The 288,358-nt window shown below is 44.9% G+C and overlaps 6 protein-coding genes across 16 annotated transcripts; 3 read left to right on the top strand and 3 right to left on the bottom strand.

Annotated features, from left to right (window-relative positions):
* The first annotated feature begins 42,348 nt into the window (after window positions 1-42,348).
* IRF2BPL (interferon regulatory factor 2 binding protein like) lies at window positions 42,349-46,216 on the top strand. Its single transcript, XM_083431779.1, has one exon. The coding sequence runs from the start codon at window positions 43,193-43,195 to the stop codon at window positions 45,395-45,397; it is 2,205 nt and encodes a 734-aa protein (XP_083287905.1). The 5' UTR covers window positions 42,349-43,192; the 3' UTR covers window positions 45,398-46,216.
* A 5,177-nt stretch (window positions 46,217-51,393) lies between these two features.
* SWI5 (SWI5 homologous recombination repair protein) lies at window positions 51,394-52,246 on the bottom strand. Its single transcript, XM_083448982.1, has one exon. The coding sequence runs from the start codon at window positions 52,025-52,027 to the stop codon at window positions 51,629-51,631; it is 399 nt and encodes a 132-aa protein (XP_083305108.1). The 5' UTR covers window positions 52,028-52,246; the 3' UTR covers window positions 51,394-51,628.
* Window positions 52,247-52,991: 745 nt separating this feature from the next.
* On the top strand, window positions 52,992-178,747 carry LOC310681293 (uncharacterized protein). 6 transcript variants are annotated; one of them, XR_014513211.1, is made up of 7 exons: window positions 52,992-53,375; window positions 54,033-54,143; window positions 89,275-89,393; window positions 89,540-89,760; window positions 98,843-99,171; window positions 102,280-102,425; window positions 178,456-178,747. XR_014513211.1 is itself a non-coding variant. In XM_083448946.1 (7 exons), exons 5-7 carry the CDS (start codon window positions 98,997-98,999, stop codon window positions 111,384-111,386), a joined length of 399 nt encoding a protein of 132 aa, XP_083305072.1. In that variant the 5' UTR covers window positions 52,992-53,375; window positions 54,033-54,143; window positions 89,275-89,393; window positions 89,540-89,760; window positions 98,843-98,996; the 3' UTR covers window positions 111,387-112,566. The 6 variants fall into 6 exon arrangements, 1 of the variants encoding a protein (XP_083305072.1); XR_014513212.1 differs by lacking the exon at window positions 178,456-178,747 and adding an exon at window positions 139,698-141,509; XR_014513214.1 differs by lacking the exon at window positions 178,456-178,747 and adding an exon at window positions 130,315-130,525.
* A 2,170-nt stretch (window positions 178,748-180,917) lies between these two features.
* Window positions 180,918-208,655, bottom strand: LRRC74A (leucine rich repeat containing 74A). 3 transcript variants are annotated; one of them, XR_014513124.1, is made up of 16 exons: window positions 208,338-208,634; window positions 206,250-206,369; window positions 204,983-205,158; window positions 203,896-204,003; window positions 201,695-201,791; window positions 200,117-200,166; window positions 198,888-198,969; window positions 195,336-195,421; window positions 193,156-193,350; window positions 191,844-191,939; window positions 189,935-190,078; window positions 187,432-187,539; window positions 186,179-186,264; window positions 184,416-184,493; window positions 182,374-182,448; window positions 180,918-181,126 (listed from the first exon to the last, which is right to left on the bottom strand). XR_014513124.1 is itself a non-coding variant. In XM_083448534.1 (15 exons), exons 1-14 carry the CDS (start codon window positions 208,372-208,374, stop codon window positions 184,433-184,435), a joined length of 1,446 nt encoding a protein of 481 aa, XP_083304660.1. In that variant the 5' UTR covers window positions 208,375-208,635; the 3' UTR covers window positions 180,918-181,126; window positions 184,416-184,432. The 3 variants fall into 3 exon arrangements, 2 of the variants coding, with proteins under 2 accessions (XP_083304660.1, XP_083304659.1); XM_083448534.1 differs by lacking the exon at window positions 182,374-182,448 and having other exon boundaries at window positions 208,338-208,635; XM_083448533.1 differs by lacking the exons at window positions 180,918-181,126; window positions 182,374-182,448 and having other exon boundaries at window positions 182,662-184,493; window positions 208,338-208,655.
* Window positions 208,656-208,680: 25 nt separating this feature from the next.
* ANGEL1 (angel homolog 1) lies at window positions 208,681-227,208 on the top strand. 2 transcript variants are annotated; one of them, XM_083448075.1, is made up of 10 exons: window positions 208,681-208,799; window positions 214,694-215,287; window positions 216,452-216,678; window positions 218,063-218,132; window positions 219,139-219,572; window positions 221,123-221,249; window positions 221,636-221,746; window positions 223,603-223,672; window positions 224,531-224,694; window positions 225,857-227,208. In XM_083448075.1, exons 1-10 carry the CDS (start codon window positions 208,784-208,786, stop codon window positions 226,015-226,017), a joined length of 1,974 nt encoding a protein of 657 aa, XP_083304201.1. In that variant the 5' UTR covers window positions 208,681-208,783; the 3' UTR covers window positions 226,018-227,208. The 2 variants fall into 2 exon arrangements, with proteins under 2 accessions (XP_083304201.1, XP_083304200.1); XM_083448074.1 differs by lacking the exon at window positions 208,681-208,799 and adding an exon at window positions 212,007-212,585.
* Window positions 227,209-231,719: 4,511 nt separating this feature from the next.
* VASH1 (vasohibin 1) lies at window positions 231,720-248,132 on the bottom strand. Of its 3 annotated transcripts, none has more exons than XM_083441783.1 (8): window positions 247,431-248,132; window positions 246,771-247,165; window positions 240,323-240,411; window positions 239,454-239,510; window positions 238,567-238,641; window positions 237,599-237,980; window positions 235,971-236,083; window positions 231,720-234,526 (listed from the first exon to the last, which is right to left on the bottom strand). In XM_083441783.1, exons 2-8 carry the CDS (start codon window positions 247,035-247,037, stop codon window positions 234,454-234,456), a joined length of 1,056 nt encoding a protein of 351 aa, XP_083297909.1. In that variant the 5' UTR covers window positions 247,038-247,165; window positions 247,431-248,132; the 3' UTR covers window positions 231,720-234,453. The 3 variants fall into 3 exon arrangements, with proteins under 3 accessions (XP_083297909.1, XP_083297908.1, XP_083297907.1); XM_083441782.1 differs by having other exon boundaries at window positions 246,771-247,131; XM_083441781.1 differs by having other exon boundaries at window positions 246,771-247,134; window positions 247,431-247,757.
* Between the last annotated feature and the right edge of the window lie 40,226 nt (window positions 248,133-288,358).

The raw sequence follows: 288,358 nt of genomic DNA, 5'->3' as shown, positions 1-288,358 counted from the left end.
AATGGGTTCTGCAGCCAAGCTGGTGCCAAAACATATTGCTCTGCTTTTCTTTGGACCACATTAGTGAGGCCGAGAGCGGGGTCTTGTCTGGGCAGCCTAAGTCCTCCATACACACTGCCCAGGCTTGCTCCCCAGGGAGGTCACTTTGGTGCTGCTAACGCAACAGTTTGACTTCACCCCTGAAGGCGCACTCCTTTGTTTCTCGAGACAGATGGATGCCAACCCATCTAACAAATTGTAAGGCCAACGTGTTATGGATGCCTCCTAAAGCAAGGGGTAGCGGACACAGGGCCCTGCACATGCTGTGAGCTGCAAGGGCAACAGCCCCAGCTGTTATGGCCAATGGGCAGGAATGATGGGAGTTGTAGACTACAACATCTGGCGGGCACCACATTCGCTGGCCCTGTCCTAGAGGGCAAGTGTCATGGAAGTTATACAAACACAGGGTTGAATATGTAGGGAGGAATTTGTAAGTACATCCTACACAGAGTGCCTGTGGAAATATAGCTTTTATGGACTGTTACGTTTCTACAAAAAACACAAAAAAATGTTGCCCCAGGTTCCAGAAAGTATCCTTCAGAAATGAAGAAGAAAAGCAGGCAAAATAGAACTTTTTCACATTATGAAAATATGATTTAACATTGAGATGAGAGAATATTTTGGGTTCAATCGGTTTAGACTTCAGAATGCCACCTAAACTACATAGGGAAAGAACGCAACATCTAAACAAAGACAAAAGGCTCCTTGCAGAACTTGAAAAGTCCTCCTGCAAGTATTAGTCTCGTGGGTGGTAGATTAAAGTAAAGGAACGGACGTCTCATCTTCAAAATATGGAACACCCAGGATCAGAGCTGTCTCATTTCTCATTTCTGTTTATACAGAGTGCTGCTCAGGTAACACACATAACACTCTTTTATCTGTATATAAGGGCTGTTGTCTAACTGTTGTCTATTCATGCTAATAAAAACCAGGCGTGTTGCATTTGTTTTTCAATTGGTGCTCATCTATTGTAATGCAATTGGGATTGATTCCCAAGGAGGTTTTGATGGAAATACATTACAGCATTGTGTATTACGTACTGAGACACTGACTAGCTCTATCCAGGTCTGTTTCTAATGTTATAACAATGGTGCTGCCAAGCTCCACCCCTTCTGATGCTTCTCTGCCACTGCCCCACTCTCCATGAGGAGAGGGCAAAGTTCTGCTTTCTGTTCCTGAGGATCACAGGAAGCTGCCTTAGCTTATACCAGGTCAGAATGTCTGTCTGTCTGCTCTGACAGTGGCTCTCCTGGTTCCTTCCCATCACCTGGTTGCATTAACCGAAGACACCAGGGACTGAACCTGAGACCATCTGCATTCAAGGCATATTCTAAATCCTGGAACTATTAATTGTTGGAACATTGGTTTTCCTTGAGGGTTCAGACCTACGGCTGGATCATTCAGAGCTATGTAAATGGCATTTAATGCCAAAGTACTATGAGGCAAGGGGCATTCTCAGTGCTGATTCCAAGGGCAAAGTGGGGGGCATAACACTGGTCTGCTGCGGTTAATAACATAGCACTGATGTCACAATGGAAGACACACAATATGAATTAGAAAAGGCCGTTGTTCCCATTTTGTGGTTTCCATAAATTCAAGTTAGATGTTAAATGCAAACCTCCTTTCGGAGGTTTCCCTCCCAGCTTCCAGCTCAGGAGTTCAATTCCTATGCGACCTGGAAACATCCTGTGGAGGCACATAAGAACATGAGATCATAAGAGCAGCCAGACAGGATCAAAGGCACGTCTAGCTCAGCATCCTAATTTCACAGTTGCCAAAAAGTGCAATAGTACTCTGCCCACTTTGGGTTCCATTTCCCAGCAACTGGAATTCAGGCCCACTGTTTCTGACAGTGGAAGAAGAGCATCACCAACATGGCTGCTCACCACTGAGAGCCATGGCTTTATCCTCCATTAATTAGTCTAAGCCCATTTTAAAGCTGTCCTATTTGATGGCCGTCACTATATCCTGTGGCACCAAATCCCACTGTTTGTATTTTGTTTCTCCTGAATCTCCCTGTCTTCTGCTTCACTGGATGACCCTAGAGCTAGTATTATGAAAGGTGGATTCTCTCTACTTTTTCCACACTGCGCACATTTTATACACCGCTATCATTTTCTCCTCCTTCCACAGTATATGTACATTAAAAAATAATTAAAAGCCTCAAATGCTGTAAACTTTCCTCATGGGGGAGTTTCACCAGCTCCCTCAATCATTTTCTGATTTCTGATTTTTATTTTTTTTGCAGCGCAGCAGTATCTCCCCCCCCCCCTGAAGTGCAGAGACCAGAACTGAACAAAGCATTCTAAAAAAAAATATTTAAAAAGTTATACTTGAAGTGGCTGTCCATAATTTCAGTGGGGTGAATCGAATGTGACTCATGAGATTTGTACTGGAAAATATTATGTGGATAACCTGCTCCAGCATACATATTCCTTAATCACAAGATAATTACAAGAAAAAAAATATCAATGCATAGAAGCACCAAATGATATTGACACAAATGATTCCTTTTTATGCACACCTCATTAACAGGCCTGGCATATTTTAACCTCATCTCCGTCATTTCTTCCAGATGGCTCTCTTCGTGGCTTTTGCTCCACACATTATGATCGCTGCGCTGAATGTTACCCTGGTGTGTACCCTGCAGCAAGCACATAAAGAGCCGATCAAAAATGGCCTTCCAAAATTCTCCACTCTGTCTGCAGGCAGCAAAACAGGGGGAACCATTTTGCTGAATATAGAAGGAGGAGAAATGCCCCCGTAGTTGATAGGCTGCCCATCTGCTGTAGCAGCAGCACAGCTTATCCCTGCCGCCCACCTAGAACCATGTATTTTTATGCTGTAGCAACTCAGTTGGCAGACTTGGCAACGTTTTGTGTTCCTCCCAATGCCTGAGACCTGCCATTGTTCCAGGGCTTTGTGAGTGGGGAAATGGTAACAAACAAACAAAAGAGTGGGGGGCGGGGAGGAGGCATAGAATATTCCAAGAATTCTTTTTAGGAGAAGGGACAAAAGTATATTTTAAATTATCAGAAAATTTCTGAGAAATTTTGGCTCAGGATACCCACTTCGTTGAAGGTGATGCCCATGAGTGATATCTGTAGCTCAGTGACAGAGCATCTGTACAGCATACAGGAGGAAACTTCCTGTCTGAAAACTCCAGAGTCTGGATGAACCAATGGTCTGATTCAGTATAAGGCAGCTTCCCATATTCCTATGGGCAGAGCTACAGTGTACATTTAAAGCATGGGTAGGCAAACTAAGGCCCAGGGGCTGGATCCGGCCCAATCGCCTTCTAAATCCGGCCCGCGGATGGTCTGGGAATCAGCGTGTTTTTACATGAGTAGAATGTGTGCTTTTATTGAAAATGCATCTCTGGGTTATTTGTGGGACCTGCCTGGTGTTTTTACATGAGTAGAATGTGTGCTTTTATTGAAAATGCATCTCTGGGTTATTTGTGGGGCATAGGAATTCGTTCATTTTTTTCTTTCAAAATATAGTCCGGCCCACCACAAGGTCTGAGGGACAGTGGACCGGCCCCCTGCTGAAAAAGTTTGCTGACCCCTGATTAAAGCATAGCGAACACCCATTTGAAGCACATGACTTTCCCCAAAGAATCCTGGGAACTGTAGTTTCCCCCCTCACAGAATTACTGTTTCCCAGCATCCTTAACCAACTACAGTCCCCAGGACTCTCTGGGGGAAGTCACGTGATTTAAATGTGTGTTGGATGTGCTTTAAATGTATGGTGCTGACCTGTCTGGTGTTCACTGTAGGAAATTCTGACGCGGGCTTTGCCACCAGTTTTAATATGTGGGGCTGTGCTGAATCTTTTCACACTTTTCTGGCTCGATAGCAGGTTGCTTCCCTTCCCCCTCTCAACACTGGAGCTGTGCCTGGACTAAGAGGCTATATCTGGTTTCATGGAAGCTGGCTTCTCTCAGGCTTCAACGCAACAAGGCTTGAGAAGATGCATTTATCTCTAACACCTCCAGGATGGGCAGGCTAGTGCTCCAACTCCCATCAGCCCCAGCCAGCATGGGCCAACCCTCAGAGGATTATGGGAGTTGGAGTTCAGCAACATCTGGAGGGCAATAGGTCCGGCCTCATCCTGCCCTAAAGGATGAGTCTCAATCTGTTTGGCCTCCCTTCCTCCCTCCCCCACAAAATGAAATAATTTGAGGTTGATGGCAACGCTGTTTCTCAGCCACATTGACGCTCTCCTGTTCTGCTGAGTGAGATTTGTTGCTTTAACTCCTCAGCTTTGAGCTGACATTAAAAAGGCTTTCCACGTCTCCATCTGCAGGGTGGGAGCATCCCATTAGTATGCAGCACAGGTACGGCGAGGACGCTGTCTCCATGCGACAGCTCTCGATCTACTTCTCTGATTAATATGGCTCAGGGAAGGATGAGAAATTCAAAAGATTCCTTTGCATATATTTTTTTTAAATGTTCAGCAGTTCTGGAAATATTATCCAAGATCTAATGTTGAGATTTATATTACCATTCGCTGCAGTGAGAATCTCCTTAACGGGCATTTTTCAAAAAGCAAAGGGTCAGCAAAGAAAAATAAAATGCAAGGCACTAATTACCGGGCGAATTTATTATTTCCAATAAAACATAGCGCATGCACACACCAATAATAATAGTAGCAACAACAACAGCCAGCTTCTGACCTTTATCTGAAAAGATTTTGGCAAAGCCCAGCATCAAAGAACAACCTTCTATTGTTCTCTTGCTTTTGTCTTTGAGCAAAAGGCTTCTTGGCAAGGTCAGAGAAGTCTAAACGTATTGTGTGTCCTCCTTTAGGGAGAGAAGGGGAGAATACAAGCCATTGTTTCTCTTGATCTTGCAAAGAAACCAACAACCTATATGGCATATTGCAATAGCCCTTTATCTTGAAGGACACCAAAAATATAGGGTCGTGTGTGTTTGTGTCTATCATCCTAAAAAATAAAAACCAAACCATTTTTTCTTACAAAGTGGGTTTTGATTCACCTCTGAAATAGGATCCCTTGAGGTAGGAAATATAGCTACAGTTTAAGGGCACAATACTATACTTCACTAGTGCCTGCTGAGGGCTGGGAAGCCAAAATGTCCTTTGTGCATCCGATTGCTGTCTGTGGATGCAGTCACATCCACACAGTACATTTAAAGCACCCTCATACTGATTTTACAGCCATGGCTCCCCCCAAAGAATCATGGGAACAATAGTTTGTTAAGGATGCTGTGGGTTGTTCGGGGACCCAACCACAGAACTACGGTATAACTCCCAGCATGTTTGGCCAACGAGAGTACCCAGAATTCCATGGGGGACCTTATTCAATTGCGCTTTAAATTTATGCTGTGAATGTGACCTATGTGGTTGGAGGACCGCTCCGTTGTGCTCACAGGCTCAGTTTCATTTTGGGGTACTCCCTCTCTTTTGCCCCAGTGTGGATTCCCCCCCCCCCCAGGCACACAAAAACGAACAGAAGAACAGCCCACTAGATCAATCCAATGACCCATCGAGTCCAGCATCCTGGTCCCACAGTGGCCAACCAGATGCAGGGCATGAATGCTGCCCACCTGCAATTTCCCATAACTGGCATTCAGAAGGATGCTGCTCCTGACTGTGGAGGCAGAGCTTAGCCATCATGGAAAATGTCTAATCCTATTTTAAAGCCTTCCAAGTTGGTGGTCCTTGCTGCCTCCTGCAGTTCCATAGTTTAACTATGCGTTGCATGAAGAAGCACTCCCTTTTATATTTCCCAAATCTTCCAGCATCCTTCAAACAGCTCTTGTTTATTCAAAGGCCAGAACAGAACTGAACTGAAGGGTTCAGTCAGCCTGCTTATATAGAGCTCCAGTACAACGTAACTGTAACAATTTTCTAAAACTGCCCAATCACTGAACGTCACTTTCAATCCCTTATTTGCATAACTATCTACACCCTGCTGGCCCAGGGTGAGAACTTCAGTACATAGCATGCCTCTTTCCTCTTAGTGAGGCTCAAACTCCCACCTTCTGCTTCCAACCCCCTGCCCCTATTCAGTGAGCCATTGGAGATCTGCTACAGTCAGAGCACATCTCTGGGGTGCTTCAATAGCTGTCCATGTTGCATCTCATGGCCCCGTTTTCTGACTGCTTTGGTTTGCCCAGGAGAAACCTTAAACCCTTGTCCCGGGAGGGATGTGTGCGCTCTTTTGCGGGCATCCTCCCCAGTAAGCTATGTGGGTGCTATAATATTGTGCATCTTCCCCTGCTTCCCCTTTGTATGTGCTGTGCTCCGAAAGATGGACTGTGGGTTTGAATCTCTGCCTAGGTAGATGCCTGCAGTGCCGTGGGTCACTGTGCCACGGGGGCTGATGGAGCATGGGCACTGCTGTGGCATATCTTGTACATGTGTGGTGATGTAGGGATGTGTGAGTGCTGGGACAAATCCTCATCATGGAGGATGAATGTAAATACATCATTCGTGTATTTACCAGGCTATGCACACATCGGATACGGTGGCCATTCTGCTGATATAGAGGCAGCATATCTTCTCTGGTCCTGGCATTATATGAGCGTAGGATTGATGTGCCCAGTGCTCCATGACTCTGCATTGTAGTTTAGAACAAGAACAAGGAGATAATTCTAAAACTGCCCAGTGAAACAAAGGGTATGAACAGCAGGACTGGGTTTAGCTAGGCTGTCGAGACACATGCGGCTCCTCTTAAAATATGAAACAGCGCAGGGGGGTCATTCACATACTCGGGGACAGGCTTCTCCTTTGTGTCACTGGGAATTTTAAAATAAATGTCAAATACAGAATTGGATTTAGAATATTTGATCATAACAGGTAGCGGTGAGTTCAAATACTTTTGGAACCAGGAGATTTCAACAGCTATATATTTTATGTTATAAATTGTCAAGCTAGTTTTGCACCCGGTGTTCTTTCCCCACTTTCAATCTACAAAGAAAGGGGAAAAACATTTAACAGCTTTATTTAATTTATAAGCAGCTATGTGAAAGCATTCCTGAGCTAAGGATGAAGAGGTCATCATCAAATGGGCCAATCAAAAATCAGATGTGACAAAAGAGCAGATCAGCCTTCCAAGACGCAGGAGGTACCAGGTTTCCTTGTCTATTAATCAATGATAATCCAGAATTACAATCCTTAATTATTTGCAAAGTCTCTTATATACAGACAGTTGATAATTACCCATGTAATGTAAGGCAGTAATTCTATCAAGGGATTCTGGTGACACTATAAACCATCATATATATGGAGACTGAGAAATCAGAGCTGAGGTTTGTTGGGATTAAGCTACTGACTAGTTATAAAACAGATTTTGTATTTTCTGTCTCCCCCCCTAAATATTAGCTTTGTCAATGTTATTCCCATTGTCGAATAAAAAGGGAGAAATGTACTACAAATGGAGAAATGTCCTGCCACTACTTTCAGTTAAAAAAATAATAATACACATATAATGTATGTGAATCATATTGTATTGCGAAATTGATTTGTGGTACTTCATAAAGAAGATAATAACATGATAGTTTTTACTGTTAAGTTCATTCTCTAAATCGCTAACAACAACAACTGAGATTATGTAGGTGTGTCAATTTTATATCCTGATGTGTTGCTGTATAATGGTCAGTGCAAATTGAGTGGGGCTGAAATAAGTCCATATTTTCTGATTATATAAAGCATGAACACCCTGAGTGTAATTCATCCTTCACCAATCTGGTGCTCTCCAGATGTACTGAACTACAACTCCCATCAGCCCCTGTCAGCGTAGCTTATGCATAACTATGTTCTCTAGGGGTGTTAGGCAGCCTATTCTTTCTGACTTTATCTAATTTACACTACATTGTTTGTTTCATGCAAATCTACTTCCCAACTTGCTTCCTCCCGATCCTATATCTTATTTCCTTCCTCCTCCTATGGCATTCTGGTCACGCCCCTTTCAAATACACTGGACTCAGCTATACAACTGCAAATAAAACATGTTAAGTGTGTTTTAAGTGCAATATGCAATGTGACACTAGATGGTGATAGTGAGCCTTATGGAAAACTCAATGTATTTTTAAAAACACAACAACAAAAAAGTATTTTCAGAATGTTTTTTGTATGTGTGTAGATTCCACTGGAAGCTCACTGGAAGGACAGATCGTGACGCTGAGGCTCCAATACTTTAGCCACCTCATAAGAAGAGAAGACTCCCTGGAAAAGACCCTGATGCTGGGAAAGATGGAGGGCACAAGGAGAAGGGGACGACAGAGGACGAGATGGTTGGACAGTGTTCTTGAAGCTACCAGCATGAGTTTGACCAAACTGCGGGAGGCAGTGGAAGACAGGGGTGCCTGGTGTGCTCTGGTCCATGGGGTCATGAAGAGTGGGACACACACAACTAAAGAACAACAACAGATTCCACCACTGTCTGCTAAACTTATATGAAGAAGAGCTGATCAAACAAACATGTCAAAAATATTCTACAGAGGTTTTCGCGGTTGAGGGAAATTTAAGAGTTAACAGTTACAAAATGTTGAAGCAGCTGACTTTATCTCAACCACAGTATACAAGGTTATTAACCCCTGATATCAGCCAGCCAGCTATTCCACCCTCCCATAATAAAAAAGCCATAAAATGCTACTGTATATCAGTGGCGTAGCGTGGGGGGTGAATGGGGGGCCAGCCACACCGGGCGCAACATCTGGGGGGGGCGCTCGCACTCGTAGTGCTAAAATCCACGGGTTAGGGGGCGCAAATTACTTACCTTGCCCCGGGTGCTGACAACCCACGCTACGCCACTGCTGTATATAGAAAGCAAGAGGTACCATAATTTGGCAATCCAGGAAGGGAACTGAGGAAGGATTGGGGTATATTGGGCTATGGAAGATGACAAGGAGCTGCTACCGCCTGGGCAACTTAAAACACTGGTGCATATAATGCTCTCTCGTTTCCCAAGTCTGAGGACAGCACAGTCAGAAACTAGGGGGATGTGAGATCAGAGGAGCTCTCTTTGACTGACTGCTGTTGCAGACACTGGCCTGGGCTGAGTCCCAGGGGAGGAGGTTTCTCCTCCAGGCAGGCCAGTCATTGCTCCACAACAAGACAGAAACTGACAAGAGATGGAACATCTGTGCCTTACATTTGACAAGCATGGACAGCAAAGGGTGCCTTTGTTCATATAAGGTACTAGCGAGAAGGATGGGGACTGATCACTCCAATGTGCTGCTTGTCAGCCTCTATAAAAAATTTCTACCTCTTGGCTGGTATAATTTTTTGCCAGTTCTACTCTGTGTGAATGGATCGACAAGGACCTGTGATTACTCTGAACTGGGATTGGCCCTCCTTGCCCATTTATTTATTAATTTATTGGCAAGGTGGAGAAATAATGCAATGATTTGTGTAGCAATATTATTTTATTTGTTTTATTTACTCAATTTATATCCCGCCCTATACTCGGAGGTCTTGGGGCGGTTCACAGAAAAGATCACAATATATAAAATATAAATAAAAACAAGAACCCAATAACACACCCACCCACCCCTGAAAAGAGCCACATTTTAAAAGGGTATAGGATGTTGATCAGGTCAACCAAAGGCCTGTTTAAAAAGGAACATTTTTGCCTGGTGCCTAAAGGTGTATAATGAAGGTGCCAGGTGAACTTCCCTGGGGAGAGCATTTCACAGATGGGGAGCCACTGCAGAGAAGGCCCATTCTTGTGTTGCTACCCTCCGTACCTCTCGAGGAGGAGGCACACGAAGGAGGGCCTCAGAAGATGATCTCAGGGTCCAGGTGGGTTCATATGGAAAGAGGCGGTCCTTGAGCTTTTGCGGTCCTGAGCCATTAAGTAAAGTCCTGAACCCATAGGTAAGGTTTATGAGAACAGTATATCATTTAGGCAACCTTAGTTCCTGCTGTTACTAAAATGCTATTGGGGCACAGATAGGAAAAAGGACAGTGGCACTTCTGCTGTAGAAACCTTGGCTTTTGGGACCCCTTAGGTTAGTAGTTCAAGGTTAGTGCAACATCTCACAGGTTGTAGTTTTACATGCTGGGCTGTGTGAATTTTGCTCCAAGGAACCATGATGCATGCTTCCGTCATGCCCCCTTTGATGTTTTCTTGTCCATATAGTTCAACTATGAAATTAGTTGCTAGAAGACGTGGTGATGGAGGAGTGAAAGCCACCAACTTAGATGGCTTTAGATTAGAGAAATTCATGGAGGATAAAGCTGTCAATAGCTACTAGTTGTGATAGCTCTGTACCGCTACCAGGATCAAAAGATAGCACACCTTTGAACACCAGTTACTGGGGAACATAGTAAGTGGGAGAGGGCCCATGTGTCCTGCTGGTGGGCATCTTATACACACCTGGTTGGCCATTGTGGAAAATAGGATGCTTCCTAGATAGTCCTTTGGCCTGATCTAGCAAGGTTCTGATCTCTGAGAGTCCATTGTTGACTACTTGCTATTGTTCTCTAGTCCCACTATACAGTATTGCAAACATTAGTCTCTTACACACTCATAGTCTTCAGTCTGCCACCAACATGGGCATCAACTTAACCCATCATTTTCCTTCTGGGGTGACCAGATGCTCTACCTTTAATCATAGCAGGCATCAGTATTGGACAGTGGCCAGCGCCCACTGGTGCTTCCTTGCCCCCCCCCCCCCAGAGTGGAACTTTGGCTGCTTGCATATCTGATGGTAGCAACTGAGAAGCTGCCCTCCGTTCTGAATGTTGCTGACAGTTGTGATTATGATTGAATGCTGTCAACATTATGCACTTAACACTGTAATGCTGAAAGAATGAGGCAGATACAGCTGCACACAATATGAACATGAAATACTTCTTTCATAACAGGCTTGAAGAGGCATTGTCATTTTTCATTTAACTTAGGCCGCAGATGTCCTGTTCAGTGAAACAGCTCTAAACACCGGTTTTGTCTGGTGACTGTCATCTGATGATGTATCCAAATTGGATTCCTGGCTGTCTTTATTTCTCCGATCTTCTGATAAAAGATCAAAAGTAATATTTAAGAATTTGTATAACCACATCCGACTACAAAGTGATTCATGGCGAGCTCTTGTAAATCTATTGCCACCGAAACGGAATTGCTTAACATTTTTTGGTCATCTCTTTTGAGGTGGGAATGAAAGAAGAGATTGTTACCAATCTGGAACAAGACGGATCTCTAACAATGCAGCTGTTGGCCAGCCCCAGATTAAGGAAACCAAACCGAGGGCTGCCCCAAAGCAAAGGACAAGACGGTGCCCTCCCCTTCTTGCATGCCCCACAAAAGCTGCTCCTGAGAGTCTCCCACCCCTCCAGTGCTGATAGTTAGGGTGTTGGGGTGGGGTGGCTTGAAGAGATAGGAGGAGAAAAGGAAGCTCCGTCACATACACTGAAATCTTCTGGTCCCTGCAGAGCTACAGCGTTGGCCACTGGGAGCAGGTGGCGCTGTGGTCTAAACCACTGAGCCTCTTGGGTTTGCCAATTGGAAGGTTGGCGGTTCAAATCCGCATGATGGGGTGAACTCCCATTGCTCTGCCCAGCTTCTGCCAACCTAGCAGTTTGAAAGCATATTAGTGCAATTAGATAAATACATAGGTACCGCTGCGGCGGGAAGGTAAACAGCATTTCTGTGCACTCTGGCTTTCGTCACAAGGTTCCGTTGCGCCTGAAGCAGTTTAGTCATGCTGGCCACATGACTCAGAAAGCTGTCTGTGGACAAACGCCAGCTCCCTCAGCCTGAAAAGCGAAATGAGCGCAGCACCCCATAGTTGCCTTTGACTGGACTTAACCGTCCAGGGGTCCTTTAGCTGCCGTTACCTTTACCATGAAGTTGGCCCTTTGTTTCCTGTGAACAAACTAGTTGATGTTGCAGGAAGGTGAGTTTTCTATCTGCATTGACCGAGGCTCACAAAACTGGATCACCCGCTCTTTTCATCTTTAAGCCATAAAAGGATATGAAGCGCACTCATTATTCTGGAACGGCTGACACCTCCCCTGACATTAAGCACAAAGGTTCTTCCTACTCCCAACAAATCAAAGACATCAGGGATTTCACCCCCCCCCCCTCCCTGCAGCAGCTTTTCTTCTCACATCTGCTTTGTCTGCTAAGTTTCTCACTCTTTCCTCCACGCTCACACGACACATGTGTCATTCCTTTGCCTCCCGCACCAGGGCTATTTTTGCTACTGCAACAACTCAGGAATAAGGCAGGACAGAATGAGCAATAGGACTTGATTTAATTGGGGTGGGCAAAGGGTGACCGACCCTTTAAATTTTGTGTTGCAGCTCTGTATCCCACAGTACCTTGGAGCAGCCTTTCTCAACCTGTGGAGCCCCAGATTTTGTTGAACTACAACTCCCACCACCCATAGCTAGCAAGGCCAGAGCTCAGGGATGATGGGAGTTGTAGTCCAACAACATCTGGAGACCCACAGGTTGAGAACTGCTGCCTTGGAGGGATACCACATCAGCGGCATTGTGGGAAATTGTGCTTGCTGCATAATTGTTGTCATCCTTGTTTTAGCTGATTGGTTGCATCAATCATTTTATCTATTATCTTATTATTGTTTCCATGTGAATATGGCAAATCATCCTGTGATCCTGATGGAGGAAGAGCGATGTACTGATATAGTAAATAAATGACTACATTTGGGGACTTTTGTTTTACTTCTCTGGGAGGGTAAGGGATAAAGAACGGTCACAACTCAAATGCAGGTGTCTCTCCCCCATTTATGCAGGGGTTACATTCCAGCACCCCCAACATATAAAGTGGGGAGCACCATCTAAAAAGCCTCTAAAACACCCATTTCCCCCTTGCTCTCTACCTGCTGCTGCGTTACCCTACACACCAGCTGTTAGTCAGGGAGGCTGAGCAGCCTAAAGAAAGCCCTGCTGCACTTCTGATCTCTTTGGGGCTTCCTCTGCCCATACTGACATCCTCTTCACGCTCTGGGGAGGGTCTCCTCATGAGCCGCAAGGACTCTCCATCTCTTTCTCTCCATTTCCTAGTATGATTCTATTTATTTTCTGGTGCTGCAAGTATACACAGTTGTGCACGAGTCAATTGAACACGCAGAGGGAGGGGGATTGGCCTCTACCGCAAATCTAGGAAGGAGGATCCATATGTAGAAGGAAGCTTGTACATGCACAGATGATGCAGATGTGCAACTGAATCAGCCGGACGATGCATCTTCAGATGCCAGTGAAAATAAGCATCACAATCCAGGGCTACTGGTTGCTGTATGAGACTAATTGCATGTGACTAAGGCTGGATCAGGGTCAGAGACTTTAACATGCAAAAGACATCAATTCAGTAGCATAGCTAGGTAATTTTAGACCCTAGATTTAAGGGTCTTATGGGGGGGAGGGGAATGCTTTAGGCAGCCATGTGTATTATTTCATTTGCAAAGCATACAAAATATATCTCTTCCCCACCTCCCACTGTGATTCCATGCTTTATACTACTGCTTCTGTATTCTCGATACGTTAGAGCAACAAACAAGCAAGCAAACAAACAAACAACAACAAGCAGTTTGCCAGCCTTGATTTCGATAAAAGGAATGAGCGTGTGCAGTTTTGCATGTTAAACTCACTTCAATCATAGCCCCACCGGGACTGCAAGGATAAGATGGCGTTTACTTCTGCTGCCCTGATGCTGAACACATTTACGTGGGGATAAGCACTGCTTGGTTGTAGAAAAGGAAAACCTATCCTTAGAGTGAAAATAATTAAAAAATGAGCATCTTTAACCAAGTACATGTGTGGACAGCTGCCCCCTGGCTATATAACATGTCTTTAAAAATAAGAAGAGGAAAGAAAGCATGCTGTAGCATCCCAGTAAAAAACCTGGAATGCCTGTTTGACACTGTAGTCCGTCACCTGTTGCTCTCTGGGTGATCATAGGGTGGGTGAGGGGCTGTAGGGCCCTGGTCATTGCCTCCCAAGGTCCATCTCTAGTTGCAACACCATGTTCCTTTTAAAAACATGTGTGGAGATCGAGGTGGGGGACGGGGACGGGGCTTCTCTTTCTACTTGGTCATTATGGTGATTCTGCTGATGACATATTTTACTGCTGAAGCCTTTTTTGGCTGCCATTTCACGGAGTCTGTTCTACAGATTTTTGCACATACTTATTATTGTTATAGATTTGGGGAGACCCCTCCCACAAACCGTTGAAATTAATAAATAGTAGGATGTGGATGATTTGGAATGTGAAGGGAGAAATAAAAGCTGCAGAGGAATTCCTGAGCTCGTCTATGCAAAACAACCTGGCCAAGCTAGGGCCATTAAGAAAAAATACAGGGCCATTGAGAGCCATTGACAATGCAAGAGAATTGTCCTTCCTCCTTTGAACAGAAGACAGGGGAGTTGGAAGGTTGGGTGTAAGGCGACAGGGAAACAGAGTTTTAGCAGTGTTTTGGGAAGAAGAGGGAAGAATAAAGACTGGGATCCATCTTGGGCAGGCTGGCTGAAGGTTGGCTGAGAGAGATGCCTTGGACTGCAGGGCTGCACTGCTGTGGGGGACAAGCCCCTCTTGAAACAACCATGCTGTAAGATCTGGACGCCCTCCATGCAGACTGAAGGTGTAAATAGGTGAATAAACCATATTTCTTAAAGCTATGGTAGTCTCCGCCTTGTCTCAGTTCTCCAAAGGAACACCGGCCTTGGGTGAGTGACTGGAAGCCTCTGGGATCTTGCTATTGCTTGGCAGAGAGTGGGGGTAGCACCCAACTTTTGTAACATTATAGTGTAATAATAATAATAATAATAATAATAATAATTTATTGATACCCCGCCCATCTGGGCGGCTTCCAACAAAATATTAAAATACAATAATTAATCAAATATTAAAAGCTTCCCTAAACAGGGTGCCTTCAGATGTCTTCTAAAAGTCAGATAGTTGTTAATTTCTTTGGCATTTATGGTTTTATGTTATGTGTTATGTTTTCAAGGTTTACAAGTCACTTAGATTCCTTAAATATCAAGTGATTAACAAATTATTATTATCATAAAGATAATAATAACAGTTGTTGCCACTGTTGTTATTACATTATTGAAGATGTTTCCTCTCGCTTGTTTCTTTGCCGATCTTCCAATGGTTTTTTTTGTTATTGTTTTGCTTCTTTTGGCCTGGAATTTTAGATGAAGAGACAGCAAAATGAACTAGACGAGGTTATGTGCAGGGTCTTATTCAAGGATATGTTGGCATGAAGCCCAGCCATCTTCCACGGCTTGGCAACCGTCTCTGCTTTCACCGCATTGTTAAAAGGAGGCATTTGCCGGATAGGTAGGGAACGAAGGTTTGTGCACTTCAGCTGCACAACTACGTTTGCCTTGACCCAAATAATAAATTGCTTCCAAACAGGTCAGAACTAATCAAAGGAAGGCTGCCGTGACATGTTAACATGCTCATTTAGTAGAGAGAAACTGTCAGCTGTTTAATGGTTTTATGCTTCTAACAGAGATCAGGAAATAGAATTTGTTACACTCCTAATTTTATCCATTTTCATTAGCCAGGTAGCGATTTTTCTCCCCTTCTCCCCTCATACATTTCTCCCACCCAGTGTTTTTAAGTGGACCAGCATGCGAATCACCCCCTTGCTGTGTTCCCCCAGCATTATCTCTGTGTAAGCCTAGAAATATGTTTCGGATTAAAACATAAGCAATAGGCACACAAGCTCAGCTCTGGAAAGGGAACTGTATTTTTATGTGGGGCTTGGTTGCCCTTCTTTCTGTAGCTGTAGTGCTTCACCATAGCAGCAACTGGGAGAAGGAATTCATGTCTTGTGGAAATAATAATGGTGCTGCATAGGAGAGGGCCTCTTACCACAGCATTCTTCTCTGAGGCAGAAACGCCTCACTTGCCGGTCGGGACACCACAGCCACATGGATGCCATGCGGATTCCTTGGAGCCAGTTGCTGCTGCTATTAGCACGTTCTTGAAAGGTTTCTTTGTTTTATCAATGCACCGACTATCCCTTGTCGCTCCTCCCCATCCTGTCTGTTTACCTCCCCTCTTCCCACTCTCCATTTACATATACATAGGAGCACATGTGCATAATTTTTTTCTTTTTAAAGGGAGGGGAGGAGAGAAAAGAGAGCAAACAATGCATATAAATGAATTGTGTGTGAGGCTTCTGAAATGCACACCATTCGCTTCCTCCTCTGACATGGTAATTGTGGAGAGATCCAAGAGCCCACCTATTAAAATATTCCAAATCTGAGCTTTTGTGATATGGACACCCCACCTGAAAATATGCTTCCAGATGGGGGTTTTATATCACAAACAGCCATACTGTTTTATCAGTCCTGGAGGTTGTCATTTCGCCATTTGCTGCTCATCATCAGCGGGCGCAGCTTGAAGGAACCCAGGCTGTGTTTTATTTTGTTCCTCCCCTTCATCACCGCTCCCCGCCCTCCAGTACATTTTACCATTCTGGGCATACATGCAAGTACTTAAAACATGATCGCGCATTTTCAAAAACACACCCATGCACCAGAAATACACAATAAGGCAGCACCAACCATTACCAGTACTTAGGTATTACATTTCACAATATGCAAAAAATAAATAAATGGGGGTTTGTGCTGGGGGTGGGTGGGAGCGAGATATGTTTTCATTTTATTTTTTTTAATATTGTGGTTTTGCACAAAAGGGACATTGAGCTATGTAGACACACTGTTTAATTTTACGTGGGTGGGACTGGGAGGAGAGTGGCAATATAAAATAAATTCTTAAGGGTATCCCCTAGCACCCCCATACCCATTAGCTGCACCCATTCGATGCATTCTTTCCCCTGCCCCAAAAGCTGCTGCAATGACATGTGAACATGAGGCTAAAAAGATGCAACTCCGTTCTACATAATTGTTGTTGCATCGCCTGTGGTGCCATCACCCTATGTAGCCGAACCAGTCATGCTACCCTAAAACTGCCTCTGATGGCTGGATGCATGGAGAAAGCAGCTTCCTTTCCATGCTGGAGGCCCCTTCGCTCAAAGCAGAAAGCCAAATGTGTACAGGCAAAGCTGATCACATAATGACCTTTGTTAACTATGTGAACTGGCAAGGAGCAGTATAGGCTTGTATGTTCTGTAGATACCTGAAGACAGCCCTGTACAGTGGTACCTCGGGTTACATACGCTTCAAGTTACACACGCTTCAGGTTACAGACTCTGCTAACCCAGAAATATTACCTCGGGTTAAGAGCTTTGCTTCAGGATGAGAATTGAAATCGTGCTCCGGCAGCGCGGCAGCAGCAGAAGGCCCCATTAGCTAAAGTGGTGCTTCAGGTTAAGAACAGTTTCAGGTAAAGTATGGACCTCCGGAACAAATTAAGTACTTAACCTGAGGTACCACTGTATTGGGAAGCTTTTAATGTCTGATGTTTTGTTGTGTTCTTTTATATTCTCTTGGAAACTGTCCAAAGTGGCTGTGGCAACCCAGTCAGATGGGCAGGGTACAAGTAGGTACAGTGGTACCTCGGGTTACAGACGCTTCAGGTTACAGACTCCGCTAACCCAGAAATAGTACCTCGGGTTAAGAACTTTGCTTCAGAATGAGAACAGAAATCGTGCGGCGGCGGTGGGAGGCCCTATTGGCTAAAGTGGTACCTCAGATTAAGAACAGTTTCAGGTTAAGAACGGACCTCCAGAACGAATTAAGTTCTTAACCCGAGGTAGTAGTAGTTGTTTTTCTTGTATACACTCCAGCCCAGCCTCTTCACTGGTGGAGGAAGAGGAGTGTGAGGGGAGTGCACCGCCCCCAGCAGCACAATCCCAGTAGGGTGCCATCGCGGTGGCCCCTCCACCCGCGCTGGGTGCCACACCCCAGCAGGCAGTGTGCCCCACCCCCAGGACAAGCGCCAAGCCTCTGCGGGTGGTGTGCCCTGCCCCAGGACGCGCACCAGCCCCCCCCCGCCTGCTCTCCACCCCTCCCCCCCCCCCCGGTGCCGGAGCCTGAAGCTTTGCCACTGCCTCTCTGCACTCTGGGACTAGATGCTCTGAAACATGTATTTCCTACCTTAGAGCCATGTTGCTGTTCTCTAAGGCCATTCTTATCACTGAATTGCCACAGGGCAATTTCTTCCCTATTATTAAATCCAGGGTTTTGTGTTGTTGGTTTTTTTGCAATAAGTGTGCATTTGTTATTACTCATTCGTTCAACACAGTCCACAGGTTGCACTTCTCTTGGGTGGATATAACATTTCCCAAAAGCTAAATGGTTTATGCTGAGGAAAATGTTACCTCTTCCTTGCATACATATTGTACCTGCTGTGTGAAATGGGGTTGTAGGAATGCCACGGGTGCTGACTGGCTAGTTCCTCTGTTTTTAGTTTAATTGTAATTTTCTTCCATAACCACTGAAGCAGCAAATAAAGAAATACTTGGAGGCCATGAACTCTTTGCTTCCTTTGCTAGAGCACATATGAAGCTATGTTTTAAAGAAATGGGCGTGTGCGTGTTTAATTATTGTGTATTTTAATAATGTTGTGTAATTGGCTTTTATATTTCATAAACAACTTAGAAGCCTATTTTGGCATTTGACGGTATATAAATTTAACAGCAACAATAATTCCCTTGATCCCTTGACCTGTTTTAATCACTGTGTTTTAATGGGATTGTTTTACTGCATATTTTAACTATGGACATTTATGTTTTAATGTTTCAAGTTGATTATTTTATTGTTTATTTTTAATTATGATGTATTTAAATAATGTTGTGTAATTGGTTGTTATATTTTGTAAACTGCTTAGAAGTCTATTTGGGCATTTAATGGTCTATATACTAAACAACAACTTCTGCTACTACTAATGTGAGGATTTCCCTCTGTTCCATCCAGTCTTTGAATCTTTTCAATGTAGCTGAGACATTGCACTAATATTGCTTGACTGGATTGAGGTTTGAAAGTGTTCCAGCGGGGGCCATTTTGTCTGATTGCAGAGAAAGACCCCAAGAATAGGACTTGGATGGTTTCATTTTCTGAGATACAGATGTTACAATGGTGTAACTTCACTGAGTGTCTAGCATTGTACTCAGTTACATCTCTCTCTCTCTCTCTCTCTCTCTCTCTCTCTCTCTCTCTCTCCTTCCTGGGCATTTTAGGTCAGGTGACCAGAGGGAACAATTTGCTTGAGACTGCCTGCCAAATTGCTCAATATCAGTGCATTCACAGTGTCCTTAAAAACCTGCTCCAATGCAGGAAGGGTAATTCAGCCTCGGGTATAACTAGTTCATGTCAACCTGATCTCAAAGCAATGACAAGAGCCAGACCTGGTGTCCAGTCTCAAAGGAGCTAAGCAGACTCGCACCTTCCCAATAAGGCGACCATAAGCAAAACACAGAGGTGGCTTCAGAAATTCAAAAGCGTCAAATTCCTAATCCTTGGAGACAAAATAAGTGACTTCCTATAATATTATTGGCACTGTTTTTTTAAGGAACTGATCCAAACTAAAGAGCATCAAGGACTTTCTGTGCAATGGGGCATAGGAGCTCTAAAAAGGACAAGGGAAAGGGAGGAGTGGGCAGAATAACATGCAATGGGGAATATACAAATTCAGATATCAAACACTGTGTCCCCTGCCAGGGAAGCCCCAAGACTGAAGCTGGTGGAAAACACCATATTCGTTGCCAGGCAACAGTCATGTTTCTGATGACGAGGGAATTGGGGAAGAAATGGGAGGTAGGTGTTGTCTGGGAAGGAAGCAGGAATTTGGTTTGGATGAGAGGCAGTACTTGAGGGCTTGAGGCAGCAAGGACAAGGTGGATTCCCTAGGAGCTCAGCTGAGGTCCTGGAAGGTGAGTGGGGAGGAGGCGGAGGAAAGATGGGAGCTGTTTATTTTATTTATTGGGTCATTCACTCATGAAGGTTAGCAGCATCAACCCCGTCATGTGTGAATTCCTTGCAGACAACCGCAGTGCCTGGAGGCAGACAGTCAGGTTGTGCATCCACAGCAGAGACCAGAGGAGGAATGACTGCTGGGAGGAGCAGAAAGAGAAGAAGCGCTGTGGTGCATCTACAGCAGCACAACTAGACGCCTTCATCTGCCCTACCTGCAACAAAACATGTCTCTCCCATATTGGTCTCTACAGCCACAGCAGGTGCTGCAACCTTCCGACAGTTTGACGTAACTCCCGAAAGCACACTCCTGCATTGTCTCCCGAGACAGACAGGTGGCAACCAAACCAACCATTCACTCTCTGCTTTTTCTCAGTAAAAACTGTGCCCAAAGCAGCTCATGAAAAAACACAAACTTATTAAAATATAACATTTGTATGGGGGTCATTCTGTGTTGGCTTGGCCGGCCCTGCAGACTCTTTTTATCTGAGGCTCTGCCAACACATTGTTTTAGCATTCAGAGTAACCACTACCTTGTTGTTGTTGTTTAGTCGTTTAGTCGTGTCCGACTCTTCGTGACCTCATGGACCAGAGCACACCAGGCATTCCTGTCTTCCACTGCCTCCCAGTTTGGTCAAACTCACGTTAGTAGCTTCGAGAACACTGTCCAACCATCTCGTCCTCTGTCGTCCCCTTCTCCTTGTGCCCTCCATCTTTCCCAACATCATCAAATCACATACTGTATTGAAAAGCCCCACAGAATTCATGCTGCTCTTAAGCCATTCTTGTGACTGCAATGAAAAATAAAAATGGACCATTACCACCTGTTCTTGACCTAGAAAGCTCAGATTTTTTTAAAAATGACATACAGTAATGGAGAATAGAGTCTAGATAATGCCTTCCCTATGAAACCTGCTGCCAGGGCTGCTTTGTGGTAATGCCAGGCTTAAGAAGGTGCCACGTTCAGTGAGTCTTGTGTGCCAATCCCTTGTATAGACGATACAACCTGCAACGGCTGGCATGTGTGATGGGCCCTGCTAGGATTAGATAAGCGTTCTCTAAATGTCTGAGTACACACCCCTGAGTTAAAATAAGAGGCATCCTGTCACTCTTACACAAAAATTGGTTTACTTATGAAATGCATAAGAATAGTTCACTTTCAGGGCCCAGCAAAGTCAGAGTCTATGGCATGGTCCAAACAGACTGTGGTTCAGCTCTGAAGCAGGCAAGAGACGATCAAGAGGTCTGCCATAAGACGAGCAGGAGCCAGGCAGGATAAGAGAGGTCTGTTTAGCATGGGTGTAGGCCAAGGGAGGGGCAGTCCCCCCCCCAAGAACAATAAAAATAAATTAAAATACTGAAATATACTCAGAGTCCTGTAGTGATTTCATGTTCTTTATTGCAGCTTGTAAAACAGTGATTGAATTGCCCCCCAAACCTCAGGCTTTTATACACATTATTTACACAACGAGTCCCATCTGATTGGCTGATTCTGCTTCCCTCCTGGAGCCTAATTGGTCTTCTCCTGCAAGCCAATCAGTTGTTGCATTCTAGGATCCTACTTGCCTATTGTTCTAGGATCCAAGCTTAGTACATAACACCTACATAGCTAACTGAGGTTCTGCCCCCCTAACAAAAATCCTAGCTACACCCTTGCTAGTATTTAGCACCTTTGCGCTCAAACAGAGGAAGCAAACTTTGGAGAGTTCTTATATAAATGGCTAGGGAGGTTCTTATTGGCTCCCCAGTGTGGTGTAGTGGTTAAGAGCAGTGGACTCGTAATCTGGTGAACTGGGTTCGCGTTTCCACTGCTCCACATGCAGCTGCTGGGTGACCTTGGGCTACTCACGCTTCTCTGAAGTCTCTCAGCCCCACTCACCTCACAGAGTGTTTGTTGTGGGGGAGGAAGGGAAAGGAGAACGTTAGACACTTTGAGACTCCTTCGAGTGGTGATAAAGCGGGATATCAAATCCAAACTCTTCTTCTTCTTCCCCAGGTCACCTGGCATCTTCTGAGCTAACTGACTGCCAAACCTCAAAGAAGCCCACTCCATGTCTCTGTACTGCTGTTATGAAGATGCTCCTTGAAATGAAGGAGGCAAGCCCAGAGAAATAGCTCATGCAGATATATGATGGGCACTCTCCTCTGAGGATATGTAATAGTACTGCAACTCTGCATTGAGAGTTATGGACAGATCTATTCACAGCTGATGCAGTTACCCCACAGAGGCTGACGCTGATTAGGATGCAAAGCAAGACCATCGCCTCTCAGAGAGACACAGCAGACATCCTTCTGGGCTTATATTGAATGAATTTACCCATCACAGTGCACAGTTTGGGAATGACTTGATTAGATGCACCTAAACCAGTGCACCAGAGACTCTTCTTCCCCCTTGCACCCTGTGCAAAATCAGACCCATGCTCAACCGTGTGTTTAGTACAGACACAGAGCAGCTATGGTCACTGCTGAAAAGCTAAAATGAGCTTTCAGGCAGGAGCATAATACAGTGGTACCTCGGGTTACATACGCTTCAGGTTACAGACTCCGCTAACTCAGAAATAGTGCTTCAGGTTAAGAACTTTGCTTCAGAATAAGAACAGAACTCTTGTTCCAGCAGCACAGCAGCAGCAGCAGGAGGCCCCATTAGCTAAAGTGGTGCTTCAGGTTAAGAACAGTTTCAGGTTAAGAACAGACCTCCGGAACGAATTAAGTACTTAACCCGAGGTACCACTGTACAGGTTGCAGAAGGCAAAGCAATAGAAAACCTCTGAAGGGCCTTTGTTTGTATTTATCATCAGATTCTGCTCTCTGTGGGCAGACCAGGAAGCTGTGTCCTGCCCTAAGAAGCCTTCCTATGCCTTTTGCTCTCTCCCACATCTCTAGTCATCTGTGGCTCCATTTTATCAAGTTGCCGGGTAACTGCATCACAAATGCATTGCCAATGCACAGGAGGTTTTCTACAGAGAGGGATGACGGACTGCTATTTTTAAAAAAGTTCCACATGTTGGGATCCTCAGGGAGATAAATATTTCAGCTCCTTTTAGCAGAGGCTGCTAGGAGGAAAGCCTGCAGGCTTATATATACCCTAATATCCTCTTGGATGGCATGAACTTCCTCCATTGCTGCATTACCTCGCTGTGCCAAAACGCTGATTGCATTTGGAAAGGATATTACCACGTCCAGTTTATTTTTTCACTTTATTTTTTCACTGCAAGCCTCTAGCGCTATTTCCTGCAGTATGGGTGGGGGTGGGTAGGGAAGGTTAGCCCCAAATTCTGAATGTTTGCCAGCCAAACCAAATCTTGTTACTGTTTACAGTAAAACAGCTGTTCTCAGCTTCTCCTACTCCCCGCTCTCTTTCTGCCTGTGATACAGGGATACAGGAGTGCTTCCATACTTAATATTGCATCGTCATAGTAACCACAGAACTGAAATCAGAAGCAGACAGTCTCCTACATTGCACCTTGCACATACAGTGCCTTTGACTGCTAAAATAGCTCACACTTTTGATTCTCCCTCGCCATTCTTGCAGCCTAACTGGACACTTGAAAGGCAAGCAGCTCCAAAATCAAGGGAAAGAAAAGGGAGAAGAACAATAATATGTTGTACGATCTGAGCTGGTTCGCAGAATATGGTTCAGAATGAAAAAATAAGGGAAATACTGGACAAACCCCTCCTCAATATTCTTTTGTATTTTCAGAAGTGCAGGAAAGGCTTATAAATATGCATGAAAAGACATGTCTAGCATGAGACATTTGGCCATTTTTATCTGGCTTGCCTGGCTGGCTCTGTAATATGTACAGTATTTTTCGCTCTATAAGATGCACCAGACCACAAGACGCACCTAATTTTTGGAGGAGGAAAACAAGAAAAAAAATATTCTGAATCTCAGAAGCCAGAACAGCAAGAGGGATCGCTGCGCAGTGAAAGCAGCAATCCCTCTTGCTGTTCTGGCTTCTGGGATAGCTGCGCAGCCTGCATCCGCCCCATAAGAGGCACACACATTTCCCCTTACTTTTTAGGAGGGAAAAAGTGAGTCTTATAGAGAAAAAAATACGGTATGTGATCCTCCAAACACCACCAAGCAGCAGAAAGCATTTCTAGAGCTGTCTCTAGGTGCAGTGTGTAGGTGTACAAGGCTGGCACACTCAAGAGTAGTGCATGGAGCCGACTCATAGAGTGGGGAGCAGTGCCCTTCCCTCCACAACTAGGCTGCTTCCACTGCACTGCCAGGTGTGCAGGATCTTTGCCTCCAGGCTGATAATTCCAAGACAGACACTTCCCTGCTTTCCCTACAAGCAGCTATGAACTGGTTCTCCCTCCAGTCTTGAATGCACAGGCTACCCTCAAGGAAAGTCACACCAGGAAGCTCAGGAGAGATTGAGCTTGGAGAGGCACACAAAAATTCCTTGGCGAAGGTGGTCAAAGGCCTAGTGGCTGTTGATTTTACTGCTGGATTGTTTAAGAAGGCATGTAACTGATGATGTGTTAGCCCAAGGTAGCTGGGTGTCCCCTAGTTTGTCTTGCATTTCTTCTGTTGGTATGGGTTTGTTGGTTTTGTAGAAGTCTTTTAGACAACGTAAACCTGAGGCTTGCCAGATTTTTATCTGGAGGTTTTGTGCTGCGTGTTGGAATTGTGGGTGACAGGCCAGCAGGGTTAGTGGCCATGGGGATAGCTTGCCTACCTTTCCCTTCCATGCTTTACAATGATGCATTTTAACTGAATGAGTAAATGAATGTGATGCACCTGCATCAGAGACCTTGTAACAACCTGCGTTCACCCTGAGAAATTACTTTATCAGTATTATGTCAGCATTTTCGAGTCAGCTCCGGCAGCACCACACATTCTTTGAAGAAAAATGTTTAGGAGTTAAAAGCAAAAACTGTGAAACACTTCCTTCTCATGCCTGGGAAGCAGCCCATTTGGGGGCGGGGGTATGCTGTTTACAAGGTGATGCCAGGGACTGTCAGATGATCCCATCAAATGCATGTCAAAGCTGTATTGCTTCAATAATGCTTAAACAGATTCCTACTCTGTGGCACTGAACCAAAATGGTCTTGTAAGAGTTGAAGTGCCTCAGATCAACCAGTCAACAAACACAGGAGGGAGTGGGTAGGGGAAGGGATTAAAATCAGAAGAAACAAAGGAACTTGTAAGATCCAGATGTATCCAGGAAATCTTCATAAATTATTCCCCCCCCCCAATATTTTATTGATTTTCCAAATTTATAACAAACACCAAAAAAAGAAAACAAAAACAAACAAACAAACATAGATCCTAACTGTAATAGTTCCATTTTTGTTAACATTGTTGGGTGACTTCCTCGAATCCCCCTGGCTGAATTTCTATGTATATCATCGTAACGGTTTTCCAAAACTATTTTCACATAAAATTTACTTAGTCAATTAACATCTTTCTTTCTTTTCATTTTAACTTTAAACATATTGTTCTATAACATCACATATTTAAATCCTAGGCCAACCTGGTACTTGCAAGTATTTCTAGTTAAATTATCTTAACATATTTAGCTAAATAGTCTTTAAATTTCTTCCATTCCTCCTGGTACGCCTCCTCCTTCTGGTCATGGACTCTTCCTGTCAGGTCGGCTAGCTCCCAAAAGTCCCTCAGCTTCATCTGCCGTTCCTCCAATGTTGGCACTTCTAGTGTTTTCCAATTTTTAGCCAGCAAAATCCTAGCAGCAATTGTGGCATACAAAAACAGTCTAACATATTTCTTGGGCAATTCCAAACCTATTATTCCAAGAAGAAAGGCCTCTGGTTTCTTAATAAATGTATATTTCAACATTTTTTTCAATTCAAGTCTTTCACCTTGGGGCAGGTCCACCACATATGATAAAAGGTACCTTCTTTTTCTTTACATTTCCAACATAGATTATCACTCTTGTGATAAAACTTTGCTAGTTTTACAGGGGTTAAGTACCATCTATACATCATTTTCATAATATTTGGAAATCTTCATAAATTCAGATACAAAGGAAAATGGAACAATTCCAGCAGATTGATTCCATACATGGAATGAGAACTTATTTTTGCAAAATGCATAGCAAATACCAGAGTCCTTGTTTTGTTTTTAACCAGTGGTTCGCACATGATAAAGGAGTATTCCTGCCTTCATGCTGTAAGCAATTTGCTACAATAATGGGTGAAGGATGCACCTCAATCATTGTTTCCTTAACTTCAATACCTTACTAGGAATCTGTGACACAATCATGGACTTTTGAGCAATCACCCTGATTTGTTTTCACAGATGTTGCACAGAGGTTATGCAATGCCGTCGTCAAGTGCTTGTTATCGTCCTGCGGAGTTTTTTGTATTAGAAGAGTTATTCTAATTAATGCAGATGGTGTCCAGAGAGAAAAGAAACAGGTAATACCTTGATGAGAGAATTTTAACGAAACAGAGTATACTTTGAGGAGAAAGAAACAGAGAGGTCTTGTATTTTATAGCATGTCTTGTACAGAGAGCAGGGAGACACAGAGATGCAGATACAGAGGAAAGGCACCTTCTGAATGACACAGCCAACCAGAGCTCAAGTTCTCAGCAAGCATCATGCCACTGACTAGTTCCTAGGCAACACCAACACACACAGACAGATACACATGGTTGGCTGATTAACTGTCAGTAGAATTAACCCAAAGGTTACTGACCAAATGATCCCTGCTGTACTACTTCCAACGTTTTGTCACTTTTCTTACTGCCGAAGTCTAAATTTGGGTTCTTTTGGAAATGGATTTGCTACACAAGAACACTATGTTAGTGTTTCTGTTTCTTGTGTTGCACCCACTTTCTTTGTGGTGGCTTATGAAGGTGCCCTCTTATCACACAAAGCGCATATACAAATGAGTGAAAGAGCTGCACAAAAGTGAAATGGTGCTGTAACGCCCTTTAACTCTGCTTTTCTGCATGTTTTCTGCAAAACATATTCTAGCTCTCTCACTCACATGTATATAGAGCCCATGGGAAGAAAGAAAATAGTTTTAAAGCCATACTTTTCCCTGCTCACAAAAACAGCTAGAATAGCAAGCCAGCGACCACCTGGGAAAGGTTTCAGTCACTGTGAACAACACACTGTAATTGTCGACATGCCATTGCCTTTTTAGCCTATCTTTCCCCTTCTCCTTTTGTTCTCTCCTGAGCTGCAACGAGAGAATATTTATGGGAACATTTCAAAGTCCGCGTTTATCTCGCTATCTCCTTTCCAGGTGAGTGGAGCAAAACAAGTTCACCTTAGCTGATTTTTATTCAAAATTGTCGCCAAACTCTTAAAAGAATAGAAAAAAATATATAATAAAAGGAGAGTCCCCCGCCCTGGTTTTTTGGAATAGTTTTTGAATAATCAGGAAATTCCAGTGAGACAGATTGTATAGAGCAGGCCAGGATTACCATGGCAACCGTAAGCAAGAGCCCAGAGAGTCAGGTAACAAAATTACAGTTGACTACAAGCAGCTTCACAAAATCTGGCTGATTTTTTTTTTTTTTTAACCTTTGCAGTTGTGAAGAAATATCTCCTTCGACTCAGTATAGTGGCATGAAGAGGACACTTTGACAGTGATGCTTCCGTTTGTGGTATAGAGATACTGTAGATTTCTAAATTATTGCAGTTAATCTTCATATATCAAATAGGAGTCTCCAGTAAAAAAAACAAAAATGCAGCTGTTTCATACCCTTGAACATTATTATTTTGAACTTAACTAAAGGGGCAATCCTATGGCAAGATCCACCAGAATGAGTAGTTTAGGATGCAATAGATCTGTGTCTCATCCTACAGATTCCTGGCTCAACCAGTGTCTTGAATTCCTATACCAATAATATAGAAAATTTTGCCACTTTGTAACTCAGCTAGGTTTTACTGCCTGTGCAATTTTCCTGACTGATGTATGGAAAAGCACATGAACCTGGCCTTTGATGGGTTTGTAAGTTTGTGGTCTCCTTTCTATCTCTCCCCCCCCCCCCCGCACCACTGGCAACCTAGAAAAGAACACCATTTTAAAGGCTTATTTTCCCTCTGCCGGGTTTAGGCAGAGCAGTACCCCCACTGCTGAATGGGGTTTGGATCTGGTGTAACTCTATACTGGATTAATTTATTTACACCAACTTACACAATTTACACAAGCTTCCTGTGCATACAATTGCTCCTTAAAACTGATTTCAAGTAATACACAGTATAACCTGCACATGCATGAAGTTTCTCTCCCTCTCTCCCCATGTGTATGTCCGTTGCAGTTTCAGTTATTTGAAGCTATTGCATTTTAATTTTCCATTCTCCTTTCTGATTTATCACCGAACATTTTTTCCCCAGCAGTACTTTTACACTGAAAATAAGAAATTTTAAGGGACTTATTAAAAAGCAATTGAGAAGGAACTTGGCAGTCGTATAAACACATACCTAATAAATTGAGGTAAAAGCTGCAGTAGCTTGGGCATAAAGTGGTTACTGGATGCTCATAGCTTGCATGTATTTTACAGGCAAAAGCTCTCCTTTACACAGAAGCACACCAGTCAGAAATGCTCTGCTCATCTTTATTTTGTTCTCAGGATCAGTTCCCCAAATCTCAAATGTAATGTACTGTATATGGAACAGTCCTCAGTTTCAAGGTTTGAAAGACGTCTGGCAAAACAGATGCCGAAATTACTTCTTTATGTGTGTTCATCATGGCACAGACAGATTTTTTAAAAAATATAGCTATATATATTTTAGATAGTACCACTAAAAGCCTGGCCTTGATTAGTGAAGGCCTAGTGTGGACTCATCCCCTTATTATTTGCAATTTGCTCACTTGAGCTAGGAATCCAACATTGTAAACTCAGATGAACACTCTCTACTGATACAAGATTTTTAAGTACCATATATTTGAATTTAAACTATCTTTTCATTTGAACTGCCCAAAGGGGACAGTCTTCGTTTCCCCTGTACAGCCCCTGAAATGTTAAAAGGATTGTGTGGTGCCATTTTCTAGAACTCATGGACATCTATTAAGATGAATTTTGGAGGATTCAGGGCAGGTAGAAAACTGATATTTACAAATGGCTGATTCAGCATACCAGTACCATTATACTCTTGTTGAAATCCTATCAGTAGCCCATCTCTGTTTAGAGACAGAGGCAGCAAAAGCGGTGATGGCCAACATTGCTATATCAAGGGGGTCCAAGACCGCCTCCAAAATGTTTGCTATATTGCAGGTGGAATTCAATCTCATGCCAGTCAATTCCGGTTACACAAAGTTGAATTGGGGCTTCTGCACAACATAGCTGCTTTCAAAAAATAAAAATGGATTTTTTTGCAGTAAGAAAAGTGGCAAGGGAAATGCACTGGAAAGTATGGAGCAACAAATGCTCGATGTGTTTTTGCCCAACCTTCCTGCCAGCAAATCGGAGTGAATCCTCAGTGGGTGCCACAAAACCTCCAGGCACACTTTGCACAAGCAAATCAGGATGAACACTGAATAAGCATGTCGTATGGAAGCGACTCAAGTGCTGAGATTTAAACCTCGTACAGCTGGCAATTAAAAGGCATTGCTCAAGAAACGCCCCGTTTCCTTCTGCACACCCTCACAGAAAGCCAAGCCCAAAGAGGCAAGCTTGCATGTCGAGTTAATTTTGCTGGAGTGGCGCCTCAAGCCCCTTCCAAGTGCACTTCCTTCCTGCAATTCATGGGTTAATCTTTTCGAAAAGAGCATTTTTCATTTTACCATCTCAGGAAGGAGGAAAAGGAGGAAGGAGAAGAGCGAGAGAGAGGGGTGGGGGAGGACTGGCGAAGGGAAGAGAGAAAAACCCTGCAGAGCCGAGAGGCTGCAGATCACAGGGCCATTCTGATAGCCTCCCGTTGCCATGGCAACGGCAACTGCATTTATCAGTTCCTTATGAGAGCAGGCACAGCAAATCTGCATTGCACATGGCAGCCTTCCAGCCTTTCAAATGAAAGAGCACTTTGAACCGCTGCCAAGTGGGGAAGGAGCGGGGCTGTCAGGCCTGCTTAATGCCGGCGCGTTGAACTGGGGAGCCTCTCATCTTCCCAGAATCCTTCAGGGCTGCGGTGGGCAGCCTGCCAAGCCCTTAGCGGAAGCGAGCGGGGAGAGCAGCCAGGCATCAGCCAGGCCCATTCACTGCGGAAGGGCGCTCAGAAATTTCCCACATGTGCCATGCCACAAAGGCAGACTGCACAATGGAAGCCAGAAGAGCCACCACCTTCCTTCTTTCCCTCACTGCTGCTAGAGGGACACACTAGCAAATGACCTCTTAGTAGCTGCCTGCACAGTATGGCGTGTGTGTGTGTGTGTGTGTGTGTGTGTGTGTACAGCAGGTCCGGCCCAAGACATTTTGGCACCTAAGTCAAACCACCAAATAGTGCCCATCCCACAGAAGGGGTGAGTGAAGATCGACATCAGTAACAGGCAAGGAATAAAGATTTACATGGGGATATGCTGCCCCCGTGGATCCTGCTGCCTGAGGCAGTTGCCTCACCTGGCCTAATGGGTGGGCCAGTTGTCACGTAGAGAATCTGCATGGTGAATGCTAAGCATGTCTGGAAGGCAGGCCCTGTAATTGGGGGGACGGGTGGTTGTGGAAGTTCAGTGCCAACACACTCATGAGCCCTGAACCAGCTCCAGTGTGCTTCACCAGGACTGGAAGCTTGGAAGGAGAGGGGAATGATGTTCTCTGTTTTCTCAAGGGGGTGTTGTTATACATATGGCCTGGTGGTGTGACTGCAAATTAGCCGGGGAAGGAGAAAGCCTGTCTAAAATTTCACCTCGCATTTCGCAATCTTGCTAGATTGCCTGAGATAGGCCGCTATTATTGCAGCCCCAGCGCTGCCCGCTTCTGCAAGGTGAAGATGACAGCACTGGTGGTTGGATGAGATCATTGTAAGAATTCAAGTTACAGCACAATCCTGAATGCACCTCCTAAGAAACAAATCCCATTGAGCTCAGTTGGCGTTTCTCCTAGGTAAAAGTCTGTGTGGAAGGTAGTTTGTGTTTATTGCCTACCTTTCCACTCTCATATCTTTGATGTGGCTTACATCGCAGTCAAAACAGTTCCATACTTCGATTATACTGCAGCCAGAAGAATAAAGCAGCAGCAAAATCGACAGCAACCTGAAGATCCAAATTCCCATCAAAGGTGCAATCCTTAGGCAGTAATCCTATATATGCCCACTTGGCAGTAAGTCCTTTTGAACAGAGTGCATCTATGTTCTGAGTAAGCCTAGGATTGGGCTGTAAAGAGTGTAAATGTCTCTGGCGAGCGTATTCTACCACCAAGGTGCCACAATAGAAGAAGCCCTGAGGCAGCTGCTCATCTGACTTCTGATGTCAGGGGCATCTAGAACAGGGACTCAAACAATGACTGCCAGCAAACGGGAACACTCCTTCAAGAGAATGCATGTCAACAGTTTTGAGCATGCTTTATGCACTCAATAAATGCTTAGCATTATTCATGTCCCAAACTCTCGATGCGCTTGCATGGTGGAACATGTCTCTAAATGCATGCTAGGCAAGCATTTGTTCTGTGATTGGGGAAGGGTGTATGAGATAGGGAAGCACAGCAATAGACTGAGCAATGAAAGATTTCTGTGAATGAAAATCCATTACATGCATTAAATCAGTCTCCCCCACCATCAACTCCCTGTCAGCCCCCAGCCAGCATAGTTAATGGTCGGGGTAATGGGTGTTTGTTTGAAAACATCTGGAGGGCACCATGTTGTGGAAGGCTGCATCAAAAGGATGAATGAATCTCCGCCCATGAGAACTAGAAACTTTCTCTTTAAAAGTGAAACCTGATATTTCCTGGATTTGAATCAGGCAAAGTCATGTATGAATATATGTGTGCGGTGTCCGGGTTTGGATGGCAGCATAAGAGGAGCCGGTAATATGACACAAAATCAAATGTTCCGGCTACCTGTGAGTCTGAAATGTAGCTGTCACCTGTGAAAAATATGACCCTCCTATGACAACACACACTGCCGAACATCAGTTTGTCACGCAGGACAAGGGAGATCAGAAAAGTAAACCGGGTCACCTATTCTAAACAAACGGCCAGGAATCGCCAGCGGATTAACAGGGTCGTGGTACAGCAGTGTGCCTGATATAACTGGATTTTCTCCCCCTGACCTCGTTCTGCGTTTTGCTGACATTGTGAGAATCTCTGGAACATGCTGGTGATGAATGCCGCAGTGGGGGGAAAAGGCTCTTGAGTGTGTTTCTTAAGTTCTCAATGAACAGCTTTCATGGGAACTTTACATTGTTTTGCATTACTCAAAGCACAAGGGCTTCTCCTGGCAATGGAAACAAATTGGCACAATTCTCCGGCTCCCCCCCGCCTCTTTCTTTCTTTTTCTTTTTTAAATCTCTATGATCAAGGGAGGAACTCCATTTTCCAGTGCTAGTCATAAGCATTTAGCACAAACAGAATGAAAATCGACGCTCAGGCGCTTGGAAGGAGTTCAGGAAAGCAACGTCTGGCATTCATTCCAAAGTGGAGGTTTGGTTCAGTCCCAGCCCCATTAATGTCAGCGGACTGTTTTCATTTCTCTTCAGCCCACCGTTCAAGAGCTGTTTTCACTACTCTTTACTAAAGAATGTATTCCCAAGCATAAAATCATTCATACACATCCATGTCCAAATATTCTTCTTGCTCTAAATCTATCACCTATCTATGTACAGTGCACAAACACACAGAGGAATTAGTTAAAGATAAACTTGCAGCTGTAATGCTAATATTTTAAGATTTTTTTCTTTTCATTTCCTGGCAGCTCAATCCAATGGATGTTTCTTGGGGACATCCTCTTTTTAGGATGTCAGCCTACGTTTACATTCTTCAGTTCCCTTTCTTAAAACAACACTGATCCGGAAATCAAATACAGAAACAACTCCAGGAATAAATCATATATTTCGGAATGTTTGGAGTCAAAACAGCAAGCGACAGAGAAGGGGGTTGGAAATGAAATAATAGCATTGGACCAGCCCATTGATGAAGAAGCTGATATGGTTTAAAGAAACAAAGAAAAGGATGACCCAAATTGATGAAGATATTCCACTGCTGGCCATTAGCCATTATAGGGTAACAAATGCAGCCTCAGGTTACGCTTCAGGTTACATATGCTTCAGGTTACATATGCTTCAGGTTACAGACTCCACTAACCCAGAAATAGTACCTCGAGTTAAGAACTTTGCTTCAGGATGAGAACAGAAATCGTGCTCTGGTGGCGCGGCAGCAGCAGGAGGCCCCATTAGCTAAAGTGGTGCTTCAGGTTAAGAACAGTTTCAGGTTAAGAACGGACCTCTGGAATGAATTAAGTACTTAACCTGCAGTACCACTGTATGGCCAAAGCTTCCATGGCTTGAGTCCTCCATGAAGAAACATTGGAAAACTCTATCAGAAACAGATTTACTTGTTTTCCTGGGGGTGAGAATCACTCAGCACTCCTGGATTGGCACCTTAGACTGAGGGTGGGGAACTTGTGGCCCCCCCAGCTATTGCTCATTCATTCATTACATTAATTTCCCATCTTTCTGCAAGGAGCTTAGTGTTCTTTGCCCCTATTTTAGCCCCATAACAACCCTGTGAGGTAGGTTGGGCTGAGCTGGCTGGTACAAGATCACCCAGTGAGTGGAGTGGGGATTTGATCATTTGTCTCCACACACCTAGCTCAACGCTCATCAGTCTCATGAGCCATGACCAATGGTAAAGGGGAAGATTGAGACTGCAGTCCGACAAGGTCTGGAGGAACACAGGTTTCCCAACCCTTTCTTAAATCCTCCCACCTGGGAGATCTACGCCTTCCAAAGTGGTCAGGGGAGCAGCTATGGAGCAATCCCATGTTATTATCACAACAACCTTGAAAGGTCAGGCTGAGGTCACTCAGTGAGCTGCCCGGAAGAACAGGCGAGATAAGGCTTATCTCTCTCCCAGTAACGCCAACAGAAGCAGAGTCCGAGTCGGCCGCGAGATGTACGTCGGTATGAATTACGAGGAAGCTTCTTAGGACGCAGACTCCAAACGCGCTATGAAGGACGACTCAATCGCGTCTGCAATCGTTCCTGAACAAGGCCTAATAGTCCACAGCAGGGGGTTATGCCTGAATCCTTAGATTTCAAGGAAACCTGACACAATTTGCTGACAACTAAGTCTCCCTTAATGCAAGTGAATTAAACCCAAGCAGTTCGGTTTGGTTGCAAGACCCCGGAATAGAAAGGGGTGCACCTCCCTTATCCTGATCAATTTCCCCAATATCTTGCGAACAGAGAAATATCTTCATTCCGAATTCGCCCCGCTCATCCTAGGTAACCACACCATCCTCTCTAAACCACATTCGCCTCTCCAAACATCCTTACGTCCCCCCCCCCCCCGCCAGCTCTTCCTCCTAATGCAAGCGAGCGTTCATAATGAGGAATATACCACTGAATCATACGACGGGTGCGTGCGTATCAGCAAATCTATTATTTTAGGTTGTTGGAGGTAATGAATATAACTCTATTTTGGGTCAAGTTCGCTGAACACATCCGATCCTCCTTTTCCCTTTTGCACCTTGGCTTTCTCTTAGAAATCATCCCCCTCCGCCCAAAATGACCCGTTTCATTCCCACTTAAAAAACAAAAACCGACGAGGAAAGCCTTTTTCTCCATTCCAGGTTTTTCTTCGCCGTGGATGTAGGCCAAAGCGAAGCTGCTGCCCCTATTTCGCTCAGCATCTCGTTCTGATCGCCCATCTTGCTGGCTGAGCTTGCAACGCAAAGCTAATAACGTGCGGCGAATTTTGCACCATCACGAGAGTTGCGAGCGAGGGTCCCTCGGCGGGAATAGCCTTGGGGAAGAAAAATTACCGATTGTGTTGATTTAGTCGTGTTGATTGTTTATGCTCCCAGGAGGAGAGCTGAAAGCAGTCTGTGAAAGCGGGGCGGGCGGGCAGGAGCAGGAGCAGCAGCTGGGGAGGGGAGGCCAAGCAGGGAAGGAAGGGAAGAGCAGGCCACGATCTCGCTCCCTCTCTCTCTCTGTGAAGTACTCAGCAGGAAAATGGCTCTGTCCAACCTGCGGAGGCCACGAAGCAGAAGGGCCACGCACTCGAGCCCTCTTTTATGGGGTCAAGTTCACCGCATGTACTGTGTAAAGGAAAATATAATGAAAATTATATATTTTTAAAACATCTTTCTTGGGCAATACCAAACCTGTTATTCCAAGAAGAAAGGCCTCTGGTTTCTTTATAAATGTATATTTCAACATTTTTTTCAATTCATTATCAATCTTTTCCCAGAAGTCTTTCACCACATATGAAAAAAGGTTCCTTCCTTTTCTTTACATTTCCAACATAGATTGTCACAGTTATGATATATCTTTGCAGGAGTCAAATACCATCTGTACATCATTTTCATTATATTTTCCTTGAGCCCTCTTTTATGGGCCAGGGGTGCATGAACCGAGCCAAGAGCTCAGCGCCAGCAGCAGAAGCCCTTTGCACATGCAAGTAGACAGCTGGATCGCAAGCCAGAAATCGAAAATGAGCCTGCCATCTTAAGCGCGCTTGCTGGTTGACAGGTCATTGCATGTTTTAAAAAAGCAAAGCAGCCCACTAGGACTGGCTTCAAAGGAAATACTGTATAGTTAGGAGTAGAACCCCAAAAAGATCGTTATGTCTCCTTCCGAAATCTAACATCTGAGACAAATCCACGCTGCCTATTAGTATTTTTAACCCGTTCGGTGACACTGGGCAGTGAGTGACCGGCTCCGCCCCACGGAGTTGTCGTGAAGTTGAATGTCACGTCTGAAATCCTAATAATGAGTAGCAGTAACCGTGGCGATGGAAAATGGTTTTTTTAAAAAATAGGATCCTCAACTCCCTGGTAGCTGTTGCAGAAGCTCATGGTGTTCTAAGGCAGCGTTCGCCAACGTGGCGCCCTCCACAGATTGTTGGGCTACATCTCCTATAATCCCCTGGGGGCACCAGTTTAGCGAAGGCTGTCCTAAAGGGTCCTGCAGCGCAGTGCTCACAATGGTGTGTGTGTGTGTTGAGGGAGAATCCTAATCTGTTCTTCATTTGTGTCATTTCTTTGGCGCTATTAAATGAGTGGCAGTCAGTATCCGGCATCAGCTGGTACGACGTGTCGAAAACGAAAGCAACTGCTGAGGCTTTTCTTGTCTCTCTTTTTTTTTAAGAGGCAATAATGCATAAGGTTTCAAGGGGAGATGCGGGTGTAGGGGAAGGGAATAAATAAGTCTTGGTTTTGCGTTGTTGTTTTTTTTTAAAAAAAACTTTTAAAAAAACTTGTGAAGGGAAAGAAAATGTCACCTGAGCGAAGGGAACAAAGGGAGGAAAGCATCGGAGCCACTTAAACAGAAAAGAGAACACGAAGACCTTTTTTTTAAAGAGAAGTTTAAAATCTGAAAGGGGCCCAATACTTGAGCGGTTATTTAAAAAAAAAAAATTAAAGCGATGCAAAACACCGTCTGTGCAGTTTACAAGGGAGCACCTCTGATGAAACGAAATTTTAAAAACACAGAATGGCGTCATAATTGTTATGCGGATAACTCGGGTGTTTTGACAGACACCTCCTGGCAGCGGAGGGGAGAACTTTTCATCTGACACCAATCTGGAACTGGTTCCTACTCCGAAGCATTTGTGGAATTCAGGAACACATTTCCCTGGCCCTCCGCGACATACTCTTCTCTCCACCCTCCCCGCGCCGAGCTTGAAAAACAAAACCAGCTGCTTTGGCAGAGGGTCTCTATTTACAGCCATAGGCTTGCACGGAAATTGCCCTCTACCTATTTGTCTCCATCGAAAGGGCTGTCCGCCCCCCTCCCTCCCCCCACCCTCTCCTAGGACCACAGGATCAGATCAGGCGCCCCTTACTGGTGTGGGTTTATTATTATCATTAGTTTCCAGAGAGGGAGAGGTGTCCGTCTGTTGCAGTTTCAAAACACGGCAGGATGGTAGCATCAAGACTAACACCCCGATGATGGCGCGGCCTTTTGTGGACTAGATTTCCTTCATTCTAACTTCTAACCTCAGTTGCCAGATGCATACACTCACCTGGCTTGGCTATAGATTTCGAGAGCGGGGTGGGGTTGGTTGGGGGAGATTTGTTTTGAAAGACCCCATTAGATGGAAAGACACCTTTTTTGGAGACAGCCAACAGAGAGCCTCTGGTCTACTGCGTAATGATCTCTGCACTCAGACAGAGATGTGAAACGAGTGTGTGTGTGTGTGTGTGTGTGTGTGTCATAAGGAACAACAGGCTGGAGAGCATCTTTTCGCTCCGAAATTTACGACGATGCGGAAAATCTGGAGCCAATATACCAAGCAAAGACAGCCGTCCTGTTTCCCCCATCCTCTTTTTTTTTATTAAATATTTTCCTTAAGACGCATTTAATACTGTCGTGCATTTGTTTTATGACTCCTTAATGGAGCATTGTGATTTCTACTTCCTCGAGTCACTAATTGCTTTGGAAAGGTGGCAGCTGGTTTGGGTTGAAGCAGACAACTCAACCTCGCCAAAACAACAACAACAACCACCTCCCGCCGCCGCCCGCGCACTCTTCCATCCCCTCCCCGATCCATATTTCATCCGTGATCGTCATATTCCCGTTAGTTGCTGCTAACCAACGCGGGAATGAACGGGAGCTTTGGAGAGGCTCGTAAGGAGTCCCCCTTGCTCCACCGTGGGGAAAGAGCTGGCGGGGGCAGTTTGCTTTCTAGCGATGACTGATTCCTACAAAGCTGGATCTTCTCCGGCTAAGCGACGTGGGGTCTGCGGGCGAGCTGGAGCCCTAAACCCGAGACTCAAAGGACTGAACCGCTTTGTGGGTCCGCTGCTCCCGCTGCCTTAGCTCGTTCGCTCCTCTCTCCCCCTGTTCATCCTCCACCCCCCCACTCTATTCTCCTTTTATTCCACCCCCAAACCTCGATTTTCTTTGTGTGTTATAAACCCATTCAGGCAGATGCATGGCCCCATTGTTAATAACTATTAATTTCATTTATTTAAATCCCCAGATTACACAAGTGCTAAATAAGCAACATGAGCGTAGCCATGATTTATGTTATAAGCAGGAGAGGCTTTACGTTGGCGGGCGGGGGCACAACCGACTTATCTGCGACGCAATTGGTCAGTTTGTTAAGTTTTTTTTTTTACTTGATTTTTTGGGGGGGAGGGGGAAAGCTGCGCCTCCCGCCTTCGCCCATGATAAGGACCGGGGACCGGAGGGCTTTCCTTTTTCCATTTAAAACGCGCACATCCCAGAGGCCGGACACAGCTACAGAGCCAGCAGGACGCAGAAAAGACTCCTCAAAAGCAGACGTGACCCCAGCTCCTTCGTTTCTCCTTTTATCTTCGGTAGCTGCTGATAAACCGAGAACCCCTCCCTGCTTCCACAACCCTCCTCCTGCAAAGGTGGCTTGGAGAGGTGTGGCCTCGCTTTTTTGTTGGTTTCTTTTTTGCCTGTTGCACCAACTGTGCTTGCTTTGTGCCAGCTCCTCGCCCTTCAGAAGGTTTGCTCTGCCTGGTGTGGGGGCATGATATTTTAAAGCAGCGAGGTGAAGAGACTTAAACCCTCCAACAAGACGCACTACCTGTGACCTGGAAGCATCCCCCCCTTAACCCAAATATGTATTAATGATGGGTGTGACATTGCACTATTCAGTGCTTCGGTGAACAGGCGCTTTGTACTGTACATGTTCAAGGGCATTCTCATTCCATCATCACCATTATTTCCAAAGCATTCCCTCCCCCCCCAAAAAAAATAGGGAGGGGTTTTTTCCAAGGAAGATAAATGGTCTCCAGTGTAGGTGCCAGCAGCATGCTCCCAAAGTTGGAAATCAAGGTTGATGAGTCATTGAGGAAAAACAAATAGGAACCTTCAGGTACATGAGAAGACAATTTTGCCCTGTCACTGAAATACGGCCCCACTCTCTAAGTCACCCATTTGAAAGTGCTTATCTGAAAATATTCTGATATTCTTCCGCCACTCCTATCTTAACTGATATGAACGCAGACTTTATGGCTTCAGAACCAATCCAACTTTTTCTCCCTCCTGCTTCACACTTTGCTTGGCCTGTTGAAGAGTTGTGGAGAAATGGAAAGCTTGCTTGCTGTTTTGTGGTCTTTTTGGTTGGCCTCATAAAGGCATGCTGGATTTCGACTTAGGCTTTGCTCATGCCTGCACTGGGGAGCCAAGGAACCTGCCGATACCACCAGAGAGGTGAGGGTTATCCCCTCCCCCAGGGGCTCTATTTGGCAAGTGAGGGGTCGGGGTGCTTTTAATCCGGAGGGTGCCTCACCATGAAGGTGTCTGGCAATGGAAATCGGAAAGGCAAGCAAGAGAGTGCTGCAGCAGAAGAGTGGGCCCTTCCAAGAACTGCCAAGCAGAAAGAGGAAGTCTCAGGCCAGAACCAAAGTTAGGCATCTTTCCCATTCAGCCTCTTCACAGAAATCTCAATGGACAGAGAGCCCACAGGTCAAAGGAAAGGGAAAGCGCAGCAGGAAACCTGCAGCCACACCAAAGTCCTTCAGGCAGAAACCAATTTCATCTGACGAGAACAGGACTCAGCTGGCGCAGGTCCAGTTTTGCTTCCATCCAGCTGGGCCAAGAGGCTGGCTGGCTGGCTGGCACCCGGGATGTTAAGCTCTTCTTGGACAATCCAGGGAACATCCAGTGAAAGGTAGCCAGACACTCCCTGGACTCTTGTCCAAGGTCACGCTCGGAGAATCCAGGCGGAATTCCTCCAGTTCAGAAGATATCACTCCACTGCAGTGGTGGTGAAAAGGCAGCCTTGGAAACACTTTGTCGGTGGTCCAAAACAATGCTTTCATCCACTTTCTTTAGAACACACCGATTCTGACCTTGTGTCAAGGGATTCCCACTGCGTTTGACAGAATTCTGAGATGTGCGTTAGAAACCAGGCTCTTAAATACAGAGCCCAAAGGCAATTCCAGCCTTGTAAAAGGCTAGAAAAGGCTCTTGGGAGAGACCTCTGTGAGCATTTTGCCTTGATGACCATGTCAGTGACATGTACAATGACCCAATCTCTATTCCAGCTGATTTCACCCTGTCTTCCTGTTGCCTACTTCCCCCTCTAGCAGACCTTTCCATGGCTGGGCCTACTTTTTGCCTTTCCCATACTGCAGTATTAAAGCCCATGCAACTTATTGAGAAGGCGAATGAAATGGGCTATAGCAGTGATATTCCCAAAAGAAAGCCTTTACTTTGGAAGGCAACTGGATGGAGAAGAGCTGGTGCCTAGTGTCTTTCCCACAACTTCCATTACTGGACACTCACCCATGTTAAATGGGGCTACCTTTGAGTTAGCAGTTTACGTTGCAGGAACAACATTGGAGGGTTGAAACTTGAGATGACTGTGCAATCCTATGCATCTCTTATTTAGAAGCGAGTCCCCTGCAGTCCCATGGGACTTACTATTGGTAAGTAAGTCCCTTTAAACACAGTGGGGTTTATTCACGGATGAATGTGAAAAGAATTGTGCTGTAACAAAGCAGCCCCTTTATACATCACCTTGGAAGCAATGCCCATTAAGTTCAATGGGACTTTCTCCCAGGGCCTTATATAGGACTGCAGCTTAAATCTTGACTGCAAGCATGTAATACTTGAAAGACAGTGGTGCTAATTTTAGCAGAAGAAGGCTATTTCCTCAAGAGCCCAAACAAGGATTGGTGAATCCTTGACACACACACACAGGGGTTGGTGACTGAAAGCTCTATGCAAACTGGGGAATGAATGTGTGTTCTGGTCCTCCTTGGTGATGCTTGTAAACCCAGAAGCAGGTTGCCCTAATGATTCTGGATTGAGATGAAGCAGAAGGGCGTGGCCCTCTGCATGCATAAGCACTCTGAATAAAAACAAAGGCTCTTTCAGTGTTTCTTCCCCCACCTCTCTTCCCTCCTCAGCAAAGAGCTAAGTAAATATTATTCCAAGGCAAGGGTTAGCCATCCCAACCCAGCTCATAATATCCTACGGTTTCTCCGCGGACAGCACCCTTTCTTCTCCCCGAGGAATGTTGACTCACCCCCGGGCAGCTCATTACTCTGCAAGGGCAGGAGTGCGAGTGGGTGACGCAACGCGGATCGCAGCCTGCCCAGGGACGCCTGGCAGGCAAGCCTCTTCGCAACCCGAGTCCCGGCAGGGAAAGTTTACGAGGATTGTTCTTTGGGGCGTGGGGAGAGCAGCTCCAGGCTCTGCAGGCACGGAAAGCGGCGAGCTGCGGGGAGCGGAAACCGGGCTCACTGTCACCCCTTTGCCTTGGCTGAGGGAAAGGGGCTTGGGCATGCAGAGCCAGCAAGGGCGGCAACTTCAAAGCAAAAGGGCGGCCCAGTATCTTAGGTCTTTGCGGTGGGGGGCGGGCGAGGGAGAAGCAGCATCAGAGAGACGCTCACCTGCTTTGGCCCAGTGGAGAGCCTTCCAGTTCCTTGCAATCCCAGACTGTGGAAGGCAGGGAAATGGGCACACTATATGCTCCCTGATTTTACAGATAGATCTCACCGAAGTTCTTCACTCAAAAAAGTCTCTCTTTGAAACGGAGCTGCATTAGAGAGCCCAGCCTTAACAGCAGGGGGCTGCAGCATTGACAATATATTTGTGTGTGTGTGTGTGTGTGTGTGTGTCATTACAAGAAGATCCAAAGCGGGAGAAACATTCCGACTTGATGCTTTTTGAAAATGATGCTCTGCTCCTAGTAAGCGAGCAAGCAAGCAAGCTCACTCCTCATGTAAGTTATAAACAAGGCAGACCAGCCTCCGGGTACCAAAGGAAATGTCTCCAAATCCTCCTACATATTCGCCTTCCATTTTGACAGCAGCGAATTGTGCCGCTGCCAGAGCCTAGAAGGAGCACTTAGCGCCGCCCAGAGCTGGAAGGAAAACAAAACAGGGCAAAAACACCTCACCAACCCCCCCCCCCAACAACCCACAACCCGACACGTTCGTGCAGGCAGGAAAACTCAGCCAGGAAGGCGCAATAGTATTCTCCTCCATGTGCTTTCCTGGCCGCGTTTTTCCTTTGGGGGAAGCTGCCTTGAAGGAGACGGGAAGAAGAGAGGGGCGGAGGAGGGGGAAGAGCCAGTGTTTAATTTTCCAAACATAGCCTTCGGTGTGCGTGTGTGTGAGAGTTTCCTTGGTTTCCAAGGGGCAGCTCGCCTCGCTTCAGCGGTTGTACACACACAAGGGGAGGAGGGAGGAAATGGGCAGGCTGCCGAGCATGCGCAATTTCCACGCAACAAGTGGGCTCCCTGTCCGTAGACACAGAAGAAGCGCGGGGCGGGAGGGGAGAGGAGAAGACGCGGGAGGGAGCTGCCCAGCCAGCCAGCCAGCCAGCGAGTGCTACGAAAGGGGAACTGCAAAGGCTGGGGGGGGGGGGGCGAGCGCGCGGCGGTGACGTGAACGCCCCACCCAGGTGGCATCCGAGCTGGGGGGAGCGCGGGAGCGGAGCGAGCGAGAGGCCAATGGAGCGCCGCGCCAGGAGGAGGGGCAGAGCCGCACTCGGAACGCGCGGCGGCGGCGGCGGCAGCAGCCCAGAGTGACACTCCGGCTTCCCCCTCGATTCGAATTCCGAGCGGCGCTCGAGGATGTGAGTGGAGGAGCTGGCGGCGCCGCCGCTGCTGCTACTCGCGAGGATGCCGCCGCCTCCAACCTGAGGCGCGCGCACCCGCCCGCCTGCCAAAACAGCACCCCGCCACCGCCAGACCGCCGAGGCGCTCGCTCCGGGGGCGCCCTTGGTCCCTACCCCGCTCTGTCCACCCGTCCTTCCCTCCCCAAAACCCTCCTCCACCCACCTTGCCGCGCTCGGGTCAGCAGCAGCAGGTAGCGGAGCTCCGCTGGTCCCGTGCCCCCGCCCCGCGCTCAGCTTCCCTCCTCGGCGACGTCTCTTCTCGCCCACCCCTTTCCTCCACGCCGCCAACAGCGCGAAAGAAGAAGAGGAGGAGCAGCAGCAGCAGCAGCAGGAGCCGCTTAGAGACACCGAAGAAGCGGCAGAAGCAGCTGCTGGAGGGAGGAAGGAAGGCGGGAGGGAGCGAGCGAGGGAGGGAGGGGAGCCAACCCCTCCCCGCGCCTCACGCCCCTCGCTCGAGGAGACTCGGAAGCGCTTCCCGCCAGGCCAGGTAAAAGGAAGGCGAGAAGGAAGGAACGGAGAAGCAGGGAAGGTCCCCCCCCCGCCTCTCACTCGCCCGCTGCCCCCCGCCCCCTCCAAAGAGCGGGAAACCGGGAGCCGGTCCCACCCCCAGCGCAGGGTGGCCGGAGCAGGTTAGCGGCTGAGGCAGCAGCGCCCGCGCACCGGACAGAGCCCGAAGCCGCCCTCCTCGTCCCCCAGCAGCCATGTCGGCGGCGCAGGTGTCGTCGTCCCGGCGGCAGTCGTGCTACCTGTGCGATCTGCCGCGCATGCCGTGGGCCATGATCTGGGACTTCAGCGAGCCCGTGTGCCGGGGCTGCGTCAACTACGAGGGCGCCGACCGCATTGAGTTCGTCATCGAGACCGCGCGGCAGCTCAAGCGGGCGCACGGTTGTTTCCAGGACGGGCGATCGCCGGGGCCGCCGCCGCCCGTGGGCGTCAAAGCCGTGGCGCTGTCGGCTAAGGAAGCGGCGGCGGCAGCGGCGGCAGCTGCAGCAGCCGCGGCTGCCGTGCAACAGCAGCAGCAGCAGCTGAACCATGTGGACGCTGCCTCCTCGAAAGCGCCGTCGGGCCTGGAGCGCTACGGACTGAGCGAGCCGCGCAGCCGCTTCGAGTACCCGCCGCCGCCGGGCAGTCACGGAGGCCGCATGCCCAATGGCCTGGGCGGCCCCAACGGCTTCCCCAAAGCGCCAGACGACGGGCCGCCCGAGCTGAACCGCCAGAGCCCCAACTCCTCGTCGTCGTCTTCCTCGTCGTCGTCGTCGCGGCGAGCGGCGCACGGCGGCTTGGTGAGCGGCCTCCCTCCAGGAGGCGGCGGCGGCGGCGCCCAGCTCAACGTGCCGCCCAACCTGCTGCCGCAGACGCTGCTCAACGGGCCGGCCTCGTCCGGGGTGGCGCTGCCTCCTCCGCGGGGCCCTCCGGCTTCGTCGTCGTCGTCCTCGTCTTCTTCGTCGTCGTCCTCGACGTCCTCCTCGGGCGACCCGTGCGGGAAGCGCCCCGGCTCGGTGTCGAGCAGCGGCGACCAGGAGCGGGAGCTGAAGGAGAAGCAGCGCAACGCCGAGGCGCTGGCCGAGCTGAGCGAGAGCCTCCGCAACCGCGCCGAGGAGTGGGCCAGCAAGCCCAAGCTGGTGCGCGACACGCTGCTGACGCTGGCCGGCTGCACGCCCTACGAGGTGCGCTTCAAGAAGGACCACGCGCTGCTGGGCCGCGTCTTCGCCTTCGACGCCGTCTCCAAGCCCGGCCTGGACTACGAGCTGAAGCTCTTCATCGAGTACCCCAGCGGCTCGGGCACCGTCTTCTCCTCCGCCTCGGGCGTGGCCAAGCAGATGTACCAGGACTGCATGAAGGACTTCGGCCGCGGCCTGTCGTCGGGCTTCAAGTACCTCGAGTACGAGAAGAAGCACGGCTCCGGAGACTGGCGCCTGCTGGGCGACCTGCTGCCCGAGTCCGTGCGCTTCTTCAAGGAGATGGTGGGGGCCGACATGTTGCCGCAGCCCTACCTCGACGCCTCGTGCCCCATCCTGCCCACCGCCCTCGTCAGCCTGCCCAGGACCCCCACCTCCTCCTCCTCCTCCTCTTCCTCCGGCGGCGGCGGGGCGGGCGGGCCGGCCTCCAGCCGCGGGCCCGGAGCGGGAGGCGGAGGCGGCGGCGGCCTGCGCAAGAGGAAGGCCTCCCCGGAGCCTTCGGACTCGGCTTCGGAAGGCGGCCTGAAGCTGAGCGAGGAGCAGCAGCGGCAGCAGTGGATGGCCAGCCAGAGCGAGGCGCTCAAGCTCACCATGTCGGCGGGGGGCTTCGGCGGGGTGCCTCCTCCGCCGCCCCCTCCGCCGCTGGGGCCTCACTCCAACCGGACCACCCCGCCCGAGTCGGCCCCGCAGAACGGCCAGTCGCCCATGGCGGCGCTCATGTCGGTGGCCGACACGCTGGGCAACGCGCACTCGCCCAAAGACGGCAGCTCGGTGCACTCGACCACGTCGACGCGGAGGAACAGCAGCAGCCCCGTGTCGCCCGCCTCGGTGCCCGGCCAGCGCCGCAGCCTGGCGTCGCGCAACGGGGACATGAACCTGCAGGTGGCTCCCCCGCCGCCCAGCGCCCACCCGGGCATGGACCAAGTGCACCCGCAAAACATTCCCGACTCGCCCATGGCCAACAGCGGACCCCTGTGCTGCACCATCTGCCACGAACGCTTGGAGGACACGCACTTCGTGCAGTGCCCCTCGGTGCCTAGTCACAAGTTCTGCTTCCCGTGTTCCCGGGAGAGCATCAAGGCGCAGGGGGCCACGGGCGAAGTCTATTGCCCCAGCGGCGAGAAATGCCCCTTAGTCGGTTCCAACGTGCCTTGGGCATTTATGCAGGGCGAGATCGCGACCATTTTAGCGGGGGACGTGAAAGTGAAAAAGGAGAGAGACCCTTAAAAAACAAAACAATCCGAACAGCCAAGGCGACTCCCTTCAGACGCCTGAAGATGGAGAATTGTGAATATTGAGAAACAACCCGCGGGACAATACTGCAAAAAGTTTAGTCTTATGTATAGACCTTATTTTCGTCGTATGTTTCTATATTTTGAAACAAAGGTATGTACCCTTCTTCATTTGAAGGATAGAGCTGTTCTTTTTTCGTTTTGTTTTTGTTAAAACAGAATATAATATTGTTTGGTTACCACATAATACCTGTTTCTCATTTCTTTGGCAGTGTGTTGGCTAGGTACACAGTTAAATAGCCCTTAGCGATTACCTGCTGCTGGTGTGTATTTTTGTAAATGTATGCACTTCTCTAAAATAAGAAAATTGAAAAAAAAAAAAAACCTTTTCTTTTTGCCAAGGCCAGTGTTGATGCCTAAAAAAATGCTACAAAAATGGTGACAGCTTATGTTTTAAAAGCCCAGAGTGTTAGTCTTTTACTTTTACTTTCCATCTTTTATTGTTTGTTTGTTTTTTTTAATTTCTTTTTGTTCGTTTGCAAAATGGTGGGAGTGGTATAGGGGTGGGATTTTTTTTTTGCAACTTTGTAAAGAAAAAAAATGTTTCAGTTTGTTTCTATTGACCTGAACATTTTCGATCTTCATGTTGTTTTTGTTTTTGCTTTATTGATGCACGAAAGCTTTTGAACACTAGAGCAAAATTGCTGTACATGGAAAACTTGCTCTGTTTGTCCTTTATACATTTCTGTAGTTAACAGAACACTGTAATGTGCCTTGGAGCTTAGTAAATTGTAATAAATTCAATTGATATTAATAGTTTCTGAGTAAGTTTTTCTTTTCCCAGTAGTTGGACAATAGGGAGGCCAAAATATGTTGCCCCTTTTGATTGCCTCACTATTCTGCTTCAAACCGGCTTTTTATTTTGTGTCATTTGTACATACACAAGTAGAGATTTACCTAATGAGGCTATCTAACATATCTAGCCATTGGCACTGTGCCTGCTTACATTTCACCTTTTAATATTGACAGAACAGTTGCTGACTAAGCATTTCCTATTCACCGTTCTTGCCTTTCATTTTCCCTTCCCAGCTGCAAGGATTTTCTGTTCCACAAGAGACATCTTTTGTGTGAGGAATGCAATGGAATTAAATACTAATACTACATTTTCATGCATGTTTACTCAGAGGTTAGTCCCACTGAGTGCAGTGCGGCTTACTTCCTGATAAGTGTGTGTAGGATTATAGCATGAATTGGTTTCAAGCCTTTTTCATTAAAAAGAATAACACAACAGTATCTAATAACATCACAGTACTAAAATGGTAGTCCTATGCACAGTATCTAAGAGTAAGTCTCAGTGAATTTAGTCAACTATTGCTGAGTAAACATACATGGGGTGATGGCAGTGGTGATCGTGGATGTTATTATTTTCATGTATATATCATACTTCATAAAAAAATCACAAAGCCTTTAGGCACGAGCTAATTAGGTAGTGCAGAGGAGGGGTCAGGAAAGGTCTCCACTGAATTTTGGCATTGATGATACACACCAGTCTAAGTACAAGGAGGATTGGTGATATGCCAGATTTATGTAGCATGTATTTTAGTTGTATGTAACTTGACAGCTTGAAAATAGTTCTTAATCAAATAAATCCTTATCTGTGTTTGGTAAGCAATAGGGGATGTAAGTTGCTTCCTCTTCCTCCACCCCATTGGAGAGCTTTTATTGACTTCAGTAAATGAAACTGCATTCCTCCTGGCAATGGACAAATGCATTCATTCTTGCTAAGTTTGTGAAAGTAACATTTGCATTTTCAGGAGATCTGGATTGGTAGAATGCCTATTGGGTGACCAGATCAACAGGCAGAGTAAACACACACAGGCCCCTCTGACTGGCTGGAAAATGCAAACAAACCTTGCCTGAACTTTGCCTTTTTTCCAGTGAAGCAAACTAGAGAAAAGGTATTTTCAGTGAAGCAAACTAGAGAAAAGGTACATAACAATCCTCACACCGAAACATCAACAATGTTTTGAGGACCCCAGTCCATTGTGCCATAGGTTGCCAGCAGCCAGTAGCATTTGCACTTTTGGTGCACTGAAAAACAGATGTGAAAAGACATTTTAAAACAGCCCTCTTGGCCTTTGAGTTTGTATTTGGTTACTGCTAGTACTACAGTTTTGGTTTCTGTTCCTGTCAGTAGTGATAAATGAAGCTTTAAGGTTCAGGACTTTACTGTGTACCTAGATTACCAGAGCTGAGCCTCTTTGTAGTGTTTTTCTTTGCCTGTTTGGGATTCACCTCTGGATACTACTATGTTATTATTATTTTTTTAAAAAAAGATTAACTTCCTTTTTACTTTTTCTGCAAAGGATTATATTAATGCTATGAATCTCATAACCTACTGAAGTCTTTTTAGATTGGAATAAACATGTACAAAATAATCCTAATTTTTGTTCTGTTAAAAAATAAAAAGTTTTTTTAAAATGTGTGATTAGCATACGGGAATATATATGGATTGAAATTATTTAAGTTACCAATGAGCAATATATATGTAAGGCTGCAAACATAAATACAGGTATTTATTAGGAAGTAAGCTTCACTGAATACATGCTTCGTATTTCTGAGTAAATAGGAATAGGATTGTGCTGTATGTTTATCCTAATCCTAGAATTTTAAATAATAGAAATAATAGCATCAGTCAACAATATGTCTTCAGAAATATAGCAAGTTCCTCCCCTCCCTATGGTGGATTTATTGTACCCAAATATTCCCCAGAGACTTCTTTTTAATTTGCAGGGTTTCTCCCCTTTTATTCATCTTTTTCAAGGTAGTCTGACTCCTTCCCCCTCCCCCTCCTATTTCTGTTGACAAGGAGACTGTCAAGAGACAGTGGGCATGTGTGAAAAACAAGCTTGCTGTGAATTGTAATACTGTAGTTAATTAAAGTTAACCATAGCTGGAGGGCATTTGTTGTATGGAGGTCTTCTGCAGCCATGTGACCTTTCATTTTACTCTGACCCATTAAGCAGCTAGTCTGGGCATATGAGCCAGCTTTCTTTGATCCTCACTGCAGAGGCTTTTCAAAAGTCATCTAGAGCTGACAAGCCACAATCTTTTCTTTTTGGTGGAGAAGGGTGTGCGTGTGTCAGTTACTGGAATTCCTTCATTTCCCCTGCAATGCTAAGGGTTTCTTTGCTTGGGGGTGGTAACTAAACATTTTGAAAATACAGCTTTCCAAGAGTAGCTTATTCCTTGCTACGTCCTAAAGCAGCTGGGGGATTTTCGGGAACAAGGCAGAACATGCATATCAGGGGAGACATTTTTTTAAGTGTTCAGAAATTCCTTAGCTGAGAAGCTATGGAAAACACACCAGATATCTGCAGTAAAGAGGGATGGGCTAATTTTGAGGTGGTGGTGCTGAATCAGGAGGTGTGGTCCTAGTTATTCTGGCTACAACAAACGGAAACAGCAAAGCAGTGCCCTGCATAGAAATGTGGCTCAAGTGTCACTCAGATCCTATAAAGCCCAGTCCTTGTGCTTCAGGTTTCTGGATTTCATGCTTTTTGCACTGAGAGCCAATTTGCAACCGTGTCAGTCTCCTTGAGCTTTCTTTTCCAATTAGCCTGTTCTTTGTTTTTAAAGGGAGGCATGTTGTTTCCTGAGAGCAGCAGTGTGCTAGGGGGTTAGCAAGTCTTCTCTCCTGCTTCTGGCCATTTTCTTCTTGCTGATGTGTTTCTCTTTCTCTCCCCCCCCCCCCCAAAAAACACTCCCCATTCATAACAGGGTTGCTTGTATTGTGTGCCGACAGGCCTGTCCGTGCCAAAGTGACACATCCTGTTGATTTGCATTAGAGGACTGGAGTGTCACTGTTATGCTGACTCTTACAAAGTTAGTCTTGAAAGCAGCGCAGCTTCCCCCTTGGCGTCGAGCCATTATTCTCCATTTACAGCATGTAACTTCTATCAAAGCCACATATCTCCTCATATCAGTTACAAGAGCCGAAGGCCAGTGATTACTCTTTGCATGTCTCTTAAATAAAACTACCTCTGGATTAACGGTTGGGTGGAAATAGGATTGCAGCCCAGGATGGAGGGCGATGGTGGCATTTTTCTTTTTGGAGGGAGGCGAGACATCCTACAGTGAAACATTAATTCTCCTGCTAGATTGGAAGTCCTTTAAGAGCACATGGGGAGAAGCGCATCTGTTTGTAGTCAAATACGAAAACAGTTCCAGGCAAGAGCATATCCCTGGTGTGCATTTTTTTTAAAGGCAAAAATATGGTGCGTGTTTGTAGCAAGGTGGCTTGGTTCGAGGCGAATAGTATGGGATGGATTGCCCTCCTCGCCTCTACACGTGTGTGTGGGGGGGTGAATGTTAGAATGCCTGTTAAATTCGCTTTAGTCCTCCAAGCCCCTTTCTCTGCTCCTTCGCTTTTAGGTGAGACATCCACGATTTTTTCAGAAGCCCCTTGGTGTTTTAGCCGGATGCTTCAACCAAGGGGAGGAGTATAAACAAAAATGCGGATTGGGGGCGGGGGGCAGGGAATCAAAAACAGCCCCTGGCTAGGCTCTCTGGGGCCATATTATCAGCCAGGACGGCCTGTTTCCCGTTCTGTGTATGTCTGTGTGGTTACACACTGGCACAACTCTGCTTTTTCCAGCTTTTGATGGTCGTCTGAAAAGCCAAGGCGAAGCGCGCATGTCCCCCGATTTAGCTGGCGCCGAGTGGGCAAGGCGACATCCTTGCTGAGGTCTGCGACCCTTTTCGGAGGGTCAGTCAGCTTTGCCTCTGAAACCCCGCGCAACCCCTTTGCCCCTCACCCCCCGGCGCCGACGTCTGCTGTTCACCCCCAGCTGCTGTCCTCCATTTTGGGAGAGAAAGTCGGCTGCAAAACGAAACACAAAACACATTCCTGGGTGATCTCTGGATGGCTTTTCTCTAACTGCAGATTCTCCCTTCGCTCTCTCTTCCCGCCCTTCCTTCCCAGAGCGATGATGACTGCCCAGCTGTTCAACATTTCCCCCTCCTCCTCCGCCTGCCTGCCTGCCCCATGCCTAGAGCTGCTGAGGCTGGTTTGTTTTCAGGCTAAAAAAAGAAAAGCAGCTTTAACTGTGGCGTGTGAGGGAGGGAGGAGGGAGGGAGGGAGAGAGTGCGAGCTCCGGCTGGAAACACCGCTCGGGTTGCAGCTTTCGCAGGGAGCTCCGCCTTTGGCTGCTCTGCAGAACCAAACCCTGGGAGAATCAGCCCTGGAATGCCGCGGCCTGCGAACACAGAAGGGAATTAACTCCACTTGACTGGGCCTCGGACTAGACAGTCACGTGTCTCTCCCTCTCTCGCCGCACACTCCCTCCCCCCAACAGTGAGAAGGGCTCCGAATGGGGACACGCAACGCGCCTGCGCGGCTTCGAGGAGCCCGGGCAGAATTCCCCGCTGTCATCCTTTTCTCTCCCTGCTCCGGCCCCGCCAGCCAGGCTGCAGCGATGATACAGTCCCGCCATTGTTCCAGTGATATGAGGGGGCGTGGCGTTGTCGTGACAGGATTTGTTAACCGAGGCTGAACAAACACATCAGGATTATTAATCTCGGGTCTGAAAGGCTCTCCCATGTGGGGCGGGGGGAAGGAGCTCGATTCCTGCCTGAACCATTATTATTATTATTACTCGCCCTCTTCACCCTAAGGTTCCAAATATTTTTCTAAAGCTACAATGAAATCACACACAAAAAACCCCCAACTAGCGTGGCTCCTGACAACGCACGTCTCAGGTGTCAAAAGCCAGGGCAGAGGTGCCAGGAAAAGCCTGTCTGCGTCAATTCTCAGCAGAGAAATAGGCTCAACAGCTTCTCCATCCATTACTTTAGAAAAAGTGTTAAACCCTGTTGGTTCATCCAAGGCTGGATAAAGATGGTTGGGGGCCTTTCCCTGTCCCCACCCCCCAAAAAGGTTACCCTTTCCCACAAACTCCAACGAAAGGAATGCATGAAACAGAACACATATCGAATTAAAGTTTATTCATTTATTGTACGGTATGAGTATACCGCAGCACACGTAGATGGAGAGGCAAAGCAGTGAGCTGGCAGACAGCAAGAGGGCTTCTTGCAGACACAGGCCCTGGTGCAACTGCATCATTATAGTCCAGCTTTGGCTGCATCAAGTGCTTCCAGGAAAACCTGCACTTGCAAGACTTGTGGGACCTTAACGTTGACAGTCTAGGGGTCTGAAGTGTCGCACTTAGTCGTTCACGTCCAGTTCAAATTCAGGGTACAACTCCTTGGTGGTCACCCCTCGGATCACCGCCAGCCTGCCCAACAGCATCTGCCCGGCGTCTTTTATCTCATTGTATTCATGGAGCAGAGAAATGTGGGTTTCTAATTCCTCCGGGCTGTATCCTTCAGCTGTCAGCTGCGCTATTTCCCGATCCAGGGCGAGGTCTTTGCGTTTCAGCTCTTCGATCTCGCGCTGCAAGGCGTCCTCGTCACTGGCGGGCTGACAGGCCGTCGGAGAGGAGGGGACGGGAGACTTGAACCTTGCACTGCAGGCTCTCGGGGTCCCCATGGGCGTCCTCCTCGAGAAGGGTCTGGCCGAGGGCCTCCCCCTGCCTCCTGGGCTCTGCTCCCATCCCCTAGCCATGGGGCTGCCATCTCCTGGTTTATCCAGCGCGCCTTGGAAAGTGCGGGAAGGCTACAAAAGAAGCCGCGTGCCCTTGCAAGGGAGAGGGAGGAGGAAGCGGCGGCGAGCTCAGAGGCAGGGCCAGCGCTTCACCTCGGCTTCAACTCGTAACCTCCCACCCGCGCAGCGCTCCGCTCCCTTCCGCCCCGTCCCGTTACTACAACTACGCTAGTTCCGATGGAATGACTCAGGGTAGGCAGAGCGGGAAGGGGCGGGAGAAGGAGCCGCCGCCGCGGTGCACTCTGGGAGGGTTTTCTTTCCTCTCGGCTGTGTGGGGCGGCTGGACCCAAGTTGCCTGCTTTGCCAGAGCTTAGCTTTGTTCCACGTCGAGGCGTCTCTCTCGTCCTCTTCCCCCACCCCCTCATCCACTTCTCCGTGTGGCTTACAACAGTCTAAAACCGCAGTGCCTTAAACTGCAGAGATGTAAAATAAAAACAATTAAATGCACAATATTTCAAAATACACATAATGAAGGCAGAGCCTGCAGGGCTTTAGAAAAGGCTAGTCACACGGTTGTCCGAAGGCATTCTGCTGCCTGAAGAAGAACAGCAATTCCACAACCCAAAATTCGGGAAGGCTTAAATCTATTGTGCCGCCTGAGGTAGAAAATGCTGTAAGCGGCTCTCCCTCAATAATAACAACACTAATAAGGAACAAGAGCTAACAATTTGCTGTCATTTCATGATAATCCCAAATCAGTTGCCTGAATACTCAGTGGTGGGGTTGACCCTGCTACATACCAAAACCCCCCCAAACCTCCAGGAGAGAAGCCCTTGTTTTTCAAGATGTGCGTGGTTTGGGTGTGCAAAGCACCAAGGGGCTAGAATTTGCCACGAGCCCCTGCTGTGCGTACATGCAGGCTGTGCATTATTTGCTGTCAAGTAAGGTTAGTGAAACCATCCTCATGAGACGGCTTCATAATACCTGAGGGACAAGCACCAGTGAAGTCATCTCCCTGCTAAATTGTTGTAGGCGAAGCCCCTGTCACTACCAATATGCAGAGAACAATTTTTTGATAAGAAGTGCAGTCCTGTGCATGTTTTCTCAAAAGTAAATCCCACTATATTCAATGGAGTTCACTCCCAGAAATACGTGCTTAGAATTGCAGCCTCAGTAATTTACCCCTGTGCTCAAAACATTTAGAAGCACATTTTTAGTTCTTAACTGTCAGAAATATTAAATACGTAGTTCCAATGCTTAGATCAGGGAAGGGGAAACTGTGGTCCTAAGTAAGCCTGGCACAGGTTACAGTTTGGCCCAGAGGCTGTTTCCCCAAAACCATGCCTCCCTGCCCCACATCTGACATCAGGTACGGAACTAGTAGGCCTATGGCTGTCAATGCACAATCAAGAGCCTTAAACAGTAACATTAGGTGGGAGGTGGGCATTGAAGCACTTAATCCTCTCATCTAGTTGTAGTTTACCCTATTTTTGTGCATGATATAGAAAAGAATCCTATCCCAATTCTGCTGCCTGTAGTAACAATGATCTAACATTTCTGAGTGAAGGCTGAGAGTTGATCCTGTGCTCTCTTAACTCCACTGTAGCAGATGGTTGTTTATCAAGTGAAAGGGGAGCAGCTTGAAAATAGCGTAGTAGTCTGCATAGCACAAAAAGAAGAATGATCATGTGTGGACTGGTACATCATTGTTGAATTAACAAAACAGAGAAATGGCTGCCTTTGCAGCTGTGTGCATGGAAGTAGGGGAAGGTAAGGTAGAACAGGTCATGTGATGATGATGATGATAATGATAATGTATGAAATGAAAGTGTGTACCCCCCCCATGTTATTTGGCACAAAGCTTTATTCAGCTGGTCCGGGGTTCAATAAGTTATCTTGAATGTAGTACTTGTGCAAATACAGAACTATCATCTGAGAGCATCCTTTGCAGTACCAGAACTGTTCCTTGTGCAGTACATTCTTCCCACAACTAGTTGTCAATTCTGTATTGTGCCACATTTGTTAGGATCCCCAGGAATTGGGAAGAAGGGATATGTTTCAAATGATGAACCCTGGAATAAAGCTCTGCAAGTTTGAAGATATACGCCTCAAGGAACTCAACGGAACCCAGTTTTAAGTAAGTGCACTTTGGATTGCGGCCCAAGTTACTAACCACTGCCGAGATGGAGCTTGGGGTTTATGTAATATGTTACAAAATGTTTACATGTATGCACAATTACATGTGTAGTAGGTTGCATGTTATTTCCTACACAAAAGGGTACATTTTCTATGAGTTTGTAAAACAGAAACAACATACAGCTTTAGAATTTCATGCATATAGAGTTGGGCTGTTATTTGGGGGAGAAAAACTGAATATAAACTGCTAGTTTCAATCTAATTTTCAGTCGTTGGTTGGTGGTCTTTAACATTCTCCTGTTCACTCCAGAACTCTGCAGGACCAGGCAGCTCTTCCTTTTCATTTCCATTTGTTTTTAATATGCCTAGACCCCTAGGTAAATATGTCACAAAGACACAGGGAAGAGGTCAAAGTATTGAATATGTATGAAAATAAACAGACATCCCTTAACACCTTCTAACCAGGAATAAGTCAAAACATTTGTTTTCAATATTTTCATGATTTATTCAGTACTGATAAGGCGCTGTCTGCTCTGCATACAAAAACCGCAGCTGCTTCTTTGAAGAACTTGCAGTGTGAATCTCAAGAGTTCAGTGACTCACTCTGGCTACCCTGGAGCAAGCGATGTTGGCACAACCTGACACTCCTAATATTTGGCAGGAACATTTTATAATGGGGTTCCAGCTGACAGGCAATTTAGTGAGATCAGTAGAATGCTGCTGCTGTTACATTGACACAAACCACCCAGAACTTCACCTCTGTTGCACTGAGGTATCAGAAAGCCTTTCCTGAGATACCAGATAAGAGCTGGAACTGGATGTCACTTCCCATGCCCTTATTTTCTTTTCCTACTTTCATCCATAGTCCTTAAAAGAACAATACTCAAGGTTTTTCAATTCTTTCCCAGTTTTTATGGCTGCATAAAAAAAGCAAATTGCACATGTTTTACAGGTTAGTACTTGAAACCCCTTTATTGAAGAAGGCTCTATCATTTTGAAAGACTCCTTCTTCTGTGTCCTTCATCTTTTGTGTGATGATGCACAATTCACTGTTAAGTCTAGACATGCGTAGGGGGCCAGTTAAAGAAGTGTAGATGCAGTGTGGTGCTGCACACCAATGTGCTCCATGTGCTCCTTGCAGTGGAGGATTTATTTCTGCATTCCATTCATTAAACAAACAGAATCCTACAGAAGTACAAAATATTTGACTGACCCAGATTTTTGTCATGTTCAGACAATCCAGGGCAAGGGCAGTGCCCGCTGTAAATGGATTTCCTACTTTTCAGTGTTTGTTTTAATGCTGGCTTTCTCTTTGGCCAACTTGCTAAAGCTTTCTCCTTCAATTTCCTTCAGTTGTGAAATGTGGATATCTCTGATTTCACCACAGGATTGGGAGGCTTAATTATATCTCTGTGAAATTCGTTGAGTCATTGAAGGCTGTTTTTAATGCTGTTGCCAAAATTGAAAGTAATATATTTTTGGTATGGAGCAAAGCCCTTTTAAATTTTTTTTACCTCACACCAATTATGGTTAACTTCTTTAGCTTAGGTGGGTGAATCCTCTCAGGAGTTAACCTTCCACGCAGTAATGGGTGTCTTTATAGGGCGTGTGAAACTTCCTAGGCTGAAAGAATCAGCAGTTCTCTTTGGACAGAACAACCTAAAGAAAGCCTTGGCAGCCTCCATTTTTGTACTGAGAGGGGCACCTGCTGGTTTATGTGATAGGAACATGACCATAAAGCTCCTAATCTTCCCAAGGTTTATTAACATGATCATCTAACCTGGGTCAATGGCCTTGTAATTTCTGATTTGTTTACATATTCAATGGGTGGATTAGAGGCTGAAATGAATAGAAAGAGAGGAAAGGAACCTCAGTAAAACTAGAGTCTCTTGATTAACTCCTCTTTCATTACTGGCTAAGGAATGTAAAAAAAAGCGTTTTAGTCTCTAGTAAGCATATGTGGGGGCACAGAGTTTCCTGAAAATCCATGTGGATGGAAGCTGTAGTCTCAGAGAAATCTGAGAAACAAATGTCAAATGTGGGGGTTTTCTGACATTACTACTTTCTCTTTCACACACACACAGCTTGAAATTTGCACTCAGTGCTGACTTTAGTTGAATATATACTTCATTCATTCATTCATTCATTCCAGCCCTTCTGCCTGAAGGAGCCCACTATTGAAAAGGTCCTTTCCACTGATCATATTGGGATGGTCATTTCTGACAATAGTAAATCACCTGTTTAAGGAATGCAGTTCCCTACCCCTCTAAAGAACAGTGACTCTTTAACAGTGCTTCAAATATGGACCTTATTTTCAAATCTAGCCATGGTAATGATGTGAACATTCCCAGAAGGTGCTGAAAGAGAAGTACCACTCATCATGAGAATCATCTATGGAGATTCTATTTGTGTGGGCCATTCATAGTCCTGCAAAATGTAGTTTTGTTTTTGTTTTTGCTGGCTCTGAGTTTTCCACAGGGACATGGATTGCCAAAGCTGAACTTTTATTGCATTCCATTTTCTGGACTGGGCTTTAGCTTTTATGCAAACTTGGCTGCTCCTTTGCAGGCCCCCTTCTCCTGTGGGATCATATGGGCAATACTGAGTATTTTCAAGTGGTGATGTAGGTGTTCTGTGCCTCAGGAGAAGCTAGGGGTTATTTATTTTGATTTCTGGCAAGGTTATTATTTACTATTTTTGTTATCTTTTTAGATACTGTGTTCCCAAAGCCTATGCATAAAGCCCTATGGCAAAGAATAGCAAATGAATGGAAATACATTAAAATTAGTTTTAAAAGCCTATTTATAAGGAGCAATACTGAGAGCCTGGATGGAAAGTTCCAGTGTGTGTGTGTATGTGTGTGTGTGTCTTAGGCAAGATGCCCTTAGTAAGAATAGGGAAGAAATTTGTTTCAGTTAACCGAATTCACACTTCCCAGAACAATATGTGAACTGAAACACAGACATCCTTCTAAATTAGCATTTCTCTGAAGTTTAAATCCCAGTTCTCTAGGCAAATATTCGGTACAAAAATGCATATACTGGGTAAAAGTCTGCATATAAATACAGGCAACTATCAAGTTGTGCACATTTGATGCACGCACAATGCTTGAGGACTTAAAAAAATAAAATTTACAAACTGATGTGGAAAATGTGGAGAACTGAAGAATGGAAAAATGAGAAACTGAAAGCAATCAAAATTGACAGATCTGCTCAGTTGATCCCTCTAGATCTCTGGGCCCAGTCCCAGCATCAGCACTCATTTTCCCAGTCAGTACAGCAGAAGCTCACATTGTTAATGCACACTTTTTATCTGTTATAGTCAGCAATACTTGAATTCTGAGGAGAAAATTAGGGAGGTCTTCATTGAAACCAACAAGCCCAATTTAGCAGAACCACCACCCGCTTCCAGCCTCCTAAAAACAATACCTAAGTGTACTGTGACAAAAGGCAATGGGTCTAACTCCCAATGATTTTGAGCACAGAGGGCTCAGTTTGAGAGTGTCAGCCCAGTGCCTTCATATCAGCAAAGGCAAGCCCTCCTTCCCTTTGTGAAAGGTCATGGTGTTTAATGTTGAAAATGTAAATCATCCCGAAACTGCTGCTCCTGTAGTTGATGTTCCTGTCTGTACTTGTCAGTTGGAGAAACCTGACCTATTTTTGAAAAGATTTCAGAGTGACATTAGGCTGTGTCAGAGAGTGGAGACTGAGTGAGGAGGGAAGTAATTTATTTCAATAAGAGGCAAAAATTTCAGTGGCTCCAAATTATTGTCACTAGTTTAAGTCCACACAAAAAAAGAATGAAGAGTTTTCAGAGCAGCTGGCTATCAGTAGTGATACCACTAGGGCCAGATGAATAGGTGGAGGTCTGGGGTTCCACACAGCACTCAGCCTGTGGGGTGAAACAGGATGAGACTGCCCCTTACCTTAAACATGCGAGATAACCAAGGGTTGCTGTGTGTCTCAAATCAGTTAAAAGCAGAGGAGCAAACCAGGCAGGGTTTTCATTCCCTTTTTCTGGCCGGGTGGCAATCCTGTATATGCCCCAGATTCTGAACTAGGTAGTGTCTGCCCTGTTTGGTGAAATCATAGCAATGCAGACTTTAAGACTCCATGGTCCTCAGTAATAAGCCTATTATTAAATGAAAGTTTAGAGGTATGAATGAATCAGTTATATAAATGGCACCTTGCTGAAGTGTGACTAAATAATGGATGGCGTAGGCAGGGCAAGCCAGAATTGTTCAGAGATGCTCCTCACTTGTTTGCTTTTGCAGGGCAATCCGCGTTTGGGTATGACGCCATATTGACAAATACAGTGAGGTTTTAACATGGCGGTTGCTTGTGCTCAGATATCCCACCCACAATCTGAAGTCATTCATTTCCAATGATTCTACACAGTAGCACAGCAGTTTCCTGAGAACTGCTGATTAATCAGAGAACAGAGCCACTCTGTCCTAATGCCGGCTCCTGTCCTCCGCCCCCATCTCCCTTCTCTGAAAGACAAACTAGACATGATGCAGGAAGTTTGTGAACAGGATATGCTGCTTTAAACAAAGCAAAAACAAAAAGCAACCCCCTAATTATTAGCAGTCATGCGGGGAGGGAGATTTGCTTCGGATCTATAGTGCTTTCTCTCCCAACAACAACCAGCAGTGTTGGTATATGTATTTGTCATTTCAGTTGGGATGGTGAACTGATTGTGAAACGGATTAAGCCTTCCCTGCAATGTTTATTTGTGAAATCAGGTGTTAGCTCATAAAGCAGCTCCTAGGTCTTAGCTCATGACATTGATCTTCATGACATTGATCCTTCCAGCTGTTTTGTCCATGTCATACAAGTTGGGCAGCAGATTTCATGTTTCAAGTTGCTCAAACTTTTTCTTTTGCTAATTGCCCAAGTCCTCTGATGTGGCGTGGGCAGTGGAATCTCTCTTGGATGAAGGTGGCTGGCTGGAACATCTGAAAAGAAGTGTTGCAGAGGGTTGCACTTCTGTCCTAAAGCTATGTGTCATTATTTGGAGTACATATTATTAAAGACCTGTAGTCTATTCTCCATAGCTTTAAAAGCCCACCCAACCTCCTAAAGACTCTGTTTCTTGTCCATTTTTCAGCAGTGTACCATTTCCCCTTCAGCTGCAGTCAGGGATGAGCCATTGCTCATTGCTTTGCTATTTGAATTGCAGCACCATCTCAGTGCTTCGTATCTCCTGTTCAAATGTTCTCAAGTAAAAGTTTTGGGGAAAGGTTTCTTTTAGACCTAGAAGGGCCATGCCAGTGAGAGTAGACTGGGCTAGATGAACCAGTCTGCTCAGTATCAGGGAGGCCTATGAGTTCATGTGTCCTTGGTCTGAAGACAGGAAGATTACAGACTGACAACAACCCATTTTTAGCCTATATGTTATGGTAAATGTCAGAAATGTTTGCTATTGCAAAGCTGCTATTTTGGACATTTACAAACTAGTCATGATAAATATTCTTTGGTGGTATGAAGGAAACAAAAATGAATTGTTGTGATTTACTGTGGGAACTTGCTTGAGTTTCAGTTTCCAATAAATGCTAGAATTTCTTTTATTTATATTATTACATTCCAATCTGATGTTCCATATAAGAGATATCCCACTAAGTAACACTTAAGTCAATGAAATCTTAAGTATTTATGCCCATTTATTTCAATGAGTCTACTCTGAGTATGACTTAGTTGGCTTTCACTCACTGACAGATTGGTAAAGGTGTTGGTTTTTTAAAAGGCCTGCTGGACTTTTTTTCATAGCCTGCTTCCACACTCAAAGAAGAAAAAGACAAACACCATGTCAGTTACAAGCCAATCAAGCCACTCTTGTATAGCTTTTTGATAAATAAAGAAACGGAACACCCTAGAATCACAAACAGCTTTTAAAAATCAAGGGTTTGTCTCACTTTCTGAGGGAAAATTTGCAGCATAAGTGTCTAAACTGTAGTGCCTCTCATGTTACATTTTCTCTCTGAATGCAGAAATCTACATGCAAAATATCAACGTACATACATACAACAATTATTCTCCCCTTTAAAATACATGGAATTTTTTTGGAACTGGTGTGTGTGTGCGTGATCAATCCTTAAATTAGTTCATTCATTTCCTAGTTTATTTTAAAAGGGAAACTGTCAATTTACCCCACAGACCCCATTTTGCACTGATGTTTTCTGCCTGAATTCATAATGTAGCCTAAGATGCTCTCTAAGAAATAAAAGGCATGTTGACAACCCAGTCCTATGACTCACAGTGGATGCGTCTTAAGTGTTTTTTGAAGAGGAAGTGGCAACGGTTGCAACATCGCAAAGCGCCACATCACTCTGACACTGCAGGAGGATTTGCTGATGAAAAAGTCATCTGATAATAACACATTTTGTTCCATGCAGGCGGGATAGCACTGAGAGTGGAACACTCCTCCCCTTCAAGCGATTTTATTCAGGATAAAGGAGGCTTTGTTCAGAGGGATGCCCTTCTAGCCGCCCATATACCATACTGGAAACATGCTAATGAGAACACATGTCAAACAGAAGGGGAAACATTTCAAGCCTTGTGCCAATTCACTATTGACTTAGTGTTTTCATTCACTCCAGTTCCCTGACTCAGATATAGGACGTTATTTAGCAATGCATCCCTCCCTCCCCCCAGCTACCCCCCCCATGAAGGCTTTCCCTAGAGTGCCTCCTGTCTCATCCATGATTGACAACTGCAAGGCCCACACTATTTCTGTACCAATGATAACCGAGCTGGTTGTCAAGGAAATAATTATTTCTTGATTGCCTCCATTCCCACTGAATTGAATACAGAATGCAGTTTTTCTGCCATAATGAAGGAACCGGGGGGGGGGGGGTGTTGAGCATTTAAAACGTGGAACGCTTTATTCCAGCTTCAAAATAATTGGCTAAAATGTTTACAGTTGAAGCAGTATGTGCAAAAGTGAACATAATGGATATTTGGTTAATGAGTTTACCTCTTCCATACACAGGCATTGATTTTCTGTCATTTTGTATGTGTGTGTGGAATCCATTCAGTGAAAGTTTTCCACTATAAAATACAGCCTCCATTTGCTTCGTGTCTTTATTGTTACTGAGATTTGTGATGGCACAACGATCGCTCATGTGTAACAGTTGGACCCTTATTACAGTGGAATTGTATACGGATATTGGAAAACATCAAAGAGCGATAATGTTCAGGATTAGTGAACTGATTCAGTGGGTGTTCTTCTGCAAAATGCACTTTTTAATTTTTATTTTTTAAAAAGAAGGTATTTGTAATGAAAAGGTGGCCTGCGACAATGAAAGATGAAAAATATTTGTTCAGACTAATAATTGGAGGATTTGCAACTATTTAATGAGACCCAGACACCTTTCATGAGCTGCAAAGGTGTGTGAAACAGGAAGCGGAATCCTAACTGGTAAAAAACCATGAAATGAGGTGAAGTCTGACTAAGTCATTGAACTATTTTCAGTGGCAGATCACACAAAAGTGTGCTGGACTGGACATATTTAAAAGCCTGCCAGGTTACTACGAGGGGCATGATGAATTCACAGTTGGCAGCACTGACCCTACCATTAAGCAGAGGGAGGCAGCAGATTTTTGGGTGTCATGAACAGGCAGCAAATTGATAGATGTTTAATTGCTTGTAATTATAATTAATTATTATATTTTTACTGCCAGGGAGTGGAAGAGGTGCTTTCAGGATTTTCTGCCTCTATTGCCAAAATAACGTGACTGCCCTTGGGTTCTGCTGCACATTGCACATTTTTACTTAGGGATGGGGGGCAAGATTTCTGCTCTAACTCGGGAATTGGGCTGTATTGGGCTGGCCCTGGTACAAATGTCATTGTGATTTCTCATGAGGAAGCATATTTGATGCAGGAATATCACTCAATTGTGTATCTATCTAAAAAAAAAATACACCCCCCCCCCCCGTACACACAACTAATATTTCCATTGTACTAAGGAACATGTTTGGAATAGGTTTCCATAAGTGTTGAAAGCACCTTTAAATGGTACCCATTCTTTCGCTGGGGATTAGCGTAAATTGCCTTTCCTGTGATCACACCATTTTGTGATTTTCGTTTTTAACTTTTAGAAAGCAGCTGCCTGTTCTCCACCTGTAACAGCTGGTTGGGGGAAATTCATATGACTCTTTAGACTAGAGACAAGTGCTACTCTACCTTTCTAACTGTTGGAGTTTCCTGCCATTTTGGTGATATTCTACTGCCTTTTGAAACGTTATTTGTTTTATGCTCCTCCACTCCAAACCTCCTCCCCACACTATGTGTGTGTGTGTGTGTGAGAGAGAGAGAGAGAGAGAGGGAGAATGGGAGAGAGAGAGAGAAAGAAAGAACGAAGAATGCTTATGCACATCTACACTTCAATGCTACCTGTTCTGTATGACAGGATACAATAGAATCATAGAATCTTAAAGTTGGAAGGGACCCTAAGGGTCATCTAGTCCAACCCCATGCAAGAAAGGAATCTCAGGTAGAGGATCCATGACAGATGACCATCCAACCTCTGTTTAAAAACCTCTAAGGAAGGAGAGTCCACCACCTCTCATGGGAGTCTGTTCCACTGCCGAACAGCTCTTACTGTCAGAAGGTTTTTCCGAATGTTTAGTCAGAATCTCCTTTCTTGCAACTTGAAGCCATTGGTTCAAATCTTACCCTCCAGAGCAGGAGAAAACAAGCATTCTCCCTCCTCCATGTGACAGCTTTTAAGTTATTTGAAGATGGCCATCATATCTTCTCTCAGTCTCCTCCTTTCCGGGCTAAACATACCCAGCTCCTTCAAGCACTCCTCATAAGGCTTAGTTTCCACATCCTTGATCATCTTGGTTTCCCTCCTCTGCACACGTTCCAGCTTGCCAACATCCTTCTTAAATTGGACACGGTATTCCAAGTGTGGTCTTACTAAGGCAGAATATAGAATGATGCTATTACTTCCCTTGATCTGGACAGTATACTTCTATTGATGCAGCCTAAATAGCGTTATCTTTTTTTTGCTGCTGCATCACACTGTTGACTCATGTTAAGCTTGTTGACTTACGTCATGGGTAGGCAAACTAACACCTGGGGGCCAGATCCAGCTCAATTGCTTTCTAAATCCGGCCCACAGATGGTCCGGGAATCAGCGTGTATTTACATGAGTAGACTGTTTAAAAAGTATTTAAACATTTATACATTTAAAATGTATCTCTGGGTTATTTGTGGGGCCTGCCTGGTGTTTTTACATGAGTATAATGTGTGCTTTTATTTAAAATGCATCTCTGGGTTATTTGTGGGGCATAGAAATTCGTTCATTTCCCCCCCAAAATATAGTCCGGCCCCCCACAAGGTCTGAGGGACAGTGGACCGGCCCCCTGCTGAAAAAAGTTTGCTGACCCCTGACTTATGTTAAGAACAGGGCTGCAGAGAATGAATGGGAAAGCAACTGGAGATGGTGAAAGACTGAGTGTTCCCTGGTAAGATTGTGCATGTTCCTCCATCGTGGCCACGGCTGCCTGACTTTTGATGAGAAAGGAAGCAGGCTCATACTGGAAAGCTTAGACTGCACCTTCCGCACTGGAAATAGTGGTAAAGAATGATGTAGCAACCATCTTCTATAGCATACAGTCTTGATCAATGCTGTTGTTTCCTGTGAGCATATAAAGAACGTTTCTGTAGATTCCTGGCCCTTTAAGAGAACACACAGCATCCCTGAGACTGGAATGCATAGAATGTTTCAGTCTTAGGAGAGCACAGATGTATTAACACTAGCCAGCATTCTGTAGTGAGGGAGTGACAGCCAGTTTGGCGCAGTGGTCATCCTGCTGGTCTAGGACTTGGGAGACCCAGGTTCAAATTGCCACTCAGCCATGATTCTCACGGGTGAGCTTACCATGCCTTCAAAAATATCCCCTGCTGTCTAGATTCACAATAAGTGTCGCTGTGTAAATTAATAATGGGCATATGTGTTTTAAAGGACGCGGGTGGCGCTGTGGGTTAAACCACAGAGCCTAGGACTTGCTGATCAGAAGGTCGGCGGTTCAAATCCTTGCGACGGGGTGAGCTCCCGTTGCTCGGTCCCTGCTCCTGCCAACCTAGCAGTTCGAAAGTACATCAAAGTGCAAGTAGATAAATAGGTACCTCTCCAGCGGGAAGGTAAACGGTGTTTCCGTGCACTGCTCTGGTTTGCCAGAAGCAGCTTAGTCATGCTGGCCACATGACCCGGAAGCTGTAGGCTGGCTCCCTCGGCCAGTAAAGCGAGATGCGCGCCACAACCCCAGAGTCGGGCACAACTGGACCTAATGGTCAGAGGTCCCTTTACCTTTATATGTATTGTAATTTATTTATTTATTTATTTATTTATTCATTCATTCATTCATTCATTCAATTTCTATACCGCTTAATTTTTTAAATAAAAACCTCAAAGCAGTGTACAGCATATTAAATCAATAAAACAATAGCCGGGCGATGTTCCTCCAGCCCCATGAGGAGCTTCTTCAGTGGGGCTGGTGAGTGTGGGCCCTGCCCTCTAGGCCAGGTGGAAAGGGCCTTGCAGGGAGCGACCTTCACTCCTCACAGCCCTAAGTACTTGATGAATGGGTATATGTATGCATAGGTGTGTGTGTGTGTATACATACATCTCTCAACTTGACCTACCTCGCAGAGTTGTTGTGAGGCTCAAATGGTGTACATTGAAAGAGTCTGAGTTATGTACACCGCTCTGAGCTCCTTCAAAAAAAGCAGGATTTTAAAAAACGAAAAACTATAATATAAATATTATTGAATATTTTCTAGACATCAGAGCTTCATGTGTACAAACATTAATAGACTCACCAGATATGAACAGTGACAATCTCATCTCCTGTAGCATTCACAAGGTTTCACATTTGCAATTTCATACACACCCATTCATCAAGTCTTTCTTTACTCAGAGGCACATAACATGTGTTCAGTAATCTAGACAGCGGAGGATATTTTCGAAGACAGGGTAAGATGACTATAAACACACCCACTGATTAAAAGAAGCCAAGAAAATCTCAGTAGGAAATGAATTTGATCATTAATGTGGAACAATTTTCATTGATGAAGAAAAAGAAAAAAAGAAAGAGCGAGGGACATAAGCGGGTGGATAATTTAAGTCTTGGGTGATTAACAAAGGAAAGAAAGGAAACAGCCTTAAAAGAACTCTGCGGAGACATAGATGTGGATGAGACAGTTAAGTTTGCCTCTAGAGGATTATTACTGTATCAAGGACTGTAAATGGAAGTATTTTAAGATTTATATTTGTGTAGCTGAAAGGAAATTTTAGGTCAGAGGATTTGGACTTGTGTATAAAGTCTTGGCAAGAAAGGATAAATTTGTGTGAAGAAGATGACATGAATAATATAGGACCATGTGGAAGAAATATGTATGTGAGTGGTACTGAGGAGATCGCTTTGTGGCTCTGTATGAGCCTGAATGCTGTCTGAGTGGGCGAGAAAGAAATGCCTTTGTTTCTAGACTCCTTGGTTCACTGAAAATAGCTCCTGGAAATGCCATTTCAGATTAGAGAGAGATGGCTGGAGAAGGGGAGATTTCATTACCTTCCTCTTTTATGTGATGTTTTCGAGATGGTAATGTAAGAGGAGAGTTATAAATAGATCCAATCACAGCTGCAGCATTCTAGAGTGCATGTTAATACCAGAGATATTTGGGGTGTTTCACTGTGTGCAGTAAAACCAAATGAGAAATGATGGCCGCCAAACAGCAGCAGAGACCACCTGACTTTCTTGATTTACCAGGCTGGAGTGTGAGGGCAATAGGAACAGAACAGGAACAGAAATCTATAAACTACTGCATTTTCCAATGTCATCATTTAAGTTTTTTAAAATGAGAAGCTTTGAAGGAAAAATTGAATTTTGCTGTTTTGAACGTGAAATGTTTGAACTGAAAATTCAGAATATGAATAATATAAATTTGTTGCAATTTCCAGAGGGAGTCTTTGGTATAAAAAACAAGAAGTCTGGTAGCACCTTAATCTCTCTCTCTCTCTCTCTCTCTCTCTCTCTCTCTCTCTCTCACACACACACACACAGAGTGATGCTGTAATAAAAGTCCTTATCCTTTAAGAGCCATTTAGCACAATTCATTTAGGATTGTAGGATTTCATATTGTTTTAATTTTGGTAGCCTTCAGATATGAAATCTCATAAACTATCAGATGCCAAATAGCAAATACTAATTACTCTTCTTTATTTATCAAATGCTGTAAATATCACTGCATAACTTGCAAATGTTGCGATTAAAAATGCTATTGCATGGCAAGTATAAAATAAAATAAATTTAGATACACCACTGGTTTGAAAAATCTTTTCCTGGGGAATCCTGGTTTCTTTAGCGTCAGATTACACCATCCTACATACGAATAGGAAAGTATGGATCTTTATGTATCCATAATAGGAGATATCAGCCGAGGGATATAACAGCAGGTGTGGTGAAACTCCAAGCTTTGCAGTACAAAGAGAGAGAGAAAAGCTTTTAGAAAAAACTCTAAGGGGAGGGCAGAAAAACAGCCTAATTATAGCTGAACATATTCAGTGGGCATGAATGCCCAACTGCTGATGGGAAGGGGCAAATAAACCAGAACACTGGACCAGAAAGTATGGTGGAGAAGGACGTGACAGAGTGCAGAATACCTGGAACTGTGAACAGAAGCACTCCAGACTGCAGCATTGTGTTGCAGGTTCCAGTTGTGTTGCTTTACATGCGTCTGAATGCCGTTATTACTTTACTTTCATTATTATTAATAATTAAAAGTAGCTGCAGTGTCGTCGTCGTCCCATCCATATCCGGACTGTGGGGTGCATGAGTGGGAAGTGGGTGTAATCCTTTCCCCTTGCACCATTCCCCTGAGCATATGGCACCCAATAGCTTTAGACTGGAGGATTTTCAGTGTGGGGAATAAAGGGTTACACCTCCCCATTGTGGTTCCTGGTGTGCCCCAGGCTGCCTTTTCTCTCTCTCTCTCTTTTCCTAACATTCCTAACATATAAGGAATCCCAAGTATGGAATTTGAAGACACAGTTAAAAGTGCAATTTGATCCGCCTTAGGCTTCCTCTGTGTAAAGATCAGCTAAGAGGCAGCTTGGTCACTGGTTATGTGTCTGATTTCCTTCCACCCTGAGCCAGTGACTGGGGAACGCTGGCTGTTTCTAAGGCACACTCTCAATTCACAGCGGGCTCTGGCGATGCCCGACACTGCTCCATGTGAACTTAGTGGGCACATGCCCAGGAATCCTCTGCAATGCGAGTGGGATGCAGAAGTTTCTTGGCAATGTGGGGAGTCTTCCCTGAAGGTCAGCACTGGCGTCAGCATTGGCATCCTTGGGCAGCTGCCAGGGCCTTCTTAGTTCTCTCCCCCCCCCGACCTAACACTCCTATCAGCTCTCGGGTCATGCTTTTAATTCCTTACATTGCCCCTGTGTGCTGGCATCCGTAGGGGACATTGAGGACAATCAGAAAGGGCGGCAGGTCCCAACCCAGCACTGCTTGGAGCAATGCCCCTGCAGTCAGGTAAGCCTTGCAGGGCCCACTGAAAAAGGAGGGACATGTAAGAGCTGTTTGACTATGGAACAGAGAGCTAGTGGACTCTCATTTGTTGGAAGACTTTTTAAGCAGAGGTTGGATGGCCATATGCCATGGATGCTTTGCTTGAGATTTCTGCATTGCAGAGGGTTGGACTAGATGGCTCTTAGATGCCTCTATACAGTGGTACCTCGGGTTACAGACACTTCAGGTTACAGACGCTTCAGGTTACAGACTCCACTAACCCAGAAATATTACCTCGGGTTAAGAACTTTGCTTCAGGATGAAAACAGAAATCATGCCCCGGCGGCGCGGCAGCAGTGGGAGGCCCCATTAGCTAAAGTGGTGCTTCAGGTTAAGAACAGTTTCAGGTTAAGAACGGACCTCCGGAATGAATTAAGTTCTTAACCCGAGGTACCACTGTAGTTGTATGATTCTATGTAGCCCACGACCACCTCAACCCTAGCCCTGGCCCTACTGAAAGTAAAAAGCGTGCAGAGGTGGTTTTAGGGTAGCATGACCAGTTCAGTCATACTGGGTGCCGGCACCACAAGAATTGTGTAGAATGCAGCGTGAGAGGCAGGGGTGCGTGCCAAATTTTAGCATCACATAAGGCTCAGTGAAATTTGAGAACCCAAAGTCTGCCACTGAACTGTGCACGTCGAATGCTGGTGGGGAATCGCTGTGATATTCATACCTTTGCATGTCAGGTACTGCGTGCCATTGCATGTCCCCTTCCAAATACTTGCAGGGGACCAATGATCAGGTATCAAACATCGATAATCACAGACACCCATACAAATATTCAGTAAGTGTTGGGTATGTGAGCACTCAGACAAGCTGAAGATTATTCTACATCAGCATTTGCACAGGAGGATTTCGAAGAGAATTTTTGGGAGCAAGCATGTTTGTACTCCACAGCTAACACACACACACACACACACACACACACACACACACACACACAATGCATGCTAGCCTGGTTTGCTCTATGTCATGGGAATTCATCCTGCGCCTTCACATACTTGTGTCTCCAAGATGAAGCTGTTCCCAATCCGCCTCCAGTGCCTGAACTGAGCAAGGGGGGCGGGGGGAGGGAGCAGAGGTCACAAGAAAAAGGCTTCTGCGTGCGAAGCTTCAGAGGCAGCCAGTGATGTATTTTTAGCTGCTCTAGATTCCCTCTGCTGTCACGGCTGGGATGTGATGCTCATTTTATTGCCACGGGGATATGCCTAGAATATCAGGCTGCCTGAAAAACAGCCTATGCAGCAGAACCAGGGCTTGATTTAGCATTTGTGGCGCTGATCGCCCACATCCACCGTTGAGGAAGGTGAGGGGAAAATAGTTCTCCCTGTGCAGTTCCTGTGAGAGGCAGAGTGGCAAAAGCTGTGACTCACTGAGAAATATGGTTCTGCAGGAGCAGTGCGTCTGAACCACACCTTAATCTCCAGCTGGCTGTGCTTGGTCTGTCTAGAAAGACGAAGTGAGTTTTTTAAATTATGCAATCAATACATTTTCTAATCGTTTTTGTGGCACATGATTCAATGTTCTTTACTGCAGAATAAAATGAAGTAATGCAAGGTTCCTGAACAAAGGATGCTATTATCTTAAAGGGCTTCTTCACAATTTACAATTAACTCCATGCATTTATTACACAGCTAAGCATATTTACTCAGAGGGGATTCTCCCCCCCAACACATATTCAGTGGAGATGATTTCCAGGCGCCATGGAGAGTTCAGAGGAAAAAATCAGGAAGCTAGAAAAGAACTTTATTTTCTCCTTTAAACAAGAACAGAGCAACAACACCCAGATGCAACCAAGTTAAGTGCCACCTAGTGACTTAATTACATAATGATACGCGGGTGGTGCTGTGGTCTAAACCACTGAGCCTAGGGCTTGCACGACGGGGTGAGCTCCTGTTGCTTGGTCCCAGCTCCTGCCCACCTAGCATTTCGAAAGCACCTCAAAGTGCGAGTAGATAAATAGGTACCACTCCAGCGGGAAGGCAAACGGCGTTTCCGTGCGCTGCTCTGGTTTCACCAGAAGTGGCTTAGTCATAAAGGTAAAGGTAAAGGTACCCCTGCCCGTACGGGCCAGTCTTGCCAGACTCTAGGGTTGTGCGCCCATCTCACTTAAGAGGCCGGGGGCCAGCGCTGTCCGAAGACACTTCCGGGTCACGTGGCCAGTGTGACATCGCTGCTCTGGCGAGCCAGAGCCACACACGGAAACGCCGTTTACCTTCCCGCTCGTAAGCGGTCCCTATTTATCTACTTGCCCCCAGGGGTGCTTTCGAACTGCTAGGTTGGCAGGCGCTGGGACCGAACAGCGGGAGCGCACCCCGCCGCGGGGATTCGAACCGCCGACCTTTCGATCGGCAAGCCCTAGGCACTGAGGCTTTAAACCATAGCGCCACCTGCGTCCCACCCTGGCTTAGTCATACTGGCCACATAAAAAACTGTCTGCAACCCCAGAGTTGTTCGCGACTGGACTTAACTGTCAGGGGTCCTTTACCTTTTTTACCTTTACTATCCACAGGCCAGGCAAATTGTGCAAAGCAGAGGTTTTCAACCTTTTGGGGTCCAGGGGTCCCTTGACCAACTACATTCTTTCTGCTGCACCCCTGTGCGGTTCAGGAACCCAGTTATGTCACCCTTTGCCTGCAGAGCTGGCAGCCTCTCACCCCTTTTTGAACACCCTCCCTTGTGGAGTGTTCCCTTAGCCTCTTCTCTTCTCTTCTCTTCTCTTCTCTTCTCTTCTCTTCTCTTCTCTTCTCTTCTCTCCCTGGGAGTCCTCTGGGCAGCTGCACCTGCCACCCCTGGTCTCTGAGCTGCCCCCCTGCCCCAAAGAGAGGTACCTTCTCATACTACCCCACAGGGGCCTGAGAAGCACCTCCTGGCCAGCCACAGAGGCACCATTCGTCTGGGGAGCTTGTAGCTAGAGCTGCTGCAGCAAACAGCTGTGCAAGCCTTTGGGAGGCAGAGACACAAGAGGACATCAGAGAAGGGAATGAAGGAAATAGGAACAGAGACCAGTGTTGCCCACGGCACTTCTGACCATCATTCAAGGCACCCCCGGGGTGCCACAGCACACTGATTGAAAACCACTGGTGTAAAGGATACTTTTGGAGGCAGCGATACGTCTGAATATCAGTTGCTGGAAGCTACAGGAGGAGAGAGTGCTCTTGCGCTCTGATCACCTATTTTATTTATAAAATACAGTGGTACCTCAGGATGCGAACGGGATCTGTTCCGGAGCCCCGTTCACATCCAGAAGAAAACGTAACTAGCGACAGCACGTCTGCGCAAGCGCACGCCACTTTTCGCCACTTCTGCACATGCGTGTGATGTCATTTTGAGCGTCTGCGCATGTGCGAGCGACGAAACCTGGAAGTAACACGCTCCTTTACTTCCGGGTTGCCGCGGAGTGCAACTCGAATGCGCTCAACGTGAAGCATATTCAACCCGAGGTATGACTGTACTTTGTGTTGCGGCAGGCTGTATAAAATGTGTTTGCAAACACGGGCTAACACTCTGCATGTTTAGGTGCACATGTTAGGTGCATCACCTCTCAGTGGTAGAGCACCTCGTTTCCATGCGGAAGGTCCCAGGTTCAGTTCCTGGTCTCTCCAGTTAATGGATCAGGCAGCTGCTATCTGGTAGCAGGTGATGAGAAAGGGCTTTCTCTCTCTCTGCTCGAGATCTTGGAAAGTCACTGCCCACTCGAGGTGTCAGTACAGGGCTCAGTGAATGAGACTGCCTGAAAGTCTGTTCCCTCAAGTTGTTTTTTAGAGGTTTTAGTGAAACTATTTATGTGAAACTATTTACTGTTGTCTTGTCTAGTTAAGTTATCAAAAAATAAAAGATGATGGCTTTGATTTAGGTCTCGTGGCATGCAACGAAGTGCTGGCACATGACTTGGGTCCACAAATGGGGGACACACATCCCTGCCCACCTCCACGGTCTCAGCCAGCACTTTCAATGGGGTCTGCATGAGATCTGTGATGCCTACACAGAAGCATGTGCAAGTCCTAACCCTGCAATGAATATTTGCCTGTTTCCGCAAGAGCATCACATGGAATGGGACATATCTTCCTTATAGGGCCAACTCTACTTGGTTCACATTTTCTGCACATTTCTGAAACTGGATATGTAGCCATCAGGTTTTGGTTTTTGCTATTTGTCGAAAGTATAATTTACAAACATTCATAGGACTGCAGTAAAGAAGTATAGTATATCTCCTTTTTAAAAATAAATAAATCCATTTGCATTCTGTCTAAAACCATAACAGGCTGGAGTTCAGATTACGCCTGGTGTATGGAAAGGACAGTTACTGAATGGATCATGTCTATTGCACACCTGCTTGTCCCTTAGATTAGCCTATCCACACAAGGGCTGAGTCACAGTGGCAGAAAGCAGTGATATAGGAAATTTGCTTGGATATAATTTCTTCAGAAGATTTCAGTCACAGTGGATTTCATTCTCCTGGGACGTCAAAGCTACATTCCGTTCTCAGGAGAGAAATAAACCCCAGCAGGCAATAGGCAGTGAGACATTCTGCTTGCCTTCAAAGTGCATGAGAGAAAGTAGTTGTCACACAGCAAGGGAAATGTGTGGCAATCTTTAGGAATCTTGCAAGACCTGGTAAACAGAATCTTCATATCACAGCACAATCTCTGAGAGAAAGCACACTCTCGTTTGCCAGTAGAAAACAACAGAAAATGGAGGGATGGCAAGCTACCTATGAAGACAGGCATTATGCTTGCACAATGAAGAAACTGACTTTGCGGTAAAATTTTATTTAAATCTCTCCTGATTATCCCCCCCCTCTATATTTGCAGCTCCCCCTACTCATATTTAGTCAGTGTCATTGATACAATGCACTGGGCACCAAACACAAAACATTCATTTTATATATGCATCTACTTAAAAAATCTCTCCTCCCTACAAAGACTTTGTTCGTTGATTTTATTTTGATAAAGTAGTCAGGAACATCTTTTGCATTCCATGGAATTTACTTTTGAGTAGGATTGTGCAGGTAGCTACAATATTGCAAGTGAACATACAGAGTTGCATATGAAACCTTATTCCTTTCCCCTTTCTTTTCTTTCTCCTCCTCTGTTTTCCTTGTCTGTTTGGATTATAAATTGCCTAGGCAGGAAGGAGTTTCTTTTCCCTTTTTGTAAAAAGAAACCTGGCACATTTTTGGTTCTATAAATAAAATGAAATGCAAAAAAATACCAAAATCCCCACATTAGTTTATGACCTATGTTTGCTGCAGCTAGTCAGATGGGGCTTGCAGATGGGGGTGTTACATTATTATTATTATTATTATTATTATTATTATTATTATTATTATTATTATTATTATACTACCTGATTTTCCTATGTGTTTTTTGAGCAAGTTAGATTTCATACGTTTCTATTTTCCCCCAGTGGTAATCTTCATTGCTATTCTCCTGCTTGTCATCCAGCAACAGTGGAGGAAATGTATCAGGGTTATTTTTTGCTTTTTCATTTCTCCTTTCAATCATGCCTGCCCCCAGACTCCATTTGTTCTTCTGTTCTGGACATGCAGGGAGGTATTCTGTACCTGCACATCTTTAGGGGGGAAATATCCTCAGGGGGTGTGAAAGAGCAAACATTAGCAGCTCTCTCCAGCCAGGGACTGTATCATGTTTCACAATGAGCAAAATGGAAGCTTTTGGGGTTGGGTGAGGATATTCATATACCTTTATTTTTGCTTTTGCTTTTTACTACTGAGGTCTTCTGTGCAAGGCTCACAAGAGTGCTAAAGACCTTTATCATCATCATCATCATCATCATCATTTTAATTTTTTTTAAGGCCACTGTATATGCTGTACTGCATTTACCGTCTCCCAGGTAATGTTTCGCATTTACTGTGCAGAGATCTTGAGAGAATACCTCTTCCAATCTGGTCATGGCTTTAGCATGCAGCAGTTACTGGAAATATTGATTGATTGACATGTATATCCCTTCCTTCATTGCATATGAGGTTAGGGTGGGTTAACAATACAGACTGCAGTACAATAAAATAGGAGCTATGGTTACAAGAGAAAAAACAATAAATTGCAATACAGTGGAAGCACAGAGCAAAACACTGATAAATGTCTCCTGGTTCAGGCCATACTGATATCTGTTCTGAAAGCCTGGCAGAAAAGAAAGGCCTTCAGCTGGTGCTGAAAGATGGGCAACAGCAGCACCAGACAAACATTGGTGGGGTACGTGCTCCACAACCAGGGTGACGTTATTAGGAAGGCCCTCTGGCAAGTCATAGATCCTCTGACCTCCTGTGTTGATGGAATGACCAGAGGTGCCTCCACAGCCGATTGCAAAGTACACAAGCTCTTTCAGGTAATGGGGTCCCTGGCCATTTAGGGCTATATAGACATCAAAACTAACACAATGAATTGACAAATAGATGACCCTCACTTTGGTACTGGGGATCAATGGAAACAAAATGGGCAAGTTGTTCTCAGCTGAGGAGCAAAGGGAAATAGGGGTGTTGGTGTGCTATTCAGCCCCCCAGAGTGGCTGGGGCCACGCAGTCAGATGGGGGACATCTAAATAATAAATTATTATTATTATTACTCCTACTGCTACCACTACTAGAAACCACATTCTGAATGCCACCACAGACTTGAAAAACTGTCCCCTGCAAAACAGCATTAGCAAGTTTCCATATTAGCAACGACTACACATATATAACAAGTTAATTTCACTCAGCAGCTCTTCTGCTGTAAGAGAAAACGTGGATTAAATGTAAAAAGCATGGGCTGCTGTTCGATGACAATGCTGCAATGCCAATACTGCAAAAACAAAAAACCTTGCATACATGAGTACTTCCGATTTCACAGTAAACTCCTATCTCAAGGCACTAACACTTAAACTGCTTCTAGCCCTCGGTATCGGTTTCAGGATTCATTCTGATGATGTTGTAATTCAGGCTGCTTGCAGCCAGCAGGTTCCCACAATGCATCCCACAATGCAGGAATGTGGGAAGCAAATTAGGAATGCAGAAAGCTGTACCTGGGGAAAAGAGGTGCAACATCACAGGCTGTTTTGCATGTACGATAGCCATTTGTTTGGGCTATGCCAACTGTGCTTCCCTTGATATATACAATGCCGCAAGCCTCCAGTACAGTACTGTATATGCTGCATGCTATATGGACGTGGGTGGCACTGTGGGTTAAACCACAGAGCCTAGATCAGAAGGTTGGCGGTTCAAATCCCACGACGGGGTGAGCTCCCGTTCCTCGGTCCCTGCTCCTGCCAACCTGGCAGTTCGAAAGCAAGTCAAAGTACAAGTAGATAAATAGGTACCGCTCTGGCGGGAAGGCAAACGGCGTTTCTGTGCGCTGCTCTGGTTCTCCAGAAGTGGCTTAGTCACCCTGGCCACATGACCCAGAAGCTGTACGCCGGCTCCCTCGGCCAATAAAGCAAGATGAGCGCCGCAACCCCAGAGTCGGCCACGACTGGACCTAATGGTCAGGGTTCCCTTTACCTTTTATATGCAATATAGGAAGGCTGCAATGTGAGATCAACATATAACACATAAGAGGGATGATAGAGCACTTGCATTGCAGGCAGAAGGTCCCAGGTTCAGTGTCCTGTACTCCAGGTATGGCTGGGAAAGGGTTCGGCCTGAAGCTCTGGAGTGCCACTACCAGTCAGTAAACAATTCTGAGCCAGATGGACCCAATAACATGATTCAGTGTAAAGGCAACTTCATATGTAGTGGTTGGGTCCCCTTACTTGACATCTGCATCTGGAAAATTCCCAGTCTGCTCTGGAAGTGACTCCAGATTTCTGTCCCTCATTTTAACACAAAGCAACACACTTCAGGAACTGTGCTGTGGAGCAAAAGCAGGCAGTAGGGTTGAAACTGAATAGATCCTGTCTGGATCAACTGGCAGCTTTTGCAGTGGATTTCCGCATGGGGCGGGCATGGAAACATTACACATCAGGAAAACACCGCAATTTCTGAAGGGGAAACATAAAGGGTTTGAGAATCCCTGGCTTAACTGGATCAAAATAATACAAAAGATGTCTTCTTTACATGTGCAGCAGACTCTCAACAATACATCTCGCCCTTACTTTTCATCTTTATCCAAGTCAATTAAGCATCTTATGAAGCAGAAGGCTTTGAGTGGATTGGAGCTTGTTCTTGCCTTGCAAGGGAAAATGGAAAGTGGGGATTCCTTTTTTCTCCTCTCAGCTGGGCTGGGCAGCAGCATCCTTTTGTGAGCGCCAATGATGTCATCTGTAGCCTGGCTTTCTCTTTCTGTCTCCCCTCCCTTCCCAAGTCCTTTAAGGTGGGGGAGGGAGAAAAGTCATTAAGCACTACAGTAAAAGCTGATTCAGGCCACTGGGGTTTAGTCCTCTCAGAAAATGCGTTTGGGAGGGATGATGGAGGAGAGATTGCAGAGTCTGCTCACTGCTGACCTGCTGAATTATGACTTTAATGCAGTCACTTTAATAACCCGACCACCAGATGCAATTTATGGCAGAGCAGGCGCCCAGGCGTTTTCCTTTCTCTGATTACTGCCCCCCTCCCCCAGCCCATTACTTCTCCCTGCTTGCTCTGCTAATGGAAAAATGTTATGTGTCTGTGTGTGATTTTTCTCTCCCTCCCTCCCAAAGCAAGACTTGTTTTCAGGAACTGGTGGGAAATGAGAACCTAATGCACACAGCCGAACAAAAAAATGCCTTCTTCTTCCCTCTTCTTTTCTAAGGCTCCAACCAGGAAATCTGTAATGGAGTCTTATCTTCTTGTTCATTCTGCTTCTGGTGCCTTTAAAATCTCGCCTAAGGAAAGACTGGGGCAAACTAAGCAGTGGTCTAAATGAAGAGGAGTGGCACATGCTAAAAATGAATGGTTTTTGCAACGCATAGCCCAGTGTTTCTGCAATTCCTCAGTGATGTCATGATATCAGGACCTGTGAGAGGCATTGCCATGTATAGACAAATATACTCAAATGTGTTTACAATGGGACGTTTACATACTACAGAAATGGGCTGGATAGATAGTAAATGTGTTTGTTTGTTTCATAAAATTGATACACTGCTTGATTGTAAAAAACAACAACCCTCAAAGCAGTTTACAAAAAGATAAAACAAGAAAATTGAGAAAAGTTCACATTCTTTAAAACATACAAAAATTAAATTACTAAAACATACCTCAACTTTCTAAATTTCTGGGTAGGCTTGCCTAAACAAGAATGCTTTTAGCAGGTGGTGAAAAGAGTACAGTGAAAGTGTCTGCTTAATCTCAATTGGCAAGGAGTTCCAAAGTGCAGGTGCTGCCTAAATGATCAAGTTATTGCAAATGCAGAATGGGTATGAATTAATCTTTATTTGCGTCAGCCATTGGCCATAGCAATAAAGCAACAATATGACACACAAAGAATAAAAATAAAAAGTCAATTATATAAGATACATTTTAGGGTTTTGAATCAATAGTCAAATCGTGGCTCTTATTCTGATTGCCCCAGTTTAAAAACCTTGCAACCTTTGCTGTCACCTGTTCATCTTGAGATGCCAAGAGAAAGGACACTGTGGCAGTGGATGGGGAGAACGGGTATTATGTGGTAGCGACAATTCCGCCAATGTTTCAATTGTTGCCACACCATCCCGGGACTGCCCAGAGTTGTTTAACAATCAATCCATCATCCAGGGGAACTCTGGGAATTCTAATTCTGAGAGGAGAACAGGGGTCTCCTAGCAACTGTCTTAACAAGCTGCAGCTCCCAGAATTCCTTGGGTGAGAGGGGGAAAGCCATGACTGTTACCATGGTGCCTTAAATGTATGGCCTGAATGTGGCCACAGGCTTAAAAGCAGTAGCGCAGTTAAGTATTTTCAGACTCTAGATATAATGGGTTCCCTCTTTCGATCACTTTGCTTACTTTAAAATATGGCCACCCATTTTGCTGCCTGAGGCAATGGACAAGATGGTGCCGCCCTCTGTTCCATTTACAGAAGCTAACTGGCAGTCGAACCTGACTTCAACGCTGGCAATGGGGCACTGTGCTCCGGTGCAGCAGGCTAGCCTGGGGTGTATATGGAGTGGCACGCATAGCTCTGATCTCCAACAGAGAGGAATGGCTGGGAGGGCTCAGGAGAAATGGGAAGAAGGGGAAGGGGTCTGTCTCTCAAGCATATCCTGCAAGTGTCCCCCCCCCAAAAAAATGGGACATCCCGTTTTCTCATGTGAGCGCGCAGCGGCCATTTTGGGTGCTGTGATCTTGCACAATTTTGACCTTGCCTCCTCAAAAGGTGTTTTTTCAGGGCCACAATATTGCATGACCCTGAAAAACTGTATCTTTGGGGCTCCATGACTCACACGGGCAGGAAGATGTGCATCCTGGGTTTTTTTTGGACTCAAAATGTTGGGTGGTATTCAGGTGATCGCCTTACTCATCCCAGTGGTAGACTCAGCCCTGCCTGCTGCATTGTGGACCCACCTGCTCATTCTGCTGAGTAGGGCACTAGGCATCGACTCCAAATTCCTGCCCTGAGAGCATCGCTACTTAAAAGAGGCATTCCCTCCGGTGTGACAGAGGAGAAACACCTCCAAAATGGCGTCTGCTGAGATTCAAAAGTACTGTGTGTCCTCCCCCCTTTCTTTAGAAAGCTATTATTTCTGACATGTGGATTTATGCATATTGGACCAACGGACCAAAATTCATCTGATTTAATCAGTCAAGACTTCTCCAATCTGATGACAGCCCTAAGAAAGCTGGAGAATGTCCCCAGTTTTGTCTTCTGAACTTTGGATCTCTCTTTTCTGTTCCCTTCTCATCTAATGTCTAGGCTCTTCCTCCACAGCTTCCCTCTGCTTCATTAGGTAATTTGTATAACTATATTCTAACCCATTAACCTCCATTTGCTGCCAGAGGGTGGAGGGGGAGAGGCGGAAATCACAAATGTGTCACATTCTGATCAATACATTCAATCTCTCTCTCTCTCGTACAGAGATGGAAGAAGCTAATAAAGAAAAAGAAAGATTAAGTGCATAATTTTTAAATAACATCCATTGTTCGCTAAAGAAAGTTTAACAGGGGGAAAAAGCCACAATCCAGGTCTTTGGTGTGTGTGTGTCTCCGGGATAAGAACAGATGTGTTACATTTTACTCCTCCCCACTCTGCAAGTGCAGATTGTTTCTTCTTCAACAATGAACAATGGCATCTTTCAAAAAGCTTCCAAAAATGACATTTTCGGAGCAGTCCTCTGCAGCTAGTGTTAAATATTTACTAGTGGGTGAGATATCCCTCCTGTTACAGCAAATACAATTTTCTAATGACCTGGATTGTGAACCCGGGTGGATAAATGTAGCAAATTCCTTTAATAATATCCTGCTTCTCTTGCTGTTCAGAAAACCCTTTCCCCCAAGCCTTGAAATTTGCCGTGTTATTGCACAACACTGAGCACAGCTCACCCAGTAAAGAGATGTAGAATACAAGGTCAGCTACTGTTTGTTAGAGATAGCCATAAATTATGTTTCGCTTTCTGCAGGAATTTGAGCTGACGTTGAGAATTAATTGACCTTCTTACAACGTATTCTGTATCAAAATAACTATCTTGATCACTATAGTATTATTTTCTCTCCTCCAGAGAGAGAGAGAGAGAGAGAGAGATGCATTAAGCCAGCTCATCACAGTGGTAGCAATAGCCTTTAAATTTGCTGCGGGGGCGGGGGGGGGGACGGGACTTGCAGCCCTTGGCATCATTTCATGCGGTGTGGATTTCAGAGATTCGGTTGTTGCAGCAACACCACACATTTGCAGCTCTAGTCTAGTGCTTTAATGGCCATGGTTTCCCCAAAAGAATCCTGGGAACTCCAATTTGTGAAAGGTGCTGACCTCACAGAGCTATAGTTCCCAGCAGTCATATAAGCTACAGCTCTCAGGATTCTCCGTGACGGTTAAAGCAGTGTAAGAATGTTTTAAATGCATGTGAGGATGTGACTGAGACCAAGAAGCACAGAACTGTAGAATTGGAAAGGGACCCTGAGATCATCTAGTGCAATGCAGGAATGGACAGCTCTCCCATACGGCGATCACTATACAATCTGTTATGTACTGAGTTGAATAGGATCCAAAAGGCAGCAGTCTGATTGGTCCTAGAACAATAGGATTCAGAATGCAGCAGTCTGATTGGTCCTAGAACAATAGGGTCCAGAATGCAGCAGTCTGATTGGTCCTAGAACAATAGGGTCCAGAATGCAGCAGTCTGATTGGTCCTAGAACAATGCAGCAGTATGATTGGTCTGCAGGAGCCACCCAATCCAGCTCCAGGTGGAAATGAATCCGCAACCTGATTGGCCTACAGGAGAATCCCAGAATTAGCCAATCACATGCGGCCCATTGTGTAAATAATGTATATAAAGCAGATATTTTGGGGGAACTTTCATTCCTCACTACTATGAGCTGAATAAACAGCATGAAATCCACACTCAACTCCAAGTATATTTCACAATCCTACAAGGCTTACTGTATAACTCACCTTGCCTCCAAGGAGTTCAAGGGGAAGTACATGGTTCCCTCTGCACCTCATTTAAACCCTTCAACAACCAGTGAGGTAGGTTAGACTGAGATAGAGTGATTGGCCCAAGGTCACCCAGTGAGCTTCATGACTGAGTGGGGGGCAGAATTTGAACCTGGGTCTCTCAGGTCCTAGACCGACACTCTAGCAACTACACCACACTGGCTATATACACTGTATAGGCAGGCAGAGAACCTGGCAGCCGCTCTGCGGTGGCATCCTTATTATTGTTAATTAAATTTCTATATCGCCCATCTGAGGATCACAAGGCGGTTTACAACATAAAAACACAAAAATACACAGCATAGTAACAAGCACAGGCAGTCAACCGCCCCTATTTGTATGGGGAGGGTATTCCGCAAACATGACAGATGCCGACATTGTAATCTTTTTGGTACAAAGCCAAAACGAAATTGGTTTCCTTAGGGCTCATCCAGACTTCCTTTTATGCTGTGTTTCTAGGCACAGGTCCATGCTTTAAAGCTCTGTGCCTGAGTGGGTTTTTTTCCGCGTCCTACATTTTATCACTGAATTGGAGCAAACAGCAATCGGGTTTCCTGCAGATTGCTGTTTGCTCTGATTCAACGGCGAAACACAATCCTGATCCAAGAGCCGCCTCTTATAGCTAATGGTTGTACTTCTGATTTGTTCATCTGCGGAACAACTCACTATTCTTATTTCCCCACCTCCCCTTTTACAGATTCATGCATCTCATGTTAATGCTATGTCAGAAGGAAGATGCTGTATAAACTGACGCAGTGGTATACAATTCTGCAAGGGTTTCTCTCCCTAAGCCTCCTGCCCCCCCCAAAAAAAACCTCTTGCTTGCAACATAAATGGTTGTGTGTGTGTGTTTTATATATAAAAAACCATACCTCTTACATCAGAGGTGGGGAGCTGGAAGTGTTTTCACTGCAGAATAAACTTATGGGCTGTGAAAGCCTGTGATTCAGAAAATTCGCCTGCAATATTCCCCTCAGCTGTTGCCATAGGTAACCAGCCTCTGCAAAACACTATTTACCCTGGAATGCAAGGAGACTTGGAACTCAACAAGGACATTCATTCCAGTTAACCCCTTCCTAGTGGAAAATAAAAACACACCACACTGTGGTTTCAGCAAGAACAAAAGAAACCATTTAAAGTCATCACCTTTTATTGGCCTGGCAGGAGTTCCTGTGTCTTTACCAGTTAGGTGGCAGACAGAGACTTAACCAGGTGCCCCCTTTTTCAATTCCTGGGAGAATTTTGTTGAATTCTGGTATGCCGTGCAGGCTCATGAGCTTTGCTCGCCAAAAGATGGCCATCCTACACTTACTGTACATTTCATCATACTGCTCTGAACATTCTCACAAATCTTTGCTGTAGGGTTGCCAACTGATCACAAAACAGCTGCCCAGCTGGCTCATGAGTTCTTCTACATTGCCTTGCTATGCAAAAAGAAGCAGATGGACCCTCTCACAGTATGGAGATGAATACAGTCACTAATAGCTGCAGATCAATGTATTGTTAAATAATTAGCTGTAAGGGCAGAGTCAAACAGTGGCAGCTCTACATTGTTGTACATGCTGTTATAAAAATGAATGTGGTGGAGAAATAGACTCTTGCTGCCCTGACCCTCCATCTATAGCTACACTATGCCTGCCAATTTGCTACCTTTCCTTTCTTTTTGCTCTTGGCTGTGCGGCCAATACATTGATCTGAGTTGTTTGGGGTTTTTTTGCGCTGGCACTGGGAGTGCCAGATACAGAGAGGGGCTAGTATCCGGAAACTCCAGAGATGGTCCAATAAATGTAGGCGCCAGTGGTTGAAAATCCAAATCAAACCATCTATGATACTAAAAACATTTTAAACAGCATTATGATCTACCAATTCTTTTGGCAGTTTGCTGCCCTTTATCAGTACAGTATCTCAAAAACTGCTGCCAGAAGAAAGCTGCCCCACCCTGCCTAATTATAGGGCCCGGCCGGCCAACCTCAGCCCATCAGTTTAAGCTAACTGAGGACAGCCTGTGTGGTGTCAGAATATCAGGCTAGGACCACAGAGACTAAATTTTAAAAATGATAATATCCTTCACTCGATAATTAAGGTCACAGGGTGACCTTGGGAGAGCCACTATCTCTTAACCTGACCTACCTCACAGGCTTGTTGTGAGGACAAATTGTGGTAGTGGAAGAAATCCTATACTTGTCGATCCATGCTGCCCTGATTCCTTGAAGGAAGGACAGAATGAAAATATAATTTAAATTTATTTTTTCATAAAAAAGAAACCTTGAGTAATACTGAACATCTTTTTGAAGTGGTGTGATTTTTAACTAGCGACTGCGTTAACATGCTCATATAAGCAGGGTGTACTAGTCCAACCCTCTGCAAAAGTGTACAGGCTGTCTCACTTTCAGCTCCAAACTTTTGGCACCAAATTTATTTTCATCACTTCTAGAAAATGCCATGCAGTTTGGCAGCTGGCATCTTCATGATTACCTTCCTTCTGGAAGGGGAAGACTTTTCCAGAAACATTTTTCAAAGCCAACTGCACATGAGGAGGTGCATTTTTGCCCTGTTTACCAGCCCAGGGTCTTTTGCCGCTTTACTTTGCTCGCAGATGCTGGAAACCTTCAAAGAGCTTAGCTTTAATTATTGCTGACTCACCTGGCCAGGTGTGATTCATTAGCCTGAGGCCCATTTCTTTCGTTCTGACCTTCCCCATCCCCCCAACCACACCTGCAACCCAAGATTCTTGTCTTCATATGAATGCAAATTTTTCGTAAGTCTGTTATGCTCCCTGCAAAGGTGCATATTTCACCCACCCTGGCTTGGATCTATTTATATATTTCCCAGTGCTTCGTCTATACCAGTCAATTGCGCATAAGTGGGGGGAAGCCTGTACTAAAACAGATTAAAATCCAGAGCATTTCTAAGCATAAGGGGAGGCTTGTCTAAACAAGAATGTTTTTAGAAGGCATTGAAAATAATACAGGGAAGGTATCTGCTCGATATCAATAGGCAGGGAGTTCCAGAGATGCTGAGTTCTTACCAATGCAGAATGAGTATTATGTGGCGCTTGGAGTAGTGCCAATTCCACTGATCAAAGTGGTCGAATGGGCACATATGAGGTAAGGTGATCTCGTAGGTAGACTGGTCCCAAGTTATTAAGGGCTTTGTATACTAATGGCAAAGGGATGCGTGTGGCGCTGTGCTCTAAACCACAGCGCCTAGGACTTGCCAATCAGAAGGTTGGCAGTTCGAATCCCCGTGACGTGGTGAGCTCCCGTTGCTCGGTCCCTGCTCCTGCCAACCTAGCAGTTCAAAAGCACATCAAAGTGCAAGTAGATAAATAGGTACCGCTCCGGCGGGAAGGTAAACGGCGTTTCCGTGCACTGCTCTGGTTCGCCAGAAGCGGCTTAGTCCTGCTGGCCACATGACCCGGAAGCTGTCTGCGGACAAACGCTGGCTCCCTTGGCCATTAAAGTGAGATGAGCGCCACAACCCCAGAGTCGTCCATGACTGGACTTAACTGTCAGGGGTCCTTTTACCTTTATACTAATAGCAACATCTTAAACCTGGCCTAGGAGCAGATCGGCAACTAGATTTCAGATCTCTGAGCGCAGGTGTCATGACAAAGTCTCATTCCTGTCAGGAATCAAGCTGCAGCATTCTAATTTTTAATATTCCTTGGAGAGCTTGCTGACTTCTTTCACAACCAGTATATAACACGTATACTAATTTTCTTCATCCAGTGTTAGAGGATACATATTGATAACACACATATCAGCAATATAGGAAAAGAGAATGATTTCCAACCAAATTGTTTACTTCATTCATTCAATTGTGCAAGAGTTCTAGGGTTATCACCTTGGAGGTTGTTTTTTTTTTTTTAAAGGCCCAAAGGTGTACAATTTAACAATAAATAGGTTCTGGGCATTCAAAATCCAGTCAGGCCAGCCAGAAACCAGTTGGGGGGGAATCCAGTCTGACTGGAAGCCAGGATTGTGCTGTGAGGCTCTGGATGACCAGGAAATGAACCCAAAAGGCAGCCATGGAATTAAGCACCAAGCATGAATGTAATTCCTTGAGCTGAAAGATCTGTTCTCCTTCCCTTTGTGCTGTCCTGCCATGCTGCTAAAGAGGTAAAGGGTAGGCATGGGGGAGAAAGGGGATTCAGTTCATATTTAAAGGCAAACCTACCTAATTTGCACCTGCCAAATCAACACGAGAACCGCAAAAACACAGCCGTTCTCTGAAGTTCACACTTAGCCAAATGTTTTGATGTGTTTCTCCAGTCAAGCAACATGTACAAAAATGCATATGCTGGGTTGCAGTGTCCATAAAGAGGCATATATTACTGAAAATAGCTTGCACCATGCACAATTGCTTTGCAAGAATGTGCATTTTGGGAAGACTTGCACATAAGCATGTGTAGATTGGCAGAAACTTGAATTGAAATGTTGATGGATTTTCATGAGACTTAAATAAATAAATCAGAACGATATGGAAATGTGAACTATGGATTAGAAAAATGAGTAAGTGAAACTGAGAAGCTGACTTCAGTACTACATGAATCCCAGAGGCAACCTGGAGATGCCTAAGCTTCACTAGAGTGCTTACCCCAAGAGCAGACAACTGCCCCTTTAAATGATCTGCTCTAAGGATGTGTGGGTGGCGCTGTGGTCTAAACCACTGAGCCTAGAGCTTGCCAATTGGGAGATTGGCGGTTCAAATCCCCGCGATGGGGTGAGCTCCCGTTGCTTGGTCCCAGCTCCTGCCAACCTAGCAGTTCGAAAGCACATCAAAGTGCAAGTAGATAAATAGGTGCCACTCTGGCAGGAAGGTAAATGGCATTTCCATGTGCTGCTTTGGTTTTGCCAGAAGCGGCTTAGTCATGCTGGCCACATGATCTGGAAAAACTGTCTGTGGACAAACGTTGGCTCCCTTGGCCAGTAAAGTGAGATGAGCGCCACAACCTTAGAGTCGTTCACAACTGGACTTAACTGTCAGGGGTCCTTTACCTTTACCTTTTTAAGGATGCGATGCCTACCTAGGACACACACCTGAAATATTTCAGCCCTCAGTAGGAGTTGTTTGTATGTGAAGATAAGAGCATAAGATCCCTGCTGGATCAGACCAAAGGCCTAACTAGTCCAGCACCCTGTTTTCCACAGTGGCTAACCAGATGCCTGTGAGAAGCCCACACAAAGGCAGTAACCCTCTTCTTCTGCCCTTCCTCAGGAACTGGCATGCTGCCTCTGGCCTTAGAGGGAGGGCCAGTCCAATATATTTTGCTCCCTGTGACCACAGACAAGATGGCACCCCAGCCATAGTCTTCATACAGAAGCCAACTGGGCTGCCAGTCGAATCTTTCTTCAACACTGTTGATGGGATAGAAAGTCTCTTGATTGTATTTGTTTTAAATTGCTGTTAATTCTTCAGATATAAATAAATTGTTGTGTCCTTGGGCCAGTCACAGCCTAACCTCCCTCACAGGATTGTTGTGAGGAACAGAGCCGGGTATTCCACATTGAGCTCCTTGGAGGAAAGGCAGGATATAAACTAAAAATAAATAATGACGGGTTACAAATAATCTTCACAACATCATCTTCCACTACCCCTGAAGGCAGTAGGCTAGTTTAGCAAGTCCAGGTCAGCTCTGTTCTCAAGGAAAGGGGAATGCCCTGGCCCTTAGGAGGAACAGGCCGGAGGCTGTCACCAGTGCCTCCAGCACCTACCACCTGAGGTGGCTGATTTACTTTGCCTAATGGTAGGGCTGGCACTGTTTGGAGAACAGATGTCAGAAAATGTAGGAACAGGATGGACCTGTTCTTAATTCTTTCGTTAGATGGAACAGATTCCCTCATTTAAATAGGCGAAGTAATCTCATTTATTGAACTAACTTCTATCAACACAGGGGCATGCAGTAGCTGAAGCTCTGCATAACTCTTCATCAAGCTGATTAAGAGTTCAGTGTAAGCTTGTATATTTCTACTGCAACCACAGATTGGTGCAACAGAAGGATTTATCTTAACCTATTTTACATCTCGTTCTCTGCTACCAGCAGAACATAGACTATTGATTAAACAAGACCTTTCAAAACGAATTTTCCTTTAGGTTAACCTGCATGGAGAATCTCAGGGATATGTTTTATTTAGTGCACATGAAACATCCACTGTTTGCAGGCAGGCACAGTTGCGTATGATAAATGCCTCCCACTCCATACAATTCTTAACGCTGCTGTGAAATTAAGACAAATTCTCTTCCTTGTTTGTTACCCTCTCTAGTGGAAACAGACAGGTATTTATTGGGAGATGGGGAGGAGAGGAATATTTCTTACAGGTTAGCAAGTTAGCGTGCCAGGGAATTTTCCTATGTGGAACACCATCTGGTTCTATGATGGGCAAAAGTGTCATTCCTCATAACCTGGAAGGGATGGTTTGAAAATTCTGTGCCCACTTAGAACAAATGGAGAGAGAGAGTGAGCGAGGGAACACATTCTGAAAGAGAAGCCTGAGCAGCCTGGGCTTGGGCACAAAAGGGTTACAGGCTGTTCTGCTGCATTCTCTGGAGGCAGGCAAAACCAAGTGTGAGACAGTGAGGTCAGCATTACCTTCCACTGCCTAGGGCCCCTTGCCTGACAATGCCGACATTCCAGCACATTCCAGCCTTCCACAATAAGAGCCTTCATTGCTCGTATTTCCTGACCCCTCTAGATTAAAGCATGTGAAGTTTGAGATATATATATATTGCTCGGCACCACAAACACATAATACGTTGCACCAGAAATAGACGGATGGGAAACTGTCTGCAGCTGTTGCTGCATAACACTCATTATCTGTGCCAAGCTCATCAGCAGAGGGAAGCATGTAGGGTGAGGGGAGAGAGGAGGCGGCCGCAGGATGTGCAGCCCAGGAGTCCCGGGATGCAGAGCCGGTGGGAGAACTGCCATATTGCGCGGCACCGTTTTCCTGATCCTGAAAGCCGCCTGAAAAGCGAAGGGAATGGAGAGATAATAGAGGAAGCGCGAGGTGTAAATACCACCCCTATTAGAGATATTGCATGTTATCTATCTGTTCAAAGAGGTAACCTTTTAGTTCAGCTATGGGACTCACTCACACAGGAGACAGTGATGGCTGTAAGGAGGATTATGCAAGTTCATACAGAAAGCTATCAATGGCTGAGAACCAGTTGATGGAAACCTCAGGAAAGGAAGACTCATCTTGTGCTCAGATCCCGCTTGCCTGTTTCCTGCAGGTATTTGGTTGGCCAGTGTGAGAACAGGATGCTGGACTAGATGGGCCATTGGCCCAATCCATCAGGCTCTTCTTTGGTTCTTCGTAATGTCTTTAAATTAAATGTTTTAAAAAAGAATATATCTATGTAAATGCTGCTCTTATAAATTTGGCTCACTTCCTCACTAAAACAGGAGTGGGAAAGTGGATCCTGAGGTGGCCAACCGTTTGTGCACCCACCTATCAATCGATGTCATATGATGTCAGGGGATTTAAATGTCAAGGAAGAACTGGAAGCCCTCTCTAACAGGCTGTGTACACACCACAAAGCACATTCTTTCCCTCAGAGCGTTCTGGACACTGTCGTTTGCCCCTCACAGAGTTACAGTTTCCAGCAACCCTTCACAAACTACAGCACCCAGAATTCTTTGGAGGGAGAAAATTGAAGGCTCTGAATATGCCTTCAAAGGTATGAGGGGTATACAGTCTCGGATAATTCAAACCATGGTCCCAAAGGGAGAGTCTTCCTTTGCAGTTCAGTCCAGGGCTACAAAGACAATGAATGTTACTACGCCCATATTAAAGACTGAGGTTGGGTGGACTGAAATGTGCAAAACAACAACAACAACTTGCTTAAATCTTCCAAGAAAGTTCATTGCAGCACAAGATTTAAACTCGGGTATTTATATTATTATTTAATAAGTTCAAGTTTAGTATGCCCTGCCTTTAGCTGGTATGTATTATGATTTTTCTTCTGTTCACCTGCCTTTGTGGTTTTATAGTAATTTGAAAACTAATAAAAATAAAGTAAACAAAAATCTCTTGGGCTTACCCCCAGGTAATTTTTTGATATGACTGTCATCTCTGTCTCTTAGCCAGGATTAGATACAGTCGAGGAGGATAGGTCTATCAGCTACTATAAGCCATGATGGCTAAAAATAGAATAACTATATTCACAGGCAGTAAACCTTTGACATTCACTTCTCCGCGACAAACAACAGAGAAGAGCTCTCTCCATCATGCCCTGCTTATAAGGCTCTGACCGACTGTTGCTGGAACGACTTTTGCTTTACTGTATACACCTCTGTCTGCACCATTCTTATATTCTGAGATTAAGAGAAGGAAACAGACAGAACCCATCAGTGCGCCCTAGATAGCATTTGTTTGTTTCAAAACCCTGGGCTTTATAATTCTGGTGAGGTCACACATTGTTTGGGGCTGTTGAATCGCAGATATGACATATGTTATAAATAGGCCATCTCTGCACATTGCCTCTTCAAGGTGTAGACTGAAATGTTGATGTTGAGTTTCTTCAGGGAGAAGGTATCAGATGGGTGAAGTTCAGGGAAATTTTTGTTGTGGTCCTCTCATCTCACTCAGGGGCATAAAGGTGAGGACCAATAGGCAGCAGCAGCATCCTCTGGGCCCTAGAACAGACTGGATAGGCTTCAGATTTGTGGGGTCTACTTGGGTTTCCCCCCACTAAAAACCATGAGGTCTACCAACCAGGGCCAGGTGCAAAACAGTGGCTCAGCAAGACTGACTTATGCTAAACATGAAGGATCAGGCTGTTTCTTGGCTCAGCCCAGGCTCACAAGTCCTTTCACACAAAAGTCCTGCCCTGATTTCTCCCCAATCATTCCTTTTTCAGCCACCTGATTTAGGAGGGGAAAGCTTATTGGTTGTTGCTCATATTAGACAATTAGGAGCCACAGACCCTTGCCAATCTATTTCAAATCATCCAAATATCTATTGACAGATAATGAACTACCTTCTGCTCACTGTCCAGTAGTGAGGACCAATAGGTCTGGCCAGTTTCTTTGTGCCCTAGAATGACGTCCCAGAATCCTTTAACAGTTGACCTGAAGGAAGGTATTGCCAGGAAGTCAACAGATTAAAGCTTCCTTGAAGGTAGGAATTTTGAAAACCACCTCTACCATAGGAGATGCTTAAAAAAAAAAACTACAAAATATGACTTATGGCCATACAGTTGGACTTTCCCCCACAATGTGCTCTTCATACATTCTTCTTTCTCTCTCTCCCCCCTCTCTTTTCAGCTTGTGTTGTTGAAGGCTTTGATCTCCCGAATTCCTGTGGGCAGCTCTGGCTTGAGCAGTCTACCCTTCATATGGCCCCTGACCAAAAGATCTCAAAGCTTGGAAAGCAACAGAGAGGGGGAAGGCCAGGCAGAACAAAAATAACCTTCCTGTAAAAACAGCTGTGTCTCCCTCCTGCCCACCCCAAGGCACACAAGGGGCCATGTGGACAAGTTTAGAAGGTAAAACTCTAATCGGGTGCTGGGAGGAGTGAGGCCAAAAGTTTAATGTAGGATAAAAATGCAAACCCCTTAAATCTCTTAGTGTTAGGCTTTAACCTTGCCTTGACTCTGCAGAGATAGCACTAAGGAAGGATGAGCTTGTATTAGAAACAGAATTCTCTCTCTCTCTCCCTCCAGCCCTTCTAAGCTGCCTAGCACCATTACTACAACTTACCAATGTAGAGTCAATCTTCCATATTGATTTCTCAGTCTGTTAAGGGTTGGGCACTCGTTTTCCCCACTACTCCATTAATGTAAGTGTAACTGGAGCACTGGTGTGGCGCTAGAATGATCTGAGCATGCAAGCTTTCTTTACGGTGGATTTAATGTGGGCACTTGGTCGCAGGTAATTCTGTGTTAAATCAGATTTACGACTGCACTATATCCTATGCTGCTTTTCAGCTGCTGCCACTCAAGGAAAGGCCTGAGCTGGCATAGCACAGCAGTGGAAGTACCATCCGGTGCCATCTAGCTACCTTATGCTTGCCAAGGGGATGCCCTTTGTTTCCTCCTTAGTGCAGAAAATCCTGGGTGCTTCAAAGCAACGCCAGTGATCCAGGAACGCTTCATTGGCTATTTAAACACCACGCAGACTGTTGTCAACAACAGCCCTATTTTTGTGTCTGGGGAGCCAGCAGAGCGGCCTCTACTTCTGTGCTTGGTTTCTGATAAGAAGGAAGAATAAAAATAGAATTTGAGGGTCCTGAGATCCCATCTGTTGTATGAATCATTAATTAAGACCCAGCGTGGTGTAGTGGTTTAAAATGTTAAGAGCAGGATTGGAAAGAGCCAGGTTCAAATGTCCCACAAGTCAGGAAGCTCCTCCTGTGGCACAAGGTTTGGAGGGTAGAAGGCCCGGAGAGGCATGTAGATGGTCCGAAACAGCTTGAAGAAAAGGGCAGGAGAAAAATGCAGTCAACAGTAATAACCAATCAATATACAAATCCAGCCTCCGTGCTTTTAATAAATTGACATGGCTTCCTAGGAGCTTTCCATTGCTATTTTCTACTGTTTTAAATAGAGTTTAAAAGAATACATAACGCAAACACTCCAAATGCATACATACACATATGTGTACACACTCTGTATGTCACCCAGCATCTATTTATACATATTATTGCGATAAAAGGATTAATGATCACTGTTGGTTCTTTTGGCATGTCTGATGGATTTCCAGTCTCTTAAAAAAATCAACAATGGATACTTTGCTCCCCATGTCTCACCCACATTCCTCCTGTAAGTTTCCCCAAGTACAAAATCCCACACTTCAACACAGGGGACCATTATCAGGCATTTAGAAAGATCCTGCTGAAGGCCTAAGAGACAGCCTTTTCAGATGGTGGTCCCTCTTTAAGGAATGCTCTCCCAAAACAGAGTCACCTGATATCTACAATAACAGTGACAGGCAAAGGCTTTCCTTTCCCCCCAGGCATTTGACTGTTAATTTTCTCTGCTGTTTGGAGGTTACTACTGCTGGTTAACTTATAGTGGCAATCATGCTTATATTGTTAGAGGGTGGTAGGCATTTTCTTATTATCTTGAGAAGTCGTGTATGACCCCGTTTTAGTGCTTTGTTCTTTACTGTGCTTTTGAAAAAAGGTGTTTTTTTTCCATTTTACTGTAAGTAGCCTTGAGACAACAATAACATAACAAAGCTTTGTTCTGAATTCATATACTGTACTGTATTCCGTTAACCACATCCTTTCTGTTTGCACACTGCTTGGAGTGCACATTGCTATCCCTTAATTTTGCTTCTTTTTCCAGCAACTGGAATATTTTGCTGCAGAAAACTGATTTTGGGTGTAAGCTGCTCATTTTAACAGCTGAAAATTTCCCCAGACCAGAATAAATTAAGTCTGGCCCATCTTTCCAACACACTGAATTTTCTATAATTAAGGGAACATAAACCCTCATTGTTTTCCTGTCATACAATCCCCAAACAACACACTGGATGATGATGATGGTGGTGATATTATTATTATTATTATTATTATTATTATTATTATTATTATTATCCTGGATTAAAACAACTCGGTTTTGATAATTTCATCCACAATGCAGCCAGAATGTGAGGTTTCCTTTACAAGGCGAAAGAAGGTGACATCCTGAGACAGATTGTGACATGGCAACATTAACAGAATGTTAATTCTCCAGGATTGGGCGAGAATTGATTTGGAATCGAAAGTGTAGGAAACCGAGCCTCAGTTTTCTCGTTGCCACCTTCTTAAATGCAAACATCCCCTCTCGGTTATCCGGGGGGGGGGGGGCAGGCATATTATGGGCGACTCGAGGATGCATTAATTGGGCAAGGGCCACGTTTCCTTCCTAATAAACAAAGGTGTCGGGCCAAAGAAGAGCAACTCCACGCTCCCTTGCCAGGCAGAGGCCGCGGCTGCTCAGCAGATGGATTGATTCGGGTGGCGAGAAAACGATATTTAGAGGTGCCTGAAAGCACTTGGCAAGTTCCAGGGGCTCGAGCCACCCTAAAGGGGCGGTGTTGTGTGTGCTTGAAACAAGCAATCCCAAAGGAACGCCCCCCCCCAAAAAAACCTGTATTTATGAAAGTAGTTCACAAGCAGCGTATTGTGTTTGGGGGGAATGAATTATGAGACAACAGCTGAGCAAACCAAAAAAGCAGCCGCCGCCATTCTGGCTTTGAGTAGCGGCGGGAGCGCCTGTCAAGGAAAAACTGGGCGCGACGTGGAAGGAGGAGCCATCGCGCCTTTTTCCCGGCATATGAAACATGGAGCCGAGTGCGGCAGATGAGGGAGAGAGATGCCATGCAGAAATCCCCCCTCCTGCCCAACTGGAAATCCGGTGGGGGGTGGGGGGGGGAATGCAGTAAATGGGAAATTGGTCCCCGGCACAAAACTCTCCCAAGCCTGAGGGGAGCCCGGATGGCTGCCAAAGGGTGAGAAAGAAAGAGTCCGGATATTGGGTTGCCTCAGGTCCCTCCTGCACACATGCATCTCTCTTGATGGCGCAGCCATCCTGATCTGCTCGCCCAAAGCTGATGTGGCGATTATAGGCGGCCTTCGCCGAGCATTCCTTGGGACTGCTTGCTGCATTCGCCAACCCTTTGCTTGGAGGTGGGGCGGGGTGTTACTTTATCCATCTTCCTGCCAGTCGTTCGTTCGCAATGCATTCCCCCCTCGCTTTGCAAAAAATAAAAAAGTGCTTATCAGAATCACAGAATTGTAGAGTTGGAAGGGCACCCTGACCGAGGACCATATAGTTCAACACCCTGAAATGATGCTAAAAAAGGGGATATGTCATTTGCACTAGGGCAACAGAGACCTTTAATCTGCTTTAACCTTGCAAACCTAAAATTCTGCTTGAATCCCTCCTGCAATATGGTGACAGTCTGGGGCAGGGCCGGATTTAGGTTCGATGAGGCCCTAAGCTTCTGAAGGTAATGGGGCCCTTTATATGTCCAGCTGTCCTTTGTCAACAACAAGTCACTTTTTTGTGTTGAATATATGTGATACGTGATATGAATATGGTGATATTTTAGGGAGCAGGCTAGCAGGCAGGACCCTTTACTTACATCTTAGGAGCCTACACAACACATAACACTGTTGCTGTATTAGAAAATAAATAAATAAATTGTCCAGTAGCACCTTAGAGACCAACGAAGTTTGTTCTTGGTATAAGCTTTCGTGCGCATGCACACTTCTTCAGATACACACACATGAAAGCGTATACCAAGAACACGTTTAGTTGGTCTCTAAGGTGCTACTGGACCTTATATATATATATATATTTATTTCAACTAATATATATATATATATATATATATATATATATATATATTTCAACTACGTCAGACCAACAGTGCTACCTACCTGAATCTAGAACTGTTGCTGTATGTAGGTTTTATTTTTTTGTTTTTTATCTTATATTTTGGAAATGTACATCCAGGTTTTTTTTCTTTAATTTTTTGGGGGGCCCCAAGAGACAGGCCCTATAGGAGCTATAGCTTGTTTAGCTTATATGTAAATCCGGCACTGGTCTGGGGTGAGGCACCCTCCCCGGTTGGTACATCAGCCTTATTCTCTAGTGAGAAGCTATGTTAAGGCTACCAAAAATCAATCAATCAATCAATCAATCAATCCAGGGCTGGTGACAGTGGAAATTTATTATAATTCATTTATATCTTTTTTTAAAAAGGTTTATAAAGTATGTACCCTTTAGTGGAGAAAAGCAAGCAAAGGGAAGTGCCCCTTTTATGCCTCTAACATTAGAAGTAGCATGTAGGATCTGCAACAAAATTTTGCAGAGTAAAGCCCTGCTCAGGTTCCAGCCACCGCCCATGCTCTTTCCTAGGATATTCTACTATGTTCCCTAACCCCTCTGGTTTTTTATCCCCCCCCCCCCCTTTTCCAACATTCATCCAGCATTTTGTGGCTGCTCAGCATGCTCAGTCTTTGCTGGGCTCTCTTCAGGGATTCAGACCTTAACATGCCCTACCCCACAAATCCCCTTGGATTCCTCCAAGCCTGCAAATACCTTTCTTGTCTCTGCGGATACTACCATTTTGGCTCAGGATCCGCACGTGTAGAATGATATATGATAAGTTGCTGTTGTTATTCATAAATAATAATGATGCTGATGATGCAGTATTTTTGCTTTACAGAGCAGCATCAAAAAAAGAGACAAGGTCCTTCCCACAAGTATCTTACAGCTGAAATATATTATTCCAAACTTTTCATTTTCAGTCAACAGAAGATGGCATACATCAGTAATACTTGGCATCTCAGAAGGGTGCCCTGCTTGACAAAACTCGCTGAGTTTTGCTTTTCTGAGGTGTTGTGCTTGGGAAAAGATGGCATTCCTTCCAAGTGCTGCATTCACATGGCTACTGACAGCTTCCTTTAAGCGACTGTGCAGCAAAGTGTTGACTGAAGTGTGAAAAGCCGTATTTTAAGGCCAGCATAACCAAAGCGTGACTTCTGGATTGAAACCAGAAAACAGAGGAAGGGGGGGGGTAGGGAAAGTAAGGAGAATTCACGACCCCAGGGTTGGCCTTCTTTCAGACTGAGTTGCTAGTTCTTGATTTCTTACAGTAGCCACAATCCATTCAAAGCCTCTTCTGTCAAGAACAGCTTTTATTTTTATTCAGATGAGCGAGTTATTATGTGCTAGATTCATTGGTAAACTGTACATGTAAGCACAGCCTATACGTCACGGCCACACTGTTTGACCAAGGGCAGAGGATGCCGATAATCCCTGGATCAGCTGTCCCAACTGAAAACAGGAAGAAGGAGGCCTGGACGTTTCTTTAAATGAGCAAATTGGATGAGGCTCTGGCAGTGCTGACTTACACTGAGTCAGCAGAACCACACAACTCAACAAAGAATATTTATTCACACATGAATTATTCAGCCGGCTTGAATAGCATCTCTGCAACAGCAATTCTGCAAGCAAGTTATTGCATACACATAGGCAGTCGTCCAACCACAGCTGCAAAGCGGAATCAGGATAGTTCTCTTGACCAGTCAAGTGGTGGTGAGGAAGCCTTTTGCTTCTGGGAGCCGCTGAGGCAAAATAGTAGTCAGAGCTTCCTTTACAAAGTGCTGGAAGTCAGCAAAATGACACGGAAGTGAGCTTTTTAATTAGCCTCATGTGAAGGTCTTCTGTGACAAATCGAGAGGTTTTTACCTATGCCCCACCCCCTGATTTTAATTTTATTTTTAAAGAGACTTTTGAGCAAATCTCTGTTCTGGAGGCTAAGATCCGAACCAACAGACTCAAGTTACACAAAAGGATATTACGACTAAACATCAGGAAGAACTTTCTGACCATAAGAGCTGGTTCAACATTGGAACAGACGGCGGACTCTCCTTCGTTGGAGGTTTTTAAGCAAAGGTTGGATGGCCACCTGTCATGTATGATCTGCTTGAGATACCTGCAGTACAGGGGGTTGGACTAGATGACATTCAGGGGTTCCCTTCCAACTCTATAATTCTCTGATTCTATTGTATCTTTTTAATAGACTCAAGACAGATCCATAGAGCTGGAAAAAAGCCTTGAAAGAGCTGAGAGGAACCCTCACCAATTTGGTTCCAATTCCAGTTCGGGGTTAAGGCAGTCAAGAGGTTTCAGGTTTCTGCTCAGTCCTGGTCACTGAATAGCATCTCATACCTTTTCTGAACTGATAGCATACCTTTTCTGAACTGATTTTAAGGATAGGTTTAGGTTCTGTGTGATTCCCTAGGTGGTTACTACCAGTACGAACATTTTTACAGGCTATATACTGAAGCATAGAAAGCGAGAGGGGCTACAACTTGCTGGAAACCCTCCAAAAAACAATTGCCTACTTGAGGGACTGAAACCCAGGTCTCCCAGATGGGTGTTCACTTCACCACATACCATCTCTGTTTCACATATTTAGGCTGCATGCATAATATTCATCTGGATGGAGGCATATTTTCCAACTTCTCTGAAGTTGCTTTTCTTGGCTGAACTACTGTCTGGCCAGAGAAGAGACCCAAAACTTTTGTTTGAAGTAGTAGCGAAGCTTTGGCAACTCTAAATGAGGAAAAGGTCGGAACGTTTCAAGAAAGCGTTGGGCTTTGCTTTCTCCAGACAGAGCCCAGTTGTTGGTGATGTCTCTCAATTTCCCCCTGCACATGGAATTCAGGCTTGGCACGAGTTTCGCAGCTGCGGTTGCTGCCGCTAGCCTTGTATGCAAGCGAGCTGTTTCCCAAGTCCTGGTCACACATTCATGGCCCTTTTCCTGCTTTGATGCTTGCTCAGATTCCATTAGGATTTAATGAGGAACCCACCAGCCTTGACAAGCAGAGCGGCTGACTCATGGCTGAAACCAAGGGCAAGCCTGAGATTGGGAATTATCCAGCAAATTAGTTTGTCACCTTTGGCTCTACGTTCGTCTGGACAAAAGCATGGTTCCACCCTCTCCGTGGCCACACAAACCTAGAGGGAGCTTGTGTTAGCATGATCACTGCAATATTGCAAGCAGGAACCTCTTGAAATTCTCCCTATTTGTGGAGAGAGGAACTGGGAGGATGACTTCTCTTGCATTGATAAGAAATTCTCCTAACAGTTCCTTATTTATTTATTACATTTCTATACTTCTTTTCTGGCAAGGGCACCCGAGGCAGTTTATCAATTTAAAATATTTTTTAAAAATACATTATATAAAATGTAAAGTTGTTCCTGTTGGTGGGGGGCAGGCTGATGTTGTCTTTGGCTGCTTGCCTGCCTCTTTTTGCTCTCTTCTGCCTTCCCAAAGGACAGATGGTGTCCATTTCTTGGGGTGAGGGCTGCAATTCAACAGTGGCAGCAGTTCAGCAGCTTTATCTTCTCCAAAGGATTGCTTGGTTTTTGTTCTTTGCTGCTGTTGCAAATAGCAAGAGCAGCAGTGTTGGCTGCCATCTTGTCTCTTTTATAATGCTCCAGACCTCACATCATTCCAAGGCCTTTGGGGTGGGGTGGGGTGGGGGGTGGAAATTGCAGCTTCCACAAAAAAAAATGGTGGAGAATATATTTGGAGAGTATTCTGTAAGGTGGTCATTTTTTTTAGGAGGCAGCAAACGTTTGTCAGGAAAATGTCTTCTGAGAAGTTTTGGGAGGTAAGAACATTAGAAGGAAGGTGGGAACATTAGACGAGTCCTGGTGGACCAGACCCATCCAGCATTCTGTTCTGTGGCCAAGCAGAACCTGAGCACAACAGCACTCCCTCCATGACCTGTGCTGGAAATTTGCTTTCCACTATCAGGTTGTTTAGGGACGCGGGTGGCGCTGTGGGCTAAAGCCTCAGCACCTAGGGCTTGCCGATCAAAAGGTCGGCGGTTCGAATCCCCGTGGCGGGGTGCGCTCCCGCTGCTCGGTCCCAGCGCCTGCCAACCTAGCAGTTTGAAAGCACCTCCGGGTGCAAGTAGATAAATAGGGACCGCTTACTAGCGGGAAGGTAAACGGTGTTTCCGTGTGCGGCTCTGTCTCGCCAGAGCAGCGATGTCACGCTGGCCACGTGACCCGGAAGTGTCTTCGGACAGCACTGGCCCTCGGCCTCTTTGAGTGAGATGGGCGCACAACCCTAGAGTCTGTCAAGACTGGCCCGTACGGGCAGGGGTACCTTTACCTTTTATCAGGTTGTTTCCTTTCTCTTGTTTGCAGAGCCACAAAGATAGGTGCTCTTTTCTCCACAGGCAGGGACAATCTGGGTCATGTCTCCAATTTTAAATATTCGCTACTTCTTAAAAAATAATTACCGTATCTCCCTCACCCTCAACATATGCCAAACTGCCCAGTAACTTCACACTTGAAGTTCTACACTTTTGTTTTAATATATATATTTGTTTTGTTAAGTAAACTGGTTTACAGCTTGCAGTCATGCATGTTACCTTAAGACATGTCAAATGAATGCTTGTCATGTTCACACATCGCATTTTAAAGTGTACTCTCAAAACAGCCTCGGTGTACACACACAAATTGCTGCTTTATGAGAATTGGCCTTAAATTTGTCTGCTCAGACCATGGATGCCAACGCTTGATACCTATTATCATTATTAATAGCCTAATGTTTTAGTGTTATGCTTCTATTGCATCATGAAATCGCTTTGGGATGCTTCATAGTAATCAATTTGTAAACGAAATAATGAATAAATTTGCTATCCTGTCATTTGGTCAAGGGAGACCCAAACATGGCCTACAGGTGAGTGAACAACTGCACTTTGAGATGAAACAACTCCTGACAATACCTGTGTGGTTTAAATCAGTAGTGTTTACACAGCCTTTGTCCTCGGCAGGGCTGGCATCAGCACCCAAACTGCTAACGGTCAACTGTTGACCCCTGCCCCAGCCGCCTTTTAAAGTCTTGCTGCCATTTTAATTTCCCACAGTTCTGATGTGGCATTGCTTCAGGGCACTGCAAGAATTTTTAAATGGCAGCTACACAGCGCTGCTAGTGTTGGGGCACAAAGTACTGCTAGGTGAGGGCCCACCTGAAGGCACTTTGTCCTTCAGATCAGGAGCAGAGCTTGTTTCCCAGCCATCTCTCGTCCTACTCTCACCCTGGCAGGGGCTGCGTCAAATGACAGCGGAGGAAGCCTAGTTGAAGAAGGAAAACAACAACAGCCAGCATAAGCTCAGCCTGACCAATCTGCTCCCTTCCTCAACTATCCCTGGCTGGCGAGCCTTTAGATCAAAAGCTGTCCTAGACACAGATCTTCTGAATGGAGGTGGTCACCCACAGCCACCACACAAGGCTCTGGGATGAAGGGAAGGCCGGAGGAATAAAGGCGTCCGCTCCCCGATTGCACTCCTCCCTGCAAGCTGGCCTCCCTGATGCTGAGTCAGCAGCGTCTGACAAATTAGTCAACAGGATGACTGCTGGGCTCCCGGCTTCTGGTAATTAACGTTGACAAAGCTCTGTGTGTATGTTTGCTTCTGCGCCTGCTCGCTTCCCAGGCAGGAGGAGAGCCGCCAAGAGGGGAGAACGGAGGGGAGAGAAAAATGGAGCAGTGGCTGCTGCTGCTTCCTTTGAAAAGGCTGGGAATTTACATTTCCAATCCCAAGGCAGGCAGCCACAGCCCCATGGCTTTGCTCCCAGCCCTGCCTGCATCCTTAAGGGTCCAGGTGGGATGAGGGCAGGAAGGGATGAGGATGGTGAAGGGTTAAAACAGCCCGGAGAGGCAGCTTACAGCTCAAGCAGACACAAGTGCCCTTGTAAAACACAGGCCTGGACACAGGAAGTGCACAATTCGAAGCCTCCGCAAGGTTGCAGAACAGGATGTTAAATGTTCCGAGCTGAGATTTGTCTCTGGTTGGGCTCTGAGGTTATTTCCTCAAAGCGCTCTGTTAAGATCATGACCTCTGAGATGCACAATGAGGCTGTTGGCTTTGAAGCTTCTGATTCTTTTGCTGCTGTTGTTTGAGTCGTGTGAATTTCTCTCCCCAGCGTGGAATGCTAAATTGCCTGCGGTCTGCGGATGAGAGGCCCCAGAAGCAAGAGAGGTCAAGGGCAGGAGAAGTTGTTTCTTTAGCTTCTCCATAACTTTATGTTCGCTAACTTCAGATCGTGCGGTTTGTCCCTGCTATTTTAGACTTGTGCTTGAAGCCAAACCTCAATTGTTCCAAGTGCCAAAAGCTGAAACGCTTTGGTTTGAGCACAGGGAGTTTAAATGGGTGGCAAGAGGCTGTTGTGTGAAAGGGCTCTTGGTTGGAAAACTCCCCCGAAAAAGCCTGTCTGGAAACGTTTAATTCATGCATAACATAACAGCACCAAATCCAGGTTTGCCAATAAATAGTGCATCTAGCACAGGGAATTACAGTCATGATGCATCTGAAAGAGTGGACTCTAGTCTACAAAAGCTTATGCCATAATACATTTAAGGTGCCACAAGACTCTTAGTTGTTCTTGCTGCCACAGAGTAATGTGGCTATCTCTCTGGAAACAATGGAAAGGACTCTGACTTTCTGATGAGTGCACAGGAACTGCATGATACATTTGTGTTTGCAAATGAATGTTCGTCATGCTTAATAATTGCACTTTAAAGAGTATTCTTAAAACAGCTTAGGCATGCACACACAAATTGTTGCTTTATGAGAATTGGCCCTAAATTTGTCTGTTCAGACCATGGATGCCAACATCTAAAGCTGCAAAGTTGTTGAGGAAGACGGTGCTTGAAGAGCATAACAGGGGTCATATCTATTATTATCATTATTAATAGCCTAATGTTTTAGTGTTTGTTTTTATTGCATCATGAAATCACTTTGAGATGCTTCATAGTATACAGTTTGTAAATGAAATGATAAATAAATTTACTGTCCTGTCGACTGGTCAGGAGCGACCAATGGCCTACAGTCGAGTTAAAATAAAGCAAGAAAAATAATAAAGCTATATACAGGAGTGACTTGAAGAGAAATGACGGCTGGGAGGAATGTAGAAAGAAGAAACATCTTGGCACACCTGTATCAGCACAACTGGATGCCTTTATCTGCTCCAGCTGCAACAAAACATGTCTCTTCCATATTGGTCTTCATATCAACCGCTGTAACTCTCCAGTGGTTTGACTTCACCCCCACAGGCACACTCTTCCATTGTCTCATGAAAAAGACTGATTCCACCACCATTGACATAGTACAGTAGGAAATTATGTAATATATGTCATAGAATTGTAGAGTTGAAAGGGACCCTGAGGATCGGCTGGTCCAACCCCCTGCAATGCTGGAATAGGCAGCTGTCTCATATGGGGATCAAACCTGCAACCTTGGCATTATCAGCACTACGCTGTAACCAACTGAGCCATCCAGTGTCAAAAAGCAAAACAACCGCAACCAGGGTTTCAGGCAGGGCTTCGCTCCCAGCTGGAGATGCAGGCTGGGGGGGGGGAGGGGGAGGATTGACCCTTGGCATAAGGTCTAGTGCAGGGGGTGAACTTTTGCACCCCTGTTCCAGTTTTCCTAGGATTAACTCTTCAAAGGAAGGGTAAACCAAGAAATCTTCCCCAGCTTGGATTTTGACTTGAGCTAGAGAAGAATTCAGCTGCTGCTAATTCTTGCCTCTTCTTTGAGATGAACATTTCCCAACTCCCAAAATCTTGTTTCTGGGTCTGAACCCGGTGAGCTTTGCTGATATCTCCAGTCTCAAGCTGTGCCAGAGTTTGCTCCCAAATTGGTAGCTATTCTGAGGATTTGCCAGTTCTGTGTGCACCAAATGCCTTCTGTTTCAACTGGTGTGCTATACGTGACATTCCATATCTCACGTGTCCTCTACAATTCTTGGAGGAAATAGTAAAACTGTCGCCACCTTTGGTGCTGGGAGATGCTGTCAGGAAATGATGCCCTCCTGTGGCTGAGGCTGCAGAGTTTGTTTCTTCTCTCTCTCTCTCTCTGCCTGTGCTGTGTGCCCAAGCATCCTGATGGTGCTTGGTAAATAATGGAAGTTTATCTTTCAGTTTCCTGAAGATGAGAGGGATTTTTCATTTTATTCCATCGATGTTGGGTTTGTCACTTATAAATAAAACATCGAGGTGTGGAATTTTGCCAGTCGACTGCAGCTGCAGCACCCGCCCCCTCCTCCCTGGATGGGCACTCTCTTGCCCCCGGTAGCACAAAGGCATGGTGTGCCCCAGTTTTCCTGCTATGGAATCCTCACTATTGCTGTTTTTGGCTGCAGCAAAGAGTTCTTGAGGGATCTCCCTTGCAAGCACTTGAATCGTGCTTAGCTTAAGCGAGCAGCCTAGAGACGGAGAGTGCAAATGTGGGCACAGCACAGCGAGCACATTTAATCCATTCATAGCTCTTCATACCGCTAATAGGAATGTGTTATGAATGCTGTTGGGGGGAGATACAGGGAAAGGAGCTTCCTGTAGCAGAAGCCTTGAAGGGAACTGACATTGGTTTCTGTAGGAAGCTTACGAGAGCTTCTAAATGTTGCTTTAGTCAGAATTCTGAGGCATAAAATCTCACGTTGCTTTTTCCTGTTTTATTTCCACCCCCCTCTTTCTTTTGCAGACAGCGCTTTTTGGACTTCAGATCTAACACAAATCCTGAAGCCAGCAAAGCAGGAAGCTGTTGCCAAGGAGACCCTTATATTTCCCCTGGTAAAAGGTGTTTCCCCAGCTATTCAGTGGGGCCACCAGACCCAAAGAGGATTCCAGGTAGCAATATTCCACTTTTCAGAAAATTACAAATTTATTTACATCTTAGTTACAGTTTTAGATCACTTTCCCAAGAGAATTTACAATAAGATACAAAAAACAAAATACATATAATAATAATAAAAAATAACAATGGCCCGGGACCGTTGTTATTCTTTAGTCGTCTTAGTCGTCTTCGACTCTCCGTGATCCCATGAACCAGAGCATGCCTTGGAAACTCTCACCTTCTTCTTAAAGCTTCTGCTTTTTTATGTCCATGGAGTTTTCTTGGCAAAATACTGGAGTGGTTTGTCAGTTCCTTCTCCAAGTGGATCACATTTAGTCTAAACTCTCGGCTATGACCTGTCCGTCTTGGGTGGCCCTGCATGGCAAGGCAAACAAAGGCCCGGGGGCCAGATTCGGCCCAATCACCTTCTAAATCCAGCCTGCAGATGGTCCGGGAATCTGCGTGTTTTTACATGAGTAGAATGCGTCCTTTTATTTAAAATGCATCTCTGGGTTATTTGTGGATCATAGGAATTTGTTCTTTTCCCCCTCCAAAATATAGACTGGCCCCCCACAAGGTCTGAGGGACAGTGGACCGGCCCCCTGCTGAAAAAGTTTGCTGACCCCTGGCATAAAGCACCTAGCTTCTCGGAGTTATTGAAGCCCCTTCGCCATGACAAAGTGATCCATGAAGGGGCCAGAATCATTAACGGCTCCTCAAAAAAGTCAGCAACTATTAGGTATTAACAATCTAGCCTGTGTTTACAAAAGACTGAATAAATGAAAACGTCTTCAGTGGCCATCTAAATTTGTAAATGGAAGAGGGCAAATGTGTTCCTAGGGGAGGGCACTGCAAAATAGGGGTGGCACCTTGGAGAGCCCTATCAGGTGTCCCCCAAACTGTGAATTCCTGTTGGGAGCACCAGTCTGTGGTTAGGTAGAAGAAACACAAATGAAAACAGTTACTTCTTCCTTTAGAAGATTTGAGTAGGAAGATCCCTCTGCTAGGAGTCTAGATTTTTAAATTTCCTTTTGTGAAAGGATTTTTATAACATTTATTTTTACATATTTGTTTTCAAAAAAATTCATACCACCACCATTAAGGAAAAATACCAACTATAAAATTGCATCCATTAAACAAGTACAAAATATATCACGACTGTTTTACTGAACTTGGAGAATAATAGTGTTAGAAGTTTGCGGGTGCCAGAGACCTATGATTCCTGGCTCCAGTAAGTATTAGACTTTAATCAAGGCTTGGGGGTGTTAAACTGGTTGCCTGGCCTCTCTAATCACTGGATCCAGCGAGTGTTAACAGCTAATTAAACCAGACTGGCTTCCTGTGTTGAGTGATGGTCCATTGAGTGAACCAAGGATCAAAGAGGGCTCTGTGCCAGGCAGCAAATTGGGGGGGGGGGGGCTTCCTCCCTCAACAGATAAAGTCAAGAGTTTAGAGTAGAGAGGTTGGAGTTAGGAGTAAGGTGATCTAGAAGAAAATCAGCAAGCGGGAGAGGCAGAGCATGTTGTTTGATTTCTGTTTGAATCCAAGGCTGTGGCTATGGGAGAAGCAAGATCCTTTTGGGCTGTTAATGCTGTGAACTCCTCCAAAGTAGGTTCAGGTTGTGTCAGGAACTGGGCAAAGGTGCCCTCGGGAGACGAGGGAAGTGGTTTTGTGGGCACCTGAACCAGGCAGGAGGCAAGGGGAAGCTTCAAAGCTGGAGAGTGGAGCACAGGATGGCTCAGAAAGGGAGGAGGAAGAGGCCGGCCAGGCAAGTGAAGGGCCAAGTGCTTCTCCCCGCCTTGCCTGCACCACTGCCTCCCAGAACTAGGAGAGAATTGAAGCAGGAAGAGCAGAGGACGTTTCCACGCAGGCACAGTCTCCAGCTAGCCTGTCAAGGGAAGGTACATAAAATGGTGGAGGGGGAGTGGTGCCCAGTTGCTGCAACTGCTGCATGGAGCTCGCACCTGGGAGTAGCTACCAAGACTCTAGATCAGTGTGTGCAGCTATCCAGAGCTGTAGAAGTGACTGCAAGCATAACTTTGACCATTAAGAGTGAAGTCTCTGCCGTGATGAATTTTAAGTCTCTGCCAAGATGAATTTTAACAGGGAGAAATGTAAAGTATTGCACTTGGGCAAAAAAAATGAGAGGCACAAATACAAGATGGGTGACACCTGGCTTGAGAGCAGTACATGTGAAAAGGATCTAGGAGTCTTGGTTGACCACAAACTTGACATGAGCCGACAGTGTGACGCGGCAGCTAAAAAAGCCAATGCAATTCTGGGCTGCATCAATAGGAGTATAGCATCTAGATCAAGGGAAGTTATAGTGCCACTGTATTCTGCTCTGGTCAGACCTCACCTGGAGTACTGTGTCCAGTTCTGGGCGCCACAGTTCAAGAAGGACACTGACAAACTGGAACGTGTCCAGAGGAGGGCAACCAAAATGGTCAAAGGCCTGGAAACGATGCCTTATGAGGAACGGCTAAGGGAGCTGGGCATGTTTAGCCTGGAGAAGAGGAGGTTAAGGGGTGATATGATAGCCATGTTCAAATATATAAAAGGATGTCACATAGAGGAGGGAGAAAGGTTGTTTTCTGCTGCTCCAGAGAAGCGGACACGGAGCAATGGATCCAAACTACAAGAAAGAAGATTCCACCTAAACATTAGGAAGAACTTCCTGACAGTAAGAGCTGTTCGACAGTGGAATTTGCTGCCAAGGAGTGTGGTGGAGTCTCCTTCTTTGGAGGTCTTTAAGCAGAGGCTTGACAGCCATATGTCAGGAGTGCTCTGATGGTGTTTCCTGCTTGGCAGGGGGTTGGACTCGATGGCCCTTGTGTTCTCTTCCAACTCTATGATTCTTTGATTCTATGTGTGCCTTCCTTTGGCTGCAAGCACCCTTGACAAGCTGCGTATATGTGTAAATGAACCGTAAATCCCAAAGATTCCACAGTCTCCACTGTGCCTCATTTCCAAAAGTAAACACAAACCTTGCGTAAGCGTCTGGGACCCCTGCAATCTCACACTGCTCAGAAATTAGGGCGGTTTGCAACAATGTGCATGCTTGTAAATAAAATTATTTTTTATGTCCTTCCAACCTTGAAGTATAAGTCCTTTTGAAACCATAAGGGCTCAAGGGATCCATCTGTTGCTCCTCAGATCATAGGATTTTAAGTCATGAACATCTACAAATATCAAAGATTTCCCCCCAAGCAAAATAAGAACAATTTCTGACCTAAAAGAGGACACACCCACGTTCTCTGCCTCCAAGAAGCAGTATCAACATGACCAGCATCTATCTGAATTAGCCAAAGAGGCTAGGGAGTCCAATCTACTTAAAACAACATTTTTGTTGTTGTTTTTGAATAGGGCTGCAGTCTTAATCACCACTGATTACAGTCAGAGAATAAAGTGTATACGTAAATGTTCCTTTCTAAAATCAATGGGACTTAAGTTGGTAATGTTTGTTAAAATAACTATAGCAAATGCTAATTGAATGGCAGCTTGACTGAAAGGAAAAGCAGACAAAGTTAAATTATGCAGCTGCTGGAAAGATACTGGAATATTATTTACGGGGGCCTAAAAGGGAATGTTTGATTGAAATGCATTTGATAAGAACAGGACAAGACTCAATAACTATCTTCTCGCTATAATCCCAAATCCCCACAAGGTGTTCTGTCAGTGTTGACTGAATGAAAGGGTTGCTTCCAGCTAAGGACGGGGGGAGAAATTTGATTCAGTTCATGTTGAAAGGTGAGCACAGCCATCTTTCAAAATGCACGCTTCTCTGAATTTTGTAATGGAATTATACTAGTGTGAGGTGTGCATAGGAATGCAAATGTACCAGCAAAAGCAACGTTTTAAAATGCATTATATCAGGGAAGATTGCAAAAATGTTTACATTAGGCAAAAATGCACACATATTTGTATATTAGGGGGAATTCACTGGTGAATTTTCAGGTGGATTGCCCCCTTTAAGTGCAAACCAAGGTAGAAATGGGGAGAACTGAACTTAAGAACTTGGAAGAATGAGAAACGGAAATGGATGGTTTTCCCCATCCTTGCTTCCAGAACAGCGTTGTGCTTTCTTTCTTTCCTACTCCCTGTAATAATTTAGCAGCAACCTGGCTTCTAGCAGCAGAGATGCCTGGAGGAGAAGAGGAGGAGGGAGTTGTTGATGGAAAGAGGCAGACCCAGGATTTGTCATGGGGCTGTTTGTCCTCTTGGTGACTGCAGCACCAGCTGTGCATGGGAGGGTAAAGTATAGGGAGGAAGGGAGGGGGCAGTAAAGGACCTCAGGCTCCTTCACAGCTGACCCATAGTTATTTTTAGCTTTGGAATGCTCCTGCCAAGGCCCTCTGGGTCTATTTCTTGTCTCCTGGCAAGTGGCATTGTGTGAGCTTGTTGGGAGAAGGCTACCAGAAAAGACCAGGAGAGCCATATGGGGCTGCCCTTTGGAGGGAGAAGTATTCAAAGAGTCAGTGCAAGCAGGAGATGGAAGTTAGAGCCACTCTTTTTTTCGTTTCTGAGTACAATTCAAAGTGTTGGTGTTGACCTTTAAAGCCCTAAACGGCCTCAGTCCAGTATACCTGAAGGAGTGTCTCCACCCCCATCGTTCTGCCTGGACACTGAGGTCCAGCGCCGAGGGCCTGCTGGCGGTTCCCTCATATACATACAACAAAAACAGTTCTGACTCCACATGTCAAGATTGCTCTGAATCTCCTGACTTCCCCCCCCCCCCATCCCTTCCATGGGTCCTAATGGTATTTTTTTCTAACTGCATATCAATACTTATCCAAATTTTTAATCCTTCTAAATTACCCATACTTTACAAGTGTGGTTAAAATCCTGCTAATGTTTTAACCTGTTTACAGTTTCGTAAATTAAATATAAACTTTTCCCATTCCTTATTAAAGTTCTTGGCTTCTTGATTTCTGAGCTTCCCAGTTAATTTTCCATTTCAGCATAGTCTATCAACTTGGTTTGCCATTCTTCTCTTGTCAGGATAGTTTCTTCCTTCCATCTCTGGGCTAGTAGCAGCTGTTGTCGCATACATAAATAACATTTTCTGATCCTTTGGTATCTCAGTACCTATAATTCCTAGTAAAACTTCTGGTTTTTAAACAAAAGTTATTTTAAACATTTTTTTCATTTCATTATGTATCATCGCCCAGAAATCTTTAGTTACTTTAAACATCCGTCGCATATGATAAATGGTACCTTCTTTTTCTTTACATTTCCAGCAAATATTTGAACTTGTTCTGTACATTTTTGCTAACTTGACGGGTGTCAAATACCACCTATACATCATTTTCATATACTTTCAGTGAACAACATGCCACGAATTTCAATTCTGTTTTCCATAGCTTCTCCCACTTTGCCATTTGTATATTATGCCCATTGTATCATTACAGATTTAAGCTGTTCATCTTTTGTATGCCACTCCATGAGCAAATTATACATTTTCAACAATAATTTTCTAAAACATATTTTTGAAATTTTGATGATTCATAACTAAAACCTTCCTTTTTATCTATCATAAATATATCATTTAATTGATGATACTGTAACCAATCTGTTACCAATTCTCTTATCTCCTCAAAGTCTTTTAATTTTACCTTCAGTTAACAGCTCTCTGTATGTCGGCCAATTAGCCCTCATATTCCATTTTTTCAAAGATATTGCTTCTAACGGGGAGAACCACCATGGTATTTTTTTGTTCTAATAGATTTTTACTGCGGCTGCAGTATTCTGGGCGTATGGCAACCCTATTGTATTGTGTTTTTACTATTTTTGTTGGGAACTGCCTACTATGGCTGGGGCAATCCAGCCAGATAGGCAGCATATAGATTTTAATAAATCCTCTCTCCCGCTCTTGCTGTGCTTATGTGAAAGACAGAGATGCAATCTTAAGTGCAGTTCCATCAGGTGTTTTCAAAACAGTTGATGGCCGTGTGGGGAGGTGCATCAAGAACCACATTTCATTCTTCCTCCGTTGTTTCCCCAGCCCCTCCATTACCTGCAAACAGGGTGAATGCTTGGTAAATAGCTGATTTCATCTAAGTCCCCTGAAACTTTGTGCAAACAAATCAGGATGAATGTTCAATAAACAGGTTGTCTGGAAGCAAATAACAATACTGATGTGCGTTGCAGGCTTTTTACGAGGGTTACTGCTTAATAATGCACACGGAGTGTTCAGAACACTTGATAGCAATAGTTCATATGCTGCGGTTATTATTTGTTTAATACAAGCACTCATAAAATCTGCACCTTCCTAGGAGCCATTCTCCCTTCCCTCACACACAGGGGAGGGCTGCCTCTTATAAGATTATGCCAGCTATGAAACATATATGTGCATCATCCAAAAAGAAAAAGAAAATACCTTGGTAGTATCTCGCTTCAGAACTATTGTCCCCTTCCCCTCATAAGCACATTCAATTCATAGACTAATCTACTAAAACTCATATAATTAAAATCAACTGCAATAGAAAACACTTGCTATTCTTTTGTTTAGGTTTCAGTTCTTTGTAAAGAAATATTGGGGGGGGGGATATTGAATCGGGTTACAGCTTGTGTGCTTGTGGCAAAGATCATACGGGATAACATAGTGTGGGGAGGCGTATGACAGACAACTCAATTCAGGAACCTGCTCCCCCCCCCCATGAGATCATTCTTACAAGTAGCTTAGGTGCCGCTGAAGATGCAATGGGTACATGTGTGTGTCATATATACAAGTTGCTTCCTGGCTTGGCCAAATGATTTTTGATGGCCAAATGAATTGTGTGTTTCGATTCCCTCCTCTCCAAGGGGAGGAACTGATTTTTTAAAGAGAGAAATAAACAGATGCTGGGAGTGTTGGAAGTGGGGTACAACTCAGCTTGCTGAGATAAGAGGCTTTGCATGGGGTGAAAACAGATAAAGCAGCAGACTTTCAGCTTCCTAAACTGTCGCTGTCCTTTTGAAGTGGGTGACCCTCTTTTCTTTGATGCGAAATGGAATTCTGAAGTTGCAACTCCCACTTCTCCCTTCAGACCTCAAGGCGAGGTCATCTGGGATCGCGATCTCTCTCCTGAGAACAAAACAGCAAGCATGGCTGCCTTTGTTTCTCCAACTACTTGAGTTAGCTGGCCTAGGAATCTTTTCTATCCAAGTATGTACTTCCTATGATAAGCCGAAGGGTTTTGGGTTTTTTTTTTACTCAGAAAGCCTCAGCACGAATGCCTTTCCATTACAAGTGGGCTCCAAACAAGGATTCATTCACAGAAATTCACTTCTGCTGTTGCCTACAAACTCAGGTCTGTCTGGAAACACCAACCTCTGATCAGGATTGCCCTTCTCTGACATGATTTGAGGAGGACTCTTGGTTGCTAGCCAGAGGAAAAGGAGGTCATTCCCCCCTAGCTACGAATGTTTGAGTTGCTCGTTATTTCTCTTAGGTGTGGAATTTAAACCTCATGCATTTATCCACTTGGAAGCAGGGTGGCATCTGGAATAAAACACTGGGGAAGGGGGCAGGTAAGCCCTGCTCCACATAACCAATCACAAGATGCACACCATTTGAATGGCAATGCCTATCAACTTTGCTCCTATGCTTGGGAGCATTATTCCTGGTTGACGGCCGGACTTCTTTCCTGACATTGAAATCAGCCTTCCACAACCTGGTGCCCTCCAGGTGTTTTTAGGCTACAAATCCCATCAGCTCCAGTCACCATCATTTGCTGGGTGTGTAGGCAAGACCAATTTAATTGGAGTTTGGTGCATGGTTCAGAGAGAAAAAGTGGCCGTTTGAAGTTTGGCCATGGCGGCCATCTGTAGCTGGGCAAATGTTATGCCTACAAGAAGGCAGCCAACGTCTCTCTCTCTCTCTCTCTCCACCCTCCTCCCTTCTTGCTCATTTTACAGTAGCTTCTCCTAGTTTTCAAAGCTCCCAGCTGTTTCTGCTTGTCTCAGGCAGGGGAGGCTGGTTGCCTGGATACCAGTCCTTCTGATGAGCAGTTGAGTCCCTCCAGGGATTCTTGCCGCTGCCTCCCCACCCCTGCAGTGCAGTATCACTGCTTGAGTGATGAAGATAGAAGCCAAGCACGTCTGAGTGCCCATGGGGCTTTACAATTTAATAAGAGAAAGGAAGAGCGAGAGCGAGGAAGAAGCTGCAGACTGACAACGCTTTCTGTTTCCTACAAAATAACTGCCAAGAGTAGAGATTACAAAGCAAACCAAAAAAATAAGGGGGAACCTATACATTGCTTTTTTTTTGGCCGGGGGTGGGGGCAGGCAGTTGTAGGCTGTGGAGGGAACGAAGAAGGCAAAGCCCTCTTGGCAGACAGTATCATGTGTTTGGTTTTTTAAATATATATATATATATATATTAAAAAATAAATAAATAAAAATAAACCATGTGCCTGAGCAATAGTACTGAAGTGGATCCACGCCAGTGAAATATTTTAGTGTATGTATCCGTGGGCATTCATCTTCCAAGAGCTGCCCCATGAAGGACAAATGTTATACGGTGTACTGACTCTGTCTGTTTGGGATTTGGCTTAAATTGTGCAGGGTAGCAAAAGTAGGCGTGGCTCTCTCCTACCTTGTTGCTCTTCCTTTCTGATTCTTTCTTATGTAAAGAGATTATGCACATATATTGTTTAGGAAGGGGTGTAAAGGAGGGGAGAATTAGCTGTTATAGAAGGATCTTTCACAAATGCACACACCTCATTTCTGCAAGTGGGGGGGGGGGGGAGGGAACCCAGAAGAGATTAGAGCATCTAAAACAGGGAAACATTCAACATGCTTTTGGCTGAATGAAGGCTAACCAAAATGTGAGCAATGGGAAAGAAATGCATGAATAATGCAGAGCAGGATTTGGATCAAGTAGATTGTCACACTGTCCCGTCTTCTGCTTGCAGCTTCTCAATGTGAAATCAAGGAGAGACGGAAGGAGGGTGAAGAAGTCTGTTCTGTCACCTTCGGAGGATGAGACTTGATTAACAGTCCAGCCCATAGCACAGAACATTAGTTTCGTCCTGAGGCAGAGAAATAATTTGTGTCAGAGCTGTGAGTTATGACTGGTTCACACAATCAAGCTCATTGCTTGGTGGCTGTAGCATCAAGTGCTGGTTTGCATATGTGAACGCACCATCACATACGTACATATTGCCTTGAACCCATTTCACTCGAGGCCATTCACACATTTAGCTGTGCGTCCCCACGTGCTGTGTAAATGTGTGATGAAAATCAAGTGATGTAAGTGCATAGATGCACCACCCCAGACACATCCACTGAAACAGGTTAGGGGAACGAGGACAATTGTCCCCAAATGTACTCTATTCACACTACGGCACTTTATGGCTTACTGCAAAAGAGAAAAACCATATTGGGCCAAATTAGTGGAAATGCTGGGGAACGTTGATTGGGTCTTTGGTTTCTTAGTGCTTCTCAAACTTTTTTGTAGATCACTTGAAAATTGGTGGCGGTCTTGGTGGATGACTTAATAAACTTAAAAACAACAACCCCCAACTCATATTTTAATAACAATGGTCTTGCCTCTATAGTGTGACGGATATGCCTGCTTTTGTAAGCAAAGTTATGTGAAGTCAGTTATGCTTTTTGTTAGGCTTAGCAGGGCTGAGTGCAGATAAACATGACTGAACCTCAGCCTTTCTGCAGATCACCTAAATGGAACTTGCAGGCCACACATGGTCTATGGGCCACAGCTGGAGAACCTCAGGCTTAAATGACTTAAAAAGCAGTTGTAGAGGAAACTTGAATATGGAGCACACAGCTGGAAGGATGGGGGTTTAGCTTTCTTCCCCATGCCGTTCTCTTTTGGCACAGATCACACCTCTCCAAAGCTGTTTCATTGGGGAAGATGTATGCATACTCATGTATTTTCCTTAATGGGACACACAGCAATTTTGGAGAGACAATAAATGCACACACACACACACCATCAGCCAGTCTGGCTTAGGGGAGAGAATGCTTGATTTGGAACAAGCAGACCTGACTTCAAATTTCTGCTCAGCCATGAAGGTCATTGTATGACTTTGAGCTACTCATCCTTTCTCGGCTTTTCTCACAAAGCTGATGTGAGGATGAAGTGTTTTGTGACACAGGACTTTTGCCATCTGCACCACTTATACCTTGGCTTTGCTGACGTCTCTGTGCCATAAGAATATCCTCTCAAGAAGTATATTTTGAGCTAGCAGGGTGGGTGCAAATGAAGCAATAAATCAGGGATGGAGACCTCTCCTGACTCGAGAGAGTGCAGCTTCATTGTACCTGGCATCCTCTGCTCAAGTAATTCTTATTTTGTTGAGTTTTTAAGGTTATTATTCCTTTCCTTATTTTGATCAGTTGGTGTACTGAATAGCTGAATTGCTCCCATTGCTTTTCTTGGGTAGCTTCTGCCTACCTTCCTCTTGTTTTTACTTATCCTTGTTTCTCATATTTTTTGGAGCATTGATGGGTATTGGGTCTGTCAGATTTCCCCAAAGCAGTAGTTTACTAGCTACAGAACTTAAGCCCTCCTGTTCAGGCATAACTAAGAGATTTTCCCAGAGAACATTAGGAGATGTTGCATGGTGTGAGTGTCTGAGTGTGAATCTTTCATTTACTGCTATATTAGAACAGCAAGAGATATAATCCATCACTTTATAAGATGATGGGGCTGACTGAGCCAACAGCATAGATGTCAAGATATAAAGGATTTTTTGACAGAAGGAGGAGAGCTCATCTGGTTGTTTAACAAACATTGGCTTGGGCTGCGGACATGCAACATTTTATTCTGGAATCAATGAAAACAGAGTACTTGTTTTTTCCAACATGGTCCACACACAAAATCTAGATCTATGGCATATTTTCTGCCCTTGGAAAGTTCTGATTGAGAAACTAGTTTCATTCCAAACTTAAAATGTCCTTGCAGTTTGATTCCACGCTATCCAGCAGTGTGTCCACACCTGTCAAATGATGTTATGGTTGGGCATATACCAAGATCGCAATCGCCACTTCCTTTTTTATTCACCTAAGGCATGTGCAGGGAGAAAAAGGTGCAGCTATCCTAATCAAGAGGAGGGTTTTCAAGTAGCCACAGCCACTCATGTGGGTGGCAGGATCTAGAAACAACCTAGATTGAAAGCAGCATGTTGAAGACGAACACGAACGATTCTGGATTGAGGAAAAACTATACTTTTCCGCATACAAACAGGTGAGTGTGTATGCAACCTTACAGTATTTTCAAAGAAGGAAATGGGAATAAACCAGGAAATGGGCCAAAGAGAGGTGGATTGACAATGGATATAAAGTTTTGAAGAGGATAAAGTATGAGAAGAAGAAAAGCAGCTGTTGGTTGGTTTCCCTCTCCAAAGAATACTCTGTCTAGTCCTCCAAGTTCTGTGCTGAAATAAATGGTGATCAGGTCTTGGAGCAAAACCAGAGCTCACTGCTGAACACCCCCCCCCCCCGCCTCAATAAACCAGCCTGCCTGCATCCAAATAATTCTCTCCATTTGGTTCACCTATCTGGCCCAATCTGATAGGAAAGGTCAGACTGTAAAAACTGCAGTTTATTGTAGAGACATATCACACAAATGCACTTTTAAATACAGGCATTGCATAGGAGAAGAAAGGGGGGGAGCCAGTGACACTGCAGCAGACGCGGCGGAGACAGAAATATACTTGTCGGTTGCTGCATGGATGGGGAAGGCACAATGGCTGCATTCCATCGTGTAAATCTTCTGTCTATGAGAAGCATGCTATAACCTAGCTAATAAAGGTGTCAAACACTGGCAGAAAACAACTGTCTCGTTCCTTTCCATTTGCTCTTACCCTCCACAATCCATAAACAGGGATGGAGAAAAGAAATGGGGATTTTAAAAACATTACGAGTCTATTTTTTATTATTATAAAAAAAAAACCCCACATAAATTGGATGCTGTAGATTCAGTGAAAATAGGAACTACAGATGCAGCAATGATCAGTGGGATAAAACTCCAGGTAAACTGCCTTCCTGGGCAACAGCTGTTATCTCTTTAACCACTGTGCCCAGAACTACAGCGTTCATCCCTCTCACATAGCAGGAGGCCGGGACCAGGATAAGGCCTGTGTTGCTCGCTGCAAGATGGATGCCTGAAATGGCTGCAGTCCTCCGCTTACCTTGGTGCCTACCTTTGCAGCTGTAGACCTGTAGGCTTGTTGTCTCCTCTTCATAGACTCAAACTCAGCAGGGATCAAAAGTGGCCATGTCTGAGCATGAGAGAGCATGAGTACCATGCAGGCAAGCTTCTTTCGGAGGATTCATATTGTCAGGGCTGCCAACTTTGCTTTGCTGGTGCTGTTCCTCGGCTTTAAGCAAATTAAGCGGATTCGTTTTCTGGTGAAGAGATAACACGATGGTGAAACCTTTGCCTGCTAAATTATTGCATGTCTCGTTACTGTTAAAAGCACAGGACCCGGAGCAGTAGAAAGCTGGCAACCCAGGGGTGGTTAAACTCAGGTCCTGCAGGGTCAAATGTGGCTGTCCAGGCCTCCCTATCTGACCCTTGGAACTAGTTGTAGGACACACACGCTCCCCCCAGACCATAGCTTGTACTACCCTGCTTCATATCTCGGGTGTTTTTGCCTGTCTGGAATGTGTCGAACTCTTGATAACGCCTCTTCCCTATGTGGATGGAGGAGAGAGGGATTTACATTTGTTGCTCCACCCACTTTGCCTACAGCCCCACCCACAGGTGGCAAATGCCCTCGGAGAGCCGCCCCTGAAGAGTGGGGACCCTTTTTGGATTACTTCAGAAAGTGGTATAGTCAAGTGAAGTCGTGGTTAGGATTCGAAATACGGGCAGCAGAGGGGAGATGACAGTAGAGGAAATATGTATTAGATAAAAAATATGCCATATAATGCAGCAGAAAAAGGGTGGGACTAGAACAGGCACAGGCAAACTCAGTCCTCCAGATGTTTTGGGACTACAACTCCCATCATCCCTAGCTAACAGGACCAGTGGTCAGGGACGATGGGGTTTGTAGTCCCAAAACAGCTGGAGGTCCAAGTTTGCCTCTGCCTGGAGTAGAAACATCATGGAGGTAAGGGTGGGAAGTCGAAACGTTAAGGGAAATTTGTGTTGAAGTTTAATTTGTTAAAATTTTCAAAATCCAATAAAAAATTCAATTTAAATAGACAGCTGCCCTTGGCCTGAAAAAAGTTCCCTAACCAAAGCTATGAGAAAAATTGGGAGGAGAGCTCATGAGAGGATATTGATCAATGGGAATCTATAAGTGGAGGACGCATGAGTTAAGAGGCACATTACTGACGGAAGTAATAATTTGCTGGCATCTGACATACAAGGAAGAGAGAATGGAGGCACACTGCAGACAGCGGATCGATGTGCGCTACCTGGGAATTAATGCACAAAGAATCTGCAAAGTAGATGAGGAAGAAGGAAAGCTTTTCATGCAGTTTTCCCCCAGTGCACCATGCAGGTCCTTCTCTGGAAGGGATCATTCAGAGCCACTCCAATCCAGACTAAGCTGAGTTTAGTATGTTCTCTATGCCAATCACTTGATTTCTCTGTTGCCCCACATTTCCCTGCCAGCTGCTGCCAACAGAGATGCTTTACGTACTCCTCTTGGCATGGTTAATTTAGCTTCCCCCCTTGCTAGTGAAGGTCTCTGCCAGAATGGGCTGGTAGGAGGCCCATATAAGATGAGATGGGCAGCTGGTCCTCAGCACTGCTCTTTCCAGTTGAATGCCACTTGCTTATCCCACCAGATTTATACAAAATGGATAAGGCACCAGCCTCCTAAGACAGGGATTGTGGGTTTGCATCCCATCTGGGGTGACTTTGTTTGATGCCACCCCGGTGGTGTAGCAGTAGAACTGTGAGCACGTTTGCAAAGCTAAGCAGGGTCTGGTATGGTTTCAAAGTGGATGGGAGACCGTATGTTGAGATTCCTGCATTGCAGGGGGTTGGACTTGAATGACCCTCAGGGTCCCTTCCAGTGCTACAGTTCTAATTCTAGGTGAAGCACCCACAGGACACAACATAAAGCCCTTGCAGTGGAGCATGGCATGGGGGCAGGGAGTGCTTTGCCCATCTTCTCCGATGGGCAAATCCTGTCCCAGTTACAGGTGGGATGAAGAGCAGGAGATGGGGATAAAGAGCCACACCCCAAGCAGCCACTGGTGGATGAATTTGCAGGCACTGGGGGGCAGTAGTCATATGTGGTAGAGGCTGGGGAGATATACCAGATTCAGCCCATCACAGACTGGGATTGTCTAGTCCAGTCCAGTGGCAAATCATTACCTTAAATCAGGAGTGGAAAACCTCCAGTCTGGGCCAAATCTGGGTCACTACAGATCCTATTTGGTCTGTGTGGCAGTCCCCCCAAAAGCTATACCCATTTGTGATGTCAGGTGTGGTGCAGGTAGAGATGTCGCTGGATTAGCTGCACAGCCAATGTCCCATAGGGAACGTGATTGCTAAATTGATTCCAGCAGAAGGCAGGGCTGAGGTTGCCACCCATCAGCTGCTAGGAGGTGAGTTCAGCAGTGCTGCATTGGCTGTGCCATCAAGTTCCCCTTGGGAAGTGACGTTTGAGCAGTTCCTTGGGTGACACTTTTTGAAGGTATGTGTACTAAGATCTTAGAAACATAGAGGTGTAGAGTTGGAAGGGACCCAAACGGTCGTCTAGTCCAGCCCCCTGCAATGCAGGAATCTCAGCTAAAGCATCCAAAACAGATGACCATCCAACCTCTGCTTAAAAACCTCCAAGGAAGGAGAGTCCACAACCTTGAATGCACACATGGCACAAATCCATGCATACTAAGAAATACTTGCTCTCGTGCTTAAGATGAGATATCCGGACCTATAGAGATCCGTCCACCACAGGAAAACAGCAAAGCACGGGTGAGAGGTGCAGAAAGCAGACTGTGCTCCACTTCAGCTGCCATTAAAATATCCAAAGAGCTTAATCACCTCTACCTATTCATCGGAGAGGGAGCCATGAACTTAAGGAAGCCAGTACCTTGCAGACTAACATGTGCCTGTCATTTCAAAAAGGTTGGCTCCTTCCCCCAATGCGCTTTGAAAAGTGCTTTACAGTTGGCAGGCTTGGTAAAATGCCAACATCCAGTTCCTCTGCCTGTGCTCATCTCTTTGTAGGAAGCCATTGTCTGGTTTTAGCTGGGGAGATAAAAGCAGGAGAGAAATGGGGGAAAGGATCTGGTTGTTTTCAAGAGTCAAGACAGGTTTTGCTCCACATGAAGCATATGGAATACTAATCTAATTTTTACTTCATTGCATCCTTTAAAACACACGCACACACGCACACACACACACACACACACACACCCCACATACCCTCCTAAATCTCCAACACTACAGAGTTGCCATGGCAACTACACATATGAGCCAGCTGCAGTTGCTGTGGAAACGGAAAGAAAAGTGAGAGCCAAAGAAATAATCCCATAGGAAAATCTGTTATGACAAAAATAAAAATAAAATCTTGTTCACAATTCCTGGGGCATTGGGAAAAGGGGGAGAAAACAGAAGGAGGGGGTGGGGAAGAGCCAACACACAGCCCTGCTTATACAGCATAATGAAATTTCCTTCATAAATTACTATGAATGCTTGGAAAGTAATTTCCCGCTGCTTACCCCTCCGAAAAGTCAATCCTACCTCCTCAGAGGTGTGTCAGTCAGATCCAGATCGGGATTTGTGTGGGTATGTGTGTGTGTGTGTGTGTGTGTGTGTGTGTGGCCAAGCTCTCCACAGTGGCCTCTGGGGTCCTGCCACAACCTGGGCCTCTTGGCAGGGCTTTTGCTGGGACCGTCAGTCTCCCCCTTGCTCACTTGTGGGCTTATACAATCGCTGGCTTTGCAATGGGCCAGGAGCCAAACGAGATGAAACAGGGTGTCCCTGCCTTGTTCACATACAAAGCGCATGGCTGTGGGAGCCACAAACAGGGACATACTGGTAAAGGGAATGAAACCCGTCTCCTTTCTCCTTCTTCTTCCTTAAATTATATATTTATTATTCTTTCATGTATAAAAGTACAAAGGTAGAGAACAACGGCATGAGCAAAGAGAGAAAACATTTCATGAAGAATAGCAATCACAATCTGTCAAAATTGTTGGGGACACAGGAGAAGGCCTTTTTGAGGGCTGCTCTCAGACTTTGGAACCCCGTCCCTAGAGAAGTTGGAGTGACTGACTCCTTCTTTGTTGTCCTTCTGCCTGCAGGTGAAGGAAGACTTTCTTGTTCCAACAGGATTCTTCTCTGTTCTTCTCTGTATGTTTTTAATAGATTATGGAAGTTCTCCCAGAAGATATGCATTTCTCTCCTGGCTGTTTGAAGATATGGAAATCGTAGCTGACAGGGTGGTATCCACACATCAAGCAACTAGGCAGAATACACCCAAGAACACTCTCGCCTATTTCACCACACATTAATATTTTCTCAAAAATATCTACCTGTGATCCAATATCCCAAAAGGCTGAAGAAATTTCCTATAGAATCATAGAGTTGGAAAGGGCCCTGAGGATCATTTAAGTCCAACCCCCTTCAATGGAGGAATATGAAGCTGTCCCTGAACCTGCAACCTGGGCATTATCAGCATCATGCTCCAACCAACTGAGCTCATTTCCTTTTCATCTTTGCAAAGCCAAACACCACCAATTGTTCCTATTTTTAAGATGGAATTTAATTACAAACCAGCAAGTTCAGGTTGCAAAAAGAGAGCTGATTTGAAACAAACTCCTCCTCCCAATAAGATGAGATTTATTTTTTCCATATGGAAAGTGAAGGGAAAATGCACTGCTAAATGTGGGGTGACACTTGCTTTTATGCACTGCAGTCTAAAATCTCCCCACGAAGGAATCAGGATGAATGCACATTAAGTAGCCACCGTAGTCTAATCTCTCTTCAAACAAATCAGGATGAATGCTCAATAAACAGGCCCTTTTGGAGCAGCCATAGATGTCAGGGGATTTTTGCTTGTTTGTTTACCAGTGTTTTTCCTAAGCTGCATTTAACATTGAGATTGTCCATTGACATCTTCACTGATCATCCTGTATTCTGACTGGAAATGGACTTTTTAAAAAGTTTGCACAACAGCAGGCATTTCTGAGCCATTCCCACCCCCACAAAAGCTTGCAACTTGCTCCTTTCAGGCTTGTTCCCCTCATTCTCACTTCATAATGAGAAGCCAACGCATTTGGTCTTTGTGGTACCTATACAGTCTATGCAATTCCGTACTGAAGTCAGCGGGAATGAATAAATAAAAGGAAGACACAGAGCAGAGTGCTCCCATTTAAGGGAATAAAAAAACTACTCACATTTACTAAAGTGGTGGGGAGAGAAAGGGGGAAAGGAAAGGGGACTCTTTCTTCAAGATATAATTCTTTCTTTACTACTTAGGAGCAAACCCCAAAACCAGTCTTCAGGGTATAAATATTTATGCCTTCTGCATATAAGCAGATGTAACATTTCCAATTAACTGTCGATCTTTCCAGACTCTTTTTTTTTGTCTGCTGCAGTTTCAGTTCAGAATATAAAGATGAAATATGGATGGGGCTTCCTTGATTTGCTGAGCTCAGATGTCTAATGCATTTCCACGTTCCTGAAGATAAAAATTGCATGGCTTGTATGTTTCCTTCTCAAGCTTTCTCTTACATTCCTTCTTACTTTTTAATGTGCATGTGTTTTCATGCAAATGGAAAAGTACCATTCCAAAGGTCTGTTGGTGCAATATAAATGTGGGCTAAGAAAGTGGTAAGTGCTAGGGGCAGCTAATGTGGGAACGTCAAGGAAGGTAGGAGAGGATGTATTGTTTTGATATTATCCTTCCTCACTCACGCGAGTGAGTAAAGAGCAGAGCACATTCCCTTTGCCACTTATTGGGAGCAAGTTGATGATTCGCTCGAATCCTTTTATGAAGCAATCCAGTCTGGATTGTTCCTGGTAAGTTTCCCCTTTATTTCCCTCTTAAAATAATAACAACGCCACATGGTCTTCTTTAAAAGTAAGAATTAAGTTTTATTCACACCCAGTTCACAGTAGTAATCTGAAGGCAGGCTTTATCTTGTAGCTACAGTGAAAAGAAGTCTGAGTTACATCTCAGACACTTCTTGTGGGCTCCACCCTGTGTGAAGGTCGAGCCACGTGCTGGCTAAGAGCCAGGAGACTCCAAAAGTAAGGGAGTAAGAGACCAAGAGAGAGATACTTGCGTGGCCAGCCCTTTTATCTGGTCAGCTAGGGTCAGGCCCATCTACCTGGTCACACGCAGGGGGAGGAAGTTGCAGAGTAGATATGACAGGAAGTCCTCCCTGTCTGGAGCAACATTCCCCTGTGTGTCCATTTGAGGCAACGGGAAAATGTTGCACTTGACTGCTCTAGTAATAATACACCCCACAGCTAACAGTCAGAGGCACAGGAGCCAACTCTGAGGGGCCAAGGTCCATTTGGCTCTCCCAATAAAATATTTGAGGGGGCCTGGATCCCCAAAGTTGATGATCCTTGCCATTCAAATGATGTGTGTGTGTGCTGCATCATGTGATTAATTATGCAGGGCAGGGCTTACCTGCTCCCGCTAATATTTCATTTGAATTGGCACCCCTGGTGGGAAGCAGTAATGCTTCTGAATACCAGTTAGTAAAAACCTCAGGAGGGGAGAGGGCTCTTGAGCTCAAGTCCTTCTTTGCAGGCTTCCCTCAGGCTTCTAGTTGGCCACTGTGAGAACAGGATGCTTGACTAGATGTCCGGAAGAGGCCACAGAGGCAAATTTCAGTCCTCCACTAGCAGCTTTTTTAGAAAGACCTAGCCTCATTTTACACAGATAATGCAGGTTTATGGAACTTCTTTTTATACTCACACCAGGAGAAAATGGCTTATCTTCCATCAAGCCCTGTTTACAGTTAGGAAAACAGAAGAAGATGCTTCACTGCTTAATCTGAACCAGGGCTCATCAGAGGCCCTGGAATTGGAATGATTTGGGTCTATAAATATAAATCACAGATTGAGGACAGGCATAAAACACAACTTTAATCTGCGGAATCAGTCAGCAATCTCAGTCCTTCCTCTGCTCCAACAGTCCCACTGACCTGGGGCATGTTCACGAATTACTAATTTCTGAGAAAAGGTTGAGCAGTGTTCCAGATAAGAGAATATCTCTAAATTACAAACTATCACTTCAGGAACCAGTTTCAAAAGATGCTGTTAGGCTGCTGAACCTTTGCTTCCATGCGTTATGTGGAACTCTTTTTTAATCCTTTCTCTGCTTTTGTGACATGGCTGGAGAAAATTGCCTCTATAAGTATGGGCAGGGTGCTCTTTCTTCACCACTGAGGGCCGCTTCAAACATCACTTTTTCACAAAGATATACATATTAGATGTTCTGGTGTCCACTGAAACATGCAGCTGTGAATGCAACAAATGTATGAAACCATATAGGTACACTCATGAATGGTTGTTTGTCTCTGGTACCATTTCAGTTGAGCACATACTCTTTAGATGAAGGTTAGGTTCACCTTTGCCAAATGCATGAAGTACCTTCAAAAACCATAGCTAGGCAGTGCTATTTTTCTATAAAAAGAGGTGCTGGAACTCACCATGAATGTCATTCTCTTAGAACAGCAATGGCGCCCACCTGAGAGGTGCTGGAACTGAGTTCCGTCAAGTTCTGGCTGGGGAGGAAAAAAAAGCCCTGCTAGTGAGTCCATGACACCTGAGATTATTTATTATTACACCTGAGATAACTTATTTACATCCTGTTTTCCTTCCGTTAAGGTTCAAGGCAACACACTTTACAACAACCATGTGAGGAAGGTGAGGCTGAGAGACCACAACAGGCCTAAGTTCAGCTGGCAAGCTTCATGGCTGAATGGGGTCTCCCCAGGGCTTGTCTGGTACATTAAGCGCTTCACCATGCTGAGGCTGTGTACATTTAGAGGAGGGGTAGGCAACGTAAGGCCCAGGGGCTGGATGCAGCCCATTCGCCTTCTCAATCCGGCCTGCGGAATCAGTGTGTTTTTACATGAGTAGAATGTGTCATTTTATTTAAAATGCATCTCTGGGTTATTTATGGGGCATAGGAATTCGTTCTCCCCCCCTTACTCTTCAAAATATAGTCTGGCCCACCACATGGTCTGAGGGACGGTGGACCGGCCCATGGCTGAAAAAGGTTGCTGACCCCTGATTTAGAGCATCCTGAAGAATCTAGGCCCTGTGATTTGTTAAGGGTGCTAGGAATTATTATTGTCTAAGGCCTAAACGATAGCTCCCACGATGCTTTGGAGGAAGCAATGTGCTTTAAATGTGTGGTGTGCATGCAGCCATTCTCCAATTAGGGAGCATGGTTTTGGATCAAGCATCAAGGTCTGCAAATAATAAAATTGTACTGCAGAAGATTGATTGAACTTCTGACTGCAGGTGGGGGAAATGATTTACCGGAAAACAAAATGAGGCAGAGCCTGGGAAGAAGGCATACGGAGAGCACAAATACCGAAGGCAAGGGAAAAAGGGAAAAGGGTGAGAAATGCTTTCTACTGTCACAGTCTGAAAGCGGTTTTCAACAGACTCCGCTTCCTCCCCTCATCCACAGAAGGCTGTGTTCTTCAGTGCTTTCTCCATTTAACGAGATAGGAAACCCAAGACACGCAATGTGAGGCGAAAGAGGAGAACCATTTCTCCTTGGGACCGTCTTCCATGTTGAGGGAAATGTAGGATGTCCTGGCAGGGGTCTCTCTTGGCTTCAGTTCAGGGAGAACGTCTAAACTGGGGACGGCATAGTTATCTGTAATTCAAAGCCCCCATGAGGCGAGTATGCCTCTCCTTGCTTTTCACCTTCTGAAGCCTCTCAAAGTCAGCTCTTACACATGCTGTTTCTATGGAAACGGCGGAACGGCTTTAAACCCATCCATGCTGCAGTGTTATTAGACGTGACTCTTCGGCACTGATTGTGGCCTTCTCTTGCTTGCCTTTCCCGGCCCCAGTTCAACCTGGCAACTGTGCTCTGCTTTCTTTTTTTCACTGATTACTTCTCTCCTAGAGACCTTCATTCCCTGTTTGTCCATCCTTAAAGTCCAAAACGGGAACAGGGCCCAGGACTTGCAGACCTACATTTTTTAACATTATGGATCAACAATCTGAGAAGCACAGCATGGGACCAAGCAGAGGCAGTCAGGGGCTGTTGAGACATTTCAGATCGAGGTTCGAAGGCATACGATTGGCTATATTAAAGATTAAATCACAAAAACACAAGAGGTAGCCTGACAGCCGCAAGGCACGGGGGGACTGTGCCATTCCCCTTGGTAACTGCTGTTAGTTCAAACAGAGTGCTGCAGAACTGGGCAAGATGGCACAACCCACATCAACAAGTGTGGTGCTACACCTTTTTGTAGTCCTTCCTAGAGGTCCCTTCCCTGCTCTACTTTCTGCTTAGTGCTGTAGGAGCTGAGGGGAAGGTTCTGTCTGGCACTGTCCTTGCGCCCCTTGACTTCCCTGTCAATACTCCTTTCTCCATCACTGACCTTAAGAACATGAGACAAGCCTGCTGCATCAACCCGATAGCCCATTTGTTCCAGCATCCTGTTCTCACGGAAGCCAAACAGATTCCTGTAGGAAACTGGCAAGCAGGACACAAGCACAAGAGCACTCTCCCCCAGGATGCTTCCAGCAATGGACACTTCTGAATATCCATGCCTCTGACAATGGAAGCACAGCATAGTCAACAGGGCTAGCCGTCAATGACCTGGCAATCCCTTATCTGATTGTTTCAATTGCTTGGAGAAGTGGTGAAGAATGAATGTTGCAAGAATGCTTACCCTTCTACTTCCTACTGCTTTTTTGTTAAAGGGGAACTTGCATGGATAGCTCAGTTGTTCAGAGTGTGGTGCTGATAGTGCCAAGGTTGCCAGTTCGATTCCCGCATGGGACAGCTGCATATTCCTGCATTGCAGGGGGTTCAGCTAGATGATCCCCTGGTCCCTTCCAACTCTATAATTCTGTGATTCTATGCCTCTCCCATGGGAAAATGCGAAAGCTTCACAAGCATCCAGGGCCTACAGGTCTTCCTGCACAGGAGAGAAGAGAGCTGCCTTCTCAATTGTTGCAAGATGCAGCACAGACTCTGTAATCCTTCTGCTTTGAGTGGAAGCTCCTTTACTGCTATGGAGAGATATTTAATAATAATAGTGATTCTCTCCATGTGTACATGCTACGTGGCTACTTTTCTGATTTATTTAGCTTTTCTTCAGCTGTGTCCATGAATAAGGCCCCAAAGAAATCAGAGACCCAGGAAATGGTGCAGTCCCCTCGGAACATTTCCCTATGGAGCTAGTCACAATTGCTGCAGAAATCCTAGATGTGTGGTTGAACTGCCAGAAAAAAAGCTCTAAATTCTCCATAGCACCTAGCAGCACAAGGGGGGAAGAAGCATCATCGAACTCTGTACAACTGTGGCCTCATCTACACATTTGTTTGTCCCATGACAACAAGTCATGGGTCCAAGAGGCTGGATTTTTTGTCCCACCACGAAACCCGCTGTTCACTGCTGAATCGGAACAAACAACAAGCCACAGAACATTACTACTCATTATATACCGCCACCCATATATATTGGGCTTTACAAAGAATGGAGTCTGTTTCCCAAGGGCCTTACAATCTAGATTGTCCTTTGCTTTGATTCAACAGGGCTGCCCTTGCATTCTTGTAGGGAGCACTAAGAAAAGGCAATCAAGGGATGCAGAGCCCCATTGGCAGAACAATTTAGATCAGTGGCTCCTAAACTCCCTCTCCCACCACAAACCACTTGAAAATTGCCAAGGGTCTCAGCAGCCACTTAAATGAATTCTCTGCCTTTGTAGCAATTGCACTGCGCTGTGCCAGATGCTGTATGATTTTGTGTTGTTGCAGACAGGCCACCGGCTACCTTAATGGACCTTGCTGACCACCAGTGGTCCACAAACCAGTTTGGGAAGCCCCCCCAATTTAGATCGCTGTAATAAGAGAAGGATGCAAACCTCTCTCTCTCGATACATAAACAATGTTTCTTGGAGGTTACTGTAGTAGCTGAGGCTGCAGCAGTGAGTGCGATGTGGGTTGTATAATATCTAGCCAGGTGCCAGGTGGGGAGTGCATCTGTTGTATTGAAATCAGTGCTGTCTGTGTTTCTAATAGTGACATCAGCAGCTGGTTATTTCACCCCTGAGGCTGCTTCTGCTGCGTCGCGAAGAAGATGCATACCACGTGCTTGTTGTTGTCCCAAAGGACGGCCTTTTGTTGGGGCATTGCACCATTAAGCCTGGATGATTTCTGTCCCTTGCTGCTTTTTGAAGTAGGCTTAGGGTGTTTGCAGCTCTGTGCTGGTGGTAAGTAGGCAAAGATGTTTCAAGATGGCTGAAAGAAACATCGAGCAAGGAACAGAGCAACCACACGGTGCCTGTTCCCTTATAAATATGGAGTGAATTATACGGATGGCAGAATCAGAAAGTGATGGCCTTTCTGAACACTCTTTTTAAAGCTTTGTTAAGGGGGGGGGGAATCAATATAGCATTTTATACAAACCTTCTCCCAACCCTGATGTGCTTTCGGCTTCACTGTCTCAGGCTGCATACACACTGCACATTTACAGCACATTACCTTTGCCCCAAAATATTGGAAACTGTAGTTCACTCCTCAGAGAGCCACAGTTTCCAGCACCCTTAACAAACTACCATGCCTAGGATTCTTGAAGTGTGCTTTTAGATTTATGAAGCATACCCTCCAACATTTCTCTGATGGAAATAGGAACATCCCATACCATACTTATAATTTACTATTTATACCCCACAGAACTTACTGGATTGTCCCAGACACTCTGGACAGCTTCCAACATATATAAAAACATAATAAAACAGTAAACTTTTTTTTTTTTTTTAAATCCCTATACAGGATTGCCTTCAGACGGCTTGTTTTTCCTATCAAAAACTCCCATCAGTCTCTTTCAGTATGAAGGGCACCAGATTGGGAAGTTTATTTTGGAGGGGGAGGGGAGAACATTGGAGGCTTAAATTAGGGTTGCCATATTTCTTAAAGTAAAAACCAGGATACCCCGAAAGTTGTTGAGCTATTTTTTACAAAACGCCAACCTTCCCCGCCCCCCATGCAATTTATCAATTGAGTTGCTTAAGATCCAAGACCGCCTTTTGGAAATTCCCCCCGGACATCAATTCTGCCTTTGAAATCCCAGTAATAATAAATAATAATACATTTTTATTTATACCCCACCCCAGTTCAGAAAACCCGGCTCAGGGTGGCTAACAACAAATTTAAAACACTTAATTGTAATACAACATAGAAGCAGCATAAAATACAGTATAAAAGCATGAACGACAATAAAATTCAAAGTTCAAAAATCAAATTGGGGGAAATCCATCCAATAAGCATTAGATAGTCACCAGGGCTAGCTGGCTGAATTAGTCCTACTTGGGCCAGCGAGGAGGCCAGGGGAGAATTAGTTGTGGGGTCTGAGAGCGGGTAATCTTCATAAAAGGAAAGGGGGAGGGAAGAGAAGGGAAATAAAAGATCAGGCTGAATTCAAATTAAAGGCCAGGCAGAATAGCTCTGTCTTACAGGCCTGGCGGAAGTAGGTTAAATGCTGAAGGGCCCAAGTCTCATGGGACAGAGCATTCCACCAGGTCGGAGCCATCACTGAAAAGGCCCTGGCCCTGGTGGAGGATAGTCTGACTTCCTTAGGGCCAGTAATGTTCAGGAAAATCTGGATGTATGGCAGCCCTACTTAAATTGCATTTTGTAGTATCTGTTTATTCAAAGCCCTTTAGGCTGAAGGAGCAGGGAGAAAAATCTCTGCTTGCTCCAGAGATCCAAAGCAGCTGCATCTATCAGCCAGGAACCTCTTTGCAACATTCCCATTTGGAAACCATTTTTTAACACCCAGGGCTGGGCATCCAGTACGCCTATCTTCCCCTATTACTTTGAATTCTTCACCTGAGCATAGAAATCTGCAGCTGTCCCATAGCACAGATGCACAGTGCTCCTTTCCCCTCCCCTCCCCTCCCCTGCTGAACTGCTCAGACAGGAAAGAAAAAACCACATGCCTGAAGGGTTCTTTGGAAAGACATTGCCCAGAATACTCCCTGCTGTTTCTGCCCTGCCTCTGCAGCCTTGCTTATGGTACGGATGCTGGCTCAGTCCACAGGCTTTGACAAGATGTATTCAGATCCATTCCAGTCCTGGAGATCTCCAATTCTACATATGCACAGGGTGGTTGATGTTGCTTTGTGACTGCTCTGACAGCTCCTTCCTTTTAAATGCATGGGTTTGCAAGCTGGAGTGTTATTAATTGCCAGACAGCCTGCAAGCGCTATTATCGTTTATTCTGTAAAAGTTGTTAGCTCGCTTACTTTGGAAGTGTCCAGCTGTGTCCCAAGTAACCTTCCTTCATTCTGGGAAAGTCAATTGAGTACAGTATAAAAATTCACCTGTATCAAAGCTCGCTTGTTCACTAGACAGTGACTGCTGTCTGATATTTGTCCTGAGTTTTTACTGCTCGGTAAAAACTGTGTCTCTCCTGAATTAATAGCATCCATTAATCATACAGTAATGCCTCTTTGCTGCATCACAGCCTACAATTCAAATTATTCTCCTCCAGCTGTGGTACTGCCCTGCAGGATGAGGGCACTCCTAGGTCAAGTGGTTGCCCAAAATCCTATGTACACTGTACAAACAGTGAAGAATTCTTTGTTGGAAAAAGATGACTACTCGCACTGTTCCTAGCTTAGCAGAGATTCTGTCTCACACCTTCCAATGCTGTGATATTGGCCATGACAAATCAGATGTACAAAATAAACTGATGCCTTATACTGGACCAATTTAAATTGTTTAACTAAAAGGATAACATTTTACCTGTTTTATAGTTCTCAAGCCAGTTTTCAAGTTCCAGATTTCACTCTGGTTGTGGGAGTGACCTAATTCTTCCTCCAGGAAAGCTTTGCTTCCAGACAGAGCCGTTTGCGGTATTAAGACATGCTAACTCAGCACACCTAAATCTGTTTACACACTATATTTTTAAAGCACATTCCAAGCACACACACACACACACACAGAATTCTGGTCACTGTGGTTTACCCCATATAGAGTTACACTTCTCAGCAACCTTTAACAAACTACAACACCCAGAATTCTTTGAGGCTAAAATGTGCTTTGAATGTGCTTTAAAGGTATAGCGTCTATGCAGCCTGAGAGGCACAACCCGCAGACGGCTGTCATCCGTCTGGTGCAACGCTCTGCCTCATGAGACCAGGGCCCTGCAGGATCTGATTTCTTTCCGCAGGGCCTGTAAGACAGAGTTGTTCCGCCTGGCCTTTGGCTTGGAGCCAATTTGATTCCCTCCCTCCCTCTCTTTCTTTTTTCTTTTCCTTCTCCTCCTGCGATGAGGCTACATTTTAATATTTTAATGTTCCATTATTTTAATGTTGTATTTTATTTTTGTTTTTAAGTTGTAATCATTCATCTTGTTTTTATTATTGCTTGTAAGCCGCTCTGAGCCTGGCCTTGGCTGGGGAGGGCGGGGTATAAATAAAAAATTATTATTATTATTATTATTATTATTATTATTATTATTATTATTATCCCTGTACTGGTTCCTGCTGGCATAAATTTCATAGGACAGGCATGGCATCCTCCAAATAAGGGAACATCCTGCAAACATTGTGCAGTACATTTGTACCTCATGTTACAAATGCTTCACGTTACAAACACTTCGGGTTACAAACTCCGCTAACCCCGAAGTAGTACCTTGGGTTCAGAACTTTGCCTCAGGATGAGAACGGAAATCACGCACTGGCGGCAGTGGGAGGCCCCATTAACGAAAGCGCGCCTCAGGTTAAGAACAGTTTCGGGTTAAGGACGGACCTCTGGAACGAATTAAGTTTGTAACCCAAGGTACCACTGTATTATGCCTCTTTTCAATTTTATTCTATCGCAATTCTATACACTTCTGGTTCAGCACCTCCTGACCCAGTGATTGTGACCTTGGTCTCAAAATGTGCTTGCGATCTCTGCAGATGGCTGCCCTGTACTCAGCACTAACTGGAACACAGAACCATGCTCCTGTTGACGCTGCCGTTTGAGGGTGGAGAGAGATGGTTCTCACCCTAGAAGGCCTGATGGCATTTTCATTCATGTCACAGCTGGGGAGCTAGTTCACACATGCACGGCCCCATCTTGAATTTTCTCCATGTCTATACAATGACTGGCCAGCAAGAAAAGGAACTAACTCCCCTGAAAAGATACAGAATTTCTATCTGCGGTGCCAAATCTGGCTCATTCACACACCCGAGTAATAACTGCATGTTGCAGTCACCCAGTGATAAGACGGACTTGTGTGCATCGATCAGCCCTTGGCCTCATGCAGGTCAGGTGCATGTACGAATGCTGCACAGAAGTGCGATGAGGGAACCATTTTACAAATGAATGGACATTAATAGCTAGTGCATATTTTACACCCACTGTACAGGTGCAGAAAATGAAGAGGGGAGAAAAGATGTATCTGTCTTAAACATAGTTCCCTCCCAGTCTCATTGATTTTAGTGACCAGGAACTAGGCACAGCCTCGAAGGAAACTCCATAAAACCCTCCCTTCCCGATTTACTATGTGCTGTATGTTCTTTGCTTCAATACGGTTAGACTTTGAGCTGCTGGCTCAAATGCAAAACGAGCCCAGTTTGTGATATATATCAGGGAGGAGAGGAAAGGCAGTAGCTTGTTGGCACGAAGGCAGAACCTTAACAATATCGGGCAGCTGCCATTTACAAAATGCTCCCCTGCAGTGCCTGGCTCCATCCCTGGAGCGCCTTGCTTGTGACCTAATCTCTCAACCTGCTCCTCTTCTCCTCCCTCCCTCCCTCCTCTCTCTTTCATTTCAGCATCCAGTCACTCATCACTGGTGGCCTGGCAGGAGCCTGTTAAGGCAAAATCAGACCCTCAGCATCGATCCATCAGAAGCCATTCACCCTATGCTTTATGATGAAACACACACAAAATAATAAATTGTGTGTGTGTGTCTTCTACATTGCTTCGGCTTCATGGTGACATCTCTCTGCACCTCAGGGTGAAATTCATTGAGAAGGGCTGTTTGCGATGGTCATATCTGGTAGAGTGCTTTCCCCCCATCTTGTAAGCTTGCTTTGTTTTTTCTTCCCCAGGGTGGGGATGTTTTGTCCAGTGGCGTAGCGTGGGTTGTCAGCACCCGGGGCAAGGCAAGTAATTTGCGCCCCCTAACCCGTGGATTTGCGCCCCCTAACCCTAACCCCCAGATGTTGCGCCCGGTGCGGCCGGCCCCCCCTGCACCCCCCACGCTATGCCACTGGTTTTGTCAGTACAGTGGTACCTCGGGTTAAGTACTTAATTCGTTCCAGAGGTCTGTACTTAACCTGAAACTGTTTTTAACCTGAAGCACCACTTTAGCTAATGGGGCCTCCCGCTGCCACCGCACGATTTCTGTTCTCATCCTGAAGCAAAGTTCTTAACCCAAGGTAATATTTCTGGGTTAGCAGAGTCTGCAACCTGAGGCGTATGCAGCCTGAAGCGTATGTAACCCGAGGTACCACTGTATTGAGCAGTGACAGCCCTGCATAAAGAGGACTAGAAGGCTGACAACAACAGCAACAGTGATACCAGGAAAGGCAAGGGTAGCCACTCCGGCGTCTGCCAAGGGCTGGGGGCTGATGGGGGAGAAACAGAAAAAGAGAGAGAGAGAGATTTCCAAGTAAACAAATCCACCAGAACACCAAACCTCGCTGATAGACTGGAGCAGGGTATCTCTGGGCAGAGAGTTAGGGACACGTTTCTTTCTCAGCTTTGCCAGGGCACGTTGGGAGGGGAGGCAATTACTTGCTCTCCAACACGGTATCGATCGATCTGCTGCCGCCGCTGCGGCATATCGGATCTCAGGCCACGTCCCTGCTGCTTGTGGCTCCCCTCCGCCCTCTATAAATCCCCCTCCTCCTGCTCCCTCCGTAGCAGCACGTGGCTTGCAGCCAGATGAGGCGATGCAGGCATATCGATCAATCTGCTCACTCGCTCCGTCGCCATGGCAACCCCTCGCTGCTGCTGCCCCCGCCGCTACCGCAGTGCTGTTTACCTGGCTCAATTTATTCTCCTCAGCAGCCTCTATTCCACTCCTTCAGTTACTGTTAACCTGGCATGATTTTGACAAAGTGCTCAGCAGATGGGGGGCGTGGGGGGGGGGCGTGTGTGTTGTTTTTAGCTGTTCATTCTGTGGCGTCTGGGATCCTAAGAGCTTGGATCCGGGATCCCATGCCAGCAGAGTCAGTCTTTAAAAAAAGACTCTGTGAAATTGGTGCAGTGTCTGTATATACTCTTTCTGTGTCTCACCGGGACAGAATGTTACTATTTGGAGGGAAGAGCCCTAGTTCAGTGGCACAGCCTCTACTTTGCATGCAGAAGCTTCCCTGGTCCAGTCTTCTGCATTTCCAGAACTCCCTGTGAAACCTCTTCCTGTGTAGATTATGTCGTTTATTGTTCTGCAATCTGCATTGGATCCCTGTTCATTCTGCAGCACGGTTCAAAGTGCCGGTTATTAAGGCCTTAGTTTGGGCCCAAGGCATTTCTTTTAGGGTTGCCATATTTCAAAAACTAACCCCAGTTCCATTAAAAACGTGGAAACAGGACTGGAGAAAATAGCAACAACGTATGACAAATCCTACCAATTACATGAGGCATACCTGTTCCTCTATAAACACATACTGCTGCCCTGGTGTCTGCTTTACTCATCATTTTGTTTTGGTCCTGTTAGGCTATCCCCACCAGACAGGGATGGGCCAGAAAACTCTCCTCCCTAATTAGCCTATAATTAGCCCAAAAGCTTCCTGGGTACTGGGGTGTGAATAAGACTAGAATCACAACACACGGTACTCTATCATGATCTCCAAGGCAGCTAGGTAAACTTTATGTGTTGCTCTTACCAGACAGATCCATGCCTGCACATGGGCCCCCACGATGGATTCACATCTGGGACTTGCAGCATGTAAACTGGGAGCTGACCCACCTCGCTGGGGCCTCCCTGCAGCCTTTGTGCTCCTGGCATCTGTGACTGGTTCTCGGGGAGCAAGGGAGAAAGAAATTCCTTATCATGGCACATCTGTGGCTGAGTGGTTAAGAAATGAGGGAGGAGCTCTCTCGCTTTTGTCCCTGAAATTGCCTTCCTGCCTTCCCTCCTGGTGGGACTCAAACTCCCATCTTCTGCTCCCCAGGCCTATGCAGTAAGCCACCGGATAATGCCCTGTGAGTGTCTGGCTGCCCTTGTCACATGTCCTGGCCTGTCCCTGCTTGGCAAAAGCGTCCTTCCCTCCCTGGGTGAGTCTTGAATCCATCCCCCACCCACCCCCAGGCCTGTGCTTCTTCTCTGCAGACCTCCTGCTCAGAGATATGTGTGTGTGTGTGTGTGCTGTGTTATGTGGGCTCTTCTTCCTTCCCTATGTAGGTTGTATTTCAAAGCAGTGCTTCCGAGCAGCATAAGGGGATTTGAATCCCAGTCTGGAGAGGCGCCTCGGGACTGGCTGTGCTGGCTGATGGATTGGGGTGCTGTGCTGTGGTTTTGCATATTGTGCTGCAGGGGGGTGTTTCTGTCAGGACGACATTGGCTTCTTCCATATGTGGGTGGCATGTGGGCATCATCACTCGCATGTTTCCTGACAAGTGGGCATTTCCAGGGATGATTGTGTGTGTGTGTCCCCCATTTTACAAAGCCAAAAGTGAGTGATGACAGCCCCCCCCTCTCTCTCACACACAATCACACCTCAGCTGAGCAGTGGGACTCTGCAGCCACCTCACCACTTCCACATATCTCAGATTCTTCTTGCCAATTATCTGATGACTGCAGGGTGATTGTGAGGGGCAGGGCAGAGAGATTTAACTGTTTCCTCCTGAAAAACTTAGTAGAAGCATGTGGGGCAATTGTCATCAGGTTTGCAGTGGAGAGGGAAGGGTTAAGCACCTCCCCGCGCTGCTCATTTGGTCAGTGGAGAGCAGCTGGGCAGCTCCCCCTCTCTTTCTCCAGCTACTCTGCTATTCCTGCAGGACTCTGCGACCTGTGATGAGGAGAGGGACAAGCCTAGATGACATGTGGCCTCTATTCTCACCCACCAGCCTAACTGGTGCATAGGATTCCTCTGCTTGCTCTTTAGATGTCTCTGTTGAACCCTTTCCTCAAAAGGGTACTTTTTTAGAGCCTTACAAATAATGCATTCTCAGAGACATACAGCAATAGGCACTTGGAAGCCTCCCCGTTACAAACACTGCAGGGATGCTGCCTATAGCATATTATTGGGTAGCAAAGCCCCATTCAAGCCTAGCCTACAGGGTGTGCTTTTTTCATTTCAAGAATGCCATTGAGTACTGCCACTTGCCAGTACCGCTAATGCATGGCAGAAATTGGGTTTTCCACCAGGATTTGGATTGGCCCAGCCACTTCATTCGTTTTTTAAGTGTCCTCTTGCTTGGGCCCATTAAGTAAAACAAAGTTTGATAATGCTAGATAGAAATTAGAAACGAGCTGTTCTTAAATTGGATGATCATACGAGCTCCTTTCATATGATAGATATGGGAAATGCAGCCCGTTTAATCTTCACTTGCAAAAATGGCCTCCAACCTTTTTTTAGCAGCTGGCTCTACTACAGAGCAGTGCTGTAAAACCACAACACCCCCTCGGCCCAATTTGCTTGTCTTGCTGCACGAAGCTGAGATACACCTTCTACTCCAGATTCCTTTGTGTGCAGTTTTATTTTCCAGAATGTATTGAGTCGACTGTCTGGGTAGCCGCCCCCACCGTCCAAAACTCTTCAAGGTTGGGGTGGTATTTGTATGTTTGTGTGTGCATGTATGGGGGGGGGGAGACTCCTGCTGGGCTCCCCAGACAGGGAAATGTGCATCTCTCCTCACACTGCTCAGGCTGCAATTTCCGGCAGACATTTGAGGTCCTCGACATCTGCATAATGTGCGCTGGTCTCCTAGCAACCGGGAACAGCTGTCTGACATTTCCAAGATTAAACTGTAACTATACCCGGCTATTGCCAAGGAGCGGGGGCTGGGGGGGGGTGAAGGAGAAAGGCCTTTCGCTTCCTGGCTCTTTCCAAGCTATTTATGTTTCAGTCATTTCCCGCTCAGAGGAAGGAGGCTCCAGCTTTTGAGGTGCGGCCACCATTGCGGCTGAGGAGGCAGATTCTGCACATACATGTTTTTGTTGCAGAGGGATTTCTTTTAGGAGGGGCAGGAAAGGAGGCCACCAAAAAGCTCCACAAGCAGATTCCCCCTCTCCTGCTGAACCACAAGCATAGAAATCATAGAAATCCCTGCTCTTCCCCTTTTGGATTCCTACTGTTTTGACAGCAGTCCTCCTTTGGAGTAATAGGTGTAGTAGATGCTAGCTGTCCCCCACATTGACTCTTTTCAATGACAGCAGCATAACCGTATAGATGTTAGACCAGAGGTTCCCAAACTGTGGCCTGAGGACCACCAGTGGTCCATAAGCTCCATTCAGGCATGTCTGTGGATTTGTGGTGGAAGCCAGGAGACGGCACACGCATCACATTAAATATTCAGATTGACTTTTAATTGAAGTTTGCATTTTGTTTGCGTTACAAATTGCATTTTATTGCATTACAGTTTGAATTCCAATTGGAATACCATAAAATGCAGCACATAAGAAATAAAAGAAGCAATAAACTTACACTTAAAAACCATGCAGCATCTAGCACAGTTGGAACGACCATTGTTGCAGACGAATTCTTCAAAGAAACAGCAGTGAAACATAACAGCACAAGGCACGCTCCAGTTCTAAATGTCTTTAGGCTATGATTCTTAGCACACTTACCTGCGGGTAAGCCCCACTGAATGCACTGGGACTTACTTCTGAGCAAACGTGCTGTACAAACTTACTTGGGAGTAAATCTCATTAAAGCCCAGACAGTGGCGTAGCAAGGTCAGGTGGTACCCGGTGTGGATTTTTTTTGGTCAACCCCCATTGAAATTGAAATCTGTCAAAGAGAGCCGTGCAGGCAATCACGATGTAGATCCTGCCTTCTCCCCCTTCCTCCCTCCACCCCCCATTAAAGATGCTGTTGCTGATCCTGATCTCGCCTTGCCTCATCAGAGACAGCTCCTTCTCGCCTCCCTCCCTCACCCCCAAACCAGCGTGCCTTGGCCCTTAAATGAAAGGCGAAAACAGGCGCCTCCCCGCCCTTCTCGGGAGTCTGCGTCAGCCCCAGAAGGACCCTGCTTTGCCCTGTGAGCAGCACAGCTTTGACCACGGCGTGCACGGCCACACAGATACACACACAGCACCTGAGCGAGGGCGAGACATGGACGGGCAGGGAGAGCAGGGTCTAGCTGACTGTGCATGCGCCCGGCCACAGAGGTGGGAAGGGGACGTGTTGGCGTTGCAATGCAACTCAACCCCACTCGGTTCCACTACACAGGCAGCGTCAAGTTCAGCTGGCATTTTGTCACCCCCCCTCACAATGGCACCAGGGGTGGCCAGCACCCCAGCACCCCCCTTCCTACACCCCTGAGCCCAGATTGTCGGGGCTTGTATAGCTCTGTGTGTGGCATTTTGGAAGTCCAGATTGTAAATCAGGGATTGTTTATCCAAGTGCCATATCTACCCCATTTAGCTTTTTTAAAGACCAAAATGATTTTCTGCTTACTCCTCATCCACACAGTCCTTGCTTGTTGCTTCAGGTGTTTTAAGGTACCCAAAACTCGTTCAGTCCCCAAATCGGGTGGCTCTTCTTGTCTTTAAAAAGGACCTCTTCTTCCTCTAGGGTGCCACCAGTGCAAGAAGGTCTTACAGCTCAGGAAACAGGAATTCTTCCAGTTTTCTAAGACCTTCTTGCAATGGTGGCACCCCAGAGAGAGCAGAGATTCCTTTTAAAGGCGACAAGAGAACTTCCTGCCTAGTTCCCTCTCCCCTCCCATTGCTGTACAGTGAAGGGCAGAGATTCCACTGCTCCACTGCTGGTTAACAGAAGAATGAGAGTGCTGTCTGAATGTGTGTTTCGGTTTGACTTGATGTGTTTGTGTGAGCATGCCTGCTTGTCTGCCTGCCTGCTGACAGAAAGAGGTGACAAAAGCGAGAAAGGGAATACCATATTTTTCTGTCTATAAGATGCCCCCATGTATAAGACTCCTGCTATTTTGGGGGACTCAGATTTAAGAAAATGGGGGGAGATGGCCCAGAATATAAGACGCCCTCTAATTTTTGACATTGATGTTGGGAAAGATGGAGGGCACAAGGAGAAGAGGACGACAGAGGACGAGATGGTTAGACAGTGTTCTCGAAGCTACAAACATGAGTCTGACCAAACTGCGGGTGGCAGTGGAAGACAGAAGTGCCTGGCGTGCTCTGGTCCATGGGGTCACGAAGAGTCGGACACGACTGAACGACTAAACAACAACAACAACAACAACAATTTTTGACATTATTTTTAAAGGAAAAAACCCTACTTATACATGGAAAAATACAGTAGTTATGCTCACTTTTGATCTGGCTTCTACACTACCCACTGCCAGCATGTAACCCTTAACAGATTACCCCTGTTGGGGTACTACCCCCGAAGGAACATGGTCCTTGCAATAGAATCTCATTCATACCAAAGGATAGAATCATAGAGTCGGAAGGGACCCCATGGATTATCTCATTCAACTCACTGCAATACAGGAATATGCACCCATACAGGGATCTAACTTGTGACCTGGGCGTTGTCAGCACCACGCTCTAACCAATTGAGCCAACTAGCAAGGCTAGTGCAACTTGTAGCACTGAAAAAACTAACAAATGCATTGTGGCATGACCTTTTGTGAATTGGAAGGTATGTGAAATGTTATCTTCAGCTGGTTACACTCTATTCATAAAATGGAAGGGGTGGGATGTGTTTGTCATGAAATACAAAAGTAGATACAGGGTCTCATTAGTGGTGGCTCCATGATTACAGCACTCCCTCTCAACTGAAGTGCAGACGGCTCCATCAATACAAGCCTTTAAATAGATTTTTAAAAATTCCATTTATTCCAAGTAGTTTATTCTTAAAGATATGATGCTGTTATTTTTTTGTTTTTATTGTAAAATACTGTTGTTTTAAAGAACGGCTTTTCTAGATAATTTTGGTGGCATTTGTTGCATATATATATATATATATATATATATATATATATATATATATATAATATCATAGAATCATGTATAGGGAAGCCACTTTGACAAGTCTGTGGCCTATAATTTTTTTTAAAAATCATCTGCAGATCTCAGACCTCTGTAACAGTTGTGAAAGTGACTGCATGTAAAATTATATCTATATATACACCATTTCCACCGGACCTCACCAAAAATGACAAGTGAACTATTGGGTGCAATGTGGTCAAAGTAATAAGCTCAAGGGGGACACTGACTTGAGACCAGCCCAACTTGTTGCACCAGTTGTAATTTAAACCAGGTGAAAGATTCATGCACGTAACCAAAGGCTGAAGTTCCAGACTTTATTTTAAGCCAAATAAACAAAGCCTCTGGTGATGCAATTCCGTGTCCCCAGCCCACCCTGAAACCCAGTGAGCTGTTTTCCTTCCCAAAGGCCAGAAGAGACAGTCTATCTCCACCCCGCACCTGCTAACGCTGAGCTCTGTTATTGCTCTGTAATCATTGACTAACTTCACATTGGATTTGTTTTGCTTTTAATTCTTTTGCTCTGTTTTTAAGCAAACAAGAATGGAAAAGCACGCGCTCTGTGCACAGTTTGGCTGCAGCTGTCAGTTCCTTTTGGCTACTCTCTAGTGCCAAGGGCAGCAGGATCCAGGAATTTATCTGCTGGTGCCAGCAAGAAATCACTGACCCAAACAAGGGAGTCAGGAGGACTTGGGCTGGAGTTCTTGCCAGGGATCAGCAAGCGGCCAGAGAGGGAGAGGCTGCTGAGTCATCACTGTTTCAGCTGCTGCAAGCCTTTCCAGGGGACACTGCTCCTGCTGCTGCTGCTGTTGCTAAGATTCTTGGGAGCTGACTGATTGCTCCTTCTATAGTCATGTAAAACACACATGCAAGTCAGAGGAGTAAGAAAATACCAGCTGGGTTTGGCTTGCATCAAGGAAACAGCTTGCTGTCTACGGTTGGCCAATCTCTGTCTGCTCTTCCCCCGCCCCCTCAGGTATCCTGGGACTACTGAATCTAGTGCTGGTTTGAAACATGGGGCCTAAAGATGGGAGGGTAGCCTTGAACTCGGGAGACCGAGTTCAAATTCCATTGCAGTAATGGGATTTAAGGGATAATAACTTTCCCAAGGCCACTCGTTGGGTGGCCTTGGGCAAGTCATGAGCGTCATGGAATGCAGTTAAGTTTCCTGAAGATCTGAAAAGTCATGAGTGAAAGGATATGAGATGGGCAAGAAAAAATGCTTTGCTGGATCAGACAAAGTGATCCTTGCCACATTCTGAGGTGTGAGAGGCTCGGAAAAGGCTTGAGTCACACGAAGGAAGAGCACACTTGAATTGACTCGCAGCATTCCATAGGGTCATTAGGATAAATCGCTCAATCCTGGCTTTTTAAAAGGCAAAAGTAATAGGAAAGCGCACAGACTCCTTTAGCAAAGGTGTTCCTGTGGCCATTTAACAATCGCCTCTTTGTTTCTTTTATGGACTTAGCTTCAGTTTTCCCTCGCTTTCTTTTGGTATGGCTTTTGTCATACCAACAGTTATTTGGACAGTGCTCTGCTTGAAACTGGATATGCAGATCTGATGCTTCAGGAAATTGCTGGCTGAGGTCACAGAAGGGTAGTGGAATGTTAATATTGGGCAGAATGAAATGATGCTGAACCAATACACACCCATTTACCTCAGAAAACTAGTGAGTTTCGTTCACATGCTCCGATCAAACCAAATCTGGCCTGAGAAACTTGGACCAGGCTAGCTGGCTTTATTTGCTTTTGTTAGCTTCTGATAAGTTTGCTTTCCTCAGTAGACTGGAGCTTACCTTGTCTTGCTCAAGTCAACTGGGCGTACCTTATGAAATTACTTTCTCTGCTGTCGGAGGGCCTGCAGCATGCATGCCTCTTGACCTATCAAGTTCTTTGCAATTACTATGCTATAGTATCTTTTGATGAAGGTTCTATATTTTAAATAACTGGGGATTTATATAGGAGCATGGTAGCATACTTTTGACTCATGTGCTATACACGGTGTAATACTTAGCATTCCGTTCCTTTCTGACCCTGGATGCTATAAAGCATCTTATTCATTTCCCCTACAGATTCAGTCTCTTTGTTCTTGATATCACAAGGGAGCAGAGAGATTCACAGATGAGAAAAACGTTTCACACTCTGCGTGGGGCTACCTTTGAAGATGGCTCAGGAAGTGCAGTTGGTGCAAAAAACGAGTCCTCAGTGCAGCTTGCAGCATGGAATGCATGCCTGCAATGTTATTCTGTACAAATTGTTCTTGGGCTCAATTCAATGTACTGATGTTTGCCTTTAAAACATGAAATGATTTGGGGCTTGGATACGTAAAGGACCATGTCAAGCAGTAAGTGCTGCCTTTCCAAATAAACATAGGCAGGTGGGCATGGAAGACAAGCCCTTCTTGGCAGTGGAACCTACAAACAAACAAACAAACAAATCTGGACAAATGCTCAGGTCATCTGGAAGTTACTCTAGTCTCCTGCATAGCACGTAATCTGGCCCCATCTCTGCTGTTGGCCTATTCCAATATTTCAAACCTCCTACCCATTTGTCCCCCAGGTGGACCCTCACCCCTACTGCCCCTCCCCCATTCCTCTGCTGGATCTGGGGAGTCAGAAAATACTTTCCCTGCCACACAGGGCACATCTAGACATCTCCATATCTGTTTATGCCTTAGGGCAAAAAGGCTTTTCTTCTTACGTCCTTTTATGAAACCATGCACGCCAATTGGTACATAAATAAACCAACAGCCTAATTAATAATAAAATTAATCACCCCTGCTCCTAATCTTTTTGTTTGTCGTCTTTGATTTCCCTGCAGGGCTGCAAAGGGCTTGGAGTCAAGTACTGCAGAATAATGTTTTTCTAACCTAAGTTCGGTTTAGCAGTTTATCCACATCCTGGGTATATGTGATGGACCTACCAAAAACAATTTAAGGATGGAATACTGAGGGAGTCTGTGTCCCCTCTAAATTTTAGATGAAGTACAAACATTCCTTCTTCTTGAACTCTTTGAAGGAATGACCATAAAAAACAGTACATTGCCTCAAATAAATAGTAAGAGGCAACAGAAAACCCATGCGATAGCATTCTCTCCCACCCCCCACCTTAGTGATTGGGATATATGTTCATCTCCTTCATTTATGGAATCTCAAATACTGGCATTCTTCCCCAACCTTTCAGCACAACAATTTTCTATTTGGGAGTCTTCCCCACCCAAATGTGTAACATAAAAACTTATCTCATTCTGATAAACTTGTGTGATGCCATGACAGATACCCTCTATTACTGTATTCCAAGGACATATTAAGAAACAGACTGAATCAGACTGAAGGCCCATCACATTCTCACACCAGATGCCTATGGGAAGCCCAAAAACAGGACTTGAACACAAGAGCCCTCTCTACCCCTGTGCTCTCCAGCAACTGGTTTTCAGAGGCATACTTCTCCAACCGTGGAGGTAGAACATCTTGGCTAGTAGTCATTGATAGCCTTACCATCCAAGAATTACTCACATCCTTTTTTAAAGACCTATCCAAGTTGGTGGCCATCACAACATCTTGAGGAAGTGAACTCCATAGTTTAACTCTGTGCTGTGTGAAGAAGTCCTTCCTGTTGTCTGTCCTGAATCTTCCAACATGCAACTTTACTGGTTGGTCCCAAAGCACACGGCGCCAACTGGAATCACCTCGATCTATATACTTGTTGCCACTCTCAGGGAATGCTTAAGGTTAGTGAGACAGGACTTACCATAGCAGAAACCAGGGCGGTACTGCTTCACCAAGACTTGTTCTTCTATATATTTGGCAATTCTGTCTTTAACAATGCTTGCCACCAGTTTTCCCAAAAAAGCTAGCTAGCTAGCATGTAAATTCCTAGATTCGCCCTAGATCCCATTAAAAAATTTGGTGTTGACCCCTTTCCGGTCCTCTGGTACAAGTTACAGGCTTTTTTTGTTTGTTAGAAGATCAGCAGTTTCACATTTTAATTCTTTAAGTAAAAGGTTCTCTCATGATTTCCATTGTTTCAGGGACTGCAATCACATGCAAATGCATGCAATGCATGAAATAATTTTAAGAATCCAAAACTATTTTGTAAAAATTAAAATTGAGGACTTCTAAGCACTTAGCAAAACTTTGTCTTACTTAGAAAATGACATCTAATTCCAGCTTCCAATTCTGTGTTTCTCTCCTTGATTCCTTAAGAGTTTGGCTGCAACTTCTAGGTGTCAAAAGATCAGCAAACCACGGCCTTGACTGTTTTGATGGCTTGCCTAGAGACAGGGTGAGGGTGGGGTAAAGGGAGTGGAGAGAAGCCCTGAGTACAGTCACTGAGGCACTCAAAGATTTTGTTCTGTGCTGAAGCTCATCCAAGGCAGATAGCAATCTCCAAAGACAGTGACTTTGCTTTTCGGAGAGGGGAAAAACAGAGCAGTGGCCACCAAATAACTTGGGAAATAATTTCAAACATGGGTGCCTATTAATGTGTTGAGCATGCACAACCACCTCTAGCCATGCAACACATAAATATTTTCATGGCACAGCAACAAGGGGTCATGTTCAACTGATGACAGTGACTGCCTTCAAAACAAGTCGGTGACAATGTTGCTTCTGCCTTTGCAAAGGAAAACCACTCTGTCTGTCTCCCAAGAATTCCAGCAGCCAGATCTGCTGACACAGACTGCTGCTAGCCCCCCACCCGACCCCTAAGTTAAGACAACAACAGTGCTGTGGATAACTAAGCTGAATTGTACACCATCTCATTCTTTTTCTCTTTTTCTTTTGGCACAGCCTGTTGCATCCTGGTTTGTAATCAGAACCATTTGTAGGTAGATTGCATAAAATTCCAAGTCACAGGTCCCTTGGTGAAGATACAGAATACTTTTAGAATTTATACTAGTTGTATTACTTGTGGTATTCTTCCAGTGGAAGAATGCAAAGCAGAATCTGATTTCAGTGGCTTTGTAAACAAGGCTTCTATTCTGAAAAAAATATGCCGGGTAAGTAAATCAATCTAAATGAGTCATTGTAGAAATGGGATACGGCTTGCTGTGGAGTGGAAAGACACTTGAACTGGCATGGCAAGGGTTCAAATCTTCCTTTTGTGGGAATGTTCTGGGGTGCAGGAGAGGATATATTGACTAATTATATCCTTATCCAACTTGTGCTAACAAGTTCCCAAAATATCAGCAGAATTTATAGACATTCCCCTTTAAGTTCGCAACGGTAACGCTTGCACAGGTTCGCTAGAACCTCTATAATAATTACTCTGGTAATTTCCCCTTTTGTTCCCTCTTAAAATACAAGACACGACACAGTCTTTATAAAAGTATAAAAGAGTTTACTCACGTTCTGTTCACAATATGATCCCAGAAGGCAGACAGCTTAAAAAGGTTACATACACTTAGAATCTATCTTGTAGCAAGATAGTCCTTATCTCCTCTCTTGGCTGGGAGCCAAGAGAGCATCCTTAGATGTTTCCTCATCGAAGGAAGATGGCAGAGAGAGAGAGATGGCTGCCTGCCCTGTGCTTTTATCATTTACCTGCACAGGTGAGGCCACACCCACCTCTGGTCACATGCGGAGGAAGTCCGTCCCCAGGAAGTTTACCTGCTTGCTGGACTAACATCCCTCCCCATGTTCTAACATGTACACTCTAGGAATGTTGTCATTGACTGCTCCTGTGTTTACATCCCACACCTTTGGCCATGAAATCACTGGGTGGCTTTGAAAAACCTACTTGAAGACACCAACAGGCTTAAAAAGGAAGTCAGGGAACAGGAACCAGGTGTGCACTACCAGGACCATGAATGGGTCGTCCCATTTGCTGCCCGAGGTGAAATGGGAAGGTGCTGCCTTGCACATGTTCCACCTTGCCACCTCCACCGAAGCCTTGTGGCTGTGGCTTCCAAGTTCCATCCAGATTTCATGACAGCCTCATGAGAGGCCTCACATGATGTTCCCTAGCCCCTAAGTGAGGGTCTCCACTGGAGAAGCAAGAAGTGACTGCAGCTGGTGCTGGTGAGATCTCATGAGAGACCCACAAGATTGTGTGGAGGCAGTGGTGGAGTATCGTGGCAGAATACTGTGGAGTATTACACAACCTGAGGCAGCTGTTTCGGTCTGCCTCATGGTTGGGCTGGCCCCAATGAAGACAGATTGCTGGTTAAGGAAATGGCTGGCCTGAGCCTTGGGCTTCATAACTCCACACTTCATAGTGCCAGGAAGAGGCTAGTCAGTCCAGAACCAATGCCTGTGGAGAGGAGTAGCAGGCCAGGGGTGCCTGCATGGGGGTGCCTGCTTCATGCCCCCTTAATAATCTGCACCCAGGGTCATGGCCCCTCTGGCACCCCTGATGCTATGCCCCCAGTAGTGGGTCACACTGGATTTTGCTGCACAAGAAGCACTTCTAGTGGGAAAATAGGAGCGAGGTTATCATGAAAGGTTGGCAGTTCGCTAGAACATTTCTTCTCTCAAAAGCTTAAATGTGAACATGGAAGCACCATGTTTCATGGTGTCCATGGGCCAATTTCAATGAAACACAGATATCTTTCAAAATCTGCACTTCTCAGATTTTTACGACTTAGGTTCCCCAACAGTATATAGAAAAATTCATATATGTACTTTAAAATGCTTTATATTAGGGGAAATTGTTTGCAAAATGTATATGTAACACCAAAATGTGTTTATTGGGAAAAATTCACATTAAAAGTTTGATGAATTTCCATGAGGATTTCTTAAAAATTGCAAATTGCTGCACAAATGTGGAGAAATAAATTTGAGATAGGAAAAAAGAGAAACCCAGAGAACTGAAATTGCTCATTCCTAGTTAGTAGTGCCCCTACCTGGAAAAAACAAACAAACCCCACGTGATGGACCTTGTATCAGAATGCAACCTTCCAAATGGATGCTAAATATTAGATTTTGGCAGTAGCTGTCCACATTCTTGCCTGCTCCCTCACCCTCTTGCATCTACAAAATGCATGTTGATTTTCCATTCCAAGGTAATATCATATTACTACATAGTGTGCATATATTCTGGCACGAGTATTCCCCACAAAGGAGCAACGCGTTATCAGATTCTGCCACAAAGCTGCTCGACTTCCTTTGTGTGTTACTGCTGAAGATGTGCAAGAACAGGAGTTTTTCCAGGCCAGCCATTCAGCCTCCCCCCTTCCCACAATGTATCATCCCAAACAGATCACAAGATTAGCCCCCAGCAGTGCTGTCAGATTTTGTTTCTTTTAAAAATTCCACTCTGACTTCCTTGGAAGAAAGAAAAAAGCAAGATGGCTTATAAAACATCAGCATTATAAACATCAACATTGCATGTCAAACCACAAGAAGTCATCCCACTCTGAACTCATTTTTTCCCTTCTGGAAATGTGTGACAAAAACAATGCAGCGTTTGTTCAATATAAGTATTTCATGGTAATTAAAATATGTGCTGGATGACAACAAATTCCAGTTAATTTTAGTCAGGCTAATGCAGATGTAGCACTTCTTTGTTTTATCAGTCAAAAATGGTACCTTGTGTGGAGCACAGACAGTGTGGCCATTTCACCTCAGCCGTAGGAGAAGTAGGGGCACAGACAGTGTGGCCATTTCACCTCAGCCGTAGGAAAACTAGGGGCACAGACAGTGTGGCCATTTCACCTCAACCGTAGGAGAACTAGGGGCACAGACAGTGTGGCCATTTCACCTTAGCCATAGGAGAACTAGGGGCACAGACAGTGTGGCCATTTCACCTCAGCCGTAGGAAAACTAGGGGCACAGACAGTGTGGCCATTTCACCTCAACCGTAGGAGAACTAGGGGCACAGACAGTGTGGCCATTTCACCTCAGCCATAGGAGAACTAGGGGCACAGACAGTGTGGCCATTTCACCTCAGCCGTAGGAGAAGTAGGGGCACAGACAGTGTTGCCATTTCACCTCAGCCGTAGGAGAACTAGGGGCACAGACAGTGTGGCCATTTCACCTCAACCGTAGGAGAACTAGGGGCACAGACAGTGTGGCCATTTCACCTCAGCCGTAGGAAAACTAGGGGCACAGACAGTGTGGCCATTTCACCTCAGGCATAGGAGAACCAGGGGCACAGACAGTGTGGCCTTTTCACCTCAGCCATAGGAGAACTAGGGGCACAGACAGTGTGGCCATTTCACCTCAGCCGTAGGAGAAGTAGGGGCACAGACAGTGTGGCCATTTCACCTCAGCCGTAGGAGAAGTAGGGGCACAGACAGTGTGGCCATTTCACCTCAGCCGTAGGAGAAGTAGGGGCACAGACAGTGTGGCCATTTCACCTCAGCCGTAGGAGAACTAGGGGCACAGACAGTGTGGCCATTTCACCTCAGCCGTAGGAGAACTAGGGGCACAGACAGTGTGGCCATTTCACCTCAGCCGTAGGAAAACTAGGGGCACAGACAGTGTGGCCATTTCACCTCAGGCATAGGAGAACCAGGGGCACAGACAGTGTGGCCTTTTCACCTCAGCCATAGGAGAACTAGGGGCACAGACAGTGTTGCCATTTCACCTCAGGCATAGGAGAACCAGGGGCACAGACAGTGTGGCCATTTCACCTCAGGCATAGGAGAACCAGGGGCACAGACAGTGTTGCCATTTCACCTCAGCCGTAGGAGAACTAGGGGCACAGACAGTGTGGCCATTTCACCTCAGCCGTAGGAGAACTAGGGGCACAGACAGTGTGGCCATTTCACCTCAGCCGTAGGAGAAGTAGGGGCACAGACAGTGTGGCCATTTCACCTCAGCCGTAGGAGAAGTAGGGGCACAGACAGTGTGGCCATTTCACCTCAGCCGTAGGAGAAGTAGGGGCACAGACAGTGTGGCCATTTCACCTCAGCCGTAGGAGAAGTAGGGGCACAGACAGTGTGGCCATTTCACCTCAGCCGTAGGAGAAGTAGGGGCACAGACAGTGTGGCCATTTCACCTCAGCCGTAGGAGAAGTAGGGGCACAGACAGTGTGGCCATTTCACCTCAGCCGTAGGAGAAGTAGGGGCACAGACAGTGTGGCCATTTCACCTCAGCCGTAGGAGAAGTAGCACCCTTAGTGAGAAGTGACTTTGGTGCCTCCCCACCTGGTGGTCAGCTTTGCCTGGTCACCTAGAGGATTTATGGGCCCTGGTGCAGGTGTGATGTTGGAGGCCCTGATGCTGCACCCTACCAGGATCCATAACAGCTAGTTGGTGCAGTGGTTAGAGTGTTGGACTAGGACCTGGGAAACCAGGGTTCAATTCCCCTGTCAGGAGCTGGAGTCAAGCGTAGGCCATCTTCCCCATAGCTACCCTTTGTACCCTTGGACAGCCTATTCTGAGGATCTTATCAGGGCATGGGTAGGTCCATATGGGAGGCAGAAATCATTTAGACCTTGAGGTCCTTGGCAATGCAGGGCATTTAAAACCACCACTTAGAACTGTATTTGGCTGAGAAATTGGTCAATCTAATAAAATATGGACCAGTAGTCCCCATCAAAGCTCCATCCTGTTAGGTTTTAGGTCTTGGGACATTTAACCTGTTCTAGTAAATGTTTATAGGCATGGAAGTTCTATACTAAGGCTAAATATGTGTGTAAACTGTCCTGGAAGAATGACAGGAGTTGTATTTTTAAAAATACATTCCGGTACACACATGACTTTAAATTAAGGCAAATGTGTTTGAAAGGTTGGAACCAAAGTCTAATCTAGCCATGTTCTTTGTCATTTTTGTTCACAAATTCATCATTACTTGAGTATAAGAAGGAACAGCAAGCAAACCAGAGGTCCCCGTTTCCCAGGGACAGTCCCCGGATTTACAAATCAGTCCCCATACAAAATCCATTGAAGGTGAAAAGTGTCCCCGGATTCACTGAAAAAAATCTGGTAACCTTATTCTAGGTGCTATCATAGTGTGACAGTGCTTAATACTGGAGTCACCTCTCCAAAGCATCACCCAAATCAGAGCTCACCTGGATTGCAAACCTCACAAGCCCTAAGTCCTCTTACAATATCTGATGCATAACAAGTTTTCACGGGAGATTGTTCCAGTATTTGAAAGTCAGGACTGATTATAGAATAAATATGCTTTCAAAGTACAGAAATATTAGGGTTCAAAATTCCCCTTCAATATATATTTATTACATTTCCGCTACTACTACTGATTGACTATTTTTATTTTTACTTTGTGCAGCAAGGGAAATTTCCCTGCATCTGGTACTAAAACTGGCCTGCCGACTCGTAGTGCTGCCCAGTTGGAGCCACAGCGCCACCCAATGGACAGTTGGTGGCAAAACAGGACGGCAAGCCTGGCAAGCCTTCCAAAGTGTACAGTACACTGTAAAATTGCCTCCGAGCTTTGGGCAATGGAATCCTTTCAAGATGAAGAAGCAGCTCCTCCGTGATTGATTCTGGGTTAGATCTTTCTCCTGCTTTCCGCTCTTGGTAATCTGACGCAGCTGCTATGAGCATAATGGACATCTTCAGCGACTTGATATTTGGGATGTTCAAGCAATCGGGCACTTAGGCAATTGTAGATTCAAGACTCTTATGATCTTACAGGGACCATCTTTTTAGATGGCAATGTGCATTTCACTTACTTAAAAATGCAGCCAGCCAGCCCTACTCCTAGAAGCTCCCCCCCCCTGCTCATTGTGCCCCCCAATCCTGCTCCAAGTGCAAAGCATTTTGATGTCTGAACCAAGGCATTTTGCTGCCTGAACGTGTGGGCAAGTCAGACCAGAAATATGCCTTTATGGAGAAAACAATTTTTAAAGGTCGGGCGATGGACCCCGTGGAGCTCCGGAAGTTATTGGGCAATGGCTTCCATTGTCTCTTGTCCAGTGAGATGCTTCCTAGGGCTGATGGGAACTGGGACCCAACATCTGGACAGGAACTGCAAGTCAGGAATGGATGTCCCTAGCTGCAAGAACCAGCATGTTCATGTTTCAAGGGTAGAATCATAGAGTTTTAGAGTGGGAAGGGACTCTGAGGATCATCAATGCCCTGCAATGCAGGAATATGCAGCTGTCCCATATAGGGATTGAACCTGTAACCTTGGCATTATCAGCACCACGCTCTAACCAATGGAGCTATCCAAGCTGAATCTCTTGGCAGCCAAAACAGAAGTAGCCTGGAAGTTACCGTAATTGTGCTCCTTCAAAGGTGAATCCTAAGGCCACACAAAGACACAAGGGCTCAGAGGCACCATCTTGCGCTCAAGATTGGGGGCGGGTATTGCACGTGCATGAGGTCATGTGCGTGTTGTGTGTCACATGCATGCTAGCCTGGTCAATAAATCTGCCCACATTAAAAATGGCCATCTATCTCCATTGTTGGGATGGGGTGGAGTGGGGAGGGGGAATCAAGTTTAGGACTATTTTGGAACTTCTCTGTGAATCATCTGAATGGAGCTAATGGATGACCAGTGCTCCCCAGGTGATAGTTTGGGAACTTCTGATACAGGCCATCCTGAAGACAGCTGAGTAAAAAGCTTTGAGGAGAAAGGGCCCTTTTTGCTAACATTCTGGATTTGGGTCTCTGGTGTGTTCTCCCTATCCTTGTGCCTTCCGCAGCCTGGAGTGTCTGTTTTCACAGGCTGAAAAATCAGACATCTCTGCCATTTCCAATGCTTTCTTTGCAGTCGTAACCAGCTCCTTTCCTGGAAAAGTCTGCAAAGAGCACAGGAGCCTTCCAAAACTGGTATGCGAAACTTTGTTTTCACAGTCAGGCCCCTGGAGGGTTCTTATAATTACTTCACCAGTATTCATTAATACTGCATCAAGGAAAAAAACCCGCCAGTACTCTGGAGAAATAAAGGGGCTGCATTGCTTCATCTTCTAACCAGTGAAGTGACTGTGAATATTATGAGAACATAAAGGCCGTCAGTGACGTAGGCACACACAGACACACACACAACCTCTCACAATGGCATTCATAATACCATAACACATTCTACGCTCATAAAAGCATTTTTTTTAAAGGCATGAAACTTCACCAACACAAATCAACAGAAAACTCGCAATCCTTTCCTCATATATAGCTATTTATGCACTCAGTTTCACTCAGATACAATCCCACAGACATGTATTTTTTAATGTGCACACACATACAGATAGAAAATTGCACCCTAACACAGCATGTGCATCTATACACGTCTCTTTTTCAGAGGGGGGGGGGGGAGAGAGTCTAAAGTGAAGATGTTACTGCATTCATCTGAGTGGCTTTAAAACCGTATTCCCTCAGTACCCATGAGTGAGGTGATAAATATACGAGGCCATTTTGAAAGCTGACAAAATGCCATTTCCCACATGCTAGCTCTCAAATACAGAGCAAATAAAGGAGGACAGTGGCGTTGTAAATGGCAAGGGTTTTTGCTTTTCTTATTTTTAACAGACTGCCCCGAATGTAAGATGCTTCAAGGCTGTGTAGAAAACTCTGCGGTGTCTTGCGGCACACCATCCTGTAGTCTTGAGTTTTTGACCTAGCAGCCTTCCCTTCCCCACAGTGCATTGGCCTGTATGAATTATAGGCTCTCCACCTGCACATAGATTCCTTGGTTAACTGGGGGTGGCGCTTTCATAAGGGTGCTTTAAATCTAAAGAGATTTCAGGCAGTGAAATCTCTGGCCCCTATGCTCTGCTCCCTCTTTTGCCTGCATTCACGTGAGCCCATTCTGGGCCCCCACCCACAACCTCAGAGCACTCACCTCAGAATGTGGTAGATTTGAAAGGTGTAGGAATGATGGGAAAATGAGTGAAAAGCCTTTTCTTGGTTTTGCCTTGCACAACATTTCTTCCTCTCTCCTTCATCTCTTTGGAAGCTCAAAGCTCTTTGGAGATCCCAGGAGGTGGTGTCATTTCGGCATGTGTGTGTGTTCAAAGATTTATTGGATTTGACAAACAGTGATTTATGACAGGGCAACCTGGGCAGGGTGCAGTGAGGAATATCTGCGCCTCATCATGACTCGGAGATCCATTTCAATCCCCGTCTCGGTCCTCTGCTGCCTCTTATTAAAACGCTGAGAGGATCAGACTTGACAGATGCAGACAATTTATTTCTTAGTGCAGAGAAGGAACGAGAGAAAAGAAAACCAGGAGGGGCCAGCCCAGTGTGTGTGTGTGTGTGTGTGTGTGTGTGGGACTTATATATCAGAGTTCCTTATCTCCAAGGCTCTTGGCACCTGCTCCAGATCCACTTGGACACTTTTTAAACATCTTAAATTAGCTTTCACTTATCAGAAGCGTTGGGTTTCAGGCCAGGTTCTTGAGGGTTCTGCGTGCCCACGAGCTTGATGTGGTTTGAATTCTCAAGCTCTCTCTCTTCTGCCTGGTAGGTCTTTAGGTTTCCAAAAATGTGACATGAGTTGATATGAAGGCCCCATTCCTCAGGCTACTTTCAGCTTCACCATCCAAAGCTTGTCCGGGCTATGACTGCCAGATGAAAAAAAATATATATATAGAGGGATCATGTCACTTCTGCTCCATCCTGCAGAGCTTTATTGGGGCCGCAGGGTTCTGAGATAAAGGATGGTTGCTCTGTTTTTCTGTGCTGTTGTTTTGAAGGAAGCTGCTAGACCTGTCTTTTGTTTATATAGATGTGTTTGATTTTTTTAGGTCCTTATTGATTGCGTTTATTGTACAGTGGTACCTCGGGTTACATATGCTTCAGGTTACATACGCTTCAGGTTACAGACTCCGCTAACCCAGAAATAGTACCTCGGGTTAAGAACTTTGCTTCAGGATGAGAACAGAAATTGTGCTCCGGCGGCGCAGCGGCAGCGGGAGGCACCATTAGTTAAAGTGGTGCTTCAGATTAAGAACAGTTTCAGGTTAAGAACGGACCTCCGGAACGAATTAAGTACTTAACCCGAGGTACCACTGTAATTAGTTTTCAGTACTGTGGTACTTCCGGTTGCGGATGGGATCCATTCTGGAGGTCCGGCCAGATCCCGAGGTTTGTGCAGCTGGAGAGACCGCTTCTATGCACGCACGCATGGCAAAAACCTGGAAATATACTTCTGGCTTTGCCGCTTATGTATCCCGAAGTTTACATAACTGGAGGGATATGTAAGCAGAGGTACAACTGTATCTCTGTTGTGTTTCCAAGTTGCTTTGAGTCACCATCATCTTCATAGAGCCTGCTTGGCTCCTTGGTATACTCCAAGTTCAATGAAACAAGCTGGAAGGTGGCTTGAATACAAGTGGAGGAAAACTCCTGATAAATGCAACTGAACACTGGTGAGGGCTCATTATCGAGCGTACTTAGTGGCTGTGAAGGTGACAAAGAAGGCATACTTTGCTGCCTCAGTCCAGATAAGACTGAGGTGGAATCTAGACACATATAAAAAATGCTGTGAAAATGCCTTTTTAAAAAACGTTTTGAAAAATGTATTGCATTTGCCGTCGCTCACCATCGCCATCTAGTGTCACATTTGTATAATGCACTTTACAACGCACTTAAAATGTTTTATTTGCAGCTGTATAGCTGAGTCCTGAGTCACTGTTAGTGGGCAGTTCCCTAGACCAGATGGTTGGGAGGTGGCCTGCTGGATAGGGTTACACTCCCTCTGAATGAATGGGCACATAGCTTTGGTGTACTTCTGGATCCTTTGCTGTCACTTGAGGCTAACGCTTGGCGCAGAGTGCCTTCTATCAGCATCTGGACAGGGATAGCCTAACATCTGTTGTATATGCTCTGGTACCTTCTAGGTTAGATTACTGCAATGCATTATACCTAGGGCTGCCCCTGAAGATGGTTTGGAGATTGCAGCTGATGCAGAATTCAGCAGCCAGACTGCTCACCAGGGTGAGACGGTTTGAGTGCTTCACACCAATCCTACCAGAAATAGGCATAGAAATTATCTAAATGAAATAAGAACAACACAGATGCAGGACATCAGTATTATGAAAATGTGAATATTTTTAATTCCCATTTGGCAAATGGAGAAGCGAGAGTGAAGGTAGCCACTTTTGCAAACACCTCCATAAATCTGTGGCTTTACAACCCAAAACCCAAAACCTTCTCACTGGCATTGTTGACTGAACCAAACCAACATCAGTGAAGCAATGGTGATCAAAGACCGAAAAGACATTCTGAGTGCAGCACATATGGTTTGAACACACATCAGCTGCCTTGAAAACAAATGTCTGGGAATGAATCAAATGCCTATCAAAATCACTTCCAATCCCAGGCTACAGGTGAAGACAGGGAGGTATTTTAATTGCCACCCATAGGCTGAGATTGCCTGCTCCCTAACTAGGGCTGAGGGCTTGTTTTGCATTTGGAGAGTCATCTAAAACCAGCATTCGATTTCTCCCATTTCTTTTTTTACCTTTTGAATACCAGCTCTAGGCCCCTTACTTGACCATGCCAAATTGGCAGCAACAATTCCCCTCTATTTTAGTATCCTTTCCACGAAATATCCCAGTTCTAAATCCCCAGCAGCAAAAACATTGCTAGTGCCCTTTCATCCTTGTCGGCAGCATCCCTGGCAGCTCCTGCCCCCATAAATCAGATACCTAGAACTGGCTTAAAACTAAGTCAGCTCACATAGGTGCCTTGGCTTCCGCAAGGCTACTATCTCTCCACATGTGCATGGGATGTTTTACTTAATAAAAAATAAGATCTTTTGGAGACTCTTTTGGGAATGTGGTCAGCACACAGTGAGCAGCAAGGCTTTGCAAGGGTACAAGAGTCACTGTAGCCTTGCTCAGAGATGCGGGCCTCTAAGAGGGGTAGAAAGTATCTCTACTCAAATGCCACCATAAGGGTGGCGTGTTTGCTTCTTGCAGATGGGGCTGATTAGCCGGGAATGTCAGCGATGCGATTTGGGGCAGAGTAAGCGACTTATGCATTACTCTGAACCTCATAAAGCAGAATTGGAAAAGGCCATGTTCCCTTTCTTCCCCAGTTGCTTCTTTTACTTCCTCCTGCTCTTCAAAGATAGATATAGATAGATAGATGATAGATAGATAGATAGATAGATAGATGATAGATAGATAGATAGATAGATATGGTTTTGCTGTTTTATTTCTCTGCCATAAATAAATTGACTACTATATGTGGCCTGTCATCAACTTTGATGATTGTGATGATGATGGTGATGATAAATTGTTTATTTGAGTTGTCATAAATTTTTTTTGAAATAAGTTGTTTTTAGACTGTTACTAGCTGTCACTTTCCTCCCCCTACTTCACACACCCATGGAAATTTCTCTGTTTTCAAAATGCCCCTAACTTTTGAAATCCTATCCAGCCGTTCTGGTCCACTGTGTTGAACCAAAGGTGAACTGTTCCAGAAGCTCTGCAAACACCATTTTGGTAATCCAGAGGACCCCACAATTAACTGGTAGTTGTTGTAGCAATGAGCTCATATATGTTTATATTCACTTGCATTGATATTGGCTAATTGGCATGCTTTGATGCTATCCTTATTTGTGGGCTTGGGGTGCTCAGCTCTGAGCCCAGAAAGGGGAACTATCTGTAAGATTTGGGCATTTGCCATCTATGCCCTCATCTGGGCAGATGAAGTGATGGGAAATCCCAGGCAAAGTGGCACATGCTGCTTTGTGTAGAAAAAACATATGTTTGCTTGGGTGCAGACAAGCCATCTCTTTGCTGCGGTGTCCTTCCCACATGTGTAACAGCTAGGAGACCTGGCAAGACTATAAGTCCACACCTTTCTTTAATAAAGCACTAGAACTGAGCACTCTGGCATTGTTGGCATCCTTCCTCGGTATACCCATGCCCAACCACTCTCCTCCATTGGGCCTACGGTTCAGAACATCAATCCCTACATTCATGCCTGCTTGAACCCACGACTGCCCACAGACTGTGCTTCACCCATTGTGAAAAAGCTAATCTAAATGCCCTCTTCAGGACTGGTTATGTGCCTCAGCACAAACATTAGGTATGTAGAATTTTTAATTTGCAAGGTACTTTAAGTTAGGTGGATTGTCATTCCATCAGTTCTGTTAATTTTAAGATATGGGGAGCAGGGGCTGAAATGTGACCCAAGACTATCCAGGAAGTCCACTGCAAAGCGAAGTGTTTACAACCCATCCAATGTCCACCCACTGGATCACACTCACAGAATTTAAGAGTTTGCAATACTCCATTTGCTTCTTTACATCTATGAAGTCAGTATCCTGAAATCTCAGTGCTTGTTGGACCACCATGGCCACAATTCAACGTGCCTCTTAGATCTGCCAAGGCTTTCACCCTTTGAACGGCTTCCTTTGTGCCACTTTTGAATTTCACCCATACTTCAAAAGTAGCTTGAAAGCAGGACAAGCACATTGCTGTGGAAAAGAAGTGCCAAAGGCACCTCCGGGTGTGTATATGGAATGAATCACTCGGTTCTCTAGATTATGACCTATATTCTGAATCTAATATTTGGATTTTCTCAACATTTTATTTTTTATGAGTTGTAACTGATGCTGGTCCTGCTCAGAGTAGACCCACTGAAGCTAATGAACATGACTAACTGAGGTGCATTGATTTCAGCGAGTCTACTCTGAGTTTAATGTAGTTGGATGCAACTTTATGTTTACATGAGTCATTGTGATATTAGGGACTAATTCATTATGGATATTTCTGCTCCATGGGTTTTGATTGTAGGGTCATTAGTGCCACCAAGTGAGCATTGAAAATAATTCTGGCTTACACAGAAGAAGGTGGCAGACAAGGCCAAGTGGGTGTATTGACGGAGATAAAGCAGATCTTCTGGTGCTCTCTCTATGAGAACCTCTGGGGTGGTGATTGGTGCCATCTCCACTGGACAGACCCCAGAGACCCCCTCCAGCAACATGTGTCCCAGGAAATGGCACAACTAGGTGGCAAAATGGCTTTTGATGGAATCTAATACGCATGGCAGTACCTCGAAAGAAAGCAGATGTCAGGCAGAATCAACCCTGGCTTCCGGAATCAGTGCTTGGTTTCGACAGCAGCCTAATATCTCTTCCCAAACACCTCCAGGAGGGTGTCTTGGCTAATAGGGCTCCTTTTTGTCAACAGCCCTTCTCAGTTGTCTCAGAAGCCACGATGCAAAATTGCTCTGGGATAGAAAAGAAAACATATAAAGAAATGGGCAGTGCTAAGGGGAGGGCCTCTCCTGCAGAATTAATCTCTTGCTGTGTGGGTTACCAAGACATCTCAACTGCACGAAGCCAAGAAAATCTCATTACAGTATATGCAAGAAACATAGATACCCCAAGTTTAAGGCCGCGGACACACTGTACATTTAAAGCACATTTGAAGCACATGGCGCCTGCCCCAAGGATCCTGAGAACTTCAACTTCAACAAAGCTACAGTTCCCAGGAAACTGCAGTTCTCAGGATACTTTGGGGGAAGTCATGTGCTTTCAATGTATGGTGTGCAGACTAAGTCTCTACTAATGTCATTTTCTTCATTTGCCATTTTCTAGTGTCATTTGAATTACGGTGCTGGAGGAGACTCTTGAGAGTCCCATGGACTGCAAGAAGTTCAAACCTATCCATTCTTAAGGAAATCAGCCCTGAGTGCTCACTGGAAGGACAGATCCTGAAGCTGAGGCTCCAATACTTTGACTACCTCATGAGAAGAGACGACTCCCTGGAAAAGACCCTGATGTTGGGAAAGATGGAGGGCACAAGGAGAAGGGGACAACAGAGGACGAGATGGTTGGACAGTGTTCTCAAAGCTACAAACATGAGTCTGACCAAACTGTGGGAGGCAGTGGAAGACGGGGTGCCTGGCGTGCTCTGGTCCATGGGGTCACGAAGAGTCGGACACGACTAAACGACTAAACAACAAGAAGTGTCATTTTCCTTTGCTTAGGGATTATCAACACTTCCACTTGTCCCCATTTGCCTTCTTTCCCTGGGAAAACCCACTCTTTAGTGCTGAATTGGAGCAAATGTCAATCTGTAGAAAACCCCACTGACGCTAAAAAGCTGGTTTCCTAGAGGGGGAAGGAGCGGGATGTGTGGACGAGTCCTCACAACTATAACTCTTCACATCAAAAAGTGGTTATGTGTAATGCCATTTTGTTCCAAAGATTTCAAAACAACTGCAGCACTGCGCTACATTTCACTGAGAATAAATCTGGGCCAAGTGTTAGTCCAGATGCAAAATTCAGAAAAGGTATACAGGGATGCTATTCTTGCCAGTTGCCAGGGAAGAGCAAGAGATGTCAGTCCTCTCTAAATTCCCAGGTTGCACAGTATTAATAGCAGCATCGTGTCACAGCGATGGCATCAGGCACTGCATAGGGATAATGTGGATGACAAATGCATGACAAATGGATTTTTTTAATAAAAAAGAAATGTTTTGATTTTGATATTCCAGCATCACTATACAAAAAATTAAATAAAATTGTAAGTCTCTCCCCACAGCTGAACAAAAGTTTCATGAAATACATTGCTCCATAGTTGTAGATGTGTCAGGCAGTGGATGCCAATATATTTCTTCATGTCTGTTATCAGCGGGCATCCGGTTTCAATAAAGTTTTCATCTGACTTGTCCTTTAAATGTTCTCACCTGTTTCCTAGGTTTCTCCATCAATGCGATTGTCCGCACTTTCTGCCCCCAGTTGTGAATTTGTAAATTGTAGAGGTCTTTCCAGTTAGGGGCTATGAGTTGTCTCACTGCCAGCAAGAGGAAGGCGAACAGTTCCTTGTGCTGAAGATCTTTCTAGTCTTAGTGAAAAATCATTAATAAAAGCAAGCTGTGGAGTACCTAGCATAGTTTGCTGAATTACTGAGCTGTTTTCTGTGAAAACATTTTTCCAGAAAGGTTTGATTAAGCTGCATGTCCACCACACAGATGAAGAGTTATGGTTAATTATGGAGAGAGAAAACTTTGCTTACATTTAAGGACAAGGGGAAAATCTGAAAAATTCACAGAGGATAAGGCTATCAATGGCTGATAGCTATGCTCTGCTTCCATGTTCGGATGCAGTAATGCTTCTGAATGCCAGTTGCTGGAAACCACAGGAACGGAAGAGTCCACTTGTGCTTTGCATTTGCTTGTAGGTTTCCCACAGGCATCTGTTTGGCCACTGTGAAAACAGGATTTTGGACTAGATCCTATGTTCTTATGTTCACAGCTAGTCTTCCATAGGCCCAGCGTGGTGTAGTGGTTAAGAGCGGTGGACTCGTAATCTGGGGAACCGGATTCACTTCCCCGCTCCTCCACATGCAGCTGCTGGGTGACCTTGGGCCAGTCACACTTCTTTGAAGTCTCTCAGCCTCACTCACCTCACAGGGGGAGGAAGGGAAAGGAGAATGTTAGCCGCTTTGAGACTCCTTCGGGTAGTGATAATGCGGGATATCAGATCCAAACTCTTCTTCTTCTTCTTCTTCCATAGGCTAGCTAGATTTTTAACATTTGCTTTTCTTGTAGTACCAATCTGTTTTTCTTCTTTGTGCCTCTTAGTCTTATTCTTAATAGCACTCCTCTAATTTGGCTTTGTCTTGGCTTGAGATTGTATTCTGCGACAGGCTCAAGGGACTATGTTCCTCCCATGTGACTAGATCTGTCAGCCTCAGGCTACCCGCAGAGCCTAAAGGGATTCACTAGAAAAGCAAGCTGTGCTGCTTTTGTGGAGATGGGGAGTTGTTTGGGGTTGCTCCCTCCTCCCAGGCAAAATAATCCTGGCTTATAACCCTGGAAACTCCTCTCTGCCTTGCACTAAAGGTGAGGTGGTGGTAGGCTATAAATGCATTTACACTTGGCTTGACACCTAAGGCAGTTTTGGCAGAAGCGGAAGTGCTGTTCCTTTACACCAGGGGTCAGCAAACTTTTTCAGCAGGGGGCTGGTCCACTGTCCCTCAGACCTTGTGCGGGGCCGGACTATATTTTTTGGGGGGGGAAATGAACAAATTCCTATGCCCCACAAATATCCCAGAGATGCATTTTAAATAAAAGGACACATTCTACTCATGTAAAAACACCAGGCAGTCCCCACAAATAACCCAGGGATGCATTTTAAATAAAAGGGCACATTCTACTCATGTAAAAACACGCTGATTCTTGGACCGTCCGTGGGCCAGGTTTAGAAGGCGATTGGGCTGTATCTGGCCCCCGTCCTTAGTTTGCCTACCTACGCTTTACACCATCTGAAGAGTCCTCAACATAATACAATAAAGTCTAAAATTACCTAACTGCACCATTTCCCCCCCACAGAACGTGAAAATTTGAAAATAATAGATCCATCCATCTCTCTCTCTCTCTCTCTCTCTCTCTCTCTCTCTCTCTCCTTTCAGGTGTAGTTCATGTATATGTAAAAGATTCATTGCAAGAGCTGTAGAGCTCTATGACGTCATACACTCTGTGGCAGTTATTTTCAGTCGGTATAGTTATGGCAGTTAGTAGAACAGTCTTAATAGAGCAGCAGATGTGTTGTGCTGCTGTCTGCCTCAGAGTTAGTCTATGTAGGACGCATTAGCAATTTAAGAAACATTCACCTGCATTGTATATATTTTAATCGGCAACTGCAAATACACTAAGAAAATATTGTTTGTTCTTTAAACTTTGAAAGAGAATGTCTTGCGTAGTTTTTTATAGGAGGGGGAAAAGAGAACTAATTAAAGGATCAAACGACCCAGGCCTGTCTTCTTCATCCTCTGCAAATGGGAATGAGAGTCCAATTCCCACAATTCAGACAGTTTTGAACTAATTCAGCAAACTCTGTGAAACTGAATGAGTTATCTCCTTCACAAATAGACTTCTGACAGCAGCACCTAATATAGTCACTAGGCTTCAGTTCATCTTCTCAGCTAGGAAGTTGCCGCCGCCCACGACACAAGATCAGTTTCAGAGATGCTGTTGCCATAACAACCAGGCTTTTTGGATTCTCTCTCTCTCTCTCTGCTGAATGGTTAGAAGAAAAGCAATACCACATCTGGAGTTGCAGTAACTCTTCCCCTACCCTCATTTTCAGACTGAAACAGCAAAGCAGATGCAATTATCTTGCAAGCTTTGAATGAAATGTACCAAATAGCAGATAGCAACAACCACCATCTCAGGCTCAGGCAATATAGAAATGCTTTATTGTACAGTTTGGGATCAACCTCACAGCTTTCTGACGGGGTGCATTGCTAGTTGAAACTGATATTCTTCTGCTCAGCTACTGTGTATCCATCATATGCCGCAATTAAAAAATATTGCATATAGATGGAACAAAATTTCATAGCCTCCAGTTGTCGAGCAGTGTTAAACAAATCCCACAGATTCAATTGTGCAGGTATCAGAGGAAAATAATGTTCTGTTTTTAACACACCACTCCCCATTCATTTTCCATAATCAGGATTTTAGAGTACAGCTCCAGATCCCCTTTCAGGTAAGCTTTGTTTTACATCATTTGGGGGGGGGGGGAGAGAATTGGAAATCTTCACTTCACAGTCAGATAAAGATCAGTACCTAATTTCCAAGGCAGTAGTCGACATAAGTGTGTTGTTTTGATACCACTGAGTTAGAAAATGAGGGCAGACATCTCACGTGCATTCTAAAATGTGTTACTTATCACTTGTGAATTTTCTCTTGCTTCAGTATATGAACATTTTCCCCGTTCACAAGTTATTCTTTCCCAGGTTAAAATGTTGCCAATGCCATGCACTGCACCAGAATCAAGTCTGTGTTAATGGAACCTGCTTAGTCTTGCCATGGCCTGAAGACGATTGGCTTGTGGTAGCACAGAGGTGAGCTTTTTCACAAGTGCTGTGGAATGTCTTCACTGCTGAGATGCAAGAGGCCCCTCCCACAGGAGATACAAAAAATGCATGACAGCTGAAAATGTTGATTGTAAATCCACTTTCCTGTATGGTCACTGCACTGATAGGATTTAAAGACTGGATACAAGCGAATTTTAAACTGCATTTCTGCCTTTCACACAATGGTAGAGGGAGGGAGACAGCACCGACAGCACTTTCGGAGACACACATGAAATGGGAGGTCATAAGAACAGAGGAGGAGTCATGGGAAAACAAGGAAAACATACCTAGAGACATCAACTTGCCAACAAAGGCCTGTATAGTTAAAGCTATGGTTTTCCCAGCAGTGATGTATGGAAGTGAGAGCTGGACCATAAAGAAGGCTGATCACTGAAGAATTGATGCTTTTGAATTATGGTGCTGGAAGAGACTCTTGAGAGTCCCATGGACTGCAAGAAGATCAAACACATCCATTCTGAAGGAAATCAGCCCTGAGTGCTCACTGGAAGGACAGATCGTGAAGCTGAGGCTCCAATACTTTGGCCACCTCATGAGAAGAGAAGACTCCCTGGAAAAGACCCTGATGTTGGGAAAGATGGAGGGCACAAGGAGAAGGGGACAACAGAGGACGAGGTGGTTGGACAGTGTTCTCGAAGCTACCAGCATGAGTTTGACCAAACTGCGGGAGGCAGTGGAAGACAGGAGTGCCTGGCGTGCTCTGGTCCATGGGGTCATGAAGAGTCGGACACGACTAAACAACTAAACAACAATGGTGAATATTAAAAGACACATACTTGGTGAGCTTTTCTCTGTATCCAGAAAAAAGGAAGGCCAATGAGAAGCAAAAGCCAAGAATCCCAAGATACCCCCCCCCCCATTCTGGCATTTGGAATACATTTAACACTCAAATGTGAATGTAAGGCATTGTTGTGATGGGCTCACCCCCTCCTGGCCCGGCCCTTACATGGATTCCTCCTTATGGCAAATGTGTTTTGCATTCTCAAAAGAGAGAGGCCTTGGCTATTTTGTTCCTCGGTTTCCACTTCCATCTCAAGCAAGCAAATGTGCTAAAAGAGAAGCTGACAGCACATGGCAACAATAGAAGGAGACAGAGGGATCAGGCTCTGTGCCGCAGTCCACTTGCTTAAGCGGGAGGGATGTGGGGAGGAGCACATTCCAGACCTTCCCAGCCAAGTCAAATTGGCCTGAAAAAGACTTCCATTCCTAAGGATCTTTTAGATTAAACAGTGGCCCGAGCCAACCAGATTCCACAAAAAAACAATAATAATAATACTGTAACAACTGGTGTTCAATTACAGCTGTTCACTTGTATATTTTTATTCCCCTCATCCTTGTTTGATTTCTCTATTTTTAGAGTCCTAAAAATGTGACTCTTGAGCTCGTTGCCTGATTTTCCCAACTCCTCCACAGATACTTTTTCAGCTCCTATTAGCTGATTTCAAAATGTATGATTAAAACCTTATGATAAAGATGTTGGAATTAATGTCAAGTCAGAAAACTGCAGTTACACATCCAAAAGGCAGACCAAGCATGCTTCCACACGCAGGTCATAAGGATATGATTTTGTCTGTGTGGAAATTGGGCACATTTCCATCTTGTTGCTCTTCCACTGCCGCTTGCCAGCCACAGCCGTAGGTGGAGCTTTGTGGAATGCATTTGGACAATGTTTTCCTCTCCTTCCCCTCAGACGCTCCTCCTCTGCTCTCCACAGCCCTTTTCCAACATGGGTGTGAGAGCAGGTGTGCATGCCCCCCCTTAAAGAAAACCAGAAAGTGTGCAGATCAGATTTTCCTATGTATGGCTCCCAAAAGCTGACCATCCTTGCTGCCTACTCATAAATAGACTGCAGATAGCGTAATGTTAGTCAATAGGCTAGGATTAGTCAAGTTTTAGAGCCACAGTGCTGCTACATTTTGCTCCAGCATGGGCAAGCTGATAGTCTAACCTCCCTGAAAACAAATGAGGAGGTATGCTCAATAAGCAGGTTGTCTGGAAGTGGCCTATATCTCCATCTCATTTCCTTTGCAAGAAACAGCAAAAGAAATCACATGGGGGAGGGAGACTTTTCCCTCCCTGACACAGTCAGAGCCAACATTTTTCCTTTGTGTGGCTTTCATGTTTAGGAAAAAAACTTCTGATTGGTGCCAGTAAGACATTTGCCCCCCCCCCCTAAGTATTGCAGCTGTCCACAGACAGTGAGTTTAGCTTTGACTGCAGTAGGAAGAAAAGAGACAAGCCTTTTCTGCCACTACCTCCCTTCCCTGTAAAGATATGTGCCTAAAATGAAGGATATGTAGCTACATGCTACACTGTAAGTGTAACATATAGTTTGACCCTCTTTGTTACTTGTTGTGGTTGAAGACGGAACAAAGGCTTCCTCTTAAGGAAGAAGAAATTGAGATACCTGCAAGCATCAGATAACTGTTGGAAATCCTTGTTTTATAGTACACATTCTTCATATCCAAGGCTGAGTGGCTGTAATCAACTCCCACTTGTTGGAGAAGCGGCAGAAGAAACGACTGCTTGTTCTTCCAGTCATGCTTACCTCGAGGGCCATACAAGTGTGGTCTCATGCAAGGCTGCAATGGAAAACTGGCAGGAGCACAGAGGTCGCACTTCATTTGTGTGACGGGTGCTTACCAGCATGCGGGCTGCTACCCTTTTCCTTCTAGATAAAAACACTTGCCTAACAAGTAATGTCTCAGTCACAACAGATTCCACCTCCACTCGAGTGAGAATAAGGAGCAGCGGAAGTCTTAGGCAAAGATTCCTTAGGAAGAAAAGAAATCCCCCAATGGGTAGATAAGCTTCATAAATTCATTTAGCTGTGTGAGAGGGAAGACAAAAGGCATTTGAACACCAATGGAATTCATTTAGTTTCTATACAATGACAATATAAGAGAGGACATTCATATGTACCTTTTTTTTTTTTTTTTTGCTGGTAAAGGTATTCAATTACTATGTCCTAGGAGGACGAGATGGTTGGACAGTGTTCTCAAAGCTACAAACATGAGTCTGACCAAACTGCGGGAGGCAGTGGAAGACAGGAGTGCCTGGCGTGCTCTGCTCCATGGGGTCACGAAGAGTCGGACACGACTAAATGACTAAACAACAAAGAGCAATGCTAGTGTATATACTAGGAGCAACTTGTACCAAAATTTAGATTGTTAGCTCCTTATGCACACTGATTATATTCTCATTGGTTTAACTGAACATGCCATTAATAACTTAAAGAACCATAGTCCAGGACTGAGCCATTCTGTAGCAATGCCGTCACATGTGAACCAAATCTGCTTTAAGTGCTTGGCAATGCCTGCAGTTGTTGTTATGAAGCTGATGATGATGTTGAACTTATATGCCACTTTCCTACAAAGCATATGAGGTGACTTACTGCTATAAATGCAACACATCTCAGCTCAGAGGTACTGTACTGAACAGAGAGCTACTGTACTGTTGCTGGGGAGAATTCTTGGGATGTCCCCTGCTATGGTTTGGGTCAGCAAAACGTTTTGGCTGAGCCAGGTTGCCTGGCTGAAAGAGAGTGGACTCAATTTTCCAAGGGCCTTTGCCTCAACTGTGCTGTAGTCCATCCATCACCACCAGGGCCACTCTGAGACCTTTCGGTCCCTGAGGCCAGCTGTGCTACCAGTGCTCCTAACCAACAGATCCAGGCCCATGTTCTGGTCATGCCACCCAAAGCAGTTGCCTCAGGTTGCCTCATTGGTGTATTAGACATGCTAAGGCAGCAAGCTAACTTAGGGTCTGCAGGGCAGAACACATGGCATTGCTTTCTAGCTGCTTTCCAGCCCTCAGAATTTGCTGCCTGAGGCAGCTGCCTCACGCTACCTCATAACAGGACCAGACCATGCTCTCTCCCTCCCTCCCTCCCTCCCTCTCCTACATACTCTATTAGCATCATTCCAGCTTCTACTGAATAAAGAAAGAATAACCCGGCAGCCCTCATTTGGAGCCTCTGAGCCAAGGGGATTCATCAGTCAGGCTGGTTTCTTCTGAACCCAAAATAGGCTTTATTAATAGTCCAGGCAGGGATTTTTTTTATCAGCTGGTGGCTGCCCTGAGCCAGGAGCAGAGTCAAGTTACTGCATCCGTCCGGGAATCTTGACTATTCCAAGAGTAGGAGTGAGCTGCTGACTCAGGAGGTTTTCTGGTATTTCATGGGAGGCCCACAGACCCTCCAGAGTAAAGCAAACTATGGAATTGACTCCCTTTCTTTCTGGCTCCATGCCTGACACTCAAAGTGGAGTGAGGCCATTTGAGCTGGTCTGATTCCTCGTCACCAAGCCACTTCCACATGCGCAGGCAAAGGAAAAACTCTTTGAGAAACACAACAGGGCAGACTTCCTTTTAAGGACTTCTCTGATCTATATCTTCCCTTAGTCTGTGACATGTCTCCTCATGGTTCCATTATTCAAGGAGCAGTTTTCAAACTGTGCAGAGCCAGCCCAAAACCATCTTCCTGCCTGAGATGGAAGACAAAATGGTGCCTTTCCCTCACCTGAGATCGGCCAAATTTTTATTGCAGCAATTTCCCTATCACTTGTTAGACCTGATGAATTTCAGCCTACTGCATCTGTAACAAGGCAGACTTCTCCCTCACGAGGGACATAAAAGGTAAAGGTAAAGGGACCCCTGACCATTAGGTCCAGTCATGACTGACTCTGGGGTTGCGGAGCTCATCTCGCTTTATTGGCCAAGGGAGCCGGCGTACAGTTTCCGGGTCATGTGGCCAGCATGACTAAGCAGCTTCTGGCGAACCAGAACAGCGCACAGAAATGCTGTTTAGCTTCCTGCCGCAGTGGTACCTATTTATCTACTTGCACTTTGACGTGCTTTCGAACTGCTAGGTTGGCAGGAGCTGGGACCAAGCAATGGGAGCTCACCCCGTCGCGGGGATTCGAACCGCCGACCTTCTGATCGGCAAGTCCTAGGCTCTGTGGTTTAACCCACAGCGCCACCTGTGTCCCTGAGAAGGCTGCAATTTCCATTCTGACCTGTCTTTATCACTGATTGTAAAGGTTTTTTTAAGTGGAAAATACTTTTTAAAATAAACAACCCTGCTCTAAACTTAAGCATGGCACGCCATTCTTTAAAAGCGCATTAGACAAAATCATGGAGGAGAGGGCCATTGATGGCTACTAGCCATGTTGGCTATGCTCTGCCTCCATGCTGGGAGACAGCAATGTGCTGGAAACCACAGGAGGGGAGAGGGCTCTTGAGCTTGAATTCTTTAATGGTTTCCCACAGAGATCTGGTTGGCCACCATGATAACAGGATGCTGGACTCGATGGACCACTGGCCTGATCCAGCAGGCTCTTCTTATGTTCTCCTGTGAGGATTTTCTTTCCAGCTCTCCTGTTGAGCTGCCTGGCTCTGGAGAGTGAGATTTCTGCCATGGATGTGCTCCTCCAGAAGAGAAGTAATGCAAAACACAAGTTCCTCAAACATGGGATTTAGTGGAGAATGCAAATATTTTCTATGCTGTCCATGTTTAGCAGGAGACATTTTCAGAAAGAAAATTCATAATATTTCCAGGAAATGACTTTTAAATAGAGCTGAGCTAAACCTAGCCAACAAATGCTCACATTCATTTTTTGCCGTTGCTAGGAAGGGAACAATGGTTTTGAGATTTGTTCAGAGCTAGATTGGAAATGTTGCTCTGCATTTGGGATGATGTCGCTGACATTGTCATGTAATATACATATGCAATTATTCTGCAGTATGCTCTCAGCATGGCTGATGCAGTTTGCCGCCCCAATTCATGAGATTTATGACCTAGTGTACTGATCCTTTGATGTGCTGATCCACCTACTCGATCATGTAATCTGACACCACACATTTCCCACATGTGATGATGCTCCATTTACCAAAATGATCAGGGGGCCCTGCCATCTTTTACCACAACGTTTGTGATCATTTAATTTAGAACGGAAGGAGAGAAAACGGGAAGGGGAGACATGAACAAGATCTATAAAAGGATACATTCATTCCAGAGGTGCCAGAGAGGAAAGCAGGAAGAGAGTGCAATGGAGAGGGGCCAGTGATGAAGATGATTAAATTTATGACCCACCTTTCAGGTGTCAATCTCAGCCTTGAAAAGCACATAGAGCTGAAGTGTGAAAGAGTAAAACTCTTCCTCTTTCAGCTTTATGTGTTTCTCAGTATGTTTCCGAGCACAATTCAAAGTGTTGGTGTTGACCTTTAAAGCCCTAAACGGCCTCGGCCCAGTATCCTTGACCTGAAAGGGCGTCTCAACCCCCATCATTCTGCCTGGACACTGAGGTCCAGCTCCGAGGGCCTTCTGTCAGTTCCCTCATTGCGAGAAGTGAGGCTACAGGGAACCAGGCAGAGGGCCTTCTCGGTAGTGGCGCCTGCCCTGTGGAACGCCCTCCCACCAGATGTCAAAGAGATAAACAACTACATGGCATTCAGAAGACATCTGAAGGCAGCCCTGTTCAGGGAAGTTTTTAATGTGTGACATTTTAGTGTATTTTTGGTCTTTGTTGGAAGCCGCCCAGAGTGGCTGGGGAAACCCAGCAAGATAGGCGGGGTACAAATAATAAATTTATTATTATTATTATTATTATTATTATTATTATTATTATTATTATGAAGGGAATTTTTGCCACGCTATAGCATAGTTGGCAGTGCAGAAGGGGCAGAAAGCCTTTCTGGGCACCATGGGAAGTCCCATAGGGCCTGATTGTACCCACAGTCACCATCTTGGCAACCACAGCACTTGAAGGATCAGCACAGTGTCCGACCCTCTAAGTGTCCCTATTTTCCAAGGACGTCCCTGATTTAGAAAAGCTGCCCTGGTTGTTGGAAACTGGGATCTGATTTGATCCCAGAATGTCTCACTTTTCCTTAGGATGTCCCTATTTTCATTGGAGAAATGTTGGAGGGGACGTCTCTAGTTTCATCAGAGAAATGTTGGAGGCTATGTGGCTGCATTCATAGAATATAGTAGACACCAGTATTTTGCCACCTTCAAGGTGTCAATGAAGTGGATCAGAAACACGGCCTTCGTTTAAGCGATCTAGAAAGTTAAAGTGTAGAGGGAAAGGGAATCACAACAAATGATATTTGTTGAAGGATGTCTTGCCGTGCTTGTTACTATGTTCTTATCTCAGCACCGGAGCTACACATTCAAAATAGTGTCTTGCCTCTGATAACAGAGGAAATATATGGCCATCATGACTGGCAGCTATTAATAGCCTAATCCCCTAATCCCCTTTTAAAATTGTCCACGTTGGTGGCCCTCACTATGATACTAAGTAGATGGGCACAGTTTGACTTGGTCTAAGGTTCTCGCCATACCAGTGTCTTTTTGTGGTTGTATTCTGCAACATGCCCTTGAAGCAATAACAGTGCATTGGTAGTGATCTTATATTGGGCCATCCACATGTCATTCTGCCCAACATTTTTGCTGTCTTATGGGGCACTCTTGCACCATGGTGCAACGAAAGCACAACACTAGCCCCCTGCCAGAAACTTTGTGGTGGCAGGATTCCAGTAGGAAGTTATGGGACATGGACCAATTGGAAACAAAGCAGCATGTTTGCCTCAAATCCTTTGTATCAGGAGCACAGATCATAATAAATACACCAAAAAAAAAAAAAAGATGTCTGCAGGAGCCTCTAGAGAGGCTCAGAAAACAGGAAGTATCCCTCCTTCCTGTTTTTGTAAGACCCTCATGATCTCTTCCAGCTCTACAGTTCTATGATGCTCATGAGGTGCCTGGTTTTGAATGACTTTCCTCCCCATTGCTAGATATCTGGAGAAGCCCCAAAGCCACTCCCTAAATATATTCCCCTTCTTTTAAGCACAAGACCCTCTAAGCTATATGCATGATAAAACTGTCAATAAAACAGCTAAAATCCACAAAACCTTTTCTTTTAGAGATACATAAAATAATCCTCAATGGGATTTAGATAAATTCATGGTTTGGTTGGAAAACTGCATTGCAAAATTCGGGTAAGTGTGAATTTTGAACAAGCATAGAATCATAGAATTGTATAGAGTTGGAAGGGACCACGAGGGTCATCTAGTCCAACCCCCTGCAATGCAGGAATCTTTTGCCCAATGTGGGGCTTGAACCCACAATCCTGAGATTAAGAGACTCATGTTCTACCAGCTGACACATCCCTCTTCTGTTGCCAAACACAATGCCCCCCCCACATTAGGTGACATTGCTTGCAAAAACGTGTACATTTGTCAAAACTGCATTCAAAAATGTGTTTATTAGGAGATATTCACACTAAATCCACACTAAAATGTGGGTAAATTTCCATGCGTTTTAAAAACAAATGGCTGTGTTTTGGTGCTCATATTGTTTCAGAAGGTGTGGGTTTGAGAGAATCCCCTTTAACCGTGAACTGAATCAATTTCTTCCCTGTTCCTCCTCGGAGCCTGTGATAAGCAGCAGGCCTTCGGGGGAAGATGGGAAAAGTTCCCTACAGCCTAAAGCAGGGAATGAAAAGCCAGGCTGGAAGGGGCACAAGTATGCTCCTCTCAATGGAAAAAGGACACAGTAGGTTCAAGGATCTGAGCCATGGCTCCGTTTCAACCTGTCTCCAGCCCTCCCAGAGAGAGGTTTGCTTCTCTCCAGCACAGTGAAAACAATGCATCTTAAGCTTTAGGGACGTGGCTCCCCATGATGCCCTTGGGGATTGTGGGCAGGTGAGAGTGGGTGGGTATCCCTGCTTGGTACCAGACAGTGATACATTAAGGTCAAAGACAGCTTTGCAGATTGCTGGCAGGATGGTGATGGGGAGAGTCATGCTCCTTCTTTGGCTCACAAGCTGTTTGTCTGCCAGGACTTCCAGAGGCTTAAGAAAACTTTCCAAGAGCAGAGTTCGTCTGAGGCATGGGTATGCAGGGCTGGGAGAGAGAGGGATACACAGACAGACAGACACACTCCGAAATTTGGCCATTCAACTCTACTCCTGGCTTAAGGCTGCCAATGATATGTGTGAGAACAGAGCGCTCTCTGGTGGCTGCAAAGAGACACGTGGACCCAAACAAACATTGGCTACGGGATTGCAGAGTGTTGAATGGACATCCCATAGAAGGCATGGCCCTTCTAAGGCTATTGATTTTTTACCAATGCAGAGTTTACATTGTAAGTTTGGGTGCAACTCAGCTTGCAGAAAGCCATTCGCATGGGGTTAAAAGAGACAGAATAAAGGACTTCCAGATTCGTATACTATGCCTGTACCTTGCACCTCTATGGTGACCTCTCTATCCTGTGAACTTTAGACTGATACACCTTAGGTTGCATCCTGTGAATAGTGAGCTATCCAGGTGCTCAAGAATTGAAGGGGTGTTGGAAGGTTGGGTGCAACTCAATTTGCTTTTGTGTAATCTGTGTTGCATCCAAATTTTCAACAGATTATGACTTCAATATTAAGCCCGCTCCCCCTCTCCCAGTGCTCACCTCCTGCCTCCCATATTGCTTCACATACAGCCAGATGAAAAGTTCTGGTGAGTTGGAAACTTTACTCACTATTCTGTGACGTTTTGGACACACTAAAAATGCTGAAAGTTGTCCAGATAAAAGTGGCACTCTAAACCTTTGCTATGTGTTTTAACCTGCCTCTTCCTCCACTTGGCTTATTTGGCATGCAGCGGATCAGAAAATAGCACACTGGCAGATGACATTATAGTCCTTCATCTGTTCTGAAAAAAGTGGTGGCGCTTTGTTCCTGCCTGTCCTGGCTTCTGCCCAACACACGCAGACAGAGGCTCTTACTTGTAAGTAAGGAAGAGATCCTTATTCAGGAAAGTGAAGGTACAGGCTCGGCAGCAGATACAGTGCCGAGGAGTCATGGATCAAGAGTTCAGGGGCAGGGCAGGCAGCTTAGAGCTGGACAAAAGTTATGAGGCTGTCCCAACAAGTTTCACCACCCCTTCGACCAGCTTTGAAAGATGAGATGTGGCCTTAAGGGAATGTCTAGATTGAAAGTGCATGCTCCATCTGCAAAGGCATTCCATTGTTCAGACTCCTGTTCAGGCTCCCTGATCAAAGCCCTCCTCAGCCTCCAATGAGGTTCTCTGTTCCACAGGAAGGTCATGGGGGGAGCCAGTATCCCTGCTTCCCCTTCCAAAGTGATAGAAGTCAGGTTGGAAAGCAGAGAGCCTCGCTCCTCCAACCCAGGTTCCCACCACTTCCATTTCTTCCTCCTCTCGCATTGGAGCCTGCCATCACAAGCTCAATCACATCAGGGCTCACAACACAGCCTTCCTCTGCTCCACTCCACCCCTGCTCCCCAGAGCTCTACAGGAAACTGTTCAGGATTAGGCTGGGGCAGGGGAAGGTGGAGACAGTAGAGCTGGGTGTCAGCGGCAGCTCCTTCAGGTCCTTTCAATTCTTTTGCAAGCACTCATAAAGGGCCCAAGCTTCTGTGAGTGCTTAAGTCCATTTTCCATTTTACACAGAAAGTTATTGCCCCAATGGAAACCACAGCCCAATAGTATGTCAGTCTCTTGGTAGCCGGAGGTTCTGGTTTCTGAGAGAGGGACAGCATTGCAGGGCAAATGGAATGACACTTGGCATGAAAATCTGCCAACAGGGAGGTCTCCTACCACCAGGAATAAGTGCACAGCAGCTGTTTTCTAGGTCATGCTCCCCACAACTCAAAGAACAAATATGTAATGAAAAACTACCAGCAGAGATTTTTCCAAGGCACTAGTTCCAGGTACATGACTTTCAGAAAGCTTTTCCTTGTTCAGGATATTCCTTGACTTACAAAATCACAGAGAAGCTTTAGGACTGTAGCCAGAAGAGGAATGAGTCATCTGTAATAGAAGAACTCGTCTGATTTATACACTATCAGAGATATCCGTTATGGCTTTGACCTTTCCTGCTGTCTTGCGAAGAACATTAGCATCAATCGCATGGCCCAGATAATCTGCAGTGCTGGAAGCGGTCACATTTGTCCTTGCAAACTTTCCTTCTTTGGGCTCTCTGAGGCAGGGGTGGAGAAACTCTGGGCGGTGGGCCGAGTCAGGCCTCCCCATTCCTGCCTTGGACTCCTCTGAGCAAAGTGCAGGCTGTAAATCAAAGAAATGAGGAAATATTTGGCTTGCTAGGACATCTGAGCAAAGCCACACAACTTGCCCTACACCTGACGTCTGAATAGGGTGGGCACAGGTAAGTAAAGTTGTGATTGAACCAGGAAGGCATTTGCAGGATGCTTTGAAGTCCTGTCGGTCGGCGGACTTGCAAGCACCAGCAATCAGCTGATTATCTGAAGAGAGTCTTGCCAAGCCTAAGGCTCAACTATTAGCTAGATCGACTGGAGGAAGTAGCTCTGGTTGTTCACCTATAATTCACCTAAACAAAATATGTGGCTTGTGTACTTGGCTCCTGGCTAATAAGGTATCTCCTACATAGGTATTTGCAAAATTTGGGGTGGGTGGATTAAAAGCTGCAATAATTCCATGGAATACAAAAAGAGGGGCACATTTCATCTCCAGCAATTAGCAGAGACCACTGAAATGTGCTTTTATGCAATCAAAACAATGCATTGTGATACTAAAAACAAGCTGCTTTATTGATAGCTATCCTGTTTTTTTTTTATGTTCTTAGAAGATTCTTTCTGCAACATGATACCCAGGCCTCTTCCATATTTCTGTTATCTGAAGCTCTGCCCAATGTAGCTGGCCTAATTTGAGATGCAATGCTCTCACTTCAGTAGGGACAGTTTCCATATGATGCACACATTCGTGGAATTCCTTGCCATATTTCACAGGAACAAGAAGTCCAAGAACTGCTGTGACCAAACAGGCTTGTGATGACCCCTCCAGCCTTGTACATGTGATGGTATGGGAAAGGATGGGGCAATAAACTAGGCAATCAACTAGGCAATGAATGGAAGGTGGATAAACTGACTTTTGCTTTCCGCATGCACACCCAATTGCAAACACATGTGCCAGCAGGCGAGCACAAAACAGGAATCACGATTCCTACAAGCCAGGAATTGCCTTAAGCATGGGAAACGTTTACTTCTTGTTCTTTCCGTGTAAATTTCCAATCTCGTCTTGGAATTTGCCTACCTTCTGGTCTTAAATAGCAAACTGCATTGTCCTTCTCTATGGATTTTCACATCACAATTGGATGGAAGATACGGCACTTGATAGAACAAGCCAGGAAAGCTCTCTGGCTTCTGGGTGGGTGGGATGCGGGGCAACAAAGATGTAAAGGAAGGCTACCGTAAGTAAAACTTGTGGCTGCTGTTATAAAAACAGGAAGGTGTTGACCTGTTTGTGAGCAGCCAGATATATGGAAGAAGAGAATGGACGCAGGATTGTTCTTGGCTCTGGGCTCCTCCAGATGCCTTCATAACTGTGTATTCCTGATGCTTTCATGAGGGGGAATGTTCAAATAGATTCTGAATTGTATCATTCTACTGTTGGAAGTCTGATGTATATTTCTCAATGGAGTAGGCCAGATATCAGTTATTCTGTTGGAATATTGAGTAGGCTTGTAAGTAATCCTACCGAAGTGGCTTTAAAAGGGTTAACACATATTTTTGGATATCTACAAGGGACATGTGATTATTGTCTCAAGTTGTCCTCCTCAGGACCAGAAGAACTAAAGTGTTTTGTAGACAGCAATTGGGTAAATTTACCCGACAGAAAGTCAGGTGAATCTGGAGCTAAGTTGATCATATTTTGTGGGGCCAGGCTAAGACATTTTAATGCACCCAAGTATTTCAATATTGTTCTCTATCTTTCACTCATTCCATGGATGGTTTTGAGCTGCTTGGTGTTTTAAAGGAATCCCTAGAGATCAATTTATGGTGGGAAATGTGTACTTGCAGGAATTTTTGAGTGTGTTCAATTTTATTTATTGTTGTATATTTTTAATATTTATTTCTTTACTATGTAAGTTGTGTTTAGGCCTTTGGGTATAATATGACACATAAATAAAGTTATAACGACAACAACCAGCAAGGAAATTTAAGGATGGTGGAATAATGTGCTAAGGCCTACAAATAAAAACAGCTGGAAGCTTGTTTCCATGGATTCACTCAGCAGGCAATTGTTGGTAACATCATGGGTGAGTTTCTCCTTAGAAAGGTAAGGTGACATGGAGAGACTAGACTTTCTTTAATTTTGGAACTTCGCTGACACCTAGTGGCCAAGTGGTTGCATAAGCAAAGTCAAGGTTGCTCATCTATAGCACATATCAGTTGGGTTGAGAGGTTTTTCTTTTGCCCTGTCGCTTTACAAACATCAACCAGGTTAACTGTGGAATGACGTTTGTTCCAATTCAGCAGTAAACCACGGGTTTTCCTGGGGAACATGGCGGGACAAAAGAAAAACCTCTTGGGCCTGTGCCTGGAAATCATGGCACAAACAGAATAAACTGCAGGGATGTATGAATGAGTCCTAGTCTGTTCATTTCTACCACCAGTGTTTTTTCCCCTAAAAATGTTTATGGGTACTCTCATTTCAACTCAGAAAATCACCATTTTATAGTTCAAATTGGGAAAAATAAATACAGTAAATGGACAAAAGCAGAAAGATTCACAAAATGTTTAGGGGTATGCATACCCCTGCATACCCCCAGAAAAAGAAAGCACTGTTTACCACATCTGTTGCGTTTAGGGAGCTTCCTTTACTTCTCATACAGTCCACTTCAAAGCCCACATCAGTGGGACATGAGGGCATTAGCTTTCTCCCACTGTCATTCCTAGTTACTGATTTTCAGAGGCCTGCTGCCTCTGATTCTGGCACACAGCCACCATGACCAGTAGCCATTGATAGCCCTGCCCTCCTTGAGTACATCTCATCCCCTTCGAAAGCCATCTAAGTTAGGGTCAGGGGCATCACTGAACCTTGAGGCGGTCAGTTTCATGCTCTGTGTGAAGATGTGCTTGCTTTATCTGCCCTAATCTCCCACTCTTCAGCTTCAATGGATGACCCCACGTTGAAGTATTATGAGAGGGAGGAAAACTTTCTACCCACACCCTCCTTTCTCTCTAAACTAAATAGCTCCAATTGTTGCAAGCTTTCCTCATTGCTGTTTGTTTGGAAGAAATAAACCACAAGTGCTAGTTTGCCCATCGTGGCAAGTCAAGGCTCATACTTTGTTGTTCCTGCCTCTATTATTATTATAATTATTAATTATTATAATCATTATAATTATTATAATTTATAACCTGCCCATCTGGCTGGGTTTCCCCAGCCACTCTGGGCAGCTTCCAGCAGAATATAAAAACATAGTCAAACGTCAAACATTAAAAACTTCCTGATACAGGGCTGCCTTCAGATGTCTACTAAAAATTGTGTGGTTCTTCATCTCCTTGACATCTGATGGTACGGCATTCCACAGGGAGGGCGCTACCGAAAAAGAAGGCCCTCTGTCCTGTAGCTTCACTTCTCGTAGTGAGGGAACTGCCAGAAGACCCTCAGAAGTAGACCTCAGTGTCCAGGCTGAATGATGGGGGTAGAGATACTTCAGGTATACAGGGCTGAGGCCGTTTAGGGCTTTAAAAGTCAGTACCAACTCTTTGAATTGTGTTCAGAAACATACTGGGAATCAGTGAAGATTCTTTAGGACCAGTGTTATATGGTCCCAGCAGCCACTCCCAGTCACCAGTCTAGCTGATGCATTCTAGATTAGTTGTAGTTTCCAAGTCACCTTCAAAGTTAGTCCCACGTAGAGCGCATTGCAGTAGCCCAAGCGGGAGATAACCAGAGCATGCACCACTCTGGCAAGACAGTCTGCGGGCAGGTAAGGTCTCAGCCTGCGTACCAGATGGAGCTGGCAGACAGGAAGGGCAAAACAAAATGGGAATCATTTGGCAGTGCACTCTGTATTGCTGCTACTTCATGTATGGTGAATGAAGCTGATATGGAAACTTTATCAGTTTTACAAATTCTCTTTATTTTGAGGGCAAACCTTCATGGGAAAACAAAGCTCGTTTCAACATGACAGCTGCAGAATTTTTGGTTTCACTGCTTTGCTACAGGAAGTCTCTCCTTTTCAGTGGAATAGCACAGATGGGTCCCTGACACAAAGTACAACTTAAGTTATTTTATTAATTTGGTTGTGCGGCTCTGATAGCCGTTTCCAGTACATGAGCTTATGTCTTGCGCTTGTTTTACAGAGAAATTTTATAGCCTCACTAAAGCAAGATCTCGCAACAAACTGAGGAATGAAGTTCTGTGGCATCAATATTTCATGATAAAGGACTAATCCACTCCAACTTTTAACATTTCCACGGACTTGCTTGGGATTTACTTCCAAGAAATTGTATGCAAGATTGCAGTGTGAAGAACTGAATCCTGACAATCAAGAGATCCAATCATCCTGTTGTCAGAATCTTCTCTCATCTTCCCATTTGGGCCCATTGCTGATAATTCTTGACTGCTCGCAGCTGGCATTTTTTCTACTGCTACAAACTTTTAAATTCTGGATGCCACTAGTAAGGCAACTGTCATAAAATATTCCCAATTATTTTCCATTGCTTCCTGAGACATGCCATATAAGCTCAAGAAGCTGCCATATACTGAGTTAAGGCACCGTCCATTTAGCCCCATAGCTGTCAACTTTTCCCTTTTCTTGCGAGGAATCCTATTCGGAATAAGGGAATTTCTCTTTTAAAATGGGAAATGTTGACAGCTATGTTTAGCGCCATACATTCTACATTCACTAGCAGTCGATTGTCAAGGTCTCCAGTAGAGATCTTTCCCAGTCCTGCTCTCTGATAACCGTATTACGCCTGGGCCCATCTGCACACAACACCTGTGCTCCATCACTGAGCTATAGTCTCCACTCTCCAGCTAAAGGACCCATTTTTTTCAAGCAACCTATCAGGTAGCTCTCCATTAAAAGGCATCCCCATTTCACAATACGACATAACCTTAAACTGGGGACACACCTGGGTAGGGATGGGCAAATCTGTCAATTTTTATTTCTCTCAGTTTCTAATATTTCCAATCTTAAGTTCGGTTATCCACATTTTCACATGAGTTTATGACTTTTTCTGAAGTTCTCATGAAAATTCAGTAACATTTTAGTGCAGATTCCTCCTAATATCTGCACTTTTGTATGCGATTCTGCCTAGCCCAATGCATTTTTATGTATATTATTTTCACCAATATGTGCATTTTAATGCACATTTTACCCAAGTATATGCATTTTTGCATACGTTATTTGGCTGGAGAACTGCATTGCAAAGTTAGAAGTTAGGATTTTGAAGGATGGCTGGGTTTCAATTTGCGTATTGTTTCAGAAACTGCAAATTAGGTAGGTTTGCCTTTACACACAAGCTGAATCAAAACTCTCTCCCATTCCTAGACCAGGACATTACTGACAAGCTTAGCTACATCCTATACATGATGTATAGAGAAACTTCTTTATCATTTATAAATAGATATTAAAGCAAGGGGTTTTAACTTCCTCCGGCAGTCTTATTTTCTGTACAAAATGGTCCTGACCTGGCACATAGCAATGGTTGCCTCAACCAATCCTCCTTCAGAGATGCATCCAGATACTTCCATGCGCTGGATAATTTTCATAACACTGATGTGGATACGCATCCAGCTCTGCTTCTTCAGCAGCCATGTCTGTGGAAGGCTGTTTCCAAGCACAGATCTCTCTTGCCGAACTCACCAAAATATCTGATCCCAATGAATTCTCCTTGCCTTCTAGTGAACCTGAGTGATAAGTTTGTGTCTCATTACTCCTCATGTGTTCACAGTGATTTCATCCCATCTTGCTGTGAGACCTGAAAATTTTGGAAGCTGGTTAACTTTCTTAATCATGGAGAGGAAACTTTTCTTTAGTATGTTTAGCGTTGTCGTATTATGATTCCAATGTACAGTGGTACCTTGGGTTAAGTACTTAATTCGTTCCAGAGGTCTGTACTTAACCTGAAACTGTTCTTAACCTGAAGCACCACTTTAGCTAATGGGGCCTCCTGCTGCCGCTGCGCCACCGGAGCCCGATTTCTGTTCTTATTCTGAAGCAAAGTTCTTAACCCGAAGCACTATTTCTGGGTTAGCGGAGTGTGTAACCTGAAGCATATGTAACCTGAAGCGTATGTAACCCGAGGTACCACTGTATTCTGAGGTAGTAAAATATCCACCCCAAAAGCCATGCGCGCTTAAGGAAGTTTTTACACTGCACTGTGTTGTAGGGTGTGGGAATCAAACCAGGCTGATTTGCCCTGTGCTAAATCTCCTTTGGAGATTTCCTGTTCAATGACTGAGGGGACTAGAGTAACTCCCTAAAGACTTAATTATCTGTTCTTCTTTGCAATTTTCAATCTGAGTCTTTGTTGCGTCTTGGCAACAGTGTTATGCTCTTGGGCCCATTGGTAGTGCTGTCTGTGGGGAACACGTTTGTTCCCCAGAGGCATGACTCGGTAGGACTTAGCCATGTCGCTCGGTTGGATACTGGAATCCACTTCTAGTTCTGAGGTGGCCATGTTGTAATGGGAACGAACGGGGGCTTCCGAGCAACTTAGGTTGGGCTCAGAGTAGAATTTCACTTCCAGGTTGGAGGCTGGCATGCCCCTTGAGGCAGAATGTGGTTCGCTCTGGGAGAGCGGGTTGCTGGAAGAGGGCGCTTGGCCAGCAGAATGTTGGCTGCTGGTGGACACTCCTGCCGCCGTCGCCGCTGGGTAATACCATGAGCTCAGAGGGGTGGCTGAGGAACGGGTGGGCGGAGGACTATCAGGCTCCGCCTGCGCCACTGACTTCTGGCTGGGAGAGATCACCATCGAGCTGTGCGGTGTGGCCACTTCCACGGCACTCCTGAATGTCTGCAGCACACGCTCATTCTTGTGCTTCTCCTTCTTCTTCTGCGACTCCTCCAGCCTGAGCTGACGCCGCTGGTCACGCACCATCTGATTCCGCGTGTCCACCAGGCCTCTGTGAAGCAACAGGGAGGATAGGTAGGAGAGGATTAAAAAAAAAGCAGGAATGAGGGAGCTGAAGACATTTTGGGATCAAAATCAACTTCAACTTCAACAAAGCTACAGTTCCCAGGAAACTGCAGTTCTCAGGATACTTTGGGGAAGATCATGTGCTTTCAATGTATGGTGTGCAGCCTAAGTCTCTACTAATGTCATTTCCTTCATTTGCCATTTTCTAGTGTCATTTGAATTATGGTGCTGGAGGAGACTCTTGAGAGTCCCATGGACTGCAAGAAGATCAGACCTATCCATTCTTAAGGAAATCAGCCCTGAGTGCTCACTGGAAGGACAGATCCTGAAGCTGAGGCTCCAATACTTTGGCCACCTCATGAGAAGAGAAGACTCCCTGGAAAAGACCCTGATGTTGGGAAAGATGGAGGGCACAAGGAGAAGGGGACGACAGAGGACGAAATGGTTGGACAGTGTTCTCAAAGCTACTAACATAAGTCTGACCAAATTGCAGGAGGCAGTGGAAGACAGGGGTGCCTGGCATGCTCTGGTCCATGGGGTCACGAAGAGTCGGACACAACTAAACAACAACAACCGGTACAATGATTTCCATACACTGCAGGGATGCACAGAAGGTTGTACTGGCAGATAAACATCTGGGTGATATGCAGTGCATCGGCAAAAATTTCTGACTCCTCCCATTTGTTTATCAATGGCAACAACAAAGCAACACACACACACCAATTACACTGCTGAAAGGAAAAAAGCTGTAAAGCAGGGAAGAGGAATTTTTTTGATCTGAGGGCCAGCCTGAGTTGGGTACACACCGCAATCACAGCTCAAGGATCTATTCCACCCAGGCAAAAGTACCGGAGGATGTGGGTCAGGGCCCCAGTGAGGGGTGTTGCAAGGGCCAGAGAGGGACGTCTGGAGAGCTGCCTGAAGTTCCCCATTTCTGATACAGAGGGTGGAATAACCGGAGGTGTTTTGTGTGTGCGGAAGGAATGTACAATCAGTTCAGTTTTGGTACTTGGACCAAATTCCTGGGCTCAGAATTATTTTATTCTAATTGTCTGTCTTTCATTGTGGCTCCAGTTGGTGGACCTCAACCTTCCAGTGAAAAATAAAGCAGATTCTGCAAGTCTTCCCGTTTCTGTTAGACAGAGGAGCCTTGTGTGAGTGAGCTGCAAGGCTGGGTGGATGCAGGGGCAAAGGATGCTTCCAGGTGAGAAGTCCATCCATTGGTGCACTCAGCAATGCAGCAGAACCACCACCTTGAAGGCCCTGCCTTAGTACGCAGCACATAGTATTGCTTTGTCCTGTTGCATGGGTTTCTTTTCTTGTATCGCTTCCTTGAGGGTGCTTTGATCATCACTGTGCTTCAAGTGCTTCTTTTCTGCAGTTACCAAACCTGTCTAGTATTTCTACTAGGATACTATTTTGCAGTTGGAGGGTTAGTCTAGATGAGCTCACTCCCAGTCCTGTCTATAATTGCAAAACTAAAGTCTGCTCAGGAGAGTGATGGTAGAACCAGCAGGACTGCTGGAGATCATCCTGATGGCACTGGCAAAGTAGTCAACCATGCAACTGTTGCGAAGAAGATTTCTATCAATAGATGGGGCCTTCTGGAAGCAGAGAGTCATCTGGTAATCAGGTGTTCACATCCAACCTCCCTGGGGAAAGTGGTATCATTGGGGTGTAAGACTGCAATAGACTGGCAGTCCTGGATATGAGTGTGAAACAGACACATCATTTCTCCAGGGGACATGTTTATTCAGCATTCTTCTTGATTTGCTTATGTAGCAGCTGGATGATGTGCACTCCTTACTGAACATTTGTTATGATTTGTTTATGGGGTGGTTACATAACAAGGAACATTCATTCTGATTTGCTTGTGGTGTGTCTATGCACCCTCCCTAGAAATGGGAGGGCCTGGAGGGAAACCGGAAAAATTGGGGGGGGGGGACAGGTATTTCTCCCCCATTTTCCCCCAAAGCTGTTTTTTTCCAGAAAAAAATGAAAAAAAACCACAGAGTTTGATATAGTTTGAATATTCCACCCCCCCCCCATTTTCCTGGGGAAAAACCAGCTTTGGAAAAACCTGGACTTTTCCCAATTTTCCCGGGTTTTCCCCATCTCTAGCCCTCCCATCAATCATTTGTCCATCTGACACTTTTCAATGCATTTCCCTGTCTCTTTCCAAACTGCGAAAAGTCTGTGGATTTGTTGCCCTCAGGCAACAGGGTGTTTTGATGCACTTTAACTGTGCAAACCTAAAATACTAGTATGTACTTAAATCTGGAGGGCACAGAGACCTGACTTTCTGTCCTACCTGGTGGACACCCCTGCTGCTGCTGCTGCTGCTGCTGCTGCTGCTGCTGCTGCTGCTGCGTAAGAACTCTAACCTGGTTGCCTAAGCTTGCATTCCCCTCTTCCCTCCCCATTTATTTTTCTTTAAGTGTGTCATTTCTTTCAGATTGTAAGCCTGAGGGCAGGGTAGGGACTGTCTCCCTACTGAGCTTCTAAGCAGCTCTGAGACCCCTTTTGGCCAAAGCGAAAGCTTTTAGAGAATGCTTTTACATGTGCAAACAAACAGGATGCTAGGCACTGTACAGAACAGAGGAATAATGCAGTCTGCTGCACATAACATTTCGTATTAGGATTTTAAAAGAAGTTCGGTTTCCCAGGAGAGTTAGCCAATGCATCAATTTTATTCCGCTCCTGCCCTTCTTTCTCTCCATCTACAGAGGCTGCTGGATAAAGCCTTTAAAGAAAGAACAGCCCTTTGATTGGATCGTCATCCTTGAACCCGGGAAACCAAGAGCCAATTCAGATGTTTGAAATAAGTACAATATACAGTCCTCCTGGGCTCGCTTTGTTCTCTGCGATTAAGAAGCCAACCTGCAAACGGAACAGCAACTTCTTTTATAACTATGGAAACTTATTATCTAGTCCTGACAAAGCATTTTTCATCCTCTAGCTAAGTCAGAGTTTTAGCTAAGTCAGCATGCTATTTTGGTGTGTATTTTCTTATATGCCTGAGCTTATTTTGCATTTGCATCCCCCCAACCCACCGAATAAAAATATTTTCAATGATTTAAGACTTCTTTTGCCTTAGCCTACTCAAAGACTGTGAACTATCAGTGTGCCACATTTCTTATTATCAAACTTGTATAATATCATATTCCTGAAGAGAGGCAATTGTGAGATTCAAAGTACCCTGTATTAAGAAAGAAATGGTTGCACAAATTTCATAGAATCACAGAATCATATATCTGTTACAGACCTGCCTTTTACTGGATTAACTACTGCTATGGAACTTGATCATTCTGTCAAGAATTACCATATTTTCCCATGTATAAGACGACCCCTATTTTGGGGGACTCCAAATTAAGAAAATGGGGGGAGATTGCCCAGAGTTGTTCAGCTTTTTGTGTGGGTGGGTGCTTGCCAAAAACCACTTGCCCAGTTGCCACAGTGGCAGCCAATCATCAACAGGCTTTGTCACAGCCACCAATCACCCGCCCACTTGCCACAGCAGCAGCCAATCGACAGCAGCCCTTGCGACAGCCACCAAGCACCCGCCAAATCGCTGCTGACAATCTCCTGCTCACGGCTGCAACCAATCACTGCCCCCCCCCGTACTATAAGTGTATAAGATGACCCCCAATTTCTAACATTATTTTATAACAAAAAAATTGTCTTATACACGGAAAACTATGGTAAACCTCATCTAAAGGCTGGATGTGCACAAGAAGCATCTTGGGCTCCTCTAAAACAGCCTCGCATGAACTCAGTTTAAAGGACCCCTGACCATTGGGTCCAGTCGTGACCGACTCTGGGGTTGCGGCACTCATCTCGCTTTATTGGCCGAGGGAGCTGGCGTACAGCTTCCGGGTCATGTGGCCAGCATGACTAAGCCACTTCTGGCGAATCAGAGCAGCACACAGAAACGCCGTTTACCTTCCCACCAGAGCGGTACCTATTTATCTACTTGCCCTTGATGTGCTTTCGAACTGCTAGGTTGGCAGGAGCAGGGACCGAGCAATGGCAGCTCACCCCGAACCGCCGACCTTCTGATCAGCAAGCCCTAGGCTCTGTGGTTTAACCCACAGCGCCACCCGCATCCCTGAACTCAGTTTACTCACCTTTAAACTTTTGACATGGTGACCCAGCCGCTCAACGGTTCTCTGTATCTCTAGCTAAGGGCTCATCCAGATGACCTGTTTATGCAGCATTTCAACCTGATTTGCTTACACAAAGCTTACAAGGTGGTTAGACTATGTTTGGTCTTTATTGCACATTTCCTCTGCTTTGTTTACAGGGTGGTTATATGACAATGAGCATTCATTCTGCATTCATCCTAATACTGTTGTGGAGTGTTTGTACATCTTGTAATGAACCATTCATTCATTTCAGAGTTTTCCATGTATTTCTGTTTCTTTCAAAACTACAAAAAGTCGGTGGTGTGGGTTTTTTTTTTAAAGAGGGGGATTTGTTGCACTTTAACAGAGCACTTTAATCCGCTTTATTTGTGCAAACTTAACATTATGATAATTCCTCCTGCAAAATACTGAGAAGGGAGGCACTGCAGATCACACAGCCCAGTGTTGCTACTTTGCAAAACAACAGTGCCTTGCAATTTGCAATACAGCTAATCTCCTTTGTCACGCAGTGAAGCAAGAGAAGGATCTCAGCTCTTGAAGAAGAGCAAAATTCCTTAGGAAGCCTCAGCTGTTTTGAGAAATTTGTCCAGATCCCACAGGCATGCCTCAAAATGTGCTGACTGGAGTAATCTGAAGCACAAAAGACAACCTCCAAATCTTTCTTAGGGCTTATCCCCACTTCTGCCTGTCCTGTGTCTAGAAAGCATGGTTCTGAGCATGGGTTTTGCCTTTGCCTCACCACTTCCCACCAGAAACTCCCTCTTTAGTGCTAAATCGGAACAAATGGGCAATCTGCAAAAAACCCGGTTGCCATTTGTTCCGATTCAGCACTAAAGTGTGGGTTTTTCCAGGGGAAAGCGGTGGGACAAACAGCCCATAGTCATGTAGGAGTGGAAATTTATGCAGGTAAAGCAAATATTGTACCTGCTAAAATTCACTCTTCTGAAAGAAACAGGAACTCAGTGTGCAAGGAAGGCAGACTGATTGGAACTTTTACGCTTACTCTTCATCCTTAAATCACAGCAATTTGAAGTATCTTAACGTTTTCGCTTTTAGTCTACAATTATGCATACTATCTTAATGAATACAAATATTTAGGAGCATAAGTACATCAGTGCCTGCCTTATGCCAAGTCAGACTATATGTCTACCAAGCCCAGCATTGCCCATTCTCAGGCCTCAGCTGTATTGTAAAGTGCACTATACAAATGTGACACTAGATGGTGATGGTGAGCTATGGCAAATTCAATATATTTTTCAAAAAAAAATTAATAAACATTTCGCAGCGGGTTTTTAATGGGTGTAGATTCCATTTGACTGTCAATATGGATTTACTTCCACATCAGAGCTGTATGGCAGAAAAGTGCATGGCTGCTGAAGGGTTGAAATACAAACAAATCACACAATGGGAGAAGTGTGTGTGTTATTCATCACTTGCCAGACTAATTTTTAAAAGAGCTTGCTTCAGAAACAGCAAAAATGTGTCTTTGTTTCAAGCAGAGATGGGGAACCAGCGCACTCCCGATGGACTACAACTCCCACCATCTCTGACCATTGACAATGCTGGCTGGGGCTGATGGGAACTGGAGTCTGTCAACACCTGGAGGCTTTTCATCTCCTGATCTAGAAAGCACTAAAACTGCTTCTGCCACACTATAAATATAAAGCATATTAGATGATGATGTCTGAAAAGAAATGGATTTCGCAAAATGGCATGAGCCTAGGTGGAAGAATCATGACAGGAATGTCTAATTGGTGACCATGACACATACAGTTCCACATGGGAATGTAAAGATAATAATAATCATAAATGCACTGCTTGGGGGGGTTGTACGGTGTTTTCCCTAGAATATTTTAGATTCTGTATTTCTTTCTTTTGGAAATCAGTTGATATTTCAGTATATTTTACGATCTAAAGTCAAGACTTTTGATTATTTCCCCACTTCCAGTACATCTCCCTCAGCCCACAGGACATGTTTCTTAGCTTCCTGACACAACTTATCCTTCCATCCTTCACTGGCTGACCTCACTCCTGGACCTGATTAGCCTTCTTCCTCTTCCACCTCCTCAGGCTTCTTTTCTGGCTCCTCAACTTTATAATTACTAATTTGAAAGGCGAAGGAAAAAAACAGTGAGGATTTGTTTTTTGAAAAAAGAAAGTTTACTGAGAGTTCTATCCAGTGTTGCACAAGCAGAATGTTGCACAATGGATCTTTCATTTCACTTCCACTCTCTCCACCTCCACCCCATGCTGCTCCCTTTACCCCCTGAAAAGCATCTCAGGAGGCCGGGGGGCCTACCAAACATGGTGAGCTATGTCATATAGGGCTGCAGTGGGAGGGAGAAATTGCCCAAAATTGGAGAACAGAGCCTTGTACAAGCTACCTTTTGCTCACGCGATATGGGATGCATACCTGATTTTTTCTCCCTCATCCCCCAACAGACCTTTGAAAAGAACTTAGCGCTGGGCACAGAACAAACAAGAGTATTTTTGCATATGCTGCTTTCAAACCCAACAGTCAGATCTATCCACCGCATCACATGTAGAAATCGGCTTCGGGCACATAATTACCCCCTGTGTGGCTGTGTGCCGAAGGCTCAGTCCTGCACATGATGCTGAAGGCACATAACCAGCCTGCCAGAGGCTGGAAGCAATATGCGCTGGCCATTAAGTTGCGAGCTGTCCAAACAATAAACCCGATAGCAGGGTTCTCCAGCTGTTTTTGGACTACAACTCCTATCATCCCTAGCTAGCAGGACCAGTGGTCAGGAATGATGGGAACTGTAGTCCAAAAACAGCTAGAGGCCCAAGTTTGGGAAACCTTAGCATATAGCATTATCACTAAAACAGTTCTATTATCACTTTAGAAATGAATCTACATTCAGGCTCTTAGGAAGCGTTGAGGCCAAAGGCAGTATATTAACTGTTTTTAATTCTGACATTTAAAATTGTTGTAACCAATCCTGGGACATGCTACAGAAGGGAAGGTAATAATTTTAACACCACCAACAACAACAACGAAGAGACTGAATTTACAAAGGAAAGAACAAGGAAGAAGCATACAAGATTGCCCACCCCTTAAAGGTAAAGGTAAAGAGAGCCCTGACCATAGGTCCAGTCGTGACTGACTCTGGGGTTGCAGCGCTCATTTCGCTTTATTGGCCGAGGGAGCTGGCGTTTGTCCTTAGACAGCTTCCGGGTCATGTGGCCAGCATGACTAAGCCGCTTCTGGCGGACCAGAGCAGTGCACGGAAACGCTGTTTACCTTCCCGCTGGAGCGGTACCTATTTATCTACTTACACTTTGACATGCTTTCGAACTGCTAGGTTGGCAGGAGCAGGGACCGAGCAACGGGAGCTCACCCCGTCCCGGGGATTCGAACCGCCAACCTTCTGATCGGCAAGTCCTAGGCTCTGTGGTTTAACCCACAGCGCCACCCGCGTTCCACCCCTTAGAGACCATCAAGGTCCAAGCCTTAGCACCTTCAGACCTTCTCAGTGGCTGCTCCCAGACTTTGGAATTCCCTCCCTAGAGAAGCTATACTGGCTCCCTCCTTGTTGTCCAGACAGAGCCTGTTGACTCCTCCTAACTCAAAAGAACGCCATGGAGGTCAGTGTGTGCACCCTTTTCCAAGCAGATTTGTAAAAGGTGAACAATTTTGGAAGTCATGCCATAGGAAAATGCAGACCTGCGGCCTGGTTGAGAGATCTATTTGACCTCTTGACGGAAAACCAGAAATTGAGAAGAGAATAGAGTAACAGGCCAAATCTGGCTACCGTTTACTCACCTGTAGTCCACGTACCCCGTCCTGCTTTGGTCTAGCTTACGCACCAGCTCCACAACCTGTACGCGGTCCAAGGGGATCTTTTTTTGCTTGTGATACAAGAAGAATAACATTATTGAAATGGAGTACAGTTACATATTCCAGAGATGGGGAACCTGTGACCCTTCAGATGTGCATGGACTACAGCTGCCGTCATGCCTGGCCACTGGCTTTGCCAGAGCTGGAGTCGAGTAACATCTGGAGGGACAGAAGTTCCGCCCTCCTGATATATTCCTTCCTCTGTTGGGTGGCTGTAAGGTAATAGTGCCCACCTCCCTGTCTTATCTGCTGAGAAAGGGACCATGCAACAGACAGAGCCTGCTGACTCCTCCTAACTCAACATCTCTAAACACATCCTGTTTATAATAATACACCTCAAACTGCCGGAAACATAGGTGCCAACTCCCTGGGCCCCGGATGCCCAAGCACCCACAAAATTAAGGGGCTGGGAACCCACAAATTTCGGTGCCATGGCCATGCACACTGCATGGCACCCACGGCCCCGGGAGCCAAGCTGGCACTCCTGGCCTGAAACACAAGGTGGAAAACCCAACTCTCATGACCCTCGCTCACCACTTCCAATATTTATGTCCAATTCTGAATTTTAATTTCAGCACCCGCCCCTGCCCATTGCCAATCTCACATCTAGATTTTGGCCGATAATGTTTCAGCGCATCCACACTGATTTGTTTGAGTTATGTGTTCAGATGGCTCAATCTCTGCAACTCGTCTCGTTCTCTAAACAGCCACGACCCCTGCCAACAAATGTCACAGCTTTTCCTGACTGTTTGATGAGCCAGTTGTCTCTCTTCCCATCTGCTTCTCTGTACCAGCAATACTTACGGGGATGAAAATGAAATATTGTAACAATAAACCACAGGGTTTGTGGTAGGTACTTGGAGTAGCTAGAGATGTACCAATGTGAGAAAATAAGTCTTGTTTTCATCTGTCTACACTAAACGTTTAAATTACTTCCATACTTGCTTGATTGTTTCACTTTCCAACAATGGAAAACATGGGAACTGCAGTTCCGGGAAAGGGCTGAAGTCCTCCCAGCCAATATTGCAGACACCCCAGTGAACTTGCAAGACCCAGGGGTCTTTGAGAGAATCCGTGATAATTTAAACCAATCAAATCTCTTTAAAATTAAAATTCACATTCAACAAAAAAAAAAAAAAAAAAAAAAAATTCTAGTATAGTCGGCCTCTGGGACATACCAGCATCATGGTTCTCCGAAACTCCGCCACGGGAATCTTCATGTTGCCATATTTGTCCATATTCCTAAAGAAGTCCCAGAGCCTCAACTTGTGTTCATCTAAATAGTTCTAGGAATAGAAAATAGAAGAAACCTATGTGAGACCACAAGTCGGATCCCTCTCCCCTGGATAGCATTTACTGTTTTTCTTATATATTCAGATTATATCTACATCTTGGACTTCTGATGCAGAGGCTACATTTTCTGCTGCTCAAAACCACTAGATAGAACCACTCTTGAAGCGATTCTGCTTATTCTTTTGCTTCCTTCCTGTTTATCTTTAAGCATTTACAACACAAATATGTTATTGGGTGCTCTTTATTAACTGAAAATATCATCCATTTACTTAAACCTGCCCATTGCAGGAATATTCAAGGCATTAAATGGTATTTCGGATGGTATGGATGGGCCCTAAGATTAGTACATGATTCTTAGTTGTGGCACTCACTTAATGGAATACCCTCCCCAGAGATGTTCATTAGGCCAGTTCTATTTTCTCTTTTAAGCAGTTAAGAACAGTGTTGATTTTTATAAATATGTCATTGCTGAGGAAGAAGTTAAGATTATTTTTTGCGCTTTTTTATTCTCTTGGATTATTTTATCACCATGGGATTTATTATTGAAATGTTTGCTATCGACTCAAAAGGCCTGGTAATAAATTGCAAAATCAAAAGATACTGGAAGAGGTCTCTCGCAACTTGATACACTGCCACATGCAATTTAGCCTGCAGCCCAATGCACATTTACTTGGGAGCAAGCACTATTGAAGACAATGCAACTAATTTTAGGGTGTTTATATTTCAGAATTGTGGAAAGAAGATTTGGGCTGACTCCAGGCCTGGGTCTTCATATTGCTAGGAGGAGACTCTTATATTGGCTCCTGTGAACCTCTGTCTCAGCACAGCAGTTTATGCCCTCAAAATGTAGGGGAGTGATAGCCAATGTGGTACCCTCCCAAAGCTGATGGACTCCCATCAGGCTCAGCCAGTGTGGTCAATGATCAGAGATGATGGGAGTTGTAGTCCCTAACCCCTGGAGTATGCCACCCTTACGGATTACGGTAGGTCAGGTTGGAGAGTAATTGCTTTCTCTCCAGAAGTACTGTAATGTTATTTTCCCATTCAATAGCACCATCTACTGAGTCTTGTAGAGAATGCATGCTTTTGAAAACAGGAGTCGACTAGGAAGCTGGTTTATGTGTAGCATGGCCAGATTATTATTAAAGGTCTCTTGTACCTTTAATAATAGTATTTTTATTACTTGCATTCCACCCATCTGACTGGGTTGCTGCAGCCACTCTGGGCAGTGAAAGGTTATGTCGAAAAGGCATTTTGGTTTTAAACTCTTCTAAAACAAGGTTAAGGGACGCGGGTGGCACTGTGGGTTAAACCACAGAGCCTAGGACTTGCCGATCAGAAGGTTGGCCGTTCGAATCCCCGCAACAGGGTGAGCTCCCATTCCTCGGTCCCTGCTCCTGCCAACCTAGCAGTTCGAAAGCACATCAAAGTGCAAGTAGATAAATAGGTACCACTCCAGCAGGAAGGTAAATGGCGTTTCCGTGCGCTGCTCTGGTTCGTCAGAAGTGTCTTAGTCATACTGGCCACATGACCCGGAAGCTGTACACCAGCTCCCTCGGCCAATAAAGTGAGATGAGCGCTGCAACTCCAGAGTCGCAGACTGGACCTAATGGTCAGGGGTCCCTTTACCTTTACCTTTAAACCAAGGCTAGTGTAAGTGTGCTGTTTTCTGACGTTTAACAATATTTTAGTGCTAATTCTCTTTTTTGAGACAATAAGCCGAATCCCTTTTGATGTATCTCTGTTGTCTGTTAATTTTTGGGGTGCCCAACTCTTGAGTACATCCAGGTTCCAACATCAAAAATTCCCTAGAACTGAGAATCAGGTTACATGTCAGAACTGCAAGCTTGCATGCAAACTACACACTTCATAACATTGCTCCAGAGGAGAGATGAGGGAAGCAAGCTCGGGGTGACAGCAGCCGTGGCTTGCACCCGTGCCAAAAACAAATGAAAACCCCTGTACATTTCCTTTAAAATGTAAAAATTCCCCATGGATGGGCATGTTGGCCCCCCAAAAGAGAACATGTCCGGGATTTACCAGACGTAGGGCAACCCTAAGTAACCTCATTTTGATGAGCAGCAAAAGCATGGCTTTTAAGGGGTGTGCTCTCTCCAGTAATGCAGTGTTCCTGTAGTACAAGTGCAGTCTTGAGATAAGATGTGCAGTCTGTAAATAACCAGTGGTGGATGCACTGTTTGAAAAGCCTGACTGTGCAGCAAGGCCACTAAGAAAGGAATTGGAAACCTGTGGCCTGTCAGTTACTGAACTCCATTTGATGGGAGCCTAATCATTGTTGGAATGCCACGGGTTCTCCGCTGCTACCCAGAGAGAAGCAAACTCTCTCTCTCTCTTTGACATGACAAAAATGCGAGAAGAGGACCTCACCTGAATCAGCTTCATTGCATCTGGCCGTGGTGGAATCTTATGGGCAACGTGGCCTCCAACCCCTCCATAGACAACATCTAGTTCAGGCCGTATGTCACAGACTACATCCAGCAACCTGATGAAGCCTTCATTCACCAGCACATTCTAAAGCAGAGCAGATTGGATTTAGGGCAGACAGGCTAGATCCCATTTCCATATACAGTGGAACATTGGAAGCCAAACGTCTCAGAAGCCAAATGTTTCGGCTCCCAAACTCCAACGAACCGAAAGTGAATGGTTCCATTTTTAAACGGAAGCTGAATGGCTTCTCTTTTTTCTCAATGGGGCTTGCTGGCTGCCCCATTGAGCCTCAGTTTCGAATGTTTCAGAAGCCAAATAGGCTTCTGGAACGCATTACGTTCAACAACTGAGGTTCCACTGTAATCGGTTACAATGGGATGACAATCCTGGAGCCTGTCTGGTTGGTTTCAATGTCCAGGGGATAGGCTGAGAGTACGTTGTGCAATCCATCTCAATCAAAATTTGGGGCCCAGGCAATCCAAAAATTGAATTCTATGAATAGAACAAATGCTCTTATTTTGCATAATTGATTCTGCCCCCTTCTAACTTTTTGTTTACTTTGCTATTTACACACACACACACACACACACACACTGCTATTTATCCAAAAAAGGCCTCCAGTGTGATTTGCCAGTCACTAAAAACAGCCCCTGTCCTCAGGTTTATAATCTAAAAAGATGCAGCACAAATGGAAAATGGATTGAACCCAGGACAACACCCTGTGGCTTCTCATTTGTCACTTTTCCAGGATGACAAAGAACCTTAGTGAGCACTCTTTGGGTTTGGTCAGCCAACCAGTTACAAATCCATCTAACAGTTATCTCATCCAACCAACATTGTACCAACTTTCCCAGAAGAATATCATGGGGGACTTGGTTAAAAGCCTTACTGAAATCAACATACACTATGTCCACAGCATTCCCCTGATCCATCAAGTTGGTAACTCTATCAAAAAAGAAATGAGATTTGTCTATCATGACTTGTTTTTGAGAAAGCCATGCTGGGTGTTAGTAATCACTGCATCCTTTTCTAAGTGCTCACAGACTGACTGTTTAATTATCTGTTCCAAGACCTTTCCTGGTATTGATGTCAAGCTCACTTGTTGGTAGTCACCTGGGTCTTCTTTCCCCTCCTTTGTGAAGATGGGGACAACATTTACCTGCCCTTAGTCTGCAGTGACCTCACCTGTTCCCCAAGAATTCTCAAAGATTATACACAGAGGCTCTGAGATTACATCCACAAGCTCCTTTGGTACTTTTCGGTGCAGCTCACCAGGCCCTGGAGATCTGAATTCTTTTAAAGTAGCTAGGTGTTCCCTTACTACCTATTTTCCTATCTTGGGCTGCTGCTGCCTCCTTGCATTGTTTATTCTGTTATCACCAGACTGGGCACTTTCCTCTTGGGTGAACATAGAGGCAAAGTAGGTGGTGAGGAGTTCCGCCTTATCTCTGTCACCTCCTAGCATTTCTCCGTCTTCTCCATGCAGAGGACCTACTACTTGCTTGCTCTTCCTCTTGCTTCAAACATAGGTGAAGAAACCTTTTAAAATTATTTTTAACCTCTCTTGCAAGCCTGAGTTCATTCTGAGCTTTGGCCCACCTGACCGTTTCCCTGCAACTGTTGGCTACTCGTGTATACTCCTCCTTCATGATTTCCCCTTTCTTCCATTTTTTAATAGATGCCCTTCTTAAATCTCAGCTCATCTGTAAGCTCCTTATGCAGCCACACCAGTTTCTTCAGATGCCTCACGCTCTTCTTTCTTGCTGGAATTGTCTGCATTTGTGCCTAGGCAGGATTTCAGCATTATGAATTATGAGGGCTACTGAACTCTCCCTTAGCATCCTCTTACCGAAATATTGATTTCTTCCATTTTGGTGCTTGTGTTCTTTCTGACACATGAGACGAGAGCAATGGCGCCTTCTACTGTAATGGGATTGTGGGACATCTATAAGGAAAAGAAATCAGAGATGATCTGAAGACAGGAAAGATTTCACTTGCTTGAAAGGAATGCACCATCAGTAGTCCTAAGGTTAAAGAACTGAGTTGAAAGGTCGGGGATGGTTCCAGTTCTGACATGGATATTGTGTGGCAATACATAAACGCTTTACCTCAGTTCTTGATCTGAGAAATGGGAATTATAGTGACAGGACTAAGGGCAGTGGAACGCACTGCTTATCTATTGCCATCCATGGTGTGCTGACTGGGAGGTGGGAGCAGCAGTGGCACATTGGACTGCCTGAAAATTTTAACAAATCAGTATGTACTGTATTTATATTTATTGATGTTTTTGTTGATTTTATTCTTATATTTTGCACTTTGCTATATATTTTTATGAAAGTGCATTCATAAATAAATAAATTGTCCTGATTATATCTACTACATCATAACAGTAAAAATAAACAGATATTTAAAGTGAACAATAATAATTTAGTCAGGGCAAATCCTATTCACTACCATTATAACGTGGGTGGGGGGGTACGGCTTGGTTCTTCAGCCACACTTACTGTGGAGGAAGAGAGAATTCAAAAACAACAGAAGACATTTGGTAGTGTCTCAGATAGGTTGTGAACTCCCTTTGGCATATTCATCATATGTTTGTCTCTACATTTCTCACTTAATCAAAAATCAGTCACTTAATGTAAGTTATAACCTAAGTTTTATGTGGCATGTTGCCCTTCTTAATGGTGTGTGATTTATTAATCATGATATTTCTTCTTTACTTTTTCCACTGAGTTTCTCATTTTTAATTTCATGTCTGCCTGATTAGAGAACTGTAGATGTAGACATAGCCTTTCCGCTAACAAACAACAACAACGAAAACCTTTCGGTTTAACACGTTTCCTCCAGTTTGGAATGCCCTTCCTTCAGCTATACCTGAAGCATCATCAATTATTTGCTCCCAACATCTTGTAAAGACGTATCTTTCTCTGCTGGCTTTCCCTGATCAATAGGCTGGACTTTGTACCATTTGACTTCTGCTTTTATGATATTGTTCTAGTTTCTTTAAGTTCACTTGTAGGGTGGTTGAACACTTAGACTTTTTTTTTAAAAAAATTAAGTGGTTTAGAAATATTTTTGAATAAACAATTTACAAAAACAAAACATCATTCATATACCATATGCTGCCAAGCTCCAAACCAGCTCAGAAAATAAAATCCTACCTTCAGGATTCTAAGGGTACCATTAACTTCTAACCCCTTGCACAACTTTAACGTCCCTTCATTGTTGATATGGTTGCTACTGATGTCCAGCTCATTTAGCACATTGTTGACCTTGAGGGCTTCCCCAAGGGCCAGAGCACCCTCATTCCCAAAACCGTTCCATGAAAGGTCCAGTACCTTCAATGCTCCATTGGCCTCCAGAAAGAGAAAGAGAGAGGAGAAATTAACGTTTATTTGTGGTTTCATGTATATGTTCTTTTTAACCCTGTAAATCACCCTGGAACCAGTTCTGGAGACATAACAGAAATAATAAAAATAGAACTCTTCGGGAGGAGCACAGAGACAAGGAACGCCAAGGGAGTGCAAACGGACACCTTCATCTGCCCAGCTGCAACAAACCATGTCTCTCCCATATCACTACCTACAGCCACAGCAGGCGCTGTAACTCCCAAAGGTTTGACTTTACACACCTTTCCCCCCAGCAAGGCACACTCCTCCATTGTCTCCCGAGACAGATGGGTACCAACTGAGGGGCTTACTTCCAAGAAGACATGCTGAGGATGGCACTGTAAAGCTCTCTGATGGTTAAAGTCCAGTTTATTACAATGTGAATGGCTCTTCCAAAATTCCTTTAGGATCAGCTGCAAGTCACAGAATCGTGTCTGCTCCTTCAGTGCCAGTTTTCGCATAATGGTATCTAGCTTGTACCCTTAATAGCACCACCAAACAATAAAGTAACTTGATTTCCTCTTGGTGCCTGCCCAAACACCAGTGATTTTATTATTATTTTTAATCCTTTTAGCGGTGCCAGGCAATTGTGCCAGCTTATAACCCACCAGCCAAAATTTTCCTCACAGGGCTAGTTTATATTCCAAGCTCGTGGGTTGTGGTTTTAGCTATGCTTTAAAAAAAATCACTTCTGTACATTGCTTTGAAATCTTCTAAAATATAAACTGGTGGGATATAAAAGTGTTTGAAAATAATAAATAATAGTGCCCAATTTGGACTTTGGAATGTGGGTTGACTTAGAGGGGCCTCAGCTGGAGTGTGCAGCAAGGTAGGTACGGCATACCCACAGTGTGTCCCAGAAAAAAAGGGGGGTCCTGTTTTTTTAAGCAAGACTACAGTGGCCCTTTTGGGTGCCACGATATCACACACTACCTTGTCCCCCCCCCCAAAAAAAAGAAAGCTTTTTTTGGGCGAGATAGTCACACAGGTCACGTAACTTGCCCAGGAGTGCGTCCTGAATGTCGCTCATCCCGGTTTTTTATCTGAAAAAGTTGGATGGTGTGGATATGGTACTGCTTTACCAGGTGCTCCCCCCCCCAAAAAAAAAAATGTTTAAGGGTACTCTCATTTTGACTCAAGTGAATTGCTATTTTATAGTTCAAACCGGGAAAAATAAATACAGTAAATGGACAAAAGTACGAAGAACATGCATTGTCTCATATTACACAGCTGACAGCTCACAATTATTTTCCGACTCGTATTGAAATACTGCCCCTCAATGAGGCCAAACTTTCATCAGCAAAACAACACACATCCACATTCCACACTACTTCACACATTAAACGCTCACTTCCGTCTGAGACTCAGGAAACATCATGACAGGAAATGAAGCTGCCATAGGAGGTGGTAACAACGAAACTGACCAATCAATGTGCTATTCAATGGAACTGACAATTCACCGTGCTAGAGAAGAAACTAAAAATTTTAACATTTTTAGTTTCTTCTCCCGTTAGATTCACAAAATATTTAGAGGTATGCGTACCCCTGCGTCCCCCCAGGAAAAAAGCACATGTGCCAACTCCCTATGCGTGCCCATTTTGCTGCCACACTGAGCATAAGACAAGCCTGCTGGATGAAGCCAATAGTGCGTCTACTCCGGCATCCTATTCTCACAGCGGTTAAGGAGATGCCCATGGAAACCAGAAAGAGGGACCTGAGGGCAACAGCACTCTCCCAAACCATCTATGAGATGGAGCAGTAAAAGGTACTTTGAGCAGCAAGGGCACCCTGTTTGCTGCTCTTAATCACCACAGGGCTCTTTCCACCATTGCCTCTTCATCCCCACACGCCGGCCCTGTTCAGGCATTATTCCTGAATTGGTCTCCAGCCTCGCCTTGCTCCCGGGATCCTCTCCCCAGCATCCGCGAGGGGGAGGCCCAACGGAGTCTTACCCTGAGGCCTGCACTCAGGGCTACAGCCCCCTTCATGCGCAGGTGATTCCAACTCAGGTTCAGAACCTCCAGCGATTCATTGTTGGCTGAGGAGAAAGAAAAAAAGAAAAGAAAAAAACTTGCTGAGGATGCAAAAGATTGGGGTGGGTGAAGATAAATGGCTCTCTGGAGTTGGGTCTGTGATGATCCCAGACTCGCATTGACATAATTAGGACGGCCCCGGGATTTTTCTACATTTCAGGGGTGGTGGGGTTCATATTTGGGGGCAGGTCGGTTCTTGATATTAAATATGAAATGGCTGAGGGCTTTTCTTTGCTTTTCACAATATTTTTTTTGTTGGGGGAGGGTGTTCTTGCCATTAAATATGAAGTGGCTGAGGGTTTTTTCTTTGCCTTTCACAATAAAACCTTCCTGCCCCTTCAACCTTCTGCCTTCCCCACTCCCTGCAAATGCCTCAGCAGCAATGATACAGTCATGACATACAGTTGTTAACAGTGACGGTTCTTTCCCAAGGATGTGGCCAGACTTCTAAGGGGCAACCTTCTGAAGGGGCAGACTTCTAAAGCCAGACTTCTAAGGGGCAACCAGTACAGTCATACCTCGGGTTGAAGTAGCTTCAGGTTAAGCATTTTCGGGAGCGTGTTACTTCCAGGCTTCACTGCTCAAGCATGCACAGGTGCTCAAAATGGCATCACGTTCATGCACAGAAGTGGCGAATCGTGACCTGCGCACGTGCGGATGCGCAGACGCGGGTTGCGTTTGCTTCAGGATGTAAACGGGGCTCCGGAACAGACCCCGTTCGCATCCAGAGGTACCACTATGTGGGTGTATGTATGTGTGTGTGTGTGTGTGTGTGTATACCGTACAAACACACACACACACAGACACACACAGACACACACACAGATACACTGAAACATAATCAGTCAAGAGTTTCCAAGGTGATTCTAATTCTGGGACCCAATTGTGCCTCTGCGGAGCTGTGGTGGAAAGAGATCTGAGAAAACAGTTGGATTCCTACACATTCCCAGAAGCTTTCCCTCTTGGTTCACAGAAGTCGCCAATTTGGTGTCCCTCAGATGTTGCTGGATTACAACTCCCACCGTAGTGGCTGGGGCTGCTGGGAGTTGGAATTCAGCAACATGTGGAGGGCACCACATCACAGCTGCTGGGATGGGATGGCGCATCCTTTTTTTAGAAGCAAGCCTTCGTTTCCAAGCCAGATTTTGACGGAGGCATAAGCATATCAAGCTATCTATCCACCACCCCCTTTGGCTCTCATCATAATGATGGATTTATCTGCCTCTTGCAGGCATCCGCTGACCTTCATGCTGGATTAATAACATTAACAATGCTGAATTGGTTCTGTGAAAATGCTATTTCTGCTAAGGGGGTAAGCTCCAGACTAATTTCAAGGAAACTCTTATCTGGTTAGAAATCACATATCTGACATCCATTTTAACACCAAAAAATGTGTGTTGTTTGTGTGTAATGGAAATGCTCTAAAAGTTTGGGGTGTTATTCCCAGGAAGAGTATTAGAAGCTTATTTGTCCAATAAGTGAAAAAACAAAATTACCGTATTTTTCGCTCTATAAGATGCACCAGACCACAAGACGCACCTAGTTTTTGGAGGAGGAAAACACGAAAAAATATATTCTGAATTTCAGAAGCCATTACAGCAAGAGGGATCGCTGCACAGTGAAAGCAGCAATCCCTCTTGCTGTTGTGGCTTCTGGGATAGCTGCGCAGCCTGCATTCGCTCCATAAGACGCACACACATTTCCCCTTACTTTTTAGGAGGGAAAAAGTGAGTCTTATAGAGCAAAAAATACGGTCTGTCGTACAGTGGTACCTCGGGTTAAGAACTTAATTCGTTCTGGAGGTCCGATCTTAGCCTGAAACTGTTCTTAACCGGAGGTACCACTTTAGCTAACGGGGCCTGCCGCTGCCACCACACAATTTCTGTTCTCATCCTGAAGTAAAGTTCTTAACCCGAGGTACTATTGCTGGGTTAGCAGAATCTGTAACCTGAAGCGTCTGTAAGCTGAAGCATCTGTAACCCGAGGTACCACTGTATATCTGATAGAAAGAAGACTACAGCAAGTTGACAGGGCCACCCTTGGTAACTACTGCTTGAATTTTCATGGTGAGGCCAGCCTTTTTTTCCTGCCACAATAGGGAAGGGCAAAGCTATCCACTATTCCAGAAGTAAACTGAATGCCTCAGAGGCACTGACTTGGGCCCCAGGTTATAGGTGTCCAATGGCACCTGTAATGTAACGTGACGTCATGATGTCACTTTGGGTCGGCAGGTCAGCGGCTCTTCCGAGGCCTTAGAGATTACATCCGAGACCTTCCAAGACCTCCAAAAGCAACTTGGGTCGGCAGGTCAGCGGCTCTTCCGAGGCCTTAGAGATTACATCCAAGACCTTGCAAGACCTCCAAAAGCAACTTCCGGTTTCCACCAGAAGTCTCGTCAGAGGTCTCATGAGGCCTCAAGTAACCGGAAGTCGCGTCAGAGCCCCGCATTGTGGGTGCTAGACTTGGCGCCTATGGAATGCTTCCTGGCCACAACATGGTCTCAAATCCATGAAATGATGAGGCTGCTTATTTATTTTGCATTTCTGCCTCCAGAGTAGGAGTTAGCAGACTTCAGGTTTGTCAGACACACTCCAAGTTTTTTAAAATTAGAACTCAAAGATTTATCAACCTGAGCCAGTTAACAAATGATGCAGAATGTCTCTGAGCACATTATGAGCCGAAAAAATTGTTTTCAGTATAAGAACTGAAGCGAGCTTGCAGTCTTTACACAAAAAACTCCTTCTGATTAGCTTTCTTTGTTTTGGCAGTCCGCCATACATCTTAAGCACTGAAAGCACCTGGCTTCCCCCAAGAAATCCTGGAAACTGTAATTTGTTATGGGTGTTGGGAACTAGTTTTGCAAGGGAGAAACTAGGATTACACAGTCAAGAGATATTATAAATTGTCAGGAATCATACTGTATTTGGAAGGCAGAGTACCAACATTAAAATGAATGCTATATTAGCTTTCCCAAAGTCTTCTTTAATTCTTCCATTTTAAACAAATGGTTATGATAAATTTACCAATGCACTGCTTCAGAAGGAGCCATTGCACAATAGGCTTCTTGCAGAATAAATGATGAATGGGTTAGTGGATCTGCTGCCTGCTAAGAATGCTTAATGTGCTAGTTTCCACCTGTGCTATATTTATATATTTGCAAATAAGCCAACTGTTACAAAAGCAGCAGAAGACTCCAGCGATCTCTCCATACCCTCCAACATTTCTCCAATGGAAATAGGGTTATCCTAAGGAAAGGCAGGACATTCCTGGATCAAATCAGAAACCGGGATGGCTTCTGTAAATCAGGGATGTCCCTGGAAAATAGGGACACTTGGAGGGTCTGTCTCTCCTCCAAAAGGAAACCAAACAGGTAGTGTTGCCTCTTGGAACTTCTTCCTGCTTGTGGAAGCAGGGAGCACATAACTCTTTGGTCCCACTTGTAGCCATGTAGAAATAATGAAGACGGGTTACCCAGCATCTGTCCCAGCTGCTCTCCTCCCTTGTCAGCAAACTCATTGTGGCTGAGGTCCAGCTCTATCACTCTGTAATTGACCTGTAGAGAGAAATGGTGCACAGACCTATGAGCTCAGTTGCAGCCTTCAGACCAAGCACTGGACTGAGACATCCCGTTTTCCTAATTTGTAGTATCTAATGATCATTGCTTGTCGTGCACATAAACACCCATTTGTGGTGCGCATCAACCTAGTCCACCAAGATACTGACAGTGATGACAAAAGAACATAAATAAGAGCCTGATAGATCATGCCACTGTCCCATATAGTTCAGTGTCCTGTTCTCAGATGCTTGTGGGAAAGTCACAAGAAGGATTTGAGCGCAAGAACAATCTCCTCCTGCGGTTTCAAGCAACTGGTATTCTGAAGCATCACGGCAGGTATTTTTATAAGTTGGCATACTCTCAGTGTCTGGTTCAATGCACACCTTAACCCAAAGTCTGCTTCTGATTAAGATTTCAACATTTCAAAATTTCAATACAGTGACCCATAAAGAAACCCACCCCCCCAAAAAACAACAGAAAGTTCAGCAGCAATAATATTTCACCCAAGAGGAAGTCAACAAGCATGAAGGAATTCATTCCCTGTAGTGGAGAATGTGTGTGTGTGTGTGTGTGTGTGTGACTGAAACAAATTGTGCTCAACACAGTGTGCTGCTATTTCTTCCTTTTTACTCACAGTACTGAGTACATTGTCGATATAGCATGAAAGAAAATATTCCCCGTCCTCTTTTCTTCTGGTCTCTTATTCTCTGATTCTCCCTCCCCAGTCCTCCAGTGCATGGAATATAATGGTACCTCTTACCACAGCACCTTTCTGGCAACCCACATTTCCTCTCAGGGCTAAATTAAACATGAGAAGCAGTTCCATTAGGCTTCCTTATGACAATTTTAAAACGAAAGAAAATCAGGTGACCACTAGGTGGGCGGAGTGAGGGGCTCCTCCCTTCCTGCCATTCGCCTGCTCGTACTTTTCTACAGACCGCAGTTTTTCTATCCCATCTCCCACCTGCTGCATGAATAAACAAAGGTTGGCGAGAACGATTTTGAGCAGACAAGGCATGAAGTAGCTTCTCTTCCCGCTGCCTCAGGTCATTGCCATCCCTCACTTTGAAGGGGGCATCATAACCTTTCACTTACTGCCTTTTGCACAGACTCCCAGAGTTTCCCCAGCTCACATGTTACTCACCATTAATGATTCCGAAAAATATAATGCTGTCTCTTCCCTAAAGTTGTTTCCTGAAGAGGAAAAGAGGATGCTAACAGAGGGTTGTTTCACACGAGTCAATTACCTACATTGACCTCACCTCCATGTAGGAAAATCACATAGACAACACATGCAAAGTACATATATCCTTTGTGCATGACTGAAACAGCCGCATTTGGAGCTGGAGTCCTCCTGATAAATGTACTATAGGCAGTGCTTTTTCTTTTCTTTTCTAAAAAATGTTGAGGGGTGTGTGCTTATCCTGTTGGCTATTTTGCAGTATAGTAACGCTGCAGAGAGCTTGCTGGGGAGACCATGCATTAAAAAGGGACTCAAAAATAACTTAAACAAGGTTTTAATAAGAAAAACAAAAACTCCTTTTACACTAAATACATTAACAAACAAACACGACCCAACCACCAACCCATCCCCCAGGGTGAATGGCAGAGCTAGGTGCTGCTCCTTATATACTACACCCAAATGCTGACACAGCTTAATCAATACAATGCAGCACCTGCTATGTTTCACAGCTGTAAAGCTGGGTCTCGTTAGTTTGCTCTGGCCCTTGCTCTGGCCCATTAAAGACATACACATCGGGTGGAACAATGATGAACCTTTACATTTAAAGAAACCATTCAACATATCCCTGTGTACCCCCAGGAAAAAAGCACTGACCATAGCTTTATGTGAACTTGTTGCTCAGTGCAATGCATGCACAGCCTTCCTTTGTAGAGATTGACTTGTGTGATGTGTTCCCCAGACATGGATTGTGTATTACAAACGTCACACGTCAAAACAATGCAGAACAAAGCAGAGGTTTAAGATTGTTTCTCTCATTTCCTTCCCTCCTTTTCCCATCCCTATTCATGGCTCCCTCCAAAGGGCTTACGGACTTCCTACTTTGGAATGACTCAGATGTAATGCATGGCGTTCACATTCACAAACACATAATAGAATCAGAACATTAGAAGGTGGAGACAAAAGGGAACTTCTACTGATATTAACGGCAAAGACCAAAATTGCTCCTCATATACAAATTCAAATATGTGCAGGTCGGGACTACAGTCTAATTGAAATGGGGTAAAAGCGGACTAACAGCTAAATACTGCTGAAATGTGGACAGGCCCTTAGAAAACGGTATGGTTGGCTGGCATCATGAATAGGAAGCACTCCACACTGCAACATTTTGTTGCAGGTCCCACTTGACCCTCACTCATTTATAACAAAAACATGAAAATCTGCAGGTTCACTTCTTCTTCTAGCCCCAGTATAGCCTGATCTGACTGGAAGTAGCCAAGAATTCAGGCACAGGTCTTCCCAGCCTTGTTGTCTAATATCCCTCCCCAGGTTGGTGCCCTCCAAATGGTTTTGGACTTCAACATTCATCAGCCCCAGCCAGCATGGTCAGTGGTCAGGGAGGGATGAAAGGAGCTTCAGTCCAGAACACCCGAAGGACTTCAGGTTGAGGAAGGCTACTTCCATGTGTTCCTGTGTACAGTATTCAGAAATATCAGTGTTGCTGAGTAATTCCACTTGTGTCTATAGAGGTAGAAATCGTACCTGAAAGCTGAACAGCCCGGATATTTGAAATATTATTGTAGAACATCCTGCAGATAGCTTCAGCTCCTTCTGTGTTGAGATGATTATTTGAAATATTCTGGAATGCATGGGGGAGGGGAATAAGGCAAGGAAAGAAGACGAACATCTTAAAAGGATGAAGCTGTTCTGAATAAAGAAGCGTTTGAGGAATGTGACCAGCCTACCCCCAACATGGTACTATCCAGATGTCATTGCACCACTGGCCATACTGGCTGATTGGCATTACCATCTGGAGGGCACCAAATTGAGGAAAGTGGAGTCGGACCTTTGCAAAGATACAAAATGAAATGGTATACACTGCTCAGATTCATGTGAGGATCACAGATGCCAGCTCTCTGGGGCTGAGGACAGCTTAGCTGCCCCCCATATGTGGGGATAGAGCTGAGGCCCCCCCCCCCAATCTTGCACACAATGAAGGTGTCCCCCCCCCCCATTGTGGTACAGAACTCGGCACCTCTGGTGAGGATCAATATTTAGCTGATGTTTCTGTTCTCCAAATGCTGTGATGCACTTCTCCGCAGTTTGAACATCTCAAAATATGCATTTAAATGTATTATTAAATAAAATACAGAGAGAAAGTATAAATATGTATGTCAATGTTAATTGCACCTAAAATGCATATTTAATGTGCATATTTTTCATCTGAAGCAGGAGAGAGCAGCATTGAAATAGTAAGATGCGTGGAAGGAGATCTTAACCTTTACCCTGCTGCACTGGCCCAGGTGAAAGTTCATCCCCACCTGCTGTTTGCACGAGGAGGGGGGGGGGTTTCATTGTTTATGATGCAAGCTTCTCTCCTGGTGCAAGCAGCAGGGAGTATTTGTTGGGGGCAGCACTTTTGGTGAGACCTTGGCAGAAGGGAAAAGTTTATACTCTCCACACTCTGTAGTTCCCTACTATACTATACCCTCCTTCTAGATCCTATTTGCATTTGAAACAACCTGCATGTTGACTGCATTAATTTATTTAAAGTCATGGGTATTTGGGCCCTGACTTGTTGTATTCACAAACAGGACTGCAAAAAAATGTGAAATTTTCTCCTCCCCTTACAATTTCAATGCACATCTATGGATAAGCCGCCTTTCAGATTTGTGTGAATATGGGCCCGGAGTATGATGTTATTCTAGGGGCTAATGCAGAATTCAAAGGATGAACTTACACATGGAACTCAAGAGACTGTGTGAAGATGCTACTTACGGGCAATACTGATATGGACAATGATACGTATATTTTAGAAAGCTAAATTTAGCTTTCAAAATAATTTGATGTGGGGCTTAGCTCTGCTGCACATGGCATTTCTGCAGGGGGCCCTGGGATGGTCTCCAGGCTCTCACCACCAGATAAGGAGGTATATCAACAATCTCTTGCTCAGGGACTCCCCAAATCCTGAAGCTGATCATGTTGGGAAACTGTGTACGTGCAGCTACTCAGACAGAGTCAATTAAGGTTTGGCAGACAGCCAGAAGGCAATTTGAAGAAGTAAGTCTGCCTGGTGATAACAGAGACATGGAGACCTCTCCCTGATTGGTCAGGCTCTCTCAAGGGAGTGATAATTAATGGCCTACTAACTGGAATGTGTTAGTTCAGTAGTTCAGAGGTTCAGAGTTCTGTGTGTCAGTGTAGGAGTTGTGAGTCGTGTATGAGAGAGCTAGCAAAAGATCCGTGTTCTGTTCCTGTAAATAGTCCACTGTATATAATAAACACCTAACTACAAGTTCCTGGTTCCTGCTTCGTCTATCCTGTCTGCAGCCAAGTAGCCAATTGCTTCCGCGGATTCTGCGTTTACTCTGCTAGGTCTGGCTAAGGTCCTGCAACTAGTCAGAAAGTTGCGAAACACCAAATAGGTTTGGCCAATAGATCAATCCACTACTGTGATTCTGATGGTTTTCTAGGGTTCCAGACCTAAGTCCTTCCTAGCCCTTGTATCCGAGAACATATAACTGAAGGGTTGTGGGCTGAACATGGGACTTCATGCATTGAAAACATGTAAGCTATTATTGTGAAATGAGAAGGCCAGTGAACAGTTTCCAGAGATAAACAAGAAAAAGGTTGTAAAACACTTTGCACATCAATAATAGCAATAATAATCAATACCAAAAAAAGAATGAACTCATCAAGTAAGTGAACTCCCTTCACCCTCCATACAGGGAAAGATTGGGTACCATCTCCTGGATGTAGCAGTTCTCCCGCAGCATCTGCACCAGGTATGTGGTTCCTTCGCCCAGAATCCAGTTATCTTCTAGCTCTAAGTGGGTGATGGTTGTGTTGGACTAAAGAATGCAAAGAGGGATAGAGAACTACAGGAAATCAGCAGAACTGACTGACAGAAAAGGCTTTTTAAAAAGTTCTCTGTTTGCCCAAAATATTAGTTTTTGCAGCTTGACATCACAAAACCACAAAGAACTGTAAGCCAGGACAGTTAGCACTGCAGCTAACGTTAATTGGATGAATGCAGCTAATGGGCTTTGTTTTTAAAGTTTAAACAGCAGCTAAGCAGAGGAGCAGATTAGGACACCTTTGGGATCTTTACTCCCAGATGAAAAACAGCTTTGGGAGAGGGAGAATTTACAAACAGGAGACAGATGAATTATATTGGGATAGTTGTGTGTGTGTGTGTGTGTGTGTGTGTGTGTAGAGGGGATAGTTTCCTGTTTAACCCCGGCTCCCTCGGCCGATAAAGCGAGATGAGCGCCGCAACCCCAGAGTCAGTCACGACTGGACCTAATGGTCAGGGGTCTCTTTACTTTTTTTAATTCTTTGATCAAAATCTCTCTCTCTCTCTCTCTCTCTCTCTCTCTCACACACACACACACACACACACACACACTGAAGGCAGTATTTACCATGGGAGGAAGACAGGCTGTTTGTTTTTTTGTTTGTTTACATCTTGGTTGTAAATAGAACCTCTTAGGTTTACAAAATTAATAATACAGGCACCAGCCTTTCCCCTAGCAGGGCTAGCAGGAGCTGGGAAATGTGATTCTGATGGGGAAAACAGTGTGGGACCAAGTTGCAGCGTGTAAACAAAGAACGTCAGTACAATTACAATTCTGGTTAAAGCTCCAAATGTGAAGGGGAAATATGGGGACAGGGAAGTTGCCATTTACGCAGTACGGTTAACCAGATCTAGTGATAAGACAGTGTCCTCTTTCTTCCTACATTTAAGAATAATCTTCTTTCTCCCCAAACTGGGAAAAAGCCTATCAACGTGATGTGAAATAGTGTGGACTATTATTTTGAAGTACTTACAACCAGAGCAATGGCAATGGCTTTCGTTCCCTTGGGTCCAAGCCCATGATGGTTAAGGTTCATGGTGGGTTCTTCCATGTTACGAATGAAGTACGAGACAGGAACCACTCCTACCAGCTTGCAAGCCTCTATGTAGAGTTCTGCACCCTTTATGGTTGCAAATGATCGGTCAACATCTGGAAAAACAAACCAGTCTGATTGGCATAGCATTTCCCTGTGATCACTACAACAAAAACAGACGTGCCCTGACCTAGACTTCAGTAGCACAGTCGCTAAGGAAAGGTTTAAATTGATGGCCCCTAAAATATTAGGCAACTGAACACCTCTGAAATTCTCCCTTATGCCTTGCAAATGTGCAAAACTCACGCTGATTCCAGGAAAGAATCATAAGATCACAAATATCTCTATCCTTCCAGTTATACCAAGCCTGCACTACAATATGCACTGCATCTATAGTTAAATCAATCCTATTTGTGTTCAAGACAATATCAACCAGGTAAACCAATACAACAAAGAAAATCCATTTGCAGGGTTGATGTAGGTGCACATTCTTGTACATGGCTGGTCCACATTTTATTTGATGGTTTCCTGATACAGATGTCTTTGTACATTCACTGGCTGGGCTACTAGTCACATACAAGTAAGTGCAAATAGAACTAGATTGTGGTTCCTATATAACATTTTGAGACTAAGAACATAAGAAGAGCAGGTCAATGGCCCATCTAGCCCAGCATCCTGTTCTCACAGTGGCTAACCAGCTGTCTATGGGGAACCAGCAAGCAGGATCTGAGCAGAAAAATATTCCCCCTTAGGCTTGCAGCAAATGGAATTCAGAAGCATTACTGCTTTTGACTGTGGAGCAAGAGCTTAGCCATTGTGGCTAGCAACTCGCATTAGCCTTCGGTTAAATAAGATTGACAAGGCCTACTATTGTCAAATAACTTCGACACTGATATCTGTGGCTGACCCATGTCTTGTTTTACCTTAATGAACCAGAATGAAGGTTATAGAGGCATTCCTCTGTTTAGCAACAAAACCCATACTTTTAAACAGACAACTACTGACATGGGTGTAGCCGAGATTTATGTTGGGGGGCAGAACCTCAGTTAGTTTATTTTTATTGATTTGCTTGATTTGGGTGGGGCAACTCCCCCCCCCCATGCCCATGACTACTGAGTGTCTTCAACAAAGTCACTACTATCTTACAAGGTTATTATGAGGCTGAGGGGGAAGGTTTGGCTGGAAGACAAGATACTAAACAGTCCACCTTCTATCTCAAGGTCTGTGTCAGAATTTTCATCCCTTGACTTCTCTTCTTTGTCAGTGGTGTCAGTAACAGACAGGATCTCTGCAGACGTGCTGCCTTCTGACATCTCGCCATACTCATCTGGAATGAGATTAATTGCACACATTCTGCAATAGGAATACAAGCCCCCTTGCTATGCCTATTATACTACACAAGAAGCCCTCGTTGCCCATCAGTGAAGCCATTCATGAACCCAAGCGCCTTAAAGAGCTTTCTCTCTCCTTCCCCAGCCATGGATCTTTGCCCTTCTCTCCAGTGTGCATGACACTCACCCAAAAGCTGTCAGAGGTTGATGGTTGCTTTCTGCTGTGAGATCCAGAAAAGTCCACCACTAGCTGTCTTGTGATGTTCGCCTTGCAATGGGTCTGCTGTTGCTCATTTCAAATGAGGTTCTCCTCCTTTCTTGGTGTTTGTCATTTCTCACACCTACAATCACTTACAGTGACTGGGCTCCCCACATTTTGTTGACCCTACCACCTAAAATGATGACAACTGCTTTCATCTCTTTCTTGTGTTGCTAACTTGGAAGACACGCCAGCTGTGTTTTGTATCAGGCAGAGAAGGCTTTGGAGGTTGGGGGTGGGGATTGTGCTGTTCTCTAATAAGATGAAATGGTTTGAATGCCACTCTGCACAGGCATTGGAAGCAAGATTTGTAACTAGATGCTATTAGATGTGATTCCACCTCTCTCACCTCCAATTCATAATTTATTTTACAATTAGGCAGAAACGGCTTTGGAAAACTGCCCCTTAAGACAACTCAAACTGTACAAGGGATTTGTTGCTATACCTCGTCCAGCCAAATGAAGGAAAGAAAAAAAATGTGTTACTCTTTATTCAATCGCTTTTTTTGCACCGGGTGTTCAACCTCTTCCTTCCACTTATTGGGTTACTGAGCTGCACTTCTGCAACCTTCTTGAGTGTTATTCAATATTTAAGCTTGACACGAATGATCCCCAGTTCAGCCATTCAGGTATCGATATGGGTGGAAAAAAGAGTGCTAGTCAAGGCCATTGACAGGTGTGTGTTGGGTTTATTGGTTTGTTTTTCTTTCTTTCTTGTTCTTGTATTATGTATTTTGTGTTTCTATCTTGTGTTTTTGAGTTGTGAACTGCCCTGAGGTCTACAGATGGAGGGCAGTATACAAATTTAATAAATAATAATAATAATAAATAACAAAATTGATAACCACAATTCAGAATGAACTGGGCTTCAAAACTGTCTTGACTTACAATCAAAGATTTTGGTGGGTGCTGGGAATGGATGAATGGCTCGTAAATGAAATGAAATAATCTAGAATAAAGGATCCAAAAAAAGCCATCTAGGCTCAACCCCTTATTTTGAAAAGCGAAATGGACCACCCAAGCAGGGTTGGCCCAATAATTTTTGCACCAAAGGATAAGGTAGTGACCTCCTTCCCCGGTTCCATATTCAGAAGCCAGCTGGATGGGCAGCTGAATGCTGCTTCAACACTAGGGATGCAATACTGTCCCCTCACTGGACCAGATGGCAGCAGGCAAGTGAAGGGATGCAAGACAAGCCATGGGGCAAAACCGAACAGGTAGAAGGCTTAGGTGGAATGACTGAGAAGCTGCCACTGCCCCTACATAGCATCTGCTGCCCGAGGCAATTGCTTTACTGTGCCAGCCTTGCACAGATGTTCTTCCCTAATTCTGCCCCCTCCTCCCAGTCCTACCAGTCCAGACAACCTTTCTGTTGTGGTAGTGTGTTTGGTGATACTAGTGGTTGGTTCTTCTACCTCAGCCTCACTGTTGTTGCCTGTTTCATCAACCTGAGATTCTTTATAATTCCTGGCACATGTGAGCATCACTTCCTAGTTTCTTTTTGTGAAAAAGATTGCTGTGGGGAAGGAGAGTTGGTTTCTGGACTCACTTAACCCTGAATACTTCAGAGTTTCATCTAGACACCAATGCCCTGCTTTCCATTTTTGGCTCTTATACATACACAGATAATTGTGATTTCTGCTAAAGCTCTAAGGGCATTTGTTTAGTGATTGCTGTTTTAAACAAAACACATACAACACTCTCACCTTCATCCTCCTCAAAGTCAAAGTTCAAAAAGTCCATGGTGTTGTTAAGGAACCAGGCGGTCTGCTTGTGGATTCTTCCCTTTCTTATAGTGTTATATGTAATTGATTGTGCTCTCTATTTCAGATTTTTTCGAAACAGAATCCTTACTGGAGTTACCCAACCATAACAATTTTTTACATCACAGAAACATTTCCATGACCTCAGGTGTCAGCTGGTGATGTGGAATCCCAGATGGGATTGTTTCTGATTAGGAAGACATTTCCTAGTCACTGGGACTGTCTGAGTGTTGTGCATGCTGTTTGCCTCCTCTTGAGTTCAGGTCACTTTAATTTCATCTCAAGTATTCCATGACCTCATCTAGACATTGTGACTCAAGATATATAGTATCTCCTATGGTCACATAGCTCAGACTTGCATTGGGTCTTCTTTGCTGAGCTGGATCAAAATGGATCAGAATTCAGGTGAGAGATTTTGTTTCAGAAAGTGATGCTGCTGATTGCTTAAGGTAAGGTTACCAGATTTTTTTCAATGAATCTGGGGACACTTTTCAACTTCAACTGATTTTGTATGGGGGTTGATGTATAAATCCGGGGACTGTCCCCGGGAAATGGGGACATCTGGTAACCTTAGCTTAAGGGGCAGCCAAACCTGTTGAGGTTCTAAGAAATAATGTATGGTTTTGGGTACTAATGCTGCTACTTTTCATAACCCAAGTTCAGCTCCCTCTCTTTAAATGTGGTGATTTTTTTTACAACAGTCAACCTTGGCGGCCGATTAAGATCAGCATATGGATTTGGCATTCTAAAGCCTATTAAATTAGCCAGATCACAACAAATCATGACACAGGTGACCCCTTTGTGAGAATTCTTCCCAATCACAACATTTAGACATGTACCATCTGTATGACACTCCTATCTTCATAAATAGCAGACATCTGAAAGCGAGGTGTAAATTTTTAACCATAGTTTTTATTAATATTAGCTTTAAAATATTGCATAATACAGTGGTACCTCTGGTTACGTAAATTCATTCTGGAGATCCGTTCTTAACCTGAAACTGTTCTTAACCTGAAGCACCACTTTAGCTAATGGGGCCTCCTGCTGCTGCCGTGCTGCCGCCGTGTGATTTCTGTTCTCATCCTGAAGCAAAGTTCTTAACCCGAGGTATTATTTCTGGGTTAGCGGAGTCTGTAACCTGAAGCGTATGTAACCTGAAGCGTCTGTAACCCGAGGTACCACTGTATAGGCATGAACGCTGGTAAGGTAGTGCTAAGCCAGAGTCTTCATAATAATAGCCTTTCTTAAGGGACAGCAAAAATGGTAAAATCTGTTGCCATCCAAAAGTAGCATACAATACAGAAGGAAACCAAGCTGAATGTGGTAGTGACATCTTTCCCGCCACAAAGTTGTTGAAAAGATGGTTCATTGGGATCATTATTATTTGATTTCTTACCTGCCCTTCACCATAAGGTCCTTGGACAGGTTACAGCAATTAATAAATACAATTATTAGGGTGGCTCATAAAAATTATATATTGAATGTCAATGGACAAGGTAAAGAGAACTGATGTTTAGACATGCTTAAATTTGTATAGGATTGGGCCATTAGCACCCACTCTTGCTTTCTATTTTGGGTGCCCGTCAAGTCTCTGTTTTCTTGCTGCAAGTTGTGAGCTGCTTACAATTCTAATTAGCAAACAGAGACTGTTTTCTTGTTTTCAGTGACAGCTGCACTAGTCATAACTGTTAGACAAGAAGAAAGGCTTCTAATTATCACCTAATGTGACCTCTGATTTATTCCATGAGCATGTAAATAAATCCAAGACTGGAGCTGGTGATAGGGTTATTTTGGGAGTGATCTTGCAGACAAGCATGGGGTAAATTTAGTAAAACCAACCCACATGGTTCAAGTAAATGACCCAGGCCTTACATGACAGGAAAAGGCAAAAAAGATAATGAAAAAAGAGCGGAATTAATCAGAGCAGCTGGCAGTACTATTATTATTTTTAGGACCTTCTTAAATTAGGTAATTTAAAATAATGGAGTTAAAATCCGATAAACTGTTTTCATTTTCAAAGAAGCTCTAAGCCTTTGGATTGTGGGGGAAAATGGAATCTGACTTTTTAAGTATGAGACACCAGAAGGAAACTCCTTCCCTTCCAAATTATATTTTACTTTTTAAAAACACTAATAAACAAGTCTCATGTTTCTTTAATTCTGGGAAGATGTGATGGCCTGCACTAATTCAGAGCTCCTGAATGCTTCACAAACCACACAGTCCAGTTTTAGATTCATCAATACTAATTATTAACCTTGATTCTGTGCTGCTAATGCTATTATTAAAATCCTCATAAACCACAAGGGTGTGCTGAAGTGGGGTGTTTGTGTGTGTGTGATATTCCAGAAGGAGATTTCTAAGGTGCGCACCTGACAGGCTGCTATGCTGATTTGCACAACCACGAAGCAGTGAGATGTGCAGTGAGCGCAGGGCACCTGAATGGTCTCCCAACGCAATTCCGTTGCTTCATTGCAGTACCCACCCCTCCCCACTTAGAAAATTTGGGAAGCCCCAACTATTTTGGGGGGGGGATGCGGGTGGCGCTGTGGGTGGCGCCTCAGTGCCTAGGGCTTGCCGATCGAAAGGTCAGCGGTTCGAATCCCCGCGGCGGGGTGCGCTCCCGCTGTTCGGTCCCAGCGCCTGCCAACCTAGCAGTTCGAAAGCACCCCCGGGGGCAAGTAGATAAATAGGGACCGCTTACTAGCGGGAAGGTAAACGGCGTTTCCGTGTGCGGCTCTGGCTCGCCAGAGCAGCAATGTCACGCTGGCCACGTGACCCGGAAGTGTCTCCGGACAGCGCTGGCCCCCGGCCTCTTAAGTGAGATGGGCGCACAACCCTAGAGTCTGTCAAGACTGGCCCGTGCGGGCAGGGGTACCTTTACCTTTAACTATTTTTTACATTTGTATTGTGCCTTTCCTCTTAAGAAGCCACAGGTAGCCAACATTTGATCATAGCATTGTAAGAGTACTAAGGAAGGTATCCCAAAGGTCCAACCCCCTGCAATGCAGGAATCTCAGCTAAAGCATCCATGACAAATGGCCATCCAACCTCTGCTTAAAAACCTCCAAGGAAGGAGAGTCCACAACCCGCTGAGGGAGATGGTTCCACTGTTGAATAGACTCCCCTTCCCCTTTCATCCTTACAATAACCCTCTGGGGCATGGGCATAGCGGGGGGGGGGGCAGCTAGCCCCCATAAATCAATCAAAATCAATACAAATCAGAGGTTCTGCCCCCCCCCAACAAAAAATCCTGGCTTCGCCCATTCTCTGAGGTAAAGTTATGCCTGCGAGATAGAGAGTGACCCACTGAAAGTCACCCTTTTATTATTTATTAAATTTATATACTGCCCTGTATCTGAGGAATCTCAGGGCGGTTCCCAGAATAAAATCGGGATATAAAACCACAAAATACAGAATAAAAATAAAAACAACCACCCATACCCCCCCCCAAAAAAAAGCCTTTTAAAAGGGCATAGGGTGTAAATCAGATCAACAAAAGGCCTGGTTATTGGCTGTCAGTTGCCCAGATGTTTAGAATGCGTGCAGGATTTTAAATTTGGCTTCAGTCTATCCTATAGTAGTGTGTTCTTATCTATCCGCATATTCTTAAATGACGGCTGCAAACTTTTCAGGGGTAATTTTATTGTTTTGTCTTTATTTTAACTTTGAGTGTGCCCCCTCCCCGCTACTAAAACCAAGCGGGCGTATACATTTTATGAACTAAGACAAATAAATGAACATGGGCTGAGGGGGGTGGTTTCCAGAGTTTCCCACAGAAGCGCCTGCTTGGGATATTCCGCATTTAGCAGCAGGCACCGGGGAGATCCAGCAGCGGGATCTGTACAGGTGCTCCGTCCCCCCTTCACAGCCTCCGTCAAGCGGGCGGCGGATACGGAGCCGCGTCCTCCCGAAGCCTCTCGCGCCAGTCCTTGAGCACCAGCCCCGCTCGCTTGGGGAAGCTCCTCCGGGCCCGCCAGCCTTCCCAACGCAAGGAGGGCCCTCGGGCCGCCGCGACGCCCAACGGCTCATCCCGCCCGCGCGCCGCTCCCAATCAGCCCGCTCGAGCCTCGCTGAGGCGGAGTCGGGCTCGCGCGTGGCCCACAGCTGGGAGGGGAGGCGCGGGCGGCATGATCGGGACCGTGCTCTGTTACGTGCTGCTGCCCGTGGCGCGGCTCCTGCGGGCTTTCCGAGGTAACCCCCCCTTCCCGCGCCGCCGTCCCTCCTTTTTTCCGGCCTCCTCCTGTTTCCCTGCCCCCCACAAGCCTCCTCAGAAAGAAGAGGCGGCTTCTCACACGACGCGAGGGGCTTCTGTCAGCCGAGGCCCAAAGCTGACAGGAATCCCCGCTGCCCCTCCGCGCTTCTCCACCAGGCCTGGCCGGACGACGCTCAGTTGGCGGCCTGGAAGCCTCCCCTTCTCCCCGCCTCAGGGACCCCTTTTTGCGGAGTCCGCCCCCCCCCTCGAAGGACGTGGTGGTGGTTGTTGTTAACAGTTCTGCCCCTACATTCACGGGGACAACATTATCTGTCGCCGGTGCTTTATTTCAGTATAATAAAATGCTTAACATCAGTGGGGGACTGTGTTATTTTAAAACCAGATGGCCACTTTCCCATATGGGAAACTGAGGGGCAGGCGGGGGGGGGGGGTGAAGCAGGACAGGCGTGCCAGTTGTGGGCGGGACCCGACGCAGAAGTGGGCGGGGCAATGAATGCAAAACAGTGCCTTTGTACCGTCGGCCGGTTTCTTCTACTCATGCTGTTTCTCTATCCCGCCGCAAACGGAACGAAAACGCACGCGCGCTCAAAGAGGGTGTATTTTAAGGTGTGCGTGGGTGCATGCGCACGCGTCCGGGGGGGGGGGGAATAATCTAAAAGGCCAGACGGAGAAGACTGGGAAGCTGCGTTTGTCTCCCCTCCCCCCCCCCCCCCCCGGTTTCTCTACCAAATGTTGCTGTACGTAAAATACAGTAATTATGGTTTGGCTGGATGATGGCAGTGGGGAAAGAGACTAAGGAGGCAGGTGGTTTGGAGCGAAGTGTGGGCGGGAGCGTAGGAAAAGTAGGCAAACGCGTGTATTTGTGGTAATCATAATAAATGAAGCATATAGGCCTTTTGAACTGTTCAAAACTCTTCAGATTTGTGTTGTAATCCTTTTAAGTTAGGTCGCTGTTACACTGAGCGTGAGTGAGAATGCATAGTTTCAGTTTTCTAAGTAGCCTAGCAGTACCTTGTCTCCTTGTATGACTCTAATAACCAGAGTGTTAGGGGCTAGATATGTGCCCAATTTTCATTTTCTATGTGGCTTTGGAAGTACCTTTTTGAGGTATGCTTTTAATACATTCTCTCCCCCTCCCCCTTTTGAAGGAGAAGGGTACAGATGTCCCATTTCAGAATTTTCTAACAATTCAATTATTTCAACGGTAAATGCATTAATTTTCAGGGCTCCAGCACATTGGAAAGTACTCTTAAGGCTTAGTCTTTCTCTGCAAACCCCCGCCTTAGTTTCTTGCACAATAAAGTTATCATCCTGCATCGCACTCTACCCATCATGATGACAAATATTTTGCTACCATGTAATATCAGGTGACTAAAAGACAAATGTGAGGGAACAAGGATTAGCATGCTAACCCAGAGAAGCGGATTCATCTAATAGCCAAGCTAGATCCTATGCAGGAGATCTGTCTGGTTTGTTTGATTGGGATCTTTGATTGGGACTTTGGGGGAGATTTTTAAACCTCTTCCCCTGCCCTGTTTTCTTGCTCCCTTCCAATCTGAAACTACTGTTTCCTAAATACACGTACCAGCTAGATAACATAGCTAAAACCTTTACATTCTGTACTACTTCATTCTGTTCCAGTTCATGAGGTAATCCAATATCACTTGTTTAACTTTTATATCTGTTTTAACATTACCTCCTGATCTGGTAAGAATATTTTGGAAATGAATGGTTATGTTAATGGTTACTAATATTTGCACTCAAATCAATAATGGAAAATCATTGAGATTTTGAGATCAGCCAAAGTGATCAAGGAAGTCTTGATATTGCTAAACCCAAATGTTCAAAATCATGAACCTGCAACAATGTAGGACTGCTTTAGACAGTGGCATGGACTACTTTCCTGCCCACCTTCTCAGGGTTGGTAAAAGCAGGTGTGCCCTACTGTGCCAACCTTTTGCTGATCCTTCTCAATTGTCCTCGTATCATAAACTGTTGAGTTCTAATAATTTTGTGGCACCTAATTTTGCTACCCTTTGGAAACATGTTGTTTTAATTAGCATCTGCTGTTGGCTTATTTTGGCAGATGCTTTCTTTACATGTCGAAAGAACATGCTTCTGGCGAAGAGCACGACCACCCATATAGACGGCCTATCTGCTCCCATCAGTGGGAAGCCTGTCTCAGAGGAGCAGCAAGCCCTGCTGCAGCAGTGGCTGGAGGAAGGTGCTGGAGAGGTCCATGCCAGTGAGAGTGCTTCAAAACCAGAAAAGGTGCCCACGATATCAGATGCTGAGTGGCTGGAAGGCCCAGAGCTACTGATGACAAGCTTAAGTGACCTGAATGTATCACCACAATCTGGTGGCCAGGAGCAGCTGCCAAGTGAGGTCCAGATTGAGACGTCTCCTGGACTACAGGAATTTGTAGAAGTGACAGGAAGTTTACCCGCAGAAGAAAGGGAGGCCTTAGGGGACAATGCTATATGGGCAGCAGTAAGGACACAGGCTGATCCTCAGATGGTTGAAGCTGCTCCTCTGTCTACAGAAGTGTGGATTGAAGACCCTGCAGTGTTAGCCTGGAGTCCTGCCCAGGAGACAGATGTGGGACCAACAGAGGGAGCAGTATGGCCTTTTCAGAATGCTGGTCAGTTTCAGCCACTTCCACTAGAGATACCTTATCATGGTGAGTATAATGAATGTATTTCATCTTCTGGTTTTGACTCTGCTTTCATAGAGCAAAACTTTCCAATATAATATGACTGTATGATCTTTGCCATGTGTGAGGCTGCAAAAGAGCTGAATTATCTTTCCGCAGACTCCTTCAAAGCTTTGCCTTGGAAGCATAGTCCATTGCTGAACTCCTTTCGTGTTTGGATATGTTATTACTAGTTTAATGTAGTATGACCAAAATTACAGCCCAAAAAGCATAGGCAGAAGGTTTTGTGAACAGTTGCCATCAGAATTGCATGGCAAAGTAGTGAAAGGAGAGTTATTCAAGGTGTATTACTATCTGTGAAACAGATGACGTTTCAGAGTACAGTTGCAAGGAAATGAATCTAGTGCTTGTTTGAAACTTGTGAGCATTGCAGAATCTTTCTTCCTCAATACATTTAAGTCTGGAAGACTAGCTATCTTAGTCTGTTGCTGTAAAAATTCATCTTGTGAAGTAGGCCTATAAAATACCACAATCTGTTAATCTTCAAGATGCCACCATTCTAACTTTGTTGCTTTTAAATACATTTATCTATTGGTCGCCTATCCGTCTCTGCCAGTGGAGTACTTTTACAATCTGAATAATATTTCTGAACGATCATATCATAGTTCAAATTCTTCAAGCAATTGGTGAATGATTAATCCATTTCCCACATAGCAGAGGTAACTTAGGGCCAAACTGTAAAGATAGCAAATGTGTCTTTGCATTTAACAAGCACCTTTTAAAATAAGTAGTAGCTTCTAAAAGATTGTAATTATGAGGATCACAGCTAGAGAGGATTTAACTCTTTCATCCCCTGCTTTGGTCCTGGTGAAAATCACTTCTAATTGCATTGTGGGGGAGGCAGAATGGTGCCATTTGTAGTTTTTAAAACCATTCATATTAAATGTAAGGGTGCATTTAACATCACATCTGATTTGGTCCATAGGGTCAAACTATTTGTGATGCTGGAGATCTGTGATCAGGAGATTTAAAAGAGATTTAAATTAAAAGCACCTGTTTGAACTTTTGGAATGGATTGGGGTTCTGGAAGGGGGTTTAAGCCTTTTCCCTCATGCAGTTTCCTCTGCCTATTCCCTCATCCCCCACTCCCATATTTCTAACATTTGTTTTCCTTTCTTTGTCATTACGCAGAAATTCTGTGGAGGGACTGGGAAGATCTTTCTGCTCAGGCTTCCATCCCAGAGTTGAGCTCAGAGGCTGGGTCTTTATTTGAATTTAGAGTCATGTCGTATAACATTCTGGCCCAGGACCTGATAGAACAGAGCCCTCATCTTTATATGCATTGCCATCCAGACATTATGAACTGGAGCTATCGCTTTACAAATCTCTTACAGGAGATCCAGCACTGGGATCCTGAAGTGAGTGTAACATTTGCATTAGGCACTATATTAGTTAGAGAGGAGAGGGAAATCCTAAGTACCGTATTTTTCGCTCTATAACACGCACCCGACCATAACACGCACATAATTTTTAGAGGAGGAAAACACGAAAAAAAATATTCTAAACGAAACAGTGGATATATGATTTTTGTGGTTCATGCTGTGGCCACAGACATGTGATCTGACGGTGAGTTTGGGGTAGCCCAATGCAAAAATCCTGAGGATCCATGTGGATCCATGCTTTGTAACCACGTTTTTGCACCACTGCGGCCCCAGGCAACAGTGGGTGTGTGATTTATTTGGTGCAAGCTATAGCCATGGACATGCTATGTGATCTGATGGTGAATTTGGGGTGACCCAGTGCAAAAATCCTGAGGATCCATGTGGATCTGTGCTTTGTAACCACGTTTTAAGTGGGGAGGGAAGAAAAAGCACTCAAGGGACAAGGAACACACATGGGGTGGGTGGAGAAGGATGCTGTTAATAATGCAGAAGAGGGGTATAAGAGGAGAAGGCTCCTCTCCTCTCCCGCTTTGCTCCTTTAAAGCAAACAGGCTCTGCTTCTCTCCCTCCTCCCCAGCTTGCTGAAAAACTTTGCTGCTATTTAGCCAGCTGAGTAGGGAAGAGAGAGGGACAGAGAGCCTGCTTGCTTTAAAGGAGCCAACCGGACAGGAGCTGCTTACACCCGCTTTGTTCCTTTAAAGCTAGCAGGCTCTCTGTCCCTCTCTCTTCCCCACTCAGCAGCTCTTCTCCCGCTTTGCTGTTTCAAAGCGAGCCACGGAGGAGGGAAGGAAGGGGAACCATGGATCCTCTGCTCACGACTGCAGCAGATCCCCCCGCCATCCGTAGGAATTTGCTCCATAACACGCACAGACATTTCCCCTTACTTTCTAGGAGGAAAAAAGTGAGTGTTATGGTGCAAAAAATACGGTATATTGCTCTTAGCTAGTGTCTGATAATATGGCCCCCAGAGCCCTCACTTGCAGCAACTGGAATTTGGGTCCTTCTCGCACATAGCTCATGTGACTGTAAACCTGTCTTTTAGTTTGGATTATCTGTAGATTCCTATCAAGGGTCACTGAGAACTTTCTGGCTTTAGGTAGCACTATTCAGTGGCTGTGAATCTGTAAGCACTATCAGTCTCCCACTCCTTGAACTCTTTGCACCTCCTCTCCTTATTTTAAGTAGTTTTTTGAATATGTAATTGCTTGTAGTCCCAAAGGATGCTGTATTTTCCCACTCTGTAGTAGGGGAAATAGGTATAGGGAAGATATTCAGTCAGAACTAGTTATAGTGAGGGAACTTAATCTGTTGTGCTGCCTTGGGAGAGCTGCTGCTAAGTATGTTCTCTGTTGCTTTCCAGATTCTTTGTCTCCAAGAAGTTCAGGAGAATCACTATTGGGAACAGCTGGAACCAACACTTACGATGATGGGTAGTTTTTGAGATGGAGACTAGCTCAAGAATACTCTTATGGATTCCTCCAAGCACTGCTTTTTCTACACAGTTTTAGTGGCCACAATTTTTCTGGGATGATTTGCTTTACCCCCTGAGTTTGATAGAAGGAATGGTTGTGGGGAAGTTGGAGCTTCTCTGCTATCTTTAATGTCACACTAGGATATCATCATTTAGTAAGAGGCTTGGTCTGTCTCTCCCATGATTTTCGGAGTCGGGTTTTAGCCTAATGCTGGGGATTAAAGTCAACATTCCTTTTAAAATAAAAAATGAGAAGCAGCCATGGGAGGCTGCAGTTAGGAACAGGAGGTTGATGCAGGAGGAGCTGCTTAACTTCTCTCCCTCCTGCTGTCTTCTCACTCAAAATCCTGCTCCTACCTGCAAGCTGCTTTTCCTGTGAGTCAGGATATGGATCCCAGCAACCCTTCTCCCCACTAGTGGAAAAGCAAGTTGGGGAAACTGACTTTGAGCAGGGAAACATCCAGGCGCAAAAAGGATTAAGAAGTCTTTGACATTCCTTTGCTCAAACCTGGGAGCTCCTGTAGCATCTCATCAGTTTAACAAGGAAAAATTGTATCAGGAGACAGTTGTATGCATCTCCTCTCTAACCTCTAGTTGAGCTTTGTGAATAAAATCATGCCAGGTTTAGAACCGTCTGACTTTTAGGTTGGCCCTTTTTTGTACCATAGTAGGGAACCTTCACCCCAGACATGGTTCCCTGCCTTCCTGAATCTGCTCCAACTCCTGCGAAAGTTGGATGTGTTTGGCTTGGCATGGTTTCACAAGAGGAACAGGAGGAACATTTGTAAAAACAGAAGTGTAAGATCTCGATATAATTTAATCTTGCCTACAGAGACTTGCAGCCTAATCCTATGCAGATTTACTTATAGTTCAGTGAGGCTTATTCCCATGTATGTGTTAGAGTTGCAGCCTTAAGTCCTTGGTTGTTTCAATTGATCTGATGAAGCCTTTTGTTGTTTGGCTAGGCTTCGCCTGCATCTACAAGCGGAGGACAGGCAGGAAGACAGATGGTTGTGCAATCTGCTACAAGCAAAGCAAGTTTCAGTTGATAAGTGCTAGTCCTGTTGAATACTTTCGGCCTGGCTTGGACATCCTTAACAGGGACAATGTGGGTCTGGTATTACTGCTACAACCTTTACTCCCAGACAACTTGGGAGACAAATCAATCAGCCCTTTGTGTGTGGCAAACACTCATGTGTTGTATAATCCCCGTCGGGGCGATATCAAACTGGCTCAGATGGCTCTGCTCCTAGCCGAGGTAGACAAGACTGCAAAAATGGCTGATGGCAATTACTGCCCTATTATCTTATGTGGGGACCTGAACTCTGTGCCTGACTCACCGCTATACAAGTTCATTCGGAATGGCCAGTTGTACTACCATGGAATGCCAGCCTGGAAGGTAAGCAGAGAAAGGGGATAGATGGCAACATCTCTTGACTCAGCTTAAAATGTATCGTGCCGTTCCTCTGTAGACTTAGCAGCTTCTGAGATTTTCTACCATTGTACCACCTTTTCTGTGGCTTTGGTCAGTTCACTAAGAGAAATTGAATGAGTTAATTTCTCTTGTGATAAAAAGGCCATTATTGTATTTGGGTCATAGGTGCTACAGGAAGAAGTCCATGCTAGAATCTATGTAAACTTAGGCTATCTGCAGGACAGCTGCCTGCATTGCTGCTTTAGTCAAGGTAAAGGTAAAAGGACCCCTACCATTAGGTCCAGTCGTGGCTGACTCCGGGGTTGCGGCGCTCATCTCGCTTCATTGACTGAGGGAGCTGGCGTACAGCTTCCGGGTCATGTGGCCAGCATGACTAAGCCGCTTCTGGCAAACCAGAGCAGCACACGGAAATGCCGTTTGCCTTGCCACCGGAGCGGTACCTATTTATCTACTTGCACTTTGATGTGCTTTCGAGCTGCTAGGTTGGCAGGAGCAGGGACCGAGAACAGGGATTCGAACCGCTGACCTTCTGATCGGCAAGTCCTAGGCTCTGTGGTTTAACCCACAGCGCCACCCGCTTCCCGCTGCTTTAGTATATTAGCACAAAACATGAAGCTGGGGCGGTGGACAAAGCAGGCACAGAAATAGGAAGTTATTGAGAACAAAACTTTTCTACGTTAAATTAAACGTTCAAACAGATATTATGATACATTCAATTTAGAACAGATAGAAACTATTTCCCCTCATTCTAGCTGCCCCCAATGTATTCTATTTTTTTCATTTGAAAATAATAAACTTTATGAAAAGCAGAAAGTCAAATGGGTGTATTATTCTATACTGAAAATGTGAAATCTGTTATGCAAATGGCACAAACTATGCTGGTTTTGCCGAATGGTCAGATGGGAGCAGAATAAACTGAAGCTACCAGCATGTGTGGGCTGCTAGATAAGGGTGTGCATTGGATGCACATTGAGAACTCATGCATATACCAGTTTAAAATTACTGGATTCTAAACCTTTTTCTCTCCTTGAGACAATCACATGTTTTCTTTTGAACCCCCATCTGCTATAGGCTAGATTTCTAACATTCTTGATTACCCGGGAATATTCTAGACTGGGTGCTTCCAAACAGAGGCATAGTATTATAAAAGGGTCCTTAGCAACAGGCTTCCTTTTGCTGTATTATTTTTGGAAAGCGTAACTTCAGATTAAATTGGGGTGGTGGGAGATACATGCTGGCATTCTGATGACAGCAGCACTGTACCGGTGCTTCAAAAACTTGCATGCAACAACACCTTTGATCCCATAATACACACCCTTCATTGGGTTTTCTTTCTTTTGACTAAGTGACTAATTCCTTTGCTTGTAAATTCCTAGCATAGTCACAAAACCGTAGATGTAGGTGCCAGTTTTTAAGCTTGTGTGTGTGGCTGCACCTACTATAAATTTTGCTGTATTTGAGAAGATTATGTGTTTCAAAACACTTTGGCGTGTGCTTGTGTTCTGCCCCTGTAGGTGTCTGGACAGGAAGACTTCTGTCAGAACCCACACCAGCGGAAACTGCTGACTCCCCTGTGGCCCAGCTCTCTGGGGATTACGGACAGCTGCCAGTATGTCAGTCTATGCCAAAGCAAGAAGTCAGGTGAGCTTCATGGTGGAAATGAGGACAAGTGTTGCAGAGACTTGTTCTCTGCCATTAATGTACTGTCTGAAAGTTGCTAGTTTTTTACACTCTAAAACCATCAGACTGTCTAAGAGCCTAACCACATATAATGTTACTATCCTATAAGTAATGTTTATTCATAAAAGTGTGTATTCCCGTCATCCATAATTGTGGGTTAAGGCCCCCCTCCTTCGCTTTAACCAGCATTTGAGTTTTGAAATTGCATTTTGATGGCTGTATGGGTGCAGTGTGGACTTGTACCTCCACCTCATGCAAATAACAACACTAGGTTGTGTGAAAATAATCAAAATCAACTTAAATGCTTCATTTTATTTCCCTCCTTTGATCTGCCTTTCTCCCTGTAGACAGGCGCAAATACAGCCGTGACTTCCTGCTTCAGTTCCGTTATTGTGATGTTGCATGTGAGCGACCTGCAGATCTGATCCTGTTGGAAGGTGTGACGGATGCCACGCCAGGTATCCAAAATTTCCCACCGCTTCATTCTGCAACTATGATACACCTAGTTGGAACAGAACTTTTAATACTGAATGGTTTGGACTCACTAGCAGGGTTTGAGTAAACACTTACAATTAAGAAAACAAGTATAAAGGTCAAGATGCAATAATGGGGAAATAATAAAGGGTAAGATTTAATGTGAAAATATGGTACAAAAATTATAAGATTATAACAATATTTAATTTGAAGATTATATAATTATAAAATTAAAGTAGGAAAAAACAGGCAGGAGAAGTAAATAATTAATGAACCAGAAGAGGAAGTTGAGAGATGATGGATTTTATGGAGCTAGCCGATCTAACCGGAAGAGTCTGCGACCAGAAGGAGGAGGAACACCACGAAGAATGGAAGAAATTCAATGATTATTTAGCTAAATTTGTTAAACTAAAATAACAGGAAATAGCGTCCAGACACTTAATGGGCTTAGGATTGTATTTATGTTAACTGATAAAATAATATGTTTAATACAAGAAGGAGAAGATTTAAGGATGTTAATGTTTAATTTAAAGGGTATTAAAATTGGGATTTGGAAAACCGTTATAAGGATATGCAATGAAATTCAACTAAGGGGAAACGAGGAAGTCGTCCTACAAAGTAAATAACTGTTATTTTCAATAAGGTTATGATTTATGTTTGTTATGTTTTGTTTGTCTCATGTTTTTGTTTGTCGTTGATATTGTAAAAACCAATAATTTTTTTGGAAAAAAAGAAGAAGAGGAAGTTGAGGGAAGTCACGGGAGGTGGGGTGGGTGAGGTAGAGATTTATACATTCTTTTTGTGATAATACTGATTGTGTTGAGTATAAAATTGTAAAACTTGATACAAATTATTTTTAAAAAAATAATAATAATACTGAATGGTTTGAGGCACTGCTGAACATGGGTGTAGCCAAGATTTTTGTTAGTGGGGCAGGCCTTTTATAAGGGGGTCAGAACCTCAGTTTGCTATGTATTTTTATTGAATTTTATTGATTGGGTGGGGGCAGTTCCCCCCCCCCCTTGGCTATGCCCATGCTGCTGAAGGTGTTCATTGGTGGGCTGAAGCATGGCCACATGCTTCTCTTGGTTCCCTGTGGCTCTTTTGAGGACTTTGTAGCAAACCTTGCATTCCAAAAAGAGTGTCAAATTTGGAATTTTGATTACGTTTCCCCCACTCTTTGAAATCTGCCTCATGCAATCTCCTGATTAAAAGATATTTGTTGATTATTCTCGCCTTTTGCGGTTTGGTAATGATAGTCCATTATGTGCCAACAGCAAGTTAAGTCCAAGGATCACAAAACATAAGCATCAAGGCTTGTGTTTTTCAAATAGCAATCAGCCTTCCATGCCATGTGGCAAAATTACTTTTGAAATTTAGGACTGTTACAAAGGCAGCTTGTGTATGTCATGCAGGTTTGCTGTTTTACGAAAATGTCTACAATTACTCTTGGGCATTCCTAAAGTGGTTCTTTCAATCCTGGGCAAAATCTATTACTTGAAAGAGCAGCACCTTTACTCATCACCTGAGCCTTGTCTTGGTTTTTTATTGTTCCTGTTTGCGTATGAACTGCTTAACCCAGTTCTGGAGGTGAGAAAGCAGGCGGGGCCATTTCTAACTGTGGTCGATGTTCTCACCTCCTAATCTCTTTATGCACCAATATATTTCATTGAATGCTGAAACCTTTACCTGTTCCCCACTCTCTCCCATTTTGCCACTTGGTCTTGACAATGTCAATTGTTGAAGCAGCAATTTGGATGGGGTTACTAATTGTGAGTTTAACCCAAAAATTGTACGTTCAGTGGTGTATCTGATCTGAATTTTCTTTGGTGCATTGCAGACCGTCCTGCACATTGGCCTAAGGAGCTCACTGTAATGAACAACTCTGATCCAGATCTGTGTTACTCAAGGTAACTTGAAGGGAAAGGGTGTTGGGTCCCATGAATGAGACAGTTCCATAGCCAGGATTGTTATCTTGAGAGCATAGTGAAGTCACCTTTGGTTGAAGAGGATTGTATGATCCCTGTCACAAAGCCTATGTTAGAGTCAAGGTTTTCTCCAAGAAAAGGGGGCTGTGTTTGCAAGAGCAAGTTAATCTTCATACTGCAGTTACTCTCTGGGTCACAGGAGGGAGTTTTTCTTTTCATTTGTTACAATGAAATAAATTGAAACCAACCATGGGTGGGCCAAGTGAGAACTTCTCTTGAAACTCAAATTGAGGTACAATGGTACCTTGGGTTAAGAACTTAATTCGTTCCGGAGGTCCGTTCTTAACCTGAAACTGTTCTTAACCTGAAGCACCACTTTAGCTAATGGGGCCTCCTGCTGCCGCTGCACGATTTCTGTTCTCATCCTGAAGCAAAGTTCTTAACCCGAGGTAATATTTCTGGGTTTGCAGAGTCTGTAACCTGAAGCGTATGTAACCTGAAACGTATGTAACCTGAAACGTATGTAACCTGAGGTACCACTGTATAAGATTAAAGATATGCCAGGATAGTGCAACAGTTATAAAGGCTACACTAGCTTGGTCCCACCTTAGCAAGATGAGCAGACTCCCCTTGAAAATAGTCATTTATCAAATAGCGTGTTGTAATCAAATTTAAGGGAGTTTCCCCAGGATCAGACAGTAATAGCAAAGCAAATGTCTGTGGAAGGCAGAGTTGAGTAGTTGAATAGTAGTACTTTTAAAGTGTGCTTTTCTTGCATTAATTGCGTTTCTTCTCCTCTTCCCCATGTTTTGGGGATGAGGAGCTGTTTTTCCTTTACAGGTATCCAGGCAGTATCCAGCATGGCCTCAACCTGACTTCTGCCTACAGCCACTTCCTGCCTGATAGAGGTTGCCCTGAGATTACAACCATGCCAATGGGTGTGGGGGCCACAGTTGATTACATCTTCTATTCAGCAAAGCCTGTCAAGAGTGATAATGAAGAATGTGAGTGTTACAGAACTTGAATCTCCTGTATGGCTAAACTTTGTGTATTTCATCAGAGCTTTTGTGATGGACTGCCTATCTATCTCAGCCTCAGCCCTTCAGTGAGCCACTGAGGATGGCAGCTTATGTCATCATAAAATGCATAACTCCCCCTGTTTTTCATCTGGCTATTACTCTGCAGTGAGTTGCAGTGGTGATCATGTAAGTGCTTTGCTTCTTACGGCTGTTCCTTTAATTGTGATCGGAACAGACTAGAGTGCTGACTTCCTGTTGTTTTGCCATAAGTTCTTCCTTCTTATTGTACTTTAGCTCTGACCTATGCCCCTTGCCTCCCACAAACGCTTCTTCAGCAGAATCTATGCTCATATCTCTGATCTGGCTCCTGAAGGCTCTCAAGAAAAGTATCCTAATGTCAATGTCCAGTGCTGTCCACAATTTGTCACAGGGAGATACTGTACTGAACATCTACATTGTGTTGTCCCCCCACTTTAATTTGAGGTCTCAAGCCTGAGAGAGTCATTTGAGAGGGTAAAACCTGCAATGAAGCTTATACTTACCAAGCTAGTGATCACTTGCGTGATGACTGCAAAATGTATTGGCAACATGTTCTCTCACTGGTAGAGCATGTGCTTTAAAATGCAGAAGGTTTCAGGTACAATCCCTGGAATCTCCAGGTAGGGCTGGGAGAGACCTGTCTATGGAAAGTCCCTGCTGGTGAGTGTAGACATTACTGAGGCAGACAATTGGTATAAGGCAGCTTCAAAATTGCCATTTTCCTGTTTCCCTGGTTCATATTTTATTGAATGCTGGAAGATTTGGGAATATGAGCTGAATACACATCTAGGATATTGCAGTCAGGGAGAGATGGTAGTAGAATTAGAAAACTAATTGGTTATGATTTTGAGAGGCTGTATAAGTGTGTCTGGGTTAGTGCATTATTTAGTTATTGAAAACAGTGTTGTTGTTGTTGTTGTTGTTGTTGTTGTGTGTGTGTGTGTGTGTGTGTGTGTGTGCCCATGACAGTTGCTAATATCAGTATTTTTACTTTTTGACACTTTCATTGCAGTCTTTCTGTGGTTGAGCTTATGCTTCCGCAACTCCACATAGGGAATGAGTGTGCATGCTCTGTGCTCCTCTTATTGCAAGTGTGATTCATTTTCAGGTCGCAGGATGTACCAAGATGGAGCCCTAAAGCTGCTTGGCCACCTCTCCCTCCTCTCTGAAGACATCCTTTGGTCAGCAAATGGCTTGCCAAACCCTTTCTGTTCATCTGATCATCTTTGTCTGCTGGCCAGCTTTGGCCTACAGATCTCTGACTTCTGATCATGTGCCAGATCTCTAGGACTCTCGCAAGAGTTGGTCTGAATGGGAAAAATCATGCCGTTGAAGTTTACATTAGCTATCTTTAAAAAAAAAAAAGCAAAAGCTATTTATCTTCCCCACCCTCACCCCTCCCCTTTTTGAGATGTCCTTGTTCGTTTCTCCCACACTTCTTTTTTCATGAGGAAATAACCTGAGTTCACCCAGAATGCTACAGTGCTTCACTGCCAGTTTATGGCTGCTGCACCAGCTTTTTTTTCTCTTTTAACAAAGTGTATCCCGCCAGCAAATTAGCAGATTTCTGTCAGCCTGGCAAGTTTGCTTAGCCACCATTGCTTAGAAGTCAGCAGAGCATGTCTTTGTGCACCACAAAGACCTTAGCAGGACTAGAGATGATCTGAGCCTGAGTCTAATCTGGGCTTCATTCTTTTTTCTTTTCATCACAAGCAGCAGTTGGCCCATACATTACTGTTTCTGTTGCACCTAGACCAGAATGCTGCTGATGATTTTTGCAAGTGTGCAAAACATAGGGCTTTTTTGAAGTGCTAGTACTGTTCATAACCTCCAAAGGTGGGTGCTTATTGACTGAAATGTTGTTTCTCTTATCTGCTTGGAAGTGGCATCAAATCAACCCGTGTCAACTAACCGTACCCTGTGGAGGTCACCTTGCCAAAATTCAGCTCTCCTGCATGAACGTTTGGAAGCCGGCTGCTCATACTGTAACAGACTTTTATCTCTGCTCTAAGAGCCCGCTTGGATTTTATGCTCAGGTTCTTGAGAAGGCTGTTTTCTCTCTCCCATCAACTTGTGACATTTTTGTTGCCTCTGGTGGCACTTCAGGGAAGAAAAAGACGGACTAAAAGTGGCAAAAACCCAAATGAGGGCTGCTTTGTTCTTTGTTACAGCTTGTAAGCCACAGTACTGGGTACCTCAACTGGTCCTGGCAGTTGCTGCTCATTTTTTCCTTTATCACCAATGAATTGTGACAGGAGCATGCGGCTGCAGAGTTAAGGCCAGCCTCTAAATAACCCACATCCTTTCCTTGATATACATGGAATCCACAGGATCAACTTCAGCTTTGTGTGGGCCATGACACAACTTTATTTTGTGGGGGGAGGGAACGCATTCGGAGTTGTCAGTATTTTTAATGTTTTCTTAAAATTTGAAAAAATAAAATTTTATAATTTCAGAAAAGTTGTAAATTCAGTTGGTTGGAATGGCATGGGTGAAACTGAGCAGGATGCTTTGTGAGAGCACTTTGTGTGTAGCCCTCTGGTGAACAAGGTGGGAACTGCTGCTGAAGATGCACCCTGCTGTGTGGTGCTTGCGAATCCTGAAATCCAGTATAATATTATGCACACTGAGCCTCTCTGGAGTGATTACCTGAGTATAACAGCTCATAGGGGCTTTCTGTAGAATTTGGCCAATAGAAATAGAAATGCATCTTTCTAGCTCTTACAGATATGAAAGTAGGCTTGGAAGTGTGTGGGCACTGGGCCATGGCTTGTTGAATGCTCAGTAATAATAACAGTAATAATAACAAATAATAATTTATTTATACCCTACCCATCTGGCTGGGTTTCCCCAGCCACTCTGGGTGACTTCCAACAAAATATTAAAAATACAAGAAAACATCAAACATTAAAAATTTCCCTAAACAGGGTTGCCTTCAGATGTCTTCTAAAAGTCAGATAGTTGTTTATTTCCTTGACATCTGATGGGAGGGTATTCCAAAGGGCGGGCACCACTACTGAGAAGGCCCTCTGCCTCAGGTGTCAGAATGGAGTGTAGAAGGCCTAGTAAGACTTCAAGGGTGGGGAGAGGGGTATTCAGCACAGTGTGTCACTCCCTTGTTGCTCTCCTCTCTTGCACAATTTTCCAGAAGCAAAATTAAGCAAGTGCAAACAAAGTTGCTTAATCTATACAAGTTGCAGAGTTTGGGTTACATTGGGTTAAGGTTTCATTGGGATGCAGTGTGGGTTAAGTATACACATACAGCCCTAGATATGAGTATGAGTATACTCACCTTAAAGGCAGAAGAGACTTGGTCTGCAATCCTGTGTCCGCTTACATGGAAGTAACTTCTAGTGAACTTTCTGGGATTTCTGTGAGAAGGGGCACAGGTTGCCCCATTTTTTTACCCCAGCTGGAGAAAAGTTCTGCCTTCATTTATTTAATCTTCCTGCAAAGAAGTGTGGTGGTCGTTTTTAGGAATGCATGGTGAAAGGCTTCCTGAAGGGGAGGGTGGGTAAAGAATGAGGAAACTTCTTGGACATAGAAGTGACTACTTAATTGCAGTGCAAAGAGCCAGAAACTTAGAGCGATGTTTATTAAGTTCCAAATGTGGGAATGTTAAGATGGCAAGTTTCCATGTTATGTGAGGCATATTGAGTGGCTGTCAAATGTATTATTTTGTTTCCTTTCCCTAATCCATAAAGGCTCCATGTACCTCTTTGATTAGAATACGTGTCATTGCCAAAGCTTATTTGGCTGTTGGCTTGCATGGGAGGGCAAGCAGCCACATCATCACACCAGAAAGTTAGCAGCAGCAATGAAAAGCCGAGTCTTAACTTTACTGGAAAGAACCCTACTTCATGGCAACTTTGGGCAATGACTAGGGCCTCTGGCATTACATTGTACAGCTCATCATAGCTTTACTCTTCTAGATTCTGGAATAATGAGTATTAACTGCACCCAGCAATGATGATTAAAGAAATAAAGAAAATTCCTTTGACTAGGGAGTCCTCCTGGTTGCCAGCCTTCTGATTTAATACACCCCCTGACTATAGTATCCCTGTCATGATGATTAGCCCAGAAGTACAATTTTTTATTGCCAGTTGGGTAGAATGGGCAAAGTGCCCACAGAAAGCAGAGCTTAGCTTTTCGTGATAAACCCCTTGCAGCACCATTGAACTATGAACATAGGAAGAACCTTCTGGGTCAGGCCAGTGGCCCATCTACTCCATCCTGCTCTCACAGTGGCCTGTGGGAAACCTGCAGACAGCTTTTGTGCACAAGAGTATGCTCTCCTGCAATTTCTAGGATACTGCCTCTGTTGGCATAGCCATCATGGATAGCCTTATCCTCCCATGATTTTGTCCATTCCTCTCTTAAAGTCATCTGTGTAGGTGGCCATCACTGCCTGCAAGGCCACATCCACAGCTTATATTTAAAGCACATAGCTTCCGCCACAGAGTTTGTAAAGGGGGCTGGGAAGCGTGGCTCCATAAGGCTTAAGCAAAAATTGCCAGGATTCTGCAGGGAAGCTATGTGCTTTAAATGTATGAGATGGGAGAGATTTATGCTGTTTCCGTTCCCTTACACGGTGCAAATGGTGGAGAAAAGAACTTTGGGAAGAAATACCAGAACTGAGAGGCCAGACCTAAGGAGGGTCTGTGTTATCTGCTTAAGATCCAACAAATGGTGTTAGTTTTCCATACCGAGCACACACAATAGTCACGGAAGAAAGCAAACCATCTGCTTCAGTTATGCGCTGTTATGACAACAGCTCTGAAAACAAAACCTAGCTGCTAAAACCGGGTAAGTCATACTGATTGTGTCAAAGCAAACCCCCAAGGTGCCTTGAGCATCATCTTATTTCTGACGCACCAGGCTCTGCTCAGCTTACAGGGAGTCACAGTTGTCTGAAGCAGGTGGTCAGCACACCATGTCAAGTGGGAAGAGGGGTTTGGTGAGATGCAGGACATCTGCTACTGACATCATGCTTCGTTTTAGGATTCCCCAAGGAGCCACAGAGATGACTTTCTGGCCTGTTAAAAGGGCGGGAACAGCAGTCAATTAACGAGGCACTAAATCAAAGTGCATTTCATACATCTTAGAGTAGGCAAGTGTATTATTTAGTATTAATTAATTAATTACCTATACCGCCCTTCATCCGAGGATCACAGGGTAGTTTATAATATAAAAACTCAAAATTACCATTGTAACAAACAAACAATACCCCCTCCATAGTTTAAAAGGCCATCGGTTAGAATTATCCAAAGGCCTGGGGAATATTAACTTTTTTTGCCTGGTGCCTAAAGATATGTAATAAGGGCCTTCCTTGGGAGAGCATTCCACAAGCAGAAGACAAGTGTAGACACATAGGTTTGTGTTGCAAGAGATATGCAGTGATTTGTTTACTGGCCATCCTTCAAAGGCAGTTGTTTTTGATGCAGTGATGCCAGGAATCCAAAGGTTAGGCAAAGGTTCCCCAGTGTAGAAATCAGAAATAGCAAACAAGCTTTCCTTCCACTATGCATCATATTCTGCAATAGGCAGCTTGGTGGTGCTTGTTTGGGGGCACAGGCTCTGTTCATCAAGGGGAACAGCAGCTTCTCAGTTGTACAAACTGGTTCCAGACCTGCTCCAGGGTGTCTGCAACACGCAGAGGTTCTCCAACAAATGCCTTGTGTTTCCTCCAGGTAGAGAGTTTAATCAGAACTGCTTTAAGTCAACCTGTTGTTCCCCTGAACTGGGGAGCAAGGTAACCCCACAATTAATTGGTAGTTGTTGTAACCCTGAGCTCATATATATTTATAATCACATGCTTTGATATAGGCTAATTGACTCACTTTGATGCTACCCTTATCTGTGAGCTTGGGGTGGTGGGCTCTGAGCCCAGAAAGTGGAACTATCTGTAAGACTTGGGCATTTGCCACCTATGCTCTCATCTGGGCAGGTGGAGTGATGGGAAGTCCTGGCCAGAGTGACATATGCTGCTCTGTGTAGAAAGAAGGCATGAATGTTTGCTTGGGTGTGGGGAAGACATCTCCTTGCTGCGATGTCCATCCAACATCTGTAAAGGCAGGGAGACCTGGCAGGCTCAACTGCTGTAAGTCAATACCATTCTTTTAATAAAACACTAGAACTGGTCATTCTGGCATTTTTTGTCATCCTTCTTTGGGACCAGTGGTTGAAAACACTCACACCCATGAGTTTGGTGACAACTGATGAGTTCTTTCCTAACCTTCTGTCACAGCCCACTTTGCTGTAATTATAAAGCTCAGCAGAGACAGCAAACAGCTTCTTCCTCTCAAGATCACTAAAACTGTTTCCCCCTTGTGCCTTTTTGTTGCAAATATACCCAGTTCTCACCTCTCCCACAGCTGAATTGCTGGTTGCAGCTTTCCTCAGAGTCTGTCCCAGCTTGCCAACTAAAGCATTCTCTCTGTTTACAGCCAGTCTTTTATTTTTAAGAAAACAAAAACAAAAACAGGCAGAGACTGCTACATGGCTTTGCAAAAGAACACTTGTTCCAATTGTGTGTAATGTTTACTTTCTCATTAGTTGCAAGTTTCACGAACAATGCAACCCACCAAACTTAGACTGCTTCTTTATAAGGGTCTTCCTGCAGAGATATCACCATCAGTTCACCTCAAGGACCACATGATGGATTCCAACCTCCTTTGCATCTAATCTTGAAACTTGGCTCAACTTCTCCAGCTCTGGAGGATGACTAAACATTAAGGCTCATCTCTCAGCCACCAAAGGTTCATGGCCCCAGTAATGAATGTGATCCCTCCCATCCCCCTTTCATGATGCATTTCTTTTGCAGATAAACTTGGCAGTTAACAAGCTAGGAAAGAGAAAAAAACAAGGGATAGTTGGAGGAGTTTGATGAGAGGACCCACTATTCTAAAGAGGAATAATATGTTTCAGACATTTCAACACAGGCAATTGCTAATGGATTAATACAGGCTTCGTTTTCAGTAGAATTTCACTATTTATTACCTAAAATTAGGCTTGATGTGAACTACAAAAAGAACATCCATCTTTAAATATAAATATGATCCAGTCATATTTAAAACCTTTTTCTTCTTAATTGTAGAGACACAAAAGGCGACAGGCAACAAGCATGTTGGATGGTTCCTTAAACAATGCTCCAAAGGTGTTATTTTTTTAAAAATCTGTGAACATTTTCTAACATGATATGTTTGCATTTGGCTCATAAGTGTCTGTACACATTCTGTATTGTAGTAAGACATGTTAAATATTCCATGTGTGAACTCCCACACCCCCACACCCCAATTATGTTAACATACTGTAGATCTCACCTCCTCTTTGGGCCCTACAGCCCCACACCTTATTGCCTCTTCCTCCGTCCACAACTCACAAATAAAATACTGATCACAGACAACACTCCCTGGCCCTATAGCTAGAGACACCCACAGCACACCATCTTCTGAAATGTTTAATTACTTTGCAGCAGCTCACTAGTCAAGAGGAAGACCAGCTCAATCCTGCTACAGAAAGGCAGTTAAGCAAAAAGACTTGTTGTTTTTCTTTAAGTAAAAACCTGGAAAATACTGTCTGTTGGGGGGTGGGAGAGTGGTAAAAGGCAATCAGACTTCCTGGAAAAGATGATGGAAAATCCACAGCCAGAACAGATCCTATGGAACAAGAGAACTAGGAAACATGATACTGTGGAGCAAGTGCTTTGCACTCTTGAAGCAGGGATGGGGAATTTGCAACCCTCCAGATGTTACTGGGCTGCAACTCCCATTATCCCTGGCCATTGACCATGCTGGCTAGGAATATAGGGAGTCAGAAGACCATCTGGAGGGCATCAGGTTTCCCTTCACTGCTTTAAGCTGCGTCCCTTACATAATACATGAGCCCTTTTGTGCACTGTCCCCTCTCTCAGCTACTGCCGAGTTCACACTGCTCTGAAAGCCAATTGAGCCCAAGGAGGCCATAAGCTAATCAACAGGGATGAGTGACGAGCGAGTATCATTTGTCGCAGCAGCATCTCAGATTCACTTGCTGCCTGGGAGGGACATCTCAGCCCTGTTTGCAGAACAGGCTCCTTTTAAGGTTGTGGCCATACTAGTCCTCCCCACATTTCAGTTTATCATCCTTTATCATCCCAGGGCATGTCTTCTGCATACACACTATCTGCAATGACCATTCCAGATGCAGAGATTCCCCCCCCCTTTAAAATAAGTGCTTAAATTGTCCCGACTGCACCCACAGCCACCAGCCCACCTATCCATCCATGTTTTTTGAGAAAGGGACATGGATGGAGCACTGAGACGTGCTACCACATTTAATTAACAAGGTGGCTTAAGTTTTTTTAAAGGATATACAGGTGCACTGGCACAAATTTTCCGCTAAAAACATATGGCAGACAGAAGGGCAACACAGGGCTTCAGTCAAGGACAGACATAGAAAACCCCACACTTTTCATTATCTAGAATATGATTGGCAGAGGTGGTGGGCACACAGACGGACCAGAAAAGAGGGCACAAACAGTGATAGATCCACAGGATGTGATGTGGCTGGTACCCCAGTTATATGTTACTATCTGCATTTAAAAAAAAGGCTATGGGTATACCTTAAGAATAATCAGTGTGTGATCTTTAAATGACAACGACAAATCAACACCTTGATAAAGAGAACGAGCAAGGGTTGTGTTGCTAAAAGAGAGGGAGCGCAACACATCCTTTTTTCTTTAAAAGGGAGAAATACTCATGGAGTCAAGTCATATGGATATGCTCTTTGCATCCACATCACACTCCCACTTTGAAAGGCTATGATGCTTTGCCAATGCACTCGAGACCCCAGAATAGCACCAGAAAGTAAAGAGATGGAAAACTGGTCTCCAACCAATCTCTTGAATGCATCACAATGGCCGAGGGCCACGGTTAGGCCAGTTAAGATGCTACTATCCTTCATTTGGCTTCTGCATGCAAGAAATGTCTCCTGAGCTGCCCGCTATGAAGGCTCACTTCCTGGGACATCAAAGCGGCCGGCTTCACCTTGCTGCATGAACTGCAGGAGAGCGCTGTTCTCATCATACAAGGCACTCCATCATTTGAAACAGAAGTACAAGATGGTGGTTTCAGGGCATATGCAAAGACAGTGCTTGCTTTCTCCTGGCTCCAACTCGATAAAAATATTAAAATTTTCCGAAGGTACAAATTCAAAAATTCTTCCACAGGATTCAGCTTTTTGATTCCAGACCCTACTTCTCCTTCTCCGAGGCCTAATACCAGATTGATTCTTTCAGAAATAAGGGTGGAAAAAATGCCCCTCTAAAGGGGTTAAAAGAAGTTCAGTTCCCGTTGGGCTGGCGGAACACAAGTGTCTCCCCATCAACTCAGCAAAAAGGACGACTTTTCTTACCAATACTGTACAACACCGCAACACTGTCTGGCAGAGTCCACTGCTTGTGCAGTTTGTTTAGCTGCTGGATTACAAAATATATATATAAAGGGGGAGGAAATCACCCCTTTAAAAGTCAGAGAAGCGAACTCCCAGAACGCCCCGTACCCCACAGAATAGTGCTCTGGGGGGTCAGCATTGCAAGAAATACCTCGGAGGAAGCCAGAACTTCATGCCCCCTGTGCCCCTTTCCCCACACATTGCGCCCCTTGTGGGCAGACTCGGTCCAAACAAGTGTCCAGAAAGCAATCCTTGAATGGTGAGAAGACTTCTTTATACTCTGATTTGGTAACCGTTGAGATCTGGCATAGCTTTGGGCTCTGTAGGCTTCTTCTCTCCAGATGGTCTAAAGGGTAGGAGAGAGAAAGGGGGAAAGTGAAATGGAGTATCGTTGTGCAGAACCTTTTCCAACTGTTAGAGAGAGGGTTGAAGACACACCTCTCAATGCCCCACCTAGATACTACAGTGATGGGAGGGATTTTCAGCCAACTGGACATGCTGAATGTTCAAAGAGTAAGTTCAGGCAGAGGTCCAAGTCTTGGCTTGGCCAGCCACATTTTCAGTCCCCAACTATCCATCTGCTTTACCCTCGGGGGACCTCGGGAGAGATGATGGCAGCTTTGGGGAAGGCTGGAAGTAGTGCCAGCTTCTTGCTAAGCTTCCCCACGGTGATCTGGCCAAGCCAGAGGGGAGTGGGTGAGGTTGCAGATGGCATGGATTTATTTTCTGCTATGAATATCAAGGAGACAAGACCTTCTTGACTTAGAAGCAGGTACAGATGTCTGCCCCAAACCTGTGCAACACTGAAGCTGCCATCCTAACACATCCTTGCTAGGGAAGAAGTGGGGATCCTTTGACCTGGCAGATGTTGCTGGACTACAACTCCCATCAGCATCAGCAAGCATGGCCAATAGCCAGGGATGATGGGAACTGTAGTTCAGCAACATCTGGAGGACCAAAGATTCCCCACACCTCTGCTGAACATAGTTGGGCTTATGCCTAAATAAATATCTGCAGAATTGCTCTGTAGGACTGAGGGCTCCACTCAGGAGCTGCACTTAAAAGTTCAAAGATGGCAAAGAAATAAATGTAACAAAGTTGCTAGTGGGTGCTATGATCAACATCACAACATCCAAACAGATGGAAAGCGAGGTGTTGCTGAAGTAGCGATCAGAGGCTGTATGCACCCAAAAGATGCAAGTAAATTTTTGTGACATGTGCCTCAGCTCACAACCAGCTATAAGTTTCAAAAAGTGTGTACTGCAGATGTGTTTGCATGCTTAAACTACAATAAGTTGTTACAGCTATTGGATTTTAATTAATGGTATGTACAGTGGTACCTCAGGTTACATATGCTTCAGGTTACAGACTCCGCTAACCCAGAAATAGTACCTCGGGTTAAGAATTTTGCTTCAGGATGAGAACAGAAATTGTGCTCCAGCGGCGCAGCAGCAGTGGGAGGCCCTATTAGCTAAAGTGTTGCTTCAGGTTAAGAACAGTTTCAGGTTAAGAACGGACCTCTGGAACGAATTAAGTACTTAACCTGAGGTACCACTGTATATGCTATTGCTGTTTCATATAAATCATTTTTCTATATGCAATTGCTGTAACTGTTTTTATATAGACAACTGTTTCAAATACATTTTTATTATATTGCAAATTGCTGTGGAAGGTCTCAGGGGAAGTGATTCGTAAGTGAAATGAATAAGAATAAATGAGGAGAGAGATGGGGACAAAAGTCCCACATCCGGATTGGTCATCTACATAGAATCGACATCCTTTGTGCTCACCGCCGTTCTGTCCGGCTGTTGCGACGATGTGGACTGGATTGACTTCGCTGTGGGGATGACACATCCTTCTTCCTATCCTTGGTGGGCGATGGTGGCCCTGTTCCTTTGCTGATCTAGGAGGAAGAAAGTGGCAATGAGCAGTTGAAGCCATTAGGTTCTTCCCACAGCAGCCATGTAAATTCACATCCGACAAGAGCAAGGAGAGGGAGGTTACGGCGGAGAATGCTAACACTAAGCATCTATGCATAGCTCCTTCTGAAATGTTCAAAGCACATAACCAATATGTTGCATTAATCAACCTTCTTCAACTTGCAAATCTCCAGATGTTTGGGACTACAACTCTCACCATCTAGGACCATTGGTCACGCTGGCTGGGCCTGATTGGAGATATAGGCCAAAAAAGGAATGCACCAGGATGGAGAGAGCCTTGGTTTTACATTCATACCTTGGTTTTCAAACAGCTTAGGTCTCAAATGTTTCGGCTCCCGAATGCCGCAAAACCGGAAGTGACTGTTCTGGTTTGTGAACTATTTTTGGAAGCCGAACATCCGATGGGACTTCCGCAGCTTCCGAATGGCTGCAGAGCATGGCGGAGTGAGATTTTAATCAGGGATGGCCCAGCTCATATTCTTGGCCATTTTACTGTGCCAACTCTTGGTGGTTCTGCATGCATTTTACTACAGTGTGAGCTGCCTTGAATCATCTCACATCAACACCTTATGAATTTAAAGCATTTTGCTGTTCCACTAGAAAATCTCCCAGAGTTGCTTAGGTATGATCAGTAAAACTGGTCTCTGCCCAGATGCTTACAATCTAAAACAAAAAGGAGATAGGAAGGGGGGGCGGGAAAGCAAATTATACACTAATTCTTACAGAAATATAGTAGTTATTGTGCAATGACCAACTGGAATATAAAACAGTTCAGGGAGAGGAGGAACCAAAGCAAGCTGCTCTCTCAGCAGAGCTGAGAGAATAGCCCTGGTTCTGTCTGCTGCAGCCTGATGGAATCCTAGGTACATCTACAGAATAAACGAGATACTGCGGCTATCAGTTTGTTAATAAAAACACAATATAAAAATGGAGTAAACAGACAGATCTGAGACCTGGATCAATGGAGAAGCAAACAATTCTCCTCTCCTTTCCATTCCTTAGCCCACTTCTGCCTAGCACTCAAGAGACTCTTAAAGACTTTGCCCTAAAGCATGGCATATAAAATTCATTAACAGGCAATCCAAGTAAGAGGATTCAAGGACAGCAAACACGGCGTCCTCCACAAATCCCATCAGACCTCGTCAGCATGGCCAATAGTTGGAGCTGTTGTAGGGAGGGGAGAGGAGGTTATTGGTTTGTTCTTTTTCTTATTATGCATTTTGCGTTTTTACCTTGTATTTTTGTGCTGTGAACCACCCCTGAGATCTACGGATGAAGAGCAGTATACGAATTTAATGAATAATGATTATAATGGTCATGATAGTAATTGTCCAACAACCTCTGGAGGGAACCATGTTGGCTACCCCTGAACTAGACAAACTCAACCGAGGGCTTTTGGCTTCAAGGCTTGACCCCAGCAAACAGAACTCAGCATTAATAAACCACTCGCAAGCTAAGAGCATCTCCCACCCTCTCACCTTCAGCCTCATGTCACGGGAATGCCTCTCAAGTTCCTTGCGGAAGTCCTCACGGCCCAGCTTCTCCACATCCAAGATGGAGTGCTTCCACTCTATCTGCTCCACACTATGTGGGTCATGGGACACACATTGGCCAAGCTTCACCTTTTTTAGGGTGTGCCAACAGCGCCGGTAGGCCTCCTCATAATCAAAGATCAGTTCGCTCAGTGTGCGGAAGGTGGGCGCTTTGTACATGAGATCCTCACGCCGACTAATGCCCAGGGCACCGTAGCGGCCCCCAAAGTTCACTCCCAGCACAATATGGCGGAAGTAGTTCCCTGAGAAGTAGGTTTTGAAGCTGATGGGGAAACGCTCCAGGGTTGGCATGTTGTTGGTGAGGTAACTGTGAATGGTGAAGCATTCAGGAAACAGGTGGTACAACAGAAAGAAGGATATAGTAAGGGCCCTTCCCCACATCTCCAACAATATCTTAGTCACCTTGGTTGATTATGTCCAACTCTTAGGACTATGCAGATAGGTAGATCTAGATAGCAAACCCCATTGATCTCACCTGAAGATACAAGTTGAACAGACCTGTCTGCTTTGGAGGGACCTTCTCCCCTAAGTGATATCTACATGCAGTCATGCACTTGGGCATAGTCCTGAAGCATCAGTGGACCAAAAAGACTATTTGGTACAAAGCTCATTTTGTTCTTCTTGGTTGAGACACAAGAGAACTCCCTGCCTGAGGAAACTCACCATGCCCTTCCTTGATGTTGGCCTTTTGACACCTCCTGATTTTTTTTTTTTTTTTTATGGCAAGAATTTGTTCCCCTAAATGGAATGCTTGGTAATACCAGATGTATTTTGCTAGCTGGTTTGACAGGACATGACATGGTGGGCTTCAAATGCTACAGTATTAAAGCCCTCCTGTTGAAATTACTGTGCTTGAACTGATATGCACACACTCCCCTGAGAGAAAAGGATACATTCCCAGGATCACAGCTTCCAGACACTTGATTGGCAGAGCCTCTTTTGTCATTTCTTTGGCCAGATCCATCAGCCTATGGAACAAGACAGGAGCAAGAGAATTAGGGGGGGGGGGAGCTAGTGTCAAGCAGAACGTAGGTAGAGAGAATGGTCTGGGAGAGAACACAATGGTCTGGTAGCACAAGGACAGAGGGAAAAAACCCTTTGCTTGATTCAGACTCAGTTCCTCACCGCAACCCTCTCCCTCGCTGTTGACACACGGTTTCCCTTCAATAATTCAGTGACAATTCATCTTCGAAGCCAGACTGCATCCTGAACATATATTTGGATTAATTTCTATTTTGATCAAACTCACGGTGTTTCTCTTCTGTTATTCGATGTCCTAAGGTAGGAGGAACAAGTGCAAGGTGGAACGGAGGTCTGCAAAAAGCCACGTGTAATCAGGAATGTGCAGCTCCAGTGTTTGTGAAATGAGTTGAATGTCTTTATATAAGCAAGACATCAATAATGACAGAGGTTCTGAGATACTATGCTGCATGGAGTTCAGGGATACTGAAGCAGGAAGTATATGGACTGTGTAAGGCTTATAAATCCAGAAAATAAAGACAGAACCTTGCTCTTTTACAGACTATTATGCATACTTTCCAGGACCTCAGCATCTGGAAGAGTACTGTGCTCTTGTACTGTACTTTGGGCAAGAAGTCAAAACTCTAAGCAGCTGCATCCAACTTAAAGAGTTCAGTTTTTGTGCTGTGCCTCCCCTGGGAGGCAAGTCATTGAGACATCAGCCAACAAAGAGCTCAACCTGGGCCTTTTGGCCAGCCTCAGTAGAGTCTTCAGAGAAGGTAAGATCCAACAGGGATGACTTCAGAGTGATAGTACTTACCCAGTCAAAGGCCTGCTTTTCTTGATTTCAAAGAACTGTGTCCCAGTGTGATTGTACCTGGGAACAAGGAATTAAGGGCCACACAGATTGGAAGAGGTGACTGAAGGGGGGAAAGTTGCTACAATCACAAAACTCCTAGCTAGCAAAGCATCAACAGCACAAAAACAACAAAAAGAGAAATTGGGTGCTCTGGGACAAACTAGATGTGCTGCTAAATGCGTAATTAGAAGCCATGCCAAGGCTGTTGCTTTTATGATTTAATAGCAAGTCCATAGCTCCCAATTTTCATCAGGGCTGCAGTTGTGCATGGAGAAGTTTAACCCTTCTCCCTCTGGCCACAATACTGATGAAATTCTATCCCCTCTCTGGCCATGCAGCCACAGAAAAGCTCCCACTGGTGCCAGTTGCAGTCATGGGCACCTACACAGTTGGCTTTTAGCATAGCCAAGAGCCTTCAGCAACATGTTAAATCCCTCTTCCTTACCAAAGCTAGGCAGAGGAGAGCAGCACATTATCTCCTGTCTCTGACCTTCCTCAAAGAATTAAATGCAGAGTTCCTCCTTTTGGATTGCACAATGGGCATCAAGTAAAATGCATTTCTCACACCAGAAGCCTGCAATGGATTAACTTCATCTTGCTTACACAGAGGATGCTGAGATGCCAAGGGAACAAACAAAAGGAAGCTAGTTTTAGATGGCAAAACCACAGGCTGTAACAAACAGCAGTTTCCTTTGGGAGGGGACTGGGCTTCTTTCCCCAGTTGGTCTAAAGTGCCAAGCAGGCAGAAATTCTCTTTTGTGGTCAAAGCAGGGAACTTGCCCAGCTTCCCTTTTCATTCCTTGGCAATGTGGCAGAGGTTAAAAGGATACTGAAGCTCCCTGATATAACGCTGTACAGCTTCCAGGCGCTCAGGGATAAGAGTGGACGGCTGGAGCGTAGGCACACTTGGTATGGGAATCTGTGCATAAGAGGGTGAGGGTGGAGGCAAGGTATGAGATCACCAAACAGACATCAACTTACAGACACAGCCCACACCCAGACACAGCACCGAAGGCACATTGAATCATCGTTCCACAGAACCACACGGAATAGCTCATTTTTATTACCGGTCACCTGAGGTTAGTAATGCAGAGCAAGAAAGCAAGAGAGAATTATTCCATTTTCAGATAAGCTAAAAGACAAGTCTGATTATTTCAAGAAATTCTCAAAAAAGGAAAGAGCTGTGATATGCAGGATGAGCTGGGAGGATACCACAAAGTGATTTGGAAAGCAGTTGCAGCTGAAATAAAAAATGTGCATCACAGACTTAAGGAGCGTTATGCCAGCATTAACAATGATAAGTAGTAGCAGCAAGTAGATGCAGGTGAAATGGACAGGTTATTCCTGTGAATGAGGAACACATTTCACATCTCTTAGGGAACAACAGTGCAGGAGTCCCAGCTAGCAGTATCACGCAGTCACTCTTAGCAGAAGGTGATTAAAATGAGGGGTAGGAATTAGAGCACCCACAGCCACTCCTAGTGCTGTAGCGCTCATTACTATTCAAGATGATGATCCGTGGTCTAAAATCTAAGCATGCTAAACACACAGAGACCAGCCCTTAGGCAGAGCCATTAAAGGTCTATGACTTCAGGTGGGTGCAACATTTAGCAGTTATTAGTTTCTCCAGAAAGGGTGTGCACCCGAGAAAGAGAAAACGGAGAGCTGAAATGTATTTGCCAAGCAAAGTCATAATGCTAGATGGGCTTCCAGAAATGCAGTGCAGGCACTTGGGCATTTTTAAGGTGTAAGAGCTGTACAGGAGAGAACTGCCTGGGAGATTCCAGGGTTTTTTCTTTTTTTAAATCAACAACACACTTCTTAAGCCAAGGAGCTAAGCTACAGATAACAAGTGAATGGTGGAGGCACAAAAACCTAAAAACAAGCAAACCTCCACACACAACCTTCCAAATACTAGAAGAGTTGCTAGTCAACCTAATCCATGCAGAAGTTGTGCCTTATCTAAATTGCAGCTATGTTAAAAAACAGTACTCTTGGTTGCTTCCTCCTCTGCTGGAAGAAGCAGAAGTTGCTGTTGCTGCTTCTCCCCGTCTGCTTTACCTCGAGCACATATGAAATATTCCCAGTGTAACTGAAACCAATTAAAAGTGCAGAAGAATCTCCTAATACCTATAACTAGTCCTTCACTTAAGCAATTAAACTGATGAGGAACCCAGTATACTCTACACAAACCTGGGCCTGGAGCCCAGACTAGGTTAAGGTTTCCTCTTTATCCAGGATCCTAGTCTTCACTTAGTGAAAGGGAGGGAGGGCAGAATGAGAGACAGTAATCTGTCCCTTTTATCTCAGAGCTAACTGATAAGCTGTGTTAATGCTTTGTTGGGACACTGCCCTGCTGCTTTCCACTCAAAATATGTCCAAGCAAAAGCTTTAATTGATCCAAGCAACTGCTAAAAGGAAACATAAATCTGTGGCTGCTAGCCCTTTCTGAAGAGCTTTGAAAAGCAGAGTGTCATGCTTATGGCTACTCAGTGAAGTCAGCAACACAGCCAAGAAGAGACAGTGTGCTTGTCCACATCAGAGAAAAATGTGGATTTGCACCTGCCTTTCTCCCCTTTAATGTAGGGGTGTCCACACGATGTCCTCCGCTTCCCCCTTTAAATGCATGGCTGTTTGGTCTTAGACATTTTGGATTTTTTTCAAGGATTGAAAGCCTGCTCTTCTTAAGTTTGATTCCTGAGCCACTTAACAGGATTAGGAATTGTTTCATCAGATTCAGGGGAATATCTGAAAGAAGCAGAAAAGTTTGCATGTAATAAGATGGTCTCCATGTGGACGGGCAGTGTGCATTCACTGTAGGATACCAACAGAGATAACTGGGCACCTAATGCAACATTAAAGTGGTCAAGGTTTAGAGGGGCCCCAACAAAGACAATGCTTTACTGGAGAGTCTACATTGTAGAAGATTTGCAATATATTTCCTCAGAGGCAGGACAGTGGACACCATTGTTAGTTTGCAGCAACCGCTCCCACACAAAATACTCACATTGCATTTTGCAATACAGACAAAACCATAAATCTAAGTGTGAATTCCTGGCATTGAACTACTAGACTTGCCAGCCACCCATGTTTGACTCTGAGAACTTGGGACTGGATCTCATCCAGATATGAAGTCTGCAGGAAAAAATATCACAGAGATGCTTTGGAACTGTGGAGATTTGGCAGGTCTAGTGTGTTCTAGCATTAAATCTCAAAGCATCTAGGGAAAACATTTGGCAATAATATACAATAATAAAGTATCATGTACCTTTAATGTGGTCTTAGGTGGTACATAATATAGCCAAGTACTAACTCTGAGATGCACTTTTGTCCACTTCTTTCATAATAAACAAGTCCTTCTGGATATTCTATAACCATTATTCCCAAATCTCCCCTTATGGACCTCTCTAAACCTCAACATAATTGATGGAGGCCTGAATCGAGTGTTCCTTCAAGCTCAAGCACAGAGTTACTCCATGGATGCAGCCATGACCCTACTTCATCCCATCGAAGGAACATCTCCATGGCACCTACTTAATTGGCCTTTCTGCACACCACAACTTTTTGTTCTCCCACAACTTTTTAACACCCTCCCATTTTAAATTAACATTTTAATATTAATTACATTGAACAATTTATACTTTTTTTGGCCTTTTACAGCTGGGCTGTTTTTAGCTTTCTGAGATCAAGACCACTTGATACAAGTGGCTGTGGCTGTTATTAGATTTTGCTCTCTGTGCTCATTATGGATGATATGGTGGCATTTGGATGGTATTTTATCTATTTTGTTCTTCTTCTTCTTTAAAAACTTGTCCAAAAACTTTCTACACATCACCCAGAGAACTGTGTATTTTTTTTATAATGAATAAATTATGGATAGCTACCCAACCTTACTAAAGAGCATAAGGAAGGGAAAGACAGAATAGGAAAGACATAGGAAAGACAGCATTTGGTGCATTGCAATGCCAGCTGGCTGAGTTGGGTGAGCCAAGGGAGACAGCAGTCTGGGGAGAGCAAGGACAGATGGAAAGCCAGCACTCTTGAAATGGAGAAGTAGAGTGGACTCCACTTAATACTGCTTGCACTCACTATTAACAGATGTTTGGTCTGAGGCAAACATGCTAATCATCTGCCATACATGGTAACAGCAGCCAAGGTCCCACTCATGCATGTAGTCCTCAGCATGGAAGCTACTTGAAAATGCAGCCATGTGGCAAACCTTCTGGTTTTGGCACCTTTAACTGCTTGCTACCGTTGCAAACCCCTGGAAACTTTCCCCCGCTGTTGGTGCACAACAGGGATCCCGTCACATGCTACTGAGGAATCTCCCTAGATCAAGGGTGTGGAGAACATAGCTGAAGATGTATGGGTAGCTCTCCAGGCAACTGGCAGTTAGGGATGTACAAAGGCATTGCTTCTCATCCTGCCCCATATCAGTCGCACGCAGCACTGTTTCCATTCCACTGCAGTTTGCCTTCTGCCAAAAACTGCTACATAATTTACACAGATTATAAATTATTCTAGTTATGTTGTCATTGTGTTATCACGCCTCATTCATTTCAGTGCAAAGGAAACACAATACATATTGTTTGTGGACTAAAAGAAACCACAGCAGTGAATATTGATCGTATTCACTGGATTGATTTCTACTTTGGACATGGGGTGAATAAGTGAACTTTGGCCATTTCTGTTCCTGTTTCTATTTCAGTTGCAATTCATCAGCATCCCAATTTCCAGTAAGAGCTTCTGACTGCCAATTGTCTAACACTAGGAACACCCAGAAAGCTCTCCTACCTCCAATTATGTTCTGGGTGGGGTGGGATATGCTTGAGGTGGGGCGAATGTTTTTGTGAAAGAACTTGTGTGCCAGATTCTGGTTCTGGCCACAAATTCCTGGGCTGAGCATGTGCTTAGAGGTATCTGGTCCACCCTGAATCCATTCTTTGCACCTCAGGATTTGGACTGCAGGATTCTATTAAAAACCCCAACCGCCCAAGCTCACTGGACTAAGGGCTGAGACTGTTAAGGTTTGTGGCATTCACATTTTGTCTGCCTCCATTAAAAGTTGATACAAGTTGGCTCCTACAGCTCTTTTGCAACTCTTTTTCCTGAATCTTCCCTATGCACTTAGTGTCTAGATCACTTCAGGCACCTTGACCAAGCTCAGACCACGATAAATGCTGACGGCTACTAGTCATTTTTGCCACAACATAATAAGATGGCTGCTCTGATCTGGAATGTGGTTTCCTACGTCGGTTCATTTCAGAGACACCTTCAGCACACAGCAAGTAAGAGCAATCCTTAGTCTGTGGGTGTGTACACACATACAGCTGTAAAGTGCATTTGCTGCCTTGCCTTCTGCAGATGCATCTTCTGGTCTGTGTACACACTTCGTTGCCATCCTACAGTTGACATACTGCTCTCTTGGTGTTTTGTAAGCACCTTTTGGTTAGAACGGTTATAAGTAGTCGCATGTTTTACAATGCATTCTGAAGCATTTCTTGTGTGGAAGCTGAGAGCGCCTTCTCTGGCAACCTCCTTTTGGGGAGGGTTTTACAGTGGTGCCCCGCAAGACAAATGCCTCGCAAGACGGAAAACCCGCTAGACGAAAGGGTTTTCCGTTTTGGAGGTGCTTCGCAGGACAAATTTCTCTATGGGCTTGCTTCGCAAGACGAAAATGTCTTGCAATTCCTGGGGGTTTTTTTTCACTCCTCACCCCCTTTTTCTAAGGCACTAAGCTGCTAATAGCCTTTTAGCAGCTAATCCGCTAATCCCTTAAGCCTTTAATAGCCGCTAATAGCCGCTAAACCGCTAAAAGCGCTAATCCGCTAATGGGCTTGCTCCGCTAGACGAAGAGACTCACGGAACGGATTCTTTTCGTCTTGCGAGGCACCACCGTATGTTGTTTTGGGGCTTAACTCGTGTAGCCACTCCTCCACACTTTCATGGAGATTCGTCTGAGAAATACCCAACCCATTCGGTGTCCTGGACTACCTCAGAGATCATGCTTTAGCCCCACTCCCCCTAATATATATCAGTATATTGATACTTCAATCTTAGGAGAGTCATATAGGTTTCGCTAATATTTTATTCTTTAAAAGGAAGGGCAGAAATAGCCTCCAATAAGCGATTGTGCCCTTTAAAAACACAGGTGGAAACAGCAACCAATAACTCTTTCTCCTTTGTATAACTGGAAAGGAGCTGGCTTCCTCCACAGCATTTAAAAATAATAATAATCCCCACAGTTTATCAAAATCCCAAAGCTTTGATCGGCTTAATGTTGCAATGGCTATAAACTTTTCCCACTAAAAGCCGTATTATCTGACGTCTTATGGTGGCAGGTCAACAGATTTGAAGCTTTTCTATTTTATACGTTGCCCTTTAACAAAATGTAGTATCTATATGTTGCCCTTTAAAAACCACAATGTCTCCAGTGGAATCAAATGGTGTAACAGGGAGCCTGAAGTGCCTTTTCTGCACTCCTCTTTCAATAAATGAAACTGTTGTAATGTTGCGTGCCTGGTGGCAGGACAAAGGGAGACTTTGAGACCTTTTCATATCATACTGTAGGCATCAAGAGTAGTATACTAGCCTCATCCGTCCAGTATAAAAATTATGGCAAGACTTTTCCTAATACCGTCTCTTCCTCAAAACGGTTCCTTTTCTAGCCCAAACTAGTTGCAGTATGCCTATTCTGTAGCCCTTTTGCAAGTCAGTTCTCAACACATAGTTATACAGTCTTGGATGATGATGTGCATGTTATTCAGTTACTTTACCCCGCACAGGTCCCAACCTCATATGCTTTCAGCATTAATATTTTAACAAAGTTGTTCAAAAGCCGGATAGTGCTATCAGAGGCTACTTGAGTTACCTCAATCACTCATGCACACAAAGGGCACTTCTGGAGCCAATCTGAGCACACTCCTCATCAAAACAGGCAGCATTCCCAAAGATTGTTCCAATAATTCTGCATTCCCTTGTGCTGCTATGAAGATCCTGACTCCATTAACAAACAAGAAGTCGCTAATGCAGACGACACAAAAACATCAAAGACCTGTTGATACCATCACAGGTATGCAAAGGCAGAACCCAGCAGTTTGCATGCTCACTCTGCAGTTCACCTCCTTCCTCACTATGAACTAGAATCTTGAGATTGACGGGTTTCAATCCCAGATTCCCCCTCCCCCTCCATCTTCCCATTTCATTCATTCGCCGGCCTGTAACTCCGAGATTCAGTTCACACCTGCCTTCGTCCTGCACAAAACAGCTCCCTCTCACCTTGGGCAGGTCACTGGCTCCCCGGATCCTCAGGGCCACCCTTTCTCCCTCGGGGTGGATCTTGGCCACGTGCTTCCACATCCTCTCCCAGGTGGCCTCGTTGACGGGCAGCCCGCCTCGGTTGACGAAGAAAGGGACTCCTCCATCTCGGAGATCTTCCTCCGCATCTTCTTCCTGCTCCTCGTCTCTCTGCGCCACCCCTTCGCTGGCCTCGGACCTCCGATGCGCGGCCGCACCGCTCCCGCCGTCCACTCTGCCGCTCGACATGCCGGCGGCCGCATCCACCGGCTCGGCGTCCCGCTCGCTTAGGGCGCCGCCGCAGCGCCGGGCCTCTGGCGCTTGCTGGGGCCCGAGCTGGCCGCTGCTGGAGACATGGCAGTTAGCGAGCCGAGGCCCTTGAAGACAGACGAGACAAAGAGGGTGTGGCTCATTCACGCCCGGAGCCCGCAGCGCCCAGGGGAGCCCAGGGCCGAACTCGCCCGCCCGCCCGCCAACCAGGAGGGCGGAGGAGCCCCGAAGTGATTGCACGAAATCGCCCTCCGTTCACATGCAGGGGCGCAGCAATGATGCGGATTTGGGTGTTGGGGTTTGCGGGTGGGAGAAATGCATACTTAAAAAAAATGTTCCTAATTCTTATTCAATTTGAAATTCCTCACTCACCTAGCAGGGCATCGCCAGCCGGTAGAGCAGCAAGTCCACGAAACCATCCCAAGGGAGCCAACGGAGAGACTCGCCGCCCGCCCGCCCGGCGGCTGAGAGAAGCCAAACAAAAGGCGGCGGCGGCGGCGGCGGCAACGGGAGTCAGGCGCAGGCGAGCGGAGGAGCCGCTCTTCTGCCGGCTGCAGAAGGGAAGAGAGGGAGGGAGGGAGAAGGAGGCGGGGTGGTGCTTCTCCTCCTCCTCCTCCTCTTCCTCACCCTCGCGGGGTCCTTCTGAGGCGCAGCCCAAAGCCGGCCGGCTGCGAGGCAGGTGAGCTCAGCTCCTGTCACAATGCCAAGAGCGCGGCTGCGGGGCGAGGCGGGCGCGCGCGGGAGAGAAGCCGGGGAAGGGGCGCGCGCCGTGTGTGCGGCTGAGCCGGAGGGACAAAGGCCCGCCCGCCCGCTCTGAGGCAGCGGCTCCCTTTGCCTGCTGGACTACGAGGAGGAGGAGGAGGAGCCGGCGGGGCAGATGCTGCTGTGGCTGCTCCTCCGGCGCGCGAGGGCCGCGGTCTGCGGAACCTGCAGGCGGCGCCTCGGGCCCAAGCGCTCGCGCAAAAAATAGATAAGCACCAGCCTGGTGCTGGCTGTGCTCAAGCGCCCGAGGGCGACACCGGGGGGCGGCCGCCGCTGGGTCTCTCTCCCTCCATCCCACCCACCCCTGAAGCCAAATTCGCCCTGCGCATGCGTTGCTTCCTGGCAGCCGCGGCTAGTTAAAGGGACAGTGACACCCCCCGCCTCAAATCAGGCAGGCTGCTGCAAGTTTGGTTGTAGCCCGAGCGGCAGAGGAGAGAGGGAGGGGTGTCTCTCAGCCCAAAGCCCCCTTCTTTCCTTCCCTTTCTAAAGCTGCAAGCAAGACGCGCGCCCTGCTGCGTATTCTTAGCCCCGGATTTTGGGAACGGGCTGTTGTTACAGTGACACTCTGTACATGCTCAGAGGCAATTGTCTTCAGGTTTTACTTCGCTTGCTCCAGGGCGGAGCTCGCTGGCATTGAGGACAGGCTTCTGCATGGGGGCGGGTATTGTTTTTGTTCGTTATTGTTCTATATAGAATTGTGTTTTTATATTGTAAAACTGTATTTTATATTGTAAACTGTCCTCTGATCTTCCAATGAATGAATGAATGAATTATTCTTTTCTGTATCTGCTTAAAACATTTTAGTTCAGGCACGCCTATCCAGACATGTAGAAATTACATGTGTTTTATCTCCTTTTTGGGTAATGTTGGTTTTAACCATCGCTGAAATGTTATAGACACCAGTTTTTAATTGTTTTTATAATCAACAATTGTAATGTTTTATATTTTTGTTCACTGCTTAGAGGGTTTTCTGACAATCAAGCAGTATATAAATTTTGTTAACTGAAATAAAAGATAAGAGCTACACTATTGTACAATTTCTGACAATCAAGCAGTATATAAATTTTGTTAACTGAAATAAAAGATAAGAGCTACACTATTGAACAAATAGTGGGACGCGGTGGCGCTGTGGGTAAAAGCCTCAGCGCCTAGGGCTTGCCGATCGAAAGGTCGGCGGTTCGAATCCCCGCGGCGGGGTGCGCTCCCGTTGTTCGGTCCCAGCGCCTGCCAACCTAGCAGTTCGAAAGCACCTCAAAGTGCAAGTAGATAAATAGGGACCGCTTACTAGCGGGAAGGTAAACGGCGTTTCCGTGTGCGGCTCTGGCTCACCAGAGCAGCGATGTCACGCTGGCCACGTGACCCGGAAGTGTCTTCGGACAGCGCTGGCCCCCGGCCTCTTTGAGTGAGATGGGCGCACAACCCTAGAGTCTGTCAAGACTGGCCCGTATGGGCAGGGGTACCTTTACCTTTACCTTTATTGTACAAATACATATTAATGCTTGCGTTTCAGTTCAGATTCCCAACCAATAACTGAATGGGTTTTCCCCCACCCAGCTGGAAAATGATACACAACTGCATGTGACTAGTGACCATGCTTCAAGGGTGTGTGTGTAGGGAATTCCCTGGTCCACACAAATAAAGCAATCTGAAGTTGGCTTATCGCTCCCAGGCATGGAGTTCAGGACTGGTCTTACAAACAGGGGGCAACTCGGCCTTGTGCAAGGTTCTTCTGGATAGGGAAGGGTTGTAGCTCAGGGACAGAGCATCTGCTTTGCATGCAGGAAGTCCCAGGTTCAACCCCCAACATCTCCAGGAGGTAGGGCTGGGCGAGGCCTCTGCCTGAAACCCTGCAGAACTGCCACTGATTGTCAATCCAAAAATGACTGAGCTAGATGGACCCAATGCTCCAGTGGTGTAGCATGGGTTGCTAGTGCCCGGGGGTGGGTGGGTGAGTGAGAGGGAGGGAAACTGATGCAGTACACAAGTGCATTCAACTGCCTAATGGTGTTCGTGTCATTGCAGCCACAGAGATAAGAGATTTTTTTCCCCTTCTCTGGAGAGGTTACTTCCTGGTTCACATGGTGAAGCCGTTTTCAATGGAGCCTAGCATCAGAAGCACACAGCTGCCTTGAGGCAGTACCAGGTGTTGAAATTTTGCACCCCTAATAATTTTGCACCCAAGGCAACTTCCCCTCTGCCCCCCCCCCCACTATGCCACTGCAACTCAGTGTAAGGCATCTTCCTATGCTCCTAGAAGCTATTTTCATATGGTGGTGTCATTGGCAGAGAAAGAGGAGTGCGGGGGGAGCGCACCACCCCTGGCAGCGCGATCCTGGTTGGGTGCCATCGCGGCTGCCCCCCCACCCGCATTGGACGCCACAACCCCGGGACGTGTGCCAGCCCTGCACCTGCCTGCTCTCCCCACCCCACCCCCCACCCCCCGGTGCTGGAGCATGAAGCACCACCACTGGGTGGTGTGTTCATATGAGAAGACACTCAGATGAGAAGACACTCACCCACAACCCAGATCTATGACCTTGTCATTGGCCTTAGGGTGCGATCTGTGGACTTCGCATGTTACACACCAATGGACAGAGAAATGGGATTGCTTTATGTTTCTGGGGAAGCCTGTCTCAATACAACAGGTCGTTTACAGATAAGTCAACTCATGATTTCTTATGTCTGTATATTCCCTTTCCCCATGTTGTATGTAAAGTGAAATTTCTGTGGTAGCCTGAACAGGGTTATGAACACGGATGATTAATATGCATTTTTATATGTTCATATTGTTGATGTAAATGGAAAAGTCAGGATCTGGAAAAGCTGTAGAAAAAAGTAACCAAAATCAGGGGGCTGAAGGATTTCCCCTGTGAGGAAAGGTTATAATGTTTGAGAGTTTTTTGGTTTAGAAAATAATATATTTGGGAGAAGACAGAGGTTATTACGTATGTTACGCATTCCTGAGCAAATATGCAATTGTAACAAAATCAGTCACAGATTTGCTTGGTCAGAACAGCTGTTTGTCTCCTCCTCACAAAATGGAGCCTCAAGCATCCCAGAGAAGAGACTCTGCTTTGTTATTTAATGGGCAGCAGCGGTTTTTTTAGGCCTGTGAAATAATCTGAGAGTTGCAAATGTCCAAAGGGCATTAAAAAAATTCCTGTACTCTACACAAAGGGTGCCTGTGAGACACTTAAGAAGCAGGGCATGGACTCTTTGCTAATAAAAGTGATGGTGCAGTTGTCTAAGAGAAAAACCTTTGGATCCCCTGGACTCTGACATGATTCTCTATCTGCTGGTCTACAGGGCCAGCCCTACCATTAGGCCCCCATTAGGCAGAGGCAGCTGAATGTGGGTGTCACAAAAGGGCAGCAAATTGTTAAGTTAAATTTATCATTGCATCTTCACAGCCAGGGAGGAAAAGAGGTGCCTGGGGAATTTATTTATTTTGCCTCAGGTGGCAGAAAACACTTGACCAGCCTTGACCTCAAGGACTACACACCTTCATTTGGTGGCCTTTTAAACTTTGCGGGGGGACGATGACGACGACTATTGTTTTGCTTGTTATTATGTTACAAATATTTATGTTTTTATACTGTAAACTGCCCTGTGATGATTGGATGAAGGGTGATATGTAAATTTAATAAATAAATAAATATGTAGATTAAGGAGCCATTTTCTGCTTGTCCTCAGGCACCATGATGTCTTGGTCAGCTCTGCTGGCCCATTTCCAGCTCTGGGTGCAATTCAAAGAGTTGGCCATTCCCTTTAAAATCCTGAGCAGCTTAGGATCAAGTTTTCTAAAGTTGTGGTTCCTTGCCTTTTTGGTTTGGCGACCCACAAGGCCAAATTTACAGTACTTGCTATGGTGACCCATTGATTTATTGTCACATTAGTTTTGGAGTATAAGTATTCATTGGCAATCAGCTACATGCATTCAATTGCAAAGTTCGCCTATTTTATAATCATTACTTGAGGCATTCAAGCAAAAATTTACTTAACACTGCTGTTAATGTAAAATTGGTTGAAATATTTATAGTACTTACAAATTTACCTACATTTTTCTTTAATGGGAATGCAAGAACACCAATTATCTGATTACAGGATATTGCTTCCTAATCTATACAGATCAATTCTAAAAACATACAGATACACAAGCAGCGCTAGATATAATGAGCTAGGAATATTTCAAATAGTTTTATTCACATTAATGTACCTTTAGGTAAGTATCAGTTGGATGGCTGGGCTTACAATCTGCCAACAAGCAGGTCAATGTGGGGTTTGATGGTTGTCAGATATGGCCTCAGATGAGTATTGATACATAGCCTGCTACTGTATTTCATTTTCATAGCAGTCATTGCTGAAAAAGTTCCACAAATACATTGTGAGATGCCGTCCCAATCTCCAAACGGGGCTTAGTTTGTGTTTCCTTCGGGAATGCGGCACAGTGGAGACTGTGGTGTCTTTATGATACATGGTTTATTTACACACATGTACAACCTGAGTCTACCGAGGGGGAATCTCCAGCAGTTACATCTCAAGAGGGGCTTGCTTTCTACAGAAGCACAACATTGGTTTCAAAGGCAGCTAAACCGCTTCTGTGGGTCTCTTTGAAAAATGGTTTGTCCCAGCTAGCCTACCAAGACTTCTGCTGGCTCCGCCTTCTCCCCTGCTTTTCAAACCTTTTGCAAAATACCACAATTTTCTTTCAGCCTATGTCATCCAAGCTGAAACCCTAAACCTTTTCTTTCCCTGTCCACTACTGCACACTGCTGGAAAAGGAGCCCCACCTCTCCTTGCCTTGCACAGGCTTTGCCAGACTGATGGCTTCCCTGATGAGTTGAATAGTAGAGTAATAGAGTTGGAAGGGACCCTGAGGATCCTCTGGTCCAATCCCCTCCAATGCAGGAATATGCAGCTGTCCTTTATGGGGATTGAACCTTTGGCATTACCAGCACCATGCTCTAACCAACTAAGCTATCCACATACAATACCGCAGGTTGATGACTGGCCATCATTAGCCTTGGTTCGGAAATGCCCTGGTCCGGAAAAACAAGGTTAGCCTGCATCTTTACATTGCTGAATCCAACATCTGTCAGCTCATCTTAATTCTCAAAGCACCAATAAAACCCCAGGGTCCAGGAATCCAGAGTGTTTCAGGGCACCCACAAACCTGTAACAATATGTATTGCCAAATGACATCAGCCACAGCTACTACTTCATCAGCAAGTTCAAGATAGTAACTGAGTAATTTTGGTGATGTGAAGCTAAAATCAGATACACTTCGCTTCAAAAAATGCATATTTGAGGGTCCTTTCACATGACATTTCAATGATTTTTTTGTTCTTTTTGCACAGGCAACTGCTGCAGTTGAGTTTTGCATCTGCTCAAACTTCTCTGCTTCTTCCGCAGAAAAGCGGTGGACAAGTCTTGATTAAGCAAACTTCAAATCACCCTTGGCTAAACTCTTAACTCACCCTGGTGGGAGATCCGGTGACAGCTCACCACAAGATACTCACCCAGGAAGTTATTTGGATGACTATTACAGCTCTCTTCTAATGTGCAAGCAAGCTGTAAGAGTCACTTAAAACAACTCCCTATATGATGATAATAATAATTTATTATTTATACCCTGCCCATCGGGCTGGGTTTCCCCAGCCACTCTGGGTGGCTCCCAACAGAACACTAAAAACACAATAAAAGATCAAACATTAAACCTTCCCTAAACAGGGCTACCTTCAGATGTCTTCTAAAAGTCAGATAGTTATTTATTTCCTTGACATCTGCTGGGAGGGCATTCCACAGAGTGGATGCCACTACCGAGAAGGCCCTCTGCCTGGTTCCTTGTAACCTCACTTATCGCAGCCCTTGGCGCTGGACCTCAGTGTCCGGGCAGAACCGATGGGGGTGGAGACGCTCCTTCAGGTATACTGGGCCAAGGCTGTTTAGGGCTTTAAAGGTCAGCACCAACACTTTGAATTGTGCTCGGAAATGTACTGGGAGCCAAGGTAGGTCTTTCAGGACCGGTGTTATATGGTTATATGAGCACCTTGTGGCCAGCTGTCATTCCCAAGTGTTAAAATGTAAGATTTTAGTCTTTTTTTGATTTTTGGTTACACTTGCACAGGCTTCATAGTCCACAGCTTGGGAAGCACTGACCATCTCCTCCACTTCTCTGCATGAAACTAGGGGGATTCATGCCACCTGAGATGTGATAAAGGCAGTGATGCTGCCCTGGTGCTCCTACTAGCTACGCCTCCCACCAACTGACCTCTGGAAGTTGTTGCCTAATTCCTGCACTGTGTGATGTGTGTGAGTTTGCATGTGATTTTTGACTGGGGAGGTCACAGTGCAGGGAATGTTATTGCCAGCTCGAAAAACGACCCTTTACATGGCAATTAGGTTTGAAATCCACTCCTCGTTGGAGTCAATGGAAGGCACTTTGGTGTTGGTGAGGTTGCAGCAGACGTGAAAGGGAGGGTTAAATATGAGGTTGCCAACTAACCAGAAAATGCCCTCTCCTCTTCATAGGTTTTTATTAGCAGCTTCACTCGCATAAATTGGCAATGTAAGCTTTTTATGCCATGGACACAGGCATTATTACCCGCTAATAAGCTGTATGGTGAGCTATTCTTAGCAGAGGAGCAGAGGCTAGTAAAAAATTGGCAACTTTTGGCATCAGCAGCTAGCTAGCAAGATTGATAGATGGCCACAATAAATAAGCAATAAGCAGTGCTTCTTTTCTGAAAAAAACACACCCATTTAGGGGTACTCTCATTTTCCTATTCATATTTGAAATGCTGCCCCTCAATGAGACCAAACTTAGATTCACAAAATGTTTAGGGGTACCCCTTCCCCTGCGCCCCCCCCCCCCCAGAAACAAGCACTGGCAATAAACAAAAAGAAACAGTTGGCAACTCAGTACAACTAGTGATGAAATGAGTTATCATAAGAATTCAAAATCTGACAAACTCCATGCATCAAGATGACCACACACCTGGCAGGCTCCTGTATCTTTAACTGCATAAGAGGCAAATACTCAGTGGAAGACTTTAGCACTCCAGGATGCTGACAACTCATCATGAATCACTGGAGCTGGGAGGGGGACCACCTCTAACTGTAGACTGCCAATCCTATACATATCTAATCAGATGTAAATTCCATTGATTTCAACGGGGGCTTCCAGCTGTTAAGGTGGTCTAGCACTGCAGCCTTAAATTGTGAATCATCACACAATTTTTTTTAACGTTCATACTGCAAACTGTGAAGTCGCAAATTCAAAATCTAGGCAAGAAAATTGTTTCTCTATTCAGTTATTGTGGTGTTTTTTCCAGCTGTTTAGATGGGACTTTTGTCTGGTGTCATCTCACTTGTGATGTGACAGACATTTCCCATCGAAGAGATTGGTCACAGAGAGCGAAACAGGAATAAATGCTTCTAAGGCAAAGCGATTGTGTCTGAGTCATTTGTTCACAAGCTTCCCAGAAGGATAGCTTCATTGCCCGTAATTCTCGAACTGCTTATTGGAAGAACTGCCTTCTGGTTTCTGGATTTTAAGCACATTTAGAAAGCAGTTGCCAAAAACTGATTGCCATTTAAAAAAATTAATAAACCCCAGAGATGTCCCGATACAGTATTAATTCATGGCTGCCTCTGGGGCCATCTTGTGGCTACTGGAGAGATTTTTAAGGAGGAATCAAGACAAGGTTTGAATGCTGCATTTTCTGGGAGTGGGGGCACATTTCAGTCATGCAACGACTTGATATGAAGATGCATTATTCTACCCTGTATTGGATCAGTATGTATGGAAGTGAGAGCAGCCCTGTTTAGGGAAGCTTTTAATGTTTGATGTATTAGAGGATTTTAATATTTTTTTTTTGAAGCCTCCCAGAGTGGCTGGGGAAGCCCAGCCAGATGGACGGGGTACAAATAAATTATTATTATTATTATTATTATTATTATTATTATTATTATTATTAGAGCTGGACCATAAAGAAGGCTGACTGCTTTTGAATTATGGTGTTGGAGGAGACTCTTGAGAGTCCCATGGACAGCAAGAAGATCAAACCTCTCCATTTTTAAGGAAATCAGCCCTGAGTGCTCACTGGAAGGACAGATCGTGAAGCTGAGGCTCCAATACTTTGGCCATATCATGAGAAGAGAAGACTCCCTGGAAAAAACCCTGATATTGGGAAAGATTGAGGGCACAAGGAGAAGGGGACAACAGAGGACGGGATGGTTGGACAGTGTTCTTGAAGCTACCAACATGAGTCTGACCAAACTGCGGGAGGCAGTGAAAGACAGGAGTGCCTGGCGTGCTCTGGTCCATGGGGTCACGAAGAGTCGGACACGACTAAACAACTAAACAACAACAACAACAGATATTGAATCAAGCGCTGCACCAGACTTCAGGAGACCCCTGGCATGATGTTGCTGATGCCCCCTGCAACATATGCACCCCATTGTGGCTACATATTTTTTCTTCTGCTGCCACTGCCCATGTGGTGGCAGCAACACCACTCATTGTCTTCCTTGCTGGGCCTCCAAGTGGCATTAAAGCAATGTCTGGTTGGCAATGCTGCTCCCATCCCCGGTGGATACCCACCATCTTATTTTACACACAATACAGTCTACAATACAGTCCCAGCCTACAGATCTACGAAATCACCCTTGGCAACAAATCACTTGTACTTGGCCAAATATTGTACTTAATAGAGTCAGATCTCTTTGTTAGGTTTTGCCATTCAAGTGGTTTTACCATCACGTAGTGCTTAACCTTACTGGGAGGTATCCCAAGAGGACATCCAGCTGAACCCAAATCCCATAACATTATAAAGGACTAGAAAAATATCAGACTTCATTTTGAAAACCATACATTTCTTTTGGCCTCCCCCCCCTTTTTTACTGTTATAGAGGGCATGACTTAGCTGAAAAGTTCAGAATAATACCATGAAAGTTCATGGTGAGCACTGTTAATTATGTACTGTATAGATGACCATGCATAATAGCTGCAGTACATAGTCTCATGAGATGCTTGTCTTGTCCTCCTGGTACAGATTATATTGTTTCACCTTAATATAGGCGAGCTCCCATCATCCCTTGCAATCCTGACTGGGGCTCGTGGGAATTAGCTGGAGACACAGAGGCTTTTCTTGCTCTGTGCTGGGCCCTAAGCTATGTACAGTGGTACCCCACAAGACGAATGCCTCGCAAGACGGAAAACCCGCTAGACGAAAGGGTTTTCCGTTTTTCGATGCGCTTCGCAGGACGAATTTCCCTATGGGCTTGCTTCGCAAGACGAAAATGTCTTGCGAGTCTTGAGATTTTTTTCCGCTCCCCACCCCCTTTTTCTAAGCCGCTAAACCGCTAATAGCCTTTTAGCAGCTAATCCCTTAAGCCTTTAATAGCCGCTAATAGCCGCTAAACCGCTAATAGCGCTAAGCCGCTAAGCCGCTAATAGGGTTGCTTCGCAAGACGAAAAAACCGCTAGACGAAGAGACTCGCGGAACGAATTAATTTCGTCTTGCGAGGCACCACTGTATTGGGAATCTGCCTGGGAACCTAATGGAGAAGCAAGATTTGTTGGGGTGTTAATTCTGCGAACCTTTCCATCCTGAGCTCAGGTTGTATATATGTGTAAATAAACCATATATCCTAAAGACACCACAGTTTCCATTGACCTTCATTCTAAGGAAACAATACACAATAGGCACACAATACACAACAGACCCCTTTTATTCTCGCAGGAATGCTTGCTTGAGCAGAACTCTAACAGAGCTAACTGGAAATGATCCCCATGATAAACTGTATCTGTTCTTATGAAAACAGTCCCACAGAGACTCATTATGGTTATTGCAGCCAAAAAGCTTGTGAATGCGAGTGTAAGATTTGCAGGATTTATATGACAGTGGGTGATACTTATCTATTTACTGTATTTATCTTATGCCCACCAGTTCTTCAATAGAAGTCAAGGTGGCATAAACAGGGTTCCCTGGAGATCTCTCACCCAAGCTGTGAGGATAGGAAGTTGCCTTATACCAGGGCATCTAGCTCAGAGTGGTAGTGACTGGGCTGCTATTTGTCAATTCAGCCCAGACTGGCAACAGCCCAGACTCTAGGAATCTGTCCAACCAAGAGCACCCCAGGGGAGGCGCAAAGGAAGAGGATTTCGAACCTGGGGACGGGTGGTGGGAAACTGGCCACACCTCAGAGGAGGAGACGAGCTGGGAAGTTCTAGAAGCAGGGCGCTTGAGGGATAGCAAAGTCACAAGACACAATAAAGAGGTTTGCAGTCTGGATGCAGCCGTCAACAGTGATGACAGAGGGGAGGTAGACCAAGGGCATATAGCCAGGGGGTGGGTTGGGGCAGCTGACCCCCTCTAAATCAAGTAAATAAATAAAAATACTTAACTAACTGACCAATTACATCACAGATAACTTGGTTCTGCCCCCCCCAACAAAAAGCATTCCCAACCCCAACTAAAAGTTTCAAGGCAAAAGCCATTGTTGCACAGATGTTGTCAGTCTTGCCTGACTCAGACTTTGGCTTTCAACCATGCGTGATGAGATCACCTGGTGCTGCTTGCCAAGGGATTTCACTAAGAGTTTCTCCCAGTTAGATTCGGCATGTTCCCAAGTTTGGCTGATACATCTTCTCTTTTAGTGTTTTGTTGGAAGCCGCCCAGAGTGGCTGGGAAAACCCAGCCAGATGGGTGGGGTATAAATAAATTATTATTATTATTATTATTATTATTATTATTATTATTATTATTATTATTAAACATGCCTTCCAGGGTTCACATCCACACCATACATTTAAAGCACTCTTAAACCGCTTGAACAGTAATGGCTTCCCACAAAGGATCCTGGGAACTGTAGTTTGTTAAGGGTGCTGGGAATTGTAGTTCTATGGTAGGTCTCCTAACAACCCTCAGCACCCTTAACAAACTGCAGTTCCCAGGATTATTTGGGCAAAGCCTTCATTTCCAAAGTGGTATAAGAATGTTTTAAATTTATGGTGTGGATTTGACTGACAAATCAATCTCTTCCCACATCAGTCATGAGCCTCTGCTTCTTGGGGTTTTCATGTCACCAGCCTTCATAAGAATGATAATATTAGAGCTCTCTCCATCTTTCCCTACCCTATCCAGTTGTCCCGTGGACCAGAGATCTGGCTGGTTACTTTGAGGCTTCTCTGTTGCAGCAGACAGACCAGTCCTCAAGAACAAACTAAAGCTGGACACTTGGAAATTAAGTCTTTTAGGCATAATATGCACAGTTCTTTCCAGACCTGATATTTAGCACTGAGAACAAATCCATTTTTAATAGAATGCAATTGAATAATAGTTAAATGAATCCCTTACGTTGATCTACCCTTTAACTGTCCGTCCTCCCTCCAGTCTGTCCTTGTGCTACATAACTTGTTAATAAAATAAAATAAAATTGCATTTGTGGTTTTAAGAGAAAAGTCTGTGAAAGGCTTTGGGGGCAGCTCAGTCATCTAGAACACTATTTAACTTTTTAAAGGGAAGAAAGCGACTTGTTCATTCCCCCCTTCAAATATATCTTTAAATAATGTGCCTGCTTAGGCTGTAGCAAAGTGCTTCCATTTAATTAGGTGGAGTTCCAATTTACAAAACAGTTTACTGTTCTTGCTTTGCTGGGTCTGCCTAGCTGGTGGCAGTGGCACAGAGCCTCAGCCCTGCGAGTGCGTTTTGTCATTGATTAGAACAGATTGAATAATATTCGCCAAACAGTCATTGTAATGAATGGGAGTGGATTTGATTCCCACAAATTATTTAATACATCTTATGCCACATTCTCTTGGGCTGTTCTAGAAGCTGCCTGAACTGGCATTAATCAACATTTCCTTTGCCTCCAGTTGTGATTATGTTAACAGCAGGAGATGCCAGTCACTGTGATACCACATCCTGATGAAATTTGAACATTTTAAATAATGTCTTGGCCCATATTTGTCAAAGTCTCTGAAGAAATAAGATGGTGGAGCCATTCTGAAACGTCCGTGTTTTGGCAGAATTGCTTCTTGAAACACAGAGGTGGATCTTTCTGAGACGGACAAGAGAGACACAAAGTGGTCCCACAATAAGACCATCGAAACCTGTAGAAGATACAAGTTGAGAATCGTTCAAGGAGGACTGGAAACCTTTTCTAGTCTATTTGAAAAGTAGCTTTTCATATGCGAAGTCGACAGTGGGGTTTGAATTCTAAGGGCAAAAAAATAGCAGACCACCATAAGAAATTTGTTAAAGATGAAACTGGATAGGACGGGATTTTTTAAAATGCAATTGTATGTCATCATAATTATAAATATCGAGGTTGGGTGGGCGGGAAATCATTAGTATTGTAGATTAGAATTATAACTGTTGAGTGACAATGTGTCACTTTGAATCTTGAAATAAAATAAAATATTAAGAGCCAAGACGAAAAAGGAAACTTGTAGAAGATAGTACTGTATTTTGTTTATATGATGGTTGAAGGTGGTGATGACTTTTGAGGTGATATGAATGGGAAACAATTAGTACCGAAGGAGTGAAGGGCAAAAAAGTGAAACAGTTTTGTCACAGATTTTACAGTGGCGGCGACTAACCTGGGCTAACCTCCAGATGCTGTTGAATGACGGCTCCTACCAGTCCCAGGCAGTATCTCCAATAGCTAGGGATAAAGGGAGTTAGGGTTTAGCTATTTCAAAAAGTGAAAATCCGGACACAAAAGTTGTTGATCTATACTTCTGACATGGGTTGGCATGCATCTGGATTTTCCTGGATATTTCAGCGATTTCCTCCCGTGTTTTTGATGGCTAAATCCCAGCTATGTCCAAGAAATTCCAGACATATGGCAGCCCTAGTTTAGCAGCCTTTGGAGGTCCTCAGGTTTGCCACCCCATTTAAAGTATAATGAGCAATGCATGGCATTTAAAAGAACAAGGCTGTGCACAGATGCTTGCATTCTAAAAAAGGAAACAAGTTTAAAAACATTCTGGGGTTAGGCTAGATGACCCTCAGGGATTCCTTCCAGCTCTGCAATTCTATGATTCTTATTTTCTTATTTGTTTTTTATTTCTTTCAAGGAGCTGGGCTCTAGACTAGACACACTTTCACCTGTACCTGATTTATGTCGTAGTAACAAGATTTTACTTTGCCACCTAGTGGAAAGCCATAGAATTTTCCCTAGCCTAGCTATTTTGCTAGGATTTGTGTTTAAAGAACATCTCTCCAGATCTGTTGCTGTGCATGTGTGAAAGATAGAAATGTATTTAACAACAACAACAATGCTTGCATTGGCTTTTATACAGTGGTACCTCTGGATGCGAACGGGATCCGTTCTGGAGCCCCGTTTGCATCCTGAAGCGAACGCAACCCGCATCTGTGGGTCGCGATTCGCCGCTTCCGAGCATGCGCGTGACGTTATTTTGAGCATCTGCACATGCGCAAGTGGCGAAACCCGGCACTCCGTTACTTCTGGGTCGCTGTGGAGCGCAATCCGAAAATATTCATCCCGAAGCATATTTAACCCGAGGAATGACTGTATTGATTTGTGATTTTGAACTTCTCTCACAGAGGGTCCAGGAAATCTCTACAGTGCCAGGCATCTTGATAGTGCTATACAAATAAGCAATTGTATGACTAGCAGTAAAAGTGACAATAAATATCTGAAGAAATTGGATTCCCTTTCTTCTTTATTACAGTAGTATAGGAACCCCCAATTTTCTTCTTAAAGAACAAATCCCCCCCCCCAGTTTTTCAAATTTTATTTATACTTTTCAAGTTTATACATTTCACTAATTTTACAATCATTTCAACATTTCAGAATTTGACTTCCTTCCCCCTCTTTCTGCGTTTCCTTAAATTAATTTTTAATATCCTCTGCATATCCAAATTAACTTAATTTGCTCATTTATTCATCTACTTTAAATATATACTCTTATAAAACTGCAAGTTATTACAATAATCCTGCCAATGATCTTATCCGTTACAATTTATCTGTAAATATTCAATATTCAATCTGTAAATATTCATTTCCATTAAAAAAAAAAAGTTGGTTAGCTTGATTTCTTATTCTTCCGGTAAATTTCACTATTTCTGCGTATTCCATAAGTTTTTGGGTCTATTCTTCCTTTGCTGGGACTTCTGCTTCTTTCCATTTTAACATTCTAGCCACTCTAGTAGCATACATGAATAAATTTTTATACATTTTAGGTAGTTCTGTCCCTATAGTTCCCAAAAGAAAAAAAACAGCTTTTCTTAAAGAACAGATTCAAGCAGGGTTTGCTTTGACTAGTTAGCATTGTTTTCTGCTTCTCACAGGAAATAATTGGCTTCTGAGCTCTCCCCTACATTAGTGTGGGCAGAAGTCAGATAGATCAAGATCTACGGTCAGATATCTGGCTGGTTTGCAGTAAATAGCCAAGGCTTTTTGACTTCCCCCAATTAAATTAGTGACAGGAGCGAGCCAGCAGTAAATCACACCATGCACCCAGCAGCTAGGCGAGAAGGGTGGAGGAAAAACCCACCCATTAGCCGGGTGGGCACCATCATCTATTTGTAGCACTCGCAACATAGCTCATTCTTTTGGGATGCTGATGAGGACACATTAGTGGCCAGCTAAGGCCGTTGTCTTAGAAAGAAACTTATCTCACCAGTTCAGCAAACTCCTCTGTTAGGTTCTAACCATGCCTGGGTACAGGACCCCAAGAATTGGAAGGAACTCAGAGCATCACCAGACTGACACTGTTAAGTATACTTAATTAATTGACACTGAAATGGAGAATGCCGTAATGCGTATTGCATATTGAGAGCTCTCTAAGCTCTGTCTAGTTGATAATTAACTGTGGTGTTCTCTGCTCTTAAACTGAGTGTTTAGATCATGCGATGAAAGTATTCAATTGCAAATTTGTCATTTTGGAAGGGTGGTGTCTGTCTTTCTTTGTTCCCAGGCTCTGTGAGAGAAGGATGTGTAAATGTCTCGCTCCAAGGAGCTCAACATCCTTGGGCTGAAATGCAGACTAATGGAGCCCATGTATGAGAGAGGTCTGTTTATCAGCTCTGGTTATAAGTTACTTTATTTCAAAGATTAACCTATGACTTGGACAGGCATATGCCATGGAATAATTTGAGTGCATTTTTGATTACTTTTGCACCTTTTTCCCAAGAAGGTCTGGTTAGTAAGCTTGAACATTGTTTTATTCTAAAAGGAGTCAGTTTTTATGCTTCAAACTGCACAATATTAATTTCTCCCTCCTACCAACAACAATATGCATTTAGAAACACAGGACTGGAAATGTAGTGAATACACAATAAATGGGTGTGTGGACAAAGCCTGTATCTCTTTTGCATCTGGCTCTGATTGGGTCAATCAACCAGAGCCAAGAGCAAGAGAAATACTGTCTGGTAAAAGCAAATAAATAGACCTGACAAGCTTGAAGTCTGCCCACTCTTGCCCTAGACTAGCCAAACTGTCTTTGGAGCTTTCCCTCTGAGAAGAAAAACATGTTTTTCGGAGGAAATTTCTTTCCAAGGATGTGTGTGTAAAGGCATCCCACAGAGCAGAAGGGCTGGAAGGTAAATATTCTATGTGACTAGTGTGGATTAAGGCCTCCAGCATTTCAAAATGGATTCTCTCCGGCAACTCTGTTTTCTAGACTCCAGGCAGACAGAGTTGTGAGAGAGAACTTCATGGGGAGATACATCCGACACCCTGACCTGGGAGTGACAGGAGACATTTGGCTCAAGTAGGAGTGTCCCTCCGAGTCCCACAGTACCTGCTTCTGAGTTAATGACACCTAACCTTGGTCAGTCCCTGGAAGGACACTTTTTGTTCAAAAAAAGAGAAAAGGTACACAGTGATAAGACCATTTCCTTTCTCACAGCGTCTCCTTTAATGTCAGGCCTGAAATATGAAGTCATTAGGGGATATTAAAACAGTGCTGACAAACTAATTAACAAAAGACATTACGCCGGATGGGCTCAATTTATCCTTTTTAATGGTTCTTATAAATGGGCGCCGCCAATTAAAATTAATAAAGATTTACCAGCGATTGCCTGGCATACACTGCTAAGGAGTTCCACTGAAGGTCGAACTTAAAGTCAGTCTCCTCATAGCTGCAAGTTCGGCTTCCCACCCTGTGCCCAGCAGGGCTGCTCTTGGCTCATTTTTCCCCATGTTGTTATCTGTTTCTAGGTGTTTACCTGGTTCTTGTCTTGGTTGCTTTAGAAATCCATCTGTCTCTGTGTTGAAGCACCCTTCTCACTCCCCAGTTCCTAATGCACGTTTGGATTGGGCACAACTTTCTGTTGGCAGAATGACTGGAATAAAGCAGATGGAGTCCAGAGAAAAAAAGAAACTGATAATACTTTCCTGAGGTAAACTGAACAAGAACAGGGTATAACTTGAGGAGAAAGGAACAAAGAGCTTTGTCATTCCCAGGCTTCCTCCCGCTTAATCTGCATCCAGTGCACTCCCATTGCTGGTTTGGGAAGTGATAAACTCATGATGTTAGCCGCAATCCATATCTAACCTGGCTTTTCTTATGAAATACTGTGTTTCGGTGTGTTTCTCCTCCCAAACCACCCTTGATCCAAATTGTGAAAAAGAACAACCTAGCAGCCTTTTAAGCTGGTAATGTGGACGAGGCCTTAGTTGGGAAAGGTCTATGGAAAAGAAAGAAAAAAATCCTTCAGAATCACACAGCCAGTCAGCACTTGAGTCGCTTCAGAAAGATCATTCCATTTTGAGTGGTTGCTAGGCAACACTTTCACCCTTTCTTTTGTTGGCTGTCCAAATGGAAGCAGAATTAACCCTTAGGTGACCAACTGGATGATCCCTGCTGTTGCACTTCTGACACCTTCACAGCAAAATTTCAGCCCTTGCTGAGAATTTGGTACTCTCTTGATGCTTATCCACCCTGACTCTCCTTTTACTGCTTTTCCCTGGGGGAATCCACTCTTTAGTGCTCAATTGGAGCAAACAGCAATATGGACTTTCTTCAGATTGACGTTTGCTCTGATTTAGAGCTAAAGTATGGGTTTCCCCTGGGAAAATAGTGAGGCAAGGGGGAAACCACTCAGTCCTGTGCCTAGAAAGCCACTTGGACTCATGCTTTCTAAGCATAGGACATTTACAAGCAGAATTGTGGATGAGCCCAAACTTTGATGTATTTTAAATGCATCAACAGATATTGAAAAGTATCTGCTTTCTGAAAATGCTTTGGAGCATTTCATTTACACTAGGGCAAAGAGGGCTGAATTGCTTGGTTGAATGCGGCACTCTGGGTGCAGGGGCACATTGGTGGAAGACGAGTCCTGTTTGGAATATCACAGTGGTGCCCACGGGAGACTACAGTGTATACTGCAGGGTTTTTGCCATTACTGCCAGATATCATGTTTTTACCTTTTGAGATTTTTCCTTTTGAGGTTTTTAAATGGGTTTAAGATTTTGAACAAAGCAAACCTCGGACGAAAATATCCATGTGCTCCTCTCATGCATGTTCTGCCTGAGCCTTGACTCTGTTGACTAGTTCAACAGCTGCTTATCACTTTCCTATTACCATATTTCACTACAAATACGAAAATCAGACTCTGGTTTGTGTCATGAAGGGCATTTTAGGTCAAGCTCAGAAGAGGGAAGTATAAAAGCCCCGGAATTTAGTATTACCAAAGCACTATTCCTATGTGTGTGCAGTGAATGTGCACGAGGGGAAGTGGAACTGCCGTCCCATTCATTTGCCCATCTGCAATGTGCCTATACATGTACCAAAAGTTCTGTGAATAGGCTGATATGCTGAGTCAAGGACTCTTCAAATAGCATCGCCTCCGACTGCACTTACGAGCCTACATGTGTACAGTCTGGAGGCATGAACATACAGCCATCATGTAGATCTTCCAGTGAGTGCGTATGCTTAGGGAACAAGGTTTATTGTCACGACGCCTCTTCTCCATACGCACATTCACATTACCAGTTCTGGGCACCACAGTTCAAGAAGGACACTGACAAACTGGAACGTGTCCAGAGGAGGGCAACCAAAATGGTCAAAGGCCTGGAAACGATGCCTTATGAGGAACGGCTAAGGGAGCTGGGCATGTTTAGCCTGGAGAAGAGGAGGTTAAGGGGTGATATGATAGCCATGTTCAAATATATAAAAGGATGTCATATAGAGGAGGGAGAAAGGTTGTTTTCTGCTGCTCCAGAGAAGCGGACACGGAGCAATGGATCCAAACTACAAGAAAGAAGATTCCACCTAAACATTAGGAAGAACTTCCTGACAGTAAGAGCTGTTCGACAGTGGAATTTGCTGCCAAGGAGTGTGGTGGAGTCTCCTTCTTTGGAGGTCTTTAAGCAGAGGCTTGACAACCATATGTCAGGAGTGCTCTGATGGTGTTTCCTGCTTGGCAGGGGGTTGGACTCGATGGCCCTTGTGGTCTCTTCCAACTCTATGATTCTATGATTCTACCTGTGGGGTAGGAATATCTGAATGGGGCTTGTGTGGGATTTTGCATTTCTCCCTTTTCACCAGCATGCCTGTTGTGAACAAATTGCATGGCAACTGTCTCACAAGCACCTTGTTTATTTTGTGCCTGTGGCAGTACAGGTGCTGCAACACAAATCAGTCCTATTGCATCCTCCCTCCCTGCCCCCATCCACAAGCCATTTTGGTTCCCTGCTGTTTTGACAACTCTTTCCTTCCTATCCTTTCCCCCAGCTCCACCACCCCACTAGGAGGCAGATCCCCCTTTGCACTGCCAAGGGGGCAGAGCACACAATTCCTCAGGTACCTTAACAATTGCAATCACATCACCTATGCCATTTACATGGTAAGCTGAATTCACCAATGCTGGTACCCCTCTAGGTGTTTGCAACGTTCAATATTTATGGTTCAGCATAATTTGGTATCTGTAAGAAATAATTACAAATGTATTAATTACATAACCTCCAACTTCTGGAGGGAATCCAAATTGGGACACTCACTTTTTGGTCAGCCGCTCTGGCATGGGCCAACTGACTCCCGTCAGAGCATATGACCAAAAAACAAACATCAGTGTGTCAGAACAAAAGGCAGGATATTCCAAGATCCAAACAGAAGCTACAATGGCTTCTGTAATTCTGGGGTGTAATTCTGCTTAAAATGGGGCTGTTGTTGTTGTTGTTTAGTCATTTAGTCGTGTCCGACTCTTCGTGACCCCATGGACCAGAGCACGCCACGCACGCCTGTCTTCCACTGCCTCCCGCAGTTTGGTCAAACTCATGCTGGTAGCTTCGAGAACACTATCCAACCATCTCGTCCTCTGTCGTCCCCTCTCCTTGTGCCCTCCATCTTTCCCAACATCAGGGTCTTTTCCAGGGAGACTTCTCTTCTCATGAGGTGGCCAAAGTATTGGAGCCTCAGCTTCACAATCTGTCCTTCCAGGATCTGTCCACTCAGGGCTGATTTCCTTAAGAATAGATAGGTTTGATCTTCTTGCAGTCCATGGGACTCTCAAGAGTCTCCTCCAGCACCATAATTCATAAGCATTGAGCAGTATGTAATTACCAGCCTTGCTCTCTCTCTCTAACTGACATTTCAGAAGCATTTGGGTCTGCCTGATGTAGTTCCATAGTTCCCTCCCTTTCTTTTTGCCTCCCTGCTAGAATGAGAAGAAGCGGCTCAATCCATTGAACTTTGGAAGTCTCCAGAGGATGGCTTTATTTGAGGCAGGCCTCCTGCTTAGCCTGGGCTGGAACACATTTCCAATGCTAGGACTTTGCAGAAGAGGACTTTGTGGGAAAGGATCAGAGATATGAGAAATAAAAAAATTATAATGAAGCGTCTTTAAGCCAGGGATAGGGAAACTGAGAGCTGGCAGTCAAATGTGCCCCTCATCCTAGCAATCTAGCCTCCCCAGGCCTGATAAGAAAAGCCTGCTGGATGAGACCAATGGTTTATCTAGCCCAGCATCCTGCTCTCACAGTGGTCAGCCTATGGAAAAGCCTGCTAGCAGGAGCTGACTGCAAGAGCACTCTCCCCATTTGAGATTCCCCAGCAACTAGTACATTGCTTCCAGCAGCAGAAGCGGGAAGCCTCTGTAATAACATAATAAGCTGTTGCAATGTAAGCCACACTGAGAGAGAGCAGATGAATATTTTAAAGTAAAAATGAAATATGTAGAATTAGAAGGTGGTGGGAGGTTTAAGCCCTGTCCTGCATGAATGTCCTTCCCTGCAAATGTCTCCCAGTGTTTGCATTTGGGACGCAGATGGCGCTGTGATCTAAACCACTGAGCCTAGGGCTTGCCGATCGGAAGGTCGGCAGTTCAAATCCCCATGAAAGGGTGAGCTCCCATTGCTCAGTCCCAGCTCCTGCCAACCTAGCAGTTCGAAAGCACATCAAAGTGCAAGTAGATAAATAGGTACCGCTCCGGCGGGAAGGTATACGGCATTTCCATGCGCTGCTCTGGTTTCGCCTGAAGCGGCTTAGTCATGCTGCCACATGACCCGGAAAAACTGTCTGTGAACAAACGTCAGCTCCCTCAGCCAGTAAAGCAAGATGAGCGCCGCAACCCCAGAGTTGTTCACGACTGGACTTAACTGTCAGGGGTCCTTTACCTTCAGTGTTTGCATTAGTGTTTCAATGGAAACAAACATGGGCTTCTAGTCTGGCCCCCAAGTGCATGCAAACGCCCCTTCTTTCAAAATATGGCTTTCTACAAAAGCATTAGCTCAAGGCATTCAACGCCACGTTGCGAAATTTCTCTCTTTCCCCCCTGTAGCTGTGCTCTGTCGGCTCATGTACATTACATTAATCGAGCCCTCCCTAATTCCTGCATCATGATAAATCTCCTACTGTCCTATTATTTGGCTAATTGCTGTGGATTATATGGCAGTCAGGTGCTCCTTGGCAGGAAGAGATAAATGGAGGACATTTCCCTTGTTTTGATTTCATTTACTAATTGCTGTGTGGAGAAGTGGTTATGTTAATTCGTCCCCTCTCCCTGTTAGATAACAAGCACTTGTTTTTCACAAGCTGGGGAGGGAGTGGAAGAACAAGAGCCCCGGAAGGATGACATTCATTTTGTGCTCAGAAATTCCCCCGAAGGTAGTGTGTCATTCCTTTCTCAGCCTGCTGTGGACAGAAGCCTCCCCTCACCACAGAATGCCAATATAGGCTCAGGGCAAGGCTCAGGTGCCACCACATGGCACAAAGAGTGGATTGCGATATACAATAGGAGGGATATGGAAGAAAACTGCCTTTTAGCCAATGACCGAGGTACAGATTTCCAGGACCAGCACAACCTTCTCAGTTGCCTTGTATCCACACATTAACATGTTCCATCTTAGCTTGTTGAAAGCAAGACTGAGCCTGGAAAACCTTAGCAGCAGCATTTCTTGCTCTTACATTCCAGCATGGAAAAACACACCATGTAGGAATTAGCTTGCAATGTGCATGCTAGGTAGACTTTAATGGGGATTGTGACATACTGTTATGGGTTTGTGGGTGATGCCTATGGATCCCTTTCAAACCTGCAAGCCTGTGCATATGGGGTTAGAATGCATAAGTGGATGCCAGCAAAACCAATTCCTTTATTAAAGTAATGGCCCTAGCCAGTTAAGTACCACTGATTACAGGTACTTGTACTTGTTGCCATAGAGATTGCCATAGAGACAAATGGGTGAGCGTTTTCCCCACTTGACTGGGCTAGATGCCATGGCATCCTAGGAAGAAGAAGGGCATGTATGGGCATATTTGGGGGCTGAGATATGCCTGCTGTGTGCTGGACCCAAAACTGTGACTTTGGGCTCTCCTGGCAACCTAATGGGGGAGTAAGATCTTTGGGGATTGTAATGCTGTGAGCTCCTCCATCCTATTCTCAGGTTGTATATCTGTGCCAATAAAACCATACATTCTTCTTCATTGACCCTCATTCCAAGGATACTGAATCCTGGGTAAGTGCCAGTGCCCCCAAGGTCTCTCACCACTGAGAAATTAGTGTCACAAGCAACAATGTGTTATTGTTGTTTTGCGTTTTGGAGTGTGAGCCACATTGAGTTTCTTTGAAAATTAGATAAGGATGTGCACTATAAAAATTTAAAGAAAGTAAAACACTAAAATAAATTAATCTCATACGTGACAGACCAGATGAGTGGGGCATGACCTGCTCTGGATGGGGTTACACTCCCTCTAAAGAAGCAGGTGCAGAGCTTGGGGGTACCATTACTGTCATTTGAAGCTCCATCAGCTTTGTTAGTGCAAAACGCCTCCCATCAGCTTCACCCCTCTCTAACAGTGGCAGCCTAACTTCTGCTGCCTGGTGACCTCTAGGTTAGATTACCACCGTGGGTTATATGTGGGGCAGCTTCTGAAGGTAGTCTGGAAGCTGCAACTGGTGCAGAGTTCAGCAGCCAGATTGATGACTAGGGCAAGATGGTCAGTGCATATAAAACCAATTCTGGCATGACCGCACGGGCTGCCAGTACGTTTCTAGGCTCAATTCACAATACTGCTGTGGTCTAAACCACTGAGCCTCTTGGGCTTGCCGATCAGAAGGTCGGCAGTTCGAATCCCTGCGACGGGGTGAGCTCCCGTTGCTCGGTCCCAGCTCCTGCCAACCTAGCAGTTCGAAAGCATGTCAAAGTGCAAGTAGATAAATAGGTACCACTTCGGTGGGAGGGTAAACGGCATTTCCATGTGCTGCTCTGGTTTCGGTGTTCCATTGCACCAGAAGCAGCTTAGTCATGCTGGCCACGTGACCTGGAAAAACTGTCTGCGGACAAATGCTGGCTCCCTTGGCCTGTAAAGCGAGATGAACACTGCAACCCCAGAGTCATCTGCTACTGGACTTAACTGTCAGGGCTCCTTTACCATTTACCTTTTTTACTTTTCCCAAGCAACCTTCTTAACAGCAATGGATTGATACAAACTGGGAGGCTGTGATGAGTTACAAATTCAGTAACATTCATTCCAATGGCTAAACTCTGAGTATGAGTACTATTGGGTACAACCAATTGCTTTATGACTACAATCCCATAACTTTCTCTCTAGTTAGGTAGCACCTCCTTGGCTGATTTTGCTTGGATTGCCCCAGAAGCTTACCTATGATAATACCAAGGACTGTGACCAGTTATCTTCTGTTTCCCCTTCATTAGTGATCTTCTTGTTTGTGTTTGGGTGTCCTTCCTTCTCATTTCCCATAACCCTTTTTCCAAAATAAAAATCCATGTGCTTTGCTTTGTATTTTATTTTCTTATTTGATGTTCGTAAAATTTGTAAAATTTAAAAATTAGCTGTCCCATCTGGGGGAAAAAATCCATGTTCATTAGGGCAATGCCACCCTTGTTACAAAGCACACAGGCAATACCTTTGCATTTCAGATGGAGTTGTGAGGTTCCCCATGTCTCTGGACGAGGGCCTGGGCTATTTAGCTCTTCGCCAAGCAAAGAGCAACCTGTCCCTCAGGGTGACCTTCCAGATCTCCTGATCTTTTAATTAGTAGGAACTGATAACAGGAAGGTGACTGCCACAGATAGTATAAAAGCAATGACACTGAGCCTTGCACAGAGGTGGTAAAAGTTTAGACAGCTGAAGTGGTGGTGATGTATATAGGGACAGATCCAGAGTTCCTGTGTATGGGACACTCCTGCTAGAGCACAGGTGGGTGGGAAGCTGATTTTTGTCAGTTCCATCTCCCCCCTGAAGACCCCTGCCCTACTCCCAAATCTGCACTTAGGGGGTTGAGGCACTTTTTGGTACAACCTAGGAGATGATGCAAGAGGGTTGTAGCGGGGAGGGGAAATTATTGAAAACCCTCTCTCCCTTCTTCTGATATGTCTGTGCCCACATTCACACCATACATTTAAAGCACACAGACACAGTTCCCAGAGTGGTTTAACCATCAATCCCCCTTCTCAGGGAACTCTGGGAATTGTATCTCTGGGAGGGGAACAACTCTCAGCAAACCTGAACAAACTACAGCTCCCAGAATTCCTTGGGGGAAACCATGGCTGTTTTAAGTGGTGTCGTAGTGCTTTAACTGTATAGTGCGAATGTGGCGTCTGCTGGATCTCAGTCCTTTCCATAAATGGAAGAGGCCCTTCTATTCCCAAAGGGGAATGCTGTGCACCACATTCTCATATCAGTACAAAACCATTATGAGCACGATAGGAGACAACCCCTAGTGGCCAAGGTCCCTTTGCCCCCCCCCCCATTGATGGGCATTGCCATTTGAATGGTGTGCACACGCAGCATCATGTGATTGATTGTGCAGGGTGGGGCTTACCTGCCACCCCTCCAATATTTCATTCAAATTGGCACCCCTGATGAGCACAATGACTCTGGTAAAGCAGTGGTTCTCAAACTGGTCTTCAGGTGAGTTGATAGAATGAGCATGAGTGGCCACAGGAAAAGGACATTTTGTACAGGGCAATGGAATAAATTAGGGGTTTGTATCTGGCACCTTCCTTATACGGTTTTGTTGAATGCTGACAACACACCTCTTCATCCTGAGATGTATATGTTTAGGACCCACTCCGGTTGTGACTGTAATTTGTTTTAAACGGTTTTTAATGTGTATGGCTGTAATCTGCCCTAGGGCCTTCTGGTGAAGGGGGAACAGAAGAAGGAGAAAGTGAAGGAGGAAAAGTTGTTGCTAGTCTCATCTTTAGTGCTTTATATCAGTAGCTTTAGAAGAGCAAAAGGCTTGGGAAAGGCAAGAGTTCGCTGGAGCAGAGCTGCGGGTGCCGCAACTACAAACACCCACGCGACCACAACATTGGCCTACAGCCACCACTCCACATTGGCCCCAAGGAATAGGCCATGTGCAGCGCTCCTGTTCCATTCATGAAAAATGGTGAGGCATGGGAGCACAACGCATGGGGCTTTAAAAATAGTTTTTATTTATTTTTTAAAAGGATCTTGGGTTACAGTGGTACCTCGGATTACAGGTTACATATGCTTCAGGTTACAGACTCTGCTAACCCAAAAATACTACCTCAGGTTAAGAACTTTGCTTCAGGATGAGAACAGAAATCATGCTCCGGCTGCGCGGCGGCAGCAGGAGGCCCCATTAGCTAAAGTGGTGCTTCAGGTTAAGAACAGTTTCAGGTTAAGTACGGACCTCCAGAACGAATTAAGTACTTAACCCGAGGTACCACTGTACTTTAAACAAACAAACAAAAACAACCCCCCCCCCCCAGGCATTTGCCAAATTAAAAAAATCCACCTGGACAGAAATTTTAATTCTGAAAAAGAGGATGTGTCCTGGAAAAAGAGGACATATGGCAACCCACGTAAGTACAGTCAAATTTATCAAACAGTTCCTTAAAATCAAATGCAAATATAACTTCCCTTTGGGGTCATCCCTTCAGTAGTTAACCACCAGTTCTGGTGGTGAGCCAAATGAATAAGGTCATCCCCCAGAAGCCAATTGTAGATTTCACTTCTCAAGGCAACAGGGCTTTGTCTTACTCTATTACTGATCTCACAAAGCTGCAGCCACTCACAGCAGCAAAGGTCTGAGCCTACAAGGACGTCAACCAGTTCTCCCTCTGGTCCTAATCTTGTCCCTTTAGTGCTGCCGCTCTCACTGGGGCTGGGTGTCAAGGTTCAGATCTAGTCAAACATTTACAGTTCTTATATTCATATCTATATATTTAAGTATTTATTTCAGGGTTGAAGCAGAATGTAATAACTATATGAAACATGAAGTAAGAGGGATGCAATAGGGAATACAACCTCCAGCCACAGAAAATCTTTGTTGATAAATATTGAGTCTGAATGTGATAAATGTTGAAGAATACGGTTGCTCAACTCCAACTGCTCTCGGGAGAAGCTGACAAAAGCAAACATTTAGCCCATAAGACTGCTCCCCAGAAAATCATTTTAAAAATGGACTTCACTATGAAATGAAAAATTTAAAACGTAGCATGCAAATAAGTAAATATCCTCAAAGGCCATGAAGGTTGTGGGCATTGATTTTTCGCTCTCGGTGGGACACGGTCTTCCGGGAATACTAAACGGCCTGTCCCAGGCCACATTCAAGAACAAGGAGCTTGCAAATGCACTTAATCAATCTGAAGATATTGATTGCGTTTCACAGGGACAAATAAAGGAAAGTTGGCCATGTAGTGTTGCTACATGTTCCTTCCTTGCTCCCTAAAAGATAGACCCATGGGAGATTCTGAGACTTCATGTATCTGGACAGTCTGCTCCAGGTAGAATTCCTGGAGTGTACATCATAATAAGGGATGGGCCTTACATACTTACATGGTTTAAACCAGGGGTGGGGGAACCTGGTGTCCTCCAAACATTGTTGGACTCCAGCTACCATCATCTCTGACCACTGGCAGACCGCCCAAGTGCCCTTATTTTCCAAGAACAGTCCCAGATTTACAGAAGCCATCCCAGTTTCTGATTTGATCCTGGAATATGCCACTTCTTCCTGAGGATGTCCCTAATTGGAGAAATATTGGTGGGTATAGAGTTATGCAACCCACAAGCCAATTAGATAAGTAGCTATATAACTTTTAGAAGACATCTGAAGGAAGTTTTTTTAATGCTGATTGTTTCGTTATTATATATATATATGTGTGTGTTATATATACAGTGGTGCCTCGCAAGACGAAAAGAATCCGTTCCGCGAGTCTCTTCGTCTAGCGGTTTTTTCGTCTTGCGAAGCAACCCGATTAGTGGATTAGCGCTATTAGCGGTTTAGCGGCTATTAGCGGCTATTAAAGGCTTAAGGGATTAGCAGATTAGCTGCTAAAAGGCTATTAGCAGCTTAGTGCCTTAGAAAAAGGGGGTGGGGAGCGGAAAAAAAATCGCAAGAATCGCAAGACATTTTCGTCTTGCGAAGCAAGCCCATAGAGAAATTCGTCCTGCGAAGCGCATTGAAAAACGGAAAACCCTTTCGTCTAGCGGGTTTTCCATCTTGCGAGGCATTTGTCTTGCGGGGCACCACTGTATATATGTTAGAAGTCACCCACAGTGGAAACCCAGTCAGATGGGTGGGGTATAAATAAGAAAATTATTATTATTATGGAATAGGATGTCCCTATTTTCATTGGAGAAATGTTGGACGATATGCACTGGCCATGGGCTGATGGGACTTGAAAGCCAACAAAATCTGATATTTAGAGGCATGTTCCCTCTGACAGCACAGGGAGAACATAGATATTGTGGCTTGTATCCTTCATTAGATGGATGATTAAGAGCGGTGAATTGAATGGTTGCACAGTACTAAAAAAAAGTAATATTGCAGTCTGATGCATGCTTACTTGGGAATAACCTCCCTTGAACTCCGCCAGTGTCTTACTTCTGAGCAGATGTGCCGGTGTCAGTCAGGATGGCAGGGGGAAGGCCTGCATATTGCAAGTACACTAAAGATCTGCAGCTCCTCCATAAGTAAAGGTAAAGGTACCCCTGCCCGTACAGGCCAGTCTTGCCAGACTCTAGGGTTGTGCGCTCATCTCACTAGAGGCCAGGAGCCAGCGCTGTCTGCAGACACTTCCGAGTCACGTGGCCAGCGTGACAAGCTGCATCTGGCGAGCCAGCGCAGCACACGGAAAGCCGTTTACCTTCCCGCTGGTAAGCGGTCCCTATTTATCTACTTGCACCCGGGGGTGCTTTTGAACTGCTAGGTTGGCAGGCGCTGGGACCGAACGACGGGAGCGCACCCCGCCACAGGGATTCGAACCGCCGACCATGCGATCGGCAAGTCCTAGGCGCTGAGGTTTTACCCACAGCGCCACCCGCATCCCGCACCTCCTCCATAGCACCTACTTATTTATTTGAATTCATTTATGAATTGGTTTCCATAAAATATATGGAAGTTGTTTCAGAATAAAAGCAAAACATTTGTAAAAAAAAAACAAAAACCCAAGTCCGTATGTAAAAGCAATTTCAAATCCAATTCAAATAAAAAAGCCTTGTGGAAAAAGGAAGGTCATAAAGAGGCACTGAAAATAGAGATGACACCTTTCTGACATGTAATCGAAGGAGAGGCAAAGTTCCAGAGAGTTGGGGCCATCACACAAAAGGCCAGTTTTCTAGAGAGATGATTTTTTTTGAAATAAATAAAATGCAAAAGGTCTCTCTCTCTTTCTCTCTCTGTTATTTTCTTGATGAGAACTAGCTCTTGGTCCTTGCTGAACCCTGCAGACTGATACATGCCTGATGTATATAACTATCAGCAGATGTTCTCTAAATCAGGTGGTGTTGGTAGGTGGGAATGAGAAAGTTCTAATGCACATACACTGGCTAAACTAAAGGCAAAATCATTTGGCACTGGACCTACAGATCCATCGTAAATGAGTTCACCTAACTCCCCTAAGACATGTATTATTCAAAGGGAACCATCCCTTAACATCAGCTTGAAGCTTGCTTAATCTCTACAGTCAGTGGCATAGCGTGGGATGCCAGCGCCTGGGGCTGCACAGAGGTGGCGGGTGGGAGGGAGGCAAATGAATAGAGGACGCGTGCGCATTCAACTGCCTAATGGCTTCCTCATCACCCAGGAGATTGCAGCCACAGAGATAAGAAAAGAAGAGTCGTTCCGTTGTCTGGAGAGGTCACTTTCTGGTGGAGAAGCCGTTTTCAATGGAGACCAGCAACAGGAGCATGCAGCTGTATTGAAGCAGGATTGGGTATTGAAATTTTGTGCCTTCTAACAATTTTGCGCCTGGGGCAATCACCCCTGTGGCTCCCCATGCTGCACCACTGACTGTAGGGATAAGGGATGAGGAAGCTGTGGTCCTCCAGGTACTGTTGACCTCCAAGTCCTGCAATCCCTGACTATTGGTCATGCCGGCTGGGACTGAGGGATGTTGGAGTCTAACAGCATCTGAAAGGCCACAGGTTCCATTACCCTGATTTACCTGAACATCTTATACTTTGCCTTAGTGAGATGGTTTGCAAGATCCAATCCCTTATCTTGGGTGGGAGTGGGAGAGGATAAAATACATTCTGATTGCTGTTGTTTTTTCATTCTTTTTTATAATAATTTTTATTAAATTTTTCCTTTTACAAATTCGCCATCTCAAGCATTATTCACAAATTTCAGCTTTTTGGACTTCCACCAGCTTCTCCACCAATCATCCATATTTTCTATTTTTACGCATTCTCTACATTTAATATGGCCGTTTAATATTATCCTTAGAAATTGAGCTGCTGTTTTTTTCTTATGTGATTTATGATGCCAAGTGATCAGTAATCAAAGTGGGAGGGTGGGGAATTTGTACTACCTGAAAGGCTGGGATCTCTGCTCTTCGAATTGCATAGAGGATTAATCTAGTTGCCGGAGAGATCAGAAGCTAGAACCCAGTGGCAAATATATCATTTTAAATGGATTTGTAATGTAGTCCATGTTGGCCGCTAAGTGCTCAGAAGCATGGGGCCTCAAGCTAGGATCACAAGGGAAGCTGATCTGGGCTCATAGTTTTAGGATGTCTTAGGAAGAGAAGGGTGTCCACAACGCTTTGCCTTTCAAAATATTGATTGCACAGCCTTGCTTTTCTCATTTGTCAAAGTGATAATATTCTCTGTAAAAGGCCACACATTTCTTGATGGCTCAGAGCAGATCAGTGCCACTCAAAACACAAAAGTGACACTCATGCTTTTGTCGTAGACTGTGTACCTCCCAATGGTGATGGGACTCAACGCAACAAAGCTTCACCTGTCCATTGTTGCCTTCTGTCTGTCTTGAGAGACAATGGAGTGCTCCTCCAGGGGTGAAGTCCCTGGGACACAAGCCTAGGCAGTGTGTATGGAGGTCCTGGGCTGCCCACCCCACTCTCAGCCTCACTGATGTGGTCCAAAGGTAAGCAGAGCAATGTGTTTGGCACCAGCGTGGCTGCAGGAGATGCTGCACAAATGGAGTGGCAAATTATGACCACACTTGTGTGGGAGTCTGCTTCTCTTTGGGCTCCTCCAGAAGACCTATGTCTTGCACATTCATCCCGACTTGCTTGCACAAAGCTTGCATGGAGGTTAGATTATACCCAGTCTTTACTGAGCATTTGTTCTGATTAGTTTACAGGGAGATCATATAGTAATGAACATTCATCTTGATTTGCTTGTTATATCTTCTCATTAGTCATTCATTCAACCCACACTTTCCAAAGCATTTCCATCAGAAATGTCTGAGCAAGACGGTTTGAGCATATTACACTGATCTTGGCCTGATTGCACTGGATACCAATTAGTTTCCGAGCCCAATTCAAAGTGTTGGCTTTGGCTATAAAACCTTAGACGGCTCAGAACTGCAATACCTCAAGGACCACCTCTTTCCATAATAACCTATCTGGACCCTGAGGTCATCTTCCAAGGCCCTTCTCCATGTGGCTCCTCCATGAGAGGTTTGGAGGGTGGCAACACAAGAATGGGCCTTTTCTACAGCGGCTCCCTGTATGCAGAATGCTCTCCCCAGTGAGGTTCAGTTGGCGCCTTCATTATATAGTGGTACCTCGAGATAAGTACTTAATTCGTTCCGGAGGTCCGTTCTTAAGCTGAAACTGTTCTTAACCTGAAGCACCATTTTAGCTAATGGGGCCTCCCACTGCCGCCGTGCCACCGGAGCACGATTTCTGTTCTCATCCTGAAGCAAAGTTCTTAACCCAAGGTACTATTTCTGGGTTAGCGGAGTCTGTAACCTGAAGCGTATGTAACCTGAAGCGTATGTAATCTGGGGTACCACTGTATACCTTTCAGTGCCATGCAAAAATGTTCCTCTTTAACCAGGCCTTTGTCTGATTGACATCCTATGCCCTTTTAAAATGTGTTGGGGGGCGGTGGCATTGCGTTGTCTGTGTTTGTGTTTTTATTTTGATTATGTATTTTGTGTTTTTATATTTCGATTTTATCTTGTGACCTACCCTGAGACCTGTGGGTATAGGACAGTATACAAATTTTAATCATCATCATCATCATCATCATCATCATCTGAGTATTTCATCAGCTCTGTTACCGTGGTCACTTTCAGAGGACTTGATTATTAAACATTAGCAGTTTCATAGCCAGCATTGCTCAGGAATTCTAAGAAACAGAAACAAAAAACAGTGCAGTTTTGATATCAGTGGTTTTGAAAGGTTCAGTCCACCATCTTTCATTCAGTATGGCATCCAGTTGTACCCCAAAACAGACAAAAACTGCTCCTTGAACTCAGGAACCATCATGCAAAATTCGTATTGTTAAAAACAATAATAATTATTAAGACACCTTAAGGAGTGTCTGAATGAATAACGAGCAGAAAACTTTTCAAAATATAAAGTAGATTTAGCCTGATTTGATTTGTACATACTTTGCGGGGAGGTTAGACAACAGTTGCTATTTATTGAATAATAATAATATATTTTATTATTTATACACTGCCTACCTGCCTGGGTTTCCCCAGCCACTATGGGTGGCCTACAGTACATATAAAAAATTGTAAAACACCAGACATTTCCCAAGGGTTTATTCTGACATGTTTGTGATGATGGAAGGTGATGTTTGGTCAGGTTTTCCCACACTTTCCAGTGCTTTTTCATGTCACTTATTGGGAAAAAGCTGGGATCTATTTTGGCGGGGGGAGTTCCAACTTGAATTTGTGATTGAGTCCCACTCCAAAATAGCAACAACCTAGAAGTGCCCTGAATCCATATTTTAATGCTTTATCCCTATTCTGGCCTGTAAGCTTTATAGCTCTTAGCTATCCTGATTCTTCATATAGGTCATCATCATGAAATGACTTAGAATGGGATCTTCTACGAACTCAGGTTTTAAAACTGCTTTGCTATCTAACCCCTGAAAGGCAGGCTGGGTTATGACCTGAAGGGCTGTCTTTTATGCCTAGTTCCTCCGCAGCTTTGTGACCAGAAAAAACAAAATGAGCTACTCTGTGACCCATTGGCCACGTGGGGGCACCAAATGCCTGCTTTTTCAGCCTGAGCCAAGTTTCTATAAATCTTCACTTTGGTTAGTCAACAACAGTACTTAATCCTGAATTACTGCCATTCCTTTGTTCCATGCTCACAGTCCTTATTATCACATGTTAGACTCCTCACATCACCATGCAGCGTGCATGAAAAAGGAGGAAGCACCTGCTCTTCATTAATAATAATAATAATAATAATAATAATAATAGTGCATTTGTGGTGGATTTATTCTGCTTTATTAGTTGTTCTGCAACACGGCCACATTACTGCTGTCCAGGAGGGCTATAGCACAACGAAAGTGGGACAAAATTAAGCCAGAACAATTGTTGGTGGTACAAAAAGTTAGGGGATTTCAGCTACAGGACATGCACTGACTGGAAATTAAGCTGTGTGGTTGCTTGCCTCAAAACCTTTGCAACTGCAAACAGCACTGGAAGCATCATGGGCATGAAACATGAATGTGTAATAACAGACCTTCCAAGTGTCCCTGTTTTCCAGGGACATCCTTGATTTAGAGAAGCTGTCCCAATTTCTGATTTGATCTCAGAATGTCCCACTTTTCCTTAGGATGTCCCTATTTTCATTGGAGAAATGTTGGAAGGTACGGAATTACCCGACCCCTGAGCCGTCTGAAGGCAATCCTGTATAGGGAAGGTGTTTTTTTTTTTTTTTTTTAAATGTTTAATGTTTTTATATATGTTGGAAGCTGCCCAGAGTGTCTGGGGCAATCCAGTAAGATGTGTCGGGTATAAATAGTAAAATTATCCTTATGGAATTTGGGACGTCCCTATTTTCATTGGGGAAATGTTGGAGGGCATGTAATAAAAAGGAAGTCTGGAGGAACTTGTTTACAGGGAGTATGATGCTATATTTTCTGCTTTCTGGTCTGTATTGGAGAAGATACACCAGACTTCTAATTAATGGACATGTTAGCTATGGAAGCTAAACAATTACAGAGGTAGCTTCAGTACAGAAAATCATTATTTGAGCAACCACTTTATTCCTTACACACAAAGCAGATTGCCACAGTCTGTGTGAGGCTTTCTCCTGCCAGTTCCAAAGATCTCAGAATCCAGTCCTCACTAATGGTTTTAGTGTGGCCACCCCAGTTCTATGGAACTAAATTCCTGTCAAGATATGACAGGGAACTCACTACTGGCACTTTCTGGAAACAATTGAATATATTTTTGTTCTGACAGGCTGTCCTAGCTGGATAGATAGGTCTTTACCATGAATATCCACTTGTTAATGTTTCAGTCTTGTTTTAATTGTATTTGGGTTTTTTGTATTTTTAACTGTTCTTAATTATCTTACATGTAAATTGTCTTCAGGCAGTGGTTTAGAAGGTACTTTAAAAATAGTAATAATAAGTAATAATAATAATAGTAATAATAAGAATGAGAGACGCAGGTGGCGCTGTGGTCTAAACCACAGAGCCTAGGGCTTGCTAATCAGAAGGTTGGCGGTTTGAATCCCGGTGAAGGGGTGAACTCCCATTGCTCGGTCCCTGCTCCTGCCAACCTAGCAGTTCGTAAGCACGTCAAAGTGCAAGTAGATAAATAGGTACCGCTCCGGCGGGAAGGTAAACGGCGTTTCTGTGCGCTGCTCTGGTTCGCCAGAAGCGGCTTAGTCATGCTGGCCACATGACCCGGAAGCTGTACGCTGGCGCCCTCGGCCAATAAAGCGAGATGAGCGCCGCAACCCCAGAGTCGGCCACGACTGGACCTAATGGTCAGGGGTCCCTTTACCTTTAATAATAAGAATAAGAATTTCATACTCATTATAATCATTGTATAATAACAACGAGGGTTGCTTTAAAAAGCTGCTTTTTATCTGGTCATAAATGCAGGAGCATGGCCCCTAATGCACCAGCACGTTATGTGAGTTTGTGGAAGTCTTAACAGCCAAAAGACTTTACACTGGAGATCAGTGATCACTATCTTTGGAACTCTCTGATGCACATTGAGGAACCTGGAAAGAGAAAAAGGATAATTAGACTGAACACCGGTGTGTGTGTGTGTGTGTGTGTGTGTTGTAATTCTGGAGATTGGTTGTAATTCTGGAGATTGATCTCATTTTTTAAAATGTTCTGTATTCTTGTCTTCTACAAAAATAATAAAAATTATTTATAATGCCTATTCAAAAATAAATAAGCCAAGCTAATATGCCAACTTAAATTAAACAGCAAAAGGTTAATACCCTTCTCCTTCTTCTTCTTCTTCTTCTTCTTCTTCTTCTTCTTCTTCTTCTTCTTCTTCTTCTTCCTCTGCGATCACTCATAGCTGAGTAAGATTGTCTTCCACGGTCTTAACAGTGAATCCATAGGAGACTGTGAAGGCCAATTCTGGATCCAGACGTCCTTCCACAGTGGAGACATAGGTTTCCAAGCAGGAGTTGATCATGGTGACAGTTTGCCAAATGTGCCTTCCTCTTAGCATGTTTCAGCCTTTCATCCTGAGTTTGAGCGGCTTCAAAGTCCATGACACCTGCTAGGTTGGCAGGAGCTGGGACAGAGCAATGGGAGCTCACCTCATCACAGGGATTCGAACCGCCGACCTCTTGATCGGCAAGACCTAGGCTCAATGGTTTAGACCACAGCGCCACCCGCTTTGAGCCACCTCTTTCCTCTCATTGGAGAACCAAAAAGTAGCCTCAGCCAATACACCATCAGGGATTCCAGAGCTTCCTCATTGCTGCTTCTTCCTACCTTACATCAGTGCCAAAGGGAGGATGTGTACAGGTGAGCATCCTCAGCACTGAGAGAAGGGGTACAATTTGTGCTGTGTGTTCATGCATGTGTGTGTGGTGGCATAGGTGGCAGATTTGGCCCAGGGCATTTCAACTATACAGGGCACAGTTGTCCCCCATTAGGCTATCAGCAATGCCTTCTTAGCTGCAGCCTTCCATTCCTATAACAAAGGTTGACCAGCCATTGGCTGGGGTCACTGACCTTGTGACTCCTCTCGTGCCCTTTGCCCTTCCCCCTTTTAATAATACTAGTCCCAATTTAATGGCTTGTGTGTATTTTAAAAAGCTTGCTTTGATCTGTTCCCCAGGCTTCTAAATCTTTAGGACTGGAGGCTGTCAGAACAGCGCATAGCTAGAATGGGCAGGCAAAGTGGTTCAAAATGTGCTGTGGGTGCCATGGCCACATCTGATCTGGAAGTACAGCTCCATCATTATTTATTCCCTTAGCTCTGTAGAGGGACCATCTTGAGCTGCATCCTGCTTAGTATGTTAGCTGAACACCCAAGTGTCTCTACCTTTCATCCTCAGTGAGTCCTCTTGGCTAATCTGGCAGATGCATCCTTAATGTCTGGCAAATCTAATGCTAGCTTTCCTACTTTATAGCTAATGTACTGGTCAGAAGGGCCACTCCTGTCAATTTTGTGCTGAGGTTTACAGCCTTTTTGAATGATTTCCCCCTCCACACACATATTTGATGGGCGGATAAGGCCACATTCACACCATACCTGTCAACTGTCCTTATTTCCTGGGGCATTAATGGAATTACAGAAGCCTTCCACTGAGGAGGATGAAGCGGTGCTTGCAGCCAGCACTTGTACTTAGCAATGGAACCTTCCTGAAGTGGAACCTGCAGGGAAGGTTGTTCCCTGCCAGAGCGGAGGTGGCAGATGTGTGCAACACTCTTGACAGCCCCTTTCTGCCACCGCCAAAGCCGCTGCTGCTGCCTTGATGGCGTGAGGTGCAGGGCAGGTGAAGAAAGCGAGAGAGGAGGGAAGGGAGCCAGCAGCTGCCAGGTAGGGGGAGCAGCAGGGGAGACGGCCAGCTGACTTGCCCATTTTTGGGTGCCATGCTTCATTGTGAGCCGGCTGACTCATGTAGCAGCACAGTTCCAGAAGACACACATCCCAGTTTTCAGATTAAGGGCACTGATAATAAAGCTGAAATGTGACAAATCAATGCTACACAGTGGTACCTTGGTTTACAACTTAATCCGTTCCAGAAGTCCGTTCTTAAACCAAAACCGTTCTTAAACCGAGGTGTGCTTCCCCTAATGAGGCCTCCCGCCTCTGGTGCCCTTCATCATTCGGATTCCATTCTTAGACTAAGGTAGAGTTCTCAAACCAAGACACTTTTTGATTTTGGGGAGTTTGTAAACCAAATTGTTCTTAAACCGGACTGTTCTTAAACCAAGGTACCACTGTATGTGGTTTTGGTGGTAAGTTTGGAGAGAGGAACCATTCTTGATACAACCTTGAATGTGTGGAGAAAAGAACCTGGTAATCATGATTCATTATTAGTCAAATAGTTCAGATTTATTATTGCTGTTTCTCCCCCACCAGTGCATGTCTCTTTGCCTGGTCAAAAGGTATGTTTTCAGCTCCTGGACTGAATTTTTATACAGCAGATAATAACACACCCTGAAGGTTCTGCTTTTGATATGGCTTGCATAAATATTTTTCACAAATTCTGCTCGTAATGAAGACATTTTAATGATGCTCCCATGAGTACAGTGAAGCAGACTGTAAGAATGCAGTGAACTCCTCTTATGTGGAGCTTATTGGAGAAGATCTATTTTATAATCAGACTCAAGAGATGGACAGTCCAAGCAACTGTAGTTATTTCCATTGTCAGCGAAACGTTTCCAAATTTCTGTCCAGTACAAGTTACTTAATATGTGTTTAACTGAGGTTTTAATGACCCACATCAGTCCCCCTCCTGAACTTATTTGGGGCTCAATCTGGAGCAAGACCGGTTGGTGGTTCCCCAGGTTGGCCCTGAGAGGGTCAACCCAATTCCACCATGGTTTGGGGCCATAGGGCAGATTGGCTGGGGGCTGTGTACAGTCCTACTAGACAGGAATAAGTTGGTCACAGAGATTCATGTGTTGAGAAAGTCAGGTGTGGGCTCTCATAGGGTGCTTTATTTCGGCCTTCACATGCAGCTGGTTCAGAGGCTGAAGCTGGTGCAGAATGCTGGTGTCAGAGACATGGCCAGCAGAGAGGACTCTGCAGAGGGGGAGGAAGAGGCAGAGGAAAATGGAAACTTGATTCCTCCCTTTGGCACTGATGTAAGGTAGGGTGCCAGGCATGTGGTGCGGTGCGGAGAGAGAGCGAGGTACTATCTGGGGGAGGGACAGTGCAGCGGGGGGGGGGGGGGCGGGGCGCAAATTACTTGCCTTGCCCCGGGTAAGGGGGCGCAAATTACTTGCCTTGCCCCAGGTGCTGACAACCCACGCTACGCCACTGCATATCACACCAGCTCCGAAGGATCTACACTGGCTGCTAACTAGCCACTGAGCCACTTTTCAGGTTCTGCTACTAAATAACTCTGGACCAGATTACCTGAAAAAAACATCTTCCCCTCTGCTGCTTGGTAAGGGCAATTTGGTCAGCTAATGGAACCCAGTTGCTTTTTGCATGGACTGAAAATTATTGGCTTGTGGTAACACATAGGTGGGTGCTTTTAATTATTTTTTTTACTGGTGGCACCAGTTTTGTGGAATTCCCTCCCTGCTTAAATAAAGAATTCCCATATAAAGAATTGTATAAAATAAATGATGCCCTGTGGAGTTGATGCTGCAGCAAGGTGTCAACCTCCTTCACAAAGGGGGAGGGCATTGTACAGGCAATGAACACATTTGCCTGTGAAAGTTGGAGGACCTGCAGGTACGTTCTGCCCTGCTAGACAGAAGATGGATTGGCAAAAGAACTTACCTGAGACGCCACAACCTCTTGCCTCACCTGTGCTTAAAACTGGTGAATGTCACAACCACACCCGCTTACATGGACTTTCAGACAATAATTTGCTACTTCACCCCCCCCCCAAAGAACACTCACTCTTTGTCTCCCAAGGTAGATGGAGGTGTGGCTTTCAAAATGAGATCTAGTTATGAGGGTGTGTCTCTTTTGGATTGGTTTTTTGTTTGTTTGTTTGTTTGTTTACTGATAAGAGAGTAAAGAATCATTTCCCCCTCATTCTTCAGTTCTCCACATTTCTGCTGCACTTCTTAATTTCTTTTTTTAAGTCCTCATGAAATTTCATAAGCATTTCAGTGCAAATTTCTCCTAATATACACAATTTTGCAAGCAATTTGCCCCAATATGATGCACACTTATAAGTTGTTTTCACTAATAAATGCATTGTATTTTTAATAAATACACATTTTTGTACACATTATTTGGTTGGAGACCTGCACTTCAAAATTTGGAGAAGTGTGAATTTTGATGATTATTGCGGTTTGGTTTGCATATTCTTTTGAAAAGTGTGAATTAGGATGGTTCTCATTAAAGTTTGAATCAAACTGAAATTCCCCTCCATTCCTAGTGAAGTACTCCTGGTGATTTTTTTGTCCCCAAACTGTATACTTCAATTCTACCGTAGAGCTATCCCCTGAAACAAATTAATGTAGCTTTTGTTAATTGTTAAACTGATGGCCTTTTGGTGACCTGTGCCAGAAATGTCAAATCTGTTTCCCACTTTCTCCTTTAATCAGTGGCCCATAACAAATGAAAGAACCAAATTTCTTGACTGTAGCTCAAAAGGACATTTGAATGATTGAAATCCAATAAGAATGTCTAACCTTTGGTTGACCTCTGATGAAAAGTGCGAGGGTCAGCTTTGGAATATTACCCCTGCCCTCTTATAATGAATGAGGGTATCACATTTTAAGATTGTTGGTCAGTAAGAATTAAATTCCATTATGCAGCATGTGCCATTGAGTTCATTTATGAAATTCAGACAAGAGAAGATGAGAGACTTGCCCAAGTCCACAGAAACATTCAGTGTCAGAGCCAAAGTATAGAACTTTAATTTATAGTCCATTGCTTAGCTAGAAAGACTTCAAAATTTATTTATCACATTTGTGTCTGATCCTTCCTCTAGTATACATGGAACTATTCTGTTTTAGCTTCACAATAACTCAGTGAGATAGGTTAGCCTGTGGGACTTGGCACACTCTCTGAGGGTCATGCTTCAGCAAACATTTGGACACAGGTTCCAATGGCACAATCCTTCATACCACACTGGTTCACTGGACAGTGTGTGTGTGTGTTTAATCTGAGCCTCTGGAAATTTATATATTTCTAAGACATACCCAACAGTTGCTATGATATACTTTATTACAAGATCACCATATTCAGTATGACCAAAATTAAAAGGTGTTGGAATGTGGATCTATGGCCAGTGAAATCAAATTTTGACATGTATCTGAAAAGCCATCATCTTGGTGGGGCCATTTGGAGACATCCTTTTCTAATTTGCTATGATTTATTTAGCAGTATCACAGAAGTATCATTATTCATTAATATTTTGTGTCTTAAGACCTGTTACATGCAGAATTGTGAGCACTAGCCCTTTTCTCAATAAAGGTTTGACATCACTTCTGGAGCACACCAGAGTCTGAGTTTTAATGACTCATTGGGTGAAATTAAAGTTCTGAAAATGTGGGAGTCAAAAGTGAGAGATTTTTTAAAGTTGGTTTTGCAGAGGTGCAGATATATATTGTAGGCGGGACTTCCTGTCATTTGATGGTGCATAGTTGTATGAATGGGCAAAGCCCTTTGGTGGCCCAGTAGTGATAAGGATGGTAAATTCACAACTGCAAAGGGTCTGTGCAGGAATGCAACAAAAAGAGAAAGAGAGGGAAAATCCTGAAAGTGACATCCTGCAGTAAGAATATGAGACGAGCATGCAAAATTGAAGGCTCAGTTACCGTATTTTACATTGTATGAGATGCACTTTTCCCCTCCTAAAAAGTAAGGGGAAATGTGTGTGCGTCTTATGGAGCAAATGCAGGTGGGAGGCTCTGCTCATCACTCCCTTTAAAGAGCGTGCGGAGCACACACGCTCTGTACGCTCTTTAAAGGGAACGCAGCTCTTGAGGGAGCTGCCCTGAAGAGGCTTCGCTTGGCTATCCCAGAAGCCAGAACAGCCAGAGGCTATCCCAGAAGCCAGATCCCTCTTGCTGTTCTAGCTTCTGGGATTCAGAATATTTTTTTTCTTGTTTTCCTCCTCCAAAAACTAGGTGCGTCTTATGGTCTGGTGCGTCTTATAGAGTGGAAAATATGGTGATTCAGCATCCTGTTCTCATGGTGGCCAACCAGATGCCCTTGGGTGTATGAAGAAGGTGGAGAGGAATGAGACAATGAGACAGCAGCATTTTATAGATATTATTCAGTATCCTTCACAGTAGCCTTTCCCAACCTAGCATCCTCCAGAGGTCTTGGGCTACAACTCCAATCAGTCTCAGCTAGAATGGCAAATGGTCAGGGAGGATGGGATTAGCCTAATCCAAAATAGCTGGAAGGCACCAGGTGGGGAGATACTGGTTTAAAGGCACACGGGGCCAGCATTTAACATCGTGGCTAGTAACCTAAACTAAATAGTTCCCAGTTCAAATTTCATCTTGGTGATGCTGAAGTGACCACTCTAGTTAGAAGCTCTGACCTGCAAGCACTCCAGTTGGAGAATAGCCTTTACCAAAGGTGTAATGGGCTTTGGAGACACCCGAACTCAGGACAAAAGGGAGAAAGTGCTAAGAGGAAGGCACGCTTGGTGAACCCTCACCGTGATCAACTCCTGCCCAGAAACGTATGTCCCCACTGTGGAAGGATGTGTGGATCCAGAATTGGCCTCCACAGTCACTTCCGGACCCACTGTTTAAACCATGTTTATGGAAG

This window comes from Podarcis tiliguerta (genome assembly GCF_965153285.1).
Source record: "Podarcis tiliguerta genome assembly, chromosome: 1".
In the NCBI taxonomy this organism is placed as follows: domain Eukaryota; kingdom Metazoa; phylum Chordata; class Lepidosauria; order Squamata; family Lacertidae; genus Podarcis; species Podarcis tiliguerta.
Note: the sequence above shows the minus strand (reverse complement) of the source record. Positions and strands in the feature narration are given on the sequence as shown.

Excerpts from the sequence above, each read along its gene's own strand:
- IRF2BPL (XM_083431779.1), top strand. The coding sequence starts at position 43,193 with ATGTCGGCGGCGCAGGTGTCGTCGTCCCGGCGGCAGTCGTGCTACCTG.
- LRRC74A (XM_083448533.1), bottom strand. The coding sequence starts at position 208,374 with ATGGACTTTTTGAACTTTGACTTTGAGGAGGATGAAG. Across the intron at positions 201,792-203,895 it reads ACTGCTACATCCAGGAGATG|AATATTTCAAATAATCATCT; the intron begins GTACCCAATCTT and ends CATGCATTCCAG. Across the intron at positions 193,351-195,335 it reads CCCTGAGTGCAGGCCTCAGG|GCCAATGGAGCATTGAAGGT; the intron begins GTAAGACTCCGT and ends CTCTTTCTGGAG.
- VASH1 (XM_083441781.1), bottom strand. The coding sequence starts at position 247,477 with ATGGTTTCGTGGACTTGCTGCTCTACCGGCTGGCGATGCCCTGCTAG. Across the intron at positions 239,511-240,322 it reads CGTTATATCAGGGAGCTTCA|GTACAATCACACTGGGACAC; the intron begins GTATCCTTTTAA and ends CCTTGTTCCCAG. Across the intron at positions 238,642-239,453 it reads AAAAGCAGGCCTTTGACTGG|GCTGATGGATCTGGCCAAAG; the intron begins GTAAGTACTATC and ends CTTGTTCCATAG.
- LOC310681293 (XM_083448946.1), top strand. The coding sequence starts at position 98,997 with ATGGAGGTGGTCACCCACAGCCACCACACAAGGCTCTGGGATGAAGGG. Across the intron at positions 99,172-102,279 it reads TGCTGGGCTCCCGGCTTCTG|ACAGCGCTTTTTGGACTTCA; the intron begins GTAATTAACGTT and ends TTTCTTTTGCAG. Across the intron at positions 102,426-111,308 it reads AGACCCAAAGAGGATTCCAG|CTTCTCAATGTGAAATCAAG; the intron begins GTAGCAATATTC and ends TTCTGCTTGCAG.
- ANGEL1 (XM_083448074.1), top strand. The coding sequence starts at position 212,522 with ATGATCGGGACCGTGCTCTGTTACGTGCTGCTGCCCGTGGCGCGGCTC. Across the intron at positions 215,288-216,451 it reads ACTAGAGATACCTTATCATG|AAATTCTGTGGAGGGACTGG; the intron begins GTGAGTATAATG and ends GTCATTACGCAG. Across the intron at positions 218,133-219,138 it reads ACCAACACTTACGATGATGG|GCTTCGCCTGCATCTACAAG; the intron begins GTAGTTTTTGAG and ends TTGTTTGGCTAG.
- SWI5 (XM_083448982.1), bottom strand. The coding sequence starts at position 52,027 with ATGGCTAGGGGATGGGAGCAGAGCCCAGGAGGCAGGGGGAGGCCCTCG.